Source organism: Phaethon aethereus, assembly GCF_964289735.1.
Source record: "Phaethon aethereus genome assembly, chromosome: 3".
Lineage (NCBI taxonomy): Eukaryota > Metazoa > Chordata > Aves > Phaethontiformes > Phaethontidae > Phaethon > Phaethon aethereus.
Window position 1 is genome coordinate 44,157,114 of NC_138576.1, and position 288,358 is coordinate 44,445,471.

Here is a 288,358-nt window from a genome sequence, read left to right on the forward strand (position 1 = left end):
TTTGGAAAGTTATCTGAGAAGTTAGACATGTAAAGCAGACGTCTTGGTGATTGTGTGGGCTTATCTCATCGAGGCCTCCCAGAGTCAGCTCAGCACCCAAGTGTCAATGGCCTTAGCTGCAGATACTGGGTAAGGATTTCAGTGTGTTATATTGCAATCTCCCTTGCACCTTGTCATTTCTATCTTTCACACATTTTGCTTGTTTCATGTCTCGGTAAAATTTCAGCTTCCCAGGCAGCTGCCAGCTGCTGCTACAATATGGCTGGCACCTTCAGCCTGATCCCACCACAGTCAGTGAAAAGCTTTTCATTGATTTCATCAAGATCTGGATCAAGGTTTTTGTGTGGAACAAAGCTCATTTGAGACTGTCTTCTGTAATACTCCCAGTAAATTCTTCTGCCATACTCTCGGTCAGATAGAAAGCTTAAAATCAGATTCCTGCTTGCCAGACCCAAACAGCTGAACACAGGCCATTTCTGATCCACCTGCAAAACTCAGCGAAAGCCAGTAATATTAGATTATTAGCACAGGAGAATGAACAGATGTGGTATTTTCTGGTTTTGTTTTTCTTTGCTGCTGCCTGCAAGTCTTTATTTAATCAACTACTTATTACCATAGGTTATTTGACAACATCCAGAGGGAAAGGTTGGTATGTTCAAGGGTCTCAGGTAAGCCTTGTTCTACACGAGGCAGGAAATATATTTATATACACACACATATATAATACTTCTTCTGTCACAGTCCTTCCATTTGCAAAGAACAGGGAGGTAACTTTCTTTATAAGAAAATATTGGGAATTCTCATTCTGAAATTTACTGTTTCTTTCATTCAGGTGGGTGGAATTAATCTCATCTAACCTTCAGCCATCTACAAGCTCAGCCATGTCACCTGGGGTTTATCTACAGCTATGAGAAAGAAAACACCACATCTAATTCTGAAACAAGCAACTCGGGTAAGTGGAATGACTCATCCTCTAAAGAATCTTGTCTTTCTTCATTAATTATAGTACCTAAATAATTAATTTAGGCTAGACACATAGATTCTCTGTTCCACTATTAATTTTTTCTTCAAAAGAGAAATAAGACCTACTCTAAAGACAAACTTTAATAAATCTGTGAATGCATACATTTATGTATATGATTAAAATATATGTAAACATAAAATATATAATACATAAAATGTACATAGTTGTGCAAATACACATAAATGAATATATACATAGATTTATATACATATACACAAACACATTACACCCATACCTCCATGTATGTGATCAGGCTTTTTAGATGTCTTTCTATAGCCAGTCATTCTGTTTCCCTAAAAGTAAGTAGGTTACTATCTATTCACCTCTCTTTGTGGCCTCCTAGGTAATTCATTAAGAAAATTCCATCAATGATAAAGAAAGTAATGTGGTCAGTCTGAACTTGTTTCCTTTCTTACTTGGTCTTCCTTAAAAAAAACAGCAACCTCACATTTTATGTAGTTGTCTGTTTGCTTGTCACTGTGCTGTATTAAAATATAGATATTTAAAATCTTGGACAGTTTTCCTTTCAAATATCTAATATTCGGTTCATTTTCTTAAAATTATTTACTTCTTTTTGTCGTGATGTTAACAGATAAAGTGTCACTAGATTCATTGTGATGACGCCTGTGTTCTTAAAAAGCTGTAATAGTCTTAAAGTTCATATTCTGTTGAGAAAATGCTCATAACAGTGGAAGAAAGAGGTCATTAGTAGGATGATAGAGAGGAACAGTAAATGCACGGTAAGATAGCAGTCATCTTTCAAATTGATATTAATTTTGTACCAGGGAAAATTATTCAATTGAAAATTATTTTATGCAATTGTTTTTCATTTTTAGTTATGTATTTGAGTTAGAGATGAAGCTGACAAGCCAAAGAGTTGCTGAGACAGTACAGTTAAAACCTCCCATAAATGTATTTAAATTCAAAGAGTCTTGCATCTTTTTTTGGCTTGCATTTTTCTTCCAGATAAATGCTAACCTTTTACAAGATTGTTATCATTACCAGTAATTGTTAACAATAATATTGTTAATACTAATTAGCAAAAATGCTCCTGCACCCAGAGAAAAAATAGGCATAGCTAAAAATACAGGCGAGGTGCTTGTTAGGAACTGATCAAACAAGCTTAATTATGACCCCCAGATAAAGGGACTGCCATTAAGCTGTTAAATTATCACAGATAAGACAGACTCACAGTCACTGTCTGATGATAAATCACAGCTAACAACAGCAAGGAAATCAGAGCTTCAACTGCTAATCCTTTTGAGGTTTGTGATGAGCACCAGTTCCCCTACTGTTTTGCATCTATTTATATTGCACTCTGAACCCCCAAATGGCCTCTGCTTATCTGCAGCTCTAGATAATTTATGCCTGTTGGTGTGTCACCTCACAGTAGAGGTTCTTATCAGGAAAGAGGAGTTTTAGGAAATCTGATCCCTTGAAATGCTAATTCTCTGGAGATTACTGTACATAAAGGAATTTTCTGCCATGATTTACTTTTGTTTATTGGTAGCAGAGATTAGCACTTTACGATTGCCATTTCAGACAGCTGCTTAGTTTGGTAATAAAGCGATCATTCAATGTGCAGGATTTTCACATATGAAGCTGTCCTGAGTCTAGCAGTCAAAAGGCAAGACAGTAATTTTTATTTATATGTCATCTTTTAAAATGATCTGTAAATATTTTTACCACATGAAAGGCTGATCTTAAAAGCCTCACTTCTTAGACCCTAAGAAAGTACCTACATTTCTGTGTAATTTAATCATGTGGGTGATCATAGTAAGTTTGATGGGATATTCTTGTACTTCCATCCTGGGTGTGCTTAAGCACTTTGCTGGATCAGGCCCCAACAATGAGATGCTCTCTGGTTTCCTTCAGCTATGATGGGTACTTTCTATACTGAAATAGTTACTGATGAGAAAGGATAGATGATTAGGAATTTTGTTAAAAAGCTTTTCCCCTCTATTAATGCTGTAGAACTGCTAAGAAATCTTATCTTTTAGCATTTCATGGGGTTATTTTGTTTGTAGTTCAATGTCGTGCTTCTTAGTGCTACAGACTATTCCTAAGTGAATAACTACCAAACACATCAAATTCAAACATGCCTATTAGCATAACATAATGAAAGCTTGAACTGCACACATGTGATGTTGCTGAGAATAAGTGGACTAAATGCATAGTTGCTAAGAGTTTCCAATTTCCTTTTTCGTTGTTGTACTCAGGTTCACCAGTCAGACTGGATGAGATCATACCAAGTGACATGACTGATTACTAATTAGTCAAGTGTTCTGATGGTAGCTGTTGGTGGCAGCTACTGAGATACAGTACTATGTGTCAGAGAGATAAGGAGAGACAAGAAATTAAGTTGACCTTGAGATTTCATTGCATTTAATGTCACCTAACAGCACCTGAAATTTTTAATCCTGTTTACATTCTCCTTTACCAAATCCATTCCCACTGGTAATCATGATTTAAAAAAAAAAAAAAGAAAAAAATTAGTTTCAGGACTTCTGCACTGTTTTCTCCCTTGGGAATACTTCAGTATAAAAATGCATATGAAGGCACCCTGGAGAGAGGGAAATAGGGAAAGTAGTGCACTTTATTTTCAAGGGTTACAGGGGGACTATTTCATCACTTTAAAGTACACGTTATAAAATTTTGAGATTTTTCTTTTGCTTGGGTCTCTTGAGGTAATGCAGATAGTCAGCAGTTCTGTTAATCTTCTCAAAAAGCAAGGGAGTGAGGGGGTGGAACATAAAGATGTTCTCAAAATAAAAGCAAAAGATGGACACATAGATAGGCAAGCAAGAATGCAGATGATCTTAACAGTCTTTTCCGACCTTAATGATTCTGTGATTATTGCCCAAATTAGTATTAATTATGGTTGACAACAGTGCATCATCTTGTAAGTTTCACTTAGCTGAAATATTTAATGAGACATATAATGAACTCCTTGTATGTGTTAGAAAACCTGTCTCCAAACTGATTATCTCAATTGGTTTTCCTTGATACTTGACCTTTGATGAGAATTTCTGCCCACTGGTTAAAAGTTTATTTGTAATATTAACGTAGAGAGACTTCCCTGGCTACTCATCTATACCAATGCTCACAGCATGGTCAACAAACAGGAGGACCTGGAAGCCATTGTGCAGCAGGAAAACTACAATATAGTTGCCATCACAGAAACATGGTGGGATGACTCACACAACTGGAGTGCTGCAATGGATGGCTATAAACTCTTCAGAAGAAATAGGCAAGGAAGGAGAGGTGGTGGGGTAGGCCTGTATGTTAGGGAGTGTTTTGACTGTCTAGAGCTTAATGATGGTGATGACACGGTTGAGCGTCTAAGGGTAAGAATCATAGCGAGAGGCCAACAAGGCAGCTATCATGGTGGGAGTCTGTTATAGACTACCCAACCAGGATGAAGAAGCAGATGAAATATTCTATAACCAGCTAGGAGAATTCTTACAATCACTAGCCCTTGTTCTCGTGGGGGACTTCAACTTACCAGATGTCTACTGGAAATGCAATATAGCAGCGAGGAAACTGTCTAGGAGGTTCCTGAGTGTGGGGAAGATCACTTCCCAACACAGCTGGTGAGTGAGCCAACTAGGGAAGACGCCCCACTGGACCTGTTGTTTGCAAACAGAGAAGGATCTGTAGGTGATGTAGTAGTTGGAGGCTGTCTTGGGCATAGAAAATCATGATAGAGTTGTCAATTCTTGGAGAAGTAAGGAGGTGGTTCAGCAAAACTTCCACTTTGGACTTCCGGAGGGCAGACTTTGACCTGCTTAGGAGACTGATTGACAGAGTCCCTTGGGAGACAGTCATGAAGGGCAGAGGAGTCCAGGAAGGCTGGACATTCTTCAAGAAGGAAATCTTAAAGATGCAGGAGCAGGCTGTCACCATGTGCCAAAAGAGGAGCTGGTAGGGAAGACGACTGGCCTGGCTGAACAGAGAGCTGTGGCTGGAACTCAGGAGAAAAAGGAAAGTTTATGGCCCTTGGAAGAAGGGGCAGGCCACTCAGGAGGACTACAAGGATGTCGTGAGGTTATGCAGGGAGAAAATTTGAAGGGCCAAAGCCCAACCAGAACTTAATCTGGCTACTGCTGTACAAGACAATAAAAAATGTTTCTATAAATACATTATCAGCAAAAGGAAGGCTAAGGAGAATCTCCATCCTTCATTGGATGTGGAGGGAAACATAGTGACAAAGGATGAGGAAAAGGCTGAGTTAATTTATGCCTTCTTTGCCTCAGTGTTTAATAGTAAGACCAGTTGTTCGCCAGGTACCCAGCCCCCCTGAACTGAAAAGCAGGGGTGGAGAGCAGAATGAAGCCCCCATAATCCAAGGGGAACTGGTTAGCAACCTGCTACGGCACTTAGACACACACAGGTCTATGGGGCTGGATGGGATCCTCCCAAGGGTACAGAGAGAGCTGGCAGAAGTGCTCACCAAGCCACTTTCCATCATTTATCAGCGGTCCTGGCTAACCAGGGAGGTCCCTGTTGACCTGGAAGTTAGCAAATGTGACACCCATCTACAAGAAGGGCCAGAAGGAGGATCTGGGGAACTACAGGCCTGTCAGTCTGTCCTCCATGCCAGAGAAGGTTATGGAGCAGAACATCTTGTCATTGTGCAGCACATACAGGACAACCAGGTGATCAGGCCTAGTCAGCATGTCTTTATGAAAGGCAGGTCTTGCTTGACTGACCTCATCTCCTTCTGTGACAAGGTGACCCACCTAGTGGATGAGGCTGTGCATGTTGTCTACCTGGACTTTAGTAAAGCCTTTCATACCTTTTCCCACAGCACGCTCCTGGAGAAACTGGCTGCTCTTGACTTGGACAACCATAGGCTTCACTGGTTAAAAAACTGGCTGGATGTCTGGGCCCAAAGAGTGGTGCTGAATGGAGTAAAATCTAGGTGGTGGCCAGTCACAAGTGGTGTTCCCCAAAGCTCAGCATTGGGGTCAGTTCTTATAATCTGTATTAATTACCTGGATGAGGGGATCGAGCGCATCCTCAATAAGTTTGCAGATGATACCAAGTTGGGCGTGAGTGTTGATCTGCTTGATCCCCCCCTTACAGAGGGATCTGGACAGGCTGGATCACTGGACTGAGGCCAACTGTATGACATTCAGCAAGGCTAAGTGCCAGGTCCTACACTTAGGTCACAACAATGCCCTGCAATGCTACAGGCTTGAGGAAGAGTGGCTGGAAAGCTGCCTGTCGGAAAAGGACATGGGTGTGTTGATCAACAGCCTGCGGACTATGAACCAGCAGTGTGCTCATGTGTCCAAGAATAGCATCCTGACTTGTATCAGAAGTAGCATGGCCAGCAGGAGTAGGGAAGCGACCATGCCCCTGTACTGGCCACTGGTGTGGCCACACCTTGAATCCTGTGTTCAGTTTTGGGCCCTTCACTACAAGAAAGACATTGAGATGCTGGAGTGTGTCCAGAGAAGTGAAACAAAGCTGGTGAAAGGGTCTAGACCACAATTCTTTAGAGGAGTGCCTGAGGGAACTGGGGTTGTTAAGCCTCCTTTTCTCCAGGCTAAGGGGAGACCTTACCGCTCTCTACAATTACCTGAAAGGAGGTTGTAGTGAGGTGGATGTTGGTCTCTTCTCCCAAGTAACAAGTGATAGGAAAAGAGGAAATAGCCTCAAGTTGCACCAGGGGAGGTTTAGATTAGATATTAGGAAAAAATTCCTCACTGAAAGGGTTGTCAAGCATTTGAACAGGCTGTCCAGGGAAGTGGTTGAGTCACCATTGGAGGTATTTAAAAGACATGTAGATGTGGTGCTTATGGACACAGTTTAGTGGTAGATTTAGCAGTGCTATGTTGATGGTTGGTCTTGATGATCTCAAAGGTCTTTTCCAACCTAAATGATTATATGATTCTATTCTATGAAAGTGCAGACATGTATATGGATTTATAAGAAAGAGAGCTTGAGCAGAAAATAAATTAAGGCCTTAAATGTCAAAGAAAAGTCACTAAGTTATGCCGTTCCTTTTATTTAAAAGACATCTTTTTTTATATTTCTGCAGTTTATAATAACTTGAGAATTCCTGTATTTCAGAGGTTTGGACATCAGTACTTAAAAAAAAGAAGTTAGATTCCTATAAAGGGTTTCACATTGACTTCCCAAACTTTTGGAAACCATAGTTACAGGAAAAGTTTTGCTTTTACAGAACTAAAGAAGATGACTTTTTTTTTTCCTCTAAAGAATAAATAATTTCTCACTTCCTAAATTCTTGGGGTTTGGATTAGAACATAAGATTAAACCAAATCCATCTTTCAATAATGTAAGTATAGTTTATATTCAAATGCAACTAAAAAGACAGAAAACCTTAAATAAACACGAGGCCGATACCCAGTGAAGTGATTCATGACCAAGTCCAAGTAAAGGTAAAAGATGGTCTAGAGAGTGCATTGAAAAAGGGTGCGGACATGCAGTTTTTGATCCCAGTCTACATAGAAAGAAAACAGGTAGAAAGGGCTGGTGAGATGGGCTGTTAACAAGGAGTGAGCATTCCTAAAGGACCTGGTGTAAATACACAATGGCAGAACTGGCAAAAAAGTTCATCAACTTAAAGTTATTACTTAGAATTTTGTGTAACTGAGTGTATTAGATCTCCTAGAAATAGTTTTACTGTTATTTGGCATCAGTGCATAAATATCCACTTTCTTTGCCATTTGCTGCCTGCCTTTGTTTCTCAATCAATACCTGTCAAATAAAAAGCAGAACCCACTAAAGTTAACATCAGCAATACAAAAAAATGCTGAAGCAGTGTAGAGACTGTCTAATAAACCGAGAAAGTAAGAAATTAATTATAAATGTGGGAACTAACCTATATTAATATAGATAAATATAGATGATAGAGATAGCAGTCATTCAGGGGTTGTTTATTTTTAAAACATTTCATGGCTGTTTAATTTGGTAGTTTGTGGGGTTTCTTAATTTTTGGCCTATTAGTTTGCAAAGGTTTACTGATTCAGAGAAATATTTACAGGCATCTACACTGTAATGGAACACATAGACATTCATGACACTTTCTCTAGGAACATCACAAATCTCCTCTGACAGCCTCCTTTCTCCTTTTGTCACTGGCCAGCCAAGTATAGCTATAGCCTTTCAAAGAATTATTACTACAGAAAAATAAACACAGGACTACATATTTCTGTATTTTTTTAAATATAGGCAAGTGGAGATGTTTCTAAAAACCAAATAAATAAATAAAAAAGCTCTCCATTCCTCCTCTCAAATATCCAAGATGCAACTCAGCTTGAGAAACTAAATGCCAGTCATCACCCATTTATATCAGCTACTTATTTCCCCCTCTGTGTAAGATTTTTGGTATGTTATGAATAGTAATAACTCATAGGGTCTACTCACCTGTCTACAGTTACATACTCTCAATATTCACATAAGGTAACACGGGTCACGGCATAATCCTTGTGTAGACAGAGAATGGGTTTTGGAGAATTATTAAAATGCCATTTCAGTGAAGTTAAGATATGGGACAAACAAAAGTGATTCCTTTTTACACAGGCAAGTTTAACAGATTTGCTAAATCAGGGTTCAAATTATTCTCACTGCTTTCACTGGTAGTGTAACACAGACTCCAGCTTAGACCTGCAATGAAACAAAGTGGCTAAATGCAGTTTTGGGTGCTCACACTGACAGGGTAGTTCCCCAAAATCCTCTCAGTTGTTGCCTAACACTGAAAGTTCAATATTTACTGGGATAGAGAAAGAGCAATTGGTACTTCAGCATTGTAGTTCGATGCTAGAGCTCACTGCAGGGAATAGTGGGATAAACAAGAGGAACGGCCACTGTGGGAGAGATGCTGAAAGTCTCACCTCGCAACACCCTGTAGTCCCGTGAGTATGGCAGTGTTGAAAAATATACCAATATCAGGACACCATTTACTTGTTTTATATCCCCCATCTGGCTGTTTCTCCAGTTCACTCAGACTGCTCCCCACTCGGTATGCCAGAGTTGGTGGAGGCTGTTTAGCGAACAGCCAGCTGTCCTCTTCCAGTGCAGAGGGATGTGCCTAATCAGGGTTTATAGCTTCTGCAAGGAGGCAGGAGACCTAATAGGCTAAAGGCTATTCCTAAATGCATTTTATGGATATAGCCCTTAGCAATTTTTCACTCTGAAGGTTGTATAACCGCTCTGTCAGAAAGAGTGGGGAATAAGAATGTCTAAATTCTACTTTTAAGGTTTCCAGTTAATAAAACATAAGTGACAATAGCTCAAAGGCCTCCCTCCCCCATCCTGAGAAATGCAGAAGTGGGTTATAGCAACTGGGCACTTAAATGTGTGCAAAGATTCCTGGACTGAGGCATGAATTAAAACAAAGGATTTAAGCAAAAGTACTTTTATTAGTAGTAAAGGGAAATGTGGTATCTAAGAACTGTCAGATGAGAAAGTTTGTTACAAAATGATTTCTAAAAGTTAGATCAGAAGCTGCCTTTAAGGAACTGCAAATGATTTCACAATTTTGAATGCCATTGGTGATAAAGTGGTGATGAAATTCGATAAAGCAGAAGAAATGCACTATGGAAAAGTAAGTCCAACTATACATACACAGGCAGGGACTACAAATTAACTATTGCTTGAGAAGAAAAAAATAATGAATTAATATTAGACAGCTCTCTGAAAACATCAAGTAAAGCACTCTATCAAGTAAAAATGTGAAAAGATATTTGGATGATTAAGAAAGAAACTGAAAACAAAATAGAAAACATATATATATCACTGTATAAATACACTGTATAGCTATATCACTGTATAAATACATTATACACTCTTATGTTGAACAATTCATGCAGCCCTGGTCATTCTATTTCAGAAGAAAGAAGGGCAAGACAGAGAGAGAGAGACAGAAGGAGGAAGTAAATTCACAGGATCTAGGACAAATTCAGATTATTAAACATAGTGCACTCCCTGATTTAGGAAGCATTTGAACTGCACATATTGGATACAGAACCCTGAAGATGTCTGGAAGTCAACAGCTGAAGGTGTCCCTAATCTGTAGGGGACAGTGGAGGCCTTATAACAACAGGACTGTAACCCTACCAAGGCAGGACTCCTGCCAGGTACACAGGGCTTATGTGGACTTGTGGTTTGAATCAGTGCAGCTATTCTACTTTATACACAAGCAAGTGTCTTCCTGGAAAAGCTGATAGATAATAGGAAAGGATTGGCAGGAAATGTATAGGCAAGTTTAAAAAAAAATATATAGGTAAAATAACCATGCTGTCCTTTACTCTCAGGTTACATTATAATATTCTTTTCTTCCCCAGCCTTTTTCCTTTAACACCACATGGCTACTGAGGTAGCTGGTATTAAATTCCTTCCCAAACCATGCATCCAGTTCAGTTTCTGAACTCAGAAGATAGGTCAACTTACAGTTTTCAGAGGTTATGCCACCTTTCCCAACTGAAATTATCTTTTATTTGGTAGCAGAGGGTGGGAAGGTGCCAAACAGTGGAATCCTCTCTCAGTCAAAAGATAGGTACACATATCTTCCATATCTACTATCAAGCCAGAAGCAGGGGCAAAATTATGCAAAATCTGTAGCTTGGTTAAATATAACTAGTAGAAATATTAACTATGTTTTGATATTGCTTTATGCTGAGTCTATTATTGCAAAATATTGTATGCAATGGATTTAATGGGGTTCTTTCAAATATGTAAAAATTATATATAAAAAATTCTGTCTCATGGGGAGATACAATGACACTGCTTTGCAATCTCTTTTTTTTAATGATACATGGACTGTCATAAAACTTTGAGTTACTTTTGATTGTAAGACGAATTTAAGCATGGTAGATTTTGTAAGTTGACACCATGATTTAAATCCAGTATTATTTCAATAATGACTGAGAGAAATTACTGAGGTGGGCCTGTGAGTTCAGCTCACATTGCTGAGCATTGTGTTAACTCTCTATACCTGGTACGTTCTTCAGTAGCTGAAGTTTCTACATTGACAGAGTAGGTCTTTGTAAACCTCATTGCTAAAATGGCACCCTGAGGTGACAAGAATTTAATTAACTTAAGCAAAGTTCAAATTGAAGACAATAAAAAAAAAAGGTACTTGGGCATTGCTGCCATTTGAGAATCCAGTAAGCCACCATTTACCAAAATCTTTGAGCAAATGATGGACAAAGCCAACCAGTTAAGGGGTTTTGGTAATATTTCAGCTATGACTTTTTCAGTTGTCTCCTCACCTAGATGAATTATTTGAATCCTATCCAGAGTCACCAAGCTATTCTTAAATGAGGCTGTTGTCTCCACTAGACAATACTTAAATCATTCCACTGCTAGAAGAGACTAAAAATGGGCATCATATTGATAAGGTGTCACAACAACCAACTTGATATCACTCTGGTGTACATTCAAGATGAATGACTCATGGAAGGCTGTGTTACCTTGAAGGAGAAGAAAAACCAGTGCTGTCCTCTAAAACTTATAAGAAAAAATACAATCAGTAAGTACTTATAATACCCTAAACATCAATACCTTGCGGTCACAAGTATGAAACAAAAAGTGTCTATGTATGCCAGAGTAATAGAATACTCCATTACCAGCAGTAGTCTCTCAACTGTCATACCAGTTCATCTGCCAAGCTGTAACTATATCTAAAAAGAGTTTCACTGGAGACAGAAAGATCTGAACTTTTCCAGTGTGCTTCCTGATAAACTTTCCCAGGCAAAATGGAAGAGCTGTGAGGAAGATTTAAATGCAGACATAGTCTGCAGAAAAAAAGTGACTTCCTGTAAGCAGATGTAGTTAATAATACTTAAAGAAGTTGGCAAAATGCCTTTTCTCAGGGAGACATAGAAACTGGTTTTGCTCTTTGCAGCCTAATCATTAGACATGTCTGATCACCAAAGCAGAGGAGAAGGAAGTGAGGAAGAGATTAGACTGGCCACTTTGCAGCTTTCTTACCCCTGAAGAATTCTTACCTTGGAAATTGGGGTAGTTTAAAAAGTCTGACAGACCGAAAATGGCAATTTTCCAGTTTCTTTCTAAAAACAACACCAATTTTCTAGAAGAAAAAAACAGCCAATCCAACATAATTAAAATAATTGCCAATTTATCAGAAATTTTAGTGAAAACTTATAGTTTTTTTTTAATGAGCAAAACCCCCTTATATTTTTCGTTAATACTGAAATTATTATTTTCAGCTTTAAAAGAAACTGCTCAAATATTTTTCTTCCCTGTTTCCTTTTCACTGTGAATGTTTCTGCTTCTTTCTGATCTAGAATGAAAGGACATTTTAAAATGTCCTGGATTGGCTAGGTTATTATGATTTTGCTGAGTATTTCTCAGCAAGGCCTATTTGTAAGTAGTTGAAAAGACTCCCATTGATTTGTCTGCATGAGAAAGGCTAACAGGATGCTCTCTGCCACTTGCTACCAGCAGCATCAGTAGGAGTAAATCTGTATCATCCCAGCATAAACTTCTTCCCCAGCAGGATCTTGGGAAATGTTTGATTTAGCTGCTTCTCCTTCTCCTTTGCTCTTCTATATACATATTTTGTGTATAAGAGGGGAGCTAGAAAGAAGATGGGGAAGCAGGGTTATATTAGTGTGAGGAGCTTCCAGGGCAGGTTTCCAGGTCAGCTTTGTTGGCTCTTCTCTCCCTAGCAGCATCGCCATGTCCTGCTTCGCCATCCTCCTGAAACCATCATGCTCTTCAGGTGTGGTCTTTCATTCTTGGCATTAGTCATAATCCTCAGTTTGTCAGGTGTGTGTTCTGGCCTCTCCCATACACCTCTGTTTACTCGTCCTCCTGTTGCCAGTCTGTTCCTCCCTTCTTCTCCATTCCTTTCAATGCTTCTTTTCTACATTTCCATTCTCTAATCCCAACTACAGTCCTTATGCGCTTTAAAAAAATGCCTCATAGCGTTCACTGTGCCTCCAAACCAATCTCATGATCTTATGGTTATAACTCTTGTTTTGCTTCCCCTTTCTGCTTCCTTTGTCTCCTGCCATTATGTCATTTCTATTCAGGCTGTCATCTCTTCTGGAAAGGGAATTTTCTTGTTCTCTGTTTTGCAAAGCACCTGGTATGTTTTTGATTCTGTCAAACAAATAATAACAACAGATATGAAATTGGCAGTGCAGCAGAATCCTGATATCAGGAAGTAATAGAGGCAAATTACACTATCATAGTCATTGCCATGTATACACCACTGCTTGACAAAAATTCTCGTCGACTAGCTAGGTAAGCATCAATAAACCAAAAGATTCCCAGGCAAACACCTCTAACATGAAGGAAATGTAGTTGTGTTTCACGTTGGATCTCAATGAGCCACAGGGTTATACCTGACAGTTTCAGTATTGGAAATAAAGGGAACAAATGAATGAGGTGCAGTTTTTCAGATGGGTGTTTGGGTATAAAATTAAGGACTGGGAGAAGATGCAGATAACTCTTTAAAACAGAGAAGCAGGAAAAGGGTGGAATGGGTGTGTTCAATTTAAACTCTGCTTAATTAAAAAAGCATACACATGACAGTTAAATTCTGGCATGTAAACTAATAAAGTTGACTCTCCTTTAGCCTAACTGTTCAGCTTTCACTAATGCTGAAGAATCTTATAAAACATTTTAACTGACTTGTCTCAGTCATTACATGATATTAGGCACCCCAAGACAATGTTTGTTACTTGTGTTGCCAAAAAAACCCAACCCAGAGCTTAAAAAAGAAAAGGAAATAAAAAAATGTGGATTCTCCTGTACATTTAGTGACAGGCTAGCCATGTGAAATCTCTAAAACAATACAGCTTTAGGACTAAAGGATGTAGGCTAGACTGAATAGAAATTATTTTACATATGGTTAGCAATCTCTTAACTAAATTATTTGAAAATTCCTGAGAGAAAAGCAATTTATTACAGACGTTGAGACAAGCCAATGTAACACTAATACTAAAGAAAAATAAACCAGCAGAGGAATGTCCCCCTGCCATACCAACCAATATTCTTACAGTTGATTCCAACGTAGTATCTGTCATTCCAGCACATGGATTAGATTATTTAACAGCGTGAATCAAAGGGAAGATACTCATTCAAGAGAAGAGTATTATTAATACATTGTAGCATGCCATACATCTCTGTCATCAAACTGGACAAAATGGGAGCAGATGTTTTATGATAAGCTGAGAAGAGGATCTGACAATATTAATAGCCATGATGTCTGAGGCTTAGTTAAAAAAAAAAGAGAAGCTAGAGGAAGCAATCTGATGGAGGGACAGAATGTTTTTTCTTCTGTCTCTAGTGTAGAGTCTAATTTTAGTCTAGGGACTCTTACTCTCTTTACTCTAGGGACTAATTTTACATGAAGGGAAGGTATTAACTAAGTTAAATCTTGCTTCTATTAGGTTTTTTGCACCTGCCTTTTGAAACCCTAGCAATCTAAGGAATGCATGAGAAAAGAATGCAGCAAAAAGGAACTCTGAGGAGAAATCCTTTTCAAAAGGAAGACTTTTTTTCCTCTGATAGGTTCTTTTTACTATTTTGAAGGCAAGTAAGTCTTTGAATTAGTAAAAATGATTGACATGTGAATTTATTCAAAGCTAAAGGCAAATGATAGTTCCGAATAGCACTTAGATGCACAGGTATTTAAAACCTCAGGTTACGTTTATATTGGCTCTGTCTCTACTGACATGTTTTGGTCAGTACCGTGATGAAGGTCTGTGGATCAAAAGATTTATGAGATGGTGTATGTATACCCTGGACCATGGCATGGCTTTACTCTGGCCTGCAACTGGTTCTCACTGCCAAGTACTGGTTTCACCAGAGCAGAGAGCAGATGCAAGCTAACAAGTATGAAACATCAACAAATGGGAGATGAGGATCCCTGTGTGTAACATGGCAAATCAATTTAATGATTTGAATCTGTATGACCTTGCTATTAATTATCCTAATCCTTTGTTTCTAGCTGCCCTGCTGTCCAGCATCATTCCAGGCCTGAATTAGATAGTCTATGTCCCTGGGAAGAGACAGAAACCTAAAATGATTTGGAGAAGCTGAAGGCCTGTCAAAGACAGTGGATAAACCAGCTGACATGCCCTGCTCAGGTGAGGATAGGGCTTCAGTTCCTGATTGGGATTTCTGTATGGTCAGATTTAGTACTCATTTACCCAGTCTCGGCTGCATGCCAAGGCCATACCTGTAGTCAATAACAGGACAAAACTAGCACACACACAAGTTACCACCCACACCGTAACTTCCACAGAAAGGAAACCCAATGCGAATAGTTCTGAGAGGATGCGGGGTATGCCATCATGTATCCCAGCAGTAAATCTGGATGTGTCCTGAGGAAACCATTTTCAGAGATCCACAGCCCCAAACCTTCTCTGACAGTAGATGCCTAATTTTATCCTTTCAACAGGAAACACATGTAAAAGAAGTATCTAACAGATCATATGCATTTTACCTAGTAGTTGAGCAATGATATAAATTGAATGATAGGGGAAAGTGCAGTGCCTGCAGACCAAGATACTAGCTTTTCTGGGACATGACAGGCCATTCAACTTATTCCGTGAAAAAATTCCATTTTACTTAGAACAACAGTCTCCTCATTCCCAGAGAAGTGGCCTAAACACCAATTTCAGAGTAAGGAGGAAGGATTTTCTGGAAGAGAAAGGTGTTTCAGGAAGGGAAGAGATTGTACAGTGCAGGAAGGAATTTTTGGAGGTAACTTTGGACCAGACTTAACCTAACCAACCTCTTCCCTGGAAAGCAGCTGTAGCTCAAAGTGCTTGCCAATATATGAATACCTACAGAGTTTCTCCCTTCCTACACAGACGTTGAAAGTATCGTGTTGTCCTTCTTGTATCACCTTCCCATAATCTAAAGCTGTAGAGTCAGTCTTACTCTTTCTATGCCTTTCTCATCCAAGAGATATGTAATATTTCCATGTGTGCTCAGAAAAGTAGGCCATACATCAAATCACAAAAAAATAAGGTGAGCCTTCCTGGAAACAGAGGAAAAAAGATGCCAGATAGGTGTTACATTTCCATCAGCTATGCATCCTGAACTATGGGTAGCCATGATTCAGCTGTCAATAAGCAGAAGGAGAGCCAGTCTGTTGGATTGTTCTGGCATTTATGCTAGAGAAGGAGAGAAAGTGAGTTCAGTAATAGCTGGATGTCACCTCTGTGACATATGTCCACACTTTCAGCAAATGGCTTCTATCAATTTACATCATATTAATCTGCTTACTAGTGCTCACTGGCTTTAGCTAACAAGGGCTTATGTCACCAAAAGGTCTTAAATACAAAAACAATGGCAACAACACAATAGAACTTATGATCTAAGCACTGCCAAATATAATATTCTGTTTTGCAAAAGTATGCTGCGATGGCTCAATGACAGACGTGCAGATGCATAACTGTATGTTAAGATATGTGGTTTCTGTTTCTCTGGTATCTAAAATGAAGCACTGTTAATTTAGACCTGAAAATTCAACCTTAAATATCATGCAACCACTTGTAAAATCATTATGATAAATATAATATCCATTCCTACAGGATTTTAAATTTAAATAACTTGACAGCATCTGATGTTAAACAAAAAGATAAATTCAGCTTTACACAATCCTATTTCAAAATGTAAGTGTAAAAATGGTATTAACTGCTTTGAAGGCTTACTTTATGAGGATTTTTTTTCCTTTTCCGCAATTATTGAGATACTTTGCTATACTGAAAGCAGGTAATATTTCTAGGGAATACCTTCATTGTTTTTCAGCAAATAATTCAGAAGCAGATAACACAGCTAAAGCATTATTTTCCATATGACTTTCATTAATCCAGCTATAATCATTTCATAAAATCCATAAGAAATAGGTTTATAATAGTATAAAATAATAAGAAACTTTTCCCCTGTTCATTATGGAGAGTATAAAATCATAGAAGGTAACTCTTTTCTCACACTGCCCTGAAATAGTCCCCTCACCAGGTGTTTTGATTTCTGCCATTCAGCTCCCTCTTAGATTGTACTTCCAATAGAAAGAATTGGATATTATTTTAAACATACTGCATTGGATTGTGTCATTGGTATTACTGGTGGTTCACAGGTAAGCCTGGCTGATTTGGCTCTTCTGTATTCAACAGTCCTCCTCCCCCCATACACACACTACACTTTTTTTTTGGTTTGGTTTGGTTTTTTTGACCAACACTAATGTATTCTGTACTTCGAGTGCAGATCACTTGGAGTGATGTCCCTGACCCATAGTTTGTTGGTTGTAGACAGACGTCGCATTTGTTGTTGCTGGGGTACTAAATGTTCCTTCTTCACTGTCATCTTCTACTTACCTCCCAGTGAAGCAGGCGTGCTGCTAGGTTTGAGATTAATGACTATTAATGACTAATGCCAGCTGGAAAGAAATGCAAGTAGAGTATAATGCAAAAAAATACTTTCCCTCCTCATGGCTGGGGCAATAGGCCTCAGAAGCCAGAGGTACATCTGCACAAGGAAACAAACATGGACACCTGCAGAAGGGCTTGGATGGTGTGATAGTCAAGTAACTATCATGGGAAAGATACTCTCTGGGGGACTGGAATGTTCACCCCATGTTAGGCAAACAGTTTCATGGGAGATGAGAAAGCTTACGACTGAGATTTGCAACAGAGAGCACAGTCTACCTCAGATGCTTTTGGCAGCAAGTAGGAAACATCAAAGAGGATTTGTCTCTTGCACAAGTTTAGGTAATGTAGGCATTGAGATAATTATTTTTCTTGAAAAGAGCACTACAAAGAAATGCCTGAAAGCTTTTATTTTTCCTCTTCCCCGCCTCCCTTCCTGCTTTTGGCAGTAGATAAACTGGAGTGTGTAGGGAAGTTATATAGTAAGGCACAGCCTTTCTCTCCAGAATAGCAATCAATCACTTGTCCATAGTACTGAGGCCCAGTGATATTAAAGGAATGTCCTCATTAGGAATCCCTCTCAGTGCCTTCCTGGCCCAATTTCTTCCTTTAGACATATTGGCCTGGATTTGAATCTAACCCTACCTTTTTCTCCAGCAGCCCATGAGGGTACAAACACTGGCTACTGGGGAAGAAGACACTGCTACTTTTATATAGAGTAATATAAGGGAGGACTTAAGGGGCTAGTCAAGTAAAAGAGCCAGAAGAGAGAAGTGGGATGAAATAGGTTGAGTGCAAGGGCTCTGCACTGCAAAGATCCTGAAAGAGAAATACAAAGATTGCTCAACGTCACCCACAAGTCCACCGCCTCCTCTCAGCCTCTCCTTTTCCACCCAGAGTCCCCTTACTCCACCCAATCCCATTCTCCTCTCTATTGTCTGGACCCGTCTTACACTTCCACTGACCCCATGTGGAAGCACCAGTAGTGCCAAGACTAAACTGAATAAATGGTGAAGTCTTGGTCTAATTCTGTTACGGAATTAATTTCTTATTTGTTTATTCTTATGGACTCATAAATGTTGCATTTGTGGTCTAGTTTCAGTGAGAGTGACAGAGGATATCTGCTACCCAGAAAGGATATCTGCTATCTGTACTTCAGTAAGTAGAGTGTGTTATAGGGTGTGAAAGCTGCACACACAGACTTCCTATAGACCCACCTCTTTCACTTTCTGAAAAAAATCCTAACCACCACTTAAAAACTTCCACTTCTGAGTGGCCTTCAGGAAGTATCTGGATGATTTTACTAAGTCCATTGCAGGCAAATCAGATTTCTCATGCAATTTACTACATGCAACCTCAGTGGGAGAACACATCTAATTTATGACTGTGACTGAAGAGAACACCCTGGAGAGAACTAGTCTGAGATTCCTGCACCTTCTTACTCTCAAGCTACACATGTGTTCTTGGCATAGGCTGGTTGGCCCCTGAGGAAAGGAAATTGAAACATGTTTTCCAGCAGACATCTTAAAAACGGACGTGCTGCCCTTCAGGAAGCCAGTGGAAGCTGGCATAGTAAGAGGTTGAATGGTAGTCAAGAAATAGCCCGAGTAATTTTCCTACAGACATGAAATGCAGGGGATCAAGGTAGATACATTCTATCTATCATTCTTCAGTCTAGCCTATTTCAAGCCAGATTTGGATGTCCCAGTTTAACTAACAGACAATTTTTCTTCTCAGTGACACAGCATCTTTGGAGCAGGAAGTTTGTTTCTTAATGTAAAAGATAAGCTCATGGTTTTCTTGGTAATTCTAAGGCAATAATCAGAAGATAATTTCAATTGCACTTGATAGACCTTACAGACTCCTCAGGATTCCTTCCTTTTTTTATTGGCACAAAAGAGGAAGGCTTTAGTTATGGACTTGGGGCTATAATGTCTCCTGTTCATAAATGACTTGAAATACTCGGGGTCATGGAATTCTAATACCAGTAGCACATGTAAGTCTTTGGGCATAGCTATGACTTAAGCACTGAGTGTGGTTTTCAGTGTTAGCCATATTATGATTCATCAGATGACCTCTAAGTTGTAGTTTTTCATTATTGGTATTAATTATTATTAGTAGCACAGTTCTACAATTGGTTATTTGGTTCAATTAAATACAGAAGCCTTGGCCCATGGATGAAGAGATTTTCTGTTCCTGATTTAGCTCTTCTGGCTCTAGGCATTATGTCTTGTTTTGTCCAAGATTCATTTGGCTGGCTACACAAGTTCCGCATGGCTGTATTGCATATTTTTCGAAGTCTATAAAGACATCAACTATTTTTTGACTTGTGGGTTTTTTTTGGTCACTATAATTAGACATTAATTTCACCCAATTTGTATAGTATCAGTGTTAAAATCTACTATCATTACCCTAGACTTAAAGAAAACTACTCTAAAGCCTTCTGAGAGTAAATACCATGAGTTCATAGTTTATTTTCAGGCTTTTAATGTAAAATTCTCCTTTCATGTCTCTTTCAAGTCTGCTTGAATGAGCTGTGTATTACCAGTTGCTTTCCCATCTGTCTCAATTTAGTCTCTTTGACAAATTCCAATCTGGCCTGAGGAAAAATCAGAGTACTGAAACCACTCCACACTAGATTATTAGGTATATTTTATTAACAGTGTCTCTTTACTTAAACAAAAAATCTCAACACTCCTTAACTCCACTGCCAGCAACGTCTTGCAGAGCCCTATGACTTAGACTCACACATTCTGAATGGCTTCACACCCCTCTCTTTCTATTCACTCCCATCTACTGACTTTTCACCAGATACAAAAGTGAGGGTTTTCCTCTTTAACCTTTAACTTTTCATAATCTCACTGGTCATAACCTACACGGTCTGTACAGCTTATGAAACCCACATGATTCCTTTCACTTTCAAGCTGCCTGACTCTTACCCACCCTGAAAGTGCACTGAAAATTTCATGGATATTATAGACACACTAATTTTGTCCCTTAGCCTGTCCCAACAGACTTTACTCTGAATCTGCGTGTTAATTATCTTAACTTAAAAATCTCACAGAACCAAAACCAAAGAGGAAAAAACTCCCATAAATGTCGCTTGCATTCTTCCACTACTCTTGTCAGATGTTGAAAATCTAATGCCAATGGTTTAATCTCTCATATTTTTCAAATTCCTATATGGAATGTCTTACAAAAATGGTGAGCCCAGTCATACTTTGGGTTTCACAGGTCATTTGTTGGATTGGGTTTTTCTTTCATTGTTTTCATGGGTCTTTTTCCAAACTTTTGTGTTCCCTTCCCCAACCTCTCCCCAATCCTTTTTGCAGGAAATTTAATTACAGAACTGCCTATTCCCAAGTAAATAGAAGGCTGCACTATGCAAACAATAAAAATCTCTGTCTAAAAGTAATTGTTGGCTAGGTTTGACAATCCTTAAGGGAATAGGAGAGAAAATATAGGCTGCTGCCCAGAATTTCTTGCTTTACTAGAAATTAGTTTGAGAATAAGACTTCTGAGTAGTCTTCCAAATCCCAAATCTACCATCTGCAAGTCCATTCCAGTTAGGGGGGGAAAAAATTCACCTGTTTCTACGTATCAGTTAATTCATCAGAAGTACAATCCTAACAGGTCTTGAACATGCAGAAACCCTGCTGTGCTCGTTGCTCAGCAAATCATAGCACCAACTGCCTGAATAACCCTGCAGCACCTGCTGCCAGAATTACTGCTAAGCAAGAATTTGTATAGTACATTTCTTAAACTGGGCTTGTCAACCTGTCTGGGAACTGTTCTCTTCCACAAGCACCCCAAATGTCACTTGTTTATAATAAAACAAACCAACCAGGAAAAAACCACAAAAAAACCAAATGCATATGATGAACATATCGGTTTCTAAGTGCATGCAGGGAAGTAATGCATTACGGATATGTTAGCTCTAATATGTCACATATATATTCTTAAAAGGTGAAATGACCCTTTTTTGGCTGAGTTGGCCTTCATTCCTCGCTCACAGCCAGTGGACATGCCATTGCTGGGCAACAGAATACCGGCTGAACCCCCCCACTGTTGGCAGGGTGTCTTGGCATCGCTTGGTATTATGGATGTAGTGACATGATCACCATCTCAGTAGTAACCCAAAAGTCGCAGAATTTAAATAATTCTCAAAATTGCTATATATTAATTATTTAGAAAGTTACGGACAAATTATTATTTTTTTTATTTCAACTACTAACCAATAAATGTAAAAAAATACCAACAACAAAACAAAAATAAACCCCTTCATCCCCCACATTAAAGCAATAGTTTTTGTAACATTCCAAAGAGTGGAAACTATTTACCATGTATTATTATTATTGGAGAAAAGCAAATTTAATTTAAAATAATTTCTTCAAACTCCCTCAGTGGATGCCAGATAACTCCAGCTTAAACAAATATAAAAAACTCATTTTAAATGGAGAATAATACAGACAGAGCTCAATTATTGAGATATTAAGGGCAACATTCAATTTGAGATATATTTAAGCATCTTTGCTTCCTGGAGATTTTTACATGACAAGGCTTTAGATAAACATGGTTTTGCAAACAGCAACTATCATATCTGATCACATAACCTCTGGACTGAAGCAGTATGTCAGCAAATATTTCTGGTTATTTAAAATATTAAATAACTGTAATTTACTAGGCAGGTCTTCTTCAGAACAATCACAAATTTTTTGAGAATTAATACCCATATACAAAAAGCATTTGGATGATCTGTTATAAATCTGTGAATAAAAAAAATCACCTCTCTCTGTGATAAAGCCCAGTTTAAATACATTCTGGGACACACTACTAGTAGAGGAGCCGCCTTTCTATGATGCAGCTTGCGGAGGAAAATGTAGCAGCCAAGGACATACAGGGTAGGAATCACCTCACCTAACTTTAACTATCTAGACATTAGACACCTAATTTAAGCTAATCATCTGGGTTCCTTCTACAAGTAATGGAGATAAGCATTTGCAAAGGGAGATTCATCCTGCCTGTCTTAGGCACCTCTCCTTTAGATGTTTGTAGATAGATAAAGTCAAGAAAGATCAGCCTCACTGACAGCCTGATAATCTGTCTTCTTTAGCGATGCACAATTTCCAAATTCAATGAAATTAAGCTAGAACTGAGATAATGTCTTTGTTTCATCATTTAGCTTTTCATTTTCCCCCTTACCCAACTTTTTCTTCAGTTTATCTCATGAACATCAAATTTCTCTGGCACTTTATTTTCCTTACACTGGACTATGTTTTCCTGGAACCTGGGGAACAGCAACCAACATCAATATGTTGCTGCTCTACCAGTTACAAATCCATTTACATGCATGTGCTCTAAATTGCAGTAATGTTCTGAACAGATAGATACAATAGGAGTATTGATAACAGTTGTGCTTTCTGGGTCCACTCTACCACTTTCAAATGTGTAAAAATCTGTGGCAACATTAAGGCAGTCAAGGTGTATAGATGAATGCTAAAATATATTTACTATTCAAAGAAGATGGCTTAAATCAAACAAGGAAAAATAAGGAAGAAATACCATTAGGGCCCTCACTTTTACATGTGTGAGACCAGGTCACCACACATGCTTCGAGACCTCTGTGCTTCAGAATATTGAACAAGTCCTAATGGTGAAGCCTCGCCTCAACTCTCTTGCATTTAAGGTTTGTGGGTTCTCAGCAATACCAGCATTGCTGCATCGCACCTTTAATCACCAAGCCCTTAGAAACAATAGCTGAGCTTTATAAGGATGCGGGTGTCTGAACTTAGGCTCCTAAATTTATAGCTGAGTGCCTAAAGCAGCAGCAAAACTGACAAGCACCCTGTGCAGTTGCCCACAGATGCTCACCCCAGTAGTGAGGCACTTAGCATTTGTTATAACACAAAACAGATGTTTATTAATTAAGTGTTCCAATGGCTACTCAAAGTGCCTTGGCCAAGTGCTTGCGTGCACTAATTTCAATATTGGGCGTGCAGTCTACTCTGCGTCTTACTTCTACAGCATTTCTAGAAAACTTCTAGAAAATTAATTTTAATAGTTAAAAAACCATCTTGAGCTGCATACATGAAAATAACTCCATTTCTACTGAATGACAATCTAATACGAAATAAGAATATTCACCTTTTTCTTACTCTGCCCAAATCCAGGCAATAAATTAGGCTTCTCAGCATGACTGTAAAGTGCTGTGAATTGTATAAACAATCATTTATGGACACTGAAAAATAACCCTTATGCACATTGCATTATAGTTCCAAAAATATATTTACAGTCTGTTACAAAGATTACAAATGGAAGTGTCTATGTAACGGGATTATGCTAGTTAAAAGCTTTTTACATATTTTCTTCAACAAAGGCAGGGGGGACAAAAAATTAGTATAACCAAACTGATTTTTCTAATGAAGCAAATAAATAAAATGACAAATATAACACTGTACAGTGATCTAAAAATGGGGAGAAAAAAAGGAGGGGGAAAATGATGCATTTAATTTTTTGATAACTATCTTTGGTCCTAAATGTGGGAAAACACATTATGTAGCACTGAATATACATGTTTGTTTGTGATGCTCTGCAAGTAAAATAGAAAAATATAGTGCATTTTCAATGTATTCAGAGCTCACTACACATAAATGTGTGTACAAAACAAGACAGTATAAATAAAATTTACAAGTTTTACAAAGGAACATTTACAGGGTTTTTCTTTTGTTTTTATTTTTTTTGTGTGGATGCCCACATTATCAAACAAGACCAATTTATGACTGATCCCTGGGATCTTTCTCTATCAAAACCAATAGAAGCAGCCCAATTCTCTTTGGAAGTACAGCATTTCATTGCTGGGGCAGTTCACAACTTTCAGATTTTTTTAAAGCATTTCTCTCTGGTTCACATACATTCTTGCAACATCTGTAAAGACACTGTTCATTATTGCTTATGGTAGTTAAACATTTTAATCAAAAAAAATTCATATATAAGTAAATGGTATAAAAAGATATGCCATTGAGCAACTACTCTTGCATGTGTTCCTGATGAATGACTGTTGTGTCTGTGTGAGCACACACACTCATGTTTGTTCAGAGCAGCAAAAGCTTGTAAAAAAACTTGAAAATTTTGAACTGCCCCTTGCCTCGTGCTCTACAGTTCTCATAAAAAATCTATGTCCTTATTCTGACATCTGGACTGCATTCAGCTTAAACTCATATAAAACATATTGCCAGCTATTTCCCTCAGATTTGCTAATGCAGAGTATTGAAAAAAAAATGTGATGTGCTCAGATTAAATGGTTTAGGTAACACTGGAGAACTGCACCCGTGTTCTGAGACACTCCTACAATCACTTGTCCATTCAATGCAGTGTCTCAGCAGTTTTACAGTTGTAGATCTACATCTTAGAATATATCTCACTTTAACTCTAGTCCATTAAAATCATCTTGCAAACAATTTGCTAAAAGTGCCTAGAACTACTTAGGGGTCATTATTGCTTTTCTTTTTTTTTTTTTTAATCTTTTATTTTCTTTTAAAAGATAGTATATGTGTAACCTTAAAAAATTCTTTAAAAAATATCAGAGCTCTTGGCAACTTGCATTTTCCTGACTCCCTGCCAATTAGCTAGCCATGTCAATACGGTGCTGATTTAACAAAAGTAAATGGCACAAAAGGATACCAAAGTTCGGACAGATATACATTGCTTGGTCATGCTTCTTAAATCTCTAGGAACTCAAATAATCCTTCAGAGGTACCCAGTGTAGTAATGTGTCATAGAATTAGCACTAAAAAGGTCCAAAGATATAAACATCATACTAAAAGAAAGTCTTTATGAAGAATAAACACAAATGATTAAGAAAAAGATTCAGAAATCACAGATTTAAGGAAAATATTTTGTTGAATTTAACAATAATATCATGATTTTATCTGACAAATATATTCTTTTTTAAATTTTTATGTACATTTAAAAAGTCTATTAGATAAAAAGGAGGTTAGAGAGCTCAAGGTGTTTGTATGTTTATTCAGGTAGTACTTTGTTTATTGTCACTGCTGTTTTTCTTGCCACCACTGGTGGATCCTAATTCCCTTTTCATAAATTCTGGTGGCACTTAGGAGTTCAAGTCTGTAGGTGCTTCTTGTAGCTCTTCTATTCACTGCAGGAAGGACCCAGGAAATCAAGTGTCTTCTAGCAGCACTTCATATATACTGAAGGCCAGTGCTGTTCTCTCAGTCTGTCACCTCCCTCATAAGGGAGAAATGTCTATCACACTTGGATGCCAGTGCCGTGTAAATGTAGCATTTGTGCTCTCATAGTCTGAATGCTGCTCATGATTTTCTTTTGATGACCAACCAACGTGATCCCTAAACTCATCACATCCCTGGGGAAGATAAATGCGTACATTGTTAATTTTTCAACTTAGACTGCTATTGTATGGTATTCAACTGTGAGTCAAAGCTACGTAGTGGACGGGGCTACAGATTTCTAACATTGAAGCTACACTAGAACCTCAGCTCAGTACTGTGAAGTCATACAGGTGCTGTTCAACTTCCCAGTGAGGAGTGCAATTACATGGCAAGTGTCATGTAATTACAGTGTATGTATCTCCACATCTGAGAATGAGGCCAGTATGTTTTGCACTGCAATAATCTTTTATGGTCATTTTTAAGGACATCCAAAGAAAGAGACACTTCTCTTGTAAAATACTTCAGGTGGCTTTCAGGAAAAAGTTATGTATAAATACAAGATTTTGGGGATCACATTCAGCTTTCTAAAGAGATGCCTAGAGAAATCCTTTGCATATTGACCCATACCCATCATGCAAATGAAACAGAAGCAACTGTTTCAATTCCACCGCTACTAGTGCTACTGACCTACTAGAAGCTTGTGGCCTCTGGTGACAGTTCCCAAGCTGTAGGCTGAGACCCCTGGTGATACCAGGCAGATAAGAGTAGGGTTGCAAACTTAAGAATATTGTTTAGAAACTTGTTTAGAAAAACACTGCACTCTGTAAGAGGAATTACATGTGTTTGGCAACCACCAGGACAAGAATGTTGTTTCCAGGGTGCCAAGAAGACCTGTTTAAGATGGCAGTACCAATATAGGCCATCCTTGCCTTCAGAAAAATGTTTTGTTTCTATAGACTTTTATCCTGATGCAAAGTCATTTCTTGCAGGACACAGACAGCCCCCAGCCAATTAGAAGAAAATTCCACATCTTCCTAGTACATGTCTGGAAAAAAGTACCAATTAGGTAGTGGAGGCAAAGTGGTTATTTTTCTATACATACGTACTTTGAAAGGGGCCACATTCTCCCTCAAATTCTAGCCCCTTGGTGTAATTTCAATTGGTTTCAAAAACAGGGAAAAAAGTGATGCCACACATAGGTAGCAGGGTATTTGCCCTTTCATGGGATGCTCTAGTACAACATCACCAGCTGCTAAACCAGCTGGCTTAACTCCAAGTACCATGTTTGTACTCAAGGTAAAGTTTCAGAGTTGAACATTGTGTACTGTTTTACCTAGAAATTGCCTAAATTCAAGTTAAACATGCCCAGTACTAACTTACTCAATAGTCATCCTGGCAACTGATTCAAGAGAGTTGTAGCCTGCTGCTGTGAAATTATCCTTATATCTTTCCATCTTAATAGCTTGTAACCATTCGCCTACGGAGCAGAAAGTGGTAAAATCGGGAGTGTTCTGGTCCAGAAGAGGGCTAATTGGTCTACGGAGAAGGAAAAAGGAAAGTAAGTTGTTTCCAAAGAGAGTAAAACATCAGGGAGTATTTAGCAAGGTGAGAGTCAAATAAGTTTGGGGTATTAAAAATGTCAGGAGTAGAAAGTAATAGGTCTTTATACAGTTTAGATTATTCTGTGAATAGCTCTTGACTACTCTGTATCTCACAATATGTATTTCCTAAGCTTATTCACGTAAAAGATGAAAGGTCAGAGTGAGCAAAATCAGCCTAATGGACTATTACCAACAGAAAATCAACCTTATTACCTAACATGACAGCAGCTGCAGCTAAAGTTGCTAAGTAAAATAAAGATGCTATTCTTTTAAGCATCTTAGAAAATGTAGTAACTATTCCCAGTATTCAATTGAATGGGACAAAACAAAGACAAGGAAAAAGCAGAGACATAAATTAAGTTGCTTCAGGTCACACAGCAGATCAGTCAGTAGAAGAACTGGGAGCTGAACACAGGCCAGTTGATTCCCTAGTGCAGTGATCTAGCTAGCAGATCAAAAGATTACCACAATTAAATAATTCACCTGAAATTTATGAAGAAGCCATTAAGAGCTACATATGAAACACAATGAGGTGCAATCACTGAAAGGAGTTAAAGCCAGAAAATGAAAGAGAAAAATCTAAAGTGTAGCAATGTCAAAGTACATTGGTTAAGCACGAGTATTATTAATTACTGTATCTACTGTAGCAGTTCCAAGGGCAAGGGATGCATCATATAAAACTACAGTAGGTGATGATCCTGGCCCTCCAGACTTCATAATTTTAAGGAAAAAAGAAAAAAAAGACTGCTAGTCGCGAGAGTGCGGAAAGAGTGACGAGCAGGCAGTAGTTTACTGAGAAGTGTGTTAGTTCCATGATACTTAATTCCTTTGTTTTGGTTATTTTTTAAGAAAGTCCTTTTTGGCTTTGTTCAGCATGGTAAAAAAGAAGGGCAAATGAGGGAAGGGAAGAACAGGGAACAGGACAAAGGAGGAATTGAGAGACACATGGAGAAAGCATGAACTGGAACCAGCCATCAAGCAGAACATCCATAATCCAGCCACACGCACCATCATACAAACACACGCTAAAGCTTTTCTTACCTGCTACATGTTCCCAGTGGGGTTTTTAAGCTGTTTGGGTTTCTAATCATTTTGTCCAGAATACCGACTATCTGCTCAAACTTTGGCCTTTCACCACGTTCCTTCTGCCAACAATCCAGCATCAGCTGGTGCAGTCCTGCTGGGCAATCCATGGGTGCTGGCAAACGATAGCCTTCTTCGATTGCTTTTATAACCTAGTAGCCAACATAGTTAATCACTTTTCATCAAGGGGTGTTTAAGAAATATATATTGCTACCTAGTTCAAGAAATAAAAGAAGGAAAAAAACCAACAATAACGTAAAATTTGCTATCAGTGTTGCAAAAATATGAGTCTGCTGTTTTGACACTAGCCTTCAAGTTTTCAAATAATTTCCATGACTTTATTATCTTTGGGCTTATTAAGCATATTGCTCTATATGTGCAGAACACAGCTATATTACCTAGTCAAGTGAGCAGGGGGGAGCAACAATTAAATTCACCAAGGGAGCAACAGATAGATTGATAAATGGAGTTATTTCAGAAAGCATTATTACTTGCCCCAAGGCTTTTATGAAGGAGTGTGTGGTAGAAACAACTGACTTCTAAATGGATAGAGATCTGTGCATGCACATATAAAATACATAAAGCCTGAAGATACTATAAAAAGATCCAAGAAAAATGTTTAGCAGACAGAAATTGTTAGGGAAAAAAGTTGTATTCTATGTCTAGCCATGTCACATTAATGATAAAGTAGTAGAAATGTGCCACATGAGAGAAGTAGTCTTGGCTGAATGGTATTTTAATATACCATCTAAAGAGAAAGTTAGGTTTAATAAGAGATGCTGCTAGGTGGTGATATGATTGAAGGAGAACATAAATGTCTGAACCAAGAATTACACCTACCTGTTGACATCCTTAGCCAAGTCCATTTGAATTTAAGTAAAAAAACATGGGTAAAGTAAAATCACAGGAAACTGCTGTAAACCTTGAGGGCAGGATAAGAAAGCACATCAGGAAGCAAGGCAGATAAGAAAGGCTTGTGAAAAAGGGCTAAAACACCGTTCATGGGGGATTTCAAGTATATTGACATTGACTGACATAGCAGTTTTGAATAGAATTGCTAAGGAAGGGTGCTTGTTCCTGAAGGGTAAAGCGTAGGACTGTGTTCTCTCTGTTTGTACAGAAAGCAAGATCAGAAGCTTTCTGGACTTAGCCCTAGGAAGTAGATCTAGTATGATACATAAAGTTGGTGAATATCCAGGGTTTAGTGAAAATAATAACCTCAGATAGAAAACGTTCCATAGGTTGTGTAAGAAAATGTAAAAGCAGTGGACTGCAAAGTAGACAGAACTGCAAAGAATACAAAATGACCTTCAAAAAGCTGGCTGAAATCCATGATTGTATCAAAACCTTTTGCAGAGAAGAAGTTTTGTGAAAAGAGGAGGCATAGCCCAGTGGTGGGGCACTTACTGCAGGTTTGTGTCACAGAATGTCCTTCCAACCTCAGGGAAGTTGCCTCATTTCTCTGGGCCTCAGTTTTCTATCTGGACATTTAGAATGACAGTACTGTCCTACAACTCAAAAATGACTGAGACATATTCAACTCCTGCAGTAACATCCACACCTTGAAGAATGAGTGCAGTGACCTGTTAGAGACAGTGAAGTTATCTGTCAGACCAGGTGGGGACAGAGGATTTCTGCTGAACAGGGAAACTGGAAAAATACTACTATATATGAAAGAAAATATTAAAAGTGAAATGTGAGATCTTTTAGAGCAGTATTAAGAGGTAAAACAAAAGAACAGCTCCTTACGCTTAGAAGTATCAGTGGAATAAAAGTGAAAAAAAAGCTACAGTGTGTACAGGACAACTGGTGTGCTATGAAACGTAATGCAGAAATTTCTGACCTGTTAAAAGGTAAAAGGTGTTAAACACTTTATGCATGCTACGTATGATTTACTACAAATGACACAGTTGCTTAAGAGGTGAGAACGCAAAGACAACCAATGAGTGAAAAAGTAGGTAACACCAACAGCAACACAACCACCAAAATATCTGATATGCTTAGAACTGGCACACCATCTAGATAAGACTATATCCAAGAGTGTAAGGGATAATGAAAAGATGAATGAAAGGAACATGAACAGGACTTTTCCACATTTACTATGATCTGCAGAGACACCTGAAGAGCGGTGGGAATCAAGATGATGATATTATTTTAAAAAGGTTTTGGGGATACTGCAGAATCAGCTGCTTTGATGTGTATTCTGAGCAAGAAGGATGAAATTGAGAAACATAAAAGAATGAGTTAGCTAGAAATGGATGGAATCCAAAAACATTAAAAAAACATTCTAAGATATTGATAAGTAAAATTTCTTAAAAAAAAACCCCAAACTTTATACTAAACTCCGACACTTTGAAGGATACTACAAGCGTCTACTCTGCTAAGAAAGGTGGGGGTGGGGTTCCAAAAATCAGTAGTGGGAGATGATGAAATAGATGCAGGAAATTATTATTTCTTTTTTAAATAAGCAAAGCTACAAAGAGAACACAGCTGGAATTCTGACTAATAGAATTGATTTATATTATTTACACTTCCAGCAATTTGTTTTTCAAATTCTGCTTTTGCTGCAAGAAGAGAGAAAGGCAATACTGTTAAGAGTCAAGTATGTTTTTATCATAATCAGGCTATCTGAGGATGTGAAGTGGGCCAGGTCTGATCACTGTATATACTGGTTGCCAACAAGGAAGTATTAAATACAGGTAACTGGATAATGTAATGTTATTACTCTGCTTCTGGGTATATAATAATAATATAAATTATTAATCATAACAATGATAATAAATCCAGGAGTACAGCAAAGAAAAAAAATGTAAGCCTAAACTCTTGTCCTTTTCTGAAGAAGTAATCTGCACTAGGGTGAGTAACCAAATGAGAGCAAGAGCTAGCAAACACCAGAAGCCTAATAAGGGAATATGGTAAAGTGCAGCAGTTTGAGGGCTGCTGTTACCAGCAAGGATTAAGATGAGGGGAGCCCACTGCTCAGAGAAGTTGGGGGGGACTCTCTATCATCTGTGTTCAGCCCACTGTGCCTCTGCAGGCGGCTTGCAGGAGTGTTCTTCTGCAGGGGACCCTAGCTCCAGGTCACTGCTAAAAGGAAGATGTTGCTTAAAAAGAAATCGCACCACAAATCTGGATCCTCCATCAATCTAAAACAATGACTTAAAGGAAGAGGGGCAGAATTAAAGAAATGCCATCTAAAGATGCATATGTCAAGGAAACATATTTTTTAGGAGATTTCGTCTTGTCTATGACTACACCCACATCCACTTTTAGGCAAAATGATACACTTCAGATATATAAACTGCCTAAGTGTATATGCAAAATTAGAAGAGACACATTTAGCATTTTTGATTCCAGTTAAATACTCCAATTGGTCACTGTGAATGAGACTAACTAATCATAAGATGATTCTAAATTCTTGCATCATAGATTTATCTATGGGATTGGTAGGATATGTATATGTTTTGGGAGGTATGTTTCAGGACAGTTTTGAAGATCACAGCATACAAGAATATTTGAAATTATTTTACCAAGAAAATGATGCATCTTTTAACTATGTGCTATTGAAGATTATTATATAAGATGCTAAAAAGAGATGAAACTGCAAGAAGTGGTAATTAGCCATTTTATGAAAAAGAGTCATTAACAAGCTTTATTTGCAGTTATTAATAGAGGGAATACTTTATAAAATCCAACAAGAAGCATGAAGGTACCAAAATTTCCTCCCTATTTAAAAGTTTTTCCTTATTGTTCTCAGAAAGAGGTAACGTTTGCCTTTGAGGCATCTTATACTCCTGTCAGACTTCTTTTGTGTTTGAATCTAGTACAGAAGGAAGGTGTCAAAAGAAATGAAACTCTACTGGGTGTCTAGGGAATGTAAATATTTCTCTTTCTCTGCCCCAAGGACTTGTTTGCCCATATTTTGACAGTCCATGAAATCTTTGACACTGAGACCTGTCAAATATTAACAACTTTGAACTGTGCCAAACTGACTCATCATTTACACTTTTATCTTTTTTTTAAACTTTGATGTCGATCATTCAATCAAAAAATAAAATAATAATAAAAAAAATTCAAGTCCCCAACCTGAAGAACTTCCTGACATCTTTCTCACCTGCATGGCTTTTTCCTGTGTACTTTCTATATTAATAGATACTCTTGTCAGAAATCAAGATTAACACCCATCTGTTCTCTTACTGCTGACCTGTTGCTCTGGGTCTTATTTTATGCAAACAAGGGTATTGTTAAATCAGCATAATTAACTTGAAAAAAACAAAGTAGGTCAGTAACTGCCACTCAGATATTTAACAAGTTTTTTCAACTGATTAATCATTGCTCTGAGGTCAGAAATCTCAGAATTATTTTTTATTGGAAAGAATTAATTCTTTCTATGCTTAAGTATAATAAAATAAAGAGCACATACTACTTTTGATGTTCCAATTTTACTTGATACTTGGGACAGAAACCTACAACATCCACATGACAGAAGAATGATTTAAAGATTTAGGTAAAAAGTGAAAGCTCTGTAACTTTTCGCAGTTTGAGAGAACCCTACAGTATTTTGATAAATCTTATTTCTAAACAAATATTTTATGCATGTATAGTGAAACACATATATAAGTGTTTACAATATGTAATTTATTTTTTTTTCTGACACACGCATACAAACAGACGAAGTATAACCTACATCTTGATTTGACATGTCCCAATAAGGCCGTTCTCCATAAGACATTACTTCCCACATAACTATTCCATAACTCCACACATCACTGGCTGATGTAAATTTGCGGTACTGGATGGCCTCTGGAGCTGTCCATCTCACTGGAATTTTTCCACCCTATGAAAAAAAGAGAAGAGTGCTTTCTTTTTTCTCTACAAAACTTCCACATCAGCTTCTATGGAGTGCATTTACAATTATTTCTATAAACATCAAAAGCAGCACTTATATCATCCAGTATAGTTGATCAATTGCAGAATTTTAAAAGAAGTCTAAGGAAGTTTAGGCTCTTAAAACACTTGGACCATAGAAACTTAGCCACCTGTCTAAGTTAAGTTGAATGCATTTGGAAGTACTTATCTCTCTATTGATTTTAAGGGGCTGTTTAGATGTTTGATTTACACTAGGCATTTAACTCTTGGCTGGCTGAATCTAGGTGAGGGGAGTCTCATCCTGTGCATATAAATCCTGTTGAATTGTCATATGGCTCCTCTGAAATTTCAGTCTGACATTTTTAAACCAGAATCCCACTAAAAGCCCAGCAGCAGGAGTGACAGCCATGAACACCAGTGCGGTTTCCCAGATCCCTGTGCCTGTTGGAGCAGATTCCAGGGGCCCCTCCTTCCTTCAGAATGAAAAAAATAGGTACAGAGAGGCCCAACGGGTGGGAAAGTGGAGCTGGATCAACAAAAGAATAAAGAACATACTGTGGCAGTTGAATGCTTATTTAAGAAAAGCGTCCCACCCAAAAGCAAGGGAAAATACAGGAGTTGAGCTTTGTCACAGTCTAGCCTCAAGCTAGTCAACTTTTTGGTGAGATAAAATCTAGTCTGAAAAATAGTAATAGCCTACAAATATTTTAATTGACTCATAGTAAACGAGATGATTAAATTTTTTATGGGTAAAACTTCCGTATTTGTTCAAACAGAAAATCATGAGGAAGGGAATAATGAAGATACTGTGCAAAATTTTTCAAACTTTACCAAATGCAAATGTATGTTCTTACAAAAATATCAACCCCTAATTAGAGACAGATTTCTGCAGACACTCTTTTCCTTTTGACTGGTTAACATTTCTCAAGCAATTAATGTATTTCTCTTATCTACACTCTCAAGAAGATATGCTTCTTCTTAACAACCACATCTCAAAACTACTAAAACCCATCAATTTCTCTTACAGTAGTAGTGTAGACAGCCTCTGGATCATCTTCTATAACTCTGGAAAGGCCGAAGTCTGACACTTTACAAACAAGGTTGCTGTTGACAAGAATATTGCGTGCTGCAAGATCCCTGTGTACATATCCCATATCGGCCAAATATCTCATTCCAGCAGCAATTCCTCTCAACATTCCCACTAGTTGAATGACTGTAAATTGCCCATCATGTTTCTGGAGGGAAGAAAGGAGCAGCAATTCTTGTTAGTATAGCTGAGAAGAGAAACAAGAATTAGTTTTACAACTTTAGCTTTCTAGTTATTTACTACTTCTGTGGCAATTCATCCTGGGGCAAAGAAATTCACTTCAAACACAAGTTTTATTTTCTTCAGAGATAAAGCAGTACCTCCAGTTAAGAAATATATGAGTACTTAATGTACTAGAAGTAACAAAACTTGCTAATCACTATCAATTTCTGGCTAAGTCATGGCAAGTCTCCTCTAAGAGAGACTACTTGATGCACAGCTCTTTATTGTTTGCCTCTATGCTTTTCATCTCTCAACATAATTTTTTGTATCAAGAAAACAAGAATTATCTCCTTTTGGAACTCTAGCTACTGATAATTTTATTCATAGCTTGGAGTTTATCAAACATACATAGTCTTTCTGTTCTCTATAGAGTGTTTATACATCTCACACTGCCTTGTACACCTGGAAAGGTGTCAGAACTGGCCAGCTCAGAACACACATTCAAAAAATGCTAAATTATTGTGAACTTGCATTTCTTTTGTCTTTGTTCTTCTCTTAAACATGATCATAGTTCATTTAGGTATTCTTATATGCTGATTTCTACCATGCTGACACAATAAAATTCTGCTCCCAAAAGGTAGAAGATTTGGCTTCAGGTATCAGTAGTTTTAACTTCAGCTGATAGAAGTAATAAAACCCACCATGTCTATGCCACATTAAATCACTTAATTTCCTAGAATGTTCCCATGTGATCTTGTCTGTTCCTGTCTGTTCTGATCTGGTTTTGCTGAAATAACATAGGGAACTGCTAGTATTTGTCAAGCTCTATTTCAGTCTGTAAACCATTTAATTTTACGAAATATCATGCATGCATACATACATATGCACATATATAAACCCATATTTTTAAAATGAAAAAATATAACATAGTATAGTATAATATAATATAATAGGCACTTAAAACATGTTTATATATGTTTTTAGTTTGGTACTTACCCTAAGAAATGCATCTAAGGCCCCATTCTCCATGTATTCTATTACAATCATGACTGGTTTCCCTGAAAGAAAAGAAGACAGATTTTATTTGAGAAAGTGTAACACAAATGGAGTGCCTTTTTTTGATAAAACACATGTTATTCCTTTGAAGGACTGAATCATTGAAACAACGAACATTTCTGAGGCCTCCAGCACTGTTACTGATCTCTAATAAGTTCTTAAATGTCTGCATGGAACGTGGTCATGATTCACATGAAACACAGAATTAAACCATACAAATCAAAATGTCAGTGTGTTCTCCTAACTCCTGCTGGGTGAACAGGACTCTGGAATAATGACACTTCAGATAATATGAAAGGACATAAGAAACCTTATCTCTCTGCATGGTCTTTGAGGCTAAATGAGACTGGAAAAAGAATATATTTCAAAGTACTTCATCTTTTAATCATGCGTGCATCTTAATTTTTTTCCTCAGGTTGCAGCATAAAGTAAGTATTGTTTTACTTAGTTACGCATCAGGAGAAAATCCATTAGGAGTGTGCAGCCTGTTTATAATTTGAATCTTTGACCATGAATAAGCTAAAGTAATTTCTGCCATTATGTTGTTATTTGACTGACAGATTGAGCCGCTGCTTACCTCTGGTAACAACCCCTTCTAAGTGAACAACGTTGGGGTGGTCAAACTGTCCCATGATGCTTGCTTCACACAGGAAATCTCTCCTTTGCTTTTCAGTGTAGCCAACTTTCAGTGTTTTTATGGCTACTGCAACATCTCTCTTGCCAGGAAGCTTTAGACGTCCACTGCACACTTCACCAAACTCTCCTACAGTGAAGTAGAACAATGCTGAATTACTCCAACTATAGTATCAATATTCTTTTTAGACCTTGATTCAACTAGCTGCCTAAGTGTGTATTTAAATTTAACATGTGAATGTTCATATGTGAAACGGATTACTTCGGAACACAAAGACAGGCACGTGCTTTAAATGAATCGGTGACTAAGTACCTTACAAAGTGAACACTTCATGTTAAGCCAATCTACAGGACTTTTATTTGAACATTTTTTAAAAAATGTTATAAATTTGTTCAATTTTTTTAAAGATAGGAACTAAAAATTAAGGGGCTTTCATAAGCAAATACTATTACAGAAATAGTAATATTTCTAAGTGAAAATGTCTTTCTGTTCTACATGGTCTCCTTGCTATCTTTAGATTCAATGGGTTTTTTTCTTTCAAAAGATAGCTCTTTCAGGGGTGTTTTTAATTTAACATTGTTATGGTGTCAAATGAAGCACTACATTATTACCTTCAAGCAGGATAATTTACTTTGCAGATTATGAAATGAAAGGTGTGACTTATAATAATTTTGTTACATTAAGCAGACACAAGCAAATGCTCAAAGTTTGTAAAAGGCTTCTAAACTAACAGACAATTGGAACTTGAAGCAGCATGTGAAAAAACATCCCAACAGCCAGAAAGAATACAAAAAAAAAGCCTCAACAACCATAATTTGGGAGGGAAGTAATTGGACTCTATCGTATGGGAAAGAGCGTGGAAGCATGTGAGATGTGGAGCTGAATGGCAATATATCTTCCTCACTATTATTGAGATTGTAGAAGATTTAAGGATTGTCCCTCACCTCACAGCAGTGTCAGCAGAGAGAGAAAGAGGGAGCCCCTATTCTGTAGCCAAGAAGAAAAATCCCTGGGGATATTCAGGAGAAAAGGGCAGTAACATATCTACACTGAACAAAGGGGAACATCTCTTTAAAAAAAAGAAAAAGATTAATTGCAAAAATATTTAATTATCTGGTACATTGCAAATTTATCTGGAGTATGTGAGATATAGATCCAAATCCCTCATCCAAATCAAATCAAGCCTGAAATTTATCTCCTGCATACCTGTGGAGTGCCTTAACATTAAGTTATTGAGCATACACAAGTATGCAGACACACCTACATCCAAGACATGTTTTAAGTTGAGTGCTGAAAAAAAATATTGACTTAGGAAAGACTAACACAGAGAGTTTGATTAGAGAATCCTTTTGGGACATAGGCTGAGGTCCTGAGAAACCTGGTGGGATCAGGACTTAAATGCACGTACGCACCGGCAATGCGTCTAGCTGGCAGTGGAGAGAGTGCTATGCCCGGAAATGAGGCTAAATGCCTGAAGAGGTAGACATTGAAGTGTACTAATGGATGAGTTCTGAGAAATCTTGTTTGGGACACCATCACTATTCCAACACTACTGTTCTCCTGTCACCCTCAACAGCAGAGCCTAGAGAAGAAAAAGGCAGTGCTTGGGCCTCAGCTTCACCATTCGTCAGCCAGAAGGGTAGAACTTTGGCCAGACTTAACATTTCCTACCGACTTGTTCAGGCAAATCTCCACTCAGCATGGCTGGTTTTACAAATCTCATAGGATGACTGCATACAGAATTGAATTCTTCTCTCTCCCTTCTACACTAGCTGAATTAACGTTAGTTCCAATCAACTCCATATACCTCTGCTAACACCGTGCTGTACCTGAGCTAATTGGCCATACTGAGTACAACTGTTAATGCCTGCACAGGTGAGGCATTAGCTTCAACCATCCTTGGGCACTGGAGTTGTAGTCTGAATGTCCATCTCATAGTTGTGAATACCATGAGGCATAGCTGTTTGTTACATACATAGAAACTAGCTGCTCACGCCCTTAGCCTGGTGCCTTAACCTTCCTCTGCACTTCATTAGCAATATGGATGACTATTAATGAATTCACTACTCATCTCACTCACAGCTCCTAGCCACAAGAACTTAGTAAAGGATAACAATTTTCTCTAGCAGTACCTTCCAAAATTGGTTTTTTTTTCCATGCTGAAAACAAAACATGAGTATAAGCGTGTGTGTGTATGTGATACTTCAGAGCCAGGTAATTAGGATACTTGGCACAGGAGACACTAAGGCTTAACTCCTTTCCAGCTCTCTGTGATATGATTTTGATTGATTTCCAAAAGCAGATCGCTCATAGTCAGGCAAACCAGAAACTTGAACTTGTATGTTATGCATTTCAGCCCAGGATGCTAGCCAATGAACTACTTTTATTCCCAACAAAATAGTATTTTCAGCGGAAATGATGCCCAAAAGTGATCCAGAAAATATGACAAGAGTGGGAATACTGCACAGCTGCACAGCCACTAGGCTCAGCATGTCAACAAGGAAGATGCTAAAACAAAGGATGTGTGGTATGAACAAGGACTCAACATAGTGGACGCCATATTCTGTATCTGACAGGTGGCCGCAGCGGGATGGTAGTGAAAATCCTGGCAAGGAAAGCACATATCCCTCACGCAAATTGAGCACAAGAATACTTGCACCCTGTTTGTCTGAGAGAGACATGGCAATGCTCAATAGCTGATGTGGCCAGCATTGCTGATGCATATTGAGACTGCTAAGTGGCTTTTCCGGTGCTGTCACTAGCAGAAATTCTATGTTCTTCTTTGATGTATGAGTTTCAGCTGCTTCTTTGGGTCTTTAACATTCTGTTGTTCCTGGACTGCATTTCATTTCACTCGTGTTTCCTATCTACATCAACAGGTTAAAGCCATAGCTAGACCCCGTACACAATATGCTTTCACCATAGCACTTCTAATTAATTTTCTTCAGAATGACTACTGACACATGTTAGTTTTTTGCTATCAGTTATACTCATTAAAATCAAGAATAAATTCATCTACAGTCAACAAAATTAACACTCTGGAATTACTCTGTCATAACAGTACATTAAAATACATTTTAAACAGTATGATATTTGCAACTGAAGCGTTTTCAGCATTTTGCTCAGAAGGCTCCGGCAAGTCCAACTGAATATAACTTTGCACTCGGAACTGTTGCTATGCTGATAGTTTTTTAACACAAAGCAGAAGTGAAAGCTCAGTAATTTTTCTATGCTAATCTTGAATTTAAATCTTGTGTGTTGTGTATTTATTAGAAGAGGTGCTGCCATTCTAGCATCACAAAAATTACTAGTTAGCAAGGGCTGGATTCTTATGCTCTTATTCATCTGAAGCAATACTTTGCTCAGCAGTGTTGTTAATGTCAACGGTACTACTCCTTGATTAAGACATGATTCAACATGAGTGAGGTTACTTTAAGGAGATATTGTGAATTTTAAGTGTAAAGATTTTTTTACAGGTAAACCAGCTTATTTTAGAGCTATTCCTTCTTCTCTTTTTAAATAATATCACAGTATGGAATTTACAGTGCATGTCAAACTACAGGGTGATTTTAAAAATATTCTACTTATACTTTTATAGAATAACAGGAAAGCAAACGAACATTTCCTTCAGGAATCCAAAGTATTTGATATTTTTCTTACCCATGGAAACTTAATTTCACTACATGGAGTAGTGCAATAAAAATGTCACATATCTTATTAATGCAAACAAATGAAACTGCCTTTTTAGAGCATGAACACCATGGTTTAAGTAGGTGGTAGACAGTTCAAGAGGAAGAAAAGCAATGTAATGCTGATGCAATTACAATCAGTCATGAGAATTTAAACAATAACCTTTTGTATTCATAAAATATCAAAAAGAAAAATGGTAGAACAAAAAACAGCCTTAGGAAAGATTTTGTTATACAAAAATAAGACCTTCCTAGTCTCTATTTAAGATTTTGTCCTGCAGCCAGTTTTCCTTACATGAACAAAAATTCAGAGGTCAAAAAGCCCTCTTGCAAAAGGAAAGGGAGCAGAATTTGCAGTCATACCTAACGCCTTTCCTCTGACAGTAAATAAGAGGCAGCAAAACTGTCCTTCTTCCCCCAATTACATTTTTAACAGCAGATACAGAATTAGAAACCTACAAGCTTTCAGTATCAAGCAAGACTCTTCATTTACTTATTTATCTGTTTTTTGTTGGGTTTTTTTTGCCCTGTTTGGTTTTACATTTTAGAAGCCAGTGCAGCTTCATTGCTCTTAACCACTCTAGAAAATGCAAAAAGTTCTTCTATACTTGAGGTATAATTATTTGCCTGTCATTATGATGTATGAGTTTCGATCCCAGCTAAATGAAACAGTTGAATCAGGAAGCCACGGCAGCCTTACCTGCACCAATCACACGCTCAATTTTAATACAAGAGGCATCTAGCTCCTTGGCGAATTGATGGACAGCTCTATTTGGGTCCTCGTAGGTTTCAGGGTCAATGTAGGTTTTGGTGCCTGGAAATTTAACTGTAATGATGTAAGAAAGCATGACTGTGATGAAGCAAAGGCACTTATTGTGCAGTCAGCCCAGGAATTTCATTATGCAGGGTGCTCCTCGGAAGAGTGAACCTGCTTCCACACTGCTTGAGTCAGAGCCACTTTGAGAGGCAACCTTAGTTTTAGGCATCATCTGCACGCATGCTGAGACAAGTACACAATCCCATCTTTAAAAATTACTAACTTTAGCATCTGCATCTCCACCTTGAAGTAAAATAAATAATAAATATTAAACAGTGCTCAATGGAATAAAATGCAAGTGTTGAGTGGGAGTAAAAATAAAGCAAGGGAAGGTGTATGAGACCAGCAAAGGAGGTGAAACTTTCTTTTCTGTATAAGGACAGCTTATCCTCTTTTTCCAGGTTGCATAAACAGCATTTCTTTATGTTATCTAGTCGGATTTGAAAGGCTCCTCCACCTACCTTAATTTGCTTAACCTACTGAATATAATATTAATTAAAGTGTGGCAATAGCCAAGCTAAACTAGTCACAGCACTTAGAATTTATGTCCTTAGGTATGTTACTTGCACTAGAACATGAACATGAGAAACACTAGTAGTCAATTTGTAAAGGCATAGGAAGGGAAAGTGGGCTCTGTGGCACAATTATTCCCTCTCCCAAGCACCTAAGTGAATAATATGCACCAATTTGGTTTTTGCTCTCTCTTTATCCAGTATAGCACTTAGTGCAACTCAGGCAGCATAGCGCTATGGCCAGCATGTAGTTTATTCCCTTAGTTTGCTGCTGATTCAGGAAAATTATTTTTTGCTCTTCTGGTGAAAATAGAAAATTCTCGTGAAAGTAGGCCTACCTTGGAAATCTATTAATCAAGCAATTTTTATGAAATAAATTCGGCTTACAAGGATTACAGTCCTGAGCTTTAATTAAATCAGTGAATTAAAACTCAATATGAAAATGCAAAAATGTTCCTCTGCTAATTGATATACTGATATACAACAATAGGATCAAAAGTCAATACAAAACATAAATAATTTATGGTTGTTTTGTAATCATTTAATTGAACATAAAATATTTTAAATTTGAAAATATATTGAAAAACACCTTAGTAATCATGTGTATTTATGTTTTAGATGGAATTACTCACTAAAAAAACCCTAAACTCTCATAAGAAGGAAAAAGCTAGAGAAATTGTTTGAGTAGTCTAATGAATTTACATACAGAGAAATTATTTGAAATGTTGCCCAGATGTTATCTGCCATATTATGTATTTAAATAGATGTTCTTCCAATTGTATTGATAATGCTACAAATTTTTTTAAATGTTAAATATTTATTTTGTAAAATAAAACATGACTAGCGAAAATGAGAAGAAAGCAGTAAGTTAACCTCCTATAATAGTGCTTTCAGGCAGGGAGATGGAGAAGGAGCCATCCTCTTGTGTTTGTGATAAGGGGCCTGGATTGGAGGTAACCTTGCGAATCTCAAGCGGGCCTCTGATGGTTCTTTATTCAGGCTGTCATAAAACATTTTGACAGGCCAAGGCTATCCTGGCATACCAAGGTGAAATAATGCTGGCCTGGATTTGAAGACATTGTTAGAAGAAAATGGTAGGAGGAAACCAAATATAAATCTGAATTGTTTGACTAAACTCCTCCATTGTACTTGTATCTCCAAGTGTAGCACTTGAGGTCACAGAGAGTTGAGGGGGACTGAAACAAAAAATACGATACTCTATTAAATATAGTGCTTTAAAAATGGTTACTTGTAAGTTTTTGTGTTAAGTAAGTGTTTGCTGTAAGTTACGTTTTTGAAAATTCAATCTGGTACATCAGCAGAAAAGGTTTTCTAGATGTTATGGAGCAAAAGGACACCAAACTGGTGTTCACAGCTCTGTGACCAAACTGGTGACCACAGCACTGGGTTCCATCTCATTCTGCACATGGTTCTCATATTAAACACTAAAACTTCAATCAACAGACAATGAAAAACTAGCTTGGCAAAAAGTAACTTATATTTGGTGTTATGATTTTAAAAAGAGCGTGTATGCTAACTGTTCTGACTGATTTGCTGGATAACCAGATTTCTTGAAAGTAATGAAGGAAATGAACACTTATAAAATCTCACCATTTCTGGATCAACTATTAATCATTAAATAGTAGCTTTCATATTAATTCATTTATACTTTCACTGAAACAAAAAATGACACTGATAATGGAGATGAAGAAAGTAATTATTTAGCTAGGATATTCCTTTCGGTTTTGTACTGACATACAAGAAGAGATAGTTGAACTTCTCCTTCAAAGACATATTGGTGATTTTAAAAGTGAAAGCAGTAGCTCTTCTGAAGACGTGAAAAGCTTATAATGCATCTATGAGAGGCAAATTTCAAATCCATCACTCCCAGAATAGTAGCATTTAAGTAACATCAGATTTTTGAAGAATTCTTTAAAATCAGCTTCATTGCAAAGTGCGTGATAAATAATTCTTATCCCATTATTATTTTCTACCTTTCTTGCGCAGATTATTAATTGATTGACTGAAGCTGCAATGATATCACTGCTTAGTTTAATGCTCACTACATATAAAGGAAATGATTTAGGCAGCGACACACCCAAACTCAGGAAGCATGAACAAATTCCAGATGATCTGATTTTTTCAGGGAAGAAAGGTGAAAAAGAAACCTTGATCTGATTTTGAGTGGAGCTTTGACTAGAACTACTCATTTAAAGAGGCATGCATTGAGAAGATGCTACAAAACTGTGACCAGTGGCTACTTCATTCTCTATGTGACATTACAGTCTCACAAAGCTCGTGATTTTAACATATGTAAAATAAGATAAACATATTGCTTTCATAAAAAAAAAATCCGATGGATTTAAGCTACAGGTGCAATTATTGGTAGACAACAAAGGCTACATACAGCATTAGTGTGACTAAATGGCAAGCTCTACTGATACGAGAGTTACCAAGTATGGGAGAAGACTGGAAACCCAGGCATTGTTCTGTGTCAGAACTTATACTCAGTTTAATTCTGTTCAGTGATTCTGCAATTTTGGATGCTTAAAATCATTTTACAACTTAGTTTTACCATACTTCCTGAGTTAATGACTGATTCTAAAAGAAATGAAAAGAAATTTAATTTCTCATGTCAAAATGATATTACAACTGAGGTGAGAAAGGGTTAAAATAAGAAAGTTTTTTAAACACTATTTTGATAAAACTGAAACTGCTCTTGCATAAGTCTTCCCTTCCCCTTAAATTTTCAATTGTTATTAACCCAAGAAAGATGTATTTTATTGAATTTTCCCTTCATTCTAACGTAAGTTCATATGGTAGCTGTGATTTTAACAAGGGAGGTTTTAGGTGTTATTCTTTGCTTAGGCAAGTGATTCTAGAACACAGTAATGAAGTAGCTGACCTTTCTTTTCATATTAAATATTCTATTTTTAAGGGCATTATGTTCTGTAAACAGTATTCACAGCAGGAGAAAACAGCGTCTGAGCAGAACATCTTCATTGCTAGGGTGATGCAATGACCCACACTTTCTTAACCAGAAGTTTACCTAAGGTAGAGAGCATATAGTCTCTTAGCCAAAGGTCTCTCAAACACTGCACCTCAGAGGGATCATTAAGATAGTGTGAAACGCATTCAAAGCAACCAAAAGAAAGAAAAAAAAAAAGCAGAGTAATAACAACAATATATCATACACATGTATAGAAATAAAACTGTCTGAGAGAGCAATGTTGACTTTAATCTGCATTCTTTTCATGCAGGTCATACTTTTACAGTGTTTAACTTCCAACTTGCTATGTACACAGTATTTTTTAATTTCTTATGTCTTTCTTGTCTTTCATGGAATGTTGTTTTAGTATTGTCTACACTATTTCAGTTGGGAATCTTTGAAAGGGAGAAAAAAAGCAAAACACTTACAATGAAAGTAAAGTTCTTCATCCCCTTCTTGATCAGCTTTGCTATAGCCACAATGCCTGAAAAGAAAGACTCCAGTTTTACTGGTAAATAATGACTGACTTCCTCACATCTAAAGTCCTGACAACATCAGCTTTGTAGGCTGGGATTTTCAGGCACTGAGCACCTAACTCATGTAGGCCCTTTGAAAGTTTCAGCTATAATTCTCTTGACAGCAGAGTTTTAAATAAATCATGAACAGTTGCAATCAAAAGGCTTTTGTATAAAATACCAGTTGGGACAGGTCCTAAAGAGAAAATTCTAGTTCTGGTGAAAAGCTTGTACGGATAAAACAGAGGATTAAAGAACTTGAAAGCAGAACTCTGTTTTACATGAGGATATTCTTAAACTTACTGCTGTGCCTCTTTTTTTAAATGTAAAGTCATTTAAAGGCTGATCAGATAAAGTGTCAGACTTCTCCATGTGAGAAAATTGAATGGAAAGAGGGACTTTGAGGAGTACAGGTAAAGAACCTGCTAAGGGTCCCTTTTACAGCACATTTACATAGGACAAAAAGAGTATCTCGATTTAAGTGTGTCTTGCCCAAGTAAGAGGGTAAACTGTATAATTGATAGCAGGCTTTCAATGAAAATTGTCCTTACTGAAAACTACTTCTGTTTCAGTTTTGCAAATTACTATCCAAGATTAGACTATGTCTCAGGAGTTCGCAAGAGCGGGTCACATGTGCTTATGCTGATACAAGGTGCAATACCTTCGCCCGATGATGAATCCAAACACCATGAAGACCAGAATGATGGTTCCTGCCACAGCAACCACAGCTATGATAATAACAGGATTCTGTTCACTGGAAACAGCTGTGGCTACAAATAGAGCACAGAGCAGAGATTAGCTTAAAATGATTCCCTACGAAGGAACTGCAAAAAATTGTCAACCATCATGAATTGCAGACTGTTAGTTTACCTTTGCCTGAAATTATTATATTGATAAAGTTAATCTAAAGAATGGCCTCCACTGGAATTTTATCCAAATGCTGGATGAGTTAGTGATCATCTACAGGGAATAAAAAGGAGCTATGCCTAAATTGACTTGGTCGAAGCAGTACAGCCATCAGCTGAAAGCCAGCACCAGCACCAGCCACTTTACTCCCTCCTACTGCTGCACAGCCTTCTGTTTTGCTCAGTGGTTGACCTTCTTAAAAGGGAAGACCTGGCTATCCCTGTAAGGGGGGACAGTAGAAGAATAAACCCTGAAGAGCTCTGCTTCTAGCCTCCCATCTAAAACTAATTGATATAACTTCGATGGTACCCAAGGAAATACTGTCTTAACTATAAGGAGAATGTTTGAGATGAAACACTACCTAATAACACAGATTTCCTATTTAGCATATTTCTATCTCTTACTGCTCTTAATCATTGTAAATTGCTATTACTACTTATCACTTGTTTCTGTTAGCAATGAAAAGGTGCTTCCACATATACAAAATGGAATTCTCCATGCTTCAGAGAATTTACATGCTAAAAAATCCACACATAATCACTCTTTTTATTCAGATATGTTAATGCCATTAATAGATGCAAATGTATGCATGTCAAATTAATGTAAACTGAGGATGTAAATACTTAGCCTGAGAAACCTCAAGGTTTATTACATACATTGCTTGCCCGACATCTAATGAGGGTGGTCATATACTCAGTCGCATTAAATGAGTACAGATCTACTAAACTCTATGGCGTTACGCTGGTTTGTAACAGTAAGGATGTAGCCCAAGAGACTGAGAATAAAGGAGGAGACATCAGGCAGTGATGCTGAACAAGGGACTGTGAAAGTGTGAGTCATCTGGAAGCAGCAGAGAGATAAAAGAGAAAAAAAGTTGTAGATGGTATGTTAATATAGTTAGCTGCTGGTAGTGGTAACTGAACAGGAATGTCTACACAAGGATTTTATCAATTGCACAGAATCAGGTTTCTGTTGCAGACTTCATGGGTTCCCATAGAAACAAACCAACCAGTCTTTTCTTTGCTCTGTCTTGGGGCAAATGAGAGAATCAATGTATTTGTCAGTGATGCTAACCTGTACCAGCTGTTTCCCCCCAAAAATAACAAACCCCTTGTTATGCTACAGAGATATAGACTAAACTGTACCAATGAGAAATCCTCCCCCTCCCCACCCTTTATTTCCTAAAGAAACTTTGTAATCTTTCTATGTTCTACCTAATGCAGGTGAGGAAGATCTCTTTATTCACACTGGTCTTCAACTGAAAAGAACAAATACTTACACTTGAGTTACTATAACTTTCTGAGATACCCAGGTCAGCAGGATGCTACTGCAGGTCTGCATATAAACCACTTGTGGAACCGTTTGGAAATCAGTGGTCACTGTATCATGCAAGATTGTAGGGGCAAAAGTCACACAGAATCACAGAATCATTAAGGTTGGAAAAGATCTCTAAGATCATCAAGTCCAGGTTGAAAGAAGGTTGAAAGCTTATGGGTAAGAATCAGGGACCAAGGCAACAGAGGGGATGTTGTGGCTGGTGTCTACTGCAGGCTGCCCAATCAAGGGGAGTCTATTGATGAAGCCTTCTCACTCACGAGGCATCGTGCTCGCAGGCTCTGGTCCTGGGGGACTTCAGCCACCCTGACATCTGCTGGAAAAGTAGCACAGCAAGCTGTAGGCAATCCAGGAGACTCCTGGAGGGCATGGAAGATAACTTCCTATGTCAGGTAATAGAGAGCCCTTGCAGAAGGAATGCCAAGCTGCTGGTCACCAACACATGTGATAACATCAAGATTGGAGGCAACCTGGGCTGTATTGATCATGCACTGGTGGAGTTTGCAGTCCTGAGGGATATGGGGCAGGTGAAGAGTAAAGTCAGGACCCTGAACTTTAGGAAAGCAAACTTCCAGCTGTCCAAGGAGTTAGTCAATACCACTCCCCGGGAAACTATCCTCGGGGACAAGGGAGCAGAAGAGAGCTGGCAGATCTTTAAGGATGCTTTCTGTAGAGTGCAAGAGCTCTCAATCCCCAGGTGTAAGAAACTTTCAAATTTATGAAGTAAAAATGCTTTATGAGGTAGGATATTTCTATTCTATACTGTGTTTGCCACAAATCAAAGTACTTGAATCGTACTTTTTGTTGGAATTGTTGCTGTTTATTAGAGACACAAGTCCCTCAAGAAAGAAAATATAAATTCATAGAATATCACTTAAGTGGTAATTTTGTCTTTTGAGTGACTGAACTATTTAAAAGTTATGTTAAATGACTTAAAGCCAGTGGATGTAAAGATGATCCTTCACTTTTTGTAATTAAAGGGGCTTGCTACTTGCTACAGCTTTCACTGTTAAAGTAAAAGGACTCAGCACAACCTGGCATGAAATCTTCTGCTTTTGCCATGAATCAGTTTAACCCAAGAAAGGTTGAAGTAATATGCAGATGTAAAATTTATTCCTTATGTCTGAAGTGACACTGAGCACATTCTTCAAGAAGGAAATCTTACAAGGTGCAGGAGCAGGTGGTCCCCATGTGCCACAACATGAGCTGGCAGAGAAGATGACTGGCCTGGTTGAACAGGGAGCTTTTGCTGGGACTCAGGGAAAAAAGGAGAGTTTATTACCTTTGGAAGAAGGGGAAAGCAACTCAAAAAGAGTACAAGGATATCATTAGGTCAAGCAGAGACAAAATTAGAAAGAGGAAAGCCCAGGTAGCTCAATCTGGCCATGGTAGTAAGGAGTAACAAAAAATGTTTTCACAAATATATTAACAACAAAAAGAGAGCCAAGGAAAATCTCCATCCTTTATTGGATGTGTGTGGGAACACTGTCACGAAGGATGAGGAAAAGGATGAGGTCCTTAATGCCTTCTTTGCCTCAGTCTTTAATAGCCAGTCCAGGTATCCAAAGGGTATTCAGCCCCCTGAGCTGGAAGACAGGGAGAGAGAGTGGAATAAACCCTCCATAATCCAGGAGGAAGAGGTTAACGACCTGCTATGTCACCTGTGCACTCACAAGTCTATGGGGCCTGATGGGATCCACCCAAGAGTACTGAGAGAGCTGGCAGAGGAGCTTGCCAAGGCACTCTCCATCATTTATCAGCAGTCCTGGATAACAGGGGAGGTCCCAGACAACTGGAGGATTGCCAATGTGACGCCCATCTACAAGAAAGGCCGGAGGGAGTATTGTGGGAACTACAGGCCTGTCAGCCTGACCTCGGTACTGGGGAAGATTATGGAGAGGTTCATCTTGAGCTTGGGCGCTCACAGAGCATGTACAGGACAACCAAGGAATCAGGTCTGGCCAGCATGGGTTCATGAAAGGCAGGTCCTAGTTGACCAACGTGATTTTCTTCTATGACCAAGTGACCTGCCTAGTGGATGAGGCAAAGGCTGTGGATGTTGTCTACCTGGAGTTTAGTAAAGCCTTTGACAGTGTCTCCCACAGCATTCTCCTGAAGAAACTGGTGGCTCATGGCTTAGACAGATGTACTCTTCACTGTGTAAAGAACTGTCTGGATGGCCAAACCCGGAGAGTTGTGGTGAACACAGTCAAATCTAGGTGGTGGCCAGTCACAAGCGTTGTTCCCCAGGGCTCAGTTTTGGGGACGGTCTTGTTCAATATCTTTATTGATGATCTGGATGAGGGGATCGAGCGTACCCTTGGTAAGTTTGCAGACGACACCAAGTTGGGTGGAAATGTTGATCTGCTGGAGGGTAGGAAGCATTTGCAGACAGATCTGGACAGGCTGGATCGATGGGCAGAGGTCAACTGCATGAGGTTTAATAAGGGCAAGTGCCGGGTCCTGCACTTGTGTCACAACAACCCCATGCAATGCTACAGGCTTGGGGAGGAGTGGCTGGAGAGCTTCCCGGCAGAAAAGGACCTGGGGGTGCTGGTTGACAGCCAGCTGGATGTGAGTCAGCAGTATGCCCAGGTGGCCAAGAAGACCAACATTCATTCAGAGATAGCTCTTCACACTCTATCCATTCCTTGAGGTAGAAGGCAACGCCTCTGCCCTTCCTTCCTCGCCTGTCCCTTCTGAACAGCCTGTAGCCATCAATTGCTGCACTCCAGTTGTGGGACTCATCCCAACAAGTTTCAGTAATGGCAAACAGGTCATATATTTCTAGCAGCATGGTGGCTTCCAACTCTTCCTGTTTGTTTCCCATGTTATGTGCATTGGTGTAGAGGCACTTCATCTGGGCTGTCGACCATATCACCCTCTTAGAGGAGCACCCTTTAGTTCCTTTGAGGTCCTTCGGAGCACCCTTTAGTTCCTTTGAGGTCCTTCTCTGGTGCAAGAGGCTGAGGGGCCTCCTTAGTACCCCATCCTTCTAACCTTGGTGCATTATCCAACAGCTTGTCGTGGGTGAGCCTGATATTATCTCTCTTCCCCTTTGAGTCTAATTTAAAGCCCTGTCAATAAGCCCCGCTAGCTTGTGAGCAAAGACCCTCTTCCCCCTTTGAGAAAGGTTAATCCCATCTGATGCCAGCAAGTCAGGTGCCATGTAGGCCACCTCATTATCAAAAAAACTGAAATTGTGGTGGTGTCACCAGTCAAGGAGCCATGTGTTAACAGACTGGGACCATCTGTTTTTTCCTATGTCACTGCTTGCAACTGGAAGCAGGGAAGAAAAAATAACCTGTGCTCCAAATTCCCTTACCAACTGTTCCAAGGCCCTGAAGTCTCTTTTGATCGCTCTTAGACTATGAGTTGCAGCTTCATCTCCACCCACAAGGAAGAGCAGTAGTGGAAAATAGTCCAAGGGCCGCAGGAGGCCGTACTGGTTTCCTAGTGATGATCTTAACCTGGGACCCAGGGAGGCAGCAGGCTTCCCTAAGAGAAGGGCCTGTCTGGTGTATTGGACCTTCAGTTCCCCTCAGAAGGGAGTCACCTACAACTATAACTCATCTTTTCTTCCTTGTGAGGGTGGTCGTGATGTGGGGGATAGGACTTTCTGACCTTGGCAGCACCTCTGGTGTATCTGGACCATCATCTACCTCATCCATGGACTGTCCTTCCACATCCAGAGCCTCATACTTGTTGTACAGAGGCGCCTGGGGAGGCAAGGTGGGCAAGGAGGGGGTTTGCCTGCTGCCTCGAGCATGGACTTGCCTCCATTTGCTCCTTTCATTTAGGCTACTGCCTTCAGCCTGGCAGGGAGAGGATACAGGACCCCCTTGATCTTCATTTTTTTCTGGTGGCTGTTCCCGCTTCTATCTCAGGGAGGGCAGTGCATGATTCCTTGAGTCGATCTCTTTCTCAGGCTCTCTGATGATCCTTATCCTTTCTACCTCCTCTTGTAGCTCTGCCACCAGGCTGAGCAGACCATCCACCTGGTCACACCTCACACAGCTGTTCTCCCTGCTGCCATCCCTTACCAGTGAGAGGCTCTGGCACTCCCTGCAGCCTGAGGCCTGGATGGCTGTGTGTCTCCGTGGGAGCTCTGTCTGGGTTGCCATATCCATTCTGGTGAGTGCAGAGGATATGGATTTCTGCCAGGTGGCTACCATAGTTAAGCATATTATATATACAAGTACCCAGATAATTAAGGAAATTTTGGGGAAACATTTTAGCCTACTAATTTTAAACCACTATGGACAAGAAATTAGCTAATTAGCAGAAACTTATGACAGATTATAACAGACTTCTAATTTGTTTTCAGAAATCTACTCAAAGTAAGAAATTACTCCTGGTTTTACCTCAGGTTCCCACTCTGCTAAATGGGGATTCTGCTGTTGACTCTGTCTAAAGCAGAACTCGATGGATGGAAAACATGCCATCAGACACAGAACTAATAATATTAGTAATAACAGTTTATTGCTGCTATTATGATAATTATTATTTCAATTATGTCTATTAGATATGTGTTATTTATTATTCATTGTTGATGGTTTTCATATTCTTTGTGGAACCAAGGTAGAACCAAGACCTAACCAACTGTGTTTTAAGAATACCCACGAACTGTTCAGGCGACACCTGGCTGCAGTTAAATAAGATACTATAGTGTGTGTCCGCAACTTGGGTATGCTGGATAAAGTGCAGAGGACAAAGCTGGCACCGCTACCCTTTGAACCTGTAGGCTATGTATTCTCAGCTCCAAATCTGGCTGACCTGGCAGGTCGACCTGAAGCAAGTGACCCAAAACAGAGTAACCAAATTCGGGTCTGCGACAGAGTGGTGAAGTAGCCAGGGACACAGCCAGTTCCTGTCAATGGGCTCATGGCTGCCTGGTCTCAGTAACGGAAGAGTTTCTTTGTGAAGACCCAAGATGTGGAAGATTTTCTCTAAGCATGCATGCATGCGCATATCTACATTCGTGATGAAAAAAGGTATCAGGGTAATTTTTTGACAAATAAGGGCACAAGATTGGTTTCAGCATCAAGGAAAGAGCAAGCTCTCCTATAATGCTATTCCTCTGCTGAGACGTCACAGCCAGATTCTGTGATGTATTGTACTGAGAGAGCTTGTACTTCAGCTTCATACTTTCCATTGTGAGGGTTTTTAAGAGTTTGTTTTTTCTTTACACAGTTTACAACTTATTACATGAGCCTTAAAGAAACCTAGTATATTTGAGACCTCTGTTTCTTTACTAAACCAAGTTGAAACTAGCCAATGAACTGAAAAGACACTAAGGATGGACTTCCATCTAAAAAGGACACATATACATAAACAAAACTATAAAGGCTTTTTTTTCAGGAAATCAAACAGGGAAAAATGACCTGGAGAAGCCCCTGTGGGCTGAAAGCTCCTTTTCCCTCCTCTCCCCAGTTACAGAAGAATCTACTAGGGTTATTTACCACTGCTCATTTGTCTTGCGGGGGGGGAATCGGTGTGTATTTGAATGAAAATAAAAATTTGTTTGTGTTAGAAGGACATCAGAAGAAAAGAACCTGATATGTTACAAATCTGGCTAATTATAAGAGTGTAATTTGAAAATGAAGCTTATCTTTCAAAATACAATGTCAAAAATCCACCTTCACACAGAATTTCATTCTTTCTAGTTTTAATAATATGGCCCATGCCTCTTTCCTTTCTTGTTTTACTTACTACTTCTATTGAAAGTGTTAATTTACTAGAAATCTAATTGTTTACCTGTGGCTTCTTCTAGTGTGGCAACATCCAGTCTGGGGCTATAATTGCCATAACCAGCAGCAGTAAAAGCACGAATCTGGAAAACATACACTGTTCCTGGCTTTAGGTTATTAATAGAAGCTGAAGTGGACTTGGTTTTCACTGTTGAATAGGTCCTCTCCCTTTGATCCTAGAAACAGTAAGACAAAAGATTAAATGACATTTACAGGTCAGATTTTATCATGGTTGCACATCAGCAACTGACAGCCAGCCTTGGTAGTTTATTTCAATTTGTTGAACGCTTTTTTTCCCAACATAAAAAATAAAGTGTACTCTGTGGAGTATTACACAACACTGTCAATGCAATGAGGAGCTCTAAGTGTAACATAAAATTCAAACGGGATGATCATGTTGTTACTCATAAAACATCCAGACATAGAAGACAGACAAATGATTGCTTCTTTGGCTCTGATTACATTTTGTGAAATTTTGATGAGAAAATAGCTTGATCACAGTTTTACATGGGGATCCGTGGGGTCTAAACAGTTCAAGGACAGGGAAATCTGTTACCTTCCAACACCTTTAAAAAACACAATACTGACAATGTATTACTGGCTGGATTTCTCACCAAATTCTGAGGTCCTTAACTCAGTCTTCATTTAGTTTTTTTTTCCTCTGGCTTTTAGTCTTTTCTCAGGTTTTGACTCTATGGCATCAAGAAGAACCCAGGAAAAGCAGCTCAGTATGAACACCCCCCAAAATTTGAAGCTGTAAGATTACAAACCCTATGAGTAATAACTCGCTTTCAAATACTACAAAAGCTGTATCACAGATCATTACAGTATTCAAAAAGCTCTACTTATTCATCACATTTACTGATCCAGATTATCTTTCAGCATAGATATGTGCAGCCCTGTTGATTTTCAGTGGCAGATGCAACCCTGATTTGAAGGGCAGAAGGGATGAATTAACCAACCATCTGAATGCACCACATGACCAGAGAAGCATGAGCCATACGAGGCAGTGCTAATGAGACGGATACAGAGGGAAGGAATAAATCTGTAACTCATTTCAATAGCACTTCACCAGCTAAAAATGATGGAGAACCTTCCCCTTCGCAGTCAGTAAAGCAGCAAAGGCTTTTGCTGAAATACAGGGTTAAATACAACATACATGACTTCTTTTCTAAGATTCAGTAATGGCTTCTCCTGCGTCTTGCCCAATCTGTCAGTTGAGTAAGCCCGCTGGCTCAGCTAGCAACAGTTTTTCATATCTTCTCCAAAAGGGTTTAAATAATCTGTAAGTGAGGACCATAGTGGAATGTATGTTGGTATGTGAGACAGAACAGGAATGACTGTGAGATGAGAAACAAGTGTAAGGAAACCGTAAACAGTCAGGTTCAGGACTGCAAGCCACAGTGGAATTTCAGAGTTTGGGTTTTGATGCATAAATGAGGCTTATTTGAATTGCCAACAGTTCTTACATTCAAAATAAATAAATAACAAAGAAATAAAAACAACCTGTGCTAGAAGTCTCACAGGACAGGCTTACTTGGGAGATTTCAGGCACTTTTCATTCCAGCCCTAGCCAGAAGTAAGAGGTGAAAAAACCACTTATCAGAATATTTCAGAACCACAAAAATGTTTGATTTAATTTGGCTCTAAAAGGAGCTGAAAGTTCAGATTTTTTTTTCTTTTAAACTAATGGAACAAAACTTAAACTGCCTCATTCTGAGCAAGAAACTTATGAAGTACTTTTCAAGATGAACTGCATTATTTTGGAAGGAAGGCAAGCACTTAAGTAATTGTGTTGAAATAGTCTCACCGAATTAAAGGTATATAGTTCAGTTTATCTGTGATTGCTCGTAGATTGAGTTGCTTATTCTCTTTTACTAGTTTCACTGTAGTAAGTGTTGTACTGACAGGTTTCCTTACATTACAAAAGAAGTTTAACACCAGTTCTTGTCTTTGCAAACACAGGAAACTGGCAGTGAAATTCTGCTGCTTACATAAAGTAACATGAATATATAGGGACAATAATAAAAGTCATATTCTAAAAGTTATCATTTTATGAAAAGTCTACTATCTTGAGCATTTTTCTGTCATTTTCCACTAACTATTTTAATTATTTATTTTATTGTAACAGATTAGAAATTACTCTGCATATTAAAAAAAAAAAGTTTTTTGGTTAGTAGTTTGGTTTTTTAAGTTTTTGTGTGTGTGTGTGGAGAAAAGTTTTCCCTTTGGTAAATACATAAGTTTTTTTTTGTGATGTATGGACTTTATTTGTGTGTGTGTACACACACGCATGCTTGAAAAACAAACATTATCTGCTAAAGTTAGTAAAATTCCCTCAAAAGAACTGTTTAGCTATCTGTACATATCTGGTAAATTTTCTTATAAGATTCATTTAAACGAACAACTTAAACTGGAGTTAGCATCAACAAATAAACATTTCATTCCCCTCCCAAATCATATAAAGAAGTTTTGATAAGTATATTTGTGTAATTCAGCACTGAAAATTAGATGTGACACTTGATTTTAGATCTAATCTGGTCTGAATTTACCTAATTCTATGTTACCTAGTAAGCTGGCATGTTCTTTTTGACATAGAGGTGCTTTTTCCTTGTTTGCAGAGATTAAATGTCTTCACAAGTGTTCACAAAGGACCTCCTTTGTTCATTTCTTTGCATTTTAATTCTTTCTTTTTGCACCCAGTACGTTTTATAAAAATTAGCAATATGTTATGTGCTACAGTAAATTTCCTAAGGAATCTGAAGGATCCACACTTAGTCTAGATCCCATAACAAACACGTAGCTGCACAACCTGTCTTCACCCTGCTTTCATCCATCTTACAGTTCCATGTGGCCCTGCTTATAAGCTTGTCAGAATTTTTTTATTTGGGAGTGCTTCAAAGTTATCATGAATGAAGTCCTAGACACACTGAAATGGATGGCAAAACTCTGACTGACATCAATAAGATTGCAATTTCGCTCCACCAGAAACGGAGATCACTTCACCTACTATTGAAAAGCAGCCCTCAATATCGTGTTGAGAGAAGTGAAAAACAAATCTCACAATGCTGGGACTTTTTTAAAGGACAAATAAGGAATATTTATCATCTGAAGCTGTAGGAAGTCCTTTGGAAGTTTTCAAACATCAAGCTGAAGTGGCCCAGCTCATAAGGAAATACCAAATGCAGTCAAGAGCTGTATTTGATAGATCATCTCAAGACTGGAATTACAGTGACACAAAAGGAAATGAAACAAGCTTTATACACAATGCAGAATAGACAGGAAAATGGCAGATATCATGGTACAATATGCAAGTCCAACTTAACAATAAAATAAAAAAAAGCAGAATAAAAGGCAGATTTCGAGTGGATATTTAATTTTTAGGATACTAAAATACAATATATGGGACATACGATAGCAATAAGAATTGCAGGGATTCATTAGTCATTAAAAATGAGCAAAAACACTGTGACTTTGAAGAGACGGGATAGTTGATAGCTGATAGCTTTAACATTTTTCCACAACACAGCAAGCCAACATGAAGCAAACAGCACACTGTTGTACATTACAGATAATCTTAGCACTTACTTTCTCATAATACTTGATTTCATATTCAGTAATGACTCCATTGGGATGTTCTGGTTCCTGCCAGGAAAGCTCCACACTCCTCTGCAGCACTCTCTCTTTCATTACTCCACTAACTTGCGAGGGAGCTGTTTGGACAAGATGTGTCAATAAATAAAAAGCAAATTTGTTGGATGCCTAAAATCAAATGTCATTACTGATCCACCCCATGCTGAGCCACTTTCATTAAGGTAAAAGAAAGCACCTTTTCACAGCCCACAATTCAAAGCTAATGAATATTCAAGCAGGACCCTATTATTGTTCATAAACTTAGAATGGAAATCAAATTAAAGTGCAAACAGCAAAAAGTGTTATTGTTCAAGTTAGTGCGAACCTGAGATTGATGGGATAGGAATAACAAGCAAATTAATTCTGATTGAGATAGCAAGGTAGATTTTTAGACTGATGTGCAGTAAATTAACAGTCTAAATATTTATTGCATGTGTTTCTGAAATGCACATAAAAAGAAAAATAATGTTTTAGAAACAAAATCACGTTTTAGGCTGATTTCATATAACTAATTCCATTTCTGCTTAAAAAATAATCTGTCGCACTATCTGATTACAGCATGACTTGGTCATGAAATCAACTTTGTTAAGAGACTAAACCCCCTCTTTTTCATTAGTTCAAATCTTTCCAGGACATTCTCTCTTTAGGGCTGAAGTTTCCATATTTGGTCTTGGCATTTTTTGAAAGTATGATACAATTTAAGAAGTAGATCTTATGAAATAAAGCTAAAACTATGGCACTGGAACAGTGCAGGACTTGATCGTGTTCTCTTTCAATTCAGTGGAAATAATTCAAGGATGTAACACTGCTCATGCAAAAAATAAATAGAGAAAGGACTTGATCCTCAGCCCCCTGCTGTTAAAAGCAAGATGACGTTTATGTGTACAGAAACCTGGTCGTATGCAGAAAGCAGATTCAGACACAGGAAAGAAAATGAAAATTACAGATAAATTTATTTATATCTGTGTGTTTGAACAAAAATTCTGAAAAATTTAATTTTTTTTCTAGGTGAAAAGAAGAAAAATCTTATTTCAGAACTGTATATAAAGCTTTTGCTATCTAAAATTAGGTACAGTCTTCATATAAAACAGGATTCTTATGCCAGGTAACAAACAGGTGAACTTTGCTTTCTCTTTTGCTATTCACCTTGAGTCTAATTAGAATAGTTCCTATTCTAGCATCCTTTAGCAAACTCACTTTCCTTTATTTAAAGAACATATAAAGAAAACATACAGAATGCATACTCCTGTAGCATTGAGGATAAAAAACTAATTGGAAAGTAAAAAGATCTACAGAAAAACCAAGACAATAATCCTCTAAAAAACTTAAAACTTGATTGTTAACTTCTTATTTTTATTGTGAATTTTCTAGCCATTTTTATTATGACATGTATATTATTGTAGGTTTTTAAATTAAATTTATTTACATTTCATTAGAGGTTCCAAGAGTCAATGAAAATTAAGGATTGAGCCATGCATGATAATTTTCACTATGAACTATTATGTTGTCTATAATCAATATAATCAAAGTTGAAGACCCCTTAACGTAGTCTGCCTAACTGATAAAATCACAACATTGTATCCTGCAAACACCATGGGTTGATATGCCATTCCAAAGCCAAGATCCCTCTCAGTCGTCTTGCATTCTCTTTGTAAAAGCTTAGAGTATTTTCACTCTCTAATTAGGGAAATATATTCTTTTTTGTAGCTAAGAATCTGGAATGCAGCAAACTAATTTACTCTGTCTAGTTTTCTTTGCCATGATTAACTAGTTGTCTTCTTTGTCTAAATGAGTACCACAGCATCCTGGCTGAATTTCAGAGAGGTCATTATGCTTCATGTATAATGTTCTATCTCATCCAGATAAATGTTTTTGAATCGCTAATTTTACATTTTTAGATGTCTAAAATTGTTAATGTTCATACTTATCATGAAACAATTTTATATTACCTAGGTCACTGGAATCTGTTCTCAACATTTGATGTCTTTTGTTTCAGCTTATCAAATGTTTTCATTCCGTTGATCATAGAATTCATTTTTTTTAAGCAGTGAAGCAAAATGAACTTGTTTCCTCTGGTATTAGTTAACTCTGCATACATAGGGAAGGAACAGCAATGCAGAGAAGGAGGAACACAGAAGGGGGAAGATTTTATTCAGGAAAGTGAAACATACTATGTGAGATTCCTACTTAGCATCTATACAAAGTGCACCACAAACAAGCATATTCCGTTCTTAAGGAATTTCCATTCAAAACAAAATCTCAGTGATTTATCAACATTGCATGACAGTATTCAAAATTCTTAAATAAATGCTCTCTTAAATATATTTCCTGTCAATTAATATCCTTTTAATTCAAGAACGGTCAGATTAAAAGCTGGCTTTGTTTTTTTTTTTTTTATTGTGTTTTGGCCTTTTCTCTCCCCCTAACTAAAAATGTTGTGCTATTTTTCATTGGTAGAAGCAGCACATCGGGAAGAAGAGAAAGTCCAACCCTGAACCCCATATATGTTGGTAGCTCTGAAGACAATTATGTTGTGCATAATTCCCATACCACATGATATTCCACCACTGCATTTTAATGCCGTAAATTACCTAAGCTTATTTTGTGTCCCCACGTTTGTTGGGTGAAGAAGAGAATCATGAAATTTGTTGAAGCCAGAATATCCTCCTCTGGCAGGGTACACCAGTCTGTTGCTAAGGCAAGGAAATATCTGTAAACTAGAGCAACCACATAAACCAGTTTATTGACATTAGAGGCTAGATGTACACGCTATCTTTGTCCTGCCTTTTGGGTTGCATTTCTTGATCTGTACTTAATGAGAGTGTACAGGTCAGAAGCATTTAGTTCTTTATTCTAATATAATAAGTTCCTCCGTATTCTCTCTGTGCCTTTCTTACAGACTGTTCTGCATTCATGTTTTATTTGCTCTGGCTTCCTGACACCTGATTTTAAACCTTTAGCCCTTTTCTCATTGCCAGCCCTTATTAATTAATTAACAACCTATTTATGGTTTTGAAACAACTAAGTTTGAGCAAGTTTGAAAATGAGTTAAAGCATACAAATCATCCCTAAATACAAGATAAAATATGGTATTAAATCACAAAAAATATAACTCTATAAAAACAATTAAACATGATAGTTTTTGTTTTTATTGGTAGCTAAACTATTACTACTACTACTAAAACTGTTCCAGGTATTTTTTTCATTTAGTAATCCAGCTCTTGCCACTGCACCTATAACAGAGTTGTTCATGATGAAGACACTTCTTACAGCATTTCTAGACAACTAAGTACCCAGTCCTGAATGACTTGAGCATGAATAATCCCTACTGTATCACTTCGGGTTACAAAGAAGCATCACTTGTCAGAATCATTGTTTCCATAATATATTACACTGGGGGATACAGCCTGTTCAAAACACCATTTGCTATCAACTTTCTTTCTGATATACCTCATCTCTTCTTTTTCTCCATCCTGCTGACACAACATCCAATGCATCAAACGCACACAGCCTCTCAGGGCTAACAGGCAGATGTACCTACACATACTGCATAAGAATGTACTCCGAGAATGACAGGCCCTCAGTACACTCATTCACCTTTTTTAAATGCTTCAAATATACCATTCAGCAAAAGGAAAAATTGATTTTTCACCAGGTTTCAACATCACAGCCACAGAGAAATATAACTCTGCTGGGCTTTACTGATAAAGCCCTCAAGTTATATAGATTTCAAGCTGGTCATCATTTTCAGATCAAGTTATAGAAAAAGTTAAAACTGAGGTGTCAAAAAGAGCAGGATATTCCAAGGAAATATTCTGCTCCAGAGAGAATATTGCATCTGGTAGACTGATGTGTTACATCTATACTGCTAAGCCAAGCATATGGTGTATTATTAATACGTGCAAATATTTATGTACAGAAAACTGTACTGAATGTTTTAGAAGGCATTGCTTTTAGTCTAGTGTCCTCTGAAAATATTATAACATAATATTGCTCATGCCTTTAACCTCTGTGCTTAGCTAGTCTCTAGTTCTCATGCCTAACATATCCCATGATCCAGTGTACTTTCCAAAAGACAGACAGATGCAAAATTAAATCTTTTGCATTTTGTATCAGAAAACAAAACAAGTACAAAATACTAAAACAAAACAATAAAAACCGAAAAGTGAAAATATGTGAAGCTAGACTTTCACATATAAGAGGAACTAGGTATAATGCACCAATTGCTAGCACAAAATGAACTGTAACACTTTTTTATTGAAAAAAATATAACTCGGCCATTTCTCTGAGATTTCCTAAAGTTCTGCATCTTGAATGTGTCCCAGCTCCATCAACAGCAACAGTCGTGGAGACGCTTAATTTGATACTTTTAAAAAAGTCTCTCTAGAAGCAGCATTCTGGGTGTTTAGTAGTTCATGTGTTTAAAACAAATTATTAAAAATCCTCAGGTTTCAATCCTGCAGACCCACTTCATGTAGAAAGTTTCACAAACGAATATCAGTAAATCCTCCTAGCACAGGACCAAACTCCCTATCAATAAATGCTACCAAATCTATGTTTGCAACTCATTTCATCATTTGTTATTCAAAGACTAATGAATGAAGGGGCTATCAGCCTTCCTTGACTACTTTTTATATTTCTTTATTTTATAATAGCAATAATGTGCTTAAGACAATCTAAGCTTTGCCTTGTACTTGCTGGAATCAACAGTAATATTTGCATAGCATGGGACCCTTACAGCACTTCTCAAAGGACAAAAACTCTTGGCTTTTGGCCTCTTTCCTTTTCATATCGCAAAGATACGCAGCAATCACTCAAACCACTTTTTTCATGCAGCAGCAAAAAGATCAATTTTTACATCCCTGTAAAACTGTATCTTAGGGCCCAATGTAAGTTTTACATTGCATGAAGCATTAACACCATTTTTCTGCAACAATGTTCTACAGCAGCGGGGTGGTGTTTTGAGTATTCAGCCTGAAGTGGACATTGCTAACAGATGCAAACAATGGAAAAACAGAGATATCAGCATCCCAATGATTATAACCTACTCTATTATTTCTTTTTAAAATGTCTTCACTGTCTCCTTTCTTGGCAGAAATCTTTAGATGACAGAGTTGCTTTGACTCTACATCAATTTAAGTGAGACTGGAATCTGGCGTCTTACCAATAACAAATGCAAAATGAACCCATGTATATATATATGAAAATAGTAGCAGAAAATTATATTGTTGTTAGCTCTTAAGTAGCTGTTCAGGAAGAGAATACAAGACTCCCTATACTCTATTAACAATCCCGCACCGAGATTACCCAAATGGCACCCTTCCGCACTGGCTTGGTACTAATTTGCTCCCAAGAGAAAGCATCTAAATGAAGTCATAACCTGGTCTCCCATCCTGTTCTGGTTTGCTCTGAAGGGAAACTTAGGCACCAGAACTGCTGAAATTACTAAATAAGAGTGGTAGGCAAACAGATTACACACCTTGAGGAATTGCAGCTACTGCTGTCAGGGGCCTGGGGTCAGTATGTGGCACCTCACTGTGTTTTTATGATGTTTTGAACCCAGTACCTTGACAAGAGTTTGCAGGTACCAGGCAAATTTTAAGACTTTACTGTGTAGATATTTCCCTATTTGTTTATTCTGTTTCCTATAAATACACAAAGGCTTTGTGTGGGGATAAAAAAAAAAAAAAATAAAAAAAATAATTTTAGAGCACTGTAATATGGCAGTGCTACTCAAGGCATGATAGAGATCTGCCACAGCTTGTCTTTTGAATTCTTGGGGAAAAATGCCTACATTTCTTTTCATGTTTGCACTAATATGTACAATAATTTTCATTATATTTTGTATGATAGTTCATGCAAAAAAAAAAAAAACCACCAACAAACCAGGAAGGAATATGATAGCTCTTAAACTGAAAATTATTAAATGGATAGACGGAAATTCATAAGACTTCCTTTTTTGTTACAGTGTATTTCTCTCCCCTCAGTTAAGTCTCCACATGACAAACCAGCCCATGATAAAAGGTTATTGAGTACCACTGTATTATGCCATTAGTACCCATTGCTTTGGATCAATGACAGAGAAATTCCCCGCTGTGTTTACAAGCTGCAGCATTCAAAGAGAGACCCAAATAAATCAGATATTTTACACTAACAATATCCTACAGAGAAGCCATTTCAACTTCCTCTCTGACACACTTTACTTTCCGGCTCATAAATATAACACAGTGTGCTTACAATGCTCTGTAAGGCATGAGCGGAGGCACACACAGCTCTCTGGGCCACTTGGGGATGTCCTGATTACATGGTAACAGGCAATGTAGTCAAGTAATACTTGACTGCATTACTCCATCACATTTTTTGCCATTGCTTTTGCGGTTCAGAAACTCTCAAATTACCTGCTGACTTACAGAGAGGAACAGAAGCAGTAGTTACCCGAATACTTTTGCAAATCAATAATAAATGTAATTAAAAAAATGAGGAAAAACAATAAATATATTCTGATCTCCCCTAACATTATTAGGGGAGTTCTAAGAAAGCTTATGCTTCAAATAGCATTCTTACCAAATATGTAATGATTTACTAATTGTCTATATCTTTTATATATCTGATGCATTTAAAACAGTTAATGGTTCGGTAATTTCTTCATCAAGCTCAAAACTCATCAGCTGGATCAGTTTTATATGCTGTCTACTGTGGCAAAATTCTGGGGAGGGAAACCAATAAGAAGAAAGAAAAAGAGCTTAACAGAAAGAAATTAAACAGTTTAGAAAGATCAGGGCTGACAGTCCGTCTATCATGTTTTGGGTTTTTTTCTGGTCAGAGCCTACGCCTAGACCCATACTGTGAGCTCCCCTGTTTCTTCTGCCTGGCATTTGGTACAAATATTATTGTCATGTTTGTATCCCATTTCTTCCAAAACTGGTGACTTGGGCATCAGTCAGTGCTGAACGGATGCTGAGTTGCGTAACAAGTGACAACGTGGACTCCCAAGGTATCCACAACTCTTGCTTTGTGAATAAGTTTTGACATGTTAGGCACAAACCTGATTCTTACAAATGTGTTAGAGTAACAAACCAGCCTTGCAAATAACAGAGAGGGGCTTTTGTTCTCTTGAAGCATTTGTTTTCCTTTGCAGAAGAAATATTTCTGTGTTAATTAGATTTTTCTTTTGTCCTGCCTTCTTTTGTGATTCATCTTTCATAACCTTTTTTTTTAGCAGAAACATCTGCCACCAGCCTCACAGAAAATCCTTGGCACACAGGTATTATTCTTCATTAAAGAAAACAAAACACCACAAAACTCCTTAAGATGATGATACTCTTTTCCCTGGTGGGCTACTCAGACACATTATGTTCTCCTTCTGTCTCCAGTCATCTCTGCTGGCAAGTGTCAATTACAGACAGAGGTTTTAGGGAATGCAAGGATAAAGCACAATTTACAAATACTTTCCTCTGGAAGCAGACAGGTGTAATGACTGAGACTGTTTGCTGTAATTGAATTTCATGCTGTCATCTATTCAGTCACAAAAAGATGTCAGCTTCAAGGATGCTACTCATGGAGGAAAAAAACCAACAACAACAAAACCAAAAACCCTTAATACATTCTCATTGCTACTGTGTAGCTAATATTGCCACCCTAGTTTGACTTGTGTAAACGTGAAAATTGCATTTGCTGGAGGATATGAGGTGATTAGAACTGTGGCTTTGGAGGCCCACGGACTAGTACGATGATATTTATCTAGTGAAGGATTTTCAAGTGACAACTGAATGAATTCCAGCCCCATAATAAAGCATTTTGTTTCAGACATAACCAACAAAAACGTGGAAACAAAGTGCCATGCCAAAAAAATAAAAACAGTTGATCAAATATTAACAGAAAAGCACATAAATATTCTATAAGGATGTCGGCACAAAGCAATAATTATCACTGTGACTGAGGTTTGATCAAACTGATGCTTTCAAAGACTTAAGTGTTCAGTGGGGAAAAAATGTTACTCTACTAACATTCCTAAAATGTGTACAACTTGTGTTCCAGCCCTCCAAATTCCTGTGAAATGCATTATAATGGCACTGTTAACAATAGGCGTATTTCTGAAAGCAGCATGGGTGGTATTCCCAGGGGACGCAGGAAGAATTCCTTGGAAAAATGGCTCACTTCTTTCTTTTTTCATGTTATGAGCCTGTATTTCTTCTCCCAAAGAATATTAAATCTCTAGCATTTAAGAGGATAGATAACTATCTGTCTGGGAATCTCTGCTACTGTGATAAACACCAGAAGTAACAAGCCTGAAGTGAGTGACTGTGTGCAGGAGTGAAAGCCATGTCCATGAGAGGAAGGTCGGGTAGTCAGCCTATGACTCCCTCGGTCAGGGCCTGTGGAAGAAGCAGTTTCGCTGACCAGAGTGAGGTCACTGCTGTGAACTGGCACTGACAGAAATACAATATTCAAAATTTCCCTTGAAGTATAAAAATTCACGTACATCACAGAATCACAGAATCACAGAATCACTAGGTTGGAAAGGACCTTTAAGATCATCAAGTCCAACCATTAATCCAGCGCCACCATGTCCCCTAAACCATGTCCTGGTATCATTCTGATAACTGAGAAAAAATCCATTTGATACAATGTTGATTGTCACAAATGAAATCATTTTTGCAGTATGCACAAGCTATTAAAAAATCCTGTCATGCAAAAGCAGAGGTAAAACCCATTAACTTAGGGGGAATATGTTTTTTAAAGTGAAGCTAGTTGTTTGATTCGAATATAAAACATAAATTAATAATTGCCTATTAAACAGCAATAATTACTTTAGAGATAATGTGCATATTTACTTAATAATAAAACACACAAAAATTGTATAAAAATATCTTCAGTTTGTATTTTTTCTGCAACCAGTAATACTAAAACTTGTAACATGAATAACACATATCTAGGACTTATGCAATTATATATGGTAAATTGGCACGATTTAAAAAAAAAAACTTTCCCTAGCATCTATTATGTAAACAGTAAACTCTAAATATATTTTCCAAAAAGCCCTTAAGTATTCTTGACTTTGAGTAGACTTTGGTTCCTAAATCTCCCTATTTCTTAAAATAACCTTAGATTTGGGGGGATTTTTTTCTTATTTGAGAACATGATATGGTTCAATGCTTCTCCAGTGCCTGCTCACTGAAAAACCTTGCACAAAGACTTGTCTGATGCAGAAACATATTAAACTGGAAGGACACCAACCATTTAATGAAAGAATTTACTACATGGTGTTAAAAGCTGTACAGAATCATCATTGTACAGACATTCTAGTGGTTTTTCTTCCCTGAATGCTATGAGGCTCTAAGGGAAACCCAAGTTCTATATCCAAAGGTTAACTTCTTGGAGATTTATATTACAAAAACGTCAATTGCACAAATTATAAACCCATTTAGCTTTCTGATTAGTTCCACTTTTAGCATAGCATTTAGGGCTCAATTCTGACCTCTCATCAATTATATTTTAGTTTAGCTGCATCGATTTTATCTAAGTTACCATTGCTTTATACCATTGGAAATAAGATCAGAATCAGGTCCTAAGGGTAAAGTAATTAAAAATGTAATTACCACAACTGATCATGCAACATAGCTACATCATTAATTGGTTAGAATTTTTTTTTAAAGATAAAGATTAAAATTTCTTTGCCAATTTCACAGAGATAGATTTTTACTCTTTTATTTCAGAAATAGTTCTGGATGGGATCCAGACAATCTAATTTAGACACCTGGGTGCACCTACCCTTTAGGTGACTACAGCTCTCCTAAATTAGGAGCTTAAGTTCCCCAAATAGCTTTGTTCCCTGTGATAGAGAGGAAAGTGCATTGGAAAGATCCAGAAAGAAATTCTGCCTGTTTAAAGTGAAACCCATACATTTGAAAACACCTTCATTTTAAGGCCTTCGAAAAACTTTCTCCACTGACTACATAGTGAATTTAGGCACTGATTTTAGGAGAAACAGATGGCCTGGTACACCAAATAAACCTGGCACATAACATTTACCTACTTTTTAGGTGAGGTAGACCCCATCTTCCTCACACACCATCTAGAATTTCTTCCTCTCTCTTAAATTTTCCTTGTGAATGTAAGGAGGTTCATTCCTTGATCCTTAAAGCACCTTAGGGTAATTAGTCTGGAGCCTGCTCTGACTTACCTCTCATGAAAATCTTGTAGGATCCAGGTTTCTACACACAATAGTGTAAGTCTAATTCTTGATGAGCTTAGAGGGATTTTAGCAAGCTGCTTGCTAAATATTGTAACTACTTACATAACTCCAACTTCACTATTGTAGGGAATCAATTTAATGCTGAAAATATTCTTAAGTAGAAATGAAGTGTGAACTAACATTTTTATAAGAAAAAAAAACCCACAAAACAACAAAACCAGAACAAGAGCTTCTGGGTCTGATTCTCTTTCAATTTTTAATGGTGTGAATAAGTAGTGACTGCACTGACTCCTTTCATCCTGGATGTTGAACTTTAATCAATACCCAGGATGAAGGAGATGAAAATGGAGCTCTTTGCAGTAACAGAAAAACAGGCAACATTTAGTCAGAAAGGTTAAACTTGAAAAAAAAAAAAGATACAAAGCTGGTTCTGTTTCATTGCAGAATTACTCAATATGTTGGAAAAATAAGCAAAATTGCATAAGCATCCTTGAATAGTTGATTACGGTTCTATTTATCCTAAACAATAAACTTGATCTGATTCTCCATTCCCTCATTGATAGTAAAGGTATTGGGAGAGTGCAGGGTTGGTCTCTCTTTCAGACTGCATGCAACATACCCTGTGTTGTTACATAAAAGTATGAAAAAATGGTGTCTACACGTCTTACTAGTCTTTCCAAGTTGTAAAGGATACAACAAAAAGACAGTAAAACTGGAATGTCACAAAAGTAAGTAAATTTGAGTCATAACCATAGCACTACTTCATGTTTTAAAGAAAATTACTATTTTCTTACACAGACTGTGTAGACCATTTTTCAATTACTATTTTTCTATGAGAGGCTCAAGTCTACAACAGAAATTATTGCAACCTACATGTATGTATAGCCCAAAAGTTGTATTCACCACCAACATCAATAGACGTAAATTTAGTCATTCCAAGGCACATCACCAGTAGAGCAACTTAATTTACATGAGTACAATATGGTTCATATTTAGATTAGCCAAAAAATAAGATGACATTTAGACCAATAGTGTATTAAATAACAGAATGTGCAACGTTGCATAGTATGTAAACAGAAACAGATACAGGCTTATATCCTCGGAGTATCAGTCTATTACCTTATTTATTTGAAAAAGTACAGTGTCTTTGTACTCATGAATGTTTTATAATACACATATTAAGATGGATATACATCAGAATCATGAACATCTATAGTTTGTTTCCTTAATATATATGGTCTCAGCACTGCTTACTGTATGAAATGAAAAGAATAAATTATTGATACTGGAATTTCCCATGATAATAAATATATTGAATGTTTGTTACTTTCCCTTAAATGTGCATGTAAAAACCCTGCCTTAGAAAACAGCTGTGCTAAAACACTTAGAAACACCTCTTATGATCATTCAATGATAATCCAAAAATACTCAATCTCTTCGTTACCTAGATATGAGTCTCTGTAGCTCCTTAGGTGAGCCCCACTGAAAAAGGTGGAACAGTCGAGAGGTTAACTAATCAATCAAAGCCGTACTGCACACATGCTCAGGGATAATACAAAAAGCAAAAAGATTTCCCTCTTTAGCCAACAGTGATTAGCCAACAGTGGCTGAATTAGCCATAAAATAAAGCTGGCAATGATAAGGTCATGTCTTATTTTAAATCTCTACCTGAAGGTTTTTTTCTTTTTTTAACCTTGCAATTTCTCTAATCCAAACTAAATTAAAGGTTTATGAAATACACATGTAAAGTCAGGTAATATAAAGACTTATGGCACTTTTATAATAACATTTGTATCCCACAAGAACCAATCAGAGCTTCATACATGCAGTATGTGTGCAGATTAAATAGGATAGATACCGTCAAAATGGACATGATTGCAAACTAATTTTAGGAGTAGCATCCAACAGGCTTATCTTTATTAAAAAAGCATTTACTATGTATTGGCTGCATACATTGCAATGTTTAAGGTTGTGTACAATCTATCAATAAATACAGTTCTCCTTATCTGAAGACAAATTTCACCCTTTCCCCAAGTGTGGAATACCTGCCTGCGCTGATCCCATCTAATTTTGCACCTGAGATATTAAAATACAAGTCTAGCCTCCTTAAGGTCCTTTCAGTTAGTGGAGAAAGAGATCCTGCTGGTCATTTAGATCTTATGGTAAGCAAGTCTTACGTGGGCCTTTAAGCTAGATTTTATTGATCCAGGCATGTGCTTAGATGGAACCTACATTACTTGACTGGTGGGACTGTTTTCCATGCTAAATCTTTTGCAGTGTTTAGAGTTTTGAAATTATTTTATTATAATTATTCAGTTTTAAATGGTTAGTCTAGTATTTGTTTTCTGTGATAGAAATACAGGCATGCTAACTTCTGGCATAAATAATTTCTGGTATAAATAATTTTCAATTTATGACCCATAGCTGGGAACTAGCGTCCCTAATTTAAACTCTTGAGTCTATGCAGTAGATGCCTAATGAAAAAGTCCCCCAAGAAGAAATCTAATCAAGGAAAAGGGCTGCCCTAAAAGGCCTCCAGGGAGAGGCCTTTGGTATTTGGTATTGGTATAATAGGTATATATACCTATTTGGTACAGCTCAGGCACCCAGCTAGGGAGGCAGGACTTCCCTCTGAGGGACCTTGGAAGCGTCTGTCACTCTTCAAGAGGTAAACGAGGCATGTCCTTTAAGGAGTCTGGTTTACTCAGAGCTTGAAATTTGTGTCAATACACAATACACAGCAAAGTTCGGCAGATGGAGTCTACCACCTACCCACCTTTCTGCTGCGGACATTAACTTTTCTCTGGGATCCCTAGAAACCACTCTCATCCCCTAGACACAAACAGACTGTTGAGTTTCTGCAATTAATTTCCACAGGATTTTATCCTATCTAACGCACTTACATAAAAGATACGTAGATACACATGATAAATTAGGATTGTGACTACTGCAGGTTTGTGAGGGGTAACATGCAAACAGCTAGCCAGCTGAGCTACAGCACAACAGCCATATATATGTCTTAAGTGACCGAGCCTGGACTAGAGTTACAGGATCACTCAAAATTGTGCTTAAACCCTAGATTTTACTGTATAGCCAGTCTGTCCAGATGACATACTCTAGTGTCAGGTATGTACTTCTCCTCCCCTTTTCAACTCTGTGGTAAACTTTTCGCAAAAGAATTTAAAAAAAAATAGAAGAGATCATCAATATGGTATTTTAATACACAGAATATGTTTTTATATGTATATACATTTAAGAACAAGCTAGGTCTCAACCCCACACCCCCACCCCCCAAAAAAAAGCCAAAGCAAGAGAGAAAATCCAAATCTGCAGCATTTTTGCACGATGGATTCAATTAGTGTGAAATTATCCTATTTGCTCCTTTCCTTTAGTTTTCATATGAGTCCAGAGCTCAGGGAATATGGCACAAAAAGGAAGAGGGAAAGGAAGGGAAGGGATATGGATTTTTTCAATCAGTGCTTTCTTTCTGAGAAATCAGGTGCTTGCATCTGCCTCATTGACTTTAACATGAAGAAAGGAAAATCTGGAGAAATTATGGCCCTGCCCTGACTGTGTAACAGCAAGTGAAGTGCCATGACTGGTCTTCAGTATTGGCTCAGTACTTCCAGAAGGTCAGGAATGCAAGCAGTTGGCTAGAGTTTAAAGGAAGATTAAGTGCTGGGGAAAAAAAAAAAAGAAAAAAAAGCCATTTTAATGACTTACCAGATTCTCAGATCAGGTTAAGCTGTCTGCATAGATACAAACAATGACAATAAAAATGTTAGACTAAAGAAATTCTCCTTACCTATAGAATATCAATGTTTATCAGAGGAACATTATCTTGTTCTTAACAAGTTGAATCATGCAAAAACAAGATCAATAAGAGAGGATGTCTTTAAAGCTCCGCTGTTGCATAGTGGAAATTACTTTGAAGAGCTGGCTGTGTGTTCATGGAGAGTTAGCAAACTGTCCCTGCAGGCACTAGTGACATTAGGCAGCTCGAAATACAGTATTTCACTTGAAGCATATCTGACTCATTCTATTGGCATAAACATCACATGTTTAGCATTAACTGCTTTTACAACCCGCTTTATATATATATTTGCCTCCCTTTCCAACGGCTGTCTTCTTTTTTCTTTTGTTGCAAATATTTTTGCTTGTTACTTTTGCCTATGACAGTTTGACGGTTATTACCTTAAGACATTGCAGGTGTTCTTTAGTTCTTTTCAAAGAATCATCTAGCTACCTAAAGACTTCAGCACATTAACAGCTCACTAATTTTTAATGGTACACCTAAAAGAATAAAGCTCAAAGGCAGAAAATAAAAATAAAATGGCGACAGGAGCACTTAATGTTTTTTAAAAATCCAGTGGTATTATTTTTAAGCTGAAATGAAGAATAATCTAATCGCTGGAACTTTACAACATGGCACTGCAACACTCAGGTTATAACAAACTACTCTCTTAATTAGGCTATTAATCAGCAGAGTGAAAGGTATATCAACAGTGTTACCATTTGCTTTAGATAAAAATTTGCAGATTTTCACTGGTTATCCAGACAGTGGCAGATTTGGAGGAATGCTAGATTTGCATAAACAGCACTCTTTGCCTCAGTCATTCTGGGACTGAGTAATCTCCCTTCTTTCCTTTGTCTCCACAGCAAAGTGCATTTGCCAGGAATCAGGCCTTTGTAAGAGAATAATTTAATTTGAGAAATAAATTTATGAGTTTGAGGTCCAGGAATGTCCACTGGCCTGCATCAACATTTCCTGGATAGAGCCACAGTCTTTTCTGAATGGAAGTTGAGGTGGGCAAGCCTCTCTTTTTCTTTCCAAAATAATGCAGACAAGAGAATAAGAAAGGTCAACCTTCTTCTTATGCATCTGCTTTTTTATAATCTCTTTGCTACGAATGCCTGATAAGACTGATATGAAAAGAGCATGGAAAAAACCAAACTTCTTAAATATACCACAATAGAGTCATTGTAAGGAAGGCTATATCAAGCCACTTGAAGGATGAGTATGAGAGGTGACCCAAATTTACATACAGTTTAGAGCAATCTATGCCTCCTCTAATATTTTTCTACAGAAAACTTTTACTTAACTGTAACTTAACTGAAACTTACTTAACTTAAACTTTTATTTAGTACAGAAAATCTTACTACAGGAGACTTTTCCTTGTGATCTTTACCCATGGCAGATGATGAAAAGGATTGAAAGTCACACAAGGGAAACCAGGATGTACTGGTGTTGACTGGTTTGCTAAGAGACAACTATGTTTGAACAGAGACTGTCCAAATTGGGCTCTTTTTTACATTTTAGATTTACTTGTAAATGGTACATTTGCTTTAAAATAACAAATAGGACATAATACCACTCTCCATCCATGTGTTTTGGCACAGTGACCTAAATCTAGCCAGAAGGTAGCACCTCTAGTACCAGCCTGTATCCGCCAAGGAACTGGAAGGTAGGTGGTGTGTACCACTCGAGAGAGAGGCCCAAGAGCCAAATTCTGCCAAGGACGGGAAAAACAAATTGTGTGTCTTTTAATCACTGGAATCATCCAGTCTTCTGTGAAATCACTGACATAACTTAAAAAAAAAGGAAGAAGGGAAGGGAAGGGAAGGGAAGGGAAGGGAAGGGAAGGGAAGGGAAGGGAAGGGAAGGGAAGGGAAGGGAAGGGAAGGGAAGGGAAGGGAAGGGAAGGGAAGGGAAGGGAAGGGAAATACATAACTAGAATAAAACAGAGTTCTTAATGAAATTCATTTTTGTCCTCATTCTTCCTCTTCCTGACTTTTTTTGCCATAGTATTCAAACGGAGTTTTCCTCTAAAAAGACCTTACATGTCTTTTTTTCACTTTTTTTCAAATTCTCAAAAGATTTTTTTTTCAAGTCAGTTCTTTCGAAATTGCCAGCCTTAACAATGGTTTATTTAATGCACTCTGTAAAACTATTTCTCTCTTAGACATATACTTTTATTTATTTACTGACTTGGTGTTTCCATCTTTCTTTTTAACTTTCTAAGTTTATTTTACTGTTTGTATTCTTTCACAGCCCTGAGGTAAACAACAACCTCACCTAAGTATCAGGATACAGCTTTTTAACTCAAACTCTCTGCATAATGAAGGCTGTGCTATGGGCTTTCATTCAAGACTTATCACCTGGCACTTTTTTTGTTTGGTTGGCTTATTTATTTTCTGGCCTATCTGAATCACTGCAACATCAGCTGTGAATAATACACCTGCTTTGTTCTAACTGTTCACCAGTTAAATAATTCTGCTCACCAGAAAAAAATCAATGCTACAAATGAATTGTGCATTAATGACATAAAAGAAACAAAAAAGTGATGACCTTCTAATTGTCACATCTTTCTTGAGGCAATGGCAACATATTTATAAATGCTGTTGGACTTTTATATTGCCAGGACATTGATTTTTGCCAGTTAATGAATCTTTGTATCCTAAGAGAATATTATTCTTTCTTGAGCTAGATACAGATCTCTGATTACACATAGAGATGTTCTTGTGAAAATACTGTAATTTTTCATTTTAATGTTCTTTTATTCATGAGAAATAGTGAACTGAATTTGCTGTGATAATTATCATCCCCAAACTCACCAAAAAATAAATACCACAAAACAAACAAACAAAATCCATCAAAGTGATGCTGATAACAAAATAAATCACTACGTTATTTTTCCCTGACAAAAAAAAAATAAAGGTAATATGCCAATGTGAAGGCAAGCATGAGTTTTGCAACACAGGTTTTACAGTAACCAAGTGCTACCATAACAAGGATTAATATATTTTAAACTGGTTCTCTCATATAATGATCCAAATTTTCTTAGGTAAAATTTTACTTAAAATATGTATTGATTATTAACATTTATTAAAATGTGCTGTGAAATATTACTTTTGAAGCATGCTCATTAAAAAAAGTAGTAACAGAAATACAGCCACCTTAGATGTTAGAGATTTCCATCTAAAACGGAGCTAAGGGTCTGAAGGACCTTAAGCAACAGCGTCTGTACCAGCGAATGGAAGGTGTCTGGGTGCCTCATTCTCTAATGGTGACTTTGGTCCAGAAAAGCCAGGTTGATCATCATGCAATTTTAGGCACCAAGTGGCACACCAAAGTTAAAGTCTCCAAGACTCCTTAGAGTAAAGACACATTCTGATCTAATATCCCTATGTCTTGCTGTTGCATTTAGGAAAGTTAAAAAAAAAAAAACCCAACACTTTATCACTAGCATACAGACTTCTGGTTAGGTGCTAAACTGAAAAGAATTAAAACTAGGCCTGAGTCTAGTTTTAGTATCTAGAAAGTGTGTGTGACTGAAGTTACACAGATATATTGTCCCAGGGGAGTCCAGAAAAGCATTTTTTTGATCAAAATATGATCTACTGTGCAATTTGAATCTCAGTTGGCCAAAGCTTGCCACAAAGGTCAGCAAAGCTAACGTATGGGATAAAACAAAGCAAAACAAAACAAAGCACTGAACAACAGCCTAACATAAAGATATTTCCATTCAGAATTAATAGTGTTTACTTTCTCAATTTTTTAATTTCCTTACTCCTTTACCCTTAACTATGGAAATAGTGGCACCCTTTTCTAAAACAAGGTGAGAGGAGAATTCAGGGCACTAAATTCACAGTGCTGTTCCTGCTAAAAGCTGGGTCTGTTCAAGTGTAAACATCAATTTAGTGAAATATGCTAACAAAATCTAGGAAAACAAGATCTTGAGCTCGCTGTATATCTCTTCCAAATAGGTTTCTCCTCTGTGTATCTAGGGCTTGGCCACAGATCAAGGAGAAAATGCTCCTGCCACTCAAAGGAAGCTGTCTCAGAAATGTCAGTCTAACATTTACTGCTTGTGTGATATTAGCTTATACAATGCTAAATATTAAACGCTTTGTTTTTACTTATTAATTTCACCCATTTATTCTTGTTATTTCCTTTTACAGGTTAAAACCAATTCATAGTAAAATCACTGCAAGTCCTGCATTGCAGAAAAAATTTATGACATGTTTTAGCAACTACTAGTACTGCCTATGAGAATTATTCTGTAAAGGAAAGGACGGGTGGACACTGAGCGTGAGGAGCTGGAATATCTCAGGAATCAGCAAGTGGGTGGGTGAGATGTCCTGACACTTCCACATCACAGCTCTCTATGAAATACCTTCCTTTAGTTACAGCAATTATAACTCTCTTTATTCACCAAAAATGAATCTTGCTCTTGAGATCTGGCCACCTGATACAGAAGAGACTTTCCAAGGCAGAAGAAAAAGCGGCTGCCATAATTTTATTTTAAAAGTGATGACCTTCTGCTCTTTTTTTTTAATACAGACCTTTGCCACAGGGATATAAGGTTAGTTTTTTAGCTGGCACAAATCAGTACAGTGCCAGGGGATGCTATAACTTAATTTCGATTTAGGTATTGCATCTGTAAATTGTTTTGTTTTTCTGCACAGTGAACAAAATCAAGCCCACTGTTATACAACTTCCTTGAATGATTAATTCAGACCAGAATTTAAGTTCACATGTTCTGCTGTTACACATAAGATTTGTTTTTCTTCATTACAATATGAATAAAAAATTTAAAAATACAGTAATATAACTTAAAACTCTTTAGAAGTAACACAGTGTGTTTGGTTAATAAGACACACATCTCTTACATAGGTATACATTGAAATACGAGAGTATACTTTGAAAAGAAAATTCTGCACTAATGTAAGTCAAATGATTTATAATACTAAGATTTAAAAATCAGCACTATAGAACATAATCATATAGCAATGAATATCTATTCTAATATATAGTATTATTGTCTCTATATAATATAACTTGGAACATATAATGCATATATAATACTATATCTTTAAAATAAAGGAATGAATAACCTAGTTACAAATACATTGACAAAAATCTCTATGAATAATTTATTTGTGTTATTTACTTATTTATTTATTTGGTTTCAGGTTCCCCCCTCAAAAAAAAGGAAAAAAAAAAAAGCAAGAATACCATTCAGTTATTTGCAATATATCTGTTTTCAGCAAAATTCTCATTGTCATGGGAATATTTGCCTGGTAATTATTTCTACTGTTTTAATATTAGAACTATTCCTAATATTAGAACTCTTTCTTTAAAAAAACACAATAAAAAATGACTAGTGTAATGACTTCTTTAGAAAACACAAATATATTTTTCTGGTTTTTGCTGTAAGGTTTTTAACCTGTAGTCTGGTACTTTTTCAGTCTTCCAGAGAAGTGATATTTTAGCTACTCCAGATCACAAAAATGTGCTGGATTAAACTTTTCCAAGTCCCAGAAATTTCACATAAGACATACATCAAATCCACCTCAAAATAACCCGCAGACGCTCAACTAACTTTTGACTGTTTTTCCTAATTCAAAGTTCAAAAGCTGTGTAATGTTTTCCCTGTCATGCCTAATAACAAAAAAAAATTGCCTATGGCAGAGATTTAGGAAAGAAGACATGCAAAATATATGTTGAATCAGCAGATAAAGATTTTCATCTAAAACGGTGGAAAGACATTTGAAGAGTCTCTATTGTTTTCCAGACAGAACCATTGTAAATTGGCATAATAAATGAACATGTCTTAATTACTCAGGAAGTTCCAGAAATTAGAATCATAAAGCTGTCCTTCAGAGTAAGGACATTTGTCTACTTCACCATGCAGTACATTGGAACGAGCAGTATACAGGACGTTAGGATTTCACCTTGTCCTTGGCAAAGCATGCCTTTGTTACTTAGAGTAAAAGCTTTTTGGGTTAGAGAATGCATTTTTATATGTGTACCTAATGACTAATGTAGTCAGTCTGAAGTCTGATGGGAGCCTTTCAGTATGATTCTAAAAGAAAAGAAAAAACAGTATGCAAAAAAAGCCCTGATAATGACACCATCTTTCAGCTAGTTTGGTAGCAAAGTATTATATGGCCCTGCAGATGAGAGGTAAATTTAAGTATACTTCCAAAAACAAGGTGAAAAATCCAGGGATTCCATGAATTTAATAAGGCACATTCAGAGCTTCCCTTGCTTTATACATCACTCCTTGCCATTCTCTTCCTTTATTAGAATAGCTGTATGAAACAAGATAGGCTACCTCTATTTCTATCTTGGTTAGCAGGACCCAGTCCTGAAGAAAAATCATAAAGTTGATTTGTGACATCACAAATAATGTTCAGTGTAACAGATCTTATCACAGATTTTGAAGTAAAGATTCTTTGAACAATAAACCAGGAAAAGATGGGTCACAAGTAGAAAAAGCATAAAAGTATCTAGAAAAAATACGAAAATGGAGCAGCAAATGGGATAAAGAATCATTTAAAACTAGTTCCAATAGAGGCATGTTTTCCAAAACTGTGTCCCACAAGGATGCTGCGAGAATTCATATTTCATTTCTCTGAATATTTGTATGTACTGGCAGAATTCCATTTCTTATTCTACCATTAATATTCAATAATGTCAGTGGTATATCCAGACAGTGATATTACCAGTAGTGCATGGTAATGGCAATAGCAATGGTATTATATATATATAAAATATTTTAATATTACAGTAATGATTGTTTCCAGTAGCTCCTAAAGTGTGTTTAATTTTATATGAACAATACAAAGGGCATGGCAACATATATGCAATATTTGAAATTTTCCATTATCCTGTGTTTGCCAGAATTCGTCAACATGAATGTTCATGAACAACTACATAATGCTCAGTAAGGCATACCTCCATAAGAAGTGCATGCAAAATGTGTACCGTCCAAAGACTTGTGGTTATGCCAGATCAAAACTAAGTTTTATCAGAATATTAAAAAGAAAAAAAAAATCAATAATCACTATTTCCTTGCCAAAATTTCAAATCGTTATTCTTGGTTATTTTTCTGCAAGTGTGGTTCAAATAAATATGCATATACATGTAAGTCATAAAAAAACATTCCACCCTTTCACTTTTCACTTAATACAAAAGATTAGTATTTTATTTCAAAATACTAGTTTTCTTCCACAAACTACTAAGCAAAAAACCAGAAGTTTCACCAGTCTGAAAAATTTTAGCCAAAAATTAAGAGCTGGGATGGAAATGCTTAAGCAACTATAAGCCTAATTGACTTTGCTCTATCTTGGTTCTATCTGTACCCACATCTAGGTTAGGATTATTATGAAACTAAATATGTTTAATGCAGCTTTGGCTTCACAAAACCAGTTTTACTTGGAGCTGCTTGGCACTGATCCTGCAGCAACAAGTGATTTAAGCTTTTGTCATTTGAGGAGTATGTAAGTCCATGGTCATGCATAGTTGTAAACACAGCAATTAGCTACAGAAAGAAAACCTTTCTTCTTAGTACAGGGAGTAGAGAAAAAGGAAAAAAATATTAAAGAAATATTAAAAGTAAACCCTAATTTTCATTAACTTGATCTAGTTATACTTGACAATGAGTTATTGTTATATAAAACAACATTATTATTGTTACACAAAACAGTTATATAAAACAACGTAAATCACAAGTAAAAATTATAGCATTCGTTAGCTAATGAGCTTTACTTTCTGATCTGCAGCGTTGTTTGAAAGGAGAGGTATTTCAGAGCAAAGAAAAGTCCACCATATGGTGCAAAGACAGTCACATAATAATTAACCCTTAACAAGGGAAGCACTGCATGCTCTCAGTTTATGAATTCTCCTCACATGAGCTAGGTTTCAAATGCCGGCACAGGTTTTAACAAAGAGGAATCTGGAAATGCCCCAGCCGGCCCCCTAAGGAGCGCTGCGGCTCTGCCACCTCTCTGTGGATCAACGTCTCCCTCTCTCCTCCCTTTGAGGCTTCGAGGCTGGGGTGAAAGATTTGGATTTGTACATCTGCCAAAACTCCTGTGCAAATGCTTTTGACTCCATAGCATAGACGAGTGGAAAACAGGAGCACGAAGAAGAACAGGAATGCTTAATCAGGCTTTTGAGCGTACTGCAATTCAGTGGTCTGGCTGCCCCATGTGCAAACAGGGGGCAGGGAGGGGAGCCCCAGATCCTGGGCTGCCAAGTGGGCCACACTCCTTGCTGGTAATACACTTATCGAAGGTATGTGTGCTCTTCGACCAAAACAGTTGTTTGCCTGGGAACACAGAGGGAATTAAACAATTGCTCCTACTCCTTACCTTAGGATGACACGTAGGGTACAGCACAACATTGGTAAAACAAAAACAAAGAGTTTTTTACAATACAAATGCAAATACGAATGCATTATTGTGTCCTCACTTTACTTAGACACTTCAAATATGATAAATTTTCAGGATTTCTCTGAGCTTCCAATATTACAAGCAAGACTCTAAGAGAAGAAAATCTGTATGTGCCAAGGTATCAAAATTAAAATATCTTTGTTAACATTAAATGTGTAAAATTTATTAAGTTTTGCTAGGCACATCCAGATTATTAGTGCAAATGAAATGTCACACTAGTCAACTCTAGCAAACACTGTACAATTACTGCTATAAAAAGACATATGTAGTTTCTTACTAGTTTTCTGGTGTCTACCATCAGGGATATGCTTTCTGGAAAGCAGGTTATGCACTTTGGGGGATGGGAAGGAGAACACTTTTTTTAAGAGGACGAAGATTCTTTGTATTCATATGAAAATGTTGAAAACCTTTTTGTAGCTCTTAAATTTCAGCATTTTTCCTTATGAAAGTTGAAGAGGATTTGGGGGGGGGGAGGATCTCATTTCAGACAGCATAAATGGACAAAGTGAGAGAGAAGCTTTCTAAAGATACTGTTTTAAAAGAGATACAAGAAAACAGGTTTGAAGGCACAAAGAAAGTTGAAGGGGTGCAAGTACACAATATATTCTTTATCTTCCATGAAATGGTCACTGTTTTGAAGCCTTTGAGGCTTAATCACTAATGAGAGATGTGCCATATGATAACTCAAAGCTCCATCTCAGGATCTACCCACACCGAACCTTTATTGCTCCTGAAAACGACAATGTTTTTCTCAATGGCTCACTGAACTGAACCCACATACACTCTTCATCACCTGCTCTGTCAAGTGCGAGAGCTTTGAATAAACCCAAAGAAAGATTTATCCAAGCACTGCCCTTTATTAGCAGGAAGCTTTAGAAAGAAAAATGTGACTTCCATTACCCCTTTGAACTACATCAAAATTAACCCACTTTGTTTTGAAGCTGAAGAGATAAAATAATATGAGGGTAAAGGGAAGGAAAAAGGGGAAGGGGAAGGAGAAAGCGGCAATGGAAGAGTGGGAAGAGAGATGAAAGAAGAGAGAGGTGGAATCAGAAAGGCTTGTAGCTGGGAAATGCTGGCCTGCAGATTAATCTAGCCCAATCTGCAATAAATTCAGGATGTGATCTGCTCCAGCCTCAACAATGAAATCAGTCTGAATGTTACTTTATAAATCAGTCATTCTTTAACAAGATAAACGTCTGGCAAGATTCTTTCCCTCCCTGCCTCCTGGAAGAGATTACATTTTGAAAAGCTTTAATTTCTGAAAGTCTTCAATATGCTGAAGTATAGGCTGCTCCAAAAAGCAGCTTTAGCTCTGTGTTTCAACAAATGAATTGAGAGTGAATACACAAAGAGAAAGATGATTTACACTTACCATCTCTCCCAGATTAGTGTGGGCAAAAAACAAGTGAACAAATAAATGAATAAACTCCAAACCACCCTTTTTCTACAACGAACTTGTTACTTTGCTGAAATGCTAATTCTAATACAAAATATCACAGACTTTGTTCGTTGAATCAGTGCTTTGCTGCTCATGCTTTCAGGAATGAGTGATACTTTATAGCCAAATGAACCCTGATACAAGCCTGGGTTATACTAGATATGATTCTGAGCTACTGTGAATCCATCATTTACCTGAAATGAGTCACAAAGCCAGAGAAAGGGTTTACTGCTTTTGATTTTTTTCCTTTGTTGCTATTTTATTCCTGAAGGATAGTACTGATAGAAAATAAATAATATATTTAGAAGTTATACGAATCTAAACAAATATTTTCAGTTTCTGATTCTGAAATTGTTTAATCTGATGCAAGAAATAGGTAGGAGAGGTAAACATATTTTTAACCAGCCCATCTGTCAGTGAATGCCTTGATAAGCTTCAGTTCTGTAAATTCTGAAAACTTTTGCTTAAACGTTCAGCCAATTAAAGTCAATGAGATTTAAGAATATGATAACTTTTGCTTACCTATTTTGTTAAAAACAGGTATTTTGTGGGATCAAGTCCAAACTCAGTAAGCCACCCATAGCCCAACTGCCTGCTTCAAATCTAATCCACTACATTCCTATACTCTCACTACATTTAAGATGAATGAGCACAAAGCAGATATGTTTGTCCTTTATATTTGAATCCTTCCCAGGCAAAGGATTAAAAACTGTACTTTAACTAGTGCAATAAATATTAGGCAAAATGTGCTCAGGCAAATTCTCAGTTAAGTTACTCAGTTAAGTGTCCAGACCACTTGGTGGAAAGATCTCTGCCTGGCATTTCTGGGGTTTGCTGCATTCTTCCTTCCAGAGTCTATTTCTTGCAGTTTGTTCCATGTCTCATGAGTCTCATACATGCTGAAGAGGGAACAGTATGCAGGAAATCCATCGAGAAATGACTACACCTGTTGCCACATTAAATGCAAGCTGAATTTTCATGTGGTTCGTCTTTCCTTAGGTCTCTTAAGCCTTGGGCCTTGGAAGGAAGACGCGTGGAGTCTTGGAGGCTTTTTTGCATACAAATTATTGTGAAGAAAGCATTAGGCCAAACCAGAAAGTCTACAAAGATGAGTATTGACTTTTCATTAAATAGTTTCACATTTATAGATCCTACCTAAAAAATGAGAGATTCTGTGTAATTTCCTATATAACCTGGGCATACAACTCTTATTTTGGCAAGATCTATTCTGTAGACAAAGACCGTCAATTCTACAAGAATCTTATATAGTATCAAGGATTCATAGATAAGATGCATATGTATCCATTTTAGGTCTTAATATCTGTCTGCATGAGGTCCTAGATGCTTCAAATTATATATATCAGATTAGTGGACTGTTCTTGGTCTCACAGTCAATTTTTTAATTATTTTGAAAACTTAATTTTTACATGTTCTCAAGGTGTCTCAACATATTTAAACACACAAAACCACCACCACCATAAAAAAAACCCAAAAACTAAAATTGGTCTTAAACCACTGAATATTATAAAGACTTGTCATAGATTAAATCAAACCTCTTTTGATTCCCTTCAGTTGAAGTTACACTAATGTCTTGGTTTCAGCCAGGATAGAGCTGGTTTTCTTCACAGAAGCTGGTGTGAGACTGTGTTTTGGATTTGGGATGAGAAACTGTTGATAATGCGCTGATGTTTTGGGTTGTTGCTGAGCAGTCAAGGTCCGTCCAGCTTCTCGTGCTCTGGCCTGCCAGCGAGCAGGCTGGGGGTGCCCAGGAAGCTGGGAGGGGACACAGCCGGGACAGCTGACCCAGGCTGGCCAAAGGGATATTCCCTACCATACGACGTCATGCCCAGTACATAAACTGGAGTTGGCCGGGGGGCAGGAATTGCTGCTCAGGGATGGGCTGTCAATCACTGGGTGGTGAGCAATTGCTGTATTGGGCATCACTTGTTCTTGTACATTCCTTTGTTGGTATTATCATTGTTGTTTCTTTCTCTCTTTCTGTCCTATTAAACTGTGTTTATCTCAACCCACGAGGTTTTTTTTTTCTAATTCTCTCCCCCGCCCCACTGCGGGAGGGGGAGTGAGTGAGCGGCTGCGTGGTGCTTAGTTGCCGGCTGGGGCTAAACCACGACAACTACAAAAGCTTGTTTTATAATAGCCGCGAAGAGACATATACAGATATATAAATGCTCGTCAACATAAGTATTAGTTATAAGAACAGATCCATGCCATGAAAATCCTATGGGTTAGCCTTGTATCTGAAGCATACCTTTGGAATTCCTGGGTTTACATTCTACAAATGTGTGATCAAGTTAATTCTCTTATTCATTTCCTTTCCCTTGACTATGTAGATTTTTTAGACGTGAAATTGCATTAAGCACAATACTTTAAACATGGTTTGAAAATATCTTTTAAGAAATGTAGAACGTGTTGTCGAAGTTCTTATGACAAACATCTAGAGGATATGACTGATAATTTTGAGGGTTTTAACTTTTTTTTAAGCTCTAATCAAACTTGCAGGGGCTGACCTCTGTGCCATGGTGTAGCCAATAGATTCTGGCAGCATGACATGCTCTGTCCCCAACCAGATAGGCAACAAAGTCCCAATATCATAATAAGGCCCCATGATTGTTACTGTCAGTAATGTTTTCAGTTTAATTCAATAGTTAAAAAATTGTAACTAGCTAGTTTTATTAAATCAATACTACGAATTCTTATAATGTGAAATTATGCTTCCTCAGTCATCGTCTTATGGGGTTTTATTCTGAGTAGTCTGAAGAAACCAAAGGTCATACCTGACATTCAGACTCAGAAGGGAGTAAGTACAGACACAAGAACATTCCAGAAGTAGCAGGCTATCGTTTTATTAATTCAGTGTACATGGCATGTAAGAAGACCCTGTCTAGAGATAACAGGGCTACTGTCCCTGAGAACTGCTTGACTGAGTTCATTTAAAGATTCAGACCAATCTTTAAATTCTCTTATCTTTCTTCTTGAGGGGAATAGAAGATACTCAAGAAGGAATTAAGTTGTCAAAATCCTTTGTTCTGTGCTTCTCACAGGAAAAATCTCAACTATTAAAATACCAGGTTGCCTCTCACAAGATGAGTCTTCAGTTGTTTGCACACAGCAGACATGAGTCACAAGCTGAACTAACTAAACACTTACACAGATCTGGTTATTCACTTATAATTAACTGTTCTTCACCCCTCCTCCTCAGTGTCCCCAGAATGTTATGAGGAATGAAACAAAAATTCGCTAAACTTCTCTTGACTCCTACTATCATTCCTTCTTTAGCTTCAGGAAAAAGGAATGGGTCATGGCCGCAACATCCCAAACAAGGTTTCTGCATTATGAGAAATGTGAATGGGACAAAGAAGAGCCACAGAGACATTTAAAGAGTTCAGATTATTGAAGAAAGTGACACCCATATGTCAGCTCTCTGTGGCACTCCATGAAATTCCTTTGCAGAAGAAAGTGCATGTTCCTTGTCTTCTGCCACCAAGCTCTTCTACAAATGGAGAACACAGTTCCCCTTCTCATAGTGCAGGTTCAGATACTATACCAAAACCAAAATTGTTAAAAATTTCTGCACTATTAGTTTTAAAAGCTGCACATAATGCAAACATTTGAAGAAGCAATCATGTTGTTCCATCCCTTAAATTGCTACATTTGTATAGGAAGGATGGATGGCTGCATATCAGAAAAACAACTTCCTTATTATGACTGGAGCCCTCTGATATTTGAGCATAATGTTCTCAGGGTATTGTTGGGAATGAAGTTATTTTGCTGTGATGGGCAATAAAAATTATCTATAGAGTAAATAGTCTTTAAATGAATAAAAGAATTAGAGAACACAGAAAAAACTATTAAATATCTTCTGGGAAGTGGGGGGGGGAACCCAAGGAACATTTAATATATCCCTTATAAGAATATAGATATATAGAGTTTATTTTAGTTTGGGGGTTAGAGGAAATAGAATTCTTTAACAGAGGTATTTCTTAAACTTGTCTTTTCTATTATGTCATACCAAATGTAAATTGATGATGTTATCTGAAGTTTAAATCTATGTGAAAGTGACCCTTGAGGCATACGTATTATATTCCCTCCCCTGGCAAACCCTGGTTTCCTCTACCAGCTAACAACCATTCATTCTGCTCAGATTCCCGTCTTTATTCTCCTGCAAACTGTCTGGTTAAAAGACTTATTTGACACTCATTCCAGGGCTTTGTTTATTTCTTACTATTTTTACTAATTTGTTTTTGCTTTTCTTTAGTCTTCTCTCTTAAACTGACAGGGATTCTCCCTCTATCCTAAAACTAAACAGGAATAAACGAAGTAAAAATGAGGAAGCTCATGTCAAATACTGTTTTTCCATCTTTGAAATGGAACTGCCACTTTGGAAGGAGAAAGTATTTTGGCTGGAGAACATAGACTGATGAATAACTAAAATCATACCTCAGAGCCCCAAAACCGTGGCAACATTTGTATACTCAGCTAAAATTAACAAGGACAGAAGAAAACTGCAATTATGGTTACTTATGGGACAAAGCTCAAGTACAAGAGCCGAAACAGTGAATCAAAAAAAAAAACAAATGAAGAATTGGATATCAACGTTAAATTTCTTATAGAGGCTGGAACTCCTGACAAGCTAAAATGCCTGATCAAAAGATGTTGAACCAGATATTGCTTCAAAACAACCAAAACTATATTATCTCCTGATTGTTGCTGATACAAGGCTTTAACGCACCAGAACTTTGAGTTTCTCCACCCTCTCTTTTATTTCTTGCAAAACTCTCCTTTACATCAGGAGTTGTTCAGAAAGAAGGCTCAGAAGCTTCTATTGCAGCCACATAGTTTCTACAGAGAGAGCATTTTATATTCTTTTTGACAGACGGCATGAATTTGCCTTTCTAGATTGACCAATAACATGCTTATCAATCTTTGGTTAGTTCTTTATCATAAATTATATCCTTTGAAATGCTGAACATTTTTGCTCTACTTTTTTTTTTAACGTCCTCTAAAATCCAGGCAATATTGATGTTTCTGATCATAATGGATAAACATTTTAAGAAATGCCATTTCCATTGAGAGTCACAGCTTTATTTACATATTCTGATTTGGGAAGTTCTCTATCCCTAATGGAACAAGCAAAGATAATCTGGAGACATGTCTTTTTGCCTGACACACTTCCTAGATTCTTTCTGTCCTTCCTCTGTTTGGTAATATGTTGTGCAATTTTTGGAATTTCTAGGATTCAGTAAATAAATCTTACATGACAAGTCATTGCACTTTTAGGACTGGAAAGAGATCTCTGGATCATAAAGCTTAATGCTTTGTTAACTACACTGTAGATAACACCATGCGGTCAGGATATCAAGATGCAAAATGTCAGGGTGTTTGTCACTTTTTTGACTGGGAGATTGTTTCTAGAATGAAATGCATGCATATTTAGCTTATGAGTGTTTCCTATCTGCCTTCGTCTTGCTAAATAGCCTAGATATTTTCATTTCTCCTCACCTAGGTGAGGCAAAATGCATATATCTAACATCCCTAAAATGTTTAGGGGGGAGTCACTAAACAATCTTTTAGGTAGGAGGGAAATTTGAGTGGGAGAGAAATGTTGCCTAGAAAGCCTGACACTAGAAGTGCTGCAGTGAGGGGGTAGGACGTAGAAGTGACAATGGATGGGAAGGAAGTGAAGGAAGCAGTGTAATGCAAAATCTGAACTCTATCTTCTTTATGAGACCCAAACCCCTGTGCTATGTGATATAGCCCAAACAGAAGTATTCTTACAAAGCTGCTTTCTGGACAGCCTACTGATAGACATAGTTCTCCTGAAGGCAAGTTTAAAGTAATACATCCCAAAGAAGTGAAGGTAGTCTCACTCCTTTTCTCTTCTTACTGCCTTGGGTTATTGCAACAAAGGCTTTTCCAATGGTGCAGAGACGTGGAATATATCCAGTCAAATTATAGTTTCCTTCTGCACAGCATGCCAGCTGCAGAGCTGAAGTGACCAGGATGCTCCTGAAGTCTGTTCAAGCTCTGAGAACTTCCCTTGGAGAATCTGCCCTATGAGTAGAACAAACATCTGCCCACATCCGTGCAGTGATAGAAGGCATAATGCTGCTTTGGCTGTGCATGTAACTTTTTTCTTCCTGATCTTAGCCTGGTCTTGGTTGCCAGGTGGCTCTTGATCCACTACTTGAAGGACAAAATAGACACACTATTGAGAACAGGTGAGAAAAAAGATAGAGAATAAAATTAAGAAAGGGAAATAGCAATAGAGATGAAGGGATTTTTGCTGAAAGAATGTGTATGGCTTTTCCAGCTGTCTACCCAAAATATGAAACATGTATCAGCCAGACTGCCGTCCCATTTCTAACAGTTTAGGTGAATGTAGTCTATGTGTGTAGTTTAACCAGACAATTTTCGTATGAAAAAGTAATTACATAATAAATTAGCCAGAAAGCTTACATTAAGTATGTTTGATATGTATGATTAAATGATTAAGGAACAAAATTTGGAGTTGAGATGTTTGGATTCTTTTCTACACTCTGCCAATGATTTCCTTTCAAATCTTCAGTAACACTTGATATCTCTCCATCAGAAATTTCTACTGGAACATTGGATAATAATTCTTACCCTTATTTACAATGCATATGAAGATTAGACAATAATCAGTACATCGTATTTTTCTAGGGATTTTCCTGTACTTAGGACATGATCCCTACAAGGCATATCTCTGTGAAAACATAATGTAATTATTGTATTAAACAAAAAGGTCATTCACTGACCCAACTCTTTATTTAATAAGAACATTTCTGCAAAGATAAGACTATTACTGCTATTTGTATTTAGCAACAGTGTGTGAGGCAGTGAGATTATCCTTGCCTCTCTACACCCACCAGCAATTTTTCTTCTCCCAGACATGACAACCATGAAAAAGACTTGCTTTGTAATACAAGACATCCTTCTGATTTATTTATTATGATTTAGCTTTTGAAAAAACTATATTAGCTATAGGTTATATCATGACTAGTAGATAATAAATACATAAACCTGAAAGCATGAGATTTATTAAATTCATCATATTTTAACAGACTGATTTTCTAATTGCAGCAGTAGTAGATAGGAGCAGCTGGTTCCAGAAACTGCAAATGAATAAATCCACCATGCCATGACTGGTCAGTTGTGAAAAGGATGTTTACTATTACAAAAATCTTTGTTTATCAAAACAAAGCAAACTATACTAACCAGGGTGAAGAAGCTTCCTTTAATTTTGTCCCAACCTCAAACAACCATTAACCTTTCATTTTATGTAGATGGATATATTTTACACTACAATTGAGTATGCTGACATGTACAGCAACAGCAAGAGATACTGTGTTTGAAATCCAGTCCAATAAGACTACTATGAGAAAATCAATGTTCATGAGTCTAAAGTGGATGATCAGGACCAGGAACAATGAAACAGAACATAGGAACACCAGTTTAAAATATCTTTAAAATTAGTTATTCTTTCTGTACCACAAAAATAAACACAGTAACACTTTCCATTTTTATGTTATTGATGTCTATTTCATCTTCACAATATATAAAAAGAGATAAACAAGTTGTTTTGATTTGGTAAACAAGTGATGAAGAATGAAAAAACTATAATAAACAAAAAAAAATGGTAATATGAAAGATCAAATTTACTAAAAAAATCTATGACTTTGGCTTCCCAAAACACAGGCAAACACACTACAAAGCAGCCACAGGCTTGCCATTATAAGCCAGTGAAAGTGTGAAGGCAGCCATACTCAGTAACTCTAACCTGCGCTTGCCTGTATCTCCTGCATTTGAAAGAAGTACATCAGACTCTGGTTCCTTTGAAGAAAGCAGAGGATATGGAGACAGCAGTGTCTCAAGGGTCAAGCCACAGGAGAAAAATATGCACTCTCTGTTTATTAGCAACATGTTCAGACGTACATTAAGATTTATAATTAGCAGACTGGTTTCCTTTAGCCACTGACTTTCACTGTTTTTTTCCAGGTATAGCCCGTTGTTGTATCATTAATGTCCCCATAGCAATGGTAAGTCAAGTATATCAGTACACATTTGTAAAAGTAAAATTGCTATGTCTTCACTAGGTCTACAACACCCCTTGCAATAATATTTTTCATGTAAAGCATTTTCTTCCTCAGAAGACACTCGTATTAATTTCTTTATGCATTGCTATATTAAATTTTAATTTTCAGCTCCTAATCATAACAGACAGATTATGCAAGGACTTTTATTGTTTCTCTTTATAACAGCTGAACCTTCCACCACTCTAGTCTGTTTTTCTCAACAGCAGTCCAACATTTCCACCTATTTATAGCATCCAGTGAAATATGACCATTTTCCTAATTGAGATAATTCATATTCTTTTTGGTATCCACTATTTTGGAATACACTTATGATTTTGATACCTTACTGAAAAGGCTAAATCCTGCTGGCATACTGTATACAAAAACTTGCATGAAGAAAGATATGGTCCTAAATCTCAGATATATATTTTCTTATCTATTTATACTTTAATATTCACCACCAGTTGTTAGTGAAAACTGCATCTGGATTTAACACAAAGTCCATCTGCTGAATTTCAGTTTGATGTATGCCATGATCTGCCATGAAAATAAAGTAAGGAGATGAGGCTGAGGCTAGAAAATTCCTGTTTTTTCACACCTGTCCTTGAAAAACTTTGTTTTATTAAATGCTGGGTTTCACTCAAAATTAAGAGCAAGTGTGTTTTTAATATAGTGAAATTTTAGTGAAATTATACATTAATTTTAGCAAAAATGCATGTATGTTATAATTTTCGCCATTGAAAAAAGAGGTCCAAAACATTAGCTGTATATATCTATGCTATACCCTGGAGATGACGAACAGTTATATTAGCTTTTTTAAAAGGAACACAGCCATTAGTGTACAAAGCATTTTCATTGAGTTCATTACAGAAGGTAAGAACACATCCCCCCAATTTTCATTATAATTAGATGTCATATAATATAATTTTCACAATTAGGTGTTACAATGGCTTTATGTTCTTGAAAAATCAACATAAAACTCAAATTGAAAAATAATAAAAAGAAAAAAAGTGGGATAACTTTTCCAGTTATCAGATTTATCTATAATATACTAAACTGCAAAATGCCAGTCTAAAAATATTTTTCGACAAAAGCCTGCATCCTTTCTTAGTGCTCTGGAGCCAGTATGGTCCCATACAATTAGTAAAGCCCTGAGACAGCACTAAAAAGCTAAAAGTTGAGATAAGAATAAGCTTAGTGACTCTTATGTCCCCAAAAGAATCTGGACATAGCTAGGAGATAATCCCGTCTGTAAGGGGTTCCACGTGTCACCGCACACTATATTACAGAAACTGTATTTTCCATCCTGTGAAATTAACAGGAACAAACCTGTTGCCTTGTAAAACACCGTGGCTGTTTATCTCATAAAGTACTATTGTTTCATCATTATTAAGCTTGCATAATGATAACTTCATTTTATGCTGTTGCCCTGCTGCTGGGTGAGTGCACTGGAGTGCAAGAGTGCAATATGTGCTTTAAAAATGGACATCGCTGTGCTTTAAAATGGGACATCACCAATTTGAATGTTCAACTAATTTTTTTTCTGGTACAGTCTATGATTAGAAATATCATTAAATGCTGCTACATAATTATTTTATTATGCAACTTTCCAACAAGGATGAAAAATGACACTTGCATTCTGTACAAGCTTGTATTTTTAAGAAGCCCAGTGAAATGTAGGATTAGGATGCCTTTCTGGCACTTTTTCATGTTTCCCAGGCTAGACTATGATGGAAATTGGAATGGGCTCCAGGAGATGGCAGGTGAGGGAGGCTGTTCTGTATTATAGCAGACTCCAAGGATGCCCTAAGGTAAGCGGCACTGCTCAGAGTACGCACAATGCTGCTATTTTGCTATTGAAGGCACCACTACATTTTAGTAAACTGTGCATTCACAGCCCACCAGCAAAGAGGTGACAGGCATCACTGGTCATCTAGCAAAGCAGTTTGGTTCCCTTTAGGTTGTCGTTTACAATGCATCCATTTTATGTGCTTGGAGAGATACTTTTCTCTGCTACCTGTGCAATGCCAACAAACGGAGAAGTCTGCTTCAGAACATCACATGCCAAAATGAGGCAAAAATTCTTTGCTGCCTACAGGATAGAAACACATGAATAAACCTCACTTCCTGTACATTACCCCATCTGTTGGGGAATGCCACACGAACCCATCTCTACTGAGCCAGTGTTATCGAATGCTGTATATTATGGAGATGAGAAACACACTCTGTTTTTCTTCAGAGTCTAAGATGCATCTACGATATTTGGGAAGACGTTGCACAGGGCAAACAACTGTACTGGGAAAAATAATCATATAGGGATGACAAAAATAATTACAAAACTGTTCATCCTTTTAAAAAACTAATCCCAGAAATACTGTTGAAATCATGGATCCAAATTCATCCTCGATATAAATGTATGCAATATTAACTTAAACAGAGTAAAATTCCACATTGTCATAAGACCGCTGCAAGGCCTGGGCAACAGAAGGAGTACACTTCTGCAACTTGCTCATGTTAAGATTGTCCTAAGGAGCTTTCAGCTGAAAACCTTGTTTGAAATGAAGTTTTCGGTATCTGAATCTGTCTTCTTCCTTTAGAGTCCCTGGCAGAGGGACTCCCCCCCCACTGTTTGTACAGTGCCGAGCACAACGGGACATCGAACCTCATTGTGTGCATCAGACACAACTATAAAATCATTATCAACTACATGTATCTGTTCTGTTTCTTTGGTTTCTCACTATTATTCATGTGCCCTCTCTCAAACTTCCAGCTGAATGTTCTCATGTGTGAAACAAGAGACTACATTGGTAAATACAAACTATGCAGATCCCGAAATCTGCCAGCAGAGCATGCATGATAATTAAACATCAGCAGATGTGTGTTATTTGCTAACTAGGCCTTAAACATCAATACGTTCTGGGTTATGTTCTTCATTTCTCAGGATATTTCCTAACGCATAATAATAGCAAATGTTTACCTATATTGACATATTTTTAAATTTTAGTTTTAAACGTTTAACTTCCCGCTGGATTAAAATTATTCTTATCATGTCAAAGTACTAAAAAGTGAAGAAATCTGCTCCTTGCTGATCTGATGAAGTACCATCTCAGCTTCCAGTCATTCCTGCTTTTTAGCATCTTTGAGCCTGACATCAGTTTTGGATGCAGCTAAATGCCAACTATCCCGATAAACATGTACACTACCAGCTGTGGCTCCATCTGCTCAACTAAACATTTTCACACCAAATCTGCCGGGGAAAAAAAAAATATTGTTTTTGGAGTTGGTTTGTAACAACAGAAATATTAAAATCTTAACGCCAGGTGGCCCTTCACTTTTCTATTTCTCTGATTAATATATTTAGAAGAATCAAACCCATCTATTTATAGTCTGCCTCAAACCCACAAAATCCAGTGGAAGGAATTTGGTGCAAAAAGAACAGATAAATAAAACAGAAATCCAGAGCTGATAAACCTTCATTTTGTCTCTTGCAGAGCCCCTGCGAGTGCCTACGTGACTGCGCGACCTGACCGATGTGCAGCGGCAGCTATAAATATCTCCCGGTCCCTCTGCCCCACCCGGAGGCAGGCAAGGCTGGTGTGTGTCAGCCTGCTCCCAAAGCCCTGCAGTTGCAAACCCAGAGTTGAAATCGGTACTTCAGTAAACTGCTCTGATAGCTGCAGTGTTTGAGAGCCCTTTATGAAAACAAAAAATGGCCCTTTTTTGTGAGCAGGGATACCTGTAGGGGCAGTGAAGCCAGCATCCCACTGGAGTCCTAAATGTACTACCAGTCTGAATTGACTTCCACGCGTACAACACGTCCTGAAGTGATAGCTGTGTGCATGACTTTGTATCAGATAGAGGTCTAGCCCACTGCCATTAATCTCCTCTTTTTGCATTTGAACATTCAGATCTTGTTGAGCAAATAAAAGTCCTCAAGAAAAAGCAAAGCAACACTGTGAATGTGGCTCTTGCTTAAACTGTCAAAATCATGTTAGAAAGTTCAGCATGGTAATGAGAGGGCACCAGGAACAGTACCTTCCACTATGCTAGGGCAATAATCCTAATATACCAAGTCTGAACAAGGACTGAGGTTCAAATTGCACTAGCCAAGTGCATTTCACTTTCCACTCCCCTGCTGGGAACCCAACAGAAGGTGTGGGACAGCCTCAGTCCTGTCACCGGGAAAGCTGAGCGCCTGTTGTGAAACAGGGATAGCACAACGGCTGAGCAGAAGGGGAAGACTAATTCTAGCCACAAGAAGCTCAAGTTTTCTTTTCCTGCTATACCTGCTAGGGCCTCTAGATTGCTCCTTCTGAGAGTCCTCAACTGCACAGCCAGGGTCCTGAGACAATCTTACATATTGATGAACAACACTTTGAAAATAATGGATACAAGTCTAACTTGAAAGACCAGCTGATTCCGACTGGTATTTCTTTTGCACAGTGTCATCTTAAAAACAAAAAGAGAACACCTCACCCCAGTTAGGGCTTTCAAACAGTTGCAGTGACATAAGAAGTAAGAAAACAGCAAAATCGTGGATGAATAGAATATATACCATGGTTTAAATTTCAAAGACACCCTAATGGAAACTCAAGAGGGATGAAAAAGTGTGATGCTTCTGTAACTTATGTTAATGAAAGCCCAGAGTAATTTTATTGAAGTGAATGGAGTAATGCCAAAATTTTCATATTAAAGAGACATCAGACCCATTTAGCTCTGAAGTACTCCTTGACAACTGAATACATTTCTGTTTTAGACAGTTAAACTGTATTTTGGATATTACACCTTCTTCTATTCTGTTATATATGTTCCTTATAAAAATGAAAGAAGAAATCTTGCTACATCTAATAAGTTCTTTTAATTAAAAAAATGTGACTGAGGAATGTGCTTTAAGTAGATCTGGCAAGCAATTAACAGTTTAGAGTCCACATCAGAGACTTCTGAGTCTTTTTGATACAGCTTTCTCATGATTTCCTTCTGAATTTATTCTTACTACCGAAGTCTAGTACATAGGAAATGCAGAAAGTTTTTCCAGTTACTGAAATTAAATAACACAAATTAAAACAGTCATGAGAAAGGTATCCAAATTCTGCATAAAGATTTAAGTTTATACATTTTATCCTTTCTGGTTCACTCAGCAATGCCTTGTCTATCTGCATCGTTACAAATATATCAGTAGAAAAGGAGTTTGGGAAAGAAAAATGTATTATACTGAATAAATTTATCACCTAACAGTTCTTACTGTTCGTACAGATTGCACTCTAATACTTAGTGTTGTGGTATCTAACAAGTTAATACAATTTACCTGTGAAAAATAAAAATCTGTCTTTCTTTCCCTTCACATTTTTTACTCAAAAAACGTTACAAAAAATCTCAGTTATAAACCAAATTGTGAGAGACATGAGTTACAGAAATAAGGCAAATATTATGAAGCTATGTGCAGAGGCACATGTAAATAACCCACTTTACTATCTTCTGTATTTTGAAGTTCTCCAAAAGAAGTACTATTAGCATCAGTCAGAGAATAAAAGTGTGGAGCATGTTTTTGTAAAATAAGCAAAATTATGAAGAATTTAAAAAATAAGATCAATATCCAGAATTGAACACAAATAAACTGGGTTTTCTATTGTTCAGTGGCCAGCATCCCTGTAATTATATTAAGATAATATAAAATAATTTTAATATAATAATACTAAATACTACAGTTTAGTGTAGATATTGAAGTTACCTGTGTCTGTGACTTACAACAGAGCAAAAAGTAGTCTAGCAGTTTCTTTAGAAGAAAAGCTTATGAGCCATATAATCCAGAAATTTCTTGTAATAATGATTTCTCAGCTATATATTCATCTGTTATAATTTGGCATATTTTCACTGTAGTCCTTTGAGCTATACTAGTTTATAAAGCTAGGGATCTTTACAAACACAGAAGCATATAAGTCTAACATATATTTCTCATCCTTTCTCAAGCAGTAGAGGAAATTGTAACTGAACATCTAAGCTGGAAAGTGCCTTTTTGTTCTACTAAGGCTGCTTTTGTGTAACTGTATCAAGATAGAGGCAAGTCCAAGAAATTTGCATCACACAAAGAAATAAGGCACTATTTCGATAGTCATCAGATTCCTTAGGAATTAACTCGGAGACTTTGATGCAAACTGTACTGCTGTATGCTCTCTCCTACAGATAAGCCTTATATTTGCTGTGAAGAAATGTACTGGAGAACTTCCAGCAGTGAAGCTATCAAGCACTGGCGCTTGAGATAGCCTTTTAGATATCTGGGCTTAGTCCAGAGAGTATTGAAGATAAGCGTAGAGACTGAAGTTAAGCCTAATTCTCTGAAAAGCCAGTGTAGGGCAGTCTGATGGCTCATAGTCGTCCGAGTTGCTGCAACCTCTTGTATTATTACTTTCCTTACCCAGTAAGAGCTTTATGCCCAGGTATACTGTGTTACTATCATCCAAGGGAGAAGCAGTAAATGCACGAATAACTGCAGCCAGTTCAACATCCAGCAGGATGAGGTAGACTCTCTTACCCAAAGAGGGAAGATGGACAGTTTTATTTACCAAATGTCACCCTGTGGCAGCTTTAGTGTCAACATGGAATACAGAAGTACTCCTAAATTATGGAATGCACTGATCAAAAAATGATGTATAACTTTCACCAGAAGCTACTATACTGGGCCTGGAAGCTCACTGACTTGTCATTTTCTTCTTGCTAGTACCATCTCTGCCTCATTTGGGTTCAGTTTCAACCGCCTATTCTTCATCTCTCTGCTGTTTCCTTGCAATCAGTTGCCACTACAGTGAAACTGGAATGGTTACAGGTCCCAAAGTACAAAAAGAAATGTATAAGATCTGCATATTTCTTGAGCATACCATCCAACCTATTCACACAGTAGCTGAGTATAGATGCCAAAAGGAGCTAGCAATAAAACTGATTCTTGAAGCACACCAGAATGAAGAACAGAAAGGTGGTCTGTCTTGACTACTTGTTGGCTGTATTTGTCTGGGAAGTATGCCAGCCATTTTAGTGTATTACTTTGGATCCTGCTACCTCTCTCAAGAAAGTACTATCTCATGATCAACTGTGTTAAATGATTCAGAGATGTCTAAAGTGATGAGAATAGATGTCTGTCCTCTCTCCACTGACAGGAGGAGATTACCTATCACACATGCCGCTAAAGCCATTCCAGGCCCTGGTTTAAATTCAGATTGTGCTGGATCTAGAATTTTATCTTAATTTAGTTAATGTATTTGGCCTTTGGCTAGCTTCTCTATGAGCCTGCAAAGAGTTCCACAATTATTCTGTGTCTGTATGTGGGGAAAGACAAAGAAAGATGATTACAGCTAGCTCTAGGGTGAAATGTGGAAACCGTTATAGAGCACATGGAAATGCTACACAAAGGTTTGGGACAGGAAATGAATAGCTAATCCAACTTAAGGTACAGGGGGAATGACAGGGTTGTGAGACATAATTACTCAAACTAGAATTTGCTCAGGACACTGAGATTAACACCTCTACTCTTGCAAATTGTGCCAAGGCTACAGTGGACAGGACTTCATTTTTTTTAGTTCACTTGGAAAGCAACAAAACCAATTGTAAAATCCTTTTTCCCACAAGGAACAATGGGTTCAGCATAACAGAATAAGAAAGAACTGTCTTCTGAACATCCTTAGCACTTCTTTCAACATCTGGTTTCTCGCTGCAGGTATCCCGTTCAAGTAATAATACTCTCTAGTATAACCCTACTCAGTCTGATAGGTGAAGAGAAACAGCTTAAAGAAGTATAGTTACAGTGACCAAGCATCAAATATTTGTGTAATTTAACCTTGCCAACTAACTAACAAACTAATTAACAACACACAGTGAACGAAACACTGGAGTATATATCCTGGAAGATTTCTAGGTTTTTACTTCAAAGTTAAACAAGAGTGGTAAGTGGATAAATGCATGTTATTCAAACCCGTATAAATGTACACTCTCTTACACATGTAAGAGAATCAATTTTATGATGTTCAAAAGCTGTACAAAAACTAGTATGTCTTTGTGGGATTTTGCTGATCTTCCAAGAATGACAGATCAATCTGTTAAAGGAAGAAAAATGGATTGAAAACCCACAATGTTTTAAAAGGTAATTCCTTTCAGACCTCTACTTTTTGATAAATTAACCATGATCAGCAGTGGAGAAATCCATTTTCTTTTCCATCTAAGCTTCAAATAATGATATATAATATCATTACATTAAAGATGTACATAAGCAATTCTTACCAATGCCCATATTTTGCAGAAGTAGCCTCTACTTTTCAATCCCTTTGTTTTTGTAACTCAAAACATGATTTTCGGAGATGCTAATTGCCTACAAGTCCAGCAACACTTCAATTATGCAGTAAATGCTCCTGCCAAAGAGTGTGGCAGCTGTCTTCTTTGTTGTGTCCCTGAAGCCTGACTGAGCAACTCATTGCAAGGTGAACTTGCAATGAACGCCACATCTTCCTTCCTGAGACTTTGAAAGGAACAGTTCCCCACAGTAATCACCGCAGAAAATCAGGCCATGGGCATTAGTCAGTGGGCATCCAGCACCCAAAGCACTCAGAGAAACCACGTTAAAACCTTGGTCGTATTTCTATATCATCAGGTAACTATGTCATTACTTGTAATCTGTAACCTCACAGACCCTCCTCCAGGGATTTCATGCCATAGAGCAAGTTAATGACCCATTGCAAAGTACCTCCTTCTAATGGCATTCAAAACTTCATTTTAGCACCTTGAGTATGAATGACATGCTTTTTGTTTCACTGCCAGTAAGGTACTGAGTCATTAACAGCACAACATATGAAAGCAGCAGCTTTTCAGTTGTTAGATATGTAACATTAACAAAGCTAGGATAAACACAATCTTACAAAGAGTCCCTTAAACTTGGACACTACGTAAGACTATGCTGTTATTATCTGTAGCAGAAAAGCCTTTTAGCATCTAGTTTTTGTGCAACACAGAGTAAGGCAAAACTTGTTTAAAATGCACTCTAAGAATCAGTTACCATTAAGAATCACAAATTTGTCTTCTGGGTTTGAACCATTGATGGCATAATACAAAAATCTTTAAAAAAAATCTGATTTGAACTCATTTAACTGTAGTACCAATGTAAAGCAATATTTTGGAGTACTCTTTTTACAGACTAAAACATAACAACATGATTTGTCCTCCTACAAATAAAAAAAAAAAGTATTTTGATTAAAAAATGGTGAAGTCAGAATGCAGCCAAATGCATTTTTAGTATCAATGTTGCAGAATTTACAGATCGTAAAAGGTTAACAAATGAAACATTCATTTCAAAGTAAACAAACTAGGGATAAGTCTTTGCTTGCCTTTTAAATTTATGCTATCCAATGAAACAGCACTTACTCTATGCTTTATCAGTCTTGACATCAATATTAAAACAGCTATACAAACTGCCATAATTGTTTATACATCCCTTCCAGCCATTTCCATGTGAACAGTGTCCTCCTTGTTTCTTACCCGACATGCAGCTATTTCATCATCTCCAGTTCACATATCAATTACTAGACCTCTGTAATTTCAACAAAGATTTTTCTTTTCTATGTCCAACCTCTCTTAAGCAATAAAAAATACCACCATCAAATTACAGGTGAAACATTTCTGAGAAACCGGAGAACATAACAAAACATAAAGTATTTTCCTAATTAAGAAGGTAAGACTGGAGGGTACTTTGGGATTACTGTACCCAGTCACCTGCCATCTCAGGCAACCACGCGAAGTCATTCCTTCCAAAACAATGACCGAGCTCCATCTTAAAATCAGATTATGTCTCCCCTTACTCCCATCAAAAGGCTGCTCCAGAATCTCACTGCTCTGATGGCTAGAAAACTTATAATTTCCAGCCTAAATATATTATGTTACAATATCAACCATTTATTTTCACATCAGTACTAGTCACTCCATTAAGTTGGCATTTCATTCGTGATTTTTTTCCCCACATTCCCTCCCAGTCTATTTCTGAATGCTAGTGAAATTTGTGGCAGTAAGGAGTGTCTCTGTCATTCCTGTTGAATCTCTGCCATGTAAAAGAAAGGCAACAAACAGGAGAGGAAGAAAATTAGGCATTACGTGTAAACATGACTCTGTGGCTTAAGAATTAGGATGTTCCTAGAGAAATGGAAGAAGCACAGTTAAACTCCTCAGTTAAAGAAGGGAACTGAGCCTGATCCTCTCATTTCACAGGCTACAGCATAATGCCAGAACAGCATTTCTGGCCCATAGCACCCCATTTTAACAGAAGGCCGAGCCTGTTCTTTTCTCAGAAAAAATCATGAATACTGGAACACTCACCTCTGGACAGGCTTTCTGAATCTCAATCCCATACACACTCCAGTGCCAAATTAAAGGCAGAAGGAAATGATCTGTTTTCAGCTAAGCAGGTCCAACAGCTTTTCTTCCAGCACATTTCATCTGAACCCTTCTCCTGAGGCACCTGACCTTCTATAAGCAAAAGGTAAAATTTCATACTACTCTTGATTCTTCCTAATAATGGGGTACTGATAAAATATTCCTGTTCTCCTCTGTGCTCCAAAACCACACTATCCCATCATTTTCTTTACATGAGATTTGTGGGACCATAGCTGAGAATAAGAGGAAACTGTTCTCTTGCTTTCTTAGTGCTGGCGTCTGGATCATGAATGCAGGACCCAGCACTCAGGTCTTTTCAAGGACTTTGCATCTTTTCTTTTTCACCTGTATAATGGAGCTAATTAGCACTTTTTAATGTAGAATTAAACTACCTGTTGAGGTTTCTCCAGGCTCATATGTGATCATGGTGCTGAAACAATACAACGAGGGTCAGCTTTGATGGATTCCATGTTATACTCATACTGAAGACTATTTTACTCATACTAAAGACTGTTTTATCTTCCAAGTGGCCACTCTTGGACTTTTCAGAAGCAAATAATTTTGTTAAGCTGTAAAAATATAAATGACTTCATACTTATTAAAAAGAAACCAAACCTAATTTTTGAAACTAAATCTAAAGTACAAATAGTTTCATGCCTATTTTAAAAAACTGATCTGCAGTTGTTTGTCATTAATCATACAGCCATTATCAAGCTTCTAGTTTCAAACTGCTTTTTATTTTTTTAAGATCAGTTGAAAACAACAAAGCAGTAACAATGCAGCACACCTAATGCCACAAAAGTGGAGTGCTTCCAACTCTTATAGGAGTCTGAGCCTCTTCTGTTTCATTTATCACAGTTAATCTCTGCAGATATTACACTATATTAAATCTGTAACACAGATTTATCTTGACCTTTTCTGTTATATGTATGTTCATGACAAAAACAAAAAAACCCAAATCAAAATAACCCAAGATGTTTCATGTGATGAGGACATACGAGTGGATTCACTAGCAGTTACTAAAATCTACTTTCATATTTTGCAGTATGAGATCTGTATGGTACTACTTCAAATTTATAAATTAAGTATTTTATCCATTGTAACACTTGTAATCACCTTACCTTACTCCTTTTTCTTTTTTCCACACCACTCCCCCAAAATGGATTTAATAATATAATCACTGCTGGTCACCTAACAGGATAATTTCCTGAAAGGTTAAGATATATTTTAGAATGGTAATTTCAGGTGTTCCTACTATGAAATCATATTTGAGACAAGTCAGTGCAATAATCTATAAATCTGTATAACAGATCTGTGGCCAGATTTTCCAACACTAGCCTGCATTTCAGTGCAATCTGTGGGCAAGAGAAACTGTGAGCAGTTTTATGTCTGGACATTCTAGAGTGCAATAAAACAATTAGTATTCTAGCTCAAAATGCATACAAATTGCAAGCAAAAATGAAAACCCTCAGAGAATTCCCCTGGAAAAAAAAAATTACAAGGTGGAAGAAAAGATTCGTTAAGATTTTTAATATTTTGCATATGTGAAAATAATAATGACTGATGTTTATGAAGTCATTAAGAATTCTGTCAAACAAAAAACATTGTTTGTAGTTGAACATATTTTTCTTTAAAAAATCAAAAATGGTATCACCGACGCACTTCAAGGTTAAAAGAGTAATGCAAATGCATATGGGTCCCTGATGATCAAGGTAGGATTAACATATTTTCACCTTCTCTAACAGAACTGCTTTAGTACAAAATACATTGTTCTGCACTGTCATGATGTATGGTTCATATTTAGAAATTTGACAGTTTAGGAGTCCATTATGGCATTCCATTAAACTGAATACATTTTTGTGCTGCACAGGAAAAGATAAAGAGACCACAATTCCTTTCTGCTTTTTAAAAAATACTGGGTTTTCTCACTACAGTAGTAAAAATTTTAGAAAATGTGGTATTTACTGGATTGGTATGTTCTCTTCTCTGTGCTTCAAAAACCGTGAGGAAGATAAGAGTCTTTATTTCATATAAATCCTAACTGCTTTACAAGAACATGAACTATATTAATTGATAGAGGTCTCACCTAAAACCCTCATTTACAACTGCAATAACAGTAATTTTAAAAACCTTTGGAATTTGACCTGTAAGTGGCCTGTGATGTTTCAACTTCCGAGTGATATTAATGACTTAAGTAATTGTAAAATGCAGCAACACTGGCAATGCACCGTTACTTCAATGCTGTCACTGAGACAAGAAAGAAGGGAAAGAGAAGGGGCAAGAAGAGGGGCTTGAGAGGGGAAAGGAAAGAGGACTAGAAAAACACCAGTGAAACTTCAGGTTAGGACATACATGTGCAAGGACTCCTTATTCCCACAGTGACAGGACAGTGCAAAGCTGTCTATAAGCCCCTGGAATGTAGACAAGGCTTTCTTTTAAGAGCTTTGTCCAACCTTAATGCACATTTGGGGTTGTACCATTACAAACCCAGCTTTATCATAGATGTTATTAGCCCATTATCCAAATGCATGAAATTTCCTTCACTTCAACAAGAATATAGAGGATGCTTTTAAAATTGTTTGTCAGTTGATTTTTTTCTTCAGTAGTATGCATTTTACCCTCCCTTCAGTCTTCTAACCAAAGTTTTCAAAATCAACATGAATAAAGAAATGGCTTTCTGAAGATCCCTGTTTCCCCTAGAGAGAATTGGTTGTTAGTCAGTCATGAAGAAAAGCAAAATGGTCAGAACAGAGGAACATACCACTGAGTGGGAGTCCTTTCACCGCAGGACCCAAAAAGGTTGCACTCTCAAAGCTTCAGCTGAGCATTTGAGCTTCTCTCTTCCCTTATGGTTGGGTCAACAAAACGTAATGTGCAGCAAGAAGGTGGCAAAGCATTCACAGCATCACACTGCAAATATATGAGGCCGGACAGTGGCTTTGAGAAAGTGTCAAAGAGGAACCAGGAGGCCAAGGTTTGATGGTTCTGCCTTCGCTCACCATCATCTGGAGCTGTGGGAAATTGTCCTCACTGCTTGTACCTAAAACTTACTCTGTGATTACCTCCTTATTAATGGTTTGAATTTGCTGAAGGTCTGAGGTTTTATTTCTGGAATATAAATTACTTTAACTACATTTCAAATCAAAATAAAAATAACAAAATTGGTCCCCAAGGTTTAGTGTCCTCTGTGATTCTTTACACCTACTTTTGTGTGATCTTAGAAGACCATCAGATTTCTATTCTAGCCCCAGGGCAGGCAATTTAAATAGAAGCTAAAAAAGCCTATGCCCATATGTCTGAACAACCTCTTGAGCTTTCGTGATGTTGTAATGTGGCAGAAAGGTGACACCTAAGTTTTAGAACACTTCCAATATAAAACAAACCTAAGATCTTTCCACACAAAAGATAAAGAGTAATAGTGCTGGTCTCCATAAAATTATTCCTCTCATTTGGAGTAGCAGGGTGAGAAAAAACATAAGCCATGAAAAAGCACTTTAATGTGACCAGTCTTGTTATTTTAGAGTACTGGGTGAACAGCTTATTAACTCCAACAAGAACCAGATCTTCCCAGGTGCAATTAAGGAATGGAGGAATGCATCAGTGTTACAGTTTAAAAACTGCTGTATTAAAGACCTGCTTTTGTCCCATGGGAGACTTACCTAGAACACTGCAGAAAGATTCACAAGGGTTAGATTGCCAAAAAACATCACGATGATTAGTGATTAAAAGCAAAGACCCATCAAGAAAAAAATATTTCAGAAAAGTCACAACCTTACAACTTTTTAAAATAAGCAAATGTATTATTAAAACATCCTTAAGGGCTAACCCTGCTACCTGCTCACTGTCTGAGAACTTGGAGATTCCTGGTGAGATTTGTTTCTCTTTCATATGCAACACTGTCAGTTACCCAGTGCATCCTGCAGAGCTACAGGAGACCCAAGCTTTCTTTAAAAGCTAGTGATATACTGTACTAGTTCTGTTTACAATCTCTCTTGCATTACAGTTCTCAAGGAAAATACAGAGGGATAAAAAAAATCTGTTAAGGGAGGTTTACAGGAATTCCAGTCAAGAAAAATTTAGCCGTTATTGATCAAAGACGACCAACCTCTAGATTAACATGAAAACAAGAGCGTAATTCTATTATACATTTTTACAAGAAAAGAAAAAGAAAAAAAAACACAGGAAGACAGATAATTTTAACCCATCAGTACTTATATAGCCACTAGCAAAATAGTATGTAAACGCCTCACAGTCAGTAATGGATTTTTCTTCACAATGCTCCTTTGATGCAAAGAAGTCCTATTATCCTCATTCCTCTCATGAAGAACAGCATCATGGAGAGATTAAATAATTTATCGAAAGTAACACAAGATGCCTATAGGAATGACTATGTAATTTATCATGGATGTCCAGAGCCAGTGCCTGAACCAGTAGACCATTCTCCTCTTAACAGGCAAGAACTGCTGTACAGTACCTTAAATGACCTTTCAAAATGACTATTTTTACATGTTTTTTTCTCTATCACCATTCTAAAGAATTTGGTTAAAGCAACAGACTTTGAGAAAGATTTAATGAAGCACCCTGTATCTAGTCTCAACATCAGCTGTGAAACTTGGGAAGACAAATACTTTTCAGATGAAATATTACATTTCTCTTGTGAAAGTCCGCAGCAAAGCTAAAGCTCAGCAGCTTTATGCTCTTCATGCTCTGCAAATGACCATACTTTAATAAAGTTTTTTACAGGTTTTTTTAAAGGCTTTTAATATTCCTGTGACTGAAAATAGTTACTGTACTAGCAATATATGTCTGAATATACGGCAGGAGCCATTCGGTTAGTAACCAAAATACGTTCTTTCCTGGCAAACTGCAAACAAAACTGAAGAGATCAGTTTATCATTTGGTAAAGCTGCTTAAACACAAGCGGAAGTCAATTGTTTTCTTTTTATATTCAATGAATGGTTTCAGCTTGAATGTAATTCAAGCTGCAGGAGCACCGATGAGTCTGGCAGTCTAACACACTGGGTGAGTATCTGCCTCTGAAGATTCAAATTAATTAAAATATGATATTTAAAGACAAAACTACTACAGTTCTGTCTTTGTCCAGAGAAAAAATACAATTCGCATCAGCAGCCTAAAATTCTCTAGCCACTATATTCACCTGAAGGTATCATGACCAGGAGTGAAAAGTTTACTAGGTCATGCTCCTTTAATCTTACCTTCTTTTTTGGGTGACTGCCAAAAGCACTGCTTATGATGATGTTTATGAAAAAGAAAATGAACTGAGATCATCATTTAAATTCCACACAGATCACAAACAACTTTCATATGGTAACAATTTTTGGTCACTGCTTGGGTTGACTGAATTTGAATTGGTGACCTAAAGGTGAAAGATTCTGCATTCCAGGATCAATCTCCATGCTGTTCATTGTTCCCATTTTCCAAAGTTCAAAGTGGTAGAAGTAAGAGTTAAGCACAGTTGCCTCTATTTTTCATCCAGTTAAATATTTTCAGTTTTTTTCCCTTAAAATTACTCTAAGCATAAGGCACAATTATACCAAATTTTTCTCATGTATAGAGAACTTCTGATTAAAAAAAATGTACCTCCATTAAATAAGAAAATAATCTTCTGGCAGACAATCAAATTTTGATATTAAAGAAGTCCTGCAAACAGTAAAGAAAAAATAGTGTTACAAGCTCAATTGTGCCTTTGTAAAACTGCCTGCTTATTTCAAGGGTTTTTAGCTAAGAGTATCAAACAGCCTGCTTTGGCTAACTTAAAAATTATGACAATGAAGAAAAATCTTATGATTTTAAGATTTCATAATTTCCTTCACAAATCTTCATACTTTCTTAATTCCTTTAAAAAAGTTTTTTCTAATCCAACAATTCTGTTCTGTACTCAAAACATGAAACTTAACACACACATTCTTATCAGCTTCAGTGATAATGTGAGTACATTTGTTTCCAGGAAATAAATTCTCAAGGAATTCTCAGCTGTATCTGAGGTAAGATTTTTCTGTCAAAACCTTTGTAAAGTTTAACCTGTTAAATTTTTTCTTTGGGGAATAGGAAGGGAATTGAGAGGAAACAGAAAAGAAAAAACACTTTCAGAAAAATTACAAAGGCATTTCCAAAACAGACAGTGTGTCTAAAGTGTAGGCAACTGAATGAAAGATTCACACTATGTTATTATTTTTTTACCTGCTGAGACAGCATTTTTGTTCAGCTTTCCAAATATATTAACTCTTCACCATTTTTAATGAAACAGGCATAAAAAAAAAGAATAATCTCTCCTACAAATTTATTACCATGTTATTTAATCTGCTGGTTCAACAGTATATTTCACCCACAGAGCAGTGAAACACAAAACTGAATAGAACTGCAAATCCCTAATCTGATACTGGGAGGAGGACTTCTAATTCATCCTCGGAATGCACCAGCTCTACAAAGTAACTCTTCGGCATACAGAGTTCATACTGTAAAAGCTGTACATTATTCAAGACCAAAAAATTATTGTATTTCAGTACCTAGTTTCACAACCTGGTAACTATTTCTTCAGAAACTGATTGACTTTTATGACCTGTGCTATTTTAATTATTTTTGTATCAGCCACCATTCTCTACCATTGCCATTTCCCACTTTACATTGTACAAATCTCAACTATGTCAACCAAAGCAACTAGACCACAACATCCTTCCAGACACACTAAGAAAAAAAAAAAAAAAAAAAAAAAAGAGGGACCCAAAATTTGTTTCATGGCCTATTTGGTTTAACAACAGACCCAATGCCCATTCAAGCACATATAATTCAGAAGGCCTGCCTGCCAGCAATAAAGGCTGAAATTGGATACTTTGTGAGATTAATTACCTAGATAGGGCATGATAATGCTAGTCAAATGGGAAGGTAATTAAAGTGCACCTTCCATGAAAATTATTCATTGCTGATGGATCAGGTGACAGATAAATCAAAAGGCACTTAAAAAAGCTACAGGTTAACTTGTGGAAGGCCATTCCTCCCTGGAAGCTGCAGTAACTGTGGCTGCTTGTTCCTATCGGCAGACAAAAGGTGGGAGGGTAACGCAGCCTTCGAGAAAGAGGAACCCGAAGAAAAGTTTTCAGCATTGTGCCTGCAGACAAAGGGTCAGCTAGAGTGGAACCAGTCGGCTGGCAGCCTTCGGATTACTAGATCTCTCTGCTTGTATGCCATAAAGGGGTATTGCAACCGTAAAAGGCAGCAAGTGATGAATTAATAAGTTGACTAGTCCCCTGGGTGCAATCCTTATAGGCAGAGGACATGCTGCGGTAATCAAACGGGGTTATAAATTGTGTACATTGAATGGCACAAAATGCGTCTCACTTCATCACCGTTAAGTCAAGACTTCCTGAATTTGTCATTAACTCTTTAGCTTCAATATATTTATTTAAACAGTAAAAGTAAGAGAAAGATCTTACAATAACAAAAGGGCAACTGATACTACCCCAAGGGATATACAGTCTAATGGAGATCACTGGCTCTTACTTTCTACAGCTACAGGGGTCAAACTGCACTCTTTTTACGCCAAAGGTCCCCTTGAGATGTACTGATTAAGTTCAAAACATTTGACTAAATGCATTTCTGAACACACACACACGAAAAAAAAGGATCAAGTAATTTTTTACAGCTAGCTTATGCAAATTCCTAAGTATTTACTTCCTACTTGAAGAAGATTGAACTATTTTTATGGGTAAGTGTTTCCCAGATTCCCGATTTTTACAGAAATTTTCAAAATTACCTTATTTTGGATGTAACATCTGATTATTAAAATGTATGAAAATGGATAGTTGAATAATTACCACCGTCTCTCAACAGTGTGGGGTTTTTTTGTGTGTGTGCTAACCCTCTAGGTTGTGATATTAGGATAATTCTGAGTGTTCAGTGGAAGTTAAATGGAAAGTAGCTTTGTGCCACCCGTTTTGTCTTTAATAATAGTAAATAGCCATTTTTAAGGGCTTAGAGACCTACCAAGGTTAAAGGAAAACTTACCACGGACTTTCACTCAGAGCACAAATAGGCAAGGAGATAATTTTTTTAAAATCCTTTGCTTAACTTCTTCTCCCAAAAAAATACTTAACTTTTTCCCACATTTAAACAATATTTTTGCATGTTTTACAAATAATTTGAAAACTGTTTTCTGCATTGTCTGAATATTTTTCCCTTCCCTAAGCTTCATAGTGAGTACAGAAAATGAAAATTTATGTGAGAACTGAAAAGTGATGTAAACTTCAAAAATACGAACTACAAACTGAAGCCCTTTCTGTGTGCCCAGTGGAAAGCATAACCCTTTTTCAAAACAGAATTTATCACACTAGCTATGATTGTTCCCAGTCTGGGGGAGTAGTCTATATTCACAGAAGGTTATACAATCGTGTGACAAAGAGGCACGGTACTAGTTTACCAACGGCAACACGGTTGGCAGCTGTGGCATTTCCCCCAGAAAAGGAGTTGTGCTGATTTTCTTCATAGTTTTATCGCTTTGAGATTAGCCTATTATAATATTTTGCAAGAAGTCAAATTTTATAGACCTCCTAATCTATAACTACAGAGCAGTAGACTCAGTAGACTTAATCTAGTAAAATAAACTGTAGTAGAGTTGAGGATGGAGTATGAACACATGCTTGCCCATACCGTTAATTCATTAGCATGGTTACCTAGCTGGACATAGTTGAGGCAATCTCAATGTGGGCATTCTGTTTTAGGAGAGAAATTTAACTTTGCAAGCACGCCTCCTGACATGCCAGGAACGGAGGATGGACACTGATCCCCTTTGTGTAGGCATAGCTTTGGTAAACAGGGAACACACATAAGCTTCTGTAGAGTCCTACTGCCTGTCTGCTAGTATTCAAGAGGACTTTGAGCTATTGATTTAGATTTATAGATTGCTAAATGGTATGAGACTTGTCTGCCTGGGAGATCACCACCATCCTTTACCCCTGCTGCAGTCAGCAGAGGTGTGAAAGGTAGTTTCCTCTTTGGCATCTAGAAATTACTCTCCAAAGCAGCATGAAAGTGATAATATTCTGACAGCCTGGGGTACTTGCTAGGTCAAAGGTTGAGAAACAACTCCCAGGCAGATGGTGAAGGAATTCACTTGTTCTATTTATTGCTCATTGAAGGTTATCTGTTTGTAATTGTTCTGTGCCACTGCATGATTGAGTTAATTTATTGCTTACACTAAAGTATGTAACACTGATGAGTGGTCATCACTGCATTATTGTAGGCAAGATAAACTGTAAGGCACCATCAGCCCTCCTAATAGGGAATCTTAACTAGCATTAAAATTAAAAAGCAGCATAGAATAAGGATTTTACAGTACTAAAATGTTCTTAACTTTAATGCTATAAACTCCAATCAGGTGAAATATACCCATTTTTAAGACACACCTGTATATGCACATCCTCACTAAGCACCTTAGTTAATTCAGTCAATGGTAAAAGGCTTCAAAGAGTCTTAATAACATGAATTACTAATAAGACTAGCAAATTATTTTTAAGGAGTTTTAAAATCCTGAAGACAAGAAACTATCTTTAAATTTCCTTCCTTGTTTAGTACGTTCTTGAAAATATTTAGAAGCATGTAAATATTTAATAGAATCACAGAATTACAGAGTTGTTTAGGTTGGAAAAGACCTTTAAGACCATCAAGTCCAACTGGCAACGTAGCACTGCCAAGTCCACCAATAAACCATGTCCCTAAGCACACATCTACATGTCTTTCAAATACGTCCAGGGAGGGTGGCTCAATCACTTCCCTGGGCAGCCTGTTCCAATGCTTGACAACCCTTTTGGTGAAGAAACTTTTCCTAATATCCAATCTAAACCTCCCCTGGTGCAACTTGAGGACATTTCTTCTCATCCTATCACTTGTTACTTGGGAGAAGGGACCAACACACACCTCGCTACAACCTCCTTTCAGGTAGTTGTAGAGAGCAATGAGGTCTCCCCTCAGCCTCCTCCAGGGTAAACAATGCCAGTTCCCTCAGCCACTCGTCATAAGACTTGTGCTCCAGACCTCTCACCAGCGTCGCTGCCCTTCTTTGGACATGTTCCAGCAACTCAACATCCTTCTTGTAGTGAGGGGCCCAAAACTGAACACAGTATTTGAGGTGTGGCCTCACCAGTGCCAAGTACAGGGGCACAATCACTTCCCTACTCCTGCTGGCCACACTATTCCTGATACAGGCCAGGACGCTGTTGGCCTTCTTGGCCACCTGGGCACACTGCTGGCTCATGTTCAGACATCTGTCAACCAGCACCCCCAGGTCCTTTTCTGCTGGGCAGCTATCTAGCCATTCTTCCTTAAGCCTGTAGTGTTGCATGATGTTGTTGTGATCAAAGTGCAGGACCCTGCACTTGGCCTTATTAAACCTGATAGAGTTGGCCTTTGCCCTTCAATCCAGATTGTGCAGATACCTCTGTAGAGCCTTCCTGCCCTTGAGATCAACACTCCTGCCCAACTTGGTGTCATCTGCAAACCTACTGAGGGTGCACTTGATCCCCTCATCCAGATCACTGATAAAGATAATGAAGAGAACTGGCCCCAATATTGAGCCCTAGGGAACACCACCTGTGACTGGCCACCAACTGGATTTTACTCCATTCACTACCACTCTTTGGCCACAGCCATCCATCCAGTTTTTTACCCAATGAGGAGTATGCCCTTCCAAGCCAGTTTCTCCATGAGAATGCTGTGGGAAATAGTATCAAAGGCTTTACTAAAGCCCAGGGAGACAACATCCACAGCCTTTCCTTCATCCACTAGGCAGGTCACCTTGTCATAGAAGGAGATCAGGTTAGTCATGCAAGACCTGCCCTTCATAAAGCCATGCTGACTGGGCCTGATCACCTGGTTGTCCTGTACATGCCACATGATGGCACTCAAGATGATCTGCTCCACAACCTTCCCCAGCACCAAGGTCAGGCTGGCAGGCTTGTAGTTTCCTGGATCCTCCTTCCGGCCCTTCTTGTAGATGGGCATCACATTTGCCCATTTCCAGTCAGCTGGGACCTCCCCAGTTAGCCAGGACTGCTGATTTAACGTTGTGGCAGAAATTAACATTTGCATGTGGGGGTGGGAGGAAAAGGGCATTCATGTCATCAACTTTTGGCAGTTAATTCAGGTGGCTAAGTAGGGAAGGCAATCTAAAGCTTCCTCTGTAATTAAGGACGAGTCGATGCACAATTCCTAAATTTGGCTCCTGTTCCAAATCACTCCCTAAAGAAACCTATCAATCTCCACTGACTACAACAATGTAAATATTCACCAAAGATTTAAATGCTAATGTTTAATGCCAACATCAAAGAGCAGAACGTTTAGCCCTAAAACGCTTCATGTGATTAACTCTACACAATATAAAGAGCAATGACACTTTTCCCTCTTCATTACCAGTTAAGCTGCAATACAAAAAATTCGAACTAAGGGTGAAATTTTGATCTCAGCTACACAAGGGAATATTTGGAATAATTCCACAGGAGTTCCACAGAGACTGATCATTAGAGTATTGGCTCTGAAATATTAACATCCAATTCCTCATTTCACAGCCATGATTAGAGGCTCTATGAACCTAAATAGACTCTTTAGCGAAGCAAATGGCATATCTCCACATAACCATCAGGGTTTACTGGCTCTGAATCCAGCCTGCTGACTCAGCCCCTACTGTCTGGGAGGAGCTTGGCTTCTACAGAAAAAAATGAGAGCTCCGTGATGCATTGGGAAATAGAGTACTCAAAAAAGAGAAACATTTAAATGACAAACAGACAGAAAAGATCAAAAGGAGAGAATGTAAATAGATCCATCAGCAGGTATGAGATGCGAGATACAGAAACCGAAGGTTCTGCTGCTGCAAACACATACATGTGAGAGGTAAGTCCAGATTCAATGGACAATTGTGTACAACAAGCTGTTGAAACATAGGTAAAAGTTTAGGACGGTCATCCTTAAAAAGAAAAGTTAAGAACCACAGTGTTGTTTAGGTTGGAAAATCTCATCCCTAGAGTCTTAAGCTCACTTCAGAGGAAGTGAGATCCGGCTTTAAAATTCTGAAAAATACACTAACAAGCTAGAAGAAAGCGAGATTAAAAAGAGATTAAGCTACATGTATGCATGTGTGTATATGCATGTGTGTGCACATTTCTCCCTCTCTTTTCCTTTCTCTGTGCCTGCATATGGCAGAAACCAGACAGAAGTAAGATATGAAACATCCCGTTCTGCACTTCTAAGGTTTCTTTCATCAACATTAGAAAAATACCAGCAGTTCTGTGAATAATTTTTCTTAAAGTTTGCTGTGTTTCTGTGCATGTGGATTCTCCTATGTTTGATATATGATTTAGCTCATTCAGTAAGGACAGTTCTTCATTGGCCTGTTGACTCCATGTAGGGGTTTAAGATTTCTACCTCCCTGTCAAACATAGCTGAAACTCGTCAAAAACTGTGCACAGAGGACAAAGGACCTGAAAGAAAATTGTCCAAAAAAAGATACACATCTAGCACACTCATGTAGTCTTGTATGTTTAGAAAATTGAGCTAAAAATAACCTTTTCTTAATTAGCATTAATAGTAAAATGGCCTGAGTCATATGACTTATGCTGCTTGCTGTGAAAATGTAGATCTACAGATGAAAAAGCAGCGAGTTAGGGAGTTTAACCTACAGCTGTCATTAAAGCCTGCTTTATTTTGTGGGTTGCTATCACAAAAAACCTACCTTATGGAAACATAAAATGCAGCTTGTTATAAGCTCAAATTTAGGACATTTATATTGGTCCCACAATAAGATTTCAGTGTTATTATCGTGAGCATGATTTAGTTGACTTACGTTCACATGCAGACACCGTTATGTAACACTTAGACAAATGACTCTGTTCTTGATCTTCCCTATTCTACTGTAGTTAATGACCAAATATTGTTAAAAATTGGGACACTAATTATCTGATGTCGACATGTTATGGATAATTAAGAATTGCTCACTCTGAAGCCATGCTAATTGTTTTTCACAGGTCTCCTTCTCTTGTCCTTGTGTCCTCAACAAGGCAAGCAGCTACAGGTTTATGCGTACGTCTCTGTCATGTACTTTGTCACAGAACATACATCATCCTTTCTGGCTCATCCCCGATTAATTTTGCTGGCTTGCAGCAATTATCTCTCCCTTTGTGACTGACCTCCTGGTAAATGGAGTGCATGATAGCTGGGCAATTTTTGCCTGCGTATTTTACCACTTAATTGTTCCTTATTGGCTGCCCACAATAGAATATACCAAATTTATGTCATAAAATGGTTGAAATTGAAAGAAAGTGGTAACCATGTTTAGCAATTGTAGTTGACAGCTGTAAAAATCAGATCTTGATAATGTTGTCTCATTTACCCTATTACTTGGATCAGTTGGTTAAAGCTGTTAATGATCCTCTTGGATCAATGTCTTTTGCTTGTAGCTATAATTTACTGCATTGGTGGATTAGTACAGATGTTTTCATAGATAGCTCTGCATCATTCCACCAGATTGCTGTCTGCATCAAATTTGCTTCCATTCATCACTAACGAAGCAAAGAAAAAGATAATCAGCATCTCCTATCTTAGCATTAACTATTGAACTTGGGATAACACTTTTATTGTTGTCAATTTGCAGCCTTCAACCATGGCTTCCTCAGTAAAGTGCCTTGAGAATTTCCTCTAGAAATAGATCCAATGATATATTTTTACTATAACAGGAAAAGACTACAGAAATGCCAAACTGTAGAAAACTATTCATACACTAAAAAGTAGTAGATATAACTGTTCAATTAAGAATACGCCCTATGGAGTCAGGACCGGTTCTACCACATACAAAGCAAAAGAAACTACATAGGGCAGCAGCATGTCAGAGATGGCAAAAATTGTCCAGACTTATTAATTACCTAGACTATTCCAGCACCTGAAAAATCTGCTTCCACCCATGTAGCTGTCATAGTGGGTAAAGTCAGCAATGATTACTGCTGTTAGGGAATATGTCTCCCCCTCTTATTACTCCAGTAGCATCAGAAAGATCAAGCCCAGCTCTTCACAGACCTTTATTTTGTCCTGACTTTCCAACACATCTCAGCTATCTTCACCCTTAACTGCCAGAAGTGAACCATTAATTCTTGGGCCATTAACAATCCCTAAAGTGCCAGAAGGCCATGGGCCAGAAGGGGAAGATTTATATTTTTCACCTGATGGGCCGTTTAGCCAAAACTCCATTTTTCCTTCTAAGAAAGCAGATTTGCTGGCACATACCACAAATAAAAAATAAGTAATTGAATAAAATATGATCTGTTCCAAAAGAGCAATAGCAGAATGTCTGAGACTATGTCTACTGAGAATACATACATAAAGCAAACAGGAAATACACTGTCTTAAAATGTTGGACAAACCTATATGGCATCTCTTTCTACACAGTTAATTATCAGACTCAGCTTCATCCCCAAGTGGTAGACTTGAACCTTGCCTGAGAAAGATCTTGATTCAAGACGTTCTTCATCCTTTCCTGCAGTGCATTTTTGGGTTACTAACTACACTAGTAGTGATAGACTAACAATGAAGGTCATCCAGCCATTAAATAGGCACTAGTGTGAACAATCTTTCCCATCTAGAAGTTGCATGTTTAGCTGTTCTATCATTTAAGCTTAATGGAGAAATTTCTTCATCTCTCCCTGTATAAGCTATCTTCTCTCTTTTAAAGATTTTCCACAGGCATCATTACAGTAGGCTGGCTCCATGCCACGCAGTCATCAAATGCTTCACTCTATAGAGATGTTAAAGATTTTTTTAATTTACTATATACAACTTCAATTAGGATTTCACATTTGGTGGCACTTATGTAGTTGCAATAGTGCCTTTCAGTAGTGATGCTCATTTCTCATTGAAAAAGCATCTGTGTGCTTAGCGGGTTTTGTTTGCTCTAGTGACAATGGTATCTGGATTCTTCAAAAGGTCTGAAACAAACCATCAAATATCAGGAAATTCAGGGACAACATTTCTAATGTCTTATTTTGCTACAAATATGACCATACTCTTTTTCTTTGAATTTTGTACTTTCTAGGCAAAATAACAAAGAAATGAAACACCTTCTTCATAAATTACACTGTACTGAAGTAAGGTCTCAGAACTCATGAGCACAGTGGTTTTGGCTAGATCAATTCAAGCACTATGTATTATTCTGTCCTACCAGTATCAATATTTCACAGTTTCGTTCATTGAAGGAGTTCAAATCTGTTTTGTAAATACTGAAAACCAAATCTTCCTTGTGCTTTTATGAGCACATGGGAGCACCAGCTATGTGTTGTTATTAGCTACAAATAAGAAACAGGAAGCTCAACCAAACAAACAAAAGATATCATTGAGAAGTTTTACGACAGAATTGGAACAGGCCTTTCTTTTTGCCAGTTTGTGGAATGCCATTCCATAGGAAATAGTTTTAGGTGAAACACTGTCATGGCTATACTGAGACCTAAGAACAAAAGAGAAATACAGTGGGGAAACTGGCAAAAAGAAAGTTTCTGGACAAATATTTGCCTACATTGTATAATCACCATCATGACATTATTTTGGTAAGAGAATGATACATGTGGCCAACACACCAAAAAAATGACATTGAGTTCATGAGATCCTGCTGATGGTGCTCAACACTTACCTAGATCCTGCATCCAGTTACCATACTACAGTTCAGAGGAAGCAGAAAAAGGAAGATCTGGAGATAGAGTTCTGCTGCCAAAACCAAAGGTCTATGGAATTGTCCTTTCTTTGCTCATGAGTTAATTAGCTACCCTAAACTATGTAACACTATGTATAAATGTATCAAGTAATTTCTTGTCTTTGTACTGCAGGTATCTTGAAAGTCTTTGAGGTTGGCCAGGTCTTCACAGAACTGTGGAATCATAGAATTATAGAACACTTTGGGTTGGAAGGGGCATTTAAAGGTCACCTAGTCCAACCCCACTGCAATAAGCAGGGACATATTCAACTAGAACAGGTTGCTCAGAGCCCTGTCCAACCAGATCTGAAATGTTTCCAGGGATGGGGGGTCCACCATCTCTCTGGGCAACCTGCGCCAGTGTTTCGCCACCCTCATTAAGAAAAATTTCTTCGTTATATCTAGTCTAAATCTACCCTCTTTCAGTTTAAAACCATTACCCCTTGTCCTATTGCATCAGATCCTGCTAAAAAGTCTGTCCCCATCTTTCTTACAGGCCCCTTTTAAGAACTGGAAGGCTATAATAAGGTCTCTCCAGAGCCTTCTCTTCTCCAGGCTGGACAACCTCAACTCTCTCAGCCTGTCCTCACAGGAGAGGTGTTCCATCCTTCTGATCATTTTGGTGGCCTTCCTCTGGATCTGCTCCAACAGGTCCATGTTTTTCCTGTGCTGAGGGCTCCAGAGCTGGACACAATACTCCAGGTGGGGTCCCACCATAGCAGAGTAGAGGAGCAGAATCACCTCCCTTGACCTGCTGGCCATGCTGCTTTGGATACAGCCAGGAGATGGTTGGCCTTCTGGGCTGCAAGTGCACATTGCTGGCTCACGTCCAGCTTTTCATCCTCCAGTACCCCCAAGTCCTTCTCGGCGGGGCTGCTCTCAATCCCTTCATCCCCCAGCCTGTATTGATATCGGGGGTTGCCCTGACCCAGGTACAGGTCCCTTCACTTGGCCTTGTTGAACCTCATGAGGTGTACATCGGCCCATTCCACAAGCTTGTCCAGGTATATTTATGAGTCCCCAAAGAGTATAATAAAGCTCAAAGAGTACTATTTATATTCTACTCTGTTAAAAATGACTCATGGCCATGAGAAACAATCTAACTAAAGGTGAAGTGAAAGAAGAAGCCAGGTGTATTTATGAGGGGGTAAAAACCCATCCAGCAGGTGTTCACAAGTAGAGCTCTTTCACTTTACAAACCTTTCCGGGACTGGTCATAGAAAATGTGTTGTTAACACACATATTTTCTTTTCAAGTTCAGGATTAATTTTTCATCACTATTTTTATGAAGACCATTTGTGTAACTCATAAATATGTCTGATCCATGTTTGTAACATTGGAAGAGAAAGTGGCTCCTAGTCCTCCGTGTCACATTAGCAAACCAATCCCTCCTTTTGTTGGCTAAATGGTACTATCTATCATTCATTTTCTTCCTCTAGTACATAGTTATTTGTTGCGTAGCTGGTGAAATCATGCTTTAGTAGTGTACATTTGACTGTGGTGATATAACCTGCTATTTCAATAGCTCAGTGCATGGGAGAGTTAACAGCTCTGTGGCTGTTATGCTTCTCCTAGGAGGTTGCTACCAAACATTTAACATACATAGAAGCTTAATCTGACCATCAGCTCTAATTCAGAGCTTTGGCTCTTTCAGGTTGAAGCTTTACTATGTCTTTGTGTAGCTACACTAGAGTGCAGCTTCCTATTATTTTTATTTCTAAATATTTTAAAATTCACATAGCCTCTACTAGAAAATCTTACTTACTTTCTTAGAAAAAATTATTACATCTATTCCTAAAAAGCTTTTATGGTAAAGCTGGACAGGCAAGACTTTGGATACCCATTTGGGGAAAAAAAAAATCATAGTTTTAGCATACTAAAAAAAAATTAAAATTACACTCAGCCCCAAACTGATGTGCAAAAATGTGCTACAGTCAGACTCAAAATGTGATATGAAGTTAAAGTTTTCCTTCAGGATGACAGAGTGCCCATTGCTTTGGTTCCTGTGTGTTCTGATAGAGCATAAGGTTCAAATCCTGCTCCTATTGAAGTCAATGACAAAACTTCCATTGACTTCAGCGGTGCAGGATCAGACCCTAAGCAACACAGCTAACACAGCTTTCCTGCTTTCTCTCTTATCTTTCAGTGAAAAATATTAGAACAAAGTAGAATTAAATACTAGAAAAAATTAATTAATATCAATTGGTTATTTTGTGGTAAGTTTTCCTATAAAACATATTGCTTATCATTTCAAATTTTATATATTTTATATATATAGTATATGTATATAAAATATTACCAAAACTGTCAAATATCATACATGCTATACCATATTATAGCCTATATAGATGATGCCGCCTTCATGAAAATCCTAAAAAAAAAAATTTAGCATTTAGCAATCTTACAATAATGCCCCAACCTAGCAATTCTACAGCATCTCTATAACCTTGTGGATTTCACCACATTAAATATGACCTGATACAACCAGTGAATGAACAAACTGCTTTTCCCTAATCTGATGGTATTTGCTATACAGAGACTGAAATTCTTATACAGTTTTTAACCATCAGTTTAATTCAGGCATAAATTCAATTACCACCTCCTAGGAGAATAATAACTACCACATGTAATTAATTTCTACTCTAGTTTTACCCTTTTCAGCTGGTGGCCATGGAGTGCAGAACACTTACAGAACTATGCTGTCTGCTTACTTGTCTAGAAAAAAGTTAAAACAGATTAAAATGTATCTTAAATATTATTAAGAATAAGCACGAACATCTTTGTAGCTCCCATTAAATTAACTAAGAAAAATGGTAACCCAAAATACAATCATCATAACATATATGTTTCTAAAAACCGCAGATAAATGAAAGCAGTTAGGGAATATTAGTTTTGAAAAGTTACTTTTTATATAAAATAATTCTCTCAGCTCAATAAGTGGAACACATTTGGTAAAAAGAAAAGAAAAACATTTTTATAATCGGAATTCTTTTTACATGAAGCATTGTTTTTAAATATATATATATATACAGATGATGGAGCCATATCAATGTGGGAAAGCTGATCTACAGCTGAAGGATAGAAGACGATGCATAGTTCGAAACGTAAAGCCACTAGCAGGAGATTTCAAATGAAACCTGAAGCTAAAGGAAGGCCATTGAAATGGGAAAACAGAAGCAATGTTAAGTTGAACACTGAGGCTATTTGTAAGAAGCTGTCATGTATCACCAGAGGTGAACACTGGATGGAAGGTGTAGATAAAGGTAGATTAAAACAACTTGGCGGCAGAATGGGAAGACACCAAAATGGTCTGGGAAAAGGAAAGAGGTGAGAATAGGACTAGAACAGTGAGGTCAAAGCGACTGGCAAAGCCACAGACATAAATCTTCTTGATTGCTGCCTCTGCTGTGGGACAGCTCACTGGTGAAGAAAAGCCAGGCTTAAGTGAGACTGACAAGGAACAGGAAACAAATAGATGGTCAGTAGTACAGAGACTACAAAAGAGGAGACTTAAAAAAAAATGAGTAGAGATAGTTGAGACCTGGGGAAAATGCAAAGAGAAGCAAAGAAGAGAAAAATTATGAGCAGCAACAATGAAAAGAAAATGTAGAGTAGGGGAGAATGCGAAGTGTCTCCCCTGTTTAGAAAGACTTCAGAAGGACCTAAGAAAGGCAGAACCCATCATGCAGCTTTACATAAGGGATGGCTTGTTTCTTTTATGCATTCAATCATTCTTCTTGCCATGTAAATCAATGGTACTGCTGCTAATAGTCGTGATTTTTACAGTATGCAGTGTCTTTTCCGTTCAAGTTGTTGGGATAATGCAACTTTGAATAATTCAGTGGATTTTTTTTTAATTGTGAATTTTGGGATCTTTTTTTTTTTTAGAAAAAGGTCTGAAAACTGAACTCTAAGACAAAAAAAAGGAAAAGAAAATCAACATATACAAAATAAATTGTCACTAAAAAACATTTTTCAAGAGTAAGCCTTGATTATGGAACTGAATCAGTGTTTTTAAACCACTTTAAGTTGTCAGCATTAAGTGCATCTGAAGGCACAGCATGACCTAAGAGTGCTGTGAGGCACCTTTCTATTGCTGTGAAGAATCAGCAAGTGTTAGCAAGTGCTCCCTGCATAAGAACAGAGAGTACATTTAGGAACAGGTATTGGCATTACAGTTTAACTTTTGTTTGTCATGTTTGGTTATGGTAATAAGACATGATGAGTGTCCCCTTGGACATGATGTTTTCTTTCCAATGACTACAAAGACAACTCAAACTGGCTCAGGACTGATACTTACATTTTCTCAAACCCTGATAAATGTTAGGATTCATCCAACCTATCTTAAATTTTCTCAAAGTCAGACTAGGTTAGATGAGTATCACCCTTTACCAGAGACCAGTCCATTGTCCATTCAGGTAAATTCCAGAGGAAAAGGTGTAGAAAGATAGTTTTAATAACACACTATCTTTGCAAAAGTATCAACAGAAAAATTATACAATTGTTATTGAAACATATTTTTTAAAGGTTTGAACGTGCATAAATGCCAAAATCCAACAAATATTCATCTGCTGTGAACCCTACCCACTTCCATTAGCCTTTTGAGTGTTGTATAGAAAAAATGTAAACTTTGGAAAGGAATTTGATGGATCAAAAGGAACTACCAGTACCACCGAAAGGTGAGTATCTTATTAGAGAAGTGGTAAATTTTATCTTTGGTAAACAATCATTCAATAAGCTTGCAAAGGTAGTGTTTGTCAGCTGTTTGCCAGCTGCAGCTCTTCAGTACATTCACCTATTGTAACTGGGACTTAGTCACATTTAAATCTGAATTCTACAAGGATGTAGGGGTTCATACAGATCTGCTTGCAACGCTGGGATGACATCCTGTATTCTTTATATGATGCTGGATAGGCAAGATATGAAACAAGATGGCTTAGTCCTGGGGGACTTAGTGCACTTAATCTTTTACCTCTGATTCCGGATCAGTTCTTTCATGCTTTTGTCAAAAAACAAAACAAAGCAAAACAAAAAGCCTCAGGGTTCTTGGCTGCAGCATAAAAAAATATGCCATATGATAAGTGATAGCCTAGTCACAGTCTTTTTAACACAAAGAATGAATAGCCATTTGTCATATGTATATATGTGAGCAATGTGAAATGCTACCTACCCACTTGCAGTCATTTTATTGTGTTATTTCCACAAATATAAATAGTTTTTTATCAACCACCTGGTTCTTTTCTGTGACATGCTCTCTTTGTCTCATCAGAAGCTTGTTATATGTGGGTGAAGAAACACTGAATATTTTCCATAACCCCAGTCCTTTACCAATAATTTCCTTCTATCATTACACAATGATTTGAATTTTGTGAATATGGCCACAAAGGATCAATTCAATTAAACCCAAACTACAAAGGGAAAATCTCACTGTAAGCCTCTGTGCAACTGGTGAACCCAGTAATTATATATAGCCACCTATTGTGCCCGCATAATAACATGTGAAGAGGGTTTAGTTAGACACATTTATGCACACAAAATGCAATATGGGCATGGAAAATCTAATTTTTGCCAAAAGTATAGAATAGTCACACACTAACAAATGAGAGCTGCATGAATCCTAGTTTACTTGACTATAAATAAATCCAACATTTTCTTTCTCTCCATGGTAAAATAAAATAGGAGCACAGAAGCATAACAGTCTCCTTTGAGCAACCAGTCTCTTTCTGTTCAATTATAGTCATCAATCTGTTCCACCTAAAATATTTTCCTCCTTGAGAAACCAAAGAAATCAGTATTAGGATCTAAAACAGGCTGTTTCAAAAATAATGTAAAAGTCTTCTCTTTTGGTGAATGCATTTTTTCTGAAAAACTGTATTTTCTTTAACATGAATTTTGTAATTCCGGTGAAAAAAATGCTTCATTTATATGGCATTAATCAGAAAATCCTGAAGTGTTTGGTAAGGAAAGGTAAGGGTTACCTTCATTTTACAGAGAAAACTGCAACAAAGGGAGCTTAAAGACTTTTTTTTTTTTTCCCCAAAAGGTGTTTCCTATGTATACTCCTTTTAGATGCCCAACTGGAAGCCTTTAAATCCTGATATTCAGAAGTGCTAAACAGACAAAGCTTCAGTTGTATGAGTACTCTTTCTCTCAACAGTGACAGCGTCAGATCCTGTAGCTCTGGGAAATGCTCGCCTGTGCATGATCCCACAGCAAACTGGACAGAAGGGAAGGAACAGAGTCAGGTCTCTTGCTGCCTGCTGCATGCTTTTACAAAACTTATCTAGGAGGGTGCGGGGTTTTCAGTTACTTGAAATCACTAGATAAAGTCTAGATGTTGTCTCTGATATATACGCAAGGTATAGTTTCACTAACATCTCTGGGCTTGATGTGAGGATCATTTCATAAAATCATATAACTCGCGTTACTTATAACACAGGATAAATACATTTTGTCTTCTGGCCTGAAAAACACTATAAATCCATGACTATGAGAACACAAGAGAATTAACTATAATGAATTATCTTGGGAGTAACACAAGAAACTTTTGATTAAGGCTTTTTCATCTTCCTGAGATGTGATCCTAGACACCAAATTTCACTGTCTCTTCCTTTACCCTGTGTGCCACTGAACCATCAAAGCACATAACGTAAAGCCAATTTGATTTAGCTAAAAGTCCAAATCTTCTTCATGTGGTCATTCTCTACAGACATCTACAGAGAACAGAACACTGTCTACCTGTGCATGTTTGAACAATTATAGAGAATTATTTTTAAAATTAATAATCTAGGTGCCAAAATAATACAATCTGTGGTGCAAAAATAGTTTCAGGGTAAGTTCTCTGTGCTCAAAATCTCATCATAAATGCCAAGAATTGAACGAGTAAAGAAACCAATCCTTTCAGTCACAGGGATGGTTCCAAAATAATATAAAATTTGGTATCCAGGAAAGCACTATGGGGAAATTAAATATCCCATAAATTTTCCAGCCTAACTTTAAAAACTGTATAAACTATCCTAGGTTTGGAGTGAGGGAGGAGAGGTTTTGAAGTAAATTTCTTGCCTGTCTTTTTTGGGGTTTTTTGGTTTGTTTTTTTTTTTTTGAGATGACCATCTTTAAAGTGACAAATAACTACAGTTTTTCCTATTTGTTCATTGCCCCTGCATGGTGAGTTTGTCCTCAGTTCAAAGCATTACTGTAGGGGATCATTTCTACTGCACAAAAAAAGAATAGCTTGATCACAGTCATTAAAATTTCCTCCTAGATGTAAGTATGAAGTATCCTTCAAAATACTGGTTAGCTCTTCTTACAGAAAGCATCAGTTATTCACTTTATATTTTCTTTTAAGGCATTTCTTCAGAAGCCAGATCTTGCAATTAATGTCCAGTTTAAGATCTTTTTTCAATGTATAAAAGGTTAGTTTTACTATCCTCTCTTAAAGCCCACAGTGCACTATTGTAGTTTCAGAGGCCTATAATTTTTATCAACAAGCAACTTGTCATTTCAGAAACCTAAATCAGAGAATTTTATTTCACTCGGGATGCAGACAACTAAAGCTCTTTTTTCCCCTGGGGTGATATGCTAGTTTGATTTTATTTTCCCTGACATTTCACCTGTCAGATTATGATAAGTAGGAGAAACAAAGAATAATCATCACATTCTCACTGAATCTCATAATCAAATATCTGGAAATATAAGATAAATTAGAAACATTATCCTGAGGGAAAACATTAACACTGAAAACAGCATCAGGTATCCAAATAATCTTCCAGTGACCTAAGACTCCCATACAGGTTTAAAAAATTCAGAAAGGAAGCCCGTATAGGACTGTCACATCTACTTATTTTTATCTTCAAACACTAGGGAATGACCTACAATGACATGAGGAAAAAAAAAAAAGTTAAGAAAATCTATTTAATAATAAAGCTGTATGTCTTTTTAAGTCTTTCATGAATGCTTTCTGTAAGCAAACCTGAGGCCAAGAAACAGGACAGGTTATCATGAAATAGTATAAGCTCAAATTAACTAGCTGGCAAGGTGAAAAGATTAATGAGCCAGAACACACCAAACATGCTTCTGATTTACTGCATCTGTAGTTTGCGTGTTCCCAATTTCATTCAGTCTCACAATGTTGAGATTCATAAGTGATGAAAACTTACCTGCTTGACCGGTGGTAACACTGACAGCTGCAAAAAGCCTCTGGGAACGACTCAAGTCAGAAACCCCATTCACAGCTTCAACTTCAAACGTGTAGTTAGCATGAGCTAGCAGGTCCATGACAGTGACATAGTTATCTACTAATCCAGTTTGTTGGGGCATATATCCAATGTTACTCCCACAGGGAACACATTCGCCCTGCTCCCAGCTGCACCTCTTGCACAAAATGCGGTAGGTCACATCATTCCTTCCCCCGTTGTCAGCAGGAGGACTCCACTCCAAACTCACAGTAGTCTGGTTGATATTGAAAATGAGGTTCTGCGGTGCAGATGGAGGTCCTTTGTAACACACAAAAAAGTCCAGGGTAATTGCACAGAACCATGGTGGGACATGTAGCTAGCATTTTAATTACCAAGACAGAAAATAGTTGAAGCATTTTTCTTCACATAAACATTTCAGTATTTTTAGTACAAGCTGCATAAAAGCTTCCTTGAACTCACTTTGGCAAGAGCTTTCTTTATTTTCCATTAAGGCATCAGAATAACAATTGTCTGTATATTTATCACAACTGACTTTAGACATTTCTCTTCTGTGCAATTAAAAGGATTGGTTCAAGTACCTTAAAGGTTGTCTTTTATAGTTTTCCCAAGTATAGGATTTGTTCGTCTTCTAAACATACTGCACCAACTGCATCTAGTCCTTTGTTATCAGCTCTGATATGATTTACAGAGATACTTGGTGCTGCTTTGGATTTAGGAGACTTCCACTGTTTGAACCACCAATCTGTATAGGCTAGTCTATTTGCAGTTAGATGGTTAAGCCACATCCAACTGCAGTTCAATCAAAGCTCAGATCCACACAGGTTACTTTTCATTTTTCATGTTACTCATTTTGGTTTTATATCACATAAAGCACATTGTCTACAACAATTTTACAGCCATGGGAAAACTATGCCTGTATTCTGTCTATTACAATGAGTTACACACTTACACAATATGCAATGTTTTCCAATGTTATATCAAGCAAACATGAGAATTATATTTATGCTGATTCTGCATTCACTGTCAACTTTTTTCCCCCTCTGCCTTTTAATTTCATTCACTGTCGTAAATGTACTTTTCAACTATAGGAAAAGCCAATCAAAACTATTAGCTACAAGTGGCTGCACCTGGTTGGTTAAGCAACGTCCTTTACTATAAAATTCATGAGTAACTCACTTGTGCATGCGACATATGGTGGATCAGAAGGTGCTCTATAATAGCTATCTTCACAGTCGCATCTTGAAGATCCTTCCTTGTCAGAGAAGCTGTGAGTAGGGCAGCGGGAGCACTGCAGATCTTGTGAGGAGGATTTGTAGAACCCACGGCCACAAGCTAAGGCAGAACAAAACAAATTAAGGTTTAGATTTGCATGGACTACTATTCTGATCATTTTTGTCTCTGTCACAAGAGGTACACATTCCTGTAAGTGTCTAAACTACACGTTCTGTTATGTTGGCGCAAGCAAGATATTATGCTCTCAATTTCTTTTTCTTCAGTTGATGCTGTTAATAATTTTGTGGCATTTTTATGAGTTCAAGCATACACTACAAATACCTCCACAGTTGTCAGCACAATATTTTAACACAGAGGGCTGCGGAAATATAAGAAGCATCTGTTTTTCACCAAAGACGACTACCATAATAGTGTGAAACAGCTGGATGCCAGCAATAGGCATTAGGAAAACAAGGGAAAAACAGTCTGAAGAAGCTCTGCTCTAAGGCCACTGAAGTGTTTCCGGTATCTGAACTAGTTGATTTGGAATTAATGGAGCAAAAGTTCCTCTCCCCTGATCTAAGAAACCCAAAGAAGCTGCAACCCGCCAGTGAACCCTGATCCCAAAGAAAGAATGATGCGTGAACACTTGTGGGACGGATGATGCTGGTAGGAACAAGCAGACAGCGTAAGCTGCACAATTGGTTCTTCCAGTTTAACAGAGAGAGACAACTAGGCTGAAATGAATTTACTAAAACTTTCAAGGGAAAGTTAGAAAGTGGGTAATTGGAAATACGTATATAAGATCATTTCATAGTTTGATTTGCCTGCTGTGAACCCATGGGAGTAAAACATGTGTTCTGTTCCAAAACTGATTTTTAGAAATACTTCTTTCAGCTACTGCCACAGTTCCCAAAGCAGAAACACCCATAAAACACACCTATAATGACACTAAGAAGCAGAGAACCGCAATCTAGGCAGCCAGCTTAAGAACGGATAAACTATGAGAGCTGTAGTCGATGAGGAAGAGGGAAGTGAGGATCAGACAACGCTAAAACTGGAAACAGATTAAGACTCCATTTCAGCACTAAGGTTATGGGCAAACTTACAATCACTGACAACATGAAAAACAGAACACAAAAGTCCTCCAGACTTTCTAATAAAGCAGAGGCTTTTTCAACCACACTATTTTATTCTTTTTTTCCAACCCTAACAGACAGTCTAACCTTCTTAAGCCATCACCTGTATGCAAAGAAAAGGGACAGCGGGTAAAACTTAGTATTGGATATCAAAATATTAAAGCTAGTTAAATAGTCATTCTAAATTCAGAGAGAGAATTTACTTTGGTTATATTCATATTTGCTTGGATATTTTCTCAGAACAGAAATGCAAAGTATCCAAAGACACTGATATTTGGAACAGTTATTTCAGTTTTCTGGTACCGCAGTGATGGAAAGAGCATGAAAACAATGAGCTTTATCCAAATTTCACTGAAGTCAATGACGAACATCTTTGACTTAATAGCCTTTGGACTGGACCCACAGTGTAGCTACAGCAACATGACTCGTATTAATCTGGTGAATTTTATGCAGCTGAGAGAAAAAAATGGTGGTAATAATTAAGATAACAGTAGATTAAAGTTGATGAATTAGGCAAATCAGCAGTGGATCATGCCGGTATAAAATTCTGGCACTCTATTACTCTCTATCAATATGCTAACTTTCTAAAGAAAAATATGCCTAAAGGACAGAAATCGCCGTAACACTTAAAGATTGTTATGCTGAAAAAAAACAGTGGATGGAAGCTAAGTTACCTGGCAGAGAAAATTAGCATGCAAAGCATGTATCCTTTGACTTTGACAAAGGGGCATGGGTTTGCATTAGAAGAAAATCTAGCCTTGCTTGTAAAACATGCTATAGTTTGATTCTACCACAGTAGCTCTTACATATGCTTATTTAGAAAAGAAGACAGAAAGAATTTTTGAGAAACGCTTTGGATAAACATGACCCCTGAATTCATAGTTGTGGTAAATTTAGCTCAGAATTACCCTTTTACATTTTCATTCAAGACTGACTCAGAATTTCCTGACCAAAGACAAACAGCACAAAAGCTGAACTGATTTGTATGCATGTACCTTAAGACATATATTTAAACTTCTGTCTGCTCTTTCAGTGCTTGCAATTGAAATGTAGCTAAAGTTATCAAATAATAGTTTCCTGCCTTTCTTAAATAGTCATGTTCCTCTCATACCGAGCAAAACACTGGACAAATCCACCAGTTCTTCCAGCACGTAGTGCTCTGCAATGCAAAAAGCAACTTAAAAGGCAAAGATCCCTACTGTGTTTCCAGTCTGTCCTTCTCAGCAGGGAACATTACAAAGCAAAGACGCAGAGGCTAAAATAGAGATTTCAGACAGAAATAACAAAACGCAAACAGAAAACCCCTTTGCACTTTTTTTTCTGATGACTTGATCAAGACATTTATATGCTTAGTCACTTACTATTTAAAGTAAGTGTGCACTTCTTATTAGAGTTCAAAGGATCTGAATGTCTGTGACTAGATTACATGACTGAAAGCCATTTATCCTCCCGCACAGCATGCCACAGGTGGCAGGTTCAGGCACTTGTACCATGCTACCATTCCATTAGCTTTTTTCCCAATAAGAAGCTTGTGATGACATGTAATAACCATCCCTTCAACTTATACACCCCATAAATATAAGGGGCAGAATATTCCAGCACTGAAATTTTTAACGATATGAAAATAGTGCTTTTAAAAAGGTTTGTTAAAAACTTTGTAGCTCTTTGGAAAGGAGGGTCCCTTTTGTCCTAGCTTGCCAAATTGCCATGGTGATTTTTTTTACATTACAATTTAAACACATTGTTTTGTTCTACACTATTTTAAATGCACCTATTTTGATACAATTTAGTTCTTTATGTAATATTTTTAAGATAACAAGGACAGGCGGTACAAAATCTCCACTGCCCCTACCTCCATAAGCAACCTTAAAAAAATGCTAATTGTCAAAAAAACAAACACCACGTTAGCCAAACATTACTTGGAGCTCTGTACATGCAAATCTGAAGGTGATAAATACAGGTACTATTCCACAAAAGTATCTCATGGCAAAGCTTGAGGCAAATCAAAATGCATTTGATCACATCCATTTTAATATTTAAATTCATTAGTGCAGGAGAGCACTCAGCAGCAGCACTTCTTCCCTATAAAGGCAGCCTATATTGTAAATCAACGTACAGAATTCAAGCAATGCTGGGAGATATGCAAGAGGGTATAACTGGTGAGGCAGCACTCTGATGTTGTAGCCATAATCCTCATTATTGTTGATCTGAGTAAAATGTGAACTCATTTGATCTTCCTCAAGCAAGTTAAGATCCAGTAGTTTTGCTACCAATGGGCTTCTGGGGTACTGGAAAAGACGGGGAGGGGAAAGCGAAGAAAGCCAGCACAAAATAAATTTACTTCCATTCATTGCGGTGTGTCACTTACAGCTGCTAATTTGATAGAACAGCTCTCCCCAGATGAAGCTCCCATTTTGTTCAAACAGCTGTTGCAAAGTCGTTCCACGAAAGGGTTTCAAACCAAGAGCGGTCAACTTGACTGACACCACAAAGACACAGAATAACACCTACCAGCCCAACCTAAATCAGTCTTCAAATTATGCAAAAATTAGTTGCTAATTCTTTCCCCATATACTACAAAATCAACAATAAATACAGAAGAAAGCTATGTTTCAGCCAAGGCGCAATTCTTTGCTTAATATCTTAGCCTCCCAACCATTAGGGACTGACCATCGGTGACCCTCCCAGGGCTGCCCAGCACCTTGGATTTGTTTACTTGTCTGTGATAGCCGTGGCTGTTCCTCAGAGAAAATCTTCCCACCTCCTCTGCGCAGCAGAGAGGTTTCTTTTGTTGGGAAGCTGGCAGAGTTCCACTGTGAAATACAAAGACGATGTGAACGGCCCTGGGATGAGAGAGCCTCCTTACGCTGAGAAGCTGCAGTTTGAAACTGAGCAGGGTACTCTTGTTTCATATTTAAACTTCCTTGCCTGGAAGCCCTGTATGAAGTGGTACACTATTTTGTCTGTATACGATGAAAGACCCTGGTGAAGATGACACTAGCGATCTTTCTTGGCTTGGACTAAGTCGCTTGCTTCTTGCACATCCGGTAGCGCTCAGCCGTAAGAAGGACATATTGAGACAGTAGGGTCTGGTATGCAGCTGGGCAAGGTTGCAGCATCAGTGCAGGATACTCACTCGAATACACGTTTAGTATATGCCACTGCAGTCAGTACAATCACAAACATTTTGAGCCAACGTGTTTGGTATCATTTAAGGACCTATACAAATACTGTAAATAATGGAATATTGCAAAACCACAAGTAAATACTGAGGAATTAACACAGACTATTAAGACCTGTGATACCACATCTGTGGCACAAGGGATTAGCTGTTGTAACTAGAGATGCTGACTGCAGTTTATATAGAAAAATAGCAGCTACTCCTCTGTGAGCTCATCACATGCCTTAATGGCCTGGTAGAGATCAAACAATGTATATTTTTCTTTTCATATTTATAAAAAAAAATCCAAGAAACTCTGTAAGGGGAAAGAAGGCAAATGTAGAGAGCAGCAAACAGCAGTGTGGAGTCCCATTTGTGGGACAGGAGAAAGGAAAAAAGGGACGTGTTAAGTACTGTTCATTTTTATGTAACCTTTTCACTATAAACACTATGGAGATTCATTTTGCTTCCACGAGAGCTAGGGAACTTAAATTGGGAGGAATGATGGAAATATAGTGAGGGCTATGAGTGACATGTGTAACAACTGATGTTTATATAATCAAAGGAGAGAGAGTCAACAGTTGTAGGGCAGTGACACATTAATCGAGAAAATTAATTGCTACTGAAAAAATACAAACAAATTAAAAAAAGAAATCTCCATTTCTAGAAGTGCAAGGCTTCCAGGTGGCATATCAGCTTAAGACTTAAAGGGCACGCAATTTTTTCAGCAAGTTAAGACACTTGATTGAACATGGCTTTCAGTAATAATTTTTTAGTTTATATGAAAATAATGAAACATGATGAGTTGCAAGGAGGTGAATGCACTAATTACTGTTTGATCCCATTAGAAAAAGTAGACTGGTGTGAGGGGAGAAAAATAAAGGTGACATACTGTGCTAGAAGAGCAAGAGAGCTTCTCCGTTTACTCTGGTTTTCTCACCATTCCCTGAGTTTGCCGTCACAAGTAAGTTTTAGTGGTGTACATGACATAGTTTCATGCACATTAAAGAAGATGAAACTAACATTTAAAAACCTGTATTTTTTTTTAAAGTCAATGCCAAAGGATGGCAAAGGAGTAATCACAAAGTTTCAACAACAGCAATAATACTTACAAACTTGGTGTAACAGCCTGGTCCCACTGAGATCCACCTCAAAATGACTGTCCACCTCAGCAGAGCTCAGGTTTTCCCCCGGGTTCCTCCCTCCTCTTCACTTTAATAAAGTAAGTTGACTATATGTTAAAGTGAACCTATACATTGTATTTTTTCCTGCAGGCAGTGGCTAGAATTTGTTTTATATCTGTGTGGACATAAGCCTCCATCCTTGTGATTTGTTTTGTGTTATCTTAACCAACTCCCTACCTTTCTACCCTCCCCAAGTCTGCAAACATTAAAGACAATTCAGCTGACCTCCTTTTCACAGAAATTATGTATACACAAGGAGTTTGTGCAGATGTTTCCTGGATGAAGTTATGCAGCTGCAAAGACTTTATTAATTATGAAATGTAAAATGGATTGTTCTGTAATTGAAACTCTCTGGGGCTCTGATACATTTGAAAATTAACATACATATATGTATGGCCAGGACATAGATGGATGCTGTTAGATTATTTATTACAGATGGATACTTTAGCTAATGCAGAAAAAAGGCTGGTCTTTCTCCACTGGAGCTTTCAGATATTTGCTTCATATTAATGTCTATAGTTCCATAACTCAGGACTGAAAGCACAGCTTGCAGAAACAGTACTCCCACTGCTAGTGTTGCTGACCTCATCTACGATGGACAGGTCCAGAATCTTTATTTTAATCCTATTGACAGTGCCTCAGTGGGAGTAATTATAACAGTCGGCCACAAATCCAGACCTCCTGTCACTGATATATTAGGGTTTTTCAAAACGAAAATGAGCAGCAGACACTGAGGATGAAAACAACATGGGGTAGTGATTATAGCAAGATTTGTCAACCCCCTCCTGTATTAACCTGCTACAAACATATGACAATTTGGCATGGGAGACCAGAAATACGAAATGTTTAATCTTCCAGAGTATCAAAAATAAAATTTTGGGAATAATTTGGGGGGCATTGTTCTCTTACGAGATACTTGGCTGGTAGATCACAACATCAGCCACAGGCATATTTCAGCCAACGTATCTGAAAAGTTTAGATAAACTGAAAGCAGACCATTATAAAATAAGTCCCAAATGTGGATTTCTACATGAAATATTAGACATAAGAAATCCAGTGACAAAAGGAGACTTTATAACCTCTGACCCCCTTTTCCAATAATTTGTGTACATTCAAGGCATGACTATGTTTGAAACTGTAAATTACTTTTATAGTGAGAGATGGCATCTGTTATGCCTTCTCTGACACCTAATATATATTGTTTTATAAGGAGCTTAGACTGTAGTATTTTATTTGTCTAACTACTATGCAATGATAAATGTCTAGCTGAAAAAGATGTTTATTTTAGCTTGATTTTTAAACTGCAATAGCATCTAAAGATTATTCATGTTTCAGCCCAGGAATTATGTTGTATGGTTTAGCCAGAGTAAACTCAAGACTCTTAATGGTGCCTCAGCTGTAGTGTGAATGACATATCTAAATAGGGCTGTCCCATGGCTGCATACCATCATCCACTGAATGTTTGCTGTTGCCTGTCAGGAATCTCTCAGACCTCGTATTCATTTCCCAAGCCTAATATGCCCTTGCTGTTCAAAGTCCTGCTAATGCCTTTTTAGAGATGTTCACATACTGCTGTTCACAAAAATAGAGATCTAGAAATAGAATGCTTGCTAAGTAATGGTAACTTATTCCAATTTTTCCACTGAATGAAGTGAAACCTTTACCTCTCTACAAATCTGCTTTAAAAAAAAAACCCTGATTATGTCATCATGTGTGCCTTTTTAACTTACCTAGTTGCAAATAAACATGGGCACAAAGAAATACTCTGGTGTTTTCCTGGCTAATTATACACAAGGTAATCAGGTTGAAGATCATATCCCACAAATCAAAGAATACCTAATGTCATTCTACTGTAACAGTAAAATTACTTTGAATCTAATGATTTTGAATAAGTACATAAAAGATTGCATTTAAATGGCAATTAAAGAAACTCTAGCTTAGTCTGAGCATAATTAATTAACTGTGTAAGTTAAAAGTTGTGCAGTGAGGTTATGACATAATGTTTCTCTACATTTTCAGAGCTTGCAAGGACTTGGGCACATGCCTCACATTAACTCTTTTGAGAACCACCAATATAAAGCCACCATGAAAATTTGGGGGAAATTAACATGTGACAGATACAAAGACACAAAAATGCAGACAGATGCAACTCGATTACTCAACAGAGTTCAAAAGTGAAAGGTGGGTTAAAGAAATTAAAGTAGAAAAGAAATTCTGGCTTTCCAGTTCATTCTTTTCCTTTATTTTTTCCCCCTTTTATTCCACCATGCGCTTCCCTCAAGATTAGGTTTGCAAGGTGCTCGAGTAGCTTCTGCACAGAGTTGAGTAACAGTTGAGTAACTTGACTGATTAGCCAGTTTGGGAGCAAACGTTCCACACTTTGCAGGACATGGTGTAGGTTCATCACAAAAAAATGAATCCATGCCTGAAGTTTTGCCAGCAGTAGAAATTTTATCTGTCTTTCTCAGAAGGTTCTCAATCAGTCAGAGAATTAATGGAAAATTGCACTTGATTTGCTCATAGCTTCTGCATCTTTGGGTTTTGGTTTTGGTTTTTTCCTCTTTAATTTACTTGGTAATATTTAATTATGAACTTCTTTTTAATTTTTACAAAAAAAATCTGTTAAAACTACAGTGACTAAGAATTTAGCAAATCTAAGACCACCAACTAAGTTATGTTATGAAAGTTATGATGTTCTGATAGGAAAGTTGTATGATTATCTAACTGAGCAGACCTTAGATGCATCAGCAGACAACAGACATTTGCTGCAATGAAAAGAAGTTGTCTATGCAAACTACAAAAGTATAAGTGGAGGTTTTTTTCCTAAACAGATGCATGAAAAATTCATGCTAAATTTGCACCCTCTTGTATTAATGTCTTTGTCTGTTGTTTTTTTTAACTTGTACAAAATTAAACTTTAACATCCGTAAGAAAAAAAAAAAGTACTGATGACAAAATTAATACAATAGATTGTTTTCAAGAGCTTTTTCTTCAAATTTTTTGCTTCCCTATTCTTGGGGTGTAGCTCAAACAATGAAGGACCAAAAAATTCCTTATACTCTACAACGTAGCTAGCTTGCCTTATACAATATTGCCACTTAAATAATAAACTGAGTTTACTGAGTTCAGTAGGTATTTTGACAGTGGCAATGCTATGACTCAACCCCTATAGTGTCATACAGATTCTGTACAGCCATATCTTGTCTGTCCATACACAAATTAACCCTTTGTGGTCTTTAATGCACATTTGGTCTTTGTGATTGCCAACATGTCTTAGGGAAGGTTTCCTATTGTTTTCTAAAGAGAAAAAAATACATCAAAAAAGATCCAAACAGTAATGAAAGTAACGTAATTTGGGGCAGGGTAGAGGGTGGGGGGGTACGGTATTTTGTGTTTGTCTTTTTCCTAAATAAAAATACCATAGAATCTGACCATTGATAAATCATTTGGAAAATATAAAAATAATTTGAAAAAAAAAAATTTAATTTAAAGCCAATGAGAGTCCCATGGTCTTCTCACCTGACCTTCCAATGTAGCAAAAGGCTTTGGATTTAATGAAGAAAAAAAAAAAGTGTTAACCTTGAATATTTTGCTCAGTTTTGATCTCCTCACTATAAGAAAGACATTGAGGTGCTGGAGTGTGTCCAAAGGAGGGCAACAAAGCTGGTGAAGGATCTAGAGCACAAGTCTTATGAGGAATGGCTGAGGGAACTGGGGTTGTTTAGCCTGGAAAAAAGGAGGCTCGGGGGAGATCCTTAGACAGGTGGGTGTTGGTCTCTTCTCCCCAGTAACAAGGGATAGGACAAGAGGAAACAGTCTTGCATTGCACCAGGCGAGGTTTAGATTGGATATTAAGAAAGATTTCTTCACCAAAACGGTTGTCAAGCATTCGAACATATTGCCCAGGGAAGTGGTTGAATCCCCATCCCTGCAGGTATTTAAAAGATGTGTAGATGTGGTGCTTAGGGACATAGTTTAGTGGTGGACTTGGTAGTGTTAAGTTAATAGTTGGACTCAATGATCTTAAAGGTCTTTTCCTACCTAAATGATTCTATGAGTCTATGATTCTATGATATTAAAGGTAGAAATACACAGAGGAATCTGAAGGTACTAGTTACTAGGTAGGACCTGTTATTTTTTCTTCTTTTACTAATTTTTTGTAAGCAATTCCATTATTTTTGAATCTTTTAGCCTCACTACCTCAAATCAAACAAACAACAAAAGACCCTCTCACCTTAAATAACAACCTCACTACGTAGCACCACTGCAACACAACTACAATATGACCTTTTATACGGAGCAGTGGATGTGTCCCCTGACATGAGCATCTCTAATGCCTATTAAGCCCCCCAAAAGCTCTCATATCCCTTGACAAATTAACAGTCATAGTCTTGCCAGTTTGGCTGTCAGAGTCCACTAATGAGGAAGTCACTGTTTTTCACCAAACCCCACAAAACAGTTTCCAAATATCTGCAAAAAACCTCTCACACCCTGGCTACCCCTATTCTCCTGGAAAATTCCAGGAGAAGAAACACAAACTGGTGAAGGGAAGACTCATGATGATAGCTTTTCTGGTAGAGGTGCTTCTAAAATATCATCAGAGGGATAGTGGAAATAAGGTTAAGTTTTCTTCACAGACACGTCAGTCATGTCTGCCAGCCAAAGAGATCTATATATACAGAGATCAGTTTCGAACTTGTCTCTCATCCTTCAGAGCTGTTTCTCAATGGACAAGTCCCATGGCTGTGTAGGACTTGTGCCCCAGGAAGAGCAGATGCCTGCAGCTAGGCATTTCTCAGGATGCCTACAGACTGGATCTGCCCCTTTGCAACTTTCCAGGAGAATCCATACATTGTCCTGCCCGCTTGATCCCAACCAATGGGCAGGTATGGGTGGGACAGTGTTGGGTCAGGCCAGTTGGAGGATACCAGGCCAAGTTTTCATCCCAGGATGCCATGAAGTCCACCTAACACTTGTCTCAAAGCCTGGACACTCAGCCAGTCTGTTTTTTCGCAAAGGCTCAACACTGATGTCCAAAATACAATGTAGATGCACCTATGCTGACAAAGGAGTTCCCCAACAGCAATCTGATTCTGCAATACACAAAAAATACTTTATTATACAGGCACATTCATTCACATGTCATTAAAGCCTTATTTACAAAACCTTCTGACATACTACTGTAAAACTAACTTTTTGCGCTTTGTTTTATTGGTTCCTCTATCCAGTTCACTCTATAGCCACTAAATGTCTGCGAAGGCACAGCACAGGAGCAGGGGCTGAGAAATGGTAGAAACATTTCTTTCGGCAGCAATGCTTAATTGATGCATTAATAAAATATAAAGTTAGTAAAAATATAACCTAAGTAGCTTCTTGTACTTCTGTGCAGAGAACAGTACTAGGTTTACTCATTGTGTTACTCTTTATGCCATAGATTCCCTCTTCACACAGATGACTCCCTCCTGATGCCCCAAAATCCTGCCTTACAACAACTGTCCAGATACAAATAGAATGGGAGAGTTTCCTATGAAGGCTTCAGATAACCTGAAATCCTTTCATGAAACCATTTTGTCCCCCGTGAAATAACGGAGGTCTTTTGGGGGAGTCTTAGATCATATGGTTCAAGGACAAAGTTCTCTGTAAAGGAAGTGGTGCTAATAGATTTGTTGCTGTAGACTTCCTGAAGCTTTGAGACAATTAACTTGATGTGGATGTTTAATTTAATTTAACTGTAATGGTCCTTAATAATTGGCTGGCAAGAAATAAAACTGGAGGGCTTACTCATAAAATAGAACAGAAGCAAGCATTTCTATAAGCTATCCAATTGAAATGAAATTAAAATAACTTAATAACACATTTTTGTTTCTTTTGGACAATGACCTACCATTACCATTCCAGGCCTCAGTCCAGAAGAAATTTTTCACAGGTTTCTGTAACATGTTCCTCCAGGCCATCATTATACAGCAGGCAAATCCATCCAAACAAAAAACCAGCTTCTAAGAACCCACAAGAGAGATATGACTCTACTTCTGCACAACGGTACTACAGAATCTAAAAATAACTGTAGTTGCATATCCCAGTCTCAAATACTCCTACATTTAATGCTGATTGTCCCACTTCCTCAGAAAAAAATATGCTCATGCCTATCAATCCATTGTGGTGCTTTTGGAGGAACTTTAATGCAAAAAAGCAACTGTTCTGCACAACTACATTTGGCTTGGAACAGGAAGAAATAGAAATACAGGAACAGGACAGGAAACAAGAAATACACTCTAATTTCATTAAGAAGGGATTCCTCTCCAGGTTCACTGAAGCCAACAAAATTTTTATCAGTGCATAGACTGGAAATTTAAACTGTCTGTGTAAGTATTTAACTATAATATTTCAAAATAAAAATGGATTTAACCTCTTTATCTAAAGATGAGTGTATCAATTTATTAAGAGATTACAAACACACAACTCCCTTTTAATGAAAAACTAAAAATATAAAGGAAAAACATTATCACAGTAATTCACTGATATGAAACTGAACTGGAATAAAACATGAAGAAACTTCTTCTGGGTGTGCTTCAGTAAGTCTGTGGTAAGTAAAAACATCGCTAACTCTGACAGATTTATCTGCTACAAGCTTTTATGAGAAAACTTCCCAGATTCACACAATGCTTTAATTCCAAATAGGACAGCGTGAGCTGTGATACTGTGAAATGAAGTTGTCTTTACTAATTGCATACTCTGAGCAGAAGTGTGTCTTATAGCAGAGAGTGTATCAAATCTGCCTAGCTGATCCTTATAATTTGGAAATGTCACTTTCTACTAAGTGCAGAGAAAATAGGGAGGGGCAATAAAGCCACTCAAAGATAGCAGCCATCCAAAAAGATAAAGAACATGCTGAGGAAAAGCAGACAACAGATTGCAGAGACAGGACAATCACAGATGGAGGCCAGGTGGGTGGGTCAAACATTTTTTTTTAAAAAGGTTTATTTTCATATTTAAACAGTACCCCGTTGTGTAAATGTTCAGCAAAGAACTGATAAGAAAATGGATTTGTAAGCGTGTTTGAACAAACAACACGTCTTATAGTCAAGAGGGGCTTAGTCGTATATAATTAAGGGATAATGTGCATGGTTGAAGAGTGTATGATACTGCAAGTGATTAAACACCACTGTAAAACAAAGGAGCTGGATACCCGAGGAAGCTTTATGGAACCAGCATGGAGTAATATTAAAACATGAACTTTCTTTTTGTTAGAGAAGACAAGAGGATATTCATCGAACCATACAAAAGATTTTTTTCACTGAAAACACTGTGAATTTCCGCATTGCTTCTGCCACCTAATCAAGCTCTTTGACTAAGATTATCACACTTTCTCTTTCAGTGTACACTACCATTACATTTAATCCTTTAAAAGCCCTAAGAGAACAGGTCTGTGCACATACAATGCCCAGGTTCACTGGAACTGTGTGCCATCATAGCTCTCTGCAAATTTCCAAAAACTTAGTGGCATTAGTCAGCTGAGAAATTACAGACCTGAGGGCTTGATCCAAACCTACTGTAGTAATAAGGGGTGGATGACCTGATCCATGCAATAAAGACAAGGCAAATGAGGAAGACCAAAAGTCCACCTAGACCACTGGCTTGTTTCTGGCCATGTCCTATGCCAGATGCTTACAAAAGGAAAGAAAGATCAGGGCAGGGGCAGAGGCAGAGAGGACTCCCATCCAACAATCTGGCACTAGCCACTGAGCTATCAGCCATCTCCACCTCTTTGCTTAACATCCCCTGACAAACTTTTCTTTCATGAATTTATCAAATTCTTTTCATGAACTATCCAAGTTCATCCAAGTGACGTACTACCTCAGTGTTAAAGCATGTTTTATTTCTTATAAGAAAGAATACATAGTGCATGTTTCCACACAACTCTTTACATAGCTGTAGCTTGTACAGATACAGCTACATCAACACCAAATCTGGGTAATGCTGACAGTAATGCTACAGAAGCAGACAACTCAGTGTGGCTTTCAAAAGCCGAAGCAGCTGAGTAAACAGCACATTCCAAAACCAAACCATTATGGGGGCTATGCTAAGGTGTCACTGACTACATAGCCAGTTACCAGTCCACCAGTCTTGCTCATCAAGGACAGTACACTTTCTTTGACCTTCCTTTCTGGATGACATACCTGTAGAAGCCCTTCTTATTATCCTTTGTGTCCCTTGCCAAATTCAGCTCCAGCCACGCCTTGGACCTCCTGACCTCATTTCTACACAGCCAGGCAGTGTCCCTGTACTCATCCCAGGATACCTGTCCCTGCATCCACTGCCTGTGCATTTCCTCCTTGCCCTTTAGTTTGCCCATCAGGTCTACACTCAGCCATGCTGGCCTCCTGCCTTCCTTTCCTGATTTCTTACACCTGGGGATCAAGAACTCCTGCGCTCTGTGGAAAGCGTCCTTAAAGATCTGCCAGCTCTGTTCTGCTCCCTTGTCCCTGAGGGCAGTTTCCCAGGGGGTCCTATTGACTAACTCCCTGAACAGTTGGAAGTTTGCTTTCCTAAAATTCAGGGTCCTGATTTTCCTCTTTGCCTGCCCCATATCACTCAGGACTGCAAACTCCACCAGTGCAAGATCACTGCAGCCCAGGCTGCCTCCAGTCTTGACATCACCAGTTAGCTCACATGTGTTGGTGACCAACAGCTCCAGTATGGCATCCCCTCTGGTAGGGCTGTCTATTACTTGTCACAGCAAATTATCCTCCACGCATTCCAGGAGTCTCCTGGACTGCCTACAGCTCGCCGTGCTACTTTTCCAGCAGATGTCAGGACAAGAGCCTGCGCAATGCTTCCTGTAGCTGGAGTGAGAAGGCTTCCTCAGTAGACTCCCCTTGATCGGGCAGCCTGCAGTAGACACCAACCACAAGGTTCCCTCTGTTGCCTCAGTCCCTGATTCTTACCCATAAGCTTTCAACCTGCCCATGGCTCTTCTTCAGAGACAGCTCTTCGCACTCTATCCATTTCTTGACGTAGAGGGCAATGCCTCCACTGTTCCTTCCTCGTTTGTCCCTTCTGAACAGCCTGTAGCCATCAATAGCTGCACTCCAGTCGTGGGATTTGTCCCACCAAGTTTCAGTAATGGCAACTAGTTAGCTTTTTAGCAGCACAGTGACTTCCAACTCCTGTTTGTTGCCTATGCTCCATGCACTGGCGTAGAGACACTTCAGCTGGTCTGTTGGTCATGTCACCTTCTTAGAGGAACACCCCTTAATTCCTCTTAGGTCCTTTGCTGCTGCTTCCCTGGCTGTGTTTCCCAGGAGCCCCCGGCTTACCTCCATAAGACCTCAAGTGCGCTGCAGTGTAGCCAGCACATCTCAGAGCAACAGGCTGAGGGGCCTTGCTACCACTCCGTCCCTCTGAGCTTGGCCTGTCATCCCACAGCTTGTCATGGTCAAGCCTGATATTATCCCCCTCCCCATTCAAGTCTAGTTTAAAGCTCTGTCAATAAGCCCCATTAGCTTGTGAGCAAAGACCCTCTTCCCCTTTTGAGAAAGGTTAATCCCATCTGACGCCAGCAAGCCTGGTGCCATGTAGGCCATCCCATTATCGAAAAACACAAAACTGTGGCGGTGACACTATGTATTAATAGACTAGACCCATATGTTTCTTCCAGTATTGCTGCTTGCGACTAGAAAGAAAGTGGAAAAAAAATAGGCTGTGCTCCAGATTCCCTTACCAATCATCCTAAGGCCCTGAAGTCTCTTTTGATCACCCTTGGACTATGCGTTGCAGCTTCTTTGCCACCCCCATGGAAACCCATTAGTGGGAAATAGTCCGAGGGCTGTACCAGGCTAGGAATTTTCCTAGTGATGTCCTTAACCCAGGCCCCAGGGAGGCAGCAGACTTCCCTAAGAGGAGGATCTGTCTGATATATTTGACCCCCTGTTCCCCTCATGTGGAGCACGTGAACTGGTTTGCTTTCAGGGGAAAATAACCATAAGACATGCTCCATGTGTGAAACTAATGCATTCCAACCACAATTGGATCAGACTAGACCTACCCCAAATAAAATCCCCAGAAATTTTAGTGTTGACATCAAGTCCTCAGGACTAGCTGTCTTGCTTTACAGATTCACTCCTATTGTTCCATGCTCCTTGCTAGTGACACCATCATGAGGGGAAACATGAATTCTTTATTTAGAGAAGCTTTAATTGTTGGCTTTGATTGACACATCAGTACATAAACTATCTAACAGACATAGAACTGACTCAGCGTCCTAATTGTGAACAATTTGTAACTCAAATGATTTTTTTCTGTGCAAGTAATTCTTCAGACAGCTCTGTGTAGCTTGCTAGAAAGACAGATTTATAGATGTTGGCTCCTCAGTGCTCAAGAAACTGCACAATTCTTTGAAAAAGAGGAAGATACTGAAAGAGAAAAAATGAAGGAAGCAAGTCGTTATAATCACACACATACAAAAAAAGAAAACAGAAAAAAAGGAAAACAAAGAAAATAAAAGCTGGTTTACAGAAATGGGAAGAGAAAAAGCAAATTTATATAAAGTTTAATAACAGGCAGTGGGGCCCAGTTTGTCCTTTCATAATGTGTATGCAGCTCCCAGAAGAAATACCATCTATGTTAGGGAAGTGCCCTCACAGCCCATGGCAGAATTCAGTTTGCCACTTAGAGTGGAATCTAAGGCTTTCAATTAGGCAGCTCTATTCAAAAATCATTCATTCATTCTCAAAAGGATGGACTGCCAAGGAAGAAATAAAACATACCTCAAGAAGGTGTGAAAGTCATGGCAGTGGCCCAAGGGACAGCAGATATTGTCACTGTTAGAAAGCATTCCCTGATATCTCTCTGGCCTCTAACACACTTCCGTTTTCAGTTCTGCTGTATTACCCCAAAGCATACTGGTACTCTAGTACCACTGTCTGTCTTTCCCATTCTTGTAATTTTCTGTGTTAAATATTAACAACTTTTTCTGAATTATAAAAACACAAATCTAATTAAGCTTTAATTAAAGTTAATTTTATAAGAAAAACAAAGATGGAACAAATTCAGAGAGTAGAGTGGTTGTGGAGATCCCACTAGGAGTCAAGGAATGGGGCTGAGCAACGGGAAACAAAACAGGCATGCAGTCCTCACTTGGGGCTCAGTTCCTCCCCTTATCTTCCCAACTTTAGTTCTAATCGCTCAGCCAGATGAATTTCCATTATACAACCCAGCTCCTTATCACCAGCAAGCACACTAGTCCAACAGACCTACTGATCTCAAATGGGTCTCCTCTGAGACAGCAACAGGAAAGCTACACAAAGGAAAAAGGCTGGCCAACTCTAACACGGGATTTAAATACAAAGTCAGGTTGGGACCTGGGTGTCCTGTGTCTGCCTTGAGGACTTCAGCAGGAAAAAAGGGGCTGTTGGGAGGGAAACATCAACAGAAACTGCAGCAATGTGATACAGAGTGGGAATATTTTTAGAGAAGTCATCCTCCAAATTAATCCCTCCATCTCCATAGCCTAGCTGACAACAGGCCACAGATTAAATATTCAGGATGTGATTTCTCCCAAGATTACAAAACCTAAATTCCAGTGTGAATATGTTAGTGCCTACATGTGTAATGAGTAGCTAAGTTCTCACTGACCAGGGCTCAGTTCTGAGCTGCCTAAACGCAATTGCCTAGCCCAGTCTGAGAAAGCCTATCCTGACAGGTCCCAGCTAACGATCTAAAAGAGTATAGGTCTTCTGTGACTTCTGTAGCACATCTGCCAGCCCACACAGATGTCTTGTATACTATACACCACCTCAAACAAGACCAGACAAGCAACGTTTATGAACCCAACCCCAGCCTCTTGCAAATGGTTAGTGGAATGGCTCTCTAGGCAGTGGCTTCAAAATAAATCCTGCTCTCAGTTACTTGTCCTGGCATGCCAACATATAAAGCATCCAGTCATAAGAATTACCAGTAATCCTCAAATGGCACCCAACTGCATAGCCTCATAAAATACCTCCTGTTTTCATATGCAAGCAGTTTATCTAGCATCCTACAATAAGTGAGTAGTGATGAGAAATGAGAACGGTAGATTATCCACAGTTCTCTATCAGATCTGCTTCTATCAAGTACCAAATAGATCCATACACATACCGTTGTAAAGATTTTTATAGCTTGTCACACAAAGTCTCAGTGACTGAACTGAAATGAGTAATGTATGCCTACAGGGAATGAGATATCAAGCTGAGGTTGGCATATCTGAGCCTTTGAGTAGAGAACTGGTGTACTATATCTAGTAATCTAAATTACAAATAGAAAACTGGTGAAGCTAAGTTGTTTATGATTATGTTAGGCTATTACAACATTCATGTGGAAGATGATGAAAATTAATTTGATATGAATGCAAATGTTAGCAATTTAACGCATTAGAGCAACAGTATAGATAGAACACACATTTGAAGAATCTTAATTCTACACAAAGTAAGTGACCATGTTTCTGTTCGTGGGCATGTGTGTACACATGTGCATGCTTCACGAGCAATCATATTTCAATGATATAACCCTCTCTACTGGCCTATTATGCATCCAAAAATGAATGGTAGGAGTAGCAAATAGTTTGGGTGAAGCCAAGAACAAGTAAACATTCTCAGTTATTAGTGACTGCGGAAAGCTGAGTTATTAAAGACTTTATCAAGTGCACATTGATTCTTAAAAGAAGAAAAAAATCCTCTATTTGTCCTTCTGTGTCTCATCTTTCTTCAAACTATGGAACAAGCTAACATATCTGAAATAGAACGTTGAAATAGCAGATGCAAAAGCCATATATTGGGCTTTTTGCCACTATATGCATGAAGCTACAACAAGCATTAATTATAGACACTTCTGGGGGATTTGAGAATCCCTAACTAACATTCTACTTCCCGCACTACAAAGGGTACCAAGCCCTTTGCCCATCCACTAACTCTCATGTTGAATTAATACGGCACTTTTGTGCATTTTTGTGCCCTTTTTGTTTCCGTGTCCTATAAGGCCCATAAGTGGTTGAAACTCTGTTCTGCATTTAACCTGAAGCTTTTAAGATATTTGATAATTACTGATAACTTTGTCAAGATTAAACAAAATGGCATTCAGAGCAAGGAGCTCTAAGATGTAAAAGAAATACAAAGCTCATTGGAATCTTCCTCAAATGCAGGGAGAGGTTTTGACTATGTGTACCCACACTTTTGATGTCAGTGTCACACAGGGTGATGTTATTGTACATATTTGCAAGCATGAGCCCAAAAGCATATCATCACTGCAGGGATACTGGTTGAAAACCAGTAAGATTCCCAACAAGTACCTCTAGATGGACTTAAACCAATATATCCTCCCATCTGTCCTCTGCACTTATGCTTTTCTGGTAGTACCAGAGGTTTCAAAGAGCCCATACATTGTGCTGGATTTTCACTCATCCTCCTTCAGTCCTGAACACAGAACATATTGTGGATTAGCAATCAAAAAAACTGTTTCATCCAAGTCTCAAAATGGGAGCTAGTGGAAAAAGAAATGGAACGTAACGTGAAAATAGGTAATGTTAGGGTTGCCATACTGATTGCTTTTTTCTTTTTTAACCTTTTTTTTTTTTTAATACTGAATTCACTTACAGCCTCTGCTCTTTATTTGCAGTGAAACTGCTATAAATTTTTCCGTCAGCCATAGTTGGTTTGCAGAATTAAGGGCTATGGCTATACAATTTAGACATACAGATTCTTGACCTTTTCCATGATGATGTTTCTACATCCTTTGGCAGCAAAGCCCATAGTCTAATCGATTGTATAGTAATTGTCCTAAAACTTAATATAAATTATTCCTGACAGTGCTTAAGCACATAGCATTTTTATTTACATCCACTGACATAGGAAAACAAAATACTTCTTTTCTCTTTGTAACACTCTGTAACAGGTTGTCAGACTTAAAATTTTGTGCAGAAATAAAAGAGTTCATGTGTTCTGCCCTGCTTAAAGAAAACCAGACCAAAACAGCCCCCCTAAAAACCTAAAATCTCACAGCCTTAAGAATGAAGATGGCAAATACCAAGTCATGCTGGTAGTTGAGTAGCTCCTACCAATATAAAAAATTGAAGCACCTCTTTCTGACGAGAAAATCAGAAGAGAACAGGGGACAAAGAAAAACCTCAGAGACTCAGAATGCAAGATTAGATAGGGTTTATGTGGTTTTACTAGTAAATCAAATCCAATAACACAAAACTTGAGGAAGGGATTGACCTTTGGTATTATCTCAGTCTATATTGTTCAGCTAAAGATTCGACAGGTATATAGTGTATTTACATGCAGCTCTTTGCATATGCAGCAAAATTTACATCTCCTGCTCAAGTTTTATACCAGTTCTGTTAAACTTCGAAGATTGATTGCACTACCATTCTCATGAAGGTCAAACAGGTGATGTCAACTGCCGCTGCTTTTAGTTCCTGAATTTCTGGAGAGTTACCTTAATTCTGTGGGTTTCAGGCTTACTGTATTAAGGCTGTAGCCATGCTTAAATACTTCACTGGGATGGGAAAAGGCAATTTTTCTGCATAAAAGCATAACATAATATTTGGCAACACATGCATCTGCATTAATTTTCTCTTTGCATCAAAAACAGATTAAAACTGCAGTCATTTTCTTTATTGTCCATTTCTTTAAATAAAATTATTTTACATTTTCAATGAACTTGGGTAAGTTCTTCATTGAAGTATCTATTCCTTGAAAAATAACCAGAGTAACTCATGATCATAATTCATCTTATCTCTTCTAGCTTCTTATTTTTAGATCAGAGAATCTGTATACTGTTCTTCTTGGCTTTCCAGCATCTTATTGCCTCGTTTTCTTCAGCCTGACTACCTGGCACTGAGTACACCAAACCTGTCTGCCAATTTTAAATGAGTATTCCCTCACTAAGGAACATAACATACTTTTTCATTGGGTCTGTCTTCATAAGCCCTTACACTGAAGTAACTGAGTTGACAACAATATATGTACAGTGTCCTTATGTCACATCATGAAAAGTGTTTAAAAAGACAAGTTTAGTTGTTCTTTTCATACATTGTTCCAGCTGGTTGTATATGTTTAAATATGAGCAAAACTCAAAATATTGGCTTTTCTTCAAAATTAATTTATTCAAATGTCTATAAGTCTAATGTCTATTTTTGTAGCCTTCTCACAAAGTGAGGATAACCATCAAACTAGAAGTATATTTCATAGGAAGTCCTGAGAAAGGTGGATACCCTACTCTGTTTCAGCTTCCATTAGTCATGATGAGGTACAGTACAGCCTGAAAATTTAGTTTTTATGTCCTCTGTTCTGTTCTAAGCAGACGTATAAAGTAGAAGTGGAAGTCGACCAAATCCACACCTGATTTTATTTAATTTTGAGATTTCATTCTACTACTCTGTTAAGTACAATAGGTGTTTGTCCAGTTTTGCAGGCTAAGCAGTCATCTTTACAGAAGAAAATTATTTAGAAGCAGCATTGCTCAGTAACATGGGTACTAAGTCAAAATTTGTATTTGGGATCTATTCCCCAATTTGGCACTTAACAGCTTTGTGGCCATAGCCAACTCAATTTCTCGTTTTCTTTATCTTCTCTGCTTAAGTAATGAACAATAGGAGCAAAGGGGGATACATTCCCATGCAGTATGCAGATAGTAGCATCTCAGAATCAACTGATTCCTCTTCTTGAGACTGACTGAAACATGTAGGCATTAATATACTAAACAGCAATAACAGCCTTCAGTAAAAGCTGTGCAGTTTTAGAAGAATTTGAACTACTAAATATCCCTATGATAGAGAATACTTTCTAACAGTCAATAGAATTAAATGGAAGAACTGACTCTTCTCTACACCTCCACCAAAACAAGCATGAAATAACAAAGTGGAAAAGAGCCTTGCTGTCAGCCATAGGATATACCTAACAGACAGGCACATTAAAGATAAACACTTTATTCCTGCATCTTTTTTTCTTGTGTATTTCAGGAGAGGGTTGTGGAGGTAAGAGGGTAGATAGACAAGGGGCTTTTATTGATTTTGTGTGCTATACTTGCTCTTTCTACTTAGTAAGACCTGTGGAAATTGCCCATAGCTATCTTTTTCCATGTTTTTTCCGGCTGCAGTACTGTCACTCCTGTCTTTGTTCATGTCCTGGAAAAGCAGTTTCTCCAAGGACCACTGCTACAACAGCAGCAGCAGACACCCAAGTCATATAAATGAAGACAGTAAGAAATATGTAAACAATTCACAGTATTCCAAATTCTCTTATTAATCAACACCACAGCCACTTAAAGAGGTGAAGACCTTAAACCCACAATACCTATAGTTAAGACCATCCAAAAGCACATGATGGCAAGAGAGATCCCATAGGATCAGGCTGTAAAAGACTGTCTTGTTTTTAATGTGGGTCTTTTTTTCAACCAGAGTAAGACTCGTTGCAACTTTCCTTTAAGAATTTGCAATGGTGTCAACAACAGCAGTAGTAGAGACAGCAGCTTTCTAAACATCTGTCGTGTCAGTGCTTGGGCCATCAACATAAACAGATTGTGCTAGAGACAGTTGCCCCATGTGAATCAGTAAGACTCGGCCAATTCTCTCTATCCTGCACTGATCAATGATGTAAAGGATTTTCTTTGAATTGAAGGATAAACATTGTAAGTTCCTTGTACGTACAAAAAACCTCAGCATGTTTTATGACTTACTTTCCCTGAACTTCTCCTGATAAATGCACACTCCAATCCGATAAATATTCCCTGAGGAGCACCATGTATTCTGCCTGTCCAGACACACAGCAGGGGAAAAAAATAAATTTAAAAAATCAACATATGGATGACTAAATATTGATGAATAGGATATGAATTCTGAGGCAGGTTCTCCCCTCCCCTGTCTTCCACTTTCTAATTTACAGAGTCTGCAGTATTTAGAGTCACAATGTCAACCAAAGTCAGAAGAAATAGAATTCGAGAAAGCATTACAACCATCATTAGCACTCTTTATCCTGACTACTTATCAGACACATATAAATCTTGACGCCTATGTGACTCACTATGATGAAATTAAATGAAAGCAAACAGAGCAAATGCATGTCTACCGCTTTTATCTCTAACCTAGTCAGACAGTCATCAATATATTTGAGCTACAGCAATATTTTCTGTAATATTTCAGAATATTGTTACCATTTTATTAAACCAAATATCTTTAGTATTTACTCTTTGTATGCCTCCATAGTTTCCGAACAGATAACCCCTCTCCAGCACTGACGATTCAACATTTCATACAGCAGCCTCACATGCTCCCTTTTTTTATTATTTCTATTATTATTGTTGTTGTTATTTCCAAATATACATTTAATTTATGTCTAATATGGTGCAAGGAGAACTAAAGCCAGCATGCACAAAGGCAAGGAAGCAAAGCAGTTAGAGTCAGTAAGAATGTAAAAGCATGAGGTATCCCTGTTCATAACTGCCTGCATGGTAAAAGCACAGAAGCTGTACGTTCACACCAAATCAATTCTCCATTTACTCTAAGACATTTTAATCTGTTTCCTTAGAAGGACAGGTGCTGATAAAGATTTGAAACAGAGACCGAATTAAGAAAATGACAGGAAAAAAGAATCCCTGCTGCTACAAAACAGCACTCTCACTGGGATTGCATTTCTTGAATAGTATCCTTCAAGGAGAGGAGCGTATCATTTTTGTATTTATCCAGGCAAGGTGACAGACTGAAATCAGAGTTGCTAAAACGGAGGCAGGTAGTGTGAAATCTAAGGAAGTACAGAATTGAGAACTTAAAGAGAGGAAAAGGGTTAAAATTCTTTTTCATCTTTAGAAAATCAGCACATTATTCCAACTGAGCGAACATGCTCAACTGTACTGCAGGATTACAAGGAAGCTGAAGACAAAGGTTTCATTCACAACTCTACCCCTTTACAAGAGATAACCTCTGGCGCAGATGTAAAGTCAAGTCACATCTGATTAAGTTCACTTCTCCTGTGACAGTAGACAAAACTTTTGGAATCAAAATAGAAACAGAAACCTTGATCCTGTATCAGTCAGTGTCCTGCACATTGTTCAGATCAAAATTCAGTAAAGTGGCGCATATAGATATTCATTACAATCATGCTAAAAATCATGAAGAAATTTATAATCTTCCTTTTCATTTTCACTACTACCTAATAAAAATACAAACTCCTTCTAATAGCAAGTTGTGAAATACCTTTAAACATTCACCCATTTTCCACCATTTATTTTATCACAGGACATGTTTGAAATAAATCATTATTGCTTAGAAATGTACCTCCTCTTGATGTCTGTCTTACCCACTATGCTTCTGTTTTGTGACATCATAATTAGCTGTCATGGAAATGAATATGAGATAATAAGCAGAATACTTTGGGTCAACTCCTGGTCCAATTAAACTAAGATTCAAGCCATTCAACTTCAGCAAGGCCAAAATTTCACCTTTTAACTTCCGCCAATGAAAACCCAGTGGGAATAGCTGAGCAGAACATGGCATCCAGTTTCTATACAACATTTGATAAATAAATTCAGCAGGAGGTTTGGCATTTGCTTTCATGGAAATATGGATGGACCTATCTCATGCAAATAAGCTGTGTGGGCAGAAAAATATGCATACATTGGAATATTTTATAGAAAGTGATTTTTTCCACACAAAGCTTATGATTTTAGGAACTTGTTAATTGTCCCAGTGGCCAAATTAAAAGAGGTCGTTCTACAAATAGGCAGAAAATTTTTTTTTTCTCCCTGAATTACACATCATTTTGTTTCGTTCTGAATTTCTAGCAATGTGCTGTGAGATTATGTTAACTGTTTTTGCTGACTGAGGCAGCAAGGAGGAATATGAGACTTTTGGTCATGTTAGAAGGTTATCTTTTACTACATCGCTTCATTTTGTAAGTTTGTCAAACTATGTTTAATTATTATTTCTAATTGAAAATAATAATGGAAAATTGCTATACCTGTATGATACCCTAATTAGCACCTACTTCAGAATTGTAGCAAGAGAAAAAAAAAAAAGTGAAATGGAAGACAGAAAGCTGACACTACAAATATTTTTAATCTGTTTCTGGCCTGATATGTTAATATTGGTCATTTATCACAGAAAAGTAGCATGTGTGCTGACCTAGCACTGCAACTTTTTGCAAATGCACAATAGCCAGCTACTAATGGCTTTGAATCCTATTAGTGCATTGTGGTGAGAATAAACGTATCAATGAGTTTTTAATGACTTTAAATGGGATGTCTCTGTGCAGCAGCAAGGACAGGCATAAGCCTAATACACTGTGTTTTATTAATAAAAGAACAACCATTTTTTCCTCCATCAAGATCATCCCCTTCAGGCCTGAAGTGCACCATAGGTGATAGCTTTGCGACAAAAATAGAAAGACATTCTCTTAGTCCTAAAAGAATACTCCCTAGAAGGCATTACTTTCTTCCTCCCGAGCAAGCAGATTGCTTTGGACTCTTGCACAGCCCCAAACAAATAGCCCACATTTGAAAAACACATCTCAACAAAAAACTTTAAACTCCCTGAATAATGAACTATGGGCATACAGAAAGGTTAACAACAGGAGGTCGATCTCTGCTTATTTGCACTGGAGACTTTAAAATACGACCATTTCCATTTTCCTTTTTTGATTATCCCTTATCACTTACTATCTCCTTTTAGTATCCTTAACTACATAGCGTTTGTCAAACATCAGAAGTGTTTGACAGCTTACCCTTTAAAAAATTCAAGAATATAAAACTGAAGCATATTTCTGCAGGAGCTGATGCTGTACAGGAAGCAGCAAGTAGGCATAAAGCCCGTGACAACACTGCAAGAGCTGGCAAGAGGCTCTTCACACAATGAGGCAAATTCAGACTTATTTTATTGTCCAGCATAACTTTACTGAATTCCTGCACTTTATTTTTAGCACAGACTTACAAGTTACCCACTCTATTTCTCCCCAGTGGTGCAAAGAAATTCAGTGAATGGTGTGGTATCAACAGGATAGAGCATTTTAGTTAATACAACAGAGCAGGAGCTGGTCGTGCCAGGAATGTTAGATGTCATAACGTAAATGAGCAGCAGCAACAAGGCTGTAAACTTCTAGGGCTGTATACTGAGAGCACTGTGCGTTACTTAAGTGGAAGTAAAAAATTACATACAAAGTAAAAAATGCAGTGGAGAACAGTTCTGAAATAATGAGATTGGTATTGCATATCCAACAATTTATTCCCTTGCAGCAGTCAGTGGTAAAGAGAGCAGACATTGCAACTCATAGCTAAACATCTGATTTGCAAGCTGAGGATCACTGTGGTCTTCACATGCAGTTGTTCCTGATTAAATCCATGCAAACAGTATAAGATTTGCTTGGTTTAAATCAGTTTTAAACCTAGATTCCCCTTGACGTGCTTGTTCTCATTCCTGTTTTATCCTGCACTCCTAAGCATGGAGGAACAGGTGTGCCCTGACTAGAAACCTTCTGCTGCTCAGTGTAGAAGGATATTTCCTTGCTCTTAACCTAAATTTTGCCCATAGGGAGACTCCAATTACAGAGACATTGGAAGTCTGTGCTTGTGCTTGTGCAGAGACACAAGTCCTGTGCTCCCCGATGTGCTGCATGCAAGGAGCTGTGAAAAAGCCAGACCTCAACGTGCTCAACGTCCGCTGCAGTCTGGCCATGGAGGGTATTTTATACACGCAGGCTGTAGCAAGATTTCATTCCGAAAGGACCTCTACAGTCATATGGGAGAGAGACAACCACCCATGCTTACGGTCTGCTTGGTGAATTCTGAAGCAAATATACTTAGTTTGCAAGAAAAAGGATGGTTTTGCTATTCACCAACCATACAAACTCAGTCTTTACTTACGGACTTTCAAAGCCCCAAGGGGCTTCTCTCCATTTCTCGTCAGTGGTAACTGTTTCCACAAGGTATATTAGGTCCTCGGTTACACCCATGCAACAAATACACACTCTCCCACACTTAGAGACACTTTGCCTATGATGGTTTTATACAGGTAAAAGCTATTCAAAGTCATTATGATTACGCTCTCACAGCTTCCTAAGCAGTCCTGTCACTGGTGTACGAGATGAACTAGGATCCTTGGCTTACGCTTTCGAGAGACATTGATTTGTCAGAACTAAAAGCATGTTTTAAAAAAACAGCAAAAGAATCCCAAACTAATCTGACCGAATATGAAAAAAGAACTTTGACGTTGTTTTAACTGTGGGTTTTAACATGGGTTTCAGAATCAAAGTATGCTTGAGCATATAAAGTTGCCCATTTTTTTTTAATTCTTAATCCTAAAGCAACAGATAATCTGATTTAAATTCCAGTTCTAAAAATCACATGGTTTTGTTGTTACTGTTGGTTCTGAACAACCATCTAAACTCTAGCTTGAGGAAAAAAATAGCTTCTAGTTCCTGCAGTTGTGGAAAATAGTTTGAAAAGATGTCCCAACTACATTTCAGAGATTGAACAGATGCATACACAGAGATTAAAGAATAATGATGGTTTCAGACATTCCTGATTTTGTGGGGACCCAATTAATTTCAGCTACATGAGCTATACAAGACTGTCTAAAGGTTGAGAAGTTAAAAGAAAAAAAAAAAAGAGTACATTTTCAGATTCACAACCCTTCTTCTACTGAACTCATCTTTCAATTTCCAGTTTTTCAGGTGCTTAGGGATGGTGGAGAGAGAAAAAAGACATTCCAACTTGCTTAATGAGAAGCACAGAGCTCAATCGCCTTAGGTCCAGACAATAAATTTAAATTGTGACTTTTTTTTTTCCTAAAGTGATATTATACAGTTCCTGCCTCTCTTGCCATGTGGATAAAACACAGTGAAGCCTTTTGTAAGTGTAGTACAAAAATCTAACCTTTGTCACACCCTCTGCCATTCAAGGAGAAAGAGGAGCAGCATGCAGCAGGGAGGAGGAAGAACTCACCTTATTCTCCTCCACTAAATAAGAATGTGGCCACACTTACAAATGAGCCCTTCTTTCTTTGTTTTTTGTGAAAAGCATCTCCACAACATTTAACACTGATATTTAATCTATTAAAACGGTTATTTTTTTGTGTGTGTGAAAGGCACTTTGAAAACTGTTATGAAAAAAAACAAAACCGAAGCAGGAAGCAGACCGTAGCTCTTGTGAAAGACAATCTCCCAGTCACTTCAAGGGGACAAGGTCAGATCTCACCTTTATTCTCATGCATTTGCATTATTGACTTTATGAAACAAAGGCAAAGCCCTAAGTAAAGAAGTCGTTGTGCAAACCAAGGGTGCCTGCATGATCCTGTGTCATTAGCGATGGCAGCTCCCACCCACACACCACATGCTGGCTGAGACGCCGGCTATTTGCGCAGCATTCAGACACCACTTTGCTGTGGTATGTGAACCATTAATTGATATGCCTACCGCAGTGATGAAAATTCCTGCTTTACATTTGTACTCACCTGTTCACACATCCACCGTCTGGCACCCCAAAATACGGGGCAGAGGCTGAGAAACAGCTCCATCCTCAAGCTCAGCCCCTGCCCAAAACCGTGCCCTCAGACTGCACCTCCTTACCTGTCCACAGTCCATCCTCATCAGCACAGTCCATCCTCATCAACACACCCCACACCCCACCCCACCCCACCCCACCCCACCCCACCCTCCCCTCCCCTCCCCTCCCCTCGCCTCTCCTCTAGGATGTATCCCCAGGCTTCAGTTTGACAGCAGGTGCTTTAAGCAGTTGAATGCTTTGTGTGGGTGGAATACATTATATTACTGACATTAAAAAAAAAAAAAAAAAGCCAAATGGATAGCCTTGTTAGCAAACAAAAGAATAAAATGGTATACTTAATTATGACTTTTTTTCTCCATATGGCAAATTTTGTTTGGTGTAAAATCACGTTTCATTACTGGTAGTTTATTTACAGTATTTCCGATCTGTCCAACAAAGTGGTACATGGTTTAATTGTTTTCTTTGAGGTGATGCTTTATTAGTCATATAATCCATTTTCCTACTGATTAGGGAAGATGACTCAGTACTGAATATTCTGCCTCCTCATACAATTGATTTTTTGTGCTTTTTTTCTTTCAATATTATTTTCTCCAACATCGTTTTGCTGGCTAGTCTTTATTAGTATAAATAATCTGCAGATGTGCTAGTGATTTCACACTACACTTTCAAAGACCTTTTCTAGAAACTCTGGAGAACAAAGCAAATTTTCATACCTTATTCATTCTTCTCTTCCCCACTGATGTAAATGTCAAAAAAAAAAAAATCACAGCTATGCTGACAATGCAATACTGAATGAACTCGGATCCGTACAGACTATTTCTACAGACGTCCAGAGTCCAGAGGTGAAAATTAGCTGTTATTTTAAACAACAGAACCGGTAAAAAAAAATCTGCTGTTGAGGACATCACCCTTTACGGATGAGATTAATCAGGAGCAAAATCAACCTAGCTCCAAGAAAGAACATCAGATTCCCAGTCCCTGCCAGGTTTCCTCCATGAAAGCAGCCAGACACGACAACAATGTCACCAGTAAACCAGCTCTTGGTACTGCCAGGCTTATTCCTGCTTTCAGACAGCAAGAGAGACACCGCCAGCCACCTCCCCGCGCGCCCGCAGCCCACAGCTAGCTGTGTCACTACTCCCCTAATGAATCTTCTGCTGACATTTAGTCCAAAGCATCTTTTGTTTTGTTCTGTTTTGTTTAAAGGAAAAAAAAAAAACAAACAAACAACCCACAAACAAACAGGAAAGTACATTAAACCAAACACTTTCAATTTACATTATTTTTGGATCACTTCCTCAGAGGCCTGCCCATGGAAAGCTAGCATTTTGCAAACTTTCAACTAAAACAGGAACAATATTCAATACTGACAGGATGAAATAAATCAATCTGCCCATGGTTTAATTCACAAAGGCAAATTTCTCTTTCACACTCTTGTCCCGGAACCGGGAAATAAACTTCTGTGCTTCAGTATCCATTTCTGCTGGAGGAGAGGGCAGAATTCGGTCAGTTTGGTGGGTTTTTTTGGCATTCTACACTTTCCGTAAGATAAAGCCTGACAAAGGGACAGACTATCAAAACTGAGCCAGAAATGAATCGATTTACAGCAGTGTATTAAATAAAAATGTGACTCAATCTGATTATTACTCAATATAACTTACAGAAGAAATGGGTCTTTGTAAAGTCTTAAACGAATTAATTTGCTTGCTTAGCAGACTTAGCGCTTGTTAAAGGCCCACTAAGGTGCCTCATTGCTCTCAATGCTCTCTGGCTCATTGCTCTCTCCACACTGTTCAGCAGCTGTCTGTAATGCTGTATTCCAGAAATTTTCTTCTAACTTCAGGTAATTGCAGAATGATTGTAGAATGGATCGAATATAGGATTTGGGGTGGGGTGGGGTGGAATTTGAGTTAATCCATCTGGACAAATTAGTCCTATCAGATACCCCATTAAAATCGGACCAAACTGAAAGTAGCCTTTTAATCACCTGAGCTACATGACTGAGCCATCATATGTCACAGCCAGCACACAAATAACCAGAAGGTAATGAAATACAGTGCTGTACTTCAAACAAAATCAATCACTGATTTCTTAAAATTTCATCCAGAAACCTAATGAATTTCTCTCTCTCCCTCTCTCCCCCTTTTTTCTCTCACTCCCATCTGATGGGTGTTAATATCAAGCAAAAGGCGTCCTGAGAAGTCTCTAGCTGACAAGTTGCTAAGTAAATCTGTTACTACAGGAAACATGTTCACGTCTTTAACAGGTACAAACAAACAGATCAGAAGAACACCATCAATAAAATAGTTTCCATAAATCCTAGGACTGTTTATCTTAAGATCAGATCTGAGTGATTTCAATTAGATGCAGATCTGTTCTGGTATTTCTCATCTTTGCCAGCTTGTCAGATAATTGCCTCCCAAGCAACTCCAGTGATCAGGCTTTCTCAGTTCAACCATTAACTCATTCTTTGACAACAATAATAATAAAAAAAACCCCGCTATGGCACTTTGAGTTCTTTTTCAAAAAGGACAGGTATGGATTGCAGCCTGAAAGGTGCTAACTATACTACAATAGTCATTCAAAAGTATTTCTGAAACCAATACTGCAGCATAATAGAGAGTTTTCTAGTTTTCTGTTACCTGCTGCTGCGTTCTGTACACAGCGAGGAAGAACATGGCTGTGCGAAGTTCATTGCTGGATACAGCTTAAAATTTTGATTAATAATGACTACTCATCCTGCATCTGCACTTTATTACCGTAAAAGATTATGCTCATCTCTCACAAGGTAAGCACACGTGAGCCAGAATTACAGCTAATTTACAGGAAAAAACCACAAATCGAGCCGCTTTTCACCTCCCGTGTGTGATGCATGCTTATGTGCCTCCTCAAATCAGAACCACAGGCTGCTGAGAAACACCACTGTGCCTTAAAAAGAGCCATAGTGTGTCACCCCAGAGTTACAACAGATGTTTGACACTGGCTTTTACACAAGAGAAGTGCGGATGCATTCCGTTCGTAAAAGTCTGTGGAAGGTTTGGGGATCTATCTGGATGAAACGCACTGTATAAATATGCAGTTATCATCAGTATGTTTCTGTCTTAGATAAACTTTTGGCAAAGTGGAACCTATGAAAACTGTTTAACTTTCTGTAATTAAAACAATATTAGAATAATCATGTTTCACCATGACAAAATATTACTGGAGCAAAGGAAGACCTTAACCATTGCTTGTAATAGGCCTTTCAAAATAAAAACCATACCCATGAAAATGATAATTTTTTTATATTTATTTGATATATTTCCTTTCATGAAGGTATGTTGGGAAATAAACTCTATTCTTCATCGCATTCTAAAAATGTCTGCTTTGAACTATTTAAACTATTTTAATTACTCACTGTTTTATCGGCATAAATAAAATTTGCTCACTGACCCATATATTTCTTATCTAAGTGAACTGAGCTACTTCTCCCAGATCATTTAGTCCGGGTTAGCCAGGCTTTGTGAGCAGCGTATAATGATATGCAAACTAAAACCATAACTATGTCAATTTAAGGTCAAAAAGGCCTATTTGTGGTTATTATGGAAATCAGTTTAAATGTGAGGTGGCTAAACAATGCTTCTTTGCATACTGGCTCAGCAAAAAAACACAACCAACCTGCCAACATCTGCTTTTTGAAGTGCCAGATAACATTATTTCCAGGATGACATCAAGGGCCTTCATTGGCTATGCATAAGGTCACTGAATATTAACTTCATTTACACTTGGCTGAGAATTGGCTGGTGCCAACAATAGAGGTTTAGATCCTCTGCTGAGCAGGGTTAAAAACTGACAGAAAGCTGCCATTGAGGAAGATGGATGATCGTACTAGCTGACCCTATTCCTCCCCAAGTGTCACAGCTTCGGCCTCTTTTCTATCTCCGCAACAAAAGACCCTCTCTGAGCTTCCCAGTGGCCTTCAGCTTTATTGGTGCTAACAGGCCCAGACATTTTCATCGATTGGATTCTCTACCTCTTAAACACAAGAGCTTGCCCTCCCTGGCTAGCCAAACCTTGGCACAGATGTCTTTTTTTGTAATTGCTTCTCTGCTGTCTGTTGGGAAGGATGCAATCGGACAGGCGAACATCATGTCAACACAGAAAATGCTTCACCATTTATCTCAGTTTCCCAATGGCATTTTAAGGAAAGTGATACGCTGTTTGCCTGGGGGAGGTTAACCATTCAATGGCTCAAGGTATCTATAAATGCAGAAAAAGAAGTTGCTGTAACATCGCTGTAATAAAATTCTAATGCGTCTGTCCTACACGTAGTTCACAAACAAGGAGTTAGTTTTTCCAATTTGAAATACTCATCTCTAAATGAGCAGAAATCAGTTTAGTGTTGTTAATGTAATAGAAGCATATATAAGGGGCTTTTCAGTCAAGTTCAAAGTATACATGTTATAAATAATAAGGCTTGAATACTTAATAACGTAAACATCTGTAGAATTTCCAGTGTATTTAAATGAGTCCACAAACTTAACAAAAAACACAAAAATACATTAGGAGCTTAAACGGATTAGAACATACGTATTAAAAGGAATGAAAACAATTAGACATCTTTTAACATTTGAATGACAGAATGACTGCAGAAAGGATATAAAGGAAATCTAACAGAGCCATGTAGAATGTTTTAGGGTTAAAGAAAAACAAAACTGATGTTCTTTTATTTTTTTTTTTTAAAACATCTGCTACTGGACATTGCTGGCAGAAGAGTAATGGATTTAACAAGCCACTTGTTTGATCCAAAACAGCAATTCCTGTCTTTCTGCATACACCATGGAAACACCCAGCCTCCTATCATAATTTATACATTTTCCCAGATTCTGGGCTGCGCTGCATGCGCTCTGTGCCAGACTGATTGTGCAAAGCCACCCTTAAAGGCATTATAGCTAGCCAGAGGACTGGTCTCCCACTGAGGTGCAATCAATAGGATTATAACAACCCTTGCTCTGCCTAACATAGGTTTATAGCCAGAAGCTAAGGAGCACGGATTAAATGTCTGTATTAAAACCCATGGCTCAAGTTATCTAGCAGGGACTGGCACAACTCTCAGAACTAAGGACAATCTAAAAACCATGCATATAAAAAATGATTAAAAAAATGGGCAGGGGAGTATCAAAACTGATTTTTTACAGAGCTATGGGTTTTGTAGTAAATATTATGGACTAATTCTCTCAGATATTAAGGTAGAAATGCCAGATACAAGGGAGGGCAAAAAGGCAGGGAAAAAAAGTAATCCAACCTGGCAGTCCAGCCTATAAAGGTGAATGGAAGTATCAGCCACAAAAACAACCTCTCTGGCGTGATGTAGTGTGGCAGGATAGATGAAATTATTTCAGTTTTCCAATAATGCTTGTAGTTATACTTGAGGGAGGGGGTTGGAGGGAGTGGGGGGTCATCAAGTGAAAAAGCAAACATTTTCTGCTGCGGGAGAGGGAAAAATGGCACCATTTTCAAACTAGCCACAATCAAAAAGGAAGTTTACCTCAGTCATAAAAACAGTAGAAAAGAAAACCCAGTCATAATTCAGCTGTAAAATGAAAAGATGTACTATGAAAAAATACGCATGAAAGTAGCTGAGGTGATTTTTGAAAATACAGCAATACATACATTTCTTGGAATGAGATGTTTATTGCGTACAGCCTACCACAATATAAAATAACACAATTGTGCGATTGTACACCAAGACTCATGATGCCTTTTTTTTTTTTCTTTTTTTACACTACTGATAGGGAATATTGCCACAGTAATGAGGAAAACACATTTTTCATATTTGTAGTAACTCCTACTAAACAAACTGCTTTTAGCAAGGACTGCAAGACTGGGCCCTTGCTCTTTGTGTTAATAACAGATGGTTATGACACGGGGCCAATTCTTGTTTTTCTTACTCTCACAAGTAGTCCCAAGGGAATTATATTTTTTTTTTATGAATAAAGTAAGCAAGATTTTACCCAAGTGAAAATAAGCAGTTTTGCAACAAAAATATTTGCGGTCTCCTTTTCCACTGGGTAAAAGTAAGAAGATCTGCCTCTTCGGCGTACCATGCCAGCCCCAAAGGAAGCATTAAGGAACCCCAGTTGCAGGTACTTGGAAGAAACAGGGAGAGAGAGAACTGGCACATAAGTATGAAATGATGACAGCCCTCAACAGATTTCTCCAATATGCTTCAGAAACCTCTATCAGGGATGGAGATTGGCAAGGGATCCCCAGCAGCACGCTACTTCCATCTGGACTGGGTGGAACTATAGTGTCTCCCAAAGCAGATAGTTATGAGGATTTTAAAGAAGACAAGACAGATCCATTTTTCCATTTTTTAACCTACAGAGACATGTAACACAGCACAGAAGTTTTTCTCCCATGGGTAATCACAGGAAAAGGGCTCCAGTCAGAAGATACTCTCTTTTTCCATCACCTTAATGAACAACCCTCCATCTCTTCTACTTAACAAATCCAAGTCAAACATGATATATTTGTAAGCATATTCTGAAAACTAAAATGAAGAAAAATTATTAGAAATAAGTACTTGTGAAGCAGATGCTTATCATATACTGAAGGTGACCAGGCTGTTCACCTATACAGGAAAGTATCATCTCTCCATATGGGCTATACTGTCCATAAGCCACCACACTGTGTTTCTTTACCTAACTCCTACCACTGTTGTATGATCAGGTGCCCACCAGAAGAATCAGGAGGAGCTGAGCACTGTTCCCACAGGGCATCAGCTACCCAGCTTAGGGCAAGTGTAATTCGCATGTGATACACAGAGAGCTTGTTATATCCTCCTTTTGAAGGAGGTGTGAGGGTGCCTCAAGCTGGCTCTTCATTTCACTGAATATAAGTACATTACTGACTCAGGGAAATGGAGACAACTTGTTTGACTGCAGATACTTGAAACTCACTTCCGAAGAGACTTTAGAGATTGCAAGATTGAATTGATTGTCTCTTCCATCTCTGCATTTCAATGTAATATAAATTAGGGTTTGGGGATTTTCTGCTACCTAAAGAAGAAATTACATTAGTATGTATCTGTGAGGCAAGTACATATAGCGCTTTATAAAGCGACATCAAAAACGTTGTTTCAACTGGAATGCTTAAGCACCTCAGCCACTCACAGCTAGAAACAGCATGCTGACACATTATCCGTATCTACCAGACCAGGCTAACCTCTTCTGAACTGGTGACCATGGCGCTAGAAACCTAAGTTTTAACTTACAAATCAAGTCAATCTAGGATACATGGAAGGATATCCTCCCTTTAAAAAGAAGAATAGCCCAAGCAAAAGATCTTTTTGTGTACGTGGAGCTGATCTGTAATGTCTTTATGTGTTCAGATGACCTGAGCAGCCTGTTTGTGCTTAGTCCCAGAACACGTCCGTCAATCAATGTCAACATTCTTCCAAGCTCCACTTTGACTGGCAACTGACAGTCAGTTATCTCCTGAATGTTAATTAATAATGGATACCCTTGTCACTGCTTAAATACACAAAATGTCTTTAAATGGTGGAATTTAAAAAACGGGGTTTGCTCTGTGAGAACAGGGATTATATTTTAATTTCATCCCTGTATTAAGGAGAGAAATAAATTCCTCATTTAAAGATTGCACAACATTTCTACTATGAACATGTGCTTTATTTTCTAAAATAACCACTCATCTCTACTTGTGTCATGCAATTTTGAATCTTGAATGTTGCATTTTGAATGTTCCTGGATACATGATTTTTACAAGAGTCATACACAATACTGTGTAACTGTACATATGACAGAAAATCTTTAAGATAAAAGATCAAAAGTAGGTATGTCATTCTCTCCTCCTCTGTCACACTCACTCAGGAAAAAGAAAAAGTGTGTTTAAAAAAGATGTTATTTTCTCTCCCTTGTATACTAGCATTATTCACTAACAGTTGCACTGACAATACTTTTTTAATAATAGGCCAAATAGAGACTTATTTCAGGTGACAAACTAAAGCAGACAGACGCACATACACATCATAAAGCTAAAGAATTGGCCCTTTTAATCACAAAATTAAGTGATATGCAACTAATGATAAGTGAAACTGAACAAAAGAGGCAGTCACAGATCACATATTAAATATTCTATTCAATCTGCACTGGGGGACATGATTTTCAACCCTGCTTATGATTTTAAGCACATTTATGATTTTTTCACACTTCTCAGCAATAGCCTGCATTTTAAATCTGGCTGAGACTTCCATAGGTGAGATAATTAGGTGACAATGTGGAGACTTGGGATTTACTAACAATTAAAATGATGTCCATTTCCTTCAGGTATCATCTGGGGGGACTTTATCAGTACTTTTTTTCCTAGTTAGTGTCAGTAAAACTGCCCACATTTTAAAAGTTGCACATTTGTCTGTATAAACATATTGTCCTTATACAATCAGCACAAAACAATGTCACAATTATGACATACTCAAGAAAGAAAATAATGAATGTCATTTTTTTACTGAAGAGCTACTCGTACAGAACAAAACTTTTCAATAAGTTGTACACAAATTAAAATGGAGAGTTATCGAATTTATTTAGTGTGCAAATAAATTGATCAAGAAAAAATATGTTGACATTTTGGAACATGAGAAATCAAATATCCAAGATTCCGTGTTTGATTTCAGCTAACATGGGCCTGATCCAACAGAACAAAATCAAGTAAGAATGTCACCTCTTCAGTAGGATTCCAATCACATTCCAAAGTATCTCTATGCAGCAATTAAAAAAGAAATACCAAGGATGATCTTAAAAAAAAAAAAATAAAATCTGTTTTATGCAATCTTTTTCTTTCTAATTACATTTTCTTATTTGATATTTTAAGACTCCAAAAAACATCTATACGGTCTAACAGAAACAAGAAAAAAAGATCAATATGTCTCCATTTGTTTTGACATACAAACACATAACTCTTATAAAAAAATGAAAATCAGTAGAACATTTTCTCCAGTTCTATCATTCACCTCAGAAATATATACACATCTATATTGTGCAAATAAATTTATCAAGACAAAAATATGTTAACAATTTGAAACGTGAGAGCTCAAACATGCAAGATTAATTGTTTTATATCAATATATATGTGTGTGTATGTGTTTTATATATTAAATATATATAAATAAAAGAAAACTCAGAACCCAAGAGACTTGAATCCATCACTCCATGTGAATGGTTCTAACTGTTAGCCTATGGGAAGAGCAAGTTTCAGCAGGGACTAATAAAACCTTCTAACAGTGACTGCATGTTGGTTGATAGGCATGCCCTATTTGAAGCAAGAGATTGGAGTTCATATTCTCCTCAGCAAAAAAAAATAATTAACCTGAGTCTGGAAAACTTGAGTTGAATGAGATCATGTAAATATGATCAGTGATCACAGCCACATATTGACCACTCAGACCATGTTCCACAGACAAATTTTTGAACATGTAATTTGTTCCAGCATCAACAGAGCTGAGCTGTTTGGCACACAAACTGCCAAACTTTTAGGAATACAATAAACTTTACTTATAAAATCTCAATTGCAAACATTCTTCAAGCATTTTCATGGTAGCTAAGCAAGGGCTCAAAGATTTTAAATTACAGATTTAATGAGATTCTCAACACCAGCTATCTCCCTCTGTGGACACAAATGGGTTGATTCAAATAGGCACCACATAGACATTCATGAAATGTATCATTAGTTCTCAAAACCTACCCATACAATAGTTGAGTGTAAAAAAAGATGGTGCATTCAGTAAGTTCAAAGAATACTATATTTACTACTCATAAAGGAGGACTAGCTAGTAAGCTGAGAAATGGAAGGATTTGGAGGGTTGGAGGCCACAGGCAGTACTAACTTTTCAGGTAGTGTGGATCAGGCCATTAATCCAAGCTCCAGACAACTCCTGAGATTTTCCTTGATGGTCTATCAGAAGTGGATGGAGAACTCTGACATCCTGTCCCTCTCCTACATAGGGGGTTAGACTTCTACAGAGCAATATGCACACATATACCATGTCGTAAGAGTAGAACAAAAGCATATATATGGTCACTTGAGAAAAATAAGCTCTGTCAAGCATCAGGGGACACTTGCAATTTAGTCACATCATGAGGACATATCCAGTAAGGTGGAGGGAATGTACAGCAGGTCACATGCATATGGCTACGAGGGCACCATATTAGTCACCTGCATGAAGATCTCCAAGTATCACTTTCAAGGGCCACCCTAGTTCAATCCACTGTGTTCAATCTACTGGAAAACTGAACACCAGTCATCTAGGTTGGGTGATATTTCACATACACTAAATGTAAAGAAAGAATAATAACAAGTTATAGCAACTAATTATGCTGGACATTATACATCTGATTTATCATCAGTGGAATTTTTTATATTTGCCTCTCTGTACATATTTATATAAGCACAATACCTACAATTCAGAAAAGTACATCTAATCAAACATGCATTTAAATATGTTTCATCAACATAAAAGTTTTGGGTTTATGTATATGCTTACAGCTACTTAAAACTTCAGCGCTTTCCTCAATAGGAAAATATTAATTCATGATGTTACTCTAATCAAGTTAACGGGATTCTTGCCATTAAGTTCTAGGGATGATGCCTCAGCCCACAGCCCTACAGATAGTTTTCTATGTTAGGCATTACTTCCTTAAAATATTCACAACTTTTCTGTCAAAAGTAGGAGCACCATTATTATTTATGGTAATACATCTTAGAATTTTTTTTGTTCAAAACAAACAAAAAGAAGCAGTAGTCAACCAGCAAGCCAGGGCTCTAGACTTGCACCAGCTTCTCAAAATTGAACCCTTAACTTATTTCACAATTACAGGAAGAAATAATATTTGCATTTATGTATATTAAAAACATATGGCTAAATAATAACAGTAATTATATTTCTTAATCATATACTTCCTTTTATCCATCAATCACACACAACTGAAGTATGTCAGGTGTCAGAAAATACTAATAATTACAGTTAATTAGACTTTTATTAGAAAAATGCTTGATATTATTATTGCAGGAGAGCCATGTCTTGCCAAGAGTCACATGTAACTAATCCAAACCATAAAAATTAAGAAGTTAAAGTATCAATTTGCCTTGAGTAAAAAACCCTGATGTTTCTTACAGATGTGAGCAACTTTATCCTACTTAGGATAGGCAGTGGGGCCACCCAGCTAAATAAAGCTATTCAGGCACATGCATTGACAGGACAAGCTTTAGAAGTATAATAATTGAGCCCAGTTCTTCTCTCACACAAGTTTTATACTTTGTTGCCTTTGCTACTCTGAATTATACTTATAGATTAGCTTAATATTAAGCAAAATTTCCTAAAATGCATATAGCTTCTAAAAGATAATTTTTCCTAAAAAGAAAATCTCTACTTCATGGAAAAGAATAGAAATAAGGAAAAAAGTATTAAATACTGAACAGTCACCTTCCAGTATGTTGGCATGTTGTGTTCAGCAGGGAGACTTTATGAAGTCAGAAACAGTCATTAATGGAAAAGTACACAAGAATACTCCTTCACCAGAGACACCGTAAATACTGCTGATATGTCTGAGAACAAGAAATGAAATATGAGATTCCCACAGAAAATAAAGTTTCTGCTGTGAACCATTAACTAGGATACTATTCACTTTCACATATAACATACATTTTTCATTAATATTTGGGACAAGAGAACTCACTGTGACAGAAACAGGCAACAGAAAGATTAGGAAGTGTGCAGGGATAGAGGCTTCTGTAAGTAAGAAGACAACTGTTCATAAAAATGTCTTAAAATACATTAGCTATTGCTGCTGTTGTCTCAATAATGCAAAGTTATAGGAGAAATTAGATACGTCATCCTGTAAAGAGAAGTTACTTTTTATGAAATCAAAGATGGGTAATGCTGAATTAAAAAGTGAATCTGCCTTTTTTTTTCCTTTTTTTTTTTTCTGCTTGATGCCACTACATTCTGTGAAAGCTTACAGTAGAAAACATCTACATATTTTTCCTGTCATGTGAGCCATGTTTGGCTTTTAGTAAGCTCCCTGAACATACTTTTCTAATTCTTTTAGTGAAATCTCTTACAAACTGTTTTATTCTTAACTTCATTCCAGCCTTAAGTTTTTCTTAACAAAGTAGTATTTATAGTATTTCTAGGGGGAGGAAAAAACAACACAATCATGACGTAAACAAAGTATATGTACTGAGTACACTTCGAAAGATCCATTTTGTCTTTGCAGATAGTAACTTGAAAATGTTTACTTATTTTCAATTTAAAATGTGTTAATCCACAAGCTGTGTACAGCTTATTTTTTTAATAACTAAATTAGTATTGCAGACAGAGCTTGCACAGTACAGGGAAAACACTGAGATTTAACGCTGAGAACTCAAGAAGCAACAATTAATTTTTACACTGTAGTTCAAGTGGTAATAAGCACAATACTAACTAAAATCCCACACAAAGAGAAAATTATTGATCTCCACAGTTTCCCAAGTAAAACCAGAAAGATATTCTTAAAGATTTAACACTGCTTAATGTATATGAACTGTTGGGGGGACAGAGGGCAAATATTTTCATGATAACAGGGGAAGTTTGGGATGAAGCAAAATTAAAAAGCTAAACTAGTTAAGCAAACGTTTTGCTCACATAATTTTTATTTTCTTTCAACTTCAGTACCAACCATGGACCTCTCCGTATGGTTGTCCCACTTCTTGATTAAGAACCTTCACTTCACTCCTTTGCTTAAGGCTCCTTGTTTTCAGAGAACATTCTATACTTTGAACTGCAGTTTGCTTGAACAACTCTGAACAGCATTTCACCATCCATATAATAGATGTCATATATATAGATTAGTTCAACACTTATTAACACGTTCTTCTCTTTTCTGTGATCAATTCTTCCATTAAATGATCTCCACTTTCAGTTTCTCTGTAACCTACTAACTCTCCTTTCTTCAGTTCCTGGAACCTTTTTTTCTGGCTGGGGGGGGCTGTGTTTTGTTTAGTTTTGTTTTTTCCATATTTAATGGAATGCATGCACACTTGAGATTCCCGTAACAAAGATTATGTGTGTCACTTCTCCCATTCGTACTCAGAAATGAAAGAATGTTTAAATCTATTTTAGTGCCTTAATTCTCAGAGGTTAACAGAAACCTGAGACCAAGAAAAAACATTCAAACCCCCCCCCCGAATTTCCAAGCAAGCCAGTTGCTTTTTCACTTAGGAGAATCTTTTGCACTTAGAAAATTATAACAAAGCTATTACGTGCCTATTGCACCTTTAACAAATCTTGGCAGAAAATTTTGTTTCAGAAGAAAGATGTATAGTTTTAGGCAACAGACTCAACACAATGAGATTCCATTTCTAAATACCAACTAAAGCTTCATTTAGAACAAACAGAAGATAGACTTTATGGCTAAGGAGTTAACAGCCCAGCTGTTGAGCAACCGTAGCTAATTCAGCAGTGGCATCCCAGACCCGTAAAAAGACAGCTTTAGTGCTTCCTCTGTAACTAAAGGAGAAATTACTAAGGTTCTGTTAGATTTCATTGCTGGCTTTGTTTTGATTTCAAAATCTGTGCACAGCAATGAATCTGACCAAAAAAAAAAAAAGTACAACAAATTTAGTTTAAGAAATTGATATTCAGCAAACCTCTAGCAAAATGCAAAAATAAAATTAATTCCTGGAGACAACAGAATCCAGGAAGAGGAACAGAGTGACAGCCTGTGGAAGACCAGAGCCTGGAGAAGGGAAAGAGCTCTACATTCAACGACATTATCCAACAATTTCACTTCTAGGATCTGGGCTCCTGATTGCCCACCTGCATTGTGCTATTTCACTCCTGTCAGCCCTTCTGAAGCAAAACAGCTAGTGCATTGGAAACGAAGCTGCTCAGTAGCTCTGCAGTTAATTCATTTTAGGAATCACTCTGATGGCATTATGGAAGAGAACTGCTTCCACCACTTGATCACTTCAATTTACCACCTTACTTCTCACATATCTTCATGTCACACTTGAGAGGAGAGGATACTGTATCATCAAAACTATGATGGCCTATAATCATACTAATCAAACTAATTCAGACACTTCAGGAAAAGGACACTACAAAAAAAAATTGCACTTAGGGACAAAAGACAACCCAGAAATACCTGGAATAAATGCTCTGAAGCATGAAGGCACCGGTTTCTTCAGGTGATGGCTAGCCCTGACTACTGAGAACACAAGCCATTTTGTATGATTTAATTAGGAAACTCTTTTTTGAAAGAGGACATGTTTAACAGTAGACGTAGTTCCTCTCCCCTTCTCTGTGTTGACACACCCAAAAGGCTGAAGGATCTGAACAAAGCAGGTCAAAGAAACCCAAAATATCTTAGGGAGACTAACAAATTTGTGAAAATCATCCTCTTTATGAACATTAGGTTGGTCTGAATGAAAGATATAGCAAGAAAATATATCTACCACATCTGTGATAAGAAAGGCAGTCAGAAGACTCCAAGGTGAAAGAAATTCAAGACATTCAACTTTCTAGAAACTCCAAAGGGGGCTGGAAGGAGAAATCATAGCTCTGCTTTTCATAGTAGAAACACCTTTGGTAGTCTTTACCATCTAGCAAGAAGGTCTTACTTTACCTTAAAAGTATCTGGTGTATTTTTCTGAACCCTGCTAAGATCCTCTGGAAAGATATTTACATGATTTTTTTTTTTTTCTAATCAAATAGCTCTTATGCAGCTGTATCTGGGGCCTGATATCAGATCACATTGACCTTTCTTTAAAAAGGGACAGGAAAATCATTTTATGTGTTAGCGGATAAAAGGGAAGGAGGTAGACACTCTCCTGTTGAACTTCCCCTGGCTTCAGAGAAAATGACAAGACTCAGAGATATCCTCATTCTCTGCTCTGGTTCAATTTTCTGCGAATAATTACATTCTCTTCCCTAGAGTAATTTTGGAGGCAAATGAAGAAAGGTAACTCTTCTTCAAAAAAAGAAAAAACTAAGAGTCTTGATTATATAAATGCCATTGGAAAGGTTTTCTACCTTTTTTCTCCTTCTCCATAAAGCAAAACATTTTCAAATTGAAAATGCAGGAATGTCAACATAGGTGACTCAAGCTGCAGGTCACCCACAGCTTTTGGGACACGTTACCTGGGCTAAACTCTACACCCAATTCACAACATGCACAAGCTGGGCTTTTTAGAAGCATGGTAACATGCTTTTAATGGCAACTTACTCACATTCCCCCTTTATTCATTGCCATCTACTTGTGGCATATAAGCTTTTAAGTGGAGTAATATTAAAAAACAAACAAAAGCCAAACAATAAACCACAACCACACATACTTTACCACAAATATGCCAAGCATAAAGCAAATTCAGTTTCTGGATCTGTTATCAAGTAATATTTCAGAAAGTCAAGAGATAAGTTTGTCCCAAGAAGGAAAAAAAAAGAAGGAACAGATGCAGCTTGCAGTCTGGCACAGTGTACAGCACATGACAAAGTTTGGAAAGAAAAGCCTGTAGCTCCCTTTTTACCTCACTAAGACAAAATGTACAAAGAGCTATAATCCCCTCCCCATTTTAGGAACAATAAAAAACTGTTAATGCATATGGTATTATAAAAAGTAACAGTAAAATGCACCCATTTGGCACTCCCTAGAAATCTGAATTTTTGGACGTGGTGCCGAATCATCCATATAATTTCTCAGTTCAGTCATAGTAAGAGATGCTTCCTACCTTCTGAAATATCACTCTACTGCTCCGATTGAATAAATTTAATTCTCTCCCTCCTCACCCCCAACTAACATGAAACAGATGGAAAATACATTACACTGGAAGTTCTTGAAGAATTATTTTCTCCTTCAAATACCAATCACTGATCGCAGTGTGCTCCTTAGATGCACAACATATCAACTGAACTCGACTGTGAGAAAAAAATCAAAATTAGACCTGTTGTTCAGAACAGATGCAATACATGATGTTGGAAGAACAAATGTTTCTAAGTCCCTTGCTGTTACCTTTGCTAGGTACCTTTCAAGACAAACCTTTAAAATGTACAACTTCCACACCTAAGCCTCGTGCCACACACCAGTAGACATAAGATGAACACTGAGGAGATGGTGTCCTTGCACATAAGCAAAAGAATCTGCAGTTCAAAGTTCAGAGGCTCATCTGGTTTTCTCATATTTGTCTCATCCAGCTTTATGATTTTGCTTTAAATCACAATTGTGACCCCTCTTGAATTTGGCTGTCTTATGTATGTGTGTTATGATAGATCACTGAGGCGGCATGGACTCCTTGGCACACCTATGTTGAAAAGTAATCAGTGCACATACAAAAAAAAGATTAATTCAGTTTGAAAGATAGAGCACTGAAGAAGGACCACATGGGAGCCCATTTTCCAAGTATGCGTTTCACTCCTCATGATTGTTTTCTTCCTTATCCTCCCCAGCATTACCAGTTACTTATATTCAAGCAATAAAAAAATCCTCTGGCAACACATCCAGTGCAGAGTCATGTATAAATCAAAATTCAATTGTTTTAGTATCTGAACTCAGTAAATTTCACACACAGGAGAGAAGCTGTATGCAAAAGGAACACATTCTTCAATCACAGCCAGCCAATCAAGCTAGTGCAACACAAATGAAAATCCCCACCGAGTTACAGGCTGAAGAGCTATTTGGAACTACAATGTGGCCATCCACTCCTACCTTTGCTACAACGCAGCCAGATAAGGTATTATTCTGTACCTTTAAAAGACCATCCTATTGTGTTAAGTTAATTCAGCTGAGCTTTAGCAAGTGTGAGAGAGGAATCACAGACTCCTGCCCATCCTGACAGAGCACAATGCTTTCTGCCGTGAGTGGTCCCAAAGAAGTCACGCAGCATGCCAGGTACAAAGTATTTGCAGAAGTGAGCCCTCAGACAGGGCTATAAAAGCTCTGGGTTAAGGAAGCACACGCCAACTTGCTTCTGCTTGATCTGTTACGCAGCTTGACAGTAACAGATAGCCAGTTGCATTAGTGTCAATGTTCAGATAAGTTTCTTTCAATATCTGTCACAAAAAACAGACACGGTATCAGTGTGCCAGCTGTGTTATCGGTCACTACATAGCTGATCATACTTAATAACATCCTCGAGCACAGACATGGCTAACAAGTATCCGAGGCGGCGATTACTACTGTGCGCCAGTCACCCAGATCGTTCTGACTCAGAGCTGCCGACGGCGTGCGTTCGGCGAGCGCCTGCCTCCCACCTTTTCCCTCTCAAATACGTTAACTTGCCTCAATACGGAGACAGAGTTTGTTTTGAAACCCTCAACAGGATCACTGAAAGAAAAGAGGAAAAATACCATAAATGATCCTCTGGACTGTTTCCAGGGCAGCGCGTTGCATTAACGATTGCTTTGGAAGCAAGCCAAAAATGGGAAGTGTTCTTGCAAGTGAGCATGCTACTATACTCAAGTGCAAGGTAGCATTTAATTCCTTTGCCGACATCAGCATGGTTAGAAATTAAGAAGCCTGTTTAATAAACAGGTTGCTCAAATTCCAGTTACCAAACACCAAATTCTTCTCTATCCATCCCGCCGACGCTCACTCAGCTCCCATCCTCCACCCACTTCCCAACATAAACTGCTTTCTTTTTTGGATACTTTCTCTCCTTTATTGAAAGTCAAATAAAATTAGTATATTAATTACATCAACCATGACTAGGTCTGTAATCAAGAGCAAGTTAACTAAGGAAAGGAAAAAAGTCAGTCACTCCAAAAAGCATTTGAAAACCTCAAAACAGGCGTCTATGGGACACAGCGCTTAATATTTTTAACAGAGCTTTAATACAGTCTACTGAATGGTTTCATGGGGGCAGTTTTTCACATTACAATTACTCCTAATGAGATCACCCTCCACAGTGTATAAGCCCTCATCCCTTGCCAACAGAACAATGAAACATTTGTGCAAGGCTACAGAGGCCTCAGATCAGCTCCATTCACTTCACCTTGTACTGAATTTCCTCGTAAAAACTCGTCAAGAACACAATTCCGTTTTTTTCCTGCGGACAAATTATTAATAAGGAGCCTCATTTACTTTGTTGTAGGGTGTTCGCAATCCTCTACAGATTTTGAAGGCTTCACACAAACATCTAGACTCAGTGACTGCTGCCAGCTTTGTTTTTGAGATTGTGTAGGTTTCTCCTCTTCACAGATTTGTGGGTTTTTTCCAGTTTTTTACTTACAACATTTCTCACCAGCAAATGTCTGCCTATCTTACAACAAAAATATGGCAATATATAAATTCTTTGTGTTATGTTATGATAAAAATATAGACCTTGTGTTAAATGTACATGAAAATACCTGGTTTCAGACAAACTGCCTATTTTCTTGATTTTACTGTAAGCAAAGACAATGAAATATCCGTTCTTGGGCTAAGCAGAAATGTTTTAGGCATGTAGCCCCAGTGACAGCAATGTTAAGGGTAAGTATCATTCTAAGAAAATGGATAACTGAATCAGTCTGAATTAGAAAGTACAACTCAGTAGTCTCTGATTTGCTAGTATTTTAAACGAATTACCATGATCCCATGGCAAGCCAGAAGTTTAGAGTTAGTTTTATGCAAAAAGATATTGTAGAAAGGAAAACATACTTAATTCTGAAAACTTGATATTTCATTTGAAAGATCTATCATGCGTTTGAATTTTTATACACTCGACACAAACCTCTAACTACATTTTTATTGTGTGTGCATTCTTCCCATTACTAACCACACCTCATTCTAAGTTACTTCCTCAGTTTTAGTTTCCTTATAATTCTGCCACAGATCATTAGAAAGAATAAATTGTTTAACTACTCATATCTGAGATTATTGACGCAATGGTCTGTGACAGGTATGACTTGCTTGGCATTACCAAGAGGTACAAGGAACATCACCTTAATCGGTTTAAAATGTTAGTCCTGAATCTATATTTATGTCATACAACTTTAACTTTTCTTGTTTAAATTTAAACATGCAGTCTGCAACCGCGGATTTCCATTTCCAGAAGGGCTGACTGCTATAGATTAGCCAGTGTGAAGTTTACAGACTGAAGATCCGGAAACTTTAAAAGGAGACTGATGACATATTTCTCTTGAAAAAAAAAAAAAAAAAAAAGAAGCTGCTAGAACATGACCTATGATGTACATATTACAGCAAGTTGTATGTTTACTTACGTTCACATGTGTCTCCTTTTTGCTGGTATCCTGCTTTGCAGATACATTTTCCAATAGGCACTAACCATTCTCCCTCCGCGCTACAGTGCATCTTCGGCGAGTTCTCTGCCTCCTCCTCTGCACTGCTGACACAAGTTCCTCGTACTTCAACTAAAGAGGAAAACTCTGAACCAGTCACTGTGTCAGGAAAAATAGCTAAGTTCTCAATGATGGACCAGCACTTCTTGTAGTAGACTTTGACAGAGACCAGAGCAATGCAGGCCCCTACATCCTGAAATGCAAGATAGAATCCTTTTTTGGACAAAGGTCCAATTTCTCTCACCTCTGTGTTAAGTTTCATTTTTCTCTCCCCAAGATCACCTTGGGTAAAGCTTTCATCTGCTGCAATAGTGTCTATTTTTACATATTGGTTTTCTCGGATATTCCTGCCAGTGTCGTAGTCTGTTTCATAATAATACAAGTTAAAAGTTTCTTTACAAGTCCCCAGAACTCCAGGAAGACTGTTACAATCCCTCAGAGTGAATTTCAGTTCTACAAAAATCCTTTGTGCATTGCTTTTTGCAATCCAGTTAGTCCGAAGCCAGTTGTTTTGGTTTGATTCCATCACCTGGCATACCTGGTATGTTCGTATAGGAGTGTAGTTTTCATCCAGTCCACTAATTTCTTCCCACTAAAACAATAACAAAAAGTTAGTAATACAAAACAAGTATGCCACCAGATGTAACTACCATGTATTTTAAAAGGCTTCACACAACTCAAGTCTCCCTCCTTTTTAACAGTATGGCTTCATAAAGAGTAGGTTATTGTTAAAATACTCTTAAGTACCCAAATGAAGAAAATAACATATTTCCCACATATAAATAATTTCTAAAAAACATTGTCATATCATGGGCACAGTTGTACAGGGGAAGCTTCAGAGAAGTCTGTTCAGCATACCAAGTTCTGATTATACACTGGGCTTTCCCACATTTCATTAAGGTCATGACAGTTTTGGGTGAGCAAAGACCAAAAAGAGGAAAAGAGCTTCGCTTCCAGAGAAACTTAAAATCAGTGAAGTCTTAGAAACTGAAATTGCCTAGCGTTACAGTACATAAAACTTGCGTACATAAAAGTTCCAGCGGAACTTTCAGTTGTACAGAAGGCATGGGACTGGGTCCTGAAACTTGTGAATCAGACCATTTTCACTCCTATATAATGAAAGTGGCATAGAGAGAGAGGGCAAGAGAAAACAGACGGAATTAAAAATCTGAAACCAAGAAAACATTTTGGTTGCCCCCTTTTTGTTAAGTCCACCTTCTGTTTTACTTACAAACCAAAGGTAAGCGGGAGCTCCTCACCTCACATTTTGTTCAGTGGCTGCATCCATGTTAAAAGGAGCAAGCTTCGTTTAGTTGGGAGTTCAAATGAACCATGAGATTACATACATAATTAAGAACAACCCACATGACTGAAAGTTCACTGGTTCAAAGCCTGTTTTGTGTTGTTGTTCCCTCTTTAGGATACCAACTGTTTAACAAACTGGTAAGTCTGTAACAGCCCCGTAGTCTTTAACCGCCTTTGGTGGCGTGGGAATTTGCACCTCTGGCAACAGCAAACCTTCCACTGAAACCAACCAGGCAGATCTGCCCAGGTGTAACCAAAACAGTATCTGTCTCCCACTTTTTTTGACATTTCTTGTAACATTTAATTCATTGCAACAACCACAGCTGTAATAAATTAGGGAAGGGAGGGTGTTGAGCTATCCTCGCCCAATCATATAGGCAACCATGACTTCTCCGTATGGCACTTAGCCCTCTGGCCCTGTGTCAATAATGCACTTAAGCTCACGCTTAAGATCAATGACAATACTTATGAGCTTAATAGTAAGCATGTGCTTAAGTGCTTTGTGGGACTAGCATACGCGGCACCTCTGCAGGATGGAGCACCCACTGACATTCCTTACACTGGTAACCAAGCGTGGAAGGCATTGGTTTCCCAGACTAGCAGCCATGCAGTATACAGTACTTTAAAGCCTATTTGACAGCGAATGAGATCATTTTAATGTTGATGTACTGCTCCAAGAAAAAGCAGATGTGGCTGATTTGATGCTGGAAGTTATCACCACAAAATATATCACGGCTGCAGATGCTGAAATGCACAGAAGTTGTAAATATCAAAGTGCATTTCAAAGACTTACAGTTAATATAGACATGGTGTGTATGATATTATATATGCATATGGTATTAAATGTTTGAATTATATTATTAAATGCTGATGGAGTTAACTGAACTGATTGCATATGGAACTGTATTAAACTCAGAACAGAAGAAAGTCTATCTTCATAATAAATTTATTAGATCTGAATGATTAAGATTTCCCCCCCGTACAAAGTAGTACAAACAAGGAAAAAAAAAAAGGGGGGGCCCTGGACTGAGGCTTTTGGCTCTGCCACATTGAAAACCAAAAAGAAAAACAACGAACAAAACAGACAAAAAAGAAAACACCATAAAATAAAAACAAAACACAAAGATGAAAGAAAAGGCATGAAGTCTAAAATTTTACTGATTTTTATAGTCTCCATTTCACATCAGGTTGTGTTGGGGTTTTCTTGTTTTGAGTCAGTTTGGGGTTTTTGTTTGTTTTACTTTTTATCTTATATAAGCAGACCTCTCTCAAAACACCAAGCCAGATTCTGCAATGAGATATTCCAGTTAGACAACATATCATATCTTTTAAGTGAAAGTAACTCTAATGCACCACACAACAGAATCTGGCTCCTCAGGTTTTGATGTGGACTGCTCCATGAAAACAAATCCTCCTCCCTCCCCCCAAAAACCAGAAAGCAAACAACAAACAAACAAACAAACAAAATGCATTTAACAAAATCAAACCATTTTTTGTAATACAAGACAAATGAACTTTCTTAGACTTAGAAGCCCACTACATGAGGCTAGCTAGTATCAGAGTCTTACGCTACAGCCAAGGAAATACAAAACACTAAATTCAGATAAGAAGTCCTGCTTTATGTTAACCCTAGCATTAAACACTGAAGTCTGTCTTTCTATATTTTCTCCAAAGCCATGGAGTATGATTTTCCTAAAAAATTAAAGAAACATGACTTATGATTCAGTTGTGTAATGACAGAGCTATTATTTCAAGTAGTCCATTGGAAGTGTACCTGCTTCTCTGTGGAGAAAAATCCATCAGTATTTCAGGATATATTTTCTCCTATGCCATCCTGAGGACATGTTTCATTAAAGTCTTTTTAAAGTGATCAATTCTGTGATAGCTTTTACAGCAAGAAAATTCACCTTTTCTTTGTCCTGCTGCAACATATGGCAATATACATGCAATTCCATTTGAATGTGTCTTGTTCTATTGGTTTCAATATATGGCGTTTTAACTTCTTACTTATCTTAACAATGTTTGAGATCATTGTTAGACGTAACATTTGCAATTGAATGAGGCATTTAATGAGTGTCTGGCTGATATATTCCATACTGTGATGATGCAGTAGTTGCTCTCAAGAAGATTTTCTGTGTTTATTCCCATGAAGTTTTTATTGCATAGTAGAAAATTCAGTAATTAAAAATAGAAAAACATTTATTTTCAAAATTACATTATTAAAGTGGTACTTTTATGTTACTTTACAGACAAGTATTTCTGAACATTTTCACACATGTGAATCCAGCCATTAGTTTTGATTCACTCTTAATTCCTGATTGAAATGGGCTTCTGCCTCTGAAAGTTGCCTTTTACTATTCGTTGAATTTGACTCTACTTTCATCTTTCAGTATGCTGACATGTGTAACATGTGTTGACATGTCTTTCATTATCTACAGGTTAGCCTAATATAATTGCCACCAAGCTAATCTTTCAAACACCTCTGGTAAAGACTTCAATCAGTGCAAAATGCTAATGCCGAGGTTATTAGCTATCATACGCATTGAGCTCACATTACATTCTTTCTGAAGTCCTTAGATTCGTTTCCAGTTTATGCTTGTATTGATTTTACGATCTTGCTTTTAAAGAAAGACACTTTCAGATTTTCATTCTTCTTATTTAAAGGATTTGTTACACTTTTGTATCCCACACTTCATGCTCTTCTGGCTCCAGATTTCTTAACACGCTGCAGATTAAGGGCCTGATCCCCCAAGTCCTTGTTCATGCCAGAAGTCGCAATGGATTCAGCAGGACTGCTTCCATGACTAAGAACTGTCCCTATAATTTAAAATTTGTCAGACTGAGCTAAGGTAGGACAATATATCCATTTTATCGTTCCCAAAATGTTCTTCCTCAAAACTTGAAGAGGACAGGTATTTATACCACTTTTAATTCAGACTGAAAGCAGCATTTCTCAACTTTACATATATAATAAATAACACAATAACACCAACAATTCTAAACTTCTCAAATTTTATAACAATGTGTTTTACAATGGTACATTTCATGGAGTATGATGAGATTAATTTGTAAGCAAGCTGGAGGTAGTCTTTAACCACGTAATTGGTGTCTAGTTCCAGATATCAAGCTCCTCAAGATTTGGGGATGTTTCAAGTTTGGAATGTCATTTCAAACACATTTGCAATATAAATGTTTTTATTTTAGAGCACTTCAATCTGTGCTATTCAATTACAAAGAAAACATCGTAAACAAATTTACGATCATCCATTATACAGAAAATTAAAAACATATTTTTAGAAAGTTTCTGCACAGAAGTAAATCTGCTGTTTCTAGAGGAAGAAGGAAAAAGTTATTTTAAATACTGGGTTATAAATATACAGAGCTTTCTGGTACAGCACAAAGGATTACACTACAAAACATAAAGCTACTGAGAACATTTAGGTGAGTTTATAAAGAGACACTTCCTTTTAATTATCTTACATTTGTACGCTGTAACCTGAGGTACGCTTCTTTCCATTCTAAAAATGAGAGAGTCATAAACATTTGGTACGGTTACTGAGAGAAATATGAGAAGGGAGCTAGTTTAAAGCAAATCTTTCAATTGCTTAGGTGAAGTAACTACTCATCTTTAGGAACTTAATTTTTGCCTGCAATACTTACCCCATTGGGAGGAGAGGAAATCCATTCCAACTCTGTCTGTTGTGCTTTAGAGTCCAGCAATATTACTAAAAAGAAAAAAAAATGTCCATTTTTTGTTAAATATAAGTGAGAAAACCAAAGAACAAAGTCTGAATAAAAAAAAGTGATAAAAAGAATACAATTTTTGTTCAAATTAATATTTTTCTTCATGTTATAAAAAATATTATATGCAAGCACAACTATGCATTTACTTGTAAACAGATTATTAAGTGACTATGTACAATCCACATGTGAGCAGATATACATTAATCTTAACAATTTCATTGCTTAAATCGAAGCGTATTGTGTTTCTTAGTGCTCTAAAGTGTTACTAATCAGTCATTAAGATGTACGCTCCCTTCATGTGCTTTGTCATAAGAAGGACATTTCCCATATGCTGGTTATTACAATGAGCTTAAAACAAACAAATGCACACCAATATTTCCAAACATTTCCAAACACCAACACTTTTCCAAATTGATTTAGACAGAGCTAGTCTATACCTTACAGTGAGTTGTACTGCGAGTGAGAAAGAAAAAAATATGTCCCTTAGGTGATAAAGCAGTAATTCTATAAACAAATGACAACCAGGAATACAGAAAATAAAAGACTCTGCAATTACCTCACAATTTGCATACACAGAATACTACATAAACAAAATCACACTAATTCTCTTTATGGTAATGGCTTACTAAAATCTTCACGTCATTATACCCCAGTGACACTTCTATACAAAAAGACATCAGTTCTAGTAGCACTGCCATTATTTTCAGCTAAACGTAGCTCCATCTCCAAAAGTGGTTAATCACAGTTTAATAAATCCACTCAAATATTTTACGGTATGTATTAGAGGTTATATTATTGATGTTCTGTTACCTCCAAACATATATTTCTATATGTGTCTTATATTTCAGTCATAGTTATAAGCTTCTTTCTTAGCATATTATTATAGGTTTCTGTAAGACTTTCAAATGATATATATCTTAATCTGTGATGTCCCAACAACAACAACAAAAAGTTCTATAACTTGCTGTAATACCTTTTTTCGAACAAAGACATAGAGTGATCAACCATATATCTAGGCTGGTATACTTTGAAGATTTCTTCTTCAAAGCTGCACATTTAACTTCATTACTCCTATTTCATTAAATAAAAAGTAACATTAAGAATTTAAATTTTTAGCTATAAAGCTATTTATAACTTTATACACAGCATTTAAGTACTGATATTTCAATGCATGATTTAAAGCTGTAACTTGAAGCAACTTTTGTTAGGTCTTTTGAAATGGTCGTAAGTCTGGCTTTGGCCCTTTCTCCTATGAGAATTTAACACAAAATTTCAGTGAATTACTAGAAAGATGAGGTGACTAAAAAAGTTATTTAAAGTTTCATACAGTAATATCTGGACTGTTAGCTGAACATAAAACGGTAGCTTCCAGGCCTATATTTCAGTAACAAAGTGGAACTACTCATTAAGGAAGTTTGATAGTCTCTCCCTAGAAAGATTATCTGCTTATTTCATTAAGCTTGGATTCAAGGGGCTTTAGTTTGTAACACTTTCTATAGAAAAGCAGGTGGTGTATGTGGCGGTTTGTTAAACAAGGACATATATAATGGTCCTGGAAAAAAAAGGTAGCACGAATAAATTAACCATTTCAGCACTAGCACAACACCCCATGGCTGCAATTCATCGTGCTTTTTATCCGACAGCAATTCTCCACCACACAGCGACGGGCGGGCACATCCCAGAAAGAAAACACAACAAGCAAACACACACACACACAGAACCCTGCTCTGCAAACACCCCTTGCAAAGGAAACGTGGCGTTTCCGTGTGGCACCGAAAGTTATTGGGGAAGAGCTTCCCAGGCGAGCGGCTGGTGCGCTGCCGCCCTCCGCGGGGTGCGCCGCGGGCCGCTCTCCGCCCGCGGGGGAGACACTGCTCGGGCCCGTCTCGGCGCAGCGGCAGCACCGAGAGTGAAAGGAGGCGTAAAACCGGCGGGTGAAGCGCAGGGGCGCGGCCGCGGGAAATGGGCTCCGCGGGGCGCCGCGCAGACGGGGAGCAAGCGGCCTCTCGTCCCCGCGGGGAGCCGCGGCCGCGCCCCCGCGCTGAGGAGCGGGGCTTGGCGGCCGAGCAGCAGCGGAGCATCGGTACCGCCGTCACCCCCGCCACATCCGCCGAGCCCGCGGGCCGCCGGTTTGGGGAAACAGCGCCCGGGACGATAGCCTCGGGGCGAGCCGCGCGGGCTAGTAGCCCCGCGGCGGAGGGCTGGGACCTCCCCCCCGGGGGAGCGGCCCGCAAAGCCCCCGCCTCTGCGCTCGCCCGGGGGGTCCCGGCCGCGGCGCTGGCGGAGGGCTGCGCAGATAACGCGGTCACTCCCTCTCTCGGAGAGCCAGGCGGACCCTGCCCCGCTCCTCTCCAGCATCTCACGGCGGCTTTTGTTGTTTCCTACAAAAAGGAAACTCGGAAAACTTTTCAGCCTCTCACCGCCTCCCCCCCCCCCGCACCTCTTCCGTACCCAGAGGAGAGAGGTGGGAAAACACGCGCAGCTACTGCCGCCACGGGCCCTTCAGCGAGCACGAGGGTGAAGCTGCAAAGTTACTTCCCCCCCCGTCTTTCTTCCGCGGGAGTTTTCTGCGCTTGCAGCAGGTAGCCGCTATCAATCCCTGTCTGCCGCTCGCCCCCTCCTGACCCTCCTTTGGCTGGGTTGATTTTCCCCAAACATACACACAGTATACACACACACTTATAAGTCTAGATGCATATATATCCATAGACGCATTACACACACACAAACACGAGGCAGGCTAGCGCCGGGAGGCACCGGCGCAACCCCGATCGCGGCGCAATCCGCAGGGGCAGAGCGGGACAGGCACCCTGCCTCCCTGCCCGGCCCTTCTCCGCTCCCCACCCCACAGTCCCGCGCCAGTATTCCCCCTGTGGGGGTCTCTGTGCTTTACTGCCCCTCAAAATAAACTTTCGAAATGCTGCTAAGGACAGGCGCTCTCCTCTTTCCCTCTCTAACCTCGCCATCGCCGCCTTCTCTTCAGGGCAGAGGACATTTTAATTGAGGGATTTTTTCTAAGCTCCAGTTACAAGCTCGAAATGGTATTTTACTGCATACCAACGGTTTGATGAAAAATACTGACGTACCCAGCTGAGGGGGGCGGAAGCCCCAAAACGCGTACATATGCAGAGACACCGAAAAAGCCCCTGACTCCCCCTTCTCCGTCGCCCCCCACCCTCGAAGATGGAGACGGACGTTCGCCTTTGGCTGTCAAACGCAAGCAGGTCGCTCCTTTCAATCATTTCGGGTTTTCTCAGCGTGAGAAAAGAGATTCCCAGTTGGACTTTGTGAATTGATTTTATATACCTCCATCAGTCCCGAATATAAAACTGTCCTTTTCTCTCTGTGCGCGGGGGAAACAAATATCTGGCTTTCGCCTTACACAGATACCGGTGTTGGGTTGATGGGAATCGGGAAGCCCCGTTGTGATACGCAGATGGTGTAAAACATCCATCCCTAAACCTCTCCCTCTCTCCAGCGATGCCGGGGTAGAGCACACACGTCGCAGAGACACGACGGCAGGCTGTATATACCCTCTAAATGCATGCCCAGCCTATAAGGCCGGGAGGTGCAAAACTGCACCCCGATGCTTGTTCCCACGGTCTGTGCACGGCCCCGCGGGGCCGGAGCGCTGCAGGCCCCCGCAGTGGCGCGGAGCTGCCTCGCAACCTCAGCCCCACGCCGTGCCGTGCCTCCCCCGAAACGTCCCGAGCCCTGAAACTCGGCCCCCAGCCCCTGCAGCCCCCGCCCGGGGAGCAGCGTGGTAATCCGCCCTCCCCGCACCTCGTCGGGAGGATTAAGGCAGCCACAGGAGAGTGAGGCTCCCCTGCACGGATCCCGGGCCGGGGGCTGTCTCCCCAGCCGCACGGCTTTTCATCACCTGCAAATGCCTCGCAAACCTCATTCCTGAGAGCAAAGGCAGTTGTCCCGGTCTCTCACGCATACACACGCACACCCCCAGTGAACGCCTTGCTTTTTCCGCCCTCCCACCTCACCTGAAAAAATGTCTATCTTTTTAACGGGGGCTGAAAAGCAGCTCGCGGTGGCAGGCAGGTCCTCCACTAAGCCACCACGCAGACTTCGTGTACAAAAGCTATAAATAAGCCCAAACTTTTGTTTTCGCATCACCTTACCTTCTTTTGCAGCCTGTGCTTCCCCCGTGTGTGCAAAGCGGAACAGCCAGACGGAGCACAAAATAATCCAAGAAGGGAGTCTACTTCGGAAAACCATGGTGCAGGAGCGGGGTGATTTTATATTTCTAGCTATATGTTTCTAAGACACTGCAGCTGCCGCCGCTTGGTGGGTGCTAGAGCACGGTGGAGAGAATTTGCTCTGCTAGTCTCTGGCTCGGAGCTCGCTCCCTCCCTCCCGGCTGCCTTTCTCTTTCTTCTCCTCCTCCTCCTTCGCCGCCGCCGCCTCCTCCTCCTCCTCCGCGCCGCTGCCCGGCTCCCGCACCGGGCCGGCCGCCCGCCAGCCCCGACTGCAGCCCGGCCGCCCGCGCCGCGCTCCGATAATATCAATTAGGGCGAGGGGGCGGGACCGCAGCGGCAGGGCGGCCCGTCCCTCAACCTGACTGACAGCCGCCGTCGACCAAACAACAAAGATCCTCGGCGCCCGGCGGACCGAGCCGGCTCCTGAGTCGTCGCGGTCGGGAGGGCGGGGTCGGCTGTGCTGCCCAATGAGCGTGCGGCGGTGTCGGGTTGCCGCTGGTGCCGGGGAGCCGCGGGCTGCGCGCGGGGTGACGGCGGCGGGACAGCGATGGCGGGACAGCGATGGCGGGACAGCGATGGCGGGACAGCGATGGCGGGACAGCGATGGCGGGACAGCGATGGCGGGACAGCGATGGCGGGACAGCGATGGCGGGACAGTGGTGCCGAGCCGGGAGTCTGCCCCGCACGCCTGGAGGCGGCCGGCCGGCTTGCCTTCCGAGGGAGCGGAGCGGTGGGCTGGCCCTCGTTGCTCCGCCTGCTCGCCCTGTGCCGCGGCTGCCGGGGCAGGGAGCGAGTGGGGGGCCCAGTCCCAGCCTGAGCCGCCGGCGTCCCGGCCCTGTGCCCGGCCGTGCCCGGGCCGAGCGCGCACCTGGGCTGCTGCCACCGAAAGGGAAACTTGGGCAAGGAGGTGCGGGATGGTGCCCCGAGACACTCCTCTGCCAGAAGTCAGGTTCCTCAGGGCTGACATCACTTGGGCTCCCCTCCCTTTGTTTTATTTGGGTTTTCTGTTCCCCGCCTCCGATTTTCCCCAAATGGGAAGAACAGGTTAATGACAATATAGATCTCACTGCGGGGGAAGGGGCGGTTGCTTCTCCCCTTCCCCGTCGGGTGTAACCTGAAGCGAGTGTAATCCGCTAACAATGAGACAATTTAAATAGGAGGAGGAGGAAAAAAAGCAAAACCCGAGGGAGAGAGGAACTTGCCAAATCTCTTTTGTCAGCGCCCACCCTACGGGCCCGGGAGTGCTTTACCCGGGGACCCATTACGCCCCCCCGCCTCCTTTCTCCCTTCCCCAAACGCACCCTTGCTCCTTCAACGACTGAAACAACCGAGCGACGTCAAAACTCACCGTTCCCTGAGCGAGGCTGCAAGGGCGCGGGGTGGTGCGACGGGCGCGGTGACTCCGCCGGCCTCGGTGGGAGAGCTTCTCGGCCGCCGCCGGGGCCAGGACCGCGCAGCCCCCGCGCCCCGCTCCGCAGCCCCCGCGCCCCGCTCCGCAGCCCCCGCGGAGCCCCTGCCCGCCCCCTGACTCTGAACCCTGCCCCCTGCGCGCCTTCCCCGGGGTTGATGCTGCGCGGCGCGGAGCTGGTTTTGCACAGCTCCGTTTTAAAAGTGCGCGGCCGTGTCCTTTCGGAGGATAGAAATGCGATGTAAACGGAATAAGTGATTATTGTCTTGGAAGCAGGCGAAGACAGCGAAGCGCGGGGGCTGTCATTGCGATTCGGTGGCAAGTAAATCTTGCGAGTGTCTGAAATAATCCTTGCGCAAATGGGGACGCTGTTAGAGAAAATGTTATGCCATAAGTGAAAATTTAAATTGGGCTGGGGGGTTGTATATGGGATCCTTGGGTAGATAAAGCAAAATTAGAATTAACAAGTAATAATAACAACAGCAATAATATTCTCAGCACTGTCGGGTAAACATCCAGCAGACTACGGGCTTTGAGCACTTGCCCTGTGGTGTCCTCGTTACTTCTGAGAATGGTGTGGAGGTAGTCTCAAAAATGCACTGTATTCCTTTCACTTGATGAATAATTAATACTCACGGCTTAGAATATGACACTTTTTGCGTTTCATTCAGAATGCTCTTTCAATACTCCGGATACCATGATGAGTGTAGGCAAAGTACACTTGATTCTCTCCGTCCTCTCTCATCTGTCATTCCCATCCTCATACGTGTCTACTCAGAAAGGGGAGCTCTACAAAGCAGTGAGTTTTCTTATCTTCTTTTAAAAAGACTATTTTGTTTTAAATACTTTCATGCAGGTATTTTGTAACTTCCTTGCAAATTTTCACAGGTAAAGTTAGTTTTCATGTGGCATATGTTGTAACAGTGAGTAAAGCAGATGTAGGAAGTCTTTAACCTAGTTAGTCCTCTACGATTTCCTAGAATAAAATGCAGACATTTCACTACAATGTCATTAACCAAAAAACACAATCTTTAACCTACAGGATGTATTTTAAAACATAAAAGAGTGATTTGTATTGAGACTTTGAATGACTATGTTCATAAAAACACAAGAACTTACTAAATGAACAAATTGATGGGAGAAAGGCTCAAATAGTAATGAGATATATCCATTCCCTGCATGTAGTATTAGGCCAGGCACTTATTTTCATCACCACTTGCATTTATACAGGCTATATTGTACCATATTGTACAATCAAATATTGTATGAGTATAATATGTGTATAGGGTCTGTACACATATAAGGATACTTAAAATTATGTAAATATATTAACCACACAAAGGATACATGTCCACATGACTGCATGTATAAAGAAATTAAATAAGAGATTAAAAAAAAGAAAAATATGTATATTTCTCTTGCTGATCAACTAATTTTAAATTCTCTATCTTCCTGATAATTTTAAATTGAGCTAAAGATGACATATTATACATGCTTCTTCCTTAAAACAGTCATGGATATATTCACAGTTACACCAAAACAATCCATATACATTGAGAGGGTATATTACACTGTGTTTTTTAAATTGTGTTTATCATACATTAAATCTTTGTGTAATTGATTCAGAATTTAAAATCCTTTTTAGTGAATTTGACTTTTTTTTCTTTTCCTCTGCTTCTTTGTAGTGTTTTCTAATACTTCATTGTATTCTGTAGGACGCACAGCCTGTATTGCATCTCATCCAGCTGAGCGTTGGATCTTCTCTGAACAAAACCAGAAAAGAGTAATATTACAGCTGAACCAAAATACTCAAGCTAAATGGACTACAACCCTCAGATTTGGCATCAAAATCTCTGAGAGAAGAAAGAAAAAAGAAAAGCAACTGGGAACTTCACTCAACTCTGTGTTAGAATCCAGACACCATCAAAGTAAATTGTTAACTGGAACAGAACAATGTAATTAAAGATACTGATGTGGCTTTTTTATTTTATTCTGTTCTGTCCTTTTTTCTTACTCAAAATCTGTAGGCCAGATTCTGCCTTTTATTTAAACTTGTGTATAGTTAGAACGGCTTTCTTACTTCTTTCTGTTACCTAGCTTCCCTATACTGATACTATCTTGATACTAGCTGAGTTTCTCTACACTGAATTGCAATGGTCTAAGCAGACTTTGGTGAAATATTTAAAGAATTTTCTCCTTAAAAATGGCTAACTCTATCTTAACCACATAATTCAATCTGAAATTGTGATACAATTTTGACCAAAAACATTTGAACTATGTTTTACAGTAGTAACAGTAGAAATTAGTTTCAAGTAGTAGAAGAGTTTTTAAACCCTGAATTTGGTCATTTGTGGTCATAATCTTCACAATCCCCAAGGAATCCTTTACCTGTGCACAAGATTTTTCTATGAAATATGCAGTACGCATTTTTGTACAATTTTTGTAGAATTGTTAATAGAAAAATGCAGTGGGTTCATGACATTTCACTTTTAAGTAGTATGTGCATCATATTATGATTATATGAGACTTTGCATTTAGTCTTCCAGATGTAATGGCACTTACATTCCAAATCTGGACCAGAGGTGAATTTTCCGTACGTTGTCAATTTCAGGTCTTCTGGTGGATTTGTAAGTCAGAGTAGCTCTATGATACTAAAGAAGGCAATTCATTAAATCAATATTACTCGTTCATAAAGAAATTGTAGAGAACTGAGACTGGCTTGTTTGAAAAGCATGCTCATATAAAACATCCTTTTTATAGTTGAAATTTCATTTTGTTCGTTTTTTTAAAAAAATTTTTAGTTAACACAAATCAAAAATAGTGCTGTAGAACTTCACACTTTAAAGTCTTCACATACATCAGAATGGTAATAACAATTCACTGTCAAATTTTCTCTTAGGGGATTTAAAGTTATACACTGTGCTAAATAGTTACTTAGATTATGTTTTCCAAATCTATGAATTTTCAATACACTTGAAAAATACTGTCCAGAAATAGTGGTAGGATGGTGTGTCATCTTGCCATATAATGGAAAAGAAATACATTCTATAGAACAATACAACTTAAATTAATGTTAAATATATATGTGAACATGAAATGCCTCTTCCTTTCACAAGGAACAGAAGCAAAAAGTTGTACAGGGTCCAAAAATATGCTGCATCTGAGTGCTGTAAGACTACTTCCCCTGACAAATCTGAATTTGAAAAGCGTTTTGCTGAGGAACAAGAGCCTTTGGAGAATATACCGTTTTTGTGTTGATCATTTTTCAGAGTCTATTAGTATATCTCATTGTGCAGTGGAACTTCCCCTGGGAAGCCCAAGCAGGGCAAGCCAGTGCCATCAACCTGCAACATCACCTGGAGGTGTTCTGAAAGGAGATAATTTCCATTGCTCACCTATGAACTAAAGGAATTCCTTTGTGCCCAGTTGCAACAAGAAGTAACTGCACACATAAGCACATTGTTGAGTTCAATACACTATAAGATTCAAAGTTTTAATTTTCCTAGGATGTTTGTCACATTAAACATTGTGCACAGATGAGCCTGATCGTACGGGTAGCTAATTCTTATTTTAGTTAATTAGTTGTAAGTAGTAGATAAACTCTAGCAATATGCTCCAGTGAGGTTAGTAACTTCCTGTTCTTCCTCGGTACAAGTGACATCTGATCACTTCCATCTGTGACAGTTCTAGATTCTTCTTTCAGCCCAGCTGAGGTGAAAAATCAGACCCAGTAGATTTCCTGTTTCCATATCATACCTCCTCTTGCAGTGAGTCTCGATGTCTGAATTTCCTTATGGTTCTGTGAAAGAGCATGGAAGCAACTCTCCTCTCAATCTCCCTTCTGTGTTAGGAGGTAGGAGGGAGAAGGATAAAAGAACAGATGCAATAACCCTTATTTAGTTCTGAAAGTTAAACTACAGATTGCAATGGCAGGAGTTCCAGTGTTTTCACCTCTAGATCCAGGAAGTGTAGTGATGTGGAGCATCACTACTGACGGGAAAGCTGCCAAATTGTATGGGAGAAGGTGTTCCTTGTAGAATAGTTTAAGAATTGCATCCCTCAGGAGTACAACCCTCTGCAGATTTCCCTCTTTGCCATCTTCCACATATTCTCATAGTCTGTGAAGTTTCCATGTGCATATACTGCCACTTCTTATCCCGGTCTGCAGATTTACCTTCCCCCAAAACTAATCTCTCATTATCCACTGCAAGTAAACCAGATTTCTGACAAGTAATACACATACTAATTTGTGGAACCTTGTTTTATCCTAGGATAGTTGATGCTTAGCAGATATGATAAATTACAGGACCTTAGACACTTTTTTTCCTTAATTTGAAAGATTTGTGGAAGTTCATGTGATAGTGAGTTTCACAGGTAAGTATAATCCTTTATTCAGGACACATTTACTTTTGAGTTGAATTTCCCAACTGTAGTTTCAGGATGTGGTTTCTTTCGTATTTACTGTAGTGTGACAAAGGTTAATAGAAGTACCTAACAAACTGTCTTTATACAGTCAATTCTGGTTTATCTAGAGTAATAATCTTGTAATACAAATGCAGGGATGATGCAAATCCTCTGTAAAATTAAGGTACATGACTGTATAATGAAGAAAAAAGGTTTTGCTATTTTCGACCCTAAAGGGCAAGTTAACGCCTGCCTGGATCAGTAAATGCAGACTGAGAAATAAGCCACGGTATTGCAACACTGCCTCTGGATCCCTTCTGTCCATGCAACCAAGATCAGCTATCTCTGTCCCCATGATAATGTACACCATAAAATGGATAATTGCACCCCAGTCACCACTGAGTAGGTTCTTTCCTTTTAATTATTATTTCACGTACCTCTACCAAGTAATTTCTTAGTTGTTTCCTGTCTCTGTTCAGATAATGTTTTCCTCTTGTAAGCGGTTCCATTGATCTAGGTGAGAGTTAGGTGCTACTCAAGCTGAATGAGAGTGACACTCTAAGGTAAACACTAAGTATCTTTAAAGCTCCTTCAGATGGAAAACACTTCATTTCAAGAAATCCTTTATTTATCCTTTTGTACATGTGTTTCTTGAGGAGGTGATCTGAACTGTAAGCAGTAAGCAGAGTTAACTGATGCAGTGGGGGGGTGCTTTTTTGTATGTCAATTTTTTCAAGACAAGAACTTTGATTTTTTTCAAATTTTTGTTGTTATAGGGTTGGTTTGGATTTTTTTTCTGTTAGGGGCTGCTTTGTTTAGGTTTGGGTATTTTGGGGGGGAGCGGTTTCGAATGATGGCACAATAAGCAGTTGTCACTGAGATGTTTTGTTGTCAGTGATGTCTAGGTCTTTCTCTTAAGTGGCTGCAATAAATTTAAAGCCCATCAATGTGATTGAATAGTTCTTTTTTTTTCTCCTGTTGCTCTTTCTAGTGAATAACATGGTAGCTGTCTACAGTAAATTATCTGACATTGTGTTGCCCAGTTGTTTAGAGGTAGGGTTTCTAATTCACTGCATAACCTTTCTTAATCCTGGCTAACCTGAATAATCTTTTGCTGCATTTCTGCCTATGACTTCTACAATAGGTAATAAATATATTAAACTGTGCTGCTCATAGTACGTGGAGCATCCTATAGTTTGCCTGTTTTTGTGATGAAATCAACCATTTATTTCTTAATGCACTTTGTTTTCCATCTCATAGCCAGACTGTAATTCTTGTCAGATCTCTACCTCGCACTCTGTAATTATTTAGATCTTATCAGTCATCTTTGGGGAGACTCAACAGACTGTCTTGTATAATTTTATTTGAAATTTTATTTTTTTCTTTTTTAATAGCATGATCCAAAACATTGAAATAAAACGCAATTGTAATACATGAATTAACAACAACATCTATTTCCTATTGCTTTTCAGTTTTGTTCTTTATCCTGTTTTCAAATATAACCAAATATTCAAATAACATTATGTGAAAGGAAATTAATTAGTATAGCTGACAGACTGAACCTTAAAAACAAAGAATTCAGATTAATGCTGTCTGTGACGTAACATGATTTTGTATTTTTTTCACATACTTTATTAGCACACAAACTACCAGGCAAATTTCTGTAACTGCTGTATTACACTAGTAAGCCCCACAGTAAGAAATCAACTTACCTAACTGAACTTCCAGTGTTAAGGAAAAAAAAAAGGTAGTCTTCCAGACCAGGGCATCTGCCAAGGACGTTTCCTCAGAAATCAGCTTCCTGAATTCTAGGAGAAAAACTCTACGCTACTTTTTCCTTCTTCAGTGTTAACACGGATCTTCCTAACCATCCCATATGAGTAGTGGGAGTTTGTTTTTCTCCAAAATGGGCACAGAGTTCTCAATGAATGTTGCTACACAAAAAAGCCCAACAAAACCATAGCGTGCCTCTTACAATTTACAGTCAAGGGGCATGGCAGGCTGAGAGAGCTTAAGTCACCTTCATGTCCTTCTGTTTTGGTAAACTAAAAAAGTCCTCAGTGTATCCAAAAGTGCTCTGGGGGCCTGTGAAATTGTGGCACACTCCTAAGGTTGCCTAGTACACTGCAGGACCAGTTTCAGTCTCTGCCTCCTGCAGCCCTGTCCCAACCCATTTGTCCTTTCCCCAGCTTGCCCCTAGCTTTGCCCCTTGCTATGATTTGCAAGACAGCGGTTTGAAGGCTGTCTTCTAGCACGCTTATGCAAAGGCATTCCTCTCTCAAACAGAAACAGTGATTGTAGGGCTTTAATGCTATTCCAGCCTCTTTGTCCTGCCTTATAATGTGCCTTGCATATAACCAGCTGTAGCATAATTAAACTAGATTTTAGGTGCTTAATCAGGCTCAGCAAAATAACATAGTTTGTCACATTCCTTCCAGCTGAAATCAGTACAAAGCTTTAAGTCTGCACTGCCTCTACTGTACCTGTGAGTAACTGCTGTCAGCTGGCAAGAGCTTCATCTGAATTTGGATTCACTAGGAGATTAATTTAAGATACTTTTCTTTCAAAACAAGTACTGTACTGTATCTGTTCAGACTGAGTCTTTTCAGTACATTTATTTATCAAATATGCATATGTATGTGTCTACATACCTAATTTCCTCATAAATTCAATAGTTGTAGATAAATGGAATGTAGAGATAATGTAGTTTCGTGCACGCAATACTCTGTACAGAGGGCCAGTCCCTTATCTCCTGTGAATTGACATAATTGCAACAACATTATGCTAGTTGGGGCTTTTTGGCAAGAATTCGTGCCAGTTACATAATTCATTACAGCATATTCTAACCTACTGAAACCTATGCATATTTTTAGAGATAGCTTGTACAGTCCCAGTGGTTTCTGCTTGCAAATTCCCTTGAGACATGCCCCTAGGTTCCTGCTGGATATGCTTCTGTCACTGTGACACTTTGAGAGTCACTGCTGCAATTCTTCCATCCATGCAGTTCTCATAGAAGTCAGTGTGGGATTTAGATGCATGTAGGTAATAGGGCTGGATGTTGGTCAAAGCGTGGTAGGTTCTGAGCTCTTTTAACAGTCCTCTACATATGCTTCCGATTACTAAGTGTTGTGAGCCTGAGCCTTACCTGATGTGAGCCCCTGGAATCAGTATCTTTATTCACCTGCTAAGTTTTCTACCTTATGATGAGCTATACCACTTAAATCTTTTAAACTGTGTTTATATAGATACAAAAACTAATCTACAATATCAGTTATCTGGATAATACTAGCTTTTGAGGGAAACAAAAACTCCGCAGGCTTTTGTGGGAATGGAGAGCTCGCTCTCCATCTTTTCTCCCGTTAGCTTCCCACCAGCCTGCTAGGAGGCTGGGACTTGTTCCCGAAGAAATTTGCCCTGCAGTTGAGACAGTAACCTACAGCGGGATTGCAGATGTTAGAACTGCCTTCTTCTGCACATCCTCACTGAGATCTAGTGCTGCCCGTCCCCGGGAAGCACCCTTTCTCACCTACGGGCATGGCAGATCTATGTGACCCCACTTGCTCACTGTTCCGGCTCTGTTTCAGGACTGTGCTGGAGAAACGAAAGGAGTGAGGGAAGATGAAGAGTACAGTTTGCCTCCACCTCCTCTCTGCTGAACTGAGGAGAGGGACAACTCAAGGAAGGGGAGTAGCTGGAGTAAAGCCACGAAAAGGGGAAGCTGCTGTGCTGTGCAGTGGGATGTACTGCGTGATCACTGTGGATACTGTAATAGTCACCTAAACAGTTTTGTTACTGTTTGATGTAATTTCCGATGATGCCACTGGGTATGGTGTGTTGCCCATGGCTTACCTTCTTTTCTCACCTTCAATTTTGCTATTCATATGGAATTATCCAATTCTCAGAAAGGTGTAACTTTGATTTCAAAAAGTGTCTGTCTCTATCCCAATGATGGAAAGCCAGAAGAGTTCAAAAGGAGACTAAAATAACAAGATTATTTTAAAATGACATTTGCTTATAGTTTTAACTGTTATGTCCCTCTAGCACACAGATATGTGTGATAACCCCACTTAACTGACAGTTAGGTCACACTAATCAGGCTACTTCTATAACTGCTTCTTTCTACCTGCAACTGCATATTGTTCTCCAAAGGAATTCCACACAGTTATGGCCAGTGTAGAGACAGGGCTAATTCAGCAGTGCTTTGCTCCGCTGCATTAAGTTATTTTGCTATATGGAAAGAATTTAATTAGCTTACATCAAAGTTACACCACCTTCAGTGACAGGTAAAATTGGTGTGTAGCAGTATGAGCTGAATCAATGTGAACTGGTACAAAACTATGGAAACCTAGCTTTCAATGGACTGCTTAATGCAGCTCAGAAAAGCAAATTCCAGCACAGTACAGCACGCAAAGTGAAATAAATGAATGAAAACTGCATGATTAAATGCTTTCATCTGGAAATTTCATCGCAATATTCAGAAACTCTACAAATTCTTCTAATTCATCATACTTTTTGTTTATTACTAATAAATTAATGTGCTGATGGAAGGAATTCATTACCCTTTCTACACACTTCACTAGTTGCAGGTCATTTATTAATCTGTGTTATCTGGTAAGACTAAAACCAGCTGTAATTACATTGTTAAACATTGATTAATAAGCAGCCCACATCACTAATATACGCAAGAAGCAAGATAAAAAATCTTTTTAAAGATTTAGAGTAAAATTTTAACATTCCTTTGGGAAAACGAAATCTGAATCTTCATCAATATTCATTTTTGCAAGATTCTATTTGGTTATACAGCTGTATCCCTAAACACCTTTTGGAAACAGATTAACAAGGAAATTCAATTACACTAGGGTAAACGAACTGCATTCACAAAGTGGTATTAATGCACTAAGTGAAACACTTAGAATGAAACTTTTTTTTAAAGTAGTCTTCAGCTAACCATTCTTTTTTTTTTGTATTCTTAATTCAGGCATGTAATTAGGCAAACATCTATTTTAAATCCATTTGTATTTCACAGATTTAAAAACAATATAGCAATTTGAAATACATTATTAAAAACACTGCAGATTGCTAGACCCTGCTTTTGTAGGTTTTCAATAAAAGCAGTTTGATTGAAATGACACACAGGAAATTATTACATGTCAGAAGCTCGGATTATTGTTAAGGGTAAATAAGCAGAATGTCTATGCCACTTGACAAAATTGGGGAACTTATTTATATGATATAGCTCTACAGGAAATAAAGCAGATGGAAAGAAGATGCTTTTAGAGAATATGTTTTAAGACTGTCCTCAATTAATCATACATGACAAATCTTATTATAGCAGCACTATTGCTAAGGGTCTGTCAGTATTTCCATTACAAACCTATATTTCAAAGATTTATAAATGGGCTATAAAAATTAAGTCTGGGATATAATATGGTGTTCACACTGTTCATCATGGGATCATATTTTCCTCACAAAACTTCAAGAAAATCTGTTTTACCTATTTGAGTTGGATGGCTGCAAAGGGACCAGAAACGAGAAATTTGGGATGACTTGTTTGTACAACTTTAAAAAAGGACACAATTTAATAGATCAGGAGAACTATTATTCAATGTCATATAGGGTCTAACACACTTGTTTTTTTCTCTCCCTGAAAGGATCACCCATTTCAGTGTAAGTTAAGTTCAGCTTGTAACAGGGCTGCTGAAATTCTCTACTCAGCCTTCTAATTCCTTTGGGTTATTTCTTCCAATTTCATTACTAATCAGGATTTTGACACCTGTTTTCCAGCTCACCCAAATTTATGCTAGCCTAGAACATGTTCTGCCACTGAGATCACATAGGACTTTGAAGCAGAGTCTACTGTTTCTGCAGAACTGATGACCCGAACTACAGTTAGTAGTTCTTGATGGTTTGATTAAATTAACTTTTTTCAGCTATGTCCTCTTTGAAAGTTGAAGTCATTCTGTAGGGTGCAAAATAAGTATTGCTAGAAAGTTCAGCACTCAAGAGTGCTGTGGTTCTTCAGTATTATGGCTCAGGAAGGTAGACTTCCTGTTAGGCTTTTGAAGTCTCTGACAGAGATGGTGGGAATTCCTTAAGGGCATTTTGAGGAGGATCAGAACTGTGTTTTGAGACCCATGAGTATGTGCTCACTACTCAAGGATGTTGGAGGTGGTGCACTAGTACCCACAACATATATCCTTTGATAAACAAGAGGTAATGGTTTTAAACTAAAAGAGGGTAAATTTAGACTAGATATAAGGAAGAAATTTTTCACAATGAGGGTGGTGAAACACTGGCACAGGTTGCCCAGAGAGGTGGTAGATGCCCCATCCCTGGAAACATTCAAGGTCAGGTTGGACAGGGCTCTGAGCAACCTGGTCTAGTGGAAGACACCCCTGCTCATAGCAGGGGGTGTGGACTAGATGACCTTTAAAAGTCCCTTCTTATCCAAGCTATTCTATGATTTTATGGTATGGAGAACATAATAAGGAGATCCCAGTTTTCTGGGATCTGGCAGTGTTTTTTAGCCACTTTGGCCAAATCTGTCTTGGTAAGCCATGTCTGTGACTGTTGTCTGTCTGGTAGAGGAGTTTCTGTATCCCATTCCTCAGCTGGCTGAACCACTAACTCAGGCAGCCACATCCAGGCTGCCCATGGGCAACTGAACCTGCCCACGCCCAGGAATCATTTGTGAAAGTTATAGCTGACCTGGTCAGATTCTGCTCTAATAATCAGTGTTTGGCAACATTCCCCCATGCTGTTATATTTACTGATACAGACTTTGAGGCCATTCAAACTGACAAGACAGCTAGAGGCTAGCTTGGACTGAACTGAAATCTGCAATCAAGGTGAAGTTTTCCATGACCAAATGTGGGAATCCAGCTTCAGAGGGTCAGACCTTCAAGTTGACAAAGGCCATGTTACCTCTAGAGCTGGTAGCCCTAAATGAGCAGTGCATAGACTTACACTGATATCTGCACATCGTATATCTAACAAATTCCTCGTATACTAGCAGGCAAAGACACTGTTCCAGGAGAGCTACAGTATTCTTCTGGCTGTCCTGGGTGTGCTTGCATAAGAGAATAAGGTGCGCTCTCACCCACTATTGGTGAAAAATTGTATTCTTTTTGTTGTAGTAGCCTTGGAATAGGCACACGCTAAAGATCACTGCCTGCTACCCAGCAAATCAACCTGCAAATGAACCTACCAACTACTGCAAGTGAACCTGACGGTCCTTTCAGTGACTGAACAAGAGGCTGGCCCGCGTGATTTATGTGTACAATGATATAGCATGTGCTTCCACTAAATAAACCCCTCACTTCCTCTTGTACGGCAAGCTTGGCTGGCTGACGGGAAATAGGAACCCTAGAGCCAAAATTCAAGCTGAATTACGAAGAAACTAGATTTGAATAGGTAGTAAAGAAGAAAAGAATGCTCACAGAAGGAAAATATTAAAAATACAATGGCACTATTATTGTTGTGCTGAAAATTACAAACTTGTTTTTGTAGAAGACAGAAGATGTGAAGAACAAAATGTATGATCTTGTGTTTTACTTAATTTAGGAAACAGTATTTGTGAAAGCTAAAGTCCAGGCTGATAGCTTGATTCATTTGGACCGCTGACGCTTAAGGTATTGTGGAGAAATAGAGAAAAAACCTTTCTATTTTATTCAGGAGTAAGTTACTTAATATTTCAGTTTCTCTGCAGGTGAAGAGTTGCTATGTTGTGTTATTTTTTTCTCATTTGCTGTTTGTCTTTATACAACATTGGCCATGTTGAGGACAGTAGAAACTATCTAAAATATGATGTTATCATCTGAGAATATAAAAACTAAATCGAAAAGGGATGAAAGTAAATAAAATGGTAATAAAGGTAAGTGGTTCAATTGAACAGACCAATAAGTATTTAATAGAATTTTCTTCAGAAAGTATTCTCGTCTTTTTCAGGCATTTAAACAGTGGTATTTTATTAGAAAATAAACTTACTGAACATCTGTAAAAGTTAAAATTGTATGCAGTGGGTCTCTCCTGTGTTTTGGGGGGTAACCAGAAGCATAGTAGTCAAACAGTAACCTTTCATAAACATGCATAGGTAAATGTGTGCTAACTTGTGATTGCTGTTGATTTCTGAGACTGGAAGATGTGAAAAATGTAAAGTTATTTGTGCAGATCCTTACTTATTTTGAAAGTTACATGTATTTTAACACATGTAAGTATTCCTAAAAAGAGGATTATTTCCCTTTACTCTGTTATTTCAACTGTGTGTCTCATGGACTACAATCAATACTGTGGGACTTAGGTGACCAGCCACTTACTGACAATATTGACTAATAGAAGTAACTTCATAGCAATGGTGAGGTTCACACACATCACTTTCTGGCCTGAAAATTATTGATCCATCCAAAGTTTAACAAAAGCAGTCAGTGATTCATTCATCAAAACATACTTAAATGTTTGCAGACTATTGTAAACCAATAGTTTAATCAGCGGAAATTAAGAGGAATTACTGAGCAATGTTCCTTCTAAGCATAGCAGCCACTTAACGACTCACAGGCAAATGTTATCAAAAAGGTCATTTAGCTCATTCTTTCACTGCAGAGTTCATTTGAACATGCTGCATTTGAATTACTCTCTTTTGATTAACCTAGCTTGAGTGAATCTATATATTACACAGCAGTAGTATGTGAGTTGTCAGGGCTGGCCCAGTACTTGGTGTCTGTGATAGGAAGTGTTTGGTGATGGGAACATAAGTGAACCCAAAATATTGATGGAGAAATTGCTTTTTTCTTATAGATATGCAGAGAAAATTACAAGACCCTGGAGATTCAGCAGACTTGACCACATTCGACTGTGTTGCCCCCAGCCTGGTTGTACGAGTAGCTGCTGAGCTGTGTTTGTTTGAAACCTGTATTATTTCCCAGGCTCGCCTCAAACTGAAAGCATCAACGAACATACACTAAAGGATTTCTTGCCTATGAATAGGACTAGAGTTAGAAGCAAAACTGGAGTGAAAACAGCCCTATAGGGTAGCTTGGGGTGATAGGAAAGCATGATATCAGCTTGTGACAATGTCTGGTTTCAGCTGATTTTGACGCACAACTAGCAGGCTGTGCTTGATTTGCCACTCCACTCCTGTATGCACACGTGTGCACTTCTGTGGATACTTCAGTGCAGGCTGAAGGCAGTTTAGGGAGAAGAGAAGCTCTGAGATGCCTTTGAAGAAAATACAGAAGATTCTCTGATTGTGCCTTCTGTTGCACATTTTGAACAAAAAAAAGAGATGATTAAATGGCCACAGCTTTTACATGAGTCTCACCAGCCACGCGATGTAACTGGAAATGTTATGGTATAAACTCTGCTGATTTGATTATCTCACATTGTCTGATTTTCTGCTAGCATCATAACCTGTCCTCTGTAACAGACCATGGGACCTAAGCACAAACATAGCTTTTGTATCTTATGGTGGTATATTTGTAGGGAACCTGCCACTCCACAGGGTTTTCTGTCTCCTGAGGCACCTAGCTGATGGTTGTACATAAAACTGAAGCTTTAGTTTGCGCTGAAAATTGCACATTTTTGGTTTTCTCATATTTTCTGTAGGAGAACTCAAAAGAAGAAATGAAAATATTTTCATAAATAAAGTGTTTTGATGGTGGTGGGGTTTTATGTTCTTTCAAAGAGAAATGAGAAAAATAAAATCAGATTTTTTTTTCAGAGAAATACCTTAGGTAGAAACTGTTTATCTGTTTATTTATTAATTTCAATAAAGAAGTTTTGTTTCACTCCCCCAACCAACTCTAATTGTATATTGAACATTATTATGGGGAAAATACTGCAAAAGGAATGGCTGAATAGGTATAAAGGTGATTTTAAAAGTAAGGTAACATCACCAAATATATTTGTAGCTTTTAGGTATGGCAGAAAACAAACAAAGCTACATCTGCACTAATAAATAAAATGGGCCATGGCCTATTCTTTACTCCTGAAATCAAGTGGCACAATGTGGTTTGCATTGCCTCCCTCCTAAAAGAGGGTGGACTTACTGATTCCTGCAGCCAGTCCCGGCCACCTTGTCACCCACCTGAGCGAGTGCTGGCTGCCCCGGCAGCCCCATCTCTGAGGCCCCACTGGCAAATATGAGCGTGGATGGGATAGAGCACAGATCATAACAGCTTCCTGCTTAAAGCCATGCCCTGGCCCTGCTTAGTTTCTTAGTAATGATGTAGCAAAAGGACTAACTTTCAGCTAAAATTTTGGTAGGAGCTTAATTTACCTGCTGGTCTCGATCCTCAGTGATTAGGGAGCTTTTTTCATGTTGGGGAGCCTCACTGCTCTTTTTCTCACAGGAAAGAGCTTTTGGCCTGAAACAGGAGTGGTCTGTTTTGAATGATCATTTTTAATAGAGTGTGAATCACCACCATGTCATCAAGAATATAGCAAAAACGCATGAGAAAATTCTGTCAATAGAATGTTATTTTCATGGACTATTTTGTATCATTACAAATTGCATTTGCTGTAATAAGTTACAAATGTAAATTATTACAAGTTAACATCAGGACTGAGACAAGTCATTAAAAATGTATAATACACACAGTTGTGTTTCTCCTGATAAATGTGAAGTTTGCCAGGCTCAACTCCTCTCATTAGTATGTGACAGTGCCAGGAGACACTTTGATGCAAAAGGCTAGATATACATGCTGGATGCCATAAATGCATTTTAGCTTTAATAACAGTCCAAGAAGTTCAGCATATTGCTTAATAAAAGATCAATGCAGCAATATGATTAACCACCCTGTGTTGCTTTCTTTCCATTTGTGAGGAAAGATAGTTCAGGAGCTACACGGCAGTGAATAGCAAAATGACTAATTGACAGGCAAAATGAAGGTTTCCCTAAGGGTTTTTTCCCCCTTCCACACCCTCAGGGCTTTCTTTGTTGGTAGAATGCTGTTAACTCTTTTGTTTAGGGTCTCTTACCTTTAAGCAGGCTTGTGGAAGAGCTTTTCATATTTTTAGCAGTAGATTTACTTGCTGAGTAAATATAGCTGATGAAAGAAAAGCTGGTGATCCATAAAAGACCAGACTGCAGGGATCCTCATTAATCTTCCAATAGTTTTTGCTGTCATTCCTCTTTAAAGTTCCTTGCCTTGTAAAGTGTTTGTTGAAAAAGTAGGAACACTTTGGCCTTCCACTAAGCAATGATTTCCAGCCAGATCCCAACAAAAGCTCACACTCTCTTTCAACTAGTTTTAACTTCAGCTGTGTCATTGGGCAGAGTTCTCAGCTATGAAAGGGAAAACACTGTTTAACCTAGTCTTACAAAAGAAGGACAAAGAAAAAGTCAGGAAAAAATAGTTCTCTTGTTATCTGCTGATGGTAATGTGACTACATCATTAAATGGGTAGGGTAAGTGGGATACAATGATAAAATAAAATAAAAAATATAAAGTACTTTCAACCTTAAATAAGAGGCTGTCCTTTGGAAATCTTGACTTCTCTTACAGAAATAGTGAAGCATATGGCATGAAATTGAGAAAGTTAATATAATTAGCTGTGATGGATTACATCAGGATCATGAGAACATTAGGATGGAGGCCTACAGTTTAGAAGGTATTCCAAATTTGGGATTGCTGAGCTAATGGTCACTGAGCAGGGCTCAAAGCATGGTCTGCTTCTCCTGAGGATGATTAAACTGTCTTGTGTTCAGATTGTGCTTTGTATTAACACTGTCCAGCATTTTAGTCCATCTATCAGGTATGATACCAGTAAGTCTTTTGCCCAAGGAAGAAGTCATAGGGAATAATTCAATCTCTTTCACAGACAAGAGACAAGGGAATCAAAAGGTTGTAAAAGCTCCTGTGGTTCAAAAGGTAAGAGAGAATACAAACAACCAAAATGTTACCAGCTTGCATCAGACTAGGGGGAAATAATTTTTGCTAAGGGGAGGGGAAGAAATATTAGATATTATGTCCACATTTTCACTTGGACAGTGGAAAGTCTCCAAAACAGAACATATTTTTGGTCCTCTTTCAGCTGTATTTGGCACATTTATTTTCAGAGCTAAGTGAAAATATTTTAGTGGATCATTTTTCTAACAAAAAGTAAAACCTTAGGGCATTGGAAAACATTTGAGCCTAGATTAAGTTTAACAAATAGTTTTTTCTGAAGCAAAAAAAATAAAAAAAAAAAAGGGAGAAAATGAGACACTGTAATAGTCCAGTTCAGCATTCTTGACACAATTGCTTTTGGTGTAAGCACCATTCAGAAAATCAAGCAAGTCCCTTATGGCAGAAGTGGTGATACTGGCTTCTGGTAACCCTACTGCTGAAGCCCTCTCTGAGACCTGGGAGGCCAAGGTTTTGATGTATTATCTCTTTGAATTAAAAGAGAAACACAAACTCTGTGGATATTGACAATCCATTGCTCTTCCTCCAATCTCCCATATTACAGCTTTTCTGTTTTATGTATAGTACTGAAACTATCGTCAAGGCACAAACTAAAATTTAAGAGCAAGTTTTATGCAGCTTAGTTTTAGACAGCTAAACAATAGTCATTTTGCTTAAAGTATCTTCTAGGATATATAGCCAATGTCAGGTCAGAAAAGCAGTCTTAAGACCTAACTAAGGATTAGTTTGAGCTGTGAATCTTCCTCTGCTGATGGTAAAGAAAGTTTAGTTTATTACCTAAAACTAGTCCGTATGGAAGTAGGCCAAAATTTGGTGATACAAATCCCTGCTGGGGTGTCTCCTCTTCTAGCAGGTCCTAGACTTCCTTTAATTTTTTCTCTGTGGCCTAGTGAATAACTAATTATTTATACAATGGGCAACAATTTAAAAAAAGCCATAGAAAAAGACAGCTCTAAGTGACTGGAGAACTTACATTATTCTAAGACCATGCAGACGGTAAGAGGAAAAGACTACCAGGAAATATTTGTGCTTCTAGAATAAACCAAGAGTTAATTTATCTCTGAAATTTGATTGTATTATCATTGAACTAACTATACAAACTATCTAACATTATCCCCCATGTTATAAAATAAGTTTATATAATAAATTTAGCAACAAAATCACGTGTTGAAGAATTACCTAATAGATTTATCTGCCTTTAGCAACATGTAAAATAATAATGGTCTTTTCTACTACTTGTCCTCAAAGTGGTCTGGAAATGAAAATGTCACATTTTCCTATGGAAAAGGAATCAGATGGGTCAGATGCAGCACTAGATTGCAGGCTGTGCAAGCAAGCCCTCAACAGCTACAGACATGGCTCTGTAGCAGACTGATTTATTCAGTGTAAAGGTCAACCTTAGTCAGATGGCTAACCCCCGAGAAAGCCTTTAACAGTGAGTTACAGGACTGCCTAGGGCAAGCTCTCTTCATGGAAATGAGCTCACCTCTCCTCCATTCCCAAATTCCTAATTCCTGGAAACACCTATACCTTAACCTGGGGCTCCTTAGCTCAAGAGAGTTATTTCACTCCTTCCTTTGTAGACTTGACTTTGTATATATGTCTCTGCCTGTTGGGGAGAGATGGAGAGATCCTTCCATCAGGGAAAGTGGCGTTGGCTCTCTGTGGTGAGGTTTGAGGCTGTTTGCAAAGAACAAAACACACAGGCTCTGATTGTAATAGAAAGTTGTTCCCACAATGCCAATAACATTAATCTTGTAGCAGAATAAACAAGCCCAGATACTAGCATTAACTGCTATTTGTAATAATTATTATCATTGTGGAGCAGGACCTCCATGGTAAGGCACTGCATGATCATAAGCAAAAATCTGTGCATCAGAGACCTATAGTCTATAGTCTAGAACCAAGGAATAGCAAGTAATACCTACTGGCTTCATTTTAAAGGAATGAGTGGGTTCAGAAAATCAAGTATGTTAAAATAATACAGTTGCTAACAGGCAGTTAATGTTTAGGAAAGACCTAACACAGTTTTGATTTATATTATAAAAATCGCCAGTGGAATAAGACCTTTCCATTATTTAAAGCACTTTAAGCCAGAAAAAAAAAAATAAACCAAGATCTCCAAACAACAAAAAATAACCCAATCCCACACCAAAAGAAAGAAGAAAATAACAGCCTTTTTCACTGTTCATTCTGAGATATACCAAATAGGACCCACAGGAAATTCAGACTGAGTATTATGTTGTGTGAACAAGACTAGTCTACTCTAGAGGAAGCTAGCTTTGAGCTGGGTGGACGTGAGGCACTCTGCATGAATTTGGCTTGCAGATCACAAATTGCTCTCTGGGATGAATACCTTCAGGAAGTTAGATGTAACCTCATTCTCCTGGTGGAAAACACAGTACTACTTCTGCTGGTGAATTTTGAATTAATGTGTAAAAATTCCTACTTTACCTTTTTAAAAAGACACAAATGCAAACAAAGTTGGGACAGGAAAAGTTGGGTGTAACAGATTGTTTAAGAGGTCTGTCTTCACAAGACGTTTTCAAGAGGATCAGTCAGTTCTAATATCACAGTTTCTGCTCCAGACTCTCATTAGCTACTCTTGAGATTTTGTGTGACTGATCTGCCTAGGTCCATCTCCTTCATTGCTCTTGCTGAGACTAGGCTGAAATGTCTGCTGCCATTGTGATTGCTCTCAGGGTTGAAAAGCAGAAAGGAAGAGAGTGAGAAAACGAAGGACAGCAGTAAGAAGAATCTGAGGAAAACACAGAAATATGCTGGAATGAGGATGAACATCTTTTTTTTTCCTCTGTTTGTAACTGTGTGGACCACTGGTCAGCTGTCCTTAGTGTGGACATTCTGCTGATTGTGAATGCTTAATGGAAGAATCTTGATGACAGTTATGACAACAATAACAACAAGTAATAGTATCTTTTTTTATTTTTCTAAATTCACTGAGTCCATTTGAAAGGAAAATATTTTCTTTTCCAAACTTTGAGAAGTGGAGTTACAGATGGAATATTCTATCCCAGACTATTTCATTCAGTATTTAGACCCCTTTTTTGTAATATTAGTTTTGGTTCATTGATTTTTAGTCTTAAAATTTTTGTATTTGATAAGCCCAATCTTCACATTGACTTTATTAAAATTTCTTGTCATTTGAACAAATTATTTCTTCCTCACTTTCATATCACTTCTCTCAAATGGTGAGTATATTGTTTTATAAATTTTTGACCACTTTGAAAACCTGAACTTGCCCTTAGACAAAATGTTCAACATTGTTTTTTCACAATAGAAAAATATGGAAACAATAAAGCATATTGGTCATCATTGCATGCACTTCACAGAATCACTAGGTTGGAAAGGACCTTTAAGATCATCAAGTCCAACCATTAATCCAGCACCACCATGTCCCCTAAACCATGTCCTGAAGCACCACATCCACACGTTTTTTGAAAACTTCCAGAGATGGCGACTCCACCACTGCCCTCCCTGGGCAGCCTGTTCCAATGCCTGACCACCCTCTCAGTGAAGAAATTTTTCCTAATATCCAATCTAAACCTCCCCTGGCGCAACTTGAGGCCATTTCCTCTTGTCCTATCACTAGTTACTTGGGAGAAGAGACCAACACCCTCGTCGCCACAACCCCCTTTCAGGTAGTTGTAGAGAGCGATAAGGTCTCCCCTCAGCCTCCTCTTCTCCAGACTAAACAACCCCAGTTCCCTCAGCCGCTCCTCATAAGACTTGTGCTCCAGCCCCCTCACCAGCTTCGTTGCACTTCTCTGGACACGCTTCTCTGGACACGCTCCAGCACCTCAGCATCCTTTTTGTAGTGAGGGGCCCAAAACTGAACACAGGATTCAAGCTGCGGGGGCACAATCACTTCCCTACTCCTGCTGGCCACACTATTCCTGATACAGGCCAGGACGCTGTTGGCCTTCTTGGCCACCTGGGCACACTGTCGGCTCATGTTCAGCCAGCTGTCAACCAGCACCCCCAGGTCCCTTTCCGCCGGGCTGCTCTCCAGCCACTCCTCCCCAAGCCTGTAGCGTTGCATGGGGTTGTTGTGGCCAAAGTGCAGGACCCGGCACTTGGCCTTATTAAACCTCGTACAGTTGGCCTCTGCCCATCGATCCAGCCTGTCCAGATCCCTCTGCAGAGCCCTCCTACCCTCCAGCAAATCAACACTCCCGCCCAACTTGGTGTCATCTGCAAACTTACCGAGGGAGCACTCAATTCCCTCATCCAGATCGTCAATAAAGATATTGAATAAGACTGGCCCCAGAACCGAGCCCTGGGGAACACCGCTTGTGACTGGCCGCCAGCCAGATTTAACGCCATTCACCACAACTCTCTGGGCTCGGCCCTCCAGCCAGTTTCTCACCCAGCGAAGAGTAAACCCGTCTAAGCCACGAGCCGCCAGTTTCTCCAGGAGAATGCTGTGGGAGACGCTGTCAAAGGCTTTACTAAAGTCCAGGTAGACAAAGTCCACAGCCTTTCCTTCATCCACTTGGCGGGTTACCTGGTCATAGAAGGAGATCAGGTTGGTCAAGCAGGACCTGCCTTTCATGAACCCATGCTGGCTGGGCCTGATCCTTTAGTTGTCCTGCAGATGCCCTGTGAGCACTCTCAAGACCAACCGCTCCATAATCTTCCCTGGAACAGAGGTCAGGCTGACAGGCCTGTAGTTCCCAGGATCCTCCTTCCGGCCTTTCTTGTAGACGGGCGTCACATTGGCAAGCCTCCAGTCTTCTGGAACCTCCCCTGTTAACCAGGACTGCTGATAAATGATGGAGAGTGGCTTGGCAAGCTCCTCCGCCAGCTCTCTCAGTACTCTTGGGTGGATCTCATCAGGCCCCATAGACTTGTGGGTGTCCAGGTGGTTTAGCATGTCCTTGACTGCTTCCTCCTGGATTATGAGGAGTACATTGTGCTCTCCATCCCCGTCTTCCAGCTCAGGGGGCTGAATATCCTGTGGATACCTGGAGTGGCTATTAAAGACTGAGGCAAAGGCGGCATTAAGTACCTCAGCCTTGTCCTCGTCCTTGGAGACAATGTTCCCTGACATATCCAGTAGGGGATGGAGATTCTCCTTGCCTCTCTTTTTGTTGTTAATATATTTGTAAAAACATTTTTTATTATCCTTTATGACTGTTGCCAGACTGAGCTCTAGCTGGGCTTTTGCCTTTCTAATTTTGTCCCTGCTTGACCTAACGAGATCCTTGTACTCTTCGTGAGTTGCCTGCCCCTTCTTCCAGAGGTGATAAACTCTCCTCTTTTCCCTGAGTCCCAGCAAAATCTCCCTGTTCCGCCAGGCCGGTCGCCTTCCCCGCCAGCTCTTCTTACGGCACATGGGGACCGCCTGCTCCTGCGCCTTTAAGATTTCCTTCTTGAAGACTGTCCAGCCTTCCTGGACCCCTTTGTCCTTCAGGACTGTCTCCCAAGGGACTCTCTCAACCAGTGACCGGAACAGGCCAAAGTCTGCCCTCCGGAAGTCCATGATAGCAGTTTTGCTGACCCTTCTCCTTACTTCCCTCACAACTGAGAATTCTATCATGTCGTGGTCGCTAAGCCCAAGAAAGCCTCCGACCACCACATCTCTCACCAGTCCTTCTCTGTTTGTAAACAGCAGGTCCAGTAAGGCACCTCCCCTGGTGGGCTCACTCACCAGCTGCATCAGGAAGTTATCCTCCACACACTCCAGGAACCTCCTCGACTGTTTCCTCTCTGCCGTGTTATACTTCCAGCAGATGTCCGGTAGGTTGAAGTCCCCCACAAGAACAAGGGCCAGTGAATGCGAGACCTCCGCCAGTCGCTTATAGAATGTCTCATCCGTCTCTTCATCCTGGTTGGGGGGCCTGTAACAGACTCCCAGCAGGATGTCTGCCTCATTGGCCTTCCCCCTCATCCTTACCCACAAGCACTCTACTTGGTCTTCACAATCTTCGATTTCTATGCAATCAAAACACTCCCTAACATACAGAGCCACCCCACCGCCTCTCCTTCCCTGCCTATCCCTTCAGAAGAGCTTATAGCCATCCATTGCAGCACTCCAGTCATGAGAAGCATCCCACCACGTTTCTGTGATGGCAACTACGTCATAGCTGTCGCGCTGCACAATGGCTTCCAGCTCCTCCTGTTTGGTGCCCATGCTGCGTGCATTGGTGTAGATGCACCTGAGCCGGGCTATCGATTTCAACTCTGGCACGTTGAACCTAACCCTAGGTTCAACTCTAGTGAGCCTGGTTTTATCCCCTCCCCCCTCCAAATCTAGTTTAAAGCCCTCTCGATGAGGCCTGCCAGCTCATGAGCAAGAATCCTTTTGCCCCTCGGCGTCAGTTGCACTCCATCAGCTGCGAGCAGGCCCGGTGCCGTGTAAACCGCCCCGTGGTCAAAAAACCCAAAATTCTGACGGCGGCACCAGCCCCTGAGCCACGTGTTGATCAGGTGTGCTTTCCTGTTCCTTTCAGCGTTCTTCCCCGTCACTGAAGGGATTGACGAAAACACTACCTGCGCTCCCGCTCCATTGACCAGTCGCCCCAGTGCTCTCAAGTCCTTTTTGACTGCCTTTGGGCTTCTTAGCGCAACCTCATCGTTGCCAACCTGCATGACCAACAGCGGGTAGTAATCAGTGGGCCGAACCAGACCAGGGAATTTCCTGGTGACGTCTCTCACCCAGGCCCCAGGGAGGCAGCAGACTTCCCTGTGAGTTGGGTCAACACTAGCAGCTGGACAGCTGGGAAGAGTTTTGAAGACATCAGGGAAAAGGAGAGTTTTAAGAATTAGAGGAAGATAGTGAGTTTTTAAAATTTTTTTTTTCTAAAGACCTTTAAGATCATCAATTCCAACCATCAACACTAGACCACTATGCCCACTAAACCACGTCCTGAAGTGCCACGTCCACATGTTTTATGAACACTTCTAGTGATGGTGACTCTACTACGACCCTGGGCAGCCTGTTCCAATGCTTGACCACTCTCTCAGGAAAGAAATTTTTCCTAATATCTAGTCTAAACCTCCCCTGGTGCAACTTGAGGCCATTTCCTCTCTTCCTATCGCTAGTTACTTGGGAGAAGAGACCAACACCCACCTCACCACAATCCCCTTTCAGGTAGTTGTAGAGAGCGATAAGGTCTCCCCTCAGTCCTTATCTCCAGACTAAACAACCCCAGTTCCCTTAGCCACTCCTCATAAGACTTGTGCTCCAGACCCCTCAGCAGCTTCGTTGCCCTTCTCTGGACACACTCCAGCTACTCAATGTCCTTTTTGTAACGAGGGGCCCAAAACCGAACACAGGATTCAAGCTGCGGCCTCACCAGTGCCGAGTACAGGGGCACAATCATGTCCCCGCTGCTGCTGGCCACACTATTCCTGATACAGGCCAGGACGCTGTTGGCCTTCTTGGCCACCTGGGCACACTGCCGGCTCATATTCAGCCAGCTGTCAACCAGCACCCCCAGGTCCCTTTCCGCCGGGCTGCTCTCCAGCCACTCCTCCCCAAGCCTGTAGCGTTGCATGGGGTTGTTGTGGCCAAAGTGCAGGACCCTGCACTTGGCCTTATTAAACCTCATACAGTTGGCCTCTGCCCATCGATCCAGCCTGTCCAGATCCCTCTGCAGACCCTTTCTACCCTCCAGCAGATCAACACTCCTGCCCAGCTTGGTGTCATCTGCAAACTTACTGAGGGAGCACTCGATCCCCTCATCCAGATCATCAATAAAGATATTGAACAAGACTGGCCCCAAAACTGAGCCCTGGGGAAGAACGCTTGTGACCGGCCGCCAGCCGGATATAACGCCATTCACCACGACTCTCTGGGCTCAGCCATCCAGCCAGTTCTTTACCCAGCAAAGAGTAAACCTGTCTAAGCCATGAGCCGCCAGTTTCTCCAGGAGAATGCTGTGGGAGACAATGTCAAAGGCTTTACTAAAGTCCAGGTAGACAACATCCACAGCCTTCCCCTCATCCACTGGGTGGGTCACCTGGTCATAGAAGGAGATCAGGTTGGTCAAGCAGGACCTGCCTTTCATGAATCCATGCTGGCTGGGCCTGATCCCTTGGTTGTCCTGCACATGCCCTCTGAGTGCCCTCAAGATGAACCACTCCATAATCTTCCCTGGTACCGAGGTCAGGCTGACAGGCCTGTAGTTCCCAGAATCCTCCTTGCAGCCCTTCTTGGAGATGGGCATCACATTGGCAAGCCACCAGTCATCTGGGACATCACCTGTTAATCAGGACTGCTGATAAATGATGAAGAGTGGTTTGGCAAGCTCCTTCGCCAGCTCTCTCAGTACTCTTGGGTGGATCGTATCAGGTCCCATATAATTGTCGGTGTCCAGGTGGCATAGCAGGTCATTAACTGCTTCCTGATGGATTATGAGTTTGTTCCACTCTCCCTCCCTGTCTTCCAGCTCAGGGGGCTGAATACCCTTTGGATACCTGGTCTGGCTATTATAGACTGAAGCAAAGAAGGCATTAAGGATCTCAGCCTTTTCCTCATCCTTGGTGACAATATTCCCCTCGACATCCAATAAGGGATGGAGATTCTCCTTGTCTCTCTTTTTGTTGTTAATATATTTGTAAAAACATTTTTTGTTGTCCCTTATGACCATGGCCAAATTGATTTCTACTTGGGCTTTTGCCTTTCTAATTTTTTCTCTGCATGACCTAATGAGATTCTTGTATTCTTCTTCAGTTGCCTGCCCCTTCCTCCAAAGATGAAAAGCCTTCCTTTTTTTACTGAGTCCCAGCAAAATCTCCCTGTTCAACCAGGCCGGTCATCTTCCCCACCAGCTCGTCTTGCGGCACATGGGGACCGCCTTCTCCTGTGCCTTTAAGATTTCCTTCTTGAAGACCGTCCAGCCTTCCTGGACCCTTTTGCCCTCCAGGATTGTCTCCCAAGGAACTCTCTCATCCAATGACCTGAACAGGCCGAAGTCTGCCCTCCTGAAGTCCATGGTAGCAGTTTTGCTGAGCCCCCTCCTTACTTCACTAAGAATTGAGAATTCAATCATTTCATGGTCGCTAAGCCCAAGATGGCCTCTGACCATCACATCTCCCACAAATCCTTCTTTGTTCGTAAACAGCAGATCAAGTGGGGCACCTCCCCTGGTAGGGTCACTTACCAGGAAGTTATCCTCCACACGCTCCAGAAACCTCCTAGACTGTTTCCTCTCTGCTGTGCTGTACTTCCAGCAGACATATGGTAAATTCCATCTAAGTCCCCTACAAGAACAAGGGCTAATGATTGCGAAACTTCTGTCAGTAGGTTGTAGAATGCTTCATCTGCCTCTTCGTTGTGGTTGGGTGGTCTATAACAGCCTCCCAGCAGGATATCTGCCTCGTTGGCCTTCCCTCTCATCCTTACCCATAAGCACTCTACTTGGTCATCACAATCATCGATTTCTATACAATCAAAACACTCCCTAACACACAGAACCACCCCACTGCCTCTCCTTCCATGCCTATCCCTTCTGAAGAGCTTATAGCCATCCATTGCAGCACTTCAGTCATCTCACCACGTTTCTGTGATGGCGACTAAGTCATAGCTGTCCCGTTGCACAATGGCTTCCAGCTCCTCCTGTTTGCTGCCCATGCTACGTGCGTTGGTGTAGATGCACTTGAGTTGGGCTATTGATTTTACCCCCAACACCGGCATGACATGCCTAGGCTCATCTCTAGTGACCCTGGTTTTACACCCTTCCCCCTTCGAATCTAGTTTAAAGCCCTCTCTATGAGAATTAACATTGCGGATGTTCACAAGGATACCTTTCCAAATGTGAGTAAAAAAAAAGAGAGAAAAACATAAAGGACCTGACAGAAAAGTTAAACAACTTCATTTAACAGAATAAAACAGGCTGAGATAAGCCATTGAAAGGCCCTTCTTTGAATGTGAAAGCAGGTAGCCAGAGTTCAGTGTAAGAAAGAAGGGAAAGACAAGAGAAAGACACAAAGGTATGGGATGAGTTGGTCAAAGTCCCAAAAGGTGACCGCCCAGTGCATGAGGGGAAGGCTGTGGACGTTGTCTACCTGGACTTTAGTAAAGCCTTTGACAGCGCCTCCCACAGCATTCTCCTGCAGAAACTGGCGGCTCGTGGCTTAGACAGGTTTATTCTTCGCTGGGTGAGGAACTGGCTGGAGGGCCGAGCCCAGAGAGTTGTGGTGAATGGCGTTATATCCGGCTGGCGGCCGGTCACAAGCGGTGTTCCCCAGGGCTCGGTTCTGGGGCCGGTCTTGTTCAATATCTTTATTGATGATCTGGATGAGGGAATCGAGTGCTCCCTCAGTAAGTTTGCAGATGACACCAAGCTGGGCAGGAGTGTTGATCTGCTGGAGGGTAGAAAGGGTCTGCAGAGGGATCTGGACAGGCTGGAGCGATGGGTCGAGGTCAACTGTATGAGGTTTAATAAGGCCAAGTGCAGGGTCCTGCACTTTGGCCACAACAACCCCATGCAACCCTACGGCCTGGGGAGGAGTGGCTGGAGACCTGCCTGATGGAAAGGGACCTGGGGGTGCTGGTTGACAGCCGGCTGAACATGAGCCGGCAGTGTGCCCAGGTGGCCAAGAAGGCCAACAGCATCCTGGCCTGTATCAGGAATAGTGTGGCCAACAGGAGTAGGGAAGTGATTGTGCCCCTGTACTCGGCACTCGTGAGGCCGCAGCTTGAATCCTGTGTTCAGTTTTGGGCCCCTCACTACAAGAAGGATGCTGAGGTGCTGGAGCGTGTCCAGAGAAGGGCAACGAAGCTGGTGAGGGGTCTGGATCACAAGTCTTATGAGGAGCGGCTGAGGGAACTGGGGTTGTTTAGTCTGGAGAAGAGGAGGCTGAGAGGAGACCTTATCGCTCTCTACAACTACCTGAAAGGGGGTTGTGGCGATGAGGGTGTTGGCCTCTTCTCCCAAGTAACTAGCGATAGGACAAGAGGAAATGGCCTCAAGTTGCGCCAGGGGAGGTTTAGATTGGATATTAGGAAAAATTTCTTCACTGAGAGGGTGGTCAAACATTGGAACAGGCTGCCCAGGGAGGTGGTGGAGTTGCCATCCCTGGAAGTGTTCAAAAAACATGTGGATGTGGCACTTCAGGACATGGTTTAGGGGACATGGTGGCGCTGGATTAATGGTTGGACTTGATGATCTTGAAGGTCCTTTCCAACCTAGTGATTCTGTGATTCTGTGATTCAAAAGGTGAAGAGAAGAAACGGGTTTCTTCTGCAAGAGGACAGTGGAAGGAAGGTTAAGCAGGAAGTCATGTTGTATTTTATCAGATGATATTCTGTATGGGTACTGGTTCAAAATTATGTATATATGTTTATTTTTTTCTTCAAACATAGATTGCCTTAAAATGTTCTCTTGGGTTGTAACAATTTTCCTGTATGGTACCATGAAGTATTTTGGAGAAATCTACAAAAAGAGGAAAAAAATACTAACTTTTAATTACCACCCATTTATATACAGTACATAGTCAGAAAAAGATTTATTCATAACAATAGTGCTAAAAAATTTCTCAGAGTGCTGTGGCTGCACTGAGAATGTATGTTACTGACACAGAAGTAGTTAGAAATATTGGAGTACATAACAGTTCTTGAAATGACTGTTTTAATTTTAATCCGTAACTTTACTAAGCTTAGATTTACATATTAGAAAACAGTGAAGCACAGCAATGGTTAAGAAGATTCTGCACAAACGAGTCTTTCCCCATAAGAAGCAATCTGCACACCTATATTTCTGGGCTGCATTCTCAATCACTTTTGGAGCAAAGTAAGTATAGCAAAGTGCTCCTCAGGACTGGGAATGAATCCCGCCTCACCATCTGTTACTAATTTTGGAGCTGAAGACCCCATGCATTATTAAATCACTATGTTACAAAAGTTGTTTTAAGCTGGTGTTAACTTAACCCACTACAGTCAGGAATGTTAAAGTTCAGACTAGATTTGGTACAGGGTGTCAGTGGTGAATAGATTCATACAATTATATACAAGCTGGCTTAGATTTCTTTGGGGCAGAAGGTGCTATATTTTATAAAGAATTGTCTCACAATATTGAGACTGTTGTGACTGAGTACTAAAGTGGTCTTGAATAGTGATATATTGTATTCAGTCTTTGCTGTAATACTTTAGTACAGTGAAACAGCTAACAGTGAATTACCGGTTAGGGGTATGCTCTCAGACGTGTCTGATACATGGTGCTATCTGCCTAAGCTGTGTCCTCGTGATGTGATGACTTTAAAAGGCCATCCATTGCTTTACACAGGTCAACTTTCGTAGCCCTGCACGACACTCTTTGTCTTTTTGTAAGCACCTCAACAGGGCTGCAGAGACAACACTGCAGCAGATGACAATTTCAACTTTATTTGGTGAAGAGCTCCATAGTATGGCAATAATCCAGAGCATTGCTTGGGACTGAATCCTTCATTCCGAAGTTCTCTAACTTAGTATAAATGGAGGTATGCTTTCAGTCTGAGTAATTTATAGGTTTACCTTCCTTTTTTTGCAGGATTTCCCAGAAGAAATACGTCCAGAAAGCAGTGGGCTTGCTGCACCTGAGCTATACAGATGGCCTGCACGTGTGCATAAAATCAGATGCATTGACCTGCCCATATATAGCTGATATGTCTGTGCTGCTTCTCCAGCTGAGCTGCAGGAATCTGTAATTCTCAAAAAAATGTCCAAAATACTTGAATTCCACCCGGACACCATTTTCGGGAGGAAAAACAGGACATGTCAAGAAAAACCTGGACATATGGCAGCCCTAGTACAATCAGAAAAGTTAACTAGGAAAGCAGCCCATTAAAACAGACTGTGTATTTTATATTCTCTGTCTTGTGCTGGAAATGTAGCATACCTGTCAGTGTGATTTTAGGGTAATTCTTTATTGTTTATTTTATCTCTTTTTAGCATGGAAATTAAAAAAAGACATAGAGATGTTCTGTTACGATGTATTGGGTTTGCGGGCTTCTTCAATCGCAGTATTTTCTATAACATGGAGTTATTTTTTTTCATGCTCTTCCCAATGGTCATTATCACATGTAATATGAATGTGTATGCACAATAATTCAAAATTGCTATAGGGGATCTGCAGCTCCTAGCGCAGTTACAAAGCAAGCTCACTTAACACTTGTGCAACATCAGCATCTTTTATGATTTATATGTATGAAAAGCAATCACTACTTTTGTTACTTTACAGCATTAAGGTAATGGCTCCTTTGAACATGGACATGCTGTGTTGTAGTAACAGTACAGATTGCATATTATGAACCTGCAGTACTCAATGCAAAGTAAATATCCCAATGGCAAGTAGCTTCTGAGAATGTGCAGTAGTTGCTTTAAAACCACATCTTGCCCAATTTAAATTACTTAAACTGATTATTCTACATTCCAGGCTAATTGCCTGCAAAATTTCATTATAAAAATCACAGCTGTTTTCTGGTACATGTGTGCATGGGATTTTGTTTGGTTGTTTTTTATTCATTTGAGAAAAGAGAAATATGTGTCTGAAGCAAAATTTTTGTTCAGTTTTCAGAGCCCTTATTATTATAAAAAGTTTAACACAAAATCAGTTTAAGCCTATTAAGCTTTATAGCCTAACCATCCAGCTATACCACTTCTCTGTATAGACCCTTACCAACATACCACTGTGGAATATGCGCCTGTACATCATTGCCTGAAGACACATATGGCTTCAAAGCATACCAACTCAATCTGGGCATAATTTGTATAAAAAATGGACAATGTCTATTCTTATTTGCATATAAAGAACCACAGACATCTTCAGATATGAATCAGAAAATCCATTTGACATCAGTGGAAGTACATGTACTAAAACTAGCATATGGTCCACAGTTAGTGGAAAACAAGTGTTCTGCCCACACTTCTCTTAAAACACACACACACACGCAGAGCCTATGCTTTGTACTTCCATCAGCCACAAAATATAATAAATTTAATTAACAAATACCTTTTTAAAATTCTTAATTTTAAGCTGGATGTCTACCTAGAAGGATTTAGTTGTGTTTTAACTGAGCATTCAGAGAGACTAATATCTAACATTTTGCACAGAATAAACTGCTGACTAAGAACTAAATTTATCAGAGCAAAATATGATTGATGCCTTAAAAGTCCAGTTCTGTTTCCTGTACAGGCAAGGGTAAAAGTTGCTGCTTACATGAATGCCATTAGCTGCAATAGCAATAATGATGATTATGGTATATGAGCAAGATAAGTCTGGGAGTCGTGCCTTATATAGTAATTGCATCCAATCAATGAATCACTTATTTCTGTGCCGTGCCGTCTCTCCAACTGCAGGCAGTGTCAGCTCCCTCCATAAAAGGCTAAGAGCATTCACACTGGAACTGCAGTTACCACTCACCCAGTGACTGGAGGGGGTGTGCTGGTAGACACTGTTTAGTGACTTTTCAAAAACACCTGCATGACTCAGAAGTTTGAAAGTGGCTTAGACACTTAGGAAAGTCAATAGAAATTAGGCACCTCAGGGCCACATTTTTAAAAGCTAGTATCTTCCATTGATTACAGGAATTAGGAACCTAAATACCTTTACAAATCTGGCACAAGAGGCTAAATCACATTTGAAAGTCAATAGGAATTAGACTCCTAAGTGCCTAAATCAAATGAAAAAACGGTGTGTTTTAGGAGTGAGAATCTTTATAATTGTATTCCCGCTAGTATAACTGCAAATTATGGGTTCAATTATTCCACTTAGGCACAGCTCAGAGGAAGAAAGTGGTATGAAGTTGCAATGCCCCAGAGGAAAGCAACCATTCCTAAACTCTTTCAGGAGATGCAACATAGTGCTTCATGAATTTTAGGCTTGTGAGAGAAAGAAATTATGGGAATTTTTTAAGCTGTTTTCTCTAGACCATCAGGATAAGGACTAATGATTCTATTGGTCTTTATTTCTATTTATAAAATGATGCATTTCTTAAAAAATACACTGTTTATAATTTCTTAAAGTTCTGAAAACAGATATAATATTTAACAAAAAGAGAGCAAGATATTTTCTTTGAGTCCAAGGACTTAAAAAGCAGGGAAAAAAGCATACTATTATTTGAATGCTCATGTGTGTGCTCCAATGAGGTAAATTAGCAGGATTGAGAAGTAACATTTTACTCAATACGAGTTCTCACTATGCACAAACGTGGCAAAATATGGCCATAAGTAAATAGAGGCAAATAAGATAATGTATCAAACAAGAACATAAAGAAGTGAATGGAAAAAAAGAAAATGCCAACAAGAAGGTAAAAAAGGTTTTTGGTAACGCCTTGGAAGGCAAATAAGTATGTATCACTTGCACAGAATTATTTTGTTTATAATTTTATCATAATTATATAGGAGAATTAGCCTACCACTACCAATAGGACAGCAATTATATGCAAAGGTCATCTCTCTTCACATTAATCAAGGAATTAACAACGATTGAGATGATTCAGGAAAATCCTAGAATGAGAAGGGGGTAATTATTTGGAGAAGGGAAGAAAATAAACAGGAAAATCATGTACTGCAAAAATGAATGATGAGACTCCAAAATGAATACCACATTCATTTCTAGCATTATCCCATCTGGGAAAAAAGAAAAAGAAAAAGAAATGTTCCATCTGAGCTATCAGTACCATATGTAATAAACTAAATACTTTTTAACTCCTCATTTGGAAGACAAAATATGGGAACTGAGTATAGTATCTAGAGGAAGATATGTAAAGGACGCCTATAAAATCATACACCATTATAGCAAAAGTAAATCAGGAACTGTTGTTCACCACGTCTCACAATGCAGCAGTTAGGGACAATCCAATAAAATGATGAAATAGCAAGTATAAAGCAAAGAAAAGGAAGACTGATTGTTTTCCACACAAAATATTGTTACATTTCATTACTTTTTGCTATATACAGTTGTAGAGCTAAAGTATAGGATTGGTCAAAATGAAGTCATCAATTGACAGTTTTAATCCTGTTAGCACAGATATTAAATATGAAAATCTCTAACTTTGATAACTTCCAGAATCCACGTATGTTGTGGTTTAACCCCAGCCAGCAACTAAGCACCATGCAGCCGCTCGCTCACTCCCCCATGGTGGGACAGGGGAGAGAATAAGAGAGTAAAACTGAGAAAACTCATGGGTTGAGATAAAGACAGTTTAACAGGGAAAGCAAAAGCCACGCACACAAGCAGAGCAAAACAAGGAATTCGTTCACTACTCCCCATGGGCAGGCAGGTGTTCACCATGGGAAGCAGGGCTCCATCACGTGCAATTGTTACTTGGGAAGACAGACGCCATCACTCTGAACATCTCCCCACTTCTTCTTCACCCCAGCTTTATATACTGAGCATGATGTCATATGGTATGGAATATCCCTTTGGCCAGCCTGGGTCAGCTGTCCTGGCTGTGTCCCCTCCCAGCTCCCCGTGCACCTTCAGCCTTCTCGCTGGCAGACCAGAGCATGGAAAGCCGGACAGTCCTTGACTGCTTAGCAACAACTGAAAAAATCAGTACATTATCAATACTTTTTCATCCCAAAACCAAAACATAGTCTCACACTAGCGTCTATGAAGAAAATTAACTCTATCCCAGCTGAAACCAGGACAAGGTAGCAGATAAAAGAGGCAACATAAGGAGAAAAGAGGAAAATAAGAGCACTAGAAGAAAGATGACATATATCTTATTCTTCTATTCTTTCCTTAACATAAACTAACAACTGGTGCTCCTCTTAGTTCTTTTTCTTATAGACAGATTCATGCCTGGCCAAAACCAACACCCTGTTCCCAAAGGGAAGCCAAATAGAGAAAAAAAACCCCCTCTGGAGCAAGAAAAATGAGTGTGTGGGAAATAATAAATAGAAAAGGGAGGAGGGCAACAATTAAAAGGTCACAAATATAAAGGCAAGGTAACAACAAGAGACACCAAGCAGATTGCCCCAAAAGCACTCATCATTCCTTGAAAGTATCATCTGAGGACAGGTGGGCACTGCCCGCTGATGAGATGTGTGGAGATGTGACAGGACAAGGCAAGAGAAATAGAGTCTGTAGTTGTCCCCTTTCCCCATGCAGCTTCCTTTTCCTGGTACCAGAAATGGCCAGGACCAACAGGAAGGTGATGAGGAGATGCCAGGCATGGCAGGGCCTCAGGCCTCAGAGATATAGAGAAAAGGAAAAGGAGAAAAAGGTGACATCAAGGAGAGATTCTTGAGGGGGTGGAAGAGGGACTGCAGCTGGTGTACATGGTGTACATTTAGAGGATCTCCCTCTCACTACAGGAAATGCAGGGAACACAAAGAACTGCTCCATGTTTATGAACATGTCCATGTGTGGACAATTTTCCATTCATTCACAGTGAAATGTGGTGCATGCTGTCCCACAGGCATATTTTACCAACTTGATAGTTAAAAAGTCTATCAATTACTGTCTAGATGAGGCAGAAAAGTGAGGAAACAGAGTGAAAGAATTATGTGTGTGAGAAAGTGTTTTCACAGTGCAGTTTAGAGAATGAGCAGCTACACCTCATAAGGACTGCTCATGTGGGGTTGTGGTGTGCTCACGCTCTCTGGAAAGGTGGATAAGGGCAGAAACCCAATAAGGAGGCCTGTGTAGCCGAGAGTCACGTGTGCCCGGAGGCCACCTTCCTACAAGGCTTGGCTGAGGAAGGAGGGGATCAAGGGATTCAAGGTGGCTCTCATCTTCTGCAGCAGAGGATGAGAAACGCTGTGTATCAGACATCAGGCAATATCAACCCACCCATAATCACTGACTGTAGTCCCAGAGTCCAGTCTTGCTGACACCATTCTTCCATACACCAAGAGGATCTCTACCACCTACACATGCAAGTGATGGTAGTCAGCAGAAATTCAGCAAGATTCCCCTTTTTGATGGCAATAGGGAACACAGTTACTCCAAAGAGCTTATAAGTCCTCTCTGCATGTTGCTGTTGGGAACAACGTCAGTTAGATAAAGCTTCAGTCTAAGCCTTCTGTCCTTACATTTTTGCTTGAAGTCCTCTCACCCTGCTTTACCCTTTCATAAAATAAGACCAAGCTCCCTTTATAGCCAGTGTACAGACAGGCAGCTTCAGAGTGATTTAATTCTGGAAATGGCTGCTTTCTCGCTGATGCTAAGGTGGATAAACCTAGGCTCCTGTGAGAAGACTGTGTAGGAGGAAGCAGTTCCTGGCATATTGACACCGAAGGAAAAAAAGTTCTTATTGTCTGACTTGGTCCTGATCTGCTATAAGGGTAGATTTTATAATGCAGGATCTAGCTGTCAGATTGTAGTCATAAAAATAAGCGTTCTTATGTGTTTGGTATAAAGAAGCATTTAGTACCCTTTCAGGCTCTTCTTTTGCAGGTTATGGAACAATAGAGAATTTAAACTCTATTTGTATTGCTCTTTTAATACAATAAAGCCACCCTCTGAGAGTTTCCGTATTGCAATACTTCCACAGTGAGTACTGCATTTCCCATACAAAATAAATCAGAATTCATGTAATGCTACAACAGAGTCCTGTCAATACCACTTAAGAATACAAGGGGATTTATGAGGTGCCAGCCTTCTGATTCTGCAACACAAGGTAACTGAAATAACCCTGAGGTTTGATTTAAAAGCAGTGACCCTTGAAGTTTGCTGCTTAAATATTATTAAAACTTGCTGCTAATTATCAGGGCCATTACTGTCATGGCTTAGAAAGCTGAACCTGAGACTATCTACTATCCTATTAATATATAGAAGATTTATACTTGTAATTTATATCCTGGCAAATCCTTTCATCTGTAAAATGACAGGTGTGATTTAACCATGTCACTTATCTATTAAGCTCAGTGAAATTCCAGGGCTGAATTCCTTCATATTTCTTTTAACAAGAGAAAGACATTTCAAATAAATTACTTTTTCCTAGTGTAACAAGCTATCCCATTAATTGGGAAAATATTGTATGTGTATTCCACAGTTGTAAATGGAAAAGTAATTAGTGTTTGAAAATCATATGGCTTCAGTCCTTGTAGTTTTAAATATTTAATTGAGTGTTGATCTTGCAAACATTTGTGTGAGTACTGTGATAAGTTAACAATGAATCTACAGTTTGGTCGATTGGATCTTTTTGTGATGTATCCAGGCATTTCCTTTTGTAGATTTTGGGATACATACAAAAAAGGTTAGTTTGTAAAATCAATTGCTTTCAGTAGCTGCTTACTAATAGATCTCAAGGTATAATCAGTTGTGAAAGGACTTGTTTTCTTTCAGAAACTTGTAAGAGGAGATTTGTAAGTTTTACTCCTAAATCATATATTTTCCTCTATTCAGAGTGCTCATGAAAGTTTCGTTAAGAATCTGAATTTACCAGTTATAAAACATACTTCTGTTTCTGATTAATATTCAATTTCTAACTTTATAAAAACAACCATAAAAGATAATGAGAATTCTTTTCCCTTTGGGAATTTTAACATTTCCCTCCAAATGAGTGATCACACACCACTGAAGAACCAAACTGCGCCCTATCATTCATCACTTCTGTTGCTTGCAATTAAATTTTTCTTTCTATTATCATTTTGTTTTTCTGTGTAGAGCAAACAAGACTTCAAATGCTATGGTATAACTAATCAATCCTTTCTGTTAGTCTATGGTACACAAGACTGCCATTGTATTTGGAATACATTGATGTTTCTGTCAACTTGCTTTTGTCTCCTTCTCCCATATCATGACCTCTAAATACTAAAAGCAATAAATTATGCTTCTGATTTCAATAAGTAAGAATCATAAAAATTCTAAGGGAGCATAAGGGTTTTTCAAGTACTGTAACCAAGAGGTAAAAGATGTTAATATTAAAGGAAAACATCTCTTTTTTTTGTTCTTGAAATAGTTCATTTGTTTTAATAGAGGAGCAGTTCAGTAACCTCCCAGCTTTTCATTAAACAGAGTTCCAAAAGTATGTAGTATTTATACATGTAATTCCCTTTAGTTCTAATTAAAACATATAATTATGTGTGCAAGAGTTTCCCATGTGCCGCCTAGTGAACTGTCTATGATAGCAAATTTCCAGTCTAGGGAGAATGTTACACGCAGAGGACAGCACGGAAAAAAAAGAGAAAACATAATGAAGCTATTGGAAAAAAAAATGAATATGTTTTTCTGGTTAATGAAGAGACAGCATGGTGAGGTATGTTGTGTTTTTGGGAAGTATTCAGTAAGTATTTAAAGAAAAAGACAATAGCTTTTACTTAGTCATATCATTAGTTTCTGTTGGGTAGCTATTAGGGGACTCTTGACAGCTCCACACCACTGACAGATACATATCCGTTTTTAAATTCTCACTCTGGAACTGCACCCAGCTACGGTATTTATCACATCCCTCTACAGCCAGTTCAATACACAAAGTTTGAAGAAAACTATCCCAAATAAGAAAGACAGAAAGGTAGAAAAGGAGAAAGAAAAGAAAGACAGAAAGGTAGAAAGGAAGAAAGAAAAGAAAAGAGAGAAAAGCAGTACAGATGGGAGGAGGGTAAGAGAGAAAGTGAGTGAGAAAGTAAAGGTCCTCTGAGAGCATATTTTCCTTTGCTGACTAGAGAGGGATCCAAATAATTGACTAACAATAGATAACTAATTGGTAGACAGCTAAAAAAAATGAGATAAATTTCAATCTTAGTGGAATATTGTTCAAAACAGATGCAAGATAAAAGAAGTGAGCTTACATCCATTATTTTGCGTTGCAATAGACCACATGATAATTTGTTCTGGAGCCCTTGTTCTACATAGTGAGGTAAAAAGATTTATCTATGGTAATGGGCCACATAGCCCTGTAGAAGGATAATACATAGGCACAGTATCTGAATCCTTCCCCACACTCTGACTTGAAGTATCTTTGTCAAATGACAGCATTACACTCAGCTTCCTTATGTAAAAATTTCTTTTTCCTATACTAGGGTTCACCTCCACTCCTGCACTGCTATACTATCTCTCCCCTTCCTCATAGCCCCTGCTCCCAAAACTCACTTCTGTGGGACTTCTTATAGGATTTGGTGTACTCAGCCACCTCTCTCAAACTGCCTCTTATCCTGTTTTATCATCTACCCTTTCTTCTGATCCTACATGAAACACTAATCTGCTTCTATACTGTGGACTAAATTTCCTGAAACCATTTTTTTTTTTAATTTGCAGTCCTCTAGATTTCTCTGCCTCTGTTCTGCCTTCTTTGCTGGTGACATAAAGGTTTTCTTGTAGACAATAAGTTATCCATGGGACAGCAATGTGCCCTGGTGACCAAGAGGGCCAATGGTATCCTTGGGGTGCATTAAAAAGAGTGTGACCAGCAGGTCGAGAGAGGTTATCCTCCCCCTCTACTCTGTGATGATGAAGCCTCATCTGGAGTATTGCGTCTGGGCTCCCCAGTTCAAGAGAGACAGGGAACTTTTGGAGAGAGTCCAGTGGAGGTCTACGAAGATGATTAAGGGACTGGAACACCTCTCGTATGAGGAAAGGCTGAGAGACCTGGGGCTGTTTAGTCTGGAGAAGAGAAGGCTGAGAGGGGACCTTATCAATGTCTATAAATCCCTGAAGGGTGGCTGTCAGGAGGATGGAGCCAGTCTCTTTTCAGTAGTGCCCAGCGATAGGATGAGGGGCAATGAGCATAAACTGCAGCACAGGAAGTTCCACCTCAACATGAGGAAAAAATTCTTTATTGTGAGGGTGATGGAGCACTGGAACAGGCTGCCCAGAGAGGTTGTGGAGTGTCCTTCTCTGGAGACCTTCAAAACCCAACTGGACGTGTTCCTGTGCAACCTGCCCTAAGTGATCCTGCCTTGGCAGGGGGCTTGGACCATATCATCTTCAGAGGTCCCTTCCAACCCCTATCATTCTGCTATTCTGTGATTCTGTGATTCTCTATCAGCCAAATTGGCTGGAAATCTCTTTCACTATATGGGTTAATGCACTTCCTCCAGGGACACTTGCAGCAGCAATGAGATTCATGGGTAATACCATCTCTAGCCCTTCTGCTGGGAATGGCTGTGGCTTCTTCACAAAAGGCACATGTCTGGCTTATGGTCCCAGGATTCCCAAACTCTGTAGAAAAGGAATGATTTTCCCATTAACCCACATAATGTGCCTATTTTCTCACACTGATTGATGTTTTCATTGATTCAACTGGCAGTTGCTTTCATTGACAACCTGAAGTCAAAGCTTTACAAAATATTTATGCCCAGATTTCTATCTTAATCCTTAAATTTAATCCTACAACATTATGTTTAGTTCTGTTTAATATGCAAAGATAGTTGAGCCATGTAGTACTTACAGAATCAATTTATTTCACTTACCTTTTATTAAATTTGTATATCTTACTGCTTTGAAGACTTCTCCACTTGAAATATTCTTCCAAATTTGATTAAATTGTTGCTTAGGAAAACTGCTCCAAATTTTCTCTTTTTTGTCCTGCACTCTTTTGAGGAGTAACTGGAACTGAAAATAGTACTCTAAAGTGCACTGATGTACTGCTAAGCAATGCAGCATAATTGCCTAACTTGTTTAACATGACACTCCTAATAATACAACCCAGATAGCATTTACAGTATTTGAAATATGTCATGTTGTTGACTCATTTAATTCATCAACTGCTAAAGTACCTAGATCCTTCTCTCTAACTGTCAAGTTACTGATTTTCATATTTAATATGTGTGCATCTGGTTGTTTCTTCTTATCTGGAATACTTCATGTAATCTCATGGATTCTGTATTTTTTTTTCAGGAACTGTATCCTATTTATGATCATTATAGTTATGTTTTATTATTGGTAGAACAGTCATATCCAGAATCCCATGTCATGGTTATCATGCTTCTGCCATACTCTGTATTGATGAGCTAGACACAGGCTCTGTCATTTACATCTGCCTTGTACCACCATGATATTTTGATTACTTTCAACACTGTATTTATCTACAAACGCAATTAACATATTCCCAACTTTAGCCTCCAAGTCATTAATGAAAATATTGAATGATATTGAAGCCAGAATAGATCCCTGAGAGACCCAGCTTAATACCTTCTGCCAAGCTGATGTAGAGTCATTAATACCACAGTGGAAGAATAATTTGTACTGACTAATTTACTGGATAAGCCTTATTTTTTCATGTTTACTGATTGCTAGTGAGAAGATAATTTTTAAATGAATATTCCAGTTTTCATTAAAAAGCTACTGTAGAAATCCTTGACTACCACTTTTGTCTTAAAATACAATAAATTGCACGTCAATGTATGCTTTAAATTGTGTACGCTGACATCACTATTTAGGACTTGTAGACACAGAAGAGTCACAGAGCAAGAATCAAGCATGGGAATAATATCTGCTCTTCACTAATTCCTACTATGGATGTACACAATGATTTCTCTGCCTGGGACCAGCTACTCACTACTTAAGATGGTGTACCTACTACACACAACGTTATTCGTAGGTCCCACTAATGCTATGTCTACACTAGGTAATTATGTGTGCATGAGAACACTTTTGGGTGCTGAGGCCAACAGGCATGAGGCTGCGCACACGTTTCATGGCAAACTCTCTTAACTCCAGAACTGGGTGTTGCATGTAAACTGTTTATTGGAAATGAGCTAGCCTATACAAGCTCATGAATGATCTCTGGGCACGGCCTGGATCATGCTAGTTGGCATGAACCAAATTAGTGCAAAAGAAGCATTTAAGCATTTACTCACATAGACAATTGTGTTCCAGCATCTGGAAACACTCCCAGACATGACTGAATTTAATACGATAGATACTGTTTAAAGGTGTACACTGAATGTTTCTGTGGCATGCTGATGCATTTTAAACTCACATCCTACTGTGCTGTTAATTATTTCTCTTAACTTCCCAAACTGTCTATGTGTACGTACATGTAGTACCTACTTGATTCTGTTCTCCAGCACAGCTTCCAGCATTAGTTTTACCTTGCAGTATAGTTCTTGAGAAAATCAGGTCATTTGGCGGCCAATGACTCCCTCCCCGCTTTCAGCCCATTTTGCTGCCTTTTCTGTTGAGGTCTTTTACTAGGACTGGAGATGGAGGAGATCAGCTATTGCTAGAAGCGTAAGAAACCCAGTAAGTACCCAATATTTTCTGGTGAATCTAGAAAGCAATTAGATATCTGTGCCACTGAAGAGATGGGTATCGTTGTTATCACTTCAAAGAGTGATTCATGGAAGTACCCCAAACCTGGAACAAACACCCTCAGTGTTTGTCCTCAAAACACTGAAAAGGCTGGTCCATTCTTAATCCTCATGAGAAAAATATTCCATATTTTAACTTTTTCAACCTGACATTTCGATCCAACAAACCATGATCGATTCAACCAAGTTAAAATCCTCTTTCAGTATATCCATGAATTACATTCTGAACCTCATCCTAATTTGCATCTCTAAAACTGTGTAATTTAATGTAAGATCTTCCCATAATTTACAGCAAGACATATCCACACACACAAAAATTCCCTAATCTCGTACAACTTACTTGATGGTTGATGTTTATTAGCTTGTAAATGCAAATTCCTTCTCCTTACAAAAAATGTGAGAAGGGTTTAACAAAAGAAGTAAAAAAAAGAAAAAAAAAGTTTTGAAGGAAAATGTTATTCAACATATAGTGGAAGTAGCAAAGCCTTCTTTCCTTTGAATTTTGTCCTGTAAATTTTATCCTTTCTTCTTGCCACAGGCAGTATTTCCCTCCTTCTCAACTTTATTTAGGTGTTTTTTTATTACTTGCTATAGGTGGTTTGATGTTATGTTTATGATGATTGCTTGCCAATATACAGATGCTGAATGGCCAGATATCTGATTCTTCTCAAAGGAGGTAAAAGGATAAGTTGTATTTTCTTTTCCCTCAGGGGAGACAATAATTTGTGTCTCTCTCCTTTATCTACAGTCCAATTATCTTATTAACTTTGAAAAATTAAATTCTTTATTAAATTGGTTGAAATTGGTGAGTGACTTCAGAAGTTATTTGTAGGACAGACAACATGGTAGCATGAACCGTACTACGCCAAGATAGCAGACTAAAATGATACATCTGGAATAGATATCAGAACTTTTCCTCATATATTGTTTTATTTTTATAGATTTCAGCAACATTCAGTTCATACAGTACAATAATTTCCAACTAATCAACCTTAAATTTCTTGGTTTTATGTGATCTGACATACAAATCTTGTTATACGGTTCTTTTAATGTTTTTCAGGATGTTTTACTTTATTAGATCTTGACCAAGAAATATTTATGTGAAATGGCTCTAAGCCAATAAAACGCCTTTTGTTTAATAAAAATGCACTGTGAACAGTTTAAGAGGTGTCTGTGTTTAATGGTGAATAAAACACTGACTTGTTCCTTTCTATGGCCAAACTGCTGTCTAGCTTGAGGTGCTAAGTAACAGAGAGTAAATTTTTTGGTCTCTGCTAAGCCTGAAAGTGGAAACACCAGGGAAATTGCATGTGCAAAGGGTTTCAGAGCAGGACATGGGAAATGGCTTAGTGTGTACACGAAGTAATAAGAGCAACAAGCCCAAAGGATATTCAGGGTGATCAAGAGTGTTGACTCACAGGATGATTAAACTCAAGGTGGAGTTTTGTCTTGGTCTTGGAGCACTCTGCCTTACCCTTTTCCCGGTGGGTGCTGTACCCATGGCTAGGACAGCTGCTCCATGTGAGGTTGCTCCCCAATGGCATCATTTCACAGCTGGCCTTTTGCCTTACTATGCTAGTGGTAAGCTCTTCAAGACATAGCATTAGAGTTGGACCAGCCTTCCCAGCTGCGAGTGGCCACCTCTGCAAGAGGCAAGGTGAATAATAGCACGAAATAGCTGCTTCAGCCAGACAAGTTTAATCTACTTGCATTCATATGTCAACCCCAAGATGGAGTGAGGCAAGATTCAAGGTAAAATTTCAGGTGAGATGTTGAGCAGCCTGAACTCTAGCTTTTACCTTGCTTGAATTTTTGGGAGCACAAAACATTTATCACTCACAGGAAAGTAATTTTTTTAATCTTCCTGGCTTAGCTTTTGCAGTTAAAAAATGGAAAAATGCTAAGTCCTACTAGCCTTAGGGACTAGCCCCTTCCAATCTCAGGGCTCTGTTATTGCAGAGGTAATTTTTGAGGCAGTGGGACTTGTTCAGCAAGTGATGACCATTCATTTTCACAATCCTTTCTGAGGTAAGTTTTTTATTTATAAACATATATTTGTCTAGCAGCATTAGTACAATTCAAGGAGTGATCTTCTACAACATCCTGAAGTGAACTAAGTAAATATAGTATTTCTGCTCTTTAGGTCACTGGTTGAGAGAGTCCCTTGGGAGACAGTCCTGAAGGACAAAGGGGTCCAGGAAGGCTGGACAGTCTTCAAGAAGGAAATCTTAAAGGCACAGGAGCAGGCGGTCCCCATGTGCCGTAAGAAGAGCTGGCGGGGAAGGCGACCGGCCTGGCTGAACAGGGAGATTTTGCTGGGACTCAGGGAAAAGAGGAGAGTTTATCACCTCTGGAAGAAGAGGAAGGCAACTCATGAAAAGTACAAGGATCTCGTTAGGTCAAGCAGGGACAAAATTAGAAAGGCAAAAGCCCAGCTAGAGCTCAGTCTGGCCACAGTCATAAAGGATAATAAAAAATGTTTTTACAAATATATTAACAACAAAAAGAGAGGCAAGGAGAATCTCCATCCCCTACTGGATATGGCGGGGAACATTGTCTCCAAGGACGAGGACAAGGCTGAGGTACTTAATGCCGCCTTTGCCTCAGTCTTTAATAGCCACTCCAGGTATCCACAGGATATTCAGCCCCCTGAGCTGGAAGACGGGGATGGAGAGCACAATGTACTCCTCATAATCCAGGAGGAAGCAGTCAAGGACATGCTAAGCCACCTGGACACCCACAAGTCTATGGGGCCTGATGGGATCCACCCAAGAGTACTGAGAGAGCTGGCAGAGGAGCTTGCCAAGCCACTCTCCATCGTTTATCAGCAGTCCTGGTTAACAGGGGAGGTCCCAGAAGACTGGAGGCTTGCCAATGTGATGCCCGTCTACAAGAAAGGCCGGAAGGAGGATCCTGGGAACTACAGGCCTGTCAGCCTGATCTCTGTTCCAGGGAAGATTATGGAGCGGTTGGTTTTGAGAGTGCTCACAGGGCATCTGCAGGACAACCAAAGGATCAGGCCCAGCCAGCATGGGTTCATGAAAGGCAGGTCCTGCTTGACCAACCTGATCTCCTTCTATGACCAGGTGACCCGCCTAGTGGATGAGGGAAAGGCAGTGGATGTTGTCTACCTGGACTTTAGTAAAGCCTTTGACAGCGTCTCCCACAGCATTCTCCTGGAGAAACTGGCGGCTCGTGGCTTAGACGGGTTTACTCTTCGCTGGGTGAGGAACTGGCTGGAGGGCCGAGCCCAGAGAGTTGTGGTGAATGGCGTTAAATCCGGCTGGCGGCCGGTCACGAGTGGTGTTCCCCAGGGTTCGGTTCTGGGACCAGTCTTGTTCAATATCTTTATAGATGATCTGGATGAGGGAATTGAGTGCTCCCTCAGTAAGTTTGCAGATGACACCAAGTTGGGCGGGAGTGTTGATATGCTGGCGGGTAGGAGGGCTCTGCAGAGGGATCTGGACAGGCTGGATCGATGGGCAGAGGCCAACTGTATGAGGTTTAATAAGGCCAAGTGCAGGGTCCTGCACTTTGGCCACAACAACCCCATGCAATGCTACAGGCTTGGGGAAGAGTGGCTGGAGAGCAGCCCGGCGGAAAGGGACCTGGGGGTGCTGGTTGACAGCCGGCTGAATATGAGCCGGCAGTGTGCCCAGGTGGCCAAGAAGGCCAACAGCGTCCTGGCCTGTATCAGGAATAGTGTGGCCAGCAGGAGTAGGGAAGTGATTGTGCCCCTGTACTCGGCACTGGTGAGGCCGCAGCTTGAATCCTGTGTTCAGTTTTGGGCCCCTCACTACAAGAAGGATGCTGAGGTGCTGGAGCGTGTCCAGAGAAGGGCAACGAAGCTGGTGCGGGGTCTGGAGCACAAGTCTTATGAGGAGCGGCTGAGGGAACTGGGGTTGTTTAGTCTGGAGAAGAGGAGGCTGAGGGGAGACCTTATCGCTCTCTACAACTACCTGAAAGGGGGTTGTGGCGATGAGGGTGTTGGTCTCTTCTCCCAAGTAACTAGTGATAGGACAAGAGGAAATGGCCTCAAGTTGCGCCAGGGGAGGTTTAGATTGGATATTAGGAAAAATTTCTTCACTGAGAGGGTGGTCAGGCATTGTAACAGGCTGCCCAGGGAGGTGGTGGAGTCGCCATCCCTGGAAGTGTTCAAAAAACGTGTGGATGTGGCGCTTCAGGACATGGTTTAGGGGACATGGTGGTTCTGGATTAATGGTTGGACTTGATGATCTTGAAGGTCCTTTCCAACCTAGTGATTCTGTGATTCTGTGATACGTATACTATCCATATTGTACAGATATTTTTCTCAACATTCAGCCTTTGAAACAGGTTGGAGTTTTTTTCAATTAATATGAGAAATATTAGTATAAGATCATTTTTTGCTTCATTTTTTTTTTCATAATTCATTGAAGAAAATAATTTTTTTTTTTGGTCTTATTATGGACAAACTGAGACCCTGAGCAACTGGGATTTTTCCACTTGCTCATATAGAACATGATAATTTTTGAACACAAGGTCCAACCAGATCCTCAACTTAAGGTTACAAAAATTGAAACTCTACAGGTTTTGGTTAAGTACAGAAAAAAACACCACTTAAAAAACTGAGAAGTGTTTTCTCAGCTGGGAACTATCTAGGGACAGACCTTCAGCCATCAGGAGAAGGCAGGGACTAAGAAAAATGAAACACGGTCCATTCCTTCTTCTCTTCAAGCATGCTTCCTTCACAAAGCCTGCTTCAGCTGGGGGCCAGGGAAAAAAGCTGTGTGGTAAAGGGAGGGTGCGGGGTAGCTGGGAAAGCTGCCTCTCCCAGTTTTCCACTAGGTGAGAGGGAAAAGAAAGATATTTTGGTGTGGAACAAAAAGAGTGAGAGACACACAGTCTCTCAGACATGGGATGCATGGGTGACTATTTTCAGAGCAGGAAATACAGAGATATTTGATAGGAGAAAGTTGATAATAGAGAAAGAGGATGCTAAGGAGCACCTGTGCTTTAATCAAGTCCACTACTGACAGCAGCTCTTCCAGCAGAGCACCACAGTCCTCCCTGCCTATCTCATTTTTCTGTTTGGATGTTTTCACAAGAGCATTCAAATGTCCTTGGAGTTTTCTTTTCTTACCAGATTTATTTGTATCTAACTGTAACTAAGGTGTCCTGACAAGGACCTGATGTTTCTGTGGGGCTTGTGGCTTGGCCAACTGTCCCCTATTTCATGCCAAAGGAGAACTGATTTCCTCAAATCCTTCTAGACCTCATTTCCAAAGTTGTAGTTGCAATATCTGAAGAGGAACTGCAGGTTTGGTGGCCCTGGATATCTTCTGAGATAATAGGTAAACCTGAAAAGCCATTTTCTATCAAAAATGCAATAAAGCAGATCCCACGATCTGCATGCCTACTAAACCCTCCAGTGTTATCTTTCTGAACACTTATTTATCACAGGAACAGTAGGGAGCTCTAGCTCAATGCAAGGTTTTATAGCACTTGAAAGGACACTTAATCAGTGACTCATTTGTAATTTAATTTTATTATACTTAAAGATACTATAAATATAAATTTAGAGACTGAGTCTGCAAGTCTTTATTCATGCAAATAGCCCCATTGCACTCAGAAAGACTATTTCTGTGATTACAGAATGAGCTCTTAGGTTATTGGGAAGCTACAAAGCTGTTAATCAGACAATATCATTTTCATAATAGTAATTCAGAAAAGGGATCTATAGCTGTGTTAAAAGGAAAAGAAAAAAAGATTCAAACAGTAGGTGTGTAAAAGAAAAATTACAGTTGTATAATAAAAACACTTATTTTATAACAATATATAAATAAACTTTCATGTATCTCAATTGCCCTTTTCATGCAAATCTGTCTTAGAATTTATTTTTATTTTTAAAATAATAATCTCTATGTAGATTCAACCAGTCTACTTCTGTTTATTCATCTATAAGAGGAACTTTCCTAATTTTGTCCAGGATATAGTAATTTATTTTTAGTGCTTACCTGTCAATAAAGCCAGACCTACATTAAAGGGTTACTGTAGCACCAGTGCCTATCTTGTGATCTGGCATGGCTACAGTGCCAGGCTTGATAACTGGCATGACTACAGTAGCAGAAGCTCTTCTGGTGCAGACAGTTCTCAGATATGTAGCTTTTGGCTAAATGCTCTGTAAGTTATGTCTTTAGCACAGTGGGTGAATTGGTTAGTGAGATTTCAATAACTCTTTTTCTTACATGTCAGAAAAAATGTTTTTAACCTTAACATAATTCACCCTTTTAATACAGAATATATTAAAGACCAAACTGTATATTCATTTGATTAAGTTTTAGCTGTGTAAGAGTTAGATACTTACATGTACTTAGGTTACATCTATACTGGTAACGACAGAAGACCAATGGGCCTTACCGCTGGCATGCAATCATCCATAGTGTCCAGCTGTAAGCACAGATCCTGGCACAGTTTTTTCCCATGCCAACTGTTTCTTTCCCAGACAATATCCAAGCACTGCTGGGAAACAGCCTAGGCCAGGTACCATTCTAGTCACAGTTTTGTTGCAGACCCCCTGTTTTGGCAGGCAAGAGGTTGTGTGTAATTGAATGGAGGACTCAAAACTGTGTCATAGCGTTTGAGGTCAGACCAGAAAACAGTCCATGTTCTTTTCTTTTTTTTTACACATATACATGTAGTCTTAGCCTCCTCATCTAGTGTCTCCCTCATCTCAATAGAGAAAGATAGGCATTGCCAGTAGGTAGGTCAAGCTGGCTTAATATCACTGTCTTAGTTAGAAAGATTACATGACCCATTGACTTTAAAAGTATCCTTATTGATTAAGTTAGAGTAGATGTTACTTTAGTCAAAGTTCAGTGAACTAAATCTTAGACTGAGTCCCTGGTGGAGGCAGACCATGAAGAAAGCGTTTTCCAGCTGAAATCTCAGTCGCAGCAGGTTATGAGCTGCAGAATGAGGATGAAGAAAGTGCCAAAGGAGACCTTCATGCTGCAATGTGCTATACAGAGACTGCAAGGTTTTGCGAGAAGCTGTGAGGCATTTGAAATCTGAGATTTATTAATAAGCTTGGAGGAAATCAAAATAAGTAACTATATATGTCTAGATAATTGTATATTATTAGGGCTCCCATTCATAGAGTAAGTAGGCATATTTGAAATGCTATTTGGACATATTTTCATGAGGTTTTAACTGCAACTTGCTTGCACTGTCCTTAGACATGAATAAAATTATGTGCTAGGTGAGGTATGGCTTTTGAAAAAGTAAAATGTAACATGTCATTTCAGTCTCTTTTCTGTGGTTGCAAAAAGCGGAAATATTCATTTTTCCAATGGGATATTGAAATTGCTTCTTACTTTTAAAAGCCCGGGATATCAGACTACTGAGGCACTGAATCTGACACATCACATTTCACCTGCACTACATTATCTCTAACATAAACATGCATGGATCCTCACCACAAGGCCTCATGCAGAGGACTCACAGCATGTGAGATTCATGTTATTTGTACAGTCTCTCTAGGGATATTCCCTTCTGTATTCATGTTTCACATGTCAGACTTAAAGGACAGACTTCTCAAATCACCTGACAACAGTGAATGACTGGTAAGTAAGCATATAGCTTGTAATTCATGCAAAAGTGTTTTTATGCTGACAGCAAATCTTTACGTGTTCTTTCTGAAGGAGCATTGTTGACATGGAACCATCAAGATTTGTGGGTGACTCTGTGTGCAGTGATGGACAAAGTGCTTGTGCTGCTATTAGTAAATGTAGCTCCTCAATGTCTGCACAGGTATTATCAGAAATACATTAATATTATGACAAATTGCTGTCCACTCTTAAAGTTATGATGTGCCTGGCAGTTGCAGGATAGCAACTGAGTTGTTTCCTCTCTAAGTAATATAGTTAGGAGTTGTTTCTCATAGATGTCACTCAACCCCAGGCAAGGGGTCTGGCGAACAAGTCTTATGAGGAGCGGCTGAGGGAACTGGAGTTGTTTACTCTGGAGAAGAGGAGGCTGAAGGGAGACCTTATTGCTCTCTACAACTACCTGAAAGGGGGCTGTGGTGAGGTGGGTGTTGTTCTCTTCTCCCAAGAAACTATCGATAGGAAGAGAGGAAATGGCCTCAAGTTGCACCAGGGGAGGTTTAGACTAGATAATAAGAAAAATGTCTTTACTGAGAGAGTGGTCAAGGATTGTAACAGGCTGCCCAGGGAGGTGGTGGAGTCACCATCATTGGAGATGTTCAACAAACGTGTAGACCTGGCACTTCAGGATGTGGTTTAGTGGTCATGGTGGTGTGGGTTGATGGTTGGACTTGATGATCTTAAAGGTCTTTTCCAACCTTAATGATTCTGTGATTCTGATTCTGTGATACAATCATAGAATAGTTTGGGTTGAAAGGGAGCTTTAAAGGTCATCTAGTCCGACCATCCTGCAATGAACAGGGACATCTTCAACTAGATCAGATCACTCAGAGCCCCGTCCAACCTGACCTTGAATGTTTCCAGGGATGCTATGTATGTATTTAACTCAGCAATGGAGCTTCCAACCTACTGTGAAGGCTGTGACCCCACAGTGCACACTATTAATCCAGAAGGTGACTTCTTCTGTAATACGCTTTTCTGAAGTAGTTTGGAGATGTCACAGTTCTGTATCTTCCCAGTAGTTGGAAAGAATCTGGAGTCTCTTAAAAATCTTTTATAGTAAGAGAAATGAATGAGGTAAGTGTAAGAGTTCTACACAATCTACCCATGTACTCAGCAGAACTGAAGATGGCACATACTCACTTGGAACATCTGAATTAAGTCCTTTGAGATATAAGAACATGCTCACAGCTGATTGGTACATTTAACATAATTAGAAATCAGTAGGGCTTTTTGCCTATGGTTAGAAGTTTAAACTACATGCATTTAGACTAGAGACAAAGTTTTTTAACAGTGAAAGTGGCAGAATAATCAATGGAGTAACTGACTAGTGCATCAGCTTTCTAATTTTATGGTAGATGCTGCATGACTCTAAATTTTCAAAGCAAGGCTTTATTAAAACTGTGGTTCAGAAGTTACCGAATTTTTATAACCAAGTAACAGGTTTCTTGTCTATTGCGGTATGTTACTATATATAAATTTATTTTTCTGCAAATACTATATATGGTCTGAGAATCATCTTTAAATGGCCTGATTTAGCATTGTTGACCATTAGCACTTTTCAAACTACAGTTACTACCTGCTGTCCTAGTTCAAAAATTAATTCATGAAGACTCCTTCCTTAAGGCCACACTGGATAATCTCAATGGTTCTTTACAATATCAAAATCTGTGAATATCTATGCTGAGGACAGAAAGACTAGAATAACGTTCAAGAGCATAATTAAGGGACAGTTTTCAAGTAGCCTTCTTTCCAAGAAAACTCTGTCCTAATTAATGATCCCTTTGTGTAAATGTTAACAAAATTTCCTACCCTTGAGCTAATGGATTCGATCCACTTGGAAGATAGATGAACAGCTATGAAAAGGATGTTTGAACATGTAGAATATAAAAGGTTCTCTAGAGATTTGGAAAATGGATCAGTTGTAAAGCAAATTAATTTGGACAAGTGAACAAAGGTTCCTGACAGTTACCATGCACTGAAAAGTACATGGACACTCTTTCAGGTGAAGCAGCTATTTTCATTCTTGAAGAGTCCCCATGCAGAATCAGTGCAAAGTAGGAACTGTGCTGTAAACAGGTATGAAAGTTATTTGCTTTCTTTCAGTCTCTAACTCAAAAGAAAGTTTACTCAGTTGACTTTGCAAGGGTTATTTTAAACATAATTACTTTTTCTTTTTCTCAGAAATCTTGGTTTTCTTAAGAGTGCTGTTGCAGGAATAATGTCACATAAACATTCTCAAAAAAATACAGAGGCAAATAAATCCTAAGGAGAAATAATGAAATAAAAAAATGTTGTTACTTTCATATTATTCTTGGCTTTAGGTCAGGGCTATAAACGAAGGTGTGAATTACATCGTTGACAGGTGAGAACCTAAAAGACAAATGTGGGTGGTTAAAAGACCAAGCTCATGATGGTAAAAATAGTTTCATGACTAGTATCCTGAGTCTGTACAATAGTGGGTGGACAGACACATACCGTTTCAGATCCATCATTGCAGCTTGTGGATTGGTTAACTGTGTTTTCCATTTGTTTGGGTTTGATATCTAAGCATTTCTTTCTGAAATATGGAACCTCCTTCTAAAAATCTGTACATATGTTTATCAGCTTCAAGCTGAAGAGTCTAAATTCTACCATCATTTGATGTTCTGGACACCCACTATAGTTTATATTTTTAAAAGTTTATTATATTTGATCTGGGCTTTTCTGTATGTTTTGTGCTAGGACTGTAAGAAAATATTCCCATACATAAAATTCAAGAAAATTCACTGAGATAATAACACATAGTGAAATGCATATGTATCTTTGTTTAAATCATGTTATCTCAGAGCACTTTGTGAACACCAGTTGAGCATTGTAGAACATATCAGAAACTTAAATGGTTTATCATCTCATTTTACAGAGGTGGAAATGGGAGCGTTTGACTCATGAATTCTAGTGCATTTAACTGGAGCAGTTCAGGGTACTCACCAGTGATTTGTACTAATACACAGGTGAATACACACAGTGAATGCCAGTGGCCATTGCATGCATCTGCTTCTGCCTGGTGCCTTGGTGAAATGGCAGCAACAGAAACCATGATACATGAGCAAGGGGCAGGGGAATCTAGAGTAAGCTCCAACAGGTCCCCTTGTATGGATAATTGAAAGACTAGGACTGTTCTGTACACCATGAAAGATACCCACACCACTAAATTGTGCCCCAACCTAACAATATGAAGAATTCTATCCCTTTCCCTAACTGAGGATGAAGTCCAGGAGATTATATGAAGACCATTTTCCTCTTCCTTAATTTCATCAACTTCCTGAAAACGATATACATTTCAGTGGCTTTGATCAGGATTTGGACTGAGATGAGTTGCCATTTATAATGCCTCAAGCCTCTCTTTTTCTGACATCCTATAGCCAAAGTAGTACTCTCAACAATATTAGATGTTCACTCTACCTTGCCACCAGCTGTCCTTGGACTCCGGTAGCTGGAGAAGAAGGGATTTGAACGTGCCTTGAGTACACTGTCAGAGGCTTCTTTTGTGAAATATTTTAAATGGCTTATAGAATTTTGTATAGGTTATAGAATATATAGGTACATGTCTTCCCATTGTAAATAGCCAGTTCCTAAGCCTGAACCCTTCAAAAGCATTATTAACCATCAGAACAAACAAAAGTAGCATATTTTAATAAAACCTTAGCTTAGATAAGACAGCTGTGTCAACAACAACTAGATCCTCATATCAGGAGTTTCATCGTAACACTCAGCAACAAATGCATTATCCTAACTCTAGGGAACCATTGATTTTGTACTCTGACACACTTTGTAATTTACCTATTTAGGGAATTATGCTTCACGTTTATTTACTAGTGAGCATTCAGAAATGTGGGAACACACATATGGTCTTTAGCTATTCTGTTTCTTTGCTTCTGAAAAGCAAAATGTGATGTCTGAAGGGTGAAGGTTATGTAAATATTATCCAGGCATGACAAAAATTTATGCTGGTAGTATAGTACACACATCTTCCAATATCTGCATGAACCAAGAAGACAGGTTCACCAAAGAAGTTAATTTCTAACTAATTAGTGACATGGAGTGATTAACTATGAAAATACAGACATTGAGACAAAAATGCTTTTTAAAAATTATACCAAGTGCTTGTACAGTGCTAGAACTGCCTAGCCGAAGAAGAAGCAGAAAAACAAAATCCCAAAAGTTGTTTTGCATTAGAAATCACAGATTATATTCTTCAGAACAAAGTAGTTAAAGTTTAAATCATAATTATGTTTTATTTTGGACCTTTCTCATTTTATTTCAGGTCATTTTCTGACCATACCTCCTAATTTTGTATTGTGTTTACATATTGAGTTAGATACAAAATATTTCTTGTCCTAAAATGCTGAGTAGCATTATTTTATGATGGAGAACAGATGGATTCTTCAGTCTTTATTTCCTTCTTTCACAAAGATATTGTGACCTAAGTTAACTAATATTTGTAAGGCAGTTTAAGATAATTTCATGAGAGTTACACAGCTAATACAGAAATAAAACACTGGATACGGATCTGTCACATTTGCTGAAGTTCAGAACCATGTCGTGGGTGTGATGAGCACAGTTTGTGACTAACAACAGTGATGAACATTTCCAAAGGACAATTTATCCTCCCTATCTGAGACCAAATTTAGGATGGGACATGTCATAAGATTATCTCCTCATCTCAATCTACTTCACATCATTTATTGTAGGAAGAACATATGGAACTATCCTCAAGTAGCCTGACTTTCTCAATAGCTAATGTTAGGTGAGATGAACATGATGTTATGGACTAAATCTGCATCCTTTCACTGATTTTAATGGAGCAACACAAAACTCTGGAATTCAAAGTTTTTATCCAGGAGGAGGAAAAATGCAAATAAAAAATGGAGATGGACTTGGGAATTGCAAGTTATGGTTTACCAGAATTTTAAAGGGATGATAAAAATGCTTTGCATCAGTACATTAACAGTGAGAGGAATTGGTCAATTAGTAAGCAGATTGGAAAGCTAATATGAAAAAAATCTTGAGAACATCAGAAGTGTTATTGTCTTTTGTACTTTTTTCTCTCTTGTAAAGTTTAACTGTGGCATCTGAGTAACAATTAGTACCAATCTTATAAAGGTGAAAATTCAAGTTATAATAGGAAAAAATTATGTTAAAGTCTTCTTAGATAAACTAAAGCTTGAATTGACTTTGCCTTTAGGGAACTGACTGAAATAATTTCAGAAAAGTTAATATTAATCTTTGGGAAATGAAGGACAACTGAAACATTGGAGAACTGGAAAAATAGGTGGTGCTTAACCTTAGGTGGTAACATGAAATGTGTATACTGAATTTCAGGCTTTAGAATAAGAATAAAACAATCTATTTGTAAGCTTTTAGAAGATAACAAGGCAGTGAGTAACAGCCAACAGTTTTGTTAAGAACAATCATGTCAAATCAATACAATTTCCAACTATTCCTTGTGGAAGAGAAAAAAGTGAAATATGTAGTTTTTCTTGGTTTTTCTAAAGTTTCTAGTACAGTTCTAGTTGACATCATAATCAAAGGAGGTTAAATATGGTATAGATGAAGTTGTTGTTAAGTGGCTGGACAGAGCACCAGAAAAGAAAGTATAGTTGTGTGCTGTTCACTATCAAAGACTTTATGCAGCTGGGTTGTGCAGATATCTGTTCTGGGTCTGATACAATTTCTTCTTTTAAAAATAATTGGGAGTACATTTATTTAGTGATAACAAGCTGGAAAATTTGCAAGTATAGGAGGCCTTTGGAGGCCAGAAATATAATTCAAAATGACCATGACAAGCTGCATAAATGCTTGAAAAATACGGAAAAAATTAGTAAGAAAGAGAGCAAGTTACTACATTTAATAAGAATAATCTACATCTGCAACATGTGGAATGATTGTCTAGATAGTTCTGCAGAATGTAATCCAGGATATACTTTAATTCTTAAACTGGTCATCAGTCAACACTATTACACAGTAGTGAAAATCAACATTTCTCTGTGATACATAAGTAGGAAAGTTATAGGTAAGAAATAAAATTATCCTTCCACTACCCACAAATAGTCCTAATTAGGCACAATCCAGAGGATTATGAGAATGATCAGAAGTATAGAAAATGCAAGATACAGGAAAAAAATCTGAAAGGAGTGAATCATTAAATCTTGATATGAGACGAGGAATGACAACAGACAAATATGTAGTAAAATTGCTTAGGGAAATAGCCTGTTGCCTGTGCCCACAGGGATTAAAAGGTGAAGAACTGATTTGAGTAGCAAGGGGAATTTAGCTCATATATCTTCAAAGATCAAGCATCCACAACCTCATCTCTGGGCAGCCTGTTCCAGTGTTTGACCACCTTCACAATAAAAATGTTTCATTTTCCTTTTTCTTTAGGTAAAATTTCCTGTATTTCATTTTGTGCATTTTGACCTTCCCCTAGATGTTTAAGTCCTTTTACTGGATATTTAAGTCTGTATTTTACTTCATAATTTATAACTTGTTTGGAGGAAATGCAAAATCTCTAGCCTCCAGGACATTTCAGGAAAGCAACCAAGGACAGAAGACGGACTGAACTTTACGACTTCATAAAAAAAAAATCTATCAGAAATCCTATTCCACAAAGTAAATGGAAAATTATTATGTGATATTTTAGTCCCATCTTTCCATTTAAAGTCCCTGAAAGCCCAATACTTGATACAGTTTTCACTGGCTAGCAAATTCATATTTTAATATTCCATTGATTTGTGTGCATGAAAACTTTGTAATACCTCAAATTTGAAGTATGACAAAGGGAGGGTATTCTTTTGCACATGATGAAATAACCCTTATCTTATTGTCAAATAAGATATTAAGCTATAAAGATTCTTGAAACGTGCATTATTTTACCCTTGATAATAAAGTTCATATTTGCCGCTTCTTCTTAAACAATGTTCAACCAAAAGGTCCAATAAGAAGAGCAGCCTTTTAGACTGATGTAAAAGGTGAGCATATAAACAAATGCTCATTCCTGTTTATATTCTTATTCTTCCTTAAAAATGAAGCAAAACTTAAAAAGTTTAAAACTTAAAACATACAATATTTTTTATCTGATTAAAAATCACATAAATATTGAAACTTGTTTGCAATGAATTAATGGGCTTTAAAATTTATAAATTTTAGAATATATAGATTACCATAATTTTTTAAAATATTGAAATGTTTGTGATATAGTTTTTCTACGGAGTCAATAGAATGAAAACATATTCAATTTATGCATTTTTACTGCCAAAGAGTATCTGATTTGAATAAATCTGAAACAAAAATATTAAATATTTGATTTCATAAGATGTTCCCAAGCTAAGAGACAAATTAATGTAACGGAAATTTTAGGCCAAGACTGCTTGATTGCGTTATTTTCCTTGTAAATTTAAAAAAAATCAGAGATGCTTTTTACATCTCTTTTACTGGTTGTTCCTCAACATGCAACACTCCAGTTGTCCCTCTGTTCATTAAAATCTAGATTTTCCCCTTTTTCTTTTAAAAAACCTGTTTCATAAACAAAAAGTTTTGATTCTTAGAGGGAACATGGAAATAAACTCCTTGTTAGGTTGCTTACAGTTTGTCTTTCTGCTTAAACCTCCTTGAACAAACTGCAAGTATGCTCTTAACACACACTGTTAATTCAGAATGCAGATCATTTCCACACTCGTTATCTTTGCTTTATACTTCTATCTACTTCAGAAAAACTTCCATTCATTTCTTTCTGCATGTTTGTCTTTTTACAATGATTAGTCTGAATGACAGTCTCTGCCCTGGTCGCAACTAGTTGTAACAGCTTACATATTTGAACTCACTTTACTTCATTGGATGAAAAAGGGGCAATTAGGCAATTTGGTGCCTCATTCTTTTGCTAGATCTAATCTAATCTAAAGATTAATAAAATAATATGCTGTCTTGAATACAGAAGGCCTGCAGAATGCTTAAGCAGTCAGAGTTAGGCAAGTTTAAGTGTTTTACCTACTGCTTTTTTTATAGGAGTCTTTTACCTCACTTCGGTATGTAGCCAGGTACTTCGAATTGTGATGTTTAAGGCGTGAGTCATAGATTTACTCTTAGCTTTCACGTATGGAGTTATTGGACTGTGAGCTTCTCAAAAGGGGGAAAGAATAAAATTTATAGAACACTTGTACCTGAAATTAGATCTGTTCATCTAATGTATCCTTGAATAATTTATTTTGCAAAAGATGGTAAAAATCATCAGATAATCTGATCTGCAATGAATAACTCAATTACCTTGACATGACATAGTATTACATGTGGTTCCAGTTGCTATAGTAAGGCTTCAGAGAGGAAAAATGCATAACTACCCACCTGCCAGTTCTGCAGGAAAGAAATGAATTTTGAAGCTTGCCTTCAGGAAAGGTTGTTACATGTCTGGAACAATTGCTCTGTGCATCAGAGTAAAAAAGTTTTTGGATGATTTCATGCCATTTGACTTCTGCACACTACCGTGGTAAGGACAACTTCTCTGATGAGAAAACTGACACCTCTTATCACTAGTGGGCGTCTAACTCAGCAGCAGAAACAGATGGAGTCACGGAAATCGCAGCATCTGTCACATATACAGCTATGAAATGCATAAACATTTTTTGTGAAGGTGAAAATTGGCAGATTAGTCTCCTGGTTGTAATACAAAACCATGAGAACTGGGCTACAAAACTAGCTCATAGATGAATCATTCTCACAGGTAAAAGTCACCAGTTTCCTCACCTACGCGTACATTCATCCTGTTCTACATTGGGGCTAAGTACAAGACAGTCAGTTAGCTGTGGCTAGAGAAGATAGTTGTTGGGGATGTAGGTGGATAATGCTGATAAATCTAAAGAACAGCAGAATGAGGTGGTCTGGTGTGCTGGAAGATGGAGACTGTCCAGAGAGTGCTTTTTTGGATGTTACCAACACGGAGGGCTTCTGGTTGTGCTACTGTTAATGTAATTTCTAGGCTTTTCCAGAAGCAAGAAATATTGAATAGGGAACAGAAACTGTAGACTTCATATCACAGTGGACCACACGGCTGGGAAAAATGATGCCTACATTTGGCTTGAACTGCAGAAACATTCTGCCAAAATCTGTGAATGTCAAACAAGATATGGGAGTTTGTTTGTAAAATTCTGCTCCTGACGTCTACTGTTTTGGGAGCCGACTCAACTCATGATTTTCAGTGCTTTGATACACTGGGATACAGTACTTTCTAATGGGCATGGGCAGGTAACAGTGGAAAAAAGTAATTCAAAGAAGACAGCATCAATGTAACTATCCAAATTAAGTTAGATAGATTTGAAAAAAAATCTAAGATTGGAAAGAAAGAAGAAAAAAAAAACAAATAAAAAAATTAAAGATATTTGAAATAGAACCACTTGGGGGTCTTGTCTGCAAATAAGCCAAGCAATGTAAGAAAAAGTCACTTAATTTGGATGAGTTAAATGCCAGGAGTCAACACGAGTAAGCCAGATATAAAAAATTGAGAATTACTAGGGATTCAGTCTATAATAAATCACTTTACTTAGGTAATGGGTAACCTATTTGCTTTAGAAGTCAAATCAAACTGGGAACTTGATATTAACAAAATGTTGATTGTTAAATGCTGTATGTAACTGAAAATGTAAAAATTGCTTTATGATTTTAGACATTTGCACATCATTCACTGTCATTGAAAAGTAGTGCCCTTCTCCTAGAGAGCTAGCATATTGAAACCAGTATGTTTTTTTCACCATGAAAGAACACACAATGTCCATTTCTAAAACCAAGTGTCATGCTGTGAGGTGATCAGTGTGGTATCATAAAAAACATAACTATTTACTTGTCCTTCATCTCACGAGTCAAAAATGGCTTTCAGCTATGTGTACAAGCAGCATAAACCTGGGACTCAGTCTTCTAACTATTTGGTACATTGAAAAAAGTATGAAAATAAGGTACATCAAAAGGAAAAATCATGAGAAGTTTGGTGAGTTTTCTATCCTTTAAACCTTTGGAATTATCAGAACTGTAATGTTTAACTAAAATTCAGTGTAATAAAGTAAGGAAATCAGATGTCTGTCAGTCACTAGCAAACACCCTAGTTATTCTTCATGGAATTATCTGAGGCATTAGCTTCATCTAAGAAGTGAAATGTGAACTACTGGACTTCTAAGATTTATGTAATGTCAAATCTGTGGCATAATTGATATTACACTTTACATCTTGTTGGCATACAATCTTATGCTTTGTCAAACACTATCAAGTCTCTTATTTTAAGTAATATTTACTATATTGCTATTTCTGTCAATTTAGACTCAGGGTAGGAATACACCAGTGAAGTAACCTGAAATAGGGAATCTCAAGAGAAAAGGCTGGAGATAAATGCCTCAGGGCAACAGCGTGAAAATGAAGGGCTATTCTGGGAAGAGATTACCTTGCCTCGGGATTAAATTCCCTTGGACTAGAAATGAAGTTTCTTGGTTTAAGGCAGATTTACCTCAACTCAATAGCCTTCATTATGTAGCCAGAACTGTTTCTTTAAATTAGCTGGGATTTCTCCATACTATCCTACTTATATACTTATGCTCTTACTTTGCAAATTATATTTCTTGCTTTCCAAATATAACCTGTTATTTGATTAGTAATTTTGTACCCTCTTCTAAACTGGCATTCTGAAATTACATAAAAGGTAATTCTCTGTACTTAGTATTTAACTGTTTCTTAAACAATATGTTATCAATATTCGTTGTGAATGTGATTTCTGCATTAATGACAGTGTGAATATCATGTCTTTCTGCTTTTAGTAAATTAGGCTTTTATTCAAAATACATATTTTATGCTCACTCATTCTTCAATCTCAAATGCAATGGTATACAAAGGTGAAGTCTACATTATATGAAATCAAGACTATATTTTGTTTGGTTGACCTTCCTAAAATGAAAATCATTAAATTTAAGTAAGTCTTTTACTATATTTTGACAACTAATGGCTGACTAAGAATCTGGACAAAATCTGAGCCCTCTGAAAATATTGACTGCTGAAAGAGCTGGTACAGTTTTCTTGGAACAAGTATCCTCTGCTTGTAAGTCTGCCAGAACCTGCAATAATTAAGTAGAAATTCAGTGCCTTCACTAAAAGATGAACTATAATTGAATAAAGATCAGTTAGTAGATGCTGAAAATATTGATATAGCTTTACATTTCAACTTGACAATTTTTCCCTGATATCTGAAAATTACAAAATCTGTATAAGTCTGCAAAGAACACTTGCCACCTTTAAGAACAGTTTCTGAGCATTGCAGTCGTCTTTCAGCAATTCTTACCCAATGGAGTTTGCTTAACTTATTCAGTTAGTACACCTTGAAATACACTAGCTGGGAACATGGCAGGTCAAATCTAGCAGAAGACTTGTTAAGCATAGGCTTTTTCTGTTACTGGACTGTATGACATTTTTTCTGATCCTTTTCTGCCTTTTCTTATCTTCTGATTTGACACTTGAGTGCTGGAGTTCACTTAAAGCACTGTCATTATCTAAAGAATCTGGTGTTTCAACATTAATCTTTAGAACTTCTGCATTAGTTGGTAGGTCTACTTCCCTTTTTGTAACACCATGGCATATTCAAGAGTATGGCAGAACATGCAAAAGAAGGTCTCTGAGCTAGGAAAGCAAAGGATATGTAGCCAGATATCTGAAATAGAATTTGATTCTACAAGTTATTTGACACATTGAAAACAACTTAAACCCAAAGTCCATAGTTGTTGCGCACAGAATCACAAAATGATTGAGGTTGGAAGGGTCATCTGGAGGTTCCTGGAGGTCATCTCCATTCCTGGGACAAGGAATCTTTTTCCAACCCATTCAATTAACTGCCTAAATGAATGGTGTCTCCCCATTTGATCTGAAATTTCAGCGACTTCTGTTTCTTTGAACAGACTGATAGCTTCATTCTTGTAGAAGCATATTTATCATTGCCTATGCCTCATTAGGATTGAGAGACTAAAAAGAGTGGTGCAGATGTCCTATCAGAGAATATTTGATAAGACTAGGCCCTTTGGAACAATATTTTTTATTACAGAAGTGATTGACATAATCCAGCAGGAAACAGTTAAGGACCCGCTAAGCCACCTGGACACCCACAAGTCTATGGGGCCTGATGGGATCCACCTGAGAGTATTGAGGGAGCTGGCAGGAGAGCTTGCCAAGCCACTTTCCATCATTTATCAGAAGTCCTGGGTAACAGGGGAGGTCCCAGATGACTGCAGACTGCCACTGTGACGCCCATCTCCAAGAAGGGCCAGAAGGAGGATCCCAGGAACTACGAGCCTGTCAGCCTGACCTCGGTACCAGGGAACATTATGAAGAGGTTCATCTTGAGCTTGGGTGCTCACAGGACTTGTGCAGGGCAACCAAGGGATCAGGCCCAGCCAGCATGGGTTCCTGAAAGGCAGGTCCTGCTTGCCCCACCAGATCTCCTTCTATGACCAGGTGATCTGTCTAGTGGATGAGGGAAAGGCTGTAGAAGTTGTCTGCCTTTGACACTGTCCCCCACAGCATTCTCCTGCAGAAACTGGCAGCTTGTGGCTTAGACAGGTTTACTCTTTGCTGGGTGAGGAGCTGGCTGGATGGCCGAGCCCAGAGAGCTGTGGTGAATGGCGTTAAATCTGGCTGGCAGCTGGTCACAAGCGGTGTTCCCCAGGGCTCGGTTCTGGGGCCAGTCTTGTTCAATATCTTTATCAACGATCTGGATGAGGGGATTGAGTGCTCCCTCAGTAAGTATGCAGATGACACCAAGTTGGGCGGGAGTGTTGATCTGCTGGAGGGTAGGAGGGTTCTGCAGAGGGATCTGGACCAGCTGGATCGATGGGCTGAGGTCAGCTGTATGAGGTTTAATAAGGTCAAGTGCCTATACTCGCAGCAACAGCTGGAAAGCTGCCCGGTGGAAAGGGACCTGGGGGTGCTGGTTGACAGCCGGCTGAACATGAGCCAGCAGTGTGCCCAGGTGGCCAGGAAGGCCAACAGCGTCCTGGCCTGTATCAGGAATAGTGTGGCCAGCAGGAGTAGGGAAGTGATTGTGCCCCTGTACTCGGCACTGGTGAGGCCGCACCTTGAATCCTGTGTTCGGTTTTGGGCCCCTCACTACAAGAAGGATGTTGAGGTGCTGGAGCGTGTCCAGAGAAGGACAATGAAGCTGGTGAGGGGTCTGGAGCACAAGTCTTATGAGGAGCGGCTGAGGGAACTGGGGTTGTTTAGTCTGGAGAAGAGGAGGCTGAGGGGAGACCTTATCGCTCTCTACAACTACCTGAAAGGGGGGTTGTGGTGAGGTGGGTGTTGTTCTCTTCTCCCAAGTAATTAGCGATAGAACGAGAGGAAATGGCCTCAAGTTGCGCCAGGGGATGTTTAGACTAGATTTTAGGAAAAATTTTTTTTACAGAGAGAGTGGTCAAGCATTGGAACAGGCTGCCCAGGGTGGTGGTGGAGTCACCATCACTGGAAGTGTTCAAAAAACGTGTGGACGTGGCACTTCAGGACATGGTTTAGTGGGCATGGTGATGTTGGGTCGATGATTGGACCTGATCTTAAATGTCTTTTCCAACCTCAATGATTCTGTGATTCTGTGATTCCGTGACATCTTTGTGTAATGTGCTGGAAATACAACAAGAACATTATAGTTATATGCTCTTTTTTTTTTCGCTGTGACTTGACAAAAATTTACAGTAGTTAAAATATTTAAATTAACAGAAATAAAATAAAAATTATTTGCAATCTTTCACATTTCTGTCTGCTTGGTAATGCTTTATATTTATGTTAAAAATATCAGTTATCCTTATTTCCCTGTTTTATCCCAGTTTGGGATTTTCTCCAGGTTGAAGGTTGCATACATTTTCCCAGTTGAATGACAGGAAGCAGAGCACAGTGTATAACACTCTTCCATTTCATTGTCAATGTCTGTTTGTGTCAGAATGATTTGAAAATTAAACAGAATTTTAAAAGAAGAAAATTTCTACCTTTATTGAGGGAGAGCAAATGTAAAACTTCTCTAATTAGTTAATTCTATGTTCTGAAAGCATGGTCCATTAAAAAAAACCAAAAACAAAACCAAGGGAAATCTTTTCTTCTTATTGTTTTTAATTAAGACTTACAGTTCTGTAATTGAACAAACAAAAGTGACTGTAATTGTGTCTAGATGGAAGCTAAAATGCTATACCAGGAAACGGCCACTCTCAGGCTGGCTAATTTTCATACTCTTTCCCAGAACACCGATTACTGGACATTACTTGAGACAGCTTTTTGAGTTATAAACCTTTTTCATCTGACCAGCTTACAGTTCTTGCATTCCTATTTATTTCCTCCTAAGATTATGACATTTTGCACATACCTAGAATACAATGCAGCCTTCAGACTGTTGAAGGAAACTATACTTATTGCAAACGTATTTAAGCTGATGATAAAAGTATTTTAAACTGATGATACTTTGCACATATAGGTCTTGCTAACAGATCAGAAATTAACAGAGAAAAAAAAAGCCAGTTTGTAAACCTCACCCTCATGAAAGTGAGCCATTAGTCTCATGAATGATCACCGAGTTTTCACTTTTGCTGCATCAGAGAATTGCTTGAGAAAACTCATTATTTTGTAATCAGAAGACAGGGTCACGGAGTAAACTTATCCTATAAGCATAGCCTCAGAGTGAGATTTGTCATATGCCAATATCTGGAAATACTCTGCTCATTCAGTTTTCCCTCAGTTCAGGTTTATTTTCATGTGGCATTTAGCCACAATGAACACAGTTTATTTAATGCATTTGAGGTATTAAGGATCACAGAATCACAGAATCACAAAATCACTAGGTTGGAAAGGACCTTCAAGATCATCAAGTCCAACCATTAATCCAGCGCCACCATGTCCCCTAAACCATGTCCTGAAGCACCACATCCACACATTTTTGAACACTTCCAGAGATGGCGACTCCACCACTGCCCTCCCTGGGCAGCCTGTTCCAATGCCTGACCACTCTCTCAGTGAAGAAATTTTTCCTAATATCCAATCTAAACCTCCCCTGGTGCAACTGGAGGCCGTTTCCTCTTGTCCTATCACTAGTTACTTGGGAGAAGAGACCAACACCCTTGTCGCCACAACCTTTTCAGGTAGTTGTAGAGAGCGATAAGGTCTCCTCTCAGCCTCCTCTTCTCCAGACTGAACAACCCCAGTTCCCTCAGACGCTCCTCATAAGACTTGTGCTCCAGACCCCTCACCAGCTTCATTGTCCTTCTCTGGACACGCTCCAGCACCTCAACATCCTTCTTGTAGTGAGGGGCCCAAAACCGAATGCAAGATTCAAGGTGCGGCCTCACCAGTGCCGAGTACAGGGGCACGATCACTTCCCTACTCCTGCTGGCCACACTATTCCTGATACAGGCCAGGACGCTGTTGGCCTTCTTGGCCACCTGGGCACACTGCCGGCTCATGTTCAGCCGGCTGTCAACCAGCACCCCCAGGTCCCTTTCCACCGGGCTGCTCTCCAGCCACTCTTCCCCAAGCCTGTAGCATTGCATGGGGTTGTTGTGGCCAAAGTGCAGGACCCTGCACTTGGCCTTATTAAACCTCATACAGTTGGCCTCTGCCCATCAATCCAGCCTGTCCAGACCCCTCTGCAGAGCCCTCCTACCCTCCAGCAGATCAACACTCCCACCCAACTTGGTGTCATCTGCAAACTTACTGAGGGAGCACTCGATCCCCTCATCCAGATCATCAATAAAGATATTGAACAAGACCGGCCCCAGAACTGAGCCCTGGGGAACACCGCTTGTGACCGGCCACCAGCCGGATTTAACGCCGGATCACATTCTAATTCCAGCTTAATCTTTCTGTAAATCTCTAAACATATGGCTTTGTCGTTGTGTTGGAAATTTTCAAGAAATGTGGGGGTGTGTGTTTGAAGTTGGAAGCTGACCCGTAAGACTGTGTAACACAGTAAAAGATTCTATTTTTTTTTTCCATAATGGTGCATGCAGATGAACAGTTTTATCTTTTTGCACTGGTTAACTGATTATAAAGTGTATTTTAAAATAATGATCTCAACCAGATATCTGTTAACCCCTTTTTCCATTAGGTACTCTCTTAATGTCATTCACAAGGATATTTCTAGAACACAAAGTGGCACACATATTTTAGTTTTCTGGGGGAAAATACAGCCTATTGCAACAACTGTACTTTTTCTCCTCTAAACACTCCTCAGGCAGTGTGATCTTACATGGCTCTGAAAGAGACATTTTGTGATGGGGTGAAAGTCAAGAGAAGAATGCAAGTAAGCAGGGGGAAATAAAGAGGGAGAGGATATTTATGGATAAGCCTAGGGAGCAGAACCTGCTAAGCATAAAAGATCTATGGGAAATCAAGTTCTGATTGTAGGGTATCTGTGCAAGGAGTAGTTCCCATCCTTCCTTTACTTCTGGCAGCACAAACTCAAGAGCTTTGCCGCTAATGGCTTCTCTGGCATTTAACTTAAGTGAGAGTCCCTAGGCTCGCTCCTTCTTCAAGCTGACAGCCTCTCAACCTGCTTAATACCAGCCATGCTGCGCTCATGAGGAGACACTCCTGGGGCCTTGTAACCTGCTATATAAGCTCTGTTCCTATTCTTGCTGTTCTGAGGGCCTCAGTGCTTCCCTCTGTGTTCCTACATTTTCCTCCAAGCGATGCAGCAGAAAGAGCTTTTGACTAATTCCATTAAAGCTATTGAAATACCATATAGAAATGCAAATAAATGTAAGTGAATCACAGCAAAAGTGCTTTCCTTTCCCTTAAATAGAGTATGCTATTTTTATTAGTAGATTTACCATATCGTTTCTAGAAATAATGATGATATTCAATTAGAAAAGGAATAGTTTTACCTAGATGCACAGTAAGGATCAAGCATTTATTAATAAGCAACCACCTGTCAGGTTCTTTAAATTAGCAGTTAGTCCAGTCTCAGAAGAGGTCCTCTTACAGTCACACGACAGCTATGTTACTCCCTGCTTTGTCCTGAAAACAGCTTAGTACTCCTTATGTTCCTTCATTGTGCTAGCTCTTTTTTCCCTGTACATTAAACAGCTCCCTGTATGCTAAAAAAGGAATTTTTTACTTCATGAATCATTCACATTACAGAGTAATAATTCATGTAAGTCAGTTCATAATCTTCTGTGCTTACACTAATTCAGAGGAATATATTTAATTTTTTCTGAGACCTCTTCAGTTCTGCTCTAGCAGAGTTCAGTCTTATAGCACTTCCTGCTCATTTGGAACTTCTTGCTGTTTCTTGGCCTTTAACATTCAAATAGTTTTCCCCTAAGATTTCCCCTTTTAGGTTTATCCCTGTACCTTAGGAATGCCCTGCCTTTCCGTTCTAAGCTCACTTAACATGCTGATTATAGCTGTTGTCTCAAATTTCTTTTTGCCAAGTTGATCTGGACTACTTCCAAACCAGTTCTTGTCATTTTCATGTACTGAAGCTGCTGTCTGAAATGCCTCTAACAGTGTCTTGCAACCCAAACTCCTCCCTTCTCCTTGTCCTCCCTGCTGGTTTTCAACATTCTTGCTCAATCTTTCCTTAAATTGGATGTCTTTTTGATATTTTTAACTCATTTTTCTTTTGATTGACTGTTTCTAAGCATTGATTTATTATTTGTTTCAGTGGACTACTTTTTTCATTACACATGACTTTCTCCAAGCACCCTACACATTTCCAGCTTTTTCCTTTATCTCCTTTTTTTGGGGGTAGGGGACAGGGTATTCTCAGGTAATGATAATGTTAGAGAAAAGACCTCCCATTTTCATCCCAATGATTTGCAGTTCATGTTTTAAGCTTTTTGTGTCTCACACATTGTTCAAGACTACATGGATTTGACAGTATGGACTTAATTTCTAAATCTGTGTTCTTCTGCTTTAGCAGTTTCCTGTTCTTATTGACGTCAACACTACCACTCTGCAGCTGGTACCTACAACAGAAGGAGCATTTGGTCTCCCATCTCTCTCTTACCCATGCTCGTCAGTTTTGCAAGCTGAACTATCTTAATTTAAAAATGTGGAAAAAATTGCACACTTCACAAAACTATATAGTCTAGACCTTCATAAAATAAGTCAAATACAATAGCCAAAAATCATTTTGCCCAAGTAATACATTTTATTCAGGAAGTGACTATGACTTTCTTTGAAGAAAAGTTCTGTTGTGTATTGGCTAGGAATGCTTGCCAGAATAACTCTAGTGTTCTATGTTTACTAGCAAATTCAGTATTGTCATGCAGTTAATGCAGTGTTAATAGGTCTAAATTTGGTATTTTGCTTTATGTTCACCTAGTCCAAAAATTCTTGTTCAGGCTATAATCTTCCATGTAGATCTCTCCTATTGGTCCCTGCCAAATTATAATTTTCCATGGTGGCTCTTTTTTCAATTTTGTTTGTCGTTTGGATTTTGCTTCTGTTGAACCAAGTTCAGTAATGTCACAGAAAGTATTTACTTAGTGGACCAGTGTCACTGAAAGCTGTGATTGACAACACAGTCAGTTCAACTCAAAGCAGCAACGTGATGTGTCATTCCTGCTCCTTCATCCCCCCATGCTTTGTGTCATCTCTGTACCTCTCAAGACTTGTTTTCCTTGTCAATGGCCATGTATAAAATTAGTCTGAGATAAAATACAAACTCATCATACCAAGCAAAATGAAAGCACATACCAACACAGAAGAATCACAAATAAAAATTAAAAAATGCTGTGGAGGAGATCAAGCTGGCTTTACAAGTTCATCAACCAACCTCAAGTTCAACGGTCACTGCTTCTGTGACCATCATCACGGGGTATTGATCATCAAAGAAACACTACGGTAAGATCACCTTAGTGTAAATATTGGTGGATAATGTGAGGAAGAGCAGTCAATCTATTCAGTAAGTGGCACATTCTTTTTTCAAAGAGAAGTTTGTTTAAGGAGTTAAGTTGTCTTAAAAGGTGCTCGATGTGCTTCACAGTCTTTGGTACTTTTTTTTTCACAATTTATTCTATATTTGAACTAACATTAGACAGAAATAAAAATCAAGATTTATCTTAATTATTGTGCACCAGATTTACCACATGTTCAAAACAAAAGCTGACATAAAGCTGCACTGTGTGCGTTTTTTTACCGGGAGTAATACAAAGCATTCCCTCCACCACAAAAAAAAAAAACCAAAAAAAAACCCCACAAAAAAAAACCCCCACAAAAAAAAAAAAGCAGAAAAAAAGCAGAAAAAGAGAAGAAAACCCTTGTTACTTCTTTTTATTTGTGAGAACAGAATGCATATGTCTCATAAGAAACTCCCAGTGAAAACTTCCAGTGAACATAAAATTACCATCTACTACATTATGTCCAACGTAAAAGCCAGGTTCAGAGAACATTTCTTAAGCTGAGGAATCATCTAAATTCAGGCAATACTTCTATACATGCAAATTCTAATTACAGAAGAGAAGTCTGATCTATGAACTAGGTATTTATACTACTTTATAGGATTACTTTTGAAGTAAGGTAACCTAATACCTAATGCTTTACACTGGATTGCAAGGGCTACGACTATACCAATAAATTAACAGACTCAGGCACTTCAGCACTATCCTTGTGATCATCAGTTCTGCTAAAAACCATGCCATGCTTCTCAGCTCAGTTTCTGCTACACACCAAGAAGCACTGGTAATGCTTGAGCACCATCCGGGATATAGCATGGTCCATGGATCTCTCCCAAGAGGTCATGTAGACTGGCTGATAAGACAGCTTAGCTGTGAAGATGTGCTCTGTTCCATGTCACTCGCACTTAGGGCCAGGTAATGGACCTTGGACTTTTATTAAATAATATATTGGCAACTAAATTTCTGACTTGGATATTCTAGTTTGGCTTCTTAGATGACTTTGCAGGGTTCACTTGTTTAACCCTCTTTTTGCTTCCCTAAGACCGGTAATACTGGCACATTGAGATCTTGTGATTTTAATCACAGAGGAAATAAGCTGAGGATGGACTCATTTTAACTCAGAATTTAGGAGACTAGGAAAATTTTTACTTCATAGCACCAAAGGAAAATTTGTCTCCTCTACTTATTTTCACTTTAAAATTTTATTTAATATTTTATTTCAAAATTATATTTAAAATTACACCTTCTCCAATTACTATTCTGTTTATTTTAATGGCTGAGAGATGGCAAGTGTGGGTTTTGGTTTGAAATGAGGAAAAGTAATATCTGATAAACAACAGTGAAGGCAGGAAATCAGCTTCTGGTTTCCATTATCCATTTTTGTATTTTTGAAGTTTTTGTTGTCAATATTTTCATGACTAAAGAAAAACATTTCATAATAGTGAAAAAAATTATGAAAATGCTTCCACTGTCATTTATATGTTAAAAGTTTTACGGCTTCATCTGCTGGTGGTATTTGTGAAAAGAAACTTTCTCCCAAGTAAATGGCAAAATGTTTTGCTTCTGAAGTGAGATCATCTCCCATAGCCACTGGGAATTCAAAGGAGTCACAGATGTAGCATTTAGGTGATGTAAAAGTTCCCTAATTAGAGAACCAATAGTTAGATGCATGCACACAACAGTCTTCCTTTTGCTCTTTTCTGGAGAGATATATAAAAGAAAATACCTAATCTCTACTAACTCATGTGAATCCGTCCATGGAAAAAATGCAAACCCATGCTAAGTCTCCTCGGATGACTGAGACAACAGACTACAGAGGGAAGACTAATATCTTCTTAATCAGTGCAAAGAATTGCATGAAAAACAATGTGGTATGTACAAATAACGTTCGCTGAAAAGGTTCATTAAACTTGATATACACAAAAGCTGATGTATTCTATACTCATCCTTTAAATAAATATAAGTAATCACACTCTAATTTTCTGACTGTCTGGATTTCATGTTATTAACTATTTATATCACAAGAATAATGTAGGTGGGACATAAAAATTTCTTAAATTGAACTGAAACTTGAGAGCCCAGTTATGATTTTAATTGGCTTTTCCAATGGAAGGACTCTTCAAGAATTGCTCCCTGGTGTATGCATTTGCGTCTCTTTCCAGCAACTTTTTACTGAAAAGTCTAGGTGTCAGTTGACTATTGTAATAGCAATTGAAATGTTGAATTTGACAGAGGACTACATATCTCAGAAACATTAAATTTACAGCCAAAAGTAAGAAGCAAAAAGGAGAAAAAGTATCTTAGGGATAGAGTGAAAGGGTGAATGAAGAATTCAGCTTTTGAGGAAAGATGAAACATCTTTAATTTTATTTGGACTGCTGGAGTAGCAGACAACAACCAGAATTTTGCAACCTTGCAACTTTTAGTATCTGAGCTTTAAACATACGTAATCATACTTGTAGAAAAGTAATATTCCTGTAACTTGTTTCACTGCCTCTTTTGTAGTGCACATAGTCTATTAATAAATTGTTATCTTACATAACTCTTTATAATTTGTATCAAGGCATATTCTAAAGGTCAAACCTTAGCTTTAGTTTCTATAAGCCTACTTCTATTTTTTACAGAGATGTTCTGTTATTTCTTGAATTGTATTAATTTTTATATTGCAAGTAAATTTAGTAATATTTTTAATGGAAAGACATACAGGATACCCTAACAACATGTATTTTGTTGCTTTGTTTTGTTAATTCTCAGAAAACAACAAACCATTCACTTTTCATACCTGAAAATGTATAATCCTAATAAATGATTAATATTGCTACAGACAAAAGTTCCCTAGGAATGACCATACATCTGGTAGCAATATAAAAATAGAAGACACATCTAACTCCAGTTGTAAGATTTCTATGCTCAGTGGAAGTGTGGGCCTCAAGAATCTCTATTCCATTTCCTCCCCAAGACTTCAATTATTAAACCTATGCCAATTCTGACATATGATTGTCCTACCTGGTTTTAAAGATGGCCAACAACAGAGACTTTGTAATACCACCAGTCTGTTTTGTTATTAATGATGTGACAATATTTTTACTAATGTATCACTTGATTTTTTTTCTGTTGCATGACTTTTGGTACTTTTGATTGTGGAGGCAGAAAATGGATTTTTCCTTTTTCTTTGCAGTAACCTGTATTTGCACACAAATACACAGGTATGCTCCTGCATAAATATATATGACTGTATATGAATACACTTATACGCTTTCTCCTCCCTTCTCCTTCACTTCCTAAGCATTACTCTTGGTTTAAGGTAAGCCAGGTCATTCAATATTTCATTTCAAAGTAGTCGTGATTTTTAGATTTATGATTGTTTTTATTTGTCTTTTCTGGCCAACATTTTGCTTGAAATGAAAGCCCAATACTCTGCTCAGTATTCCAGCTGGAGTCTTGCCAGCTCCAAACAGGGAGGAAGAATGGTTTTGTACTTCTACTTGCTTGTCATATTCATCTACAATGTCTGCAATTTTTACAACAGATTGATACTTCTGGCACATTTTTGCTAGGATCCCCTACAGCCACCCAATTTTTTTTCTGATGAACTGTTATCTAATATCTCAAGTTTGTTTAATTCTGTATTTGTATAGCTGATTACCATCACCCTATTTGCTCCCTATTGCACCTGTCCATACAGCCCCTTAGTAATTGCCCCTTATTTTTTCCTCTATTTATCCTGAACATCTTGAATTCTAATCTTGCCCTCAAAAGCACTCTCATGTTTGTGTCACCTGAAAATATAATCAAATATGAAGGAAATCATTGATCAGCACTAGGCTGAGGACAAAAGCTACACAATCTCACTCAATATATTCTTCCGTTTTAAAGTGAATAGCTAGCTGCTCTTTGAGCATGCTAACCCAGAAATTTTGGCCCAAATTTTAATTTAATTTCATTCTAGTTTGCTAATGAGAATACAACATGGAGAGTGTAAAATCAAAATGCTTACTGATTCTCTCTTGCTATGGAGGAACTCTTGAAGAGCTCTTCAATTTCTTCCAGTGCCCTCTGCCAGTGGTCCCTCACACTTGCAGATGTCTCACTTGTCTTGGCGGTCTCTAATCTCTCCTTCCTCTATCCTAGGATGTGATCCTATCTCCCAGCTACACAACTGTCCCAGAGCTGCCAATTCATTGCTGACCTTTTCTCTTTTAAGCACCTCAGACTATTGAGACTCATGTCTTGACCACTTTCAGGATATGGAGGTGCTGGGGGCAGGAATCACCCAAGGTCATGGAACAGCAAAGAATTTTATGTGGCAAGGATGAAAATGTTTGATTCCCACTTTTCCACTTTAGGAAAAGACCAAAAGATCTTAAAAATATATGTTTCACAGACTAGATAACATGTTCACGTGCCCCAAATGAGGTAAGCGTATTCTCAAGAATATGAGGATCCATTTAGAAAGCATTTTTAAATAGTGGTGGATGCAGTAATATTTGCCTGAGTGTGCATGTGTCCTGAAACAATCAGAGAAGTAAACTCCCCTGTTTCTATTTAGCTGATTGGAATATCATCTTTGAAACCCAGTGATGACATTTGCTGTTGACATTTATTATTTAGTCACTGTTCATGGAATGAGGGCAAAAGGTGGGTTTTAAATCACTTTGACTTTGAAACTAACGATTCAAAGTGTAGAAAAGAGCATAGGAAATTATGAGAAGAGGGTAGAGAAAAAAAGAAGCAAAGAATAAAAACAGAAGTGGGCAGAGGAGGGGCAGATTTTTTCAGGGAGTGAAATGTGACAAGAAAACATTTGAACAATTAAATAAAAGCCTGACTGGGAGTTCTATGCCAACTTTCTACTGACATCAGTGGGTGTTGTGGCCCCTGCACTGCAGACAGTATATAGGCCTGAATTTATACCTCCTGCCACAAATAATCATATTTTGATATTGACAAATCCAATAAGCATGTGAAACTTGTGAACCAATTAGGTAAAAGACCAAGTGAAACTGACTTTTAAGTTAAGATGTTTAAAAACAAATGGCCATTCTCCTTACGTGCTGCTTTTAAAGCCTGTGGGGTCAGCCTGGGTCATGTTCTCAGGCTGCGCTCTGCAGCCATAGGCACTGAGCACCTGAGTGTTTTTTGGCTGAAGCTGGAATTCCCGCATGGATACTTGACTCCAGAAGGGGGAGCTTCAGCAGGCACAATCACAGTAAAATCAATTTGCAATGAAATATTTAAGTATTTGCTCTGTTACAAATAGATTTGATACCTTTGGTCAAAGTGGAGGCAGAATTTGATCTGAATGCTCTAACTTCTTTCTGTCACCAAGCACTATCGCTAATAATTATTATTGTTTTAAATAAAAAACAAGGACGATGAAATATAATCTTACATCTTCTTGAAAGCAAATATATTTAAATTTAGGAACATGTTTAAGTAAATTAGGCCTAAAACTGTAACTTCTTGCATTGTTTTAACAGCTCTCAGTGTGAGTGTCTGAAAATAAAGAGCAAACTGGCTGCTTTCCATTCAGGCTAGATAAGGAAAAAACCCCATGCCTTTTCATTTATTGATAGCTTAAATAATTAATAGGGACTACAGGTTTAGATAGCTGATAGGGCATTTTGTTAATTTGAGTTTCTTGGGAGGCCAGTATAAATGCACAGTTGTTAGGAACAAACTAACCTGCAGATGTATTTATGTGTTTTTTATGTGCACAAGTGTGTTAAATCTGAAAGAAAACAGAAAAGAGCTTGAAGACAGAAGAGGGCAAAGATACACTTACAATTAAGCCCTTGGTGAAATCCGGTAATAGGTTTTGGGGGGCAAAGTGCTGATTAAGAATACGGGAGTCAAGAAAACAAATAGTGAATCACTTGTGCCAAGACTAAAACATTTTGAGTTCCTACATCTCTGCCTTAGGGTAGAGATTGACCTAGAGCTTTCAGAGTAACAAGACAACCAAAACATACACAGCTCTGCTCTTAGATGCTTTGCACAAATCCTCCAACTTCCTCGGAGAGCTTGAAAAGCTGGTAGTTGGTACCTGCAGAGCTATCTCACTCTCAAACAGCGACATCAGTGCAGTATGTTCTGGATGCGTCCCTCAGTTTGGATGTCAGAATCATTTAAATATTTACTACACAAGTCAAGAGAATTTTGAAAACTATATCCTAGAGACATTTAAAAGACAAAAAGTCCAGACATTGATTTAATCCCAAATTCTGCCAGTTCATTACAGTTCAATAGCTGGTGTTTTAGTTATCGAATATAGTTGAGCATTTTCAAGGGTTGACCAGCAAGTCTTCCAGCTCCTTTTTTCCCCAGCTAAATAGAGGCAAAAGAATAAAAAAATTGTCTACAAAGTATATTTAGAAGAAGGTCATAGCATCAGACACATTGTGACCTGGTTCAAGGATTTTAGTTTTTTAAAATTGTGATGGACTGTAATACCCAGAAAGCATTCACTTACAAACTCAGGCACTAGTACAATTTATGATATATGCAATGGTTTAATTTACAACTCTTTCAAGCAATTCCATTTTTATAGATATTGAAAATTGGCAATAAGCCAAAGAGTAGCATTTTCCAAGGTATTACTTCAAGTCACAGCAGATCAGTTTTGGATGTACTAAGAAAAATTAGAAAATTAAGAACTAAGTAAAGTAGAATTAAACAAAGAAATCATGTCTTAAGGGACTGAAAAAGTCTTTTATAAACTACATAGTGTACAGTCAATTCCTCTGGAAAAGATAATTCTAGTCAAAGGCAAACATAAAATTGTTCTCCTTTTAGATCTCTTTCTGTCCTCATTATACCTACTCATTATGTGTCCAACGTAAAGCCCTTTAAAGTTGGTGTTATTTCTTTCTGTTAGTTTGAATGGGCTCTAGAGCACAGTCTCCCTTCCACGTCAAATGTATAACTACATCTGCATTTTATTTGCTGTTATTATACAAAATGTATCCTTAGCATTCTGCTTCAGTTTCCAGATTCTTGATACTTTTTGCATAATAAATTTAAGCCTCTGGGCAATAAACTTTTTTTTCTTAGTTATTTTTTCATGTACTGCTTAGATATATTAATAGTCCCTTAGGGTTTACAGTTTGGACATTTTATATTCACCTGCATATTAAAAGACCATTAAAGTTATCTATTTGCTCCAAGTGAAACCAGTAACTTACATTTGGCTTTCAGAAAGGCATCCATTCAAAGACATCAGAGAATACAGAAGCTGTGACTTCCCCTGTTAATTTGTTCTCTTAGTGCAACATAGGCACTGTTAAAACATGACTACCTTCCATACCTCTTACTGTAATTCCATAAAGTCACTAAATAAATACTCTATAGCTTAAAAAAAAACCCAAAAAACCCCAAAAACCCCAAAAAACCAAAACCAAAACACTTTAAGAATATAGGATAAGGCACTGAATGAGTAATCCAAAAATCAGCCTAAGAAGCATGTCTCAGGTGTGTGTCACAATTTCAGAGTTCTTCAGATTCTATGTGGTATATCCCCAGGTTTCATTCACTAACTCTCCCAGTGCTTAAAGCAATGTACCCATACAGGAACCTTCTCAATGATCCCCTATAAAATACATAAATTATGATAGAGTAGTGCCATTTTAAAAATATGTTATAACTCTGAAAATCCAAATTAAGCATTTTGTTTGTCTGAGCAAGTTCATGGAAATATAGATTCAGAGAGGGAAAAAGGATCACACTGATTTAAGCAGTTAAAACCCACAAATTTCAGTGTGATTCGGAACCCAAACTTGCACACAAGTATGTGTTGTTTTTGTAGTATTACTATTATCACAAAATGTATTTACATTTATCAGCAATGTGAAGGAAATCTGCATATTTTTAGGATTTTTGATTAATTTGGAGAATCATCTATGAAAATGGTGAAAAGTATAAAAATCCCCTTCCAATGCCACTGTATTTTCCAGTCACTAATGTATTCCATCAACTATTACAAGTAGTCAAGCTGGAAATAAAGTAAAAAAGAAAGGATGTCATTTGGAAACAGGAAGGCAGAAGTGTTTATTAGGCTTAGAATCTAAATTTGACTGCCCATTATGTCAGAGTACAAAATTATTTGATAATACATATATCAGAAACATGACAGATATATGTCTGTCTCTTAAAATCGTACCAAAAATCAATAAAAGCAACAAATGTTCTTTCAAATTCATTTTTGAAAATAAAAATGCTTATATTTTGAACACGTCTCATGCATGCACACACATGCACACACACACTCTCTCTCTTCCAATGATTTTACTGTCATTTTTATTCCATAAAAGGTTTTAGGTAACTTTTGTAGTAAATGCTGATGAAAAATAGGGAAATAAAGGAAATATCTCTTTTGACTCCAAGAATTTTATTTTTTTATAACTTTTTACCTACTTTATTTTTTGCACAGTGGTGAAGTTAGATTAGGTGTTACAGAAACATGCATGGACTACATCTTTTCCCAGAATCCATATTCCTGGAAACTTAATAAAAATGACAAACTTTTTGGCCCCTTCTCACTTTGTCCACACTCCAGCCCGTCAAACGCTCACAGCTTATGGTGGTAAGAGCCTGTTCAGCACCTAAGCAACTTAAACCTTCGGATCTTTGTACTCCATCAGCCCATGTGAGTTCAGAGATCTAGGAATGATCCTGTATCCAGTTTGCTTGCCTGTCTTTGGTCAAATGACATTGCCAGAGGGAAACAGGATTTTTAATATAGACAATTGTCCATCTGTACTACTAGGAGCAATAAGCTTTGGCCTGCAGTGTGGCATAGCCTGTACTCAAAGGCTGTGTAGGTTGCAAATTCATCCAAAAAACATGGACATGATGCCAGTTTTGCCCAAGGTAAAGGACTGATCCCTACCTCAAATGTAGGGGGACCTGATGAAACAATATAAAAATAGAGGCCTGGATGATTTAAGGTTTTTGGCAGTGACTAACAGGCAAGGAATGAATGCCTGCATGTGAGATCCTACCCCCCATAACTCATTTGAAATAACTATCTAAAAATCACCTTAATACCCTGAAAAGCAGAATAGTCCTGTATGGTGAGTTTTTAAACAAGGACTCTATAAAAGGTCTTAAAAAATCTGCTGAATGCCTGCAGAGCAACTCATTATTACAAGTTTGCTAATGAACAGCTCCCACTATTTCATATCTAGTCCTTTGTATTAAGTCTACTCAAGATAATTTAGGCAACCCTCATTCAAAGCTCCTTGGACAATGTGCTTTACAGAAAACATGTTGAAATTAAAACAACAGACAATTTTCAATATATGACATCATTTTCCCTTCCACCATATCCTGTATCTCAAAACTTGCATCAATTGCCTTAAATTGAACAAAAATATCTCTGCTGCCTGAAAAGTGCTCATAAAGTCTTTGAAATGGAAATTATGTTTTCTGGAAGGACAGTTTAGGTTAAAAGGCACAAAACTGGGTTATAAATAACAGAAAGCCAAAAGCTGTATAAAGGTGGAACACCAAGGTCTTACACTTATGTGAAGACAGTGGAAAGTGGACATAAAAGCCTATCACGTAAAAATGTCAGCTTTTTACAGACACTTTACATTTTCTTTGCACTGCTGCAACTAACTTATTTAGTACAGGACAACAGTGAGTTGAACCTATATTATAACCGTCTGGAAGATAGCTCTGAAAAGTGGTTGGACCTGATTCACTATTCCTAATTCTATTTTTTTTATATTTGCCTAAGCAGTTAAAAGTTCTTTAGAGAAAGACTTCACTTTCAGCAGTTTAGAAACATTTCAGTACAGACAATATACACTTTAATATTTCTGGAGCAGAACATTTTGATTTTTGTTTTGAGAAAATTTTTTAAAGCTTATATGATGTAAAAAAAACCACATTACAACTAAAGGCTGATTTTATGAAAATTGAACATTCAATGGATCTGAAACTAATTCAAATAATATTATAAAAGTATTAAATATTAATTGACAATACAGATTTACTAGCTAAACAAAATACAGCAATTTTTTAAAACGTTATTTTGCACTATAAAATGCAGCACAATCAGATACTTTACATCTAAACAAACATGCACACACAGTTGGATATACTATTTCTTTGATTCATACTTAAGTTTAATAAGGACTGTGCATAGTGCATGATTGTTAAGTGTGCAACTGCATTCTCAAAAAAGTTATATTGCTGATGATGCAGATGATGGTGCAGAAGAAAGAAAGAGAGAAAGAGAGAGAAAGAGAGAAAAAAAGGAAGGGAGAGAAAGAAGGAAGAAGAGGAAGAAGAGGAAGGAAGGAAGGAGAAGAGAAGAGAAGAGAAGAGAAGAGAAGAGAAGAGAAGAGAAGAGAAGAGAAGAGAAGAGAAGAGAAGAGAAGAGAAGAGAAGAGAAGAGAAGAGAAGAGAAGAGAAGAGAAGAGAAGAGAAGAGAAGAGAAGAGAAGAGAAGAGAAGAGAAGAGAAGAGAAGGAAAAACATCTCAGTTCTGCTGAATGACAGGAAATTCTCTTGAACACCCTTGCCTTGTTATTGCTAAACTACACTGGACATACAACAGTTACAGCAATGTGACTCAATCTTACAAGAGCCAAGTGGATCAATTTACTGTTTCTACAGCTGCAGGGTATTAAATGCTGACTGCACCCAATTCTGTGATCATCGCGGTGCATTTAGCCATACACCAAGTCAAGTCTTAGATCTACTACTGGCAAAGGACCTCTCTTTCCTCTAGGCTGTTGGATGCTGGTGAGTACACAACTTCTTGCTTTCCTATCTGCTCATCAACAATAAGTGCTTCTTATTGACCATTACTAATTTCTTTTAGACTTCTCTCTCTCATACAGTCACACACACATGAAAGGTAATTTCCTGTTTGGAAGCCTTGCTAAGGAAAGCATAAACTTTCCTTTTGTTGTTTTTTCTAAAGGTTCTTTCCTCTGAAACCTTCCAAATTTGATCAGCAGTGAGGGTAAAGGAAAATACTTAGGCAGAAATGTTGTGCTCTAAATAGGCATTTATGAATAACGGAGCAAGGGATTGATACACATTCTTAACTATTCTGTCTGACTGAGAAATTGCTGAAGAGTTATGCTGAGTTTTAGGTGTCTTTTTCCTTTATTATAAACTGCTAGAAGGGCCAAAAGCCATCCTTTCAGTTATTAGCAACGATTCAGGTTGTTCATTTGACACCCAATTACTTTGGCACTCAGGAAACCCTATTCATTCTGGGCAGTTCAGTGTGAAAAGCTGACAAGGAATATAAAGAAAAGTTGAGATAGTCGTTATCCAGCTGTGCTCCAGGGTTCATAACACCATGTGAAAATACCTGCAGCACTGGGATCAGGGCTGAATATCCCCAGCTTGCTTTCTTTTTCTCTTCCTGAATATATTGATAATGGAGCATACAATTGATTGTATGCAGCTCACTTTTTTCAGTTAAATGTTTGCCTTACATGATTTCACCAATTCCCATGATCCTTCCCTTAAATAATTTCTAGGAAACAGCACGAAGGATAGTGGGGCACTTCATGGTTTGCTGCTAGTGTGCCACCAGACTAGTGGAAGTACAGAGTAAATTTTCCATATTGAAATCATTGCACAAAACTCACTTCGTACACAATTTCATTTACTCTTTAAAAACCTGAGACTGTGGTGACATCACATTTGTTTTCCACTTAATTTTCTATTTTGTTACCAACCACGGATTTAATCTGTAAAAGTAAAAAGACAATCTTTGGAACATAAAGAAAGCAAGATACTCACAAAGGGAACTCCTGTGACTCTTTTCATTTAAGTGTTTTTATTCATGTTTTATGGAAGGTGTTTGTCTAAATGAATAAATATGCTCTAGTATGAGAATTGAAATGAGGGACATTGTATTTGCCAGTTTGGAGAATCTACATAAAGTTCTTAAGTTTTTTGGGGAGTATTCATATCACAAAATCATCAGTGCATATAGAAGATGCTGCAACTGTCAGTATTGTGGGACCTGTATCACAGATCAAGGATGATAAAGAGCAGTTAATCATAGACATCCTCCGACTGCATGAACAATATTTGCACTAGGAAAGATGACCATTTTGAACAAATTTGTTGGCAGAAAATAAATTTTCTTGGGGAAAGGTGGGCATAGGAGAATGTAGCAGTGTGAAATGATGGCAAGTTTTGGTCAGAAGTGAAGATGATAGGGCCATACGACGCTATCGAAAGAAGAGTGACTACAAGATAAGCCAAGATAAAACACATCTGCCCTGTAAAGCTGCATAACAGCTTTAATGACACATAATGCTGTGAAGAGGAGTCAACATCTGGAGAAGTAGAACTAGTAATTTATGGCTACCTAACTCTTTACACTAAACTGAGCAGACTGGAACTTTGAGGAAAGAGTTGAGGATATTTATGTGTAAATGAGTATTTTACTTATGCATCATTTGTTGTTTTAGGTAAAAATATATTGCTTTAGACTCTTGTGTGATATCTGTGTATGAGGAATTTTGGCTGTCGCATGCCCTTGGGTATTCAGATGGAATAGTCTTAAAGATGCAGTTCTGGGAAAGGTTTGTTTAGCTCATTTGGAGGTCTGGAGAAAGGAGAATACACTGTGCTAGGCAGGGGTGTCTCAGGCAGTAAGATCACAGCTTTGTATCTACAGAAGGCTCGGATACAATCTGTTCGCAGAATGGGTGTTGCAGGGAACAGGAGGAGAACCTGCACAGACCAAGGGAAACACAGGAGCACCTGAGACACAGTGAAGGGGGAGCCATACATACAACCTTGATGAACTACAGATTTTGTCCTGGCTGTGTGTGGAAGAGTGTATCTTACTACTGGTTCTCTAGAAAAAAAATGCATAGAAATTGGACTGGGAGAAATAGACAAGTAAAGATTTTGATGGTACTTGAGGGGGCTGGTGTGATAAGATACGAAGTCAGACATAGATATTTCAGTGACATGGAAACTTTAGAAAAATTCCCTTTTTAATGCACAGAATGCCTACTGGGGGCTTTTTGGGGGTACTTCCCTCTGGATCTCTGGGTACTGCATAACAGACTCGGTGGACTGGTGTCCTACATAACAAATTTTATGTTCCAGTATTCCCGGCTTCATCAATCAGGACTTCATAAATTGATTGACAAGTCAGGGCAACGAGGTTTTCCTTTGGCAGAATTTAAGAAGTAAAGCCTCACAGTCTATGACAGTGGCCTTTGAAGAACTGGAAATTATGTCCTCCATTCCTGAATTGGGAAGATCTCATGGGGAGACATCTGCAATTTTTTAGGAACCTCTATTAAATGAGTTGGATTCAGCTGCCTGTGGGAGTGGATTTCCACTCATTCAAAACCCATTGCAGGGCCAGGGTCAATTCTCAACGGTTTTGGCTCAGATTTCCCTAGGAAAAGGCGGCAATAAGGGACCTCTTGAATCAATGGCTACATTTGCATACTTGCTAATAGAACAGCCATTTATTACTTAGCGGCAGGAAGCCATCCCTGCCACTCAATTTTGATCGCTTATAGAGCCGGATAGCCAGAATTGCCCCCAGCAGCCCTTTGGCCCATGTCAGGTGTCACTCTTCCAGGCAATGCTTGGGCACAGTATGGGAGTTAGGCTAACCCACTAACTTCTCCCAGTAGGGAGTTTGAAACCAGCTACAGTATTTTGGCGGGCAGGAGAGTTTAACAGTATGAACACAGGGCATTTCATGTTAGCTAAGATCAGAGCTAAAGAGTGTTGCTGGCCATGTTTAACTTACATGCAAAAACACAGCAATTAAGGACCTCTCTTCTGTTATAAAGAAACCCCATGCCAGGTAATTTCATCTATAAATGAAATTTAAATTTCTGTCATCTAAAAATTAATTTGTTGTTTGACTCTTCCACTGACTCAAAATCTGTTCTAGGATCTAGATGTGTTCCAGCAAGCTGGGCTCATCTCTGACTTTCAGCTTACTTCATGTTGTTGGTTACTTTATACCAGCATTTTTTTTCCAAAAGTTATTTTCCATGTGTTGGCACTTTTTCGTCCATTGTCTTTATCCTTTTACACATCTGGCATATGTATGCAGCAATAATACTTGCACTCTGACTACGGATGCAGATAAGTACTTAAGACATTAGCACATATCTCGCTCTGGAAAATTGATCTCTGTAACTGCCAGTTCTCAATGATTAAAAAAAAAATATTGTCATGGTTTGCAAAAATAAACTCACTTGTTGTCTTATACAATTGGATGATATTCTTACTCTGTGTTTATATATGCACTTTTAAAAAGTAAAATCCTGATATTTGTATTTTTTGAAACTTCTGACAATTCATGACTGATATTCATCTGCTGTACATAGGAAAATAAAACTCACTGAACATTATTATCAATTGCTATTTTACTTATATATTTCAGAGAAAAATAAATAAAGCATGGAAAATAGGTTTGCCTTTGTGAAAACAAATTTATAAATGAAATCACACTTTTAGCTCACTGATAAATTCCAAAAAAGCTTAATTCTACAATTAAAAAAAATATGCCATTTAAAGGTATTAAGGATCAACATAATGGGGTTGAATAGACATTATTCTGAAACTCATGCACAATTTTTTAATGAATTAAATCCTTTATTTGGATTACTGTAACACATTGAGTAGAATTTTTGTGCAGTATGTATACATATAGCCTACACATACAGCTCTCAAGAATTTAATAGAAATGTATTTCTGATATGAAATTCCATTAAACAGCTGCCGTATAGAAAGTTTCATAGTCCCTTTTCTATTCTGTAGGAGTATTTCATAGGGATCAATTGTGTGAATACTGTTTGCGTCTAAATTAATTATAACTATTTATGAGTAGAAGTTTTAGCTAGAAGGTGTTCCTTGGTTTGATATCAGTGTAGTTGAGAGCTGAATTTATCCCATTAATAAACAGAAATTGATAAAAGGGTCATAACATTTCATTTAAAATCTTAGTTCAGCACAATTCTCCTATCTTGTATTTATCAGAGAAGATTAAGTATATCATGTTCTCTGCACAAGCTACATTTGTATATTGTACTGTACACAACTTTTACCCTGTTACATACTCTCTCTAAATTAGCTTTTTTTTTTTTTAATAATAAAAACCCTCAACAAAACAGCATCAACCAATGAAACAAATCCTGATTGACTGCTGCAGGATTTTTCAAATTAACATTGTCTAGCAACTTTTGCTTCAGCTGTCTTTTCACAGTTCTCCCAAGAGGGAAAGAAAATAAGGCTGGCCTTTGCCACACTTGTAAATTTGTTATTCTGTAGGGAGGGTTGATCAGAACAGAGCTGATCAAACCAGCCCTTCTGGTTTCTCTCAGAATGTAACTGTAGTGATGCTTATTTTAAAAATGCGTTTCTCATGCATTCCTTCTCACAAAATTTAGAGTATCTGAGCCCTGTAATAAAATGCATTTTACATTAGATACACCATCTAAACAATTCCTGGAGCAGGGAGAGATCTCAGCACTTCCAGTCCTAATTAACCTGTGGGTTTCCTCTTGTGGTATGACTCTGGCCTATTAAATCATGTATTTCTTGCTGCAAAACGCCACAAGTTCAATGGGAGACATGGAAAGTGTCTGTCTTCCAGAAAGTTGTATCCTAGCAGCTAGGGAAAGCTTCTGGGAGGTGGGTGCAGTAGATTTGAATTCTCTCCAGCTGAAGCAAGAACTGAATCCTGTTCATTCTCGAAGCCCTTAAAGAAAAAGTGTTTGTAGCACAACTACCTCCTTTAGTGATCATTTAGAAAAATGTGGCTTGCTTGAACCTGTAATGTGCTAATGTCTGTGAAGATGACTTTCATAGGGAAATCCATAATTTCTGGATTCCCATGGAATGGAGGCAGAAGATATGGGCTGTGTTTTACATGCCTGCAGTGTGGAATTTCAGAAATTTAACAACTTTAATGTCAAACATGGACATACGACAAATTTAGGCGCTACCAGTTACAGGGATGTTTAAGAAGGGGATGGGGAGAACACGGAAAACATTTGTGAAATGATCTTGAAGTTAGATAACCTAAAATCCACTTGTACCCTGTTATTAAATGCCTATGAGCCTTTTATTTACGCTAGTAGATTCATGTCAGAGGACAGACACAGACACTGAAAAATGATCATCCATATTGTTAAAATGCTAGTACACTCTCTGGCACAGTATCACTCTGTTCCAACTAGTGTGCTCAAAAATAATTCTCAGGCATGCATTGGAAATTAGCACAGAGTGGGAATCATTCCCAATAGGCAGTTCAAATGTTGTTAGCTTGTTTTTGATGGCAAGAGAGCTTAATAGTAAGGATGTGCCAGTTGGCTTCAGTGTCAAAGAAAGCCCTAGGCTCTGTTTAGTTTGCAAGTGTAGATATAGTCCTATTGGTTCTAACATCTAAATCTAATCTAAATATTATTGCGTTTTGCAGAGAAGGTGCAGGCTATTTTGGGATGCTGCCCTTTGTGATTTGGAATTGATCTTGCAAACTCTTATTCATATAAATTATTGTAACTCAAACAGTTCCACTGATGTTAACAAGCTGCCCGTAAGTCAGGACAAACATTTGTAGATGAGGTTTTGCAGAATCAGCACATGGCGGGACAGGTGCAAAATAGAAACTCAGAATCTGATCCCTGTGTGGTAGCGCATTACGCTTCCAGGGAAACTGAAATCCTAAACACCAAAGCAATCTGTCTCACCTTTGGGCTGTTTGTCCGTGCATCAGTTGATTCCATGGCCTTTCCCCAAATCAGTAGTCGTATGGACTTCACTTTATTTGTATCGCCTTGTAGAAGCAGATGGTGAAAAACTAGTCCCCTAAAAATGTTGCCTTTGTAAGAATAAATACATTATTCCTCACTGTGCATTAGTTACATGATCTGTATGGCTTCTTCTTTTCATCCTTTCCTCCTCAGTGATTTTCTCACATTGTTGTCTGTTTCCCTATCAAGGAGTTTTTTCCTTGAAGAAAAAGGAACTTCATATGCTATCTGTACTTGTTTTAAATATTAAAAGCTAAGAAACAAGGTGTTATTAATTATTTAGAAAAGGAAATTACTGGCTATTATTATTATGATAAATGTCAGTTATGGTTATTATGTTAACATCAAGATGCCCCAGTGAGGAAATGGAAGATCAAGTTCCCCATGTAGTTTGAGCTGCACAAATATAAAGGAAAAAGATGCTCTGAACCTCAATTTGGAAAGAAACAAGCAATAACCGACAAGTTTAAGAATCAAAGGGCCAAGAAATAAAATCAGTTGGACAGCTTCCTCTCTTCTCCCACCCATACCCAGTGACATCTACCGTAAGTCTTCATGCATCCCACGCTTTCCACACACTCCACCACCTCTACCCCTTACATAGCATTATGACCTGTTTTACACCTCTCTCCTTTTCACCTTCTTTTGTTATCTTTGGAACAACCCTAAGAGAGATTGCAGCCATCTTCACAATTCATTTTCTACAACTAGCTCTCACAGAGTCCTGATGATACCTCTGCCATCCATCTTTTACATTCCCTTCTCAGCAGACTAAAGCACAGGGGACTTTATTTCTTCCATTCATGGAAATACTGAATCATAAAAGTCTTGGCTGGAAGGAATCTCTGGAGGTTGTCCAGCCCAGTCTTCTCGCCTGAAGTGGGACTATATCACCACTGGGTCAGGTGCCTTTTTTTTTGCCAAGTCCTGGAAAATCCAAGGACAGAAAGTTCACCCTTATGCCTTGCTGGGTAACACGTCCCAGTGCTGCACTACTTTTCTGGAGAAGTTTTCTTCCTCTCTAATCTGAATGTCCCTAGACCCATTTTATGGCCTTATTATGTCTTCTGCCACTACCACAAAGACTTTGTCATCTTTGTAACTGACTTTCAAGCTGTTGTAGGCTGCTATTAGATTTCCCCTAGTCACTTCACGAGACTAATGGAGCATAGGTTCCTCAGCCCCCTCCCCCCAAGAAGTAATGTGTGAACAGCTTGGCAGCCTCTGTGGACTGGGAGGTCCTAAACTGCTGCTTTTAACTCCTCCATCCTCTCTCTTTGGTCTCTTTCTCCTCCTTTACAGCTGCCTATTTTTTACCCTTATTCATTTTTACAGTGGAACCCATGAGATTTTCTCACTTGTCTCCTTTCCTTTACACATAATTCCTAATGCTGTTCCCTTCACTCTCATTAATAACAACAACTCAGTTTTCTTGTTAGTGATATTTGTAATTCCATAGTTCTCTTCTCTGACATCTATTCTGCTTGCAAGTTTGGTTTTGCACTTCATATGCAGGAAAGCACATCTGCTTGGTGTTCGTTTGGGATTATCTGTAATTCTTCTGTTGCTGATGTCCTCTTACATGACCATCACCTGATTTTCACTGCCAGGATCAATTGTGGTGCTCTGTAGCTGGACTTTTTAGTGACTTTCAGTTGATGAGTGATTTCTTCTTGTTTGTTAGGGTTGATGAATTCTTCTCCTCCCAGGCTCTCTTGCCTCAGCAAAATTGTTCCTTCTGTCACTTCCATCCATACCAGCTCTTTGCCTTTCTTTCCCACTCCTCAGTGTAAAGCGTAGCATAACTGTCTGATTTGTTTGCTCACAGAATTTGTTTAGCATGTTGTTTTTTGTTAAAAGTTTGTGACTGGGCAAAAAGGTCTGCTGTTTTCCTTGCCCTGGATACTATACTCTCGGTCAGGTGAAAGCGGCTCCAATGGGGAAGGAGGCGATTCCCTCCTGGATAAGAGGCCTGTGCTCAGCCCAGGGAGGTTCTAGAGTGTAAAGTGAAAGAAAAAAGAAGTTATTAAAACACAGCAAACAGAGAAAATGATGCATGAGATAGGAGAAACTGACTTCTAAGATAACCAAAGGAAAAGAAAACAACCAACCCAAACAAAACCCCCAACCATACAGTCTTCCTTTGGATATTCACAGCCCATAGGATGATTTTGGTGTATTCACTTGTGAAGAGTATGCAGCCAGATGGACTCAAAATTCTGGATGACCCAGCATCCTACCCAAATGCCTTACTGAACCACTCACCCTGTCAGCATCCAGTTCCTCCACTGACACTCTCAGAATGAAAGTTGCTGGAGGAAATTCTTAGAGGAGGCTTACTTCCTTTCAGATTTGTTACATTCTTTAGTCAGTACTAATATTTTTCTTGCTAAAATAAATCAACTATTCCAAATGAATTGATTTCCATATCTAAAAACACAGCTTCTATTTTTTTCAACTCATCCGTCACTTCTGCCCCCAGCTGTCCTTTCCTCAAAGGACCTTGCCATTTTCTTTTCAGAGAAAGGAGATAAAATGTGTGTCTTTTCTCTTTCTTTGATCTTTTTTTTGTTTTCCTCTTCACCTTCTCATGTTTCTTTGTGTTGATGATGAGGAAGCTTTTCATTCTGTTCTCCTCTAACTCCACAAAGTGGTCTAGAGACTCTCATCCCATCTCTTTACCTCACATTGTGACACTTATGACCTCTTTGACCTCTGTGTTTTGTCTCACATTACAAGCATGCTCTATATTTTTTCAAACTTTGGAAAAAAAAAAAAAAAACAACAGAAAATAAATGCCCAAACACACCCTTGCATTTACTTTAGTCTTCTTTTCCATTTCCCTTACTTTTTTTAGTGTAAAGCCAATTTAATTTCTCATTTCCATCAAAAACCTCATCAGGTGTGTCTGCTTGTGCACTGCAGTCTATAAAATCCCTATTATTTTTTTAATTTCTGGTGGCAAATACCAGAACCAACATTCCAATCTCATTTCCTGCTCTGGCTGCCATCAGCAGTCATCTATCTTCAACATTGCTCTACAGAGAGAAGAAGAAGGGGTATATATACATATATATATATAAAATACGTACTCTGTTCCATGTATCTCTGCCCGTGGTTCCCTTTTCTTCCTCTTCTAAACATGGATGATCTTATCCATATGAATTCAACCTCAATTCACCGATCTTCCACTTCACAGTAAAGCAATTTTTTTCAACCTGAAGCAAGATTTTGAACTGTTTCTCCAATATTTCCTCATGACTATCTAGTCACCTAATCTAGCACAACACAGTTAAACAAGTATTTTAAGGAAGATTGAAAGAGCTTTTGCTCTTCCTTCCTAAATCTCCATGCAGAGGGAAATGCTTATGTCTGTCATTCAACTCATCTGACTCAGATATACTCTCTAGGTCCCCAGGTATAGGCTACATTTAAATAAGGTGTCTTCTTTTGTACAATATCTTTAAGACACAGCTTTTCCATTCAACTTTTCTCCCCATAATATAATCCTCTTAGATGGTATTTGTCTGATTTCAAGCACCTATATGCAGTGTAGACATCTGCATCCATGTTCTTTTTTTGGATTCCTTCTTACTCAGTGCAGAAAAATAGTGGAATTTTTACTAAAATAGACATCCGATCAAGCATATTTTGTAAATTTTTTCCCCCAAAAGTTCCTGTATCTCTTGAATGTCTAGGTCATATGTAAATATCCACGCTGCAGTTGTCTAAAATTAGTTGTAATGAATCTTGTCTCCTTTTCCCTTTCTGTCTTTAGTATTATAATTTCTTTCCTCTTGATCCTACCAAAGGCAAAATATGCCCACTTAAAGTCTACTTCAAAATAGTGATCCAGGTTCATTTTCTCAGGCTGTAACTTCGACTGTATCATTCATATTTACACATCCCTTCACTAGCTATAGCTTTTGTCTGAAATCAAGTTTATTCTACTTATCTTGCTTACAGCCTTTCATCTCTCATTTACTCTTCAGGCTGACAGCCACATACAGGTATCCATGGCTGTAACTCCATATTGTCCACTTAAGACATTTTTCAACAAACATATGCATAGTTCCTCCCAGGCTGTCCTGCACATTTGAGGGAATATTCCCATAAACATCTTCAATTATGTACAATTTTCTATTCCAATTTTCCCTTCCACTTCCCCTCCCCTCCCCTCCCCTCCCCTCCCCTCCCCTCCCCTCCCCTCCCCTCCCCTCCCCTCCCCTCTCCTCTCCTCCCCTCCCCTCTCCTCTCCTCTCCTCTCCTCTCCTCTCCTCTCCTCTCCTCTCCTCTCCTCTCCTCTCCTCTCCTCTCCTCTCCTCTCCTCTCCTCTCCTCTCCTCTCCTCTCCTCTCCTCTCCTCTCCTCTCCTCTCCTCTCCTCTCCTCTCCTCTCCTCTCCTCTCCTCTCCTCTCCTCTTCCTCAGTTTGCCTCACTCTGCCATAAAAATCTGTGTTTGCACAATACTTAGCACAAAGACTTCTTAGGCTATGACTAGGTCTAAATGCTATGAAAATTTAAAGAAATAGTGATAACAATATGAGATATTCTTGTAACTAAAACATTTGGTGCTTTAATTATCTCTAAATCTCAAATAAAAAAAATCTACCCTTTCTTTGGTACTTTGAAAATTCACTATGAATACCATTTTTATGGTGCTTCAGTGAGTGGGAGAAAAGACTATTGTTCAGTAAGTATAGCCATATATGTTACTCAATTCTTGTAGGGTAAGAAGGACAAGCCTGCATTTTAGACTGAATTTAAAGTAATTCAGGAGCATTCCTACCAGATAACTCAGGAGTGACAGGACTGGATTATGTATCAAATTTTAGGTTCCAAGGAGACTAGAAAAAAACATAAAAAAAATTATTTTCCCCAGTCAGCTCTAGTGTTCCCAGTTCATATACTTTGACTGTCATATATTTGTTTTGTTTATGTAACCTTTTAATTTTTATAAAGGTAGATAGCAGTTTTGCTTTGGATTTGTTTCATATTTGCATAGGTTCTGCATTGAATTAATTAAGTATAGTTAAAGCTGAAGTTAAAGAAAAAAATCAGATGAGTGGTACTGTGTAATATCAGATTAACAAAGGAAGATATTACATGGCTGTTGATATTTATAGTGCATTTAATATTTTTAAAGATTTATTTTGTTTTGTTATTTAATCTGTATCATGAATAATTCCATTCCTGATAGATACTACCGAATAAAAAGGTGTGCATGTAGTGTCATTGCCTTTATCATTAGTAGTCAGGAGGATATTTATCTTAACTTCGTATTTTTCTTTTCACTTTATTTATATAATCTCCAGACATATACATAAACAAAGAAACTTTCCTGTCAAGTTTATATAATCTACGATGCAAAAAACTGTCACTTTATTTCATTAAGTTCAGACCCACCTCATAGAGCTGAGACGTGAATTTTCAGTGACTGAGTGTAGCAGAAAGAATATTACATACTAGCCTAGAGAGTCAGTGCACATTTTTAATATGTATTTATTTCCATAAATTTAAGTGTTACGAAGCTGATTTCATTAAAATCATGGTATACTACATTTAGTATCTCTATTTGCATATTTTCTGAAAGCTGAAGTATTATTTTTGGAAGCGCCATTTTAGGCAATTTTTGCAGAGTGACATGTACAGCTTTTCACTAGGATCACAGCAAGTTGTCGGTTAAGATTTGAGTTCTAGAGAGCAAGGCCCACTAGAACTACATAAAAATATGTTAAATTACTATCAGGATTTTGCAGCTATGAACCTGTTAATATAGATATTCAAGGTTTTGACCCCCTGAGGTATAGTTCTTGGAGAAAATAAAAAAAAAAAGGATAAAGCTTAAAAAAATTTCTGATGTTTACAAATAATTAAATTACATGGGAAAAAAAGTCAGCAAACATTTAGTTTTGCTTTGAACTGATTACATGTTTGTAGAAAAAAATATCATCTTAGTAGGATGAAAAAAATAAAAAAAAAAATCACCTGAATATTCTAGTGAGATTATGCCATGCTCAACTTTCTAAACTTATAGACGTCTGTTTTTCACTCAATGATACGACTTTTTATTCCTGGCCACACTCATATATTCTCATTAGTCTCATGATCCAGATTCATAGTTCTGTCTCAAAGGAGATCTTAAGTACAGAACCTAGTGGAAAAAATACAGGAAAAAAAGTGGTTTGTACATTTATGGGAGAAAGGAGACTGCAGAAGGACAAAAGACGAAGGAAAGCTGGAAGATGAAGGACAAATGGAAGAAAATCATGAGGGAACTGCAGCTGAAGATAAAATGCAATATAGTATCAGATTGCAAGAACAGACAGTCAGAAGTATGAGTGAATTCCAAAAGTCACTTCCTCCAGAGATCTTGTGTCACAGATGCTGCTGCTGTTGAAGAATAGGATTTAAACATCCATCAAAAGCCTGCTGTTGTCCTGGTGGGAAAATAAATAGTTCAACATATTGCTCTAAACCAAAGTTACCCTGTAAAGGCTTAGAAGGTTGGGAAATTTGGAACCCATGAAGGCTTCTTTCTATTTTCCCGATCACCCTGTTCTCTGCCTCTCTCCTTCTCTTCCTCTCTCTCTCTCTTTATATCTATAAATACAGACAATATGTATAATTATAAACAATATATATACACTACATGTAGCATGTATATATGTACGTATGAATAGGTATAGGTAGGTATAAGAGTGTGTGTGTATATATATACATTCCTATATCTATGAATGTACATATAAAATGTAAGTGTATTCTTCTTAAGCCTGACTGAAGTCAAGGAGAAATCTTATTTAGGAGCTGGCTGAATTTGAAAGTGAGATTTCAAGTAATAACTTCATGCATGTGTGCACACATAAACACATTGTACATTCACAGTTTTAATGTTCAAATGTGAAGTATAGATCAATGTTATAATTTATTGAAGATGTCTATCAGAATTGGAAACATTTCCAGAAAGAAAAAAAAATAAATCAAGTAACCTTGAAAGGTTTGGAATTCAAGTTGGATCCATACCCAGTGTAATTAACCAGTATAGCTACCCAGCATAATTTTTTTAGTGGGCTTGGATGTGAAATCAGGGTTTTTCCTCTTTCCTTTTTCAGGTGGGAAACAAAATGATAACACAGGATTTGGGCAGAATTGTTTGAAAACACAACAGATCTAAGGTTCTTTCATCTTCACCCCAAGAAATCTCTAGCCTGGATGCAACTGAGAAGACTGAGAAGTGTAAGGTTCTTCCTGCTTGTAAAATGGTCATTGTAAATTAATCTGCTGAGCATGGCATGAAAAAAAAAGGAGTCAAAGCCCAGTTCTCACTTGAACTTTACTGTTGTTGGATTCTGTTGAAATAAATTAAGATCATTAGATTTAAGACCAAACCTTTATGTCTGTGTTGACTGGCACTTGGAAGAGCTGATTGTAAACTGGATACAATTCATACAGGAAATAGTTTCTTATAGTGTTTAGTTGTGCAATCAAAGAGTTTCTGGATTTGTATAGCTGCTAAAACAGCAGATATTCACCTAATTCATCTTCACTTCTTTTTTATAACACTGTAAAATTCTTATATGAGTTATTAATGAGAATCTAGACTTTTGACCTTTGATACTTGGCTGAGGACAAATTTATCGAAGTGGAGCTCTAGTAGAGCCAGTTGGAGTCTGTTGAGATGCAAGAGTGTATATTCAGTGTCATTAAGTAAAAGTAATAAAGAGTACTTTTGTTTGTGACTCTGTTAAAACATATTAAATAATTGTCTGTGCTGGTCTGACAAAAGCTGATCATTGGTGGAGCTGCTGTCATTGCTTCAGTCTAGTTCAAAGAAGGTTCTGTAACATAACACAGAAAGGCACAGAGGAGAGACTGCTTCACTCTTTATAATATTCTTTCAGTTTTCCCACAAAAACTGAGAGGTACTTATCCTAGACCCACAAATTTCCACAGACCCATAAATTAAGTTCTATTTTATGAGAAGTGCTGGCAAGAATCTCCTGAAGTTCAACAAGGGGAAGTGTAAAGTCCTGCCACCACGGAGGAATGTCTCCATGCAGTACTACATGCTGGGGGACAACTGGCTGCAGAACAACTTTGCAGAAAAAGACCTGGTGTCCAGGTGGTCAGCAAACTGAACATGAGCCATAACAATGTGTCATTGCAGCCAAGCAGGCCAATGGCATCCTGGGATGCATGAGAAGGAGCAGGTCAAGAGAGGTGATCCTTTGGGGGGGAGCATTGATCTGCTTGAGGGTAGGAAGGCTCTACAGAGGGATCTGGACAGGCTGCATCAAGGGGCTGAGGCCAGCTGTATGAGGTTCAACAAGACTAAGTGCTGGGTCCTGCATTTGGGTCACAACAACCCCGTGCAATGCTACAGGCTTGGGGAAGAATGACTGGAAAGCTGCCTGGTGGAAAAGGACCTGGGGGCATTGGTCGACAGCTGACTGAACATGGGCCAGCAGTGTGCCCAGGTGGCCAAGGAGACCAATAGAATCAGTAATAGTGTGGCCAGCAGGACTAAGGGAGTGATTGTGCCCCTGTACTCAGCACTGGTGAGGCCACACCTTGAATACTGTGTTCAGTTTTGGACCCCTCACTACAAGAAGGACATTGAGTTGCTGGAGTATGTCCAGAGAAGGGCAAAAAAACTGGCGGAGGGTCTAGAGCAGAACTAAGGAGGAGAGGCTGGTGAAACTGGGGTTGTTTACCCTGGAGAAGAGGAAGCTGAGGGGAGACTTATTTCTCTCTACAGCTACCTGAAAGGAGGTTGTAGTGAGGTGGGTATCTGTCTCTTCTCCCAAGTACCAAGCTTGCACTTCTCACCAGTGCCAAGTTAGCAGGGAATCATAGAATCATTTAGGTTGGAAAAGACCTTTAAGATCATCAAATCCAACATTAATCTAGCACTGCCAAGTCCACCACTAAACCATGTCCCTAAGCACCACATCTATATGTCTTTTAAATACCTCCGGGGATGGTGACTCCACCACTTCCCTGGGGAGCCTGTTCCAATGCTGGACAACTCTTTTGGTGAAGAAATTTTTCCTAATATCTAATCTAAAACTCGCCTGGTGTAAATTGAGGCCATTTCCTCTTGTCCTATCACTTCTTGTCCTAGACTGTGAGAGTTGGGGGCGTATAAATAAGATGGGGACAGACTTTTTAACAGGGTCTGTTGCAATTAGAGAAGGGGTAATGTTTTTAACCTAAAAGAGGGTAGATTTAGACTAGATATAAGGAAGGAATTTTTCCCAATGAGGGTGGCGAAACACTGGAACAGGTTGCCCAGAGAGGTGGTAGATGCCCCATTCCTGGAAACATTCAAGGTCAGGTTGGACGGGGCTCAGAGCAACCTGGTCTAGTTAAAGATGTCCCTGCTCATTGCAGGGGGGTTGGACTAGACAATCTCCAAAGGTCCCTTCTGGTCTCAACCATTCTGTGATCCTCTGATACTATGAAATAGAAGACCATCTGTCCAAGAAATCCTGCTTGGAAACCCTGCCTGCACACCTCCTGTGGCATGACAGTGACATTACTGTAGGTACTGAACCCTTCCCTCCCTTCTCTTCCTCTCCCAGCTGTCGACAGGGCACCAGTGATTTCCAGAGGCTAATGAAAAGCTTAGCAGCATAGCAAGAGGATCAGTATCTTACCACAGCCTTTTATTTATCCCTCAATGGTATCAGAGGCCGGCTGTCTGGAGGGGGGAACCAGCCATGCTCAGAATACAATCACTCCCACAAAGTTAGGGGCAACCCTTCCACCAGGGAGTGAGCTACATCAGTCCTGAGACAAATTCTATATTGCTAGGTAAATGGATACATAGACACAGCGGTATAGAAGTACGTATTCCTCTACAGGTATGCAAAAGTATTATGTCGTACAGTAATTTATATGTTTATAATTTTAAACGCTTTTCCATCTTTGATTAAGGCAGAGTAATTTTAACAGACTGTCACAACAGTGTGAGATGAGGTGCCTTCTAACACTCCATTAGTATAGTTTTATGAAGAAACTATCCAAGGCTTTGGAACTGGGATACCTAGAAGTGACTTTTCTTTTGTCCTTATTAGGTAGCTGGAAGGAGATTACAGTATATAGTGTAAATTTAATGTCACCCTGGCAGGAGGTGGCAGGTTAGGAATCCTGTCAGTCACTGATTTACTGCTTAACAGTAGGGAAAGGCTTTAGAACAACCCCCACAGGAACATTATAAGCACTTCTTTATTGTCAAGATGTCAGAACACAACACAGGGTAGCCACTAAGCTTAAAAGTGATTTATGAAAAAAAGACTACCTGGAGATTATCTTATTTTTATCATTTTAAAAGGACATAAAAAGATCATTTTTTTCATATCTTTTTTCTGGTCAGTACACAAATCCACAGAGGAGCAATTTATTCACAAAAAGTCCATTGATGTTATGAAATTGTTCTAATTTCTAATGTCGCATGTCATTTATTCCTGTTACTTAGAATGACCTGCTGTACATTTTGCTAAGTTACTCTCTCTCCTCTCTCACCAAATTTTTAATTTCCACATTCAAAAAGCTGAATTTTCCCCAAGCTGCAAGAAGTATTCTGAATCTGCTAAAACTTTTAATATCAAGAGATGGAGACCTCTAAGGAAGAGTGTTGTTAAAGACTCTGACATTTTCCATTCCATTCCACTAATATTTCATCAGCAGTTATCGATCCACAAAGCGATAATTTAAGACATTCTAAAAACCTAATACCAATCATATAAAATAGTAGCACTTGCTCTATAGAACCAACAATAACAATAACCTTGTAAAGAATAAAAGCTAGTAGTAGAAGTTATAAACTGAAAACTTCGGTGTAATTGGTTTAACAAAAAAAATTTCTCAGGATGCCAACAAGCTGTGTTTACTATCAAGGTCAGGACTCAAGCATAAATGCAGCATAAAACAAAGCAAGGTATTATTTTTAGCAGTAATAGTACCTTGTCCAGAGTTGCACTTAGAGCTGGTGTAAATACAGTACAGACCGCTTATCTGTTTTCCCTCTTATGGTTGGTTTAGAGGTGGGGTTTTTTGTGTATTATTAACTGGAAAGTGCATCTTAGCTTTGTAGCTACATTGTGCAACACTTCTCCTGTTAGATGGAACTGGTTCAGACTACATGAGAAAACATTCTGCAAATCTGTACCATGGACAGTCCAGCAGAAACTAAAATATTCAGGCCGAACCAAACACCATTTAAGTTTATGATTTGCATGGAAAAATGTCCTTGGGTTGCATATGGTACAAAACAAGGCCTGTCTCAAGCTTCTCAGCAATAGAGACAAATATTTTCCAAAGCCAGGTAGGCAGAGGCAGGAGAACGAGCCAGCTCAGAGCCTGTTCCCAGTTGGGGAACCAAAGTGTCAGGATGGGAGCTGGGTCCCCGAGTCCCAGGTGGGAAGAACTCTGCAGAACAAGGCTTGCTTTCATTTTGTGCCTGAGACGCTAGAAGAGACGGAGACCCAGCTGCTGCTTTTCAAATGGGACAGCATTTCTCCTACTCCTCAAGCGGTACTGATGCTACCATGGCAGTCACAGAAGTTCAATTTTCTAGGGCTGAGGCACAGACAAAGCGAGTAACACTCCTGACAGTCAGCTCCTGCTTTCAGAGTGGAAAAAGGAAATTTTCTGTTAATTGATGGAAATATGCCTACCTTTTCTTTAAGGGTTGGGCAGAATGATTACTATCTTGGATTTTGTACTTCCAGAAGAAATGTTTTTCTTCTGATATTAGACGGAAGGATTAGACCATTACTCTGCAATGCATGTGAATAAAACCCCTTCAAAATACCAGAAATCAGAGGATGGTTTGTTCTCAGGACACTTTCCTCAGAAATGTAGATGCAGAGGACCTGGATATTACAGCTCTGAACAGATTTTTATATCCATACCTGAACTGAAATCTAGATATAGAATTTTTCACTGTTTTTTACTCTAAGGCCAGATTATGCATTAAGAAATCTGTACTGCTCTGTGGGGAAGTCACAGGGAACATGTGCAGGGAAGGACTGTGGTGGCTGCTGCCTGCCCTGCTCTGCCCGGGGGGATGCTGCAATGGGAAATCAGCTGGGCAAGGAGAGGTGAGTAGGACTGCTCTCATGGTCTTTGCCAAAACCCTTGTAAGGGCCTGTTATATTCTAAACTTAGTTATTACTTTTAATGCTGAGCTGGCATTAAAGGTGACAGGAATAAAAAAATTTTCTTTCAGCTTTATTACTTTTTGTCACTCTGTCTTGTATAAGAAGTCTTTTTCATTTTTTCTTTCCTTCCTTTTTATAACCAATATGCAGGCTTTTAAAAGTTTATGGAAGTAAGAAACTGTGAGTATTGTCTAGTGCAAGAAGTCATAGGCACAGGCCAGTCTACCTGATCCGTAGCTCTGTTGCTATTGCAGGCTGAGGAAACACTGGGCAGAGGATATCATTTTTGCAGCAAGGACATCCCATTTTGCCAACTTAGTCTGTAGAAGCAGATCTTTTTGGTCTCACTCTCAGGAACAGAGTTTGAGAGAAAGTGGGAAAACGTCCTGTCCGCCTAATCTGTTTTTCCAGTTGAAACTATGTATTTGCTGAGGGAATGTATCTTGTTTCAGTTTCTCAGTTGAGTAATAGCATAACCCCTTTTTATTCTTTCTATTCAGAAAGGTCCTACTAGCTTTCTCAAAGGCAGAGTTCCTCCCTCCACTGCCCCATGATACTTGTCAAATATGATTATACAGCCAGTACAGGAGCAGAGAAAGGTTTTGAGATGAAAAGTTGCTGACATGCAAGTATCTCTCAGTGTTGTATCTGTCCTTATTTGATTCAAATTCCACAAAACATGTTAATTTGCTTGCATTAGTCAAATTCCTGAGGAATATTTTTACATCCAACTATGTATTAAAGTAAAACCTAAAAGAAAAGTAGCCACAAAGCTTTAGAAGTGTTGGGAAAAAGATTGTCTACTAGTTACAGATATATGTTTGAAGGGACATACAGCATATTTTTCCTTGTCATTTGTATGCCCAATGACAGTGACATTCCATTTCTGTTGCTACCCAGGACCATGGGTAGGGAGTATAGGAGTATTTCTCTCTGAAAGACAGCATGCTACATTCATTGGTGTCACTATCAAGCAAAATTGTCACAATGCAGGCCCACATCAAGATGTTCAGAATTATCTTCTAAAGGTTTAGCCAGTGTGAATTTCTAACACTTCAGTGCTAACATTTAGCCCATCTTGCTGCCTGCTTTGATTGTGGTTTCTGGTGAAATCCCTGAAGTTCTGAAACATCTGGACGTGGCAACATGAAATGAAGATATGTGTTCTATTTCAGAGAGTTAATCATAGAATCATAGAACCATAGAATCATAGAATCATAGAATAGTTTGTGTTGGAAGGAATCTTTAAAGGTCATCTAGTCCAACCTCCCTAGAATGAGCAGGGACTTCTTCAACTAGATCAGGTTGCTCAAAGCCCCATCCAACCTGATCGTGAATGTTTCCAGGGACGGGGCATCTACCACCTCTCTGGACAACTCGTTCCAATGTTTCATCACACTCATGGTATGAAATTTATTCCTTATATCTAGTCTAAATCTACCCTTTTGTAGTTTAAAACCATTAGCCCTTTTTCTATCGCTACAGGTCCTACTAAAAAATCTGTCTCCATTTTTCTTATAAGCCTCCTTTAAGTACTGAAAGGCTGCAAGAAGGTGTCCCCGGAGCCTTGTCTTCTCCAGGGCGAACAACACCAACTCGCTCAGCTTTTCTTTAGAGGAGAGATGTTCCATCCCTCTGATCATTTTTGTGGCCTTCCTCTTCATCGTCTCCAACAGGTCCATGTGCTGTGGTTTCCTGTGCTGAGGGCTCCAGAACTGGACATAGTACTCCAGGTGGGGTCTCACCAGAGCAGAGTAGAGGGCCAGAATAACTCTCCCTTGACCTGCTGGCCAGGTTTCTTTGGATGCAACCCAGGATACGGTTGGCCTTCTGGGCAGCGAGTGCACATCATGCTGCTCATGTCCAGCTTTTCACAGAATCACAGAATCACAGAATCACAGAATCACACAGAATCACTAGGTTGGAAAGGACCTTTAAGATCATCAAGTCCAACCATTAATCCAGCACCACCATGTCCCCTAAACCATGTCCTGAAATCCACCATTCATCCACCAGTACCCCCACGTCCTTCTGGGCAGGGCTGCTCTCAATCTCTTCATCCCCCAGCCTGTATTGATACCAGGGGATTGCCCCAATCAGCTTAATATAAGCTGATTTCTCACATGACCATTTTATTTATTGGCATGCAGTAACTTATTTTCAGGTTGTTTTTTATTTAAATTTTCTCTTGCTATTATGTAACCTTTGATAGTTGGACTTGATGATCTTGAAGTTTTTTTCCAACCTTAATGATTCTGTGAACCTCTTCATTAGTTACCTGATAATCAACATATAGAATTTGTTAGTTTTAATTAGCCAGTAATAACTTTTAATGTGTTACCTGATTCATTCATTGATTTGTTTTGGTTTTGTGTGATAAGTTAACTGTTCTATAAAAAGGCACATTATAAACATGCACACAAATAAATTCTGACAATCTTAATCAAATTCTTCTGTAGTTTCACACCAAAGAGAAAAAACATTATTTGCCTTAATTGCAAAGTGCTTCTGCAAACAATAAATAGAACTGATGTGGCATCTTGCACAAATTCTCTTTGGAATTGAGTGAAGACCAACTGCATTCTTAAATCTCCTGAAAAAGAAGGCCTGTTTACATACTTTGAAATGTTATGAAAACATTTAGTCATAATCTCTCTAAATAGTCATAATTTTGTGACGTGTTAGATTACTTAACATTCACCTATTGTATGACTCTATACACAGAATTTTGTCTAGGTATCTGATGTTCTCTAGTGAGTTCAACAATATGAGTTTGTATAAAGGTGGTTTTTCATTACAGGGTGCAGATTTGATCACTATAACTTTTGATAGCTAGTCTTTTCTTACCATTCAGCTGATTCATTACAATCAATTTATCTCCTTTTAATGTTTTAACTTATTTGTTCATGAGCAAAAGAGATGGAACTCTGTGTGTGTTTCACAGTAGAACATTTTACAGTCCTCAAATAATTTATATTGATTTTATACATAACATGTGGGAGTTTTAGTAAGAACGCTTTGTAGAGCTAATGTAAATGTCTTGTAGAAGGATATATGCAATTATTCCATAAACCATGACTTTTTTCTTAGTGATACCAGTCATTATATACCGTCTGACTAAACCTAACACAAGTAAATACACATTTGACACCCACACCATGATGACATTTTTATCTTTCTAGTGAAGACTGAATTTTTTCATTACTTTTATTTCCTGCCTCATTTCAGCCCAAGAAATAAGAAAATATTTTTAAGAAACTGTAATTAAGAAATTATAAAGAGCTTATGTGTAATGAATTTGTTGCGCGTAAGTTCTCTAAATAGACTTTCTTAATATTTTGTAAGCTATTCATAATGCATTGGTAACACATTACTTGTTTTGCTGAGCATAAATATATCCTCTTCTATGTCATATAATTCTCTTTGTAATACAGTTCTGTTGTAAGAGCAATTTACTGGCTCTTAAAATAACTATAAAACATCTTAACAAGTATGAAATTAAAATAGAACATTGAAGACATCATCTGTCTTATTCTTCTCTGAGAAAAGTCAGAAAGTCACCAACATAACTAAAACCTAATCTGTTCAACATTTATGACCACTGCTTTCAAATTTTTAATAAAGGAAATGAGTGAGGTTGAAGAAGTAGGAGAAAAACAGAAAGGAAGATGGGGCATAAAGCACATAAAGTATTAAAAGGAGGAAATAGCTCTCTATCACAACTGATACAGAGGTTCCAAAGTGGTACTGGAAACTGCAGAGGGCTTGTTCAGGCATATTGTATCCCCAGGACTTATCTTGTCAGATAGCTACATGGAAGTTAAAGCAGTTCTGTTATATATACATTTCCCTATGCTATTCATATCAGAATATGTTTTATTCCATAGGATCAAATAGCATTTCCTTAGATTTTTTTCAATTTTGGATCAGAGCCAGTACATATAAAAGGAGAGGAATCATTGCATATGAGTCAAACTATGTAGAAAGAGGATGGAATCAGACACACAGAGAGATCAGGGATAAAAAAACCTCAAATGCAAAATTACTCGCTTCACTGTGCCTCTTTCAGTTCTCTCAAATCAAGGTGTTCTGTGGTTGTCCTGTCTCCTCTGTCTACAAGCAGCTGACACAGAATAGCTTCAACAACCTTATCATTAAAGCCTTTTATAGCAATGAGTTTTCTCCCTCCATTTTCTGTTCTTTAACATGCAACAAGTGTTCATGTTAAAATATGCAGTAAGCATGTGCCTGCATTGAACAGGCATAACACACACCTGCATATGGAATTTGTCAAATCTATTTCAATTGGTTGAGAAAAGATTGTGTGATTTTTGTACTGTAGCTCTACAGCTAACTGGCCAATCCAGAAACACCCCCCCCGCCTTTTTTTTTTTCCCCAGGGCCAGAAGCATTTATCCAGGAGAGGCAAGACTAAAGGGTCAGCAATAGTTCAAATAATAGTTCCTGGAAGTGTGCTTCAGTTCTTCACATCTGCTGTTGATGCTTGCTGAGAGTTTTCATGCTAAGGTGAAAGAGCAAAGAGAAGGGACATGAGGCAGCTGTAGAGAAGTTAGAGGAGGCTTTGGAACAGGGAAGGGGAGAAGGACTGACAGTGAGAACAAGACGGAAGATTTCATCTGATTTACCATAATAAACAACTTGTGATGGTTAGCTATGAGAGGGGGCAGTCCGTTCCTCTTCCTTCTCTCAGGTACAGAAAATCAGCCTAGCCTGTGCAGACAACTATGTCTATGAGCTTAACAGGGAAAAGTTTCTTATTCCAGATAGGTTTCTTATTATTCCTCATTAAGACTATGGTACTCACTAGCTTCAGGATCATCTTGTAGATATTTAGACAAAGAAAAGAGGAAAAAGTAGCTTTCTTGCACAGACATTTAAGTGTACAGCTGATTGCAGCCACTCTCATGCCTCCAGATGCATTTACCAGAGTTATGTAATTAATTAAAGGCATAATTGTAGAATAGTCCAGTCCAGACATATTTCACTTTGGCTTTAAATAATTCCAGGTGTGCCTCATTTTTTAGATGGAAGCCATTCAAAATCACAGATCAGCAAATGCCAAGAAGTATTTATTTCATCTGTGGGGAAGAAGGACACTGAGAAAAAAGGTTCTGTCTAAAACACACAGTACATCTTTAGCACAGCTAAGCTTTAAGCTATTCCCAGAACAGTGCTTTATTAACACAGGGCCAACTTCTCTATTTTACCTGATCTGAAAATCTGATTTATATATTTCTTGCTCTTTTGCAGTTACATTCACAAATTAGGATCCCTAGGAAGGACCAAAGCCTCTTGTGGCAGATTCTCTTTACAAAAAAAAAAAAAAAAAAGGTAGTGTTCTAGATTTGTGACAACAGACAAGTGCCAGAAGAGAAGGACGGCTGTGTTTGTTGGGGGCATGAGGAGCATTAGGAAACTGTAAAATAAAACAGTGTTGTGTGGTAATTGGTAATCTCAGCTAACTATTTTTGCAGCTATTCTAGGGGTTGTAATCCTTTAGGCAATTACTGTATTACATATTTCCACATGTACTACCGAATTTTAGGGAAAACAGTTCACAATATTTTTCCTTACCAGCATCTTTTCTTGAAGATGTTTATCTGGGAGAGAAAGATCATTTAAAAACATGTTGTTCTGGGGTCATTAAGTCTTTTAAAGCCAGACAAGGAGAAAACAAAACCTCAGAGACTATTGATGCTTTGGGGCCTACTTAACAGCATGTTCCATAATGAAATGCTAAATCAGTATCATTTTGTTTAATCTGCCTTGCTTTGTGGGCCTTTTTCCCCCTCTCTTGATTTTTCTCTATCATGCCAATAAACTGGTTATTTTTAAGGAAAACTTAACACAGAGGAACAGACCGGTTAAGTGCAGAGCTCAACTAAGAGTGCTGAATGACTTGGGAGGCAAATCTTATTTATAGATATGTTTTATCCAAGTGCTTCTAATTCAGAATAAAGTAGCACTTTAAATATTTGAGCTGGGGTTTGAGAGGTATGTAGGAAATATGAACACCCACTTGTATCAAAAAGGAATTGCTGGTGATTACACTCTTAGCATGCAAATTCCTCATGCAGATCTGAAAATACCGTTTTGACACTCTGCAATACCGTAACTGTATCTTTTTATTCTTATGGTCTTTTTAAAACTGCAAAACAACACATAATTTTTTGGAAAAAAGTTTAAACAATATGATGACTATTACATGCAGCATTTCAATGGTTCTTCAAAGTATCTGAAGGTACCTTTTGCTGTTTCCTTTGTGCTTTCACTTTGTTGTTTCTAATGAAGATTATCTGGTTATGAATGGGTACAGTGAATGAAATGTTGGTGAGGGACTATGACAGCCATTAAAGGGGAGTCAAATGTACTAAAAAATGTGAACTGTGATCTCCTAAATCAGCAATGCTCTTCCAGAACTTTCTAGAAAGCTTTTCTGTTAGAGGAAGCTCATGTGATGCAGATATTCATACTCTGTTTTCCAAATTTTTTGTTCCTCTCTGTCACAGTAATTCTTCAAAATATTCTCTCCCACCTACTCTTTCCTTCACCTGCTTTCTGATTTTGGTGGCACCTGAGGTCATGCTTTCTCTACCTGAGTACCTTCTCAGTTTTTGCCTCTGTGTGCCCTTCAGGCTGCTGCAGGCTCTCTCACCATGCCTGTCCACTTCTGCCCCTGTTCCCCTACCCCACAGAGATGTGATGTGCTGTCGTGGCTCCCACTTGGCAGACTCCCAGCTTTAGTGCAAGGCAGGGACTAACGGGTCTTGCCGATTAGAGGAACAGCTCATTATCGCAAGAGGCAGCTGCTGCCAGTTGCTGCTGAGCTCAGGGGAGGGGAGGCTATGCTATTCAGCCTCTCAGGGAGGAGAACTGTTGCCTCCCTCAGTACCAATTCCTGGCAGGATTGACTGATTTCAGATCTCAGCGGGAGCTATAAGGCAGGAGTGCCTGCAATTCAGTGTGCTGAGCTACTTCTCTGACTGGCCTCTGATAAAGCCTTCTAGGTGGATTTTTCCCCCCTTGCCTCTACTTACTGCAGCCAAGTAAAGATATGGCCATCTTTATGGGGAAAAATAGTTGGGAGCATAGGTAGCATGCTGGTATCTACTGCTGAGAACTGAGCAGTGGTCAGACCTCAAGACATGGCATATAGGCAGCAACCTGCACGATAAGGTAAGAATTATACATGAATACAGATAATGCCAGGGAAGAAACCTGCAACAGCCATGCTACCATCCCTACTGCTAGACAAAAGGTGTAGCAGTGGTAATAAGAATCATCAGTTAAACACAGCGACTACAAGATGACCACCAAGATTAAACCAATGTGTATGTTGGATTTCTTCACCTATGTCTCAAATGTATTTTGTTTTGTAAGTAAGTTATATTTAGAATTAAAAAAAATTCAGCGTCCTGTGGTGGGCTGGAGATGAAGTTCCCCTTAAGAAAAAAGTTCTTGTCTACAAAAAATGTGTATGGGTGATGACCAAACATCAGTATGTGTTGATTCAGCAATTGCAATAAGAGAGGCTTCCACCAGGAAACACAAATTGTAGTGTCAGTCTGTCCTCTGCGAATCCTCTGTGACCGTGGTTCTGCTGTGAAAAATCACCCACAGACATCGCTATCAGCCTTGAGCCTCGGAGAAATAAGTAAATGAGTAAGAAATATGCAGAGCCCTAGTTAGCAAGGTGTGATGGGTGTGTTCGACCCCTTGACCAGACTGGTGGTGGTTTGGTGCAGGCTCCAGAGGAGGTAAAGGCCTGAGCTGTAGCCAGACCGTGAACTCTAGTTTCAATCTGTTCTCTGAAAACCCACAAAGGATCAAAGCAACGCAGTAAGCATCAATGCATATGAGCTTGGAACACTGATCATGTGATTAACACATGTATAGTGGGTGGTTTTTCAAGACTCGTTTGTCAAGGAACAAAAAAAGTTGTAAGTACAAGAAGCCTCATGCATACCTATTCCACTGCATGTAATTTGACTACAAGCCAACCACTTTGTCCCATAAATGTGACAGCCTAAGTGAGCCTTCTTTGAGCTTTCCCTGCTAGATAGAGTGGCTGCATGGCAATGATCTCCCCATGAGCTGATCTTTGGTAAGTGAGCAATACTGTGAATAACCCTGTGGTGTGATAAATTTAACTTCCATAAATAATTTTGCATATATAAACCTTTAGACATAAGCTGTTGGCCAAGTCTGGGACTAAGTCTGGATCCAGCCACACCTAGGCTCCTCTCTGAGAAGGAGTTTAGAAAGCAAGTGGGTCCATTCTGAGCTTCATGACTCAAAGGAGGTTCTTCCTTACCCTTTTCATCTCTGGTCTGTGAATTGTTCCAACCTGAGTATAACTCAATTTTCCTTTGTATGTTTTTCCATGCAGTAATTAATAGAGTGGACCTTGTCATCGAGCTTTGTTGAGTCACATTTTTACAACATCATATTAAAACCACTTTTTGCTAACACCTTTGACAGTGGTTCTTTAAGTGATCTAAATCAATCTAACCATCACAAATTGGCATAGTCAGCAAGATCCTAAATGGGGATCTGTGACACAAGGTAAATGACAAGTAGCCAGAATAGTTCCAGTGTAATAAAAAGAACCTTTCAGTGGAGCTATAAAAATGTAAAATGTCACAAATCCCAGGAGATTAAAACCAGCTTTGGCAAGTGCAAATGGAAAGGAAGTGCACAGCACCTTGTAGGTAAGGACACACCTGGAAAGACTCCTTAGTTTAGCTATTAGATTTGTCAAGGTCTCTGGGTAACCAAGGTTCAAGAGATGAAGACTGAATGTGAAGAACCTGTTAACAGCAGTCTGTTAGCTAAAGGTGGCTAGATAAACATTCCTGTTATTCTCAAAAATGCATTTTTTACCTATTGTTTAAGGCTGAAGTAAACCAGAGAACATTTTCTCATCTCTTGTAATTTTCACATGTGGTTTTCATCACCAATCATTTTTAAGCACAGTAACTTAACATATTAACAACATAAAGAGAGCCAAGGAGAATCTCCATCCCTTAATGGATGGGTGCGGGAAACATTGTCACCAAGGATGAGGAAAGAGCTGAGGTACTTAATGCCACCTTTGCCTCAGTCTTTAATAGCCAGACCAGGTATTCGCAGGGTGTTCAGTTCCCTGAGCTGGAAGACAGGGATGGAGAGCACAATAAACTCCTCATAATCCAGGAGGAAGCAGTTAAGGACCCACTAGGCCACCTGGACACCCACAAGTCTATGGGGCCTGATTGGAACCACCCAAGAGTACTGAGGCAGCTGGCAGGGGAGCTTGCCAAGCCACTCTCCATCATTTATCAGCAGTCCTGGTTAACAGGGGACGTCCCAGACAACTGGAGATTTGCCAGTGTGATGCCCATCTACAAGAAAGGCTGGAAGAAGGATCCCGGGAACTACAGGCCTGTCAGCCTGACCTTGGTAGCAGGGAGATTATGGAGAGGTTCATCTTGAGCTTGGGTGCTCACAGGACATGTGAAGGACAACCAAGGGATCAGGCCCAGCCAGCATGGGTTCCTGAAAGGCAGGTCCTGCTTGACCAACCTGATCTTCTATGACCAGGTGACCCACCCAGTGGATGAGGGAAAGGCAGTGGATGTTGTCTACCTGGACTTTAGTAAAGCCTTTGACAGCATCTCCCACAGCATTCTCCTGGAGGAACTGGCAGCTTGTGGCTTAGACAGGTTTACTCTTCACTGGGTAAAGAACTGGCTGGACGGCCGAGCTCAGAGAGTTGTGGTGAATGGTGTTAAATCTAATTGGTGTCTGGTCACAAGCGGTGTTCCCCAGGGCTCAGTTTTGGGGCTGGTCTTATTCAATATCTTTATTGATGATCTGGATGAGGGGATTGAGTGCTCCCTCAGTAAGTCTTCAGATGATAACAAGTTGTGTGAGAGTGTTGATCTGATAAACCCTAGAAAGGGTCTGCAGAGGGATCTGGACAGGCTGGATCGATGGGCAGAGGCCAACTGTATGAGGTTTAATAAGGCCAAGTGCAGGGTCCTGCACTTTGGCCACAACAACCCCATGCAATGTTACAGGCTTGGGGAGGAGTGGCTGGAGAGCTGCCTGGCGGAAAAGCACCTGGGGGTCCTGGTCAATTGGCCAGCAGGAGTAGGGAAGTGATCGTGCCCTGTACTCAGCACTGGTGAGGTCACACCTCAAATACTGTATTCAGTTTTGGGCCCCTCAACTACTATTGAGTTGCTGGACCATGTCCAGAGAAGGGCAACGAAGCTGGTGAGGGGTCTGGAGCACAAGTCTTATGAGGAGCAGCTGAGGGAACTGGAGAAGAGGAGGCAGAGGGAAGACCTCAGAGCTCTCTACAACTACCTGAAAGGGGGCTGTGACGAGGTGGATGTTGGTCTCTTCTCCCAAGTAACTAGTGATAGGATGGGAGGAAATGGCCTCAAGTTGCAACAGGGGTGGTTTAGACTGGATATTAGGAAAAAATTATTTACTGAGAGTCGTCAAACATTGAAACAGGCTGCTCAGGGAGGTGGTGAAGTCACCATCACTGGAAGTATTGAAAAACGTGTAGATGTGGCACTTTGGGACATGGTTTAGTGGGCAGGGTGGTGTTGGGTTGATGGT

The 288,358-nt window shown here is 38.6% G+C and overlaps 1 protein-coding gene across 4 annotated transcripts; it reads right to left on the reverse strand.

Moving 5' to 3' along the window:
• Window positions 1-12,930: 12,930 nt before the first annotated feature.
• EPHA7 (EPH receptor A7) lies at window positions 12,931-180,362 on the reverse strand (the record flags this gene model as incomplete). Of its 4 annotated transcripts, none has more annotated exons than XM_081997105.1 (17): window positions 12,931-13,126; window positions 26,976-27,131; window positions 28,238-28,431; window positions 32,967-33,116; window positions 34,174-34,383; window positions 35,394-35,455; window positions 36,031-36,216; window positions 40,477-40,602; window positions 44,523-44,578; window positions 45,271-45,379; window positions 52,608-52,776; window positions 56,189-56,313; window positions 122,523-122,858; window positions 123,738-123,893; window positions 171,006-171,675; window positions 176,049-176,113; window positions 180,266-180,362. In XM_081997105.1, 17 exons carry the CDS (start codon window positions 180,360-180,362, stop codon window positions 12,931-12,933), a joined length of 3,063 nt encoding a protein of 1,020 aa, XP_081853231.1. The 4 variants fall into 4 exon arrangements, with proteins under 4 accessions (XP_081853231.1, XP_081853234.1, XP_081853233.1 ...); XM_081997107.1 differs by lacking the exon at window positions 12,931-13,126 and adding an exon at window positions 25,675-25,789 and having other exon boundaries at window positions 40,477-40,590; XM_081997106.1 differs by lacking the exon at window positions 12,931-13,126 and adding an exon at window positions 25,675-25,789.
• Window positions 180,363-288,358: the final 107,996 nt, after the last annotated feature.